We start from the raw sequence: 288,358 nt of genomic DNA, 5'->3' as shown, positions 1-288,358 counted from the left end.
TCTCCAATCCAAAAGACAAGAATTTTAAAGTGTTCAATGAAAAAAAAGAGTAAACTGGCAGAAATTCCCTTCGGTCAGTTTGTTGGGCCCAGAAAACTAAGTAAAGGTGGGGGGAGTCTTTACTTTGTGTCTGTTTGGCCAGCAGAAACAGAGTAAGGATAAGTTTTTTTCCCCCTTCCTTCCCTATACCTTAAAGTAACAACCCAGGAAATGTTTTAAGTTCATTTGCAAGAAAAGTTTCATCCTTGCATTTATTGTGTGCTTAAATGATTTTACCTGTTCATTTCTTTCCTGAAGCATGTGAATTCAGACCCCATTTCTCATCTGTGATATCCCCATAATGTTACCAGTTTATCTGCTTAGTAAATGGTTTTATTTTTCAAACTCTGCCTGCAAGCTATCTATCCCCCCCACACCCCTCCCTTACCTCTAATCCTCCAACAATGTCTTTTCTGTGGGGGAGGAGACCTTGTTCTTATGTCTTTCAGCCCTGCACAGATGAGCAGAGCACATGGATCCAGATGCCTCTAAAGGAGACCCTCCATCCATTTGAGCCAGGAATTGGGTTTGGATCTAATCCTCCACTGAATATCCAGCAACCAGGGTGAAGCCTAACTCACCAGCCTTACCACCAAACCAAGCATGCCACCCTAGCAGACATGAAAGAACCATGAAGGAGATGAAGAAGTAAAGACCAAAAGACTTTTCAATTCCAGAAGACAGCTGAAAAGACTATGGGGAGGGTGGAAATTGATTGTAAGGTTTTCTTCCTCTGCTTCATTCACAGAAATTGATTGTAAAGTTTTCTTTCTGTTATTTATCCACATGTTTTTTTAATTTTTAAACATAAAAGACAACATTAAAATTTTTTCATCCATTACATACAGCATGTCATTTGGTTACAAGTGCTTTTGCATCCATATTTTTAATTACATATACAATCCCAGTTTTTCCATCCAATGTAGCCAAAAACCTCACTTTCATTGTGCAGCATATGTTCAGTTATGATTAATATTTCTTTCTTTTCAATAAGCTTAATTCTCTTACATTCTTGATTGTCTGCTTAACAACAACATACCTTTATACAATCATTGTCTCATTTTAAATATTTTTACAGTATAAACGAATTTACCAAGTGTTTATATTTGTATATCTTTCACTGCTTTCAACAGGATATCTTTATGGTATGCACTTAGAGTTATATATTATATTACCAATCTTCTATCAAATGTACATTAGTTCATTTATTATCTTTATCCTTCATTTTATAACAAAATATTCTAAATTATTCATATATATGTCAGTGTTTCATTGTATTATTGTTAGTCTAACAAGATTATTATGTTTTTGCTATTCTCCTTCAATTAAAACATTGTATCGTTATTAGTCTATTTAACAACATTATTGTATTCTCACTTTTCTCCTTCAATTAAAACATAAATAAAACATTTTTCATGTCCAGGTTCTTTTTTCCAGCCACTGATAAAACAAATCCCATATCTTATAAAATTGCTCGTCTTCTTGTTCTCTAATTTCAAATGTCAATTTGCTCATTTCAGCGCACTCCATTATCTTTCGAATAACTTCTTCCTGTTTTTCCAGTTTTTTGCAAATACGATTCTAGCTGCTGTTAAAACATTTAGAATCAAATATTTTAAGTCTTTGTTATAAATTTTTGGTATAATTCCCAGAAAAAAGATCTCTGGTTTGAGGTCTATGTGTTTGTGTATCATTTTCTCCAACCACATGTGGATTTTAGTCCAGTATCTTTTAGCTTCAATACAAGTCGACCACATGCGGTAGAATGAACCCGGTATCTGATGACATTTCCAACACTTTTCCGATTTTTTCTTGGACATTCTTGCAATTCTCGTTGGGGAAAGATGCCACCTGTAAAACATCTTATACAAATTTTCACTATATGCAGTTGACATTGTCATTTTATAATTTTGAGACCACAATTTCTGCCATTTTTCTAAGTCTATCCCATACCCAAAGTTTTTTCCCCAAGCTATCATAGTTTCTTTAACTTGTTCCTCTTGTGATTTAGTCTCTAATAAATATCCATATAGTTTTTTAATTACTTTTTCATCAGTACCAATTAAAATTTTATCTAACTCAGTCATTTCATTGTAAAGACCTATTGATTTTCTATCTTTATATCTAGATTGTATCTGTAAGTATGAATACCAATTCATTTCTATTCCTTCTTGTTTCAACTCATGAATAGATTTGAGTTCACCCTCTGTATTCAATATTTCAACATGCGAGGACAGGATAAGATCCCAAGGTCGGTTGGGAGACCGTGGCTGCTGGTTACGCCCGGTCGCTTGTACCAACCCCTGCAGCCTAGGTGGACAGGTGCTACAGAGCCAGGGCCTGCGGCTGATGCTTTGCAACGCAAGGTCTGTCATCAACAAGGCCCCCCTCATTGAGTTGATCTCAGAGGGGAGCTAGACCTTGCAGGGATAACGGAGACCTGGTTGGGCCACGAGGGTGGTTTACCCCTCGTGGAAATGTGCCCACCGGGTTTTCGAGCATTCCATCAGCCTCGGGCCCTGGGTAAGGGTGGTGGGGTGGCGGTGGTTATGCGGGAATGTTTAGAGCCGAGGGAGTTCACTGTTCCTCAGATACCCGGGTGTGAGTCCCTTGGTGTGAGTTGGGGCCCAGGGAGGCAGTGGGGCTTGCTGATTGTATACTTGGCTCCTCGCTATGCATCAGCAGCCCTGCCCGAGCTCCTCGAGCTAATCTCAGCGACGGCAGTTGAGACTCCCAGACTTCTGGTCATGGGGGACTTCAACTTGCCGTCAACGGGAGCGGCTTCCGAGGTGGCTCGGGAGTTCATGGCTTCCATGACGGCCATGGACCTGACCCAATTAGTGCAGGGCCCCACTCACGAAGGGGGCCACACACTGGACCTCATTTTTGTATCTGAACAGTGGACGAGTGATCTGGGAATAGGGGATTTAGTTATCACGCCCCTGTCATGGTCAGACCACTCATCCCTCCGGCTGGACTTCCCTGGCGCTATCCCCCACCGCGAGGAGGCGGAACCAGACTCTATAAACTGGTACCGCCCCAGGCACCTGATGGAATCTGATAGATTCCTGACGGAGCTTGGGCCAATACCTGTAGCCTTGTCCCGCTCCCGTTCCGAGGACCTAGTGACTGCCTGGAATAGGGCGACGACTGGGGCCTTGGACCGGGTTGCGCCGTTGCGACCTCTCCTGCGGCATCGACCCACCTGGGCTCCTTGGTTCACTGAGGAGCTCAGGGTGATGAAGCGCCACAGGAGACGTCTAGAGAGCAGGTGGAGATCCTCGCGCTCCGAATCTGACCGAACACAGGTAAGAGCCTATTTGCGGACTTACCTTGTGGCAATAAGAGCGGCCAAACGTAGACATTGTGCTGCTCTTATTGCGTCCGCGGATAACCGCCCTGCCGCCCTGTTTAGGGTGACTCGCTCCCTCTTATCGCAGGGGGCGCGGGAGACACCCTTACAGGGTAGAGCAGAGGAGTTTGGGGAATATCTTCAGGACAAAATCGATCAGATCCGGAGCGGGTGGACCTCCGTCAGTGGACCAGACGAGCCGCCAACAGCGAGTCTTGAGGGACCATTCTGGGAGGAGTTTGACTCTGTTGCCCCCGAGGATTTGGACAGGCTGCGTGGACGGCTGCGACCCACCACTTGTTTAACGGACCCGTGCCCCTCCTGGCTGGTACTGGCAGCCTGGGAGGTGACACGAGGCTGGCTCCTGGGCCTGGTGAGCGCCTCACTGAGCGAGGGATACTTACCAACCGCCTTGAAAGAGGCGGTGGTGAGACCCTTGCTCAAGAGGCCCGCGCTCGACCCAATGGAGCTAGCTAACTATCGTCCAGTCTCCAACCTCCCCTTTCTGGCGAAGGTTGTCGAGAATGTGGTGGCGCAGCAGCTCCCGCGACACCTAGACGAATCCGACTATCTAGACCCACGCCAGTCCGGCTTCCGACCCGGGCACAGCACTGAGACAGCCTTGGTCGCGTTGGTCGATGATCTCTGGAGGGCCAGAGATAGGGGTTGCTCCTCTATCCTGGTCCTATTAGACCTCTCGGCGGCTTTTGATACCATCGACCATGGTATCCTATTGCGCCGGTTGGAGGGGATGGGAGTCGGAGGCACCGTTTTGCGGTGGTTCGGCTCCTACCTCTCCGACCGGAAGCAATGTGTGTTGACAGGGGGGCAGAGATCGTCCCTGAGGCCACTCACTTGTGGGGTGCCACAGGGGTCGGTCCTCTCGCCTCTCCTGTTCAACGCATATGTGAAGCCGCTGGGTGAGATCATCCGTGGTTTTGGGGTTGAGTACCATCTTTACGCTGATGATACTCAGCTGTATATTTCAACCCCAAACCACCCCAACGAGGCTGTCGAAGTGATGTCCCGGTGTTTGGAAGCCGTCGGGGTCTGGATGGGGGACAACAGACTTAAACTCAACCCCTCCAAGACCGAGTGGCTGTGGTTACCGGCGCCTCGGTTCAGCCAGCTGACTCCATCGCTGGCCATAGGGGGCGAACAATTGTCCCCTGTGGAGCGGGCGCGCAATTTGGGCGTCCTTGATGCCCGGCTGTCAATGGAGGACCATGTGGCAGCCGTGGCAAGGGGGGCGTTCCACCAGGTTCGCCTGGTGCGCCAATTGCGCCCCCTACTGGACCGGAGTGCCCTGCGCACGGTCACTCATGCGCTGGTGACGTCTCGCCTGGACTACTGCAATGCTCTCTACATGGGGCTTCCCTTGGGACGCATCCGGAGACTGCAGCTAGTTCAGAACGCAGCCGCGCGGGTTATTATGGGAAGTACACGTTACTCCCACGTAACACCTCTCCTGCGCGAGCTGCACTGGCTACCTGTGGCCTTTCGGGTGCGTTTCAAGGTATTGATCACCATCTTTAAAGCGCTCCATGGCAGTGGACCTAGTTACCTGCAGGATCGCATCCTACCACACACGTCCCTGCGACCTATCCGCTCACACAGAGAGGGGCTCCTCCTGGTGCCGTCTGCTAGTCAATGCCAGCGGGCGACACCTAGGAGTAGATCCTTCTCTGTGATGGGCCCAACCCTCTGGAATGACCTCCCCCCTGACATTCGAACTACCACCGACCTCCGTTCCTTCCGGCAAAAGTTAAAGACTCACCTATTTCAATCAGCTGGCCTGGCACTTTCTTAGTTTTACCTCCCGGGGATTTATTCATTTTAATTGGGTTTGGGGTTTTAAAAAGTTTTTAATATACTATATACTATATTTAATATTTATTATTCTATGTACAGTCTTACAACCTCCTCCACCTACGTATTTAATTATTTAACTGTTTTGTATGTATTTTATAACGTATTTTAGTGACTGTACACCGCCCCGAGTCCCTTCCGGGAGAGGTGAATATGAATAATAAATAAAATAAATAAATAAATCTTATCCTTTGGCCTTTCCATTTAATTGTGATTGGATTATGATCCGCCCATGTGCTTGCTTCAATCTCAATTTCTTGTACATTACAAATCAATTCTGTTGAGGCCCATATCATATCAATTCTGGAAAATGATGAATGTCTATTTGAATAAAAAGTATATTGTTCTTTTGTGGTATTTCTTTCTCTCCATATGTATTTTAAGTTTATTTCATCTATCATCCTAAAGAAGGATTTTGGAAGGAGTTTTCTATTTATCTTTGTTGTTTTGTGTTTTTTATAGTCCATATTCTGGTTTACAATGCCATTAACGTTTCTCATCATACAAATATCAACATAGTCCAAGTCCAAAAAAAATTTATGTAGTTTTTAAAATAAAATTCATCTTGCTTTTCATTAGGAGCATAAATACCAATTAAAAGTATTTTTTTAGTATTATCCATAATTTCCACCATCAAAATTCTTCCCTCTTCATCTGCATAGAATAATTTTGCTGGGATATTATCTTTAATATAGAAGATCACTCCTCTTTTCTTGCAGTTCACCAGTGTAGTAAATGCTTTCCCAAGCTTTGGTTGTATTAGTAAATGTTCATATCTCTTTTGAATATGCACTTCTCGTAGACAAATTAAGTCACATTTTAATTTTTCTAGTTTATGAAATATTTTCTTTCTTTTAATTGTTGAGTTAAGTCCATTTATATTAATTGCAATCATTTTTTCCCTCCATGTTTATACTTTATATACAGGATTTATAGCTCTAGTTGATCTGGGTTCTCGTTGTTCTCTGAGGATTACACTGCCCACCGCGCCTTCTTCCTTATCAATTCCGCCTACGGCTCCTTCTACTTTTTCAGTCTCGATTATAGGTGTCTCCAGTAGTTACACTAATAATTCTTCTTTTCCAGTTTTCTCAGCCATTTCTCTAAAATGTTCTGCATAGAAAGCTTCTGCCTTGTCAATTGTATCTATTCTATATCTTTGTCCTTGCCATGTAAATAATAAACCTTCCGGTATGAGCCATCTATAATTAACACCTTTTTTGATCAGGACCTTAGTCAAGAATTGATATTCTCTTCTCTTCTCACTCTTCTCGGAATTTGTTTCAATACTACAACCTCCTTACCTTTGTATTCTAGTTTTCTATCTCTCATTTTTTTTGTAATATTTGTAGTTTTATTGCTTTCTTGGTAAATCTTACATGGACTTCCCTTGGAAGAGCATTTCTCATTGCATATCTTGTATATACTCGAAATGCTTCATCTATACCATCCATCATCTTCTCTTGGGATGTCTCTAAAACATTTGTCAATATCTCAGATATTATCTGTACTAAGTTCTCTCCTCTTTCTTCTTCTATGTTTTGAAATCTAAAAAAAAATTTGGACCTATCCATCTCCCATGCTAATATTCCACTGCTCTCCCTTTCCACATCGCTCACTCTGCTATCTAACTCCTCAACTTTCTTCTCTTCTTGTTGAACTTTTTCTTCAATTTTTTGAACTCTATTTTCATATTTCATCATCCAGTTTTGCATATCTTCAATTTTTCCTTCCATTTTAGCAACTTTTTGTTCTATTTTGGGGGTTTGCTGCTCTATGTTCTCAGTCTTCTTTACAATGGTATTTAACTTTTCATCCTTACTATCAGCTCCTGCTTGTAATTTCTGTATCTTGCATAATTGAATCTAAAGTTATTCCCTTCTCCTTTTCTTGTTGGAGCATCGACTGTATTGATCTTTGACCTCCTGCTGGTGAGGAGGCAGGGGTTGTTGTTGTGGAACCAACAGGTGTTGTTTTTCTGATCATCTTCTAATTTTTTTTCCTTCTCCAATCTGATCCAGTTAATATCACAGAGATTTAAAATTTAAAATTTATACATCAACTTATGGGGTTAAAAGTTTATAGGTAAAGTAGAGGGTGAGAAAAAAAGAAAAAAGAAAAGGGTGGGAGAAGAAGAAATAAAGCTCTTTCACTTAGAAAGGAAAGTAAGAGAGAGAAAGGGGAAAGAAAGGAGAGTAAAAAAGAGTAAAATAAAATAAAGTAAAAAAGAAGGTAGTAAAAAAAAAGAATCTTCAATCCAATTTACTCATATTTAAGGCAAACCATCTATTTATGCCTAATATCTTCAAAAAGTAAGCATAAAATAAAGAGAGCAGCAAGAAAGAAAAAAAATCAAAAATCAATACTTCAGAGAGCCCTCCCAAAAAATCACCATGTTCCCAGCAAAATAATATGAAAATAGTATAAGAACTGCCACCAAGCTAAGAAATAATAGATTCAGTCTCTTTGTTCTTATTTTTTTTAAAGATAAGAGTCTTTCCAAGGTCACTCTGAGCTTTCCCTTACAGCTTCAGTTTAGTCTAAAGTAGGTTTCCAGATACTGAAAGATTCCACAGAAAACAGCTGTTCAAACAAATGTATTTCTGCCTCTCACAGTTCTGAATTTTTGAGGGAAACGGCTCTGTCGAGTAACAATGTTTCAAGTCCACTAGATGGCAGTGTTACTTGTATCAACTCTCAATGCTTGTTTGTTCCGTCCTTTTTTAAATAAACCAAATAACGCCAATATAACAAGAGTAGCCAAATCAAAAAAAAAGAAAAGAAAGAATCTTCAGGGCAATTAAGATTTAAGTATGTTCAAAGGCCCCCACAAGGTCCAAAATTAAAAGCCTCAAAAAACGCTGTGAACCAATCCACATTAAGTTACGATGAGAGTCCAGCCTGGCTTCTGAGAGTAAAAAAAAAGGGGGGAAGGAGCTTTAATTGGTAAACTGATATCCACCACTTTTCTCTCTAGTCAGCCTTATTTTAAGCTAAGTTTCCAAATTCAGGGTGTTCTCTTTCCCATAAAAAAGGGGTTAAAAACTCTCACCAACACGACATGCTTCTCGCTTACGTGTAGGGGCTGTCAGCAGCTTCAGCACCCTGGTAACTGATTTGCGATCGCTGGCAAAGGGGGCTTTTTCCGGATCACCAGAGACTTTGTGAATGTCTCTGGGACCACTGGATCTCTCCCACTACCTTTCACTGTCTCTTCGGGACAGCTTAGACTCAGATCGAGTCATCCAGATGATCCGAATTTAGACAGCTATTCCAGAGAAATTGGAACAGACATCTTCTCGCTGTGACATCAGCACTGCCCTCCCATCAGCCCCGCCCTCCAGGTTGTAAGGTTTTCTTTCTTGTCTCATTTATATTGTAGTCAGTTTAATGTACTCATGTAAGAATTGTATTTGAGAGTGGTTGGCACAGCAAGTTCTGAATACCTTAGATTTCTGTCTAGTGGGAGGGAAATTCGTCCAAAATGTCTGTATTTTATGTATTATAGAAGTAGCTACACACATACACACACAAACACACACAGAGAGAAACCCCATTCAGAATTAGATTGAAACTATCTCCTCCACTTTACCTCTGCACAAAGCTTCTCTAGGTTGATTTTTTGCCCTTGTTAATCCCATGGGGGAGGGGAAGTTCCCCTCAGGCAATTCCCCCACTTGAAGAGCTAGCAGAGAGGATCTCCAAAAAATGCAAGCCCTCACTGTGACAAAGAAAAAACCACACTGCCCAGTAAAGCAGGATATGTTGCATTGGTGGTCTCAGGAGTAGGAATCCCAGGGCTCATTGTGTGTAATTTTTAAAAAAATACTAAATAGTCTGGATTGCACACTAGCTAATCTCAATTTGGCCTCACTAAAATAAGAGCTAGGGCAGGTTCAAGAACCATCCTTTGGAAATGGACAGCCTGTAGTTCTTTAAAAGGCAGAACCATGACTATGAAGGATTTTGGGGACTTGTAGTTGCTTGTAACCTGTCTGGAAGCTCACAGACAGTGATATCAAACATCTGAAAATAATTGGCATAGAAAATTGGATACTGTAAATTTATTTCCAAATCTTTTACCCTGGCAGCTAGACCTTCATGGTTGAAAGCTCTCTGGGAGCCACTGAAGGGATCCTTCTGCTGTCTCTCTCAATGCCTTTCCATCAGAAAAATTAAGTTTCCTTGATATGACCAATTTTGATCTTTTGTCAAGAACATGTGCGTTCCACTCACATGTTTTGAAAAAAAGGAGGGATTGTAGGAAGTTATCACCCAGCCCTCTCCTAGAAAAATGAAATATCCTAGGAAATATTGAAAAGGCAGAATATTTCTCTGGATGTGAAAAGAAACATGTTTCAAAAAGACAAGGTAACTCTCCCTGCATCTTCCTGCCCCCACCTTTTGTCCATGAGCCATTAAAGCCTGAGCCATTCTTTACATAATAAAGGAGTTATCCCCTTCAGCTCCAAGGGGATGGGAATTAAGGCATGATAATATAAACCTTTACTCAACTGACCACATGGTATCTGAACTCAACCAAACCTAGATTCAAAACTCAGCCTAGAGGGTTGCCCTTGCATGGGCCCATGTGAGTCTGACAATCAATCAGAATACATTTCTTACACAGGAATAGGAAACATATAGGTGGGGCCGAACAGATTATAAAAAGCCCTGCAAGCCCTTCCCTTTCCTTCTCTTCTCCACCAACATTGAAGCATGTGATCACCTTTTCTGTTCAGGACTCAAGCCATGTGGTCCTGTCCACCATTAAAACCATCTTTCCAAGCAGCCTCCATGTCTCCAGTGTCTTTTTCCCCACTTGGAGCCGAACCCAGAATGACATTTCTTCCAACAATAGGATGAGAGATCACCAGGAGAGGTCAGAAGGAGGGGACAAGGCAGCAAGGCTACTGGTAGCCAAGAACTAAGGATTTACCTCAGACCCTCACTCTCTCTCATTATAATCTTCTTCCTTCCTTCCTTTTTCTCTTTTCTTTTTCTTTCTCTCTTCATTTTCCTTGCTTTCTTCCTCCTACCCCTCTTTCCTTCTTTTCCCTTCCTTGCTTTCTCTTATCCCCTCTTTCCTTCTTTTTCCTTTTCTTGTTCCTTTTCTTTCCTGTCCCTTCTTGGATGCACACATGCAGAAGGGGAAACATTTCTCGATGCCTCCTTTCCTTGTGATCAAATGCAACTTTTGCTAGTATGTTGTGTCCACTTAAAACAGAGATCACCAACCTGGCGCCATGGGCAGGGCTGGAGCTAGCAAGAGTCCGCTGGCATCCAGAGAAATAGAACTCCCAGCCCTCACTGGCTCAGCTGATCCATGGGCTGCGGTTAAAGGGTCAAGCAGCCATGAGGTGACTGTGCTCGCCCCTTAACCTGCACCTCAAAAATAATAAGACTGCTGGTGTTTTATAGCTGGTCAATGTATCTGTTTTGGAGTATGTAAAACAGAGGTGAAAATATTTGTTTCTATTGAAAAGAGGAGCGTTTCTATTTCACTTGAAAAAAAGAGATTCATTCTCAAGAGATTAGATCAAATTAAAAATTTTGACTTTGCTTTTTATATAATGTACTGAACTCAGTTTGTGACTACACTTGAATAGATTCAAGTACACTCAAAATGAAAGATAAAAATTCTTTCGAGTAAAGCTTGACTTCTTTTCTAATGGCAGTAGTATAGAAGTTGTTTGTTACTGTTTTTTTCAGAATATTATTTCAGAATATTTTTTCAATTCTAAGTGCTATTGCTATAGGACATCTAAAACTCTAAAAGTTCTTTGTTCATCATTGGAATACATGTTTATTTAATCTGTGTGAATATAATTAAAACTCTAAAGTTTAAATTTCCCCTTTAGATATTTCCAGAGGAGATTCCAGTCATCATTTTGAGTTAGTCTACTATTGCACCATTCCAAGAATACCATTACAAAATGAAATACAAGTACAATCTAAACAGTTTAGATTTTCTAGGATATGGAAGCTGACAGCAAACATGAGGCTATTGTTTCCATTGCTGTAAACCTCCATCAAGGATCATAGCTGTTTATGGAAAGTTGATTTTCAAAAGCATGCACTATATAATAAAGTTTATAAAAGGTAGCCAAAAACTCCTACTTAATAGGACTTTTACCATGCTTATAATTCAAAGCTGCATTAATTTGCAACTGTGACCAATGATTGGAGTTTTATTTTGACCTAAACCTAGGTCATTCTCTGTTGGAATAAGAGTCACAGAATGGAATTCCTTTTAAATCTCAAGATTTTGATGAAAGTCTTTTAACTTTTAACATTCAATAATATGCTCCATGGGTTGAAGAACACATGTCCTAGAAGTGTCTTTTAAGATGACCCAGCAGTACAGACAGTGATAATAAACATGTTTTGCTGTCAAATTATCAATCCAGGAAGTGCTGGAAAGAAGAAGCATTTTAGAAGAGCCCAATTGTGTTGTTGATCACCACCACCACCACCTGACTTGTTGAAAAGATTGTTCCGAAGCATTTTGAAGCCTGAGCAAAAGCAAATTGTGAGTATTTAGGCCACCTGGGGCAGTGGAGAAGACTTTTTTAAAAAGAGCATATGATATTATTCCCCTTTATTATCCCCCTGTGCAAGCAGGACTTCATTCCAGCTAGTGTTGATACATCTATGGATCTGCTGGAAATAAAAAAAAATCAAGGATCCAGGGTAAAGTTCTACATCTTTTTTCAAAATAATAATTTTATTAAAAATAACAAATTAGAAAAATAAAAACTAATACAAACTGCAAAAATATAAAAAGAAAAATAGAAATTGTGGAAAAAATTGAAGGAAAAAAAAGACAAAAAGGTAAAGAAGTACCATATTTTATGGCATCAAAGTATAAGACACATCAAGATTTTGAAGAGGTAATTTTTTTTTAAAGTCTTTGCACTCTGCAGACCTCCCAAACCCTCTGGATGTCTCATTTTTTGTGAAAACAGGCTCATTTTTGCCAAAAAAAGGAGCATGGATAGCCTTTGGGAAGCTTGTAGAATGCTCCTGGGGGCTGGGAAGAGGCAAAAATGAGCAAAAAATGGCCCATTTTTCACTCATTTTGGCACTTCCCAGCCCCCAGGAACACTTTGCAGGTCTCCCAAACCCTCTGCATGTCCATTTTTGTGAAGGGGATAGGATTTCAGGAGACCAAAAATGCTATATTCAGTGTATAAGATGCACCCAGATTTTCACCCTCTTTTTTGGGGGAAAAAGATGTGTCTTATATTCCAAAAAATATGGTAGCTTCCTCTTTTATCATAACAAGCACAAATAATTTTGGTAATTATCACCATCTTTTAACTCTTCTTTCCACAACTTACTTTTGACTATAAGCAAAAATTTAAAGCATCTGTATTGCTTGTTAATCAGAAAGGTCTATTAAGGGCCACGTGAGATACCTGCCTATTTTCACCTTGATTAAACAAGCCAATTCTATATTACCTTCCTGTACTTTTGAAATCTTGGTTTTTCATCCCTTCAAATTATGCCCTAGAACTTGATTTCTTTTCATCTTCTCTTTTTCTCATTTCAGCAAATCCTTTAAAGCTTTTAACAGATTTCTTTTGTAAATTCACTAAGGGAAAGTTATCCATATTTTTCTTCATATTTCATTCTTGAATACCCTTTTCAAATATGAAGACATTAATTTATACATCTAATATATTATTTTTTCCATGTCATTCTTGTAAACTATCATATTTAAACCCACATTCCACTCAATTTCAATTTTATCCAGAAAATGTTCCTATTCTGCAATATTTGCACACCATCCATAAATTCAGACATTCTTAAAATTATTTTCCATAATTCACAAATCCCCATAAAAATATCACAGCACATAGACCAACTTACACTGTTCCAATCTCTGCTTAACTGGTTTAAGTTTTTATTAATTTTTATTGTGCTTGTATTATGTTCCAGATGGCGAAGCATTATATTTATTTTTCATATACTGTTATAAGAAGAGTTTATATGTATCCTTAGTTGAGTTGCTCTTGTTCTTTTTTCCTGTTCTTTTTTCTATTGTTTTCTTTTTATTTAATTAAAAAAAAACCAAAATAAAAATCTGATCTGTAAAAATTGAGATGAACACCATATGGTAGAAAAGCACTAGAAATTTTCTGTATCCCTTTGCTGCCATCTGATGATTATCTGTATTTCTGCAGCCCAAATGTTTCTTCTGAGTGTTTTTGTTATTATTGTAAAAAAAGTTCTCTGTATCTTCTTAAACATTGTAAATAAAATATCAATGTTAAAATCTGAATTTCAGTAGCATAGATAATAGAGGGACAGCCAGATGTAGTTCAGAGGTTAATCTTTAGCCATCTTAGGTGTTAGATACTTCCCCCTCTATTGCGGCTAAACAATAGAAGTCTCCACTCAGGTCCTCTGTTGCCGGTGGGAACAGAGGAGCACCTGATTGGCTGAGAGGCTAGACAGCTTCCATTTAAAAAGGGGAGCTGGCTGACCATCTCCTCAGTGGATGTTTGCACGTACTTAAATAAAGAATTGTTATCTCGTCTTTTGTGTCTTCCTTTACCCGCATCTAACACTGACGACGAGGATGGGATCGGAAGGCAATTAGGCGGGAAAAAGAGCAAAGTCCATCGGACAAAAAGAGCCTAATTGTGCAACAGCATCTGCCCGGAGCGCAGGAAAAGCAACAGTAGGGACATCGCGGATTCCCAGTGAGTTTCGAGTACCCTGAGAGATCGGGATGGCCACCTACATGCAACCGGCTCTGTTCAACCCAGTCACAGACGACTGTGACGCATACTTATTGAGATTCGAAGTCTTCCTAGAGGCAAACGATCTCAGTGGCATTCCGGAAATTCGGAAGAAAAACCTATTCCTAGGTTACTGTGGGCCCGCAGTCTTGGAAACGGCAAAGAACCTCTCCAAGCCGGTACCCCTGCACGCCATCTCGTGATCTGCACTGCAAGCAACGCTGAAAGCACACTACGCGCCAAAGCCATCGAAGTACATTCGCCGATACCAATTTAATACACGGAACCAGAAGGAAGGCGAGTCCATAAACGAGTATGTGGCAGCCCTCCGGAAAGCCTCAGTGCACTGCGAGTTCCGCGAGCTGGATGATCTACTTCTAGATCGGATAATACTGGGAGTCCGAGATCAGAGTCTACAGACGAGACTCCTGGCCAGATCCAACCTCTCCCTACAAATCATGAGGCGAGGGTGGCAGAATGGGCAAACAAGTCCGTTGAGACCCTCCAGCACCACTACTCAGAGATGGAAGCGCCCAAGAATGCCTGAGTCCATTATGAAACCACAGAACCTGAGACTGCCGAGAGTGAGGAGGAAGACAGCCATCGCATGCACAGTAGCCAAACGATGCCGGCACAAAAATTCAAGCCACAAAATCTGCCCTGTGCCAGCTGCGGAGGGGATCACATCAGATCGTCCTGCCGTTTCTGAGATGCGACATGCCAGTGGTGTGAATGGAAGGGGCACATTGCCAGGGTGTGCTGCAGCGAATTCCCCACAGTCTCCAGTTGACCCAGGAGGACAGAGAAAGGTCCGGGCCGAAGACAACATACCAACCAGAGGTACCCCAGGAGGGCGGAGGCTGACGACAGGATCGCCAACCTCACATCGACCAGCCGAGGCCACCCAGATCACACCAAAAAGACACACATCACCTTTCCAGTGAGGCACATCCGAATAAGTCGATCCAAGAAGCTAAAGATCACCTTATTCATCAAGGACGCCCCCTGCGAGATGGAGATTGACACCGGGTCGTCCTTAACAATAATCTCATGGGTGGTACTAAAGCAAACAGTGCAGTCTATCCAAAAGAAGGACCTCTGAAGCCCAGACATCCGCCTTCATGACTATCAGGGCAACCTGGTTCCCTTCATGGGCCAAAACACATTCAGGGTGCGCTACAAGACGATCAGCAAGAACCTACACACGGTCGTAGTCAGGGATGACTTGTAAAGCCTTTTTGGACTGGTTTCAGGCTTTGGGGATGGTCATGTCCGAGGTCAACACCATGGACGAGCAGCAGAGCAGAGAAGGGCCAGCCGTCGCTGCCACCGGGAGCGCTGCTGAAACCATATTTAAGGAGTTTGAGGATGTTTTCGCCTCCAGTCTGGGTGAGTAAAAGGGCCCCCCAATTTCCTTTAGCTTAGACCCAAGCATAGCTCCAATTCAACTTAAGCCCAGGAGAGTACCTTTCGCTCTCTGGCCAAAAATTGACAAAGAAATTGATAAACTGGTAAGCCAGGGCATCCTCGAACCAACCGATCACGCCCGCTGGGAAACACCGATCATGACCCCCGTTAAGCCCAATGGGTCTATCAGAATATGCGCTATAAATGCACAATCAACAAAGGATTGCAACTATAAATGCACAATCAACAAAGGATTGCAACAAAGCGCATACCCGGTACCGGTAGTACAGCATCTGTTACACTCCCTTGGTCCAGGAAAGATTTTTGCAAAACTAGATTTGGCGCAGGAGTACCAGCAGCTGCCAGTAGATGGCATTACTGCGGAGGCCCAAACCATCGTGATGCACAGGGGGGCATTCAAATGTAACCACATGCAATTCAGAGTTAGTATCACCCCTGGACTGTTCCAAAATATTATGGAATGACTTTTGCAGGGGATACCCAAAGTTGTCCCCTATTTCGACGACATACTGGTATCAGCCGCAAACGAAACACAACTTTTAAAATGAATACGTGCCGTTCTAAGCAGAATCAGAGATAAGGGCCTCCGTCTCAAAAGAGAAAAATGTAAAATAAATGTACCAAAAGTGGAGTTCCTGGGTTATATGATCGATGGTTCAGGAATTCACCCAACTAACCAAAAAATAAAAGCTATTAAGGAAGCCCCCACATCGAGGAATCAGTCCGAGCTGCAGGCGTTCCTCAGGTTCCTTAACTTCTATAGCATGTTTTTAAAGTAGAAAGTGACAGCTGCTGAACCGCTATACCAGCTGCTGGCAAAGAACGCAGAGTGGACATGGGGCAAAGCTGGGGCCAAAGCATTTGCCGGTGTGAAAGGATTTTTATCCGCAGACTCTTTCCTCGTGCAATACAGCCAGACCCTGCCCTTGGTGCTGACCTGCGACGCCACCCCCTTCGGCGTCAGTGCCATCCTGAGCCATCGGATGCTGAATGGAACAGAAGCCCTCACCGTGTTCTACTCAAGGACACTGTCCGTGGCGGAACGGAACTACAGCCAGCTGGACCGTGAAGCCCTGGCTGCAGTGGAGGGAGTCAAGTGGTTCTGTGAATATCTGTATGGCAGGGACTTTGACCTAATTGCAGATCACAAGCCTCTACTGAGACTGTTGGCGGGGACTGCCCCACCCTGGTGTCACTCTCCCCCCGAATGACCCAATGGATTATTTTCCTGGCGGCCTATTCCTATCGGCTCATCCATTGCCCAGGCACCACACTAGGGCATGCCGACGTGTTGAGCTGCTGCCCCCTACCAGAACTGCTGGATGACCCCACCCCCGAGGCTGTGGTGCTCCTGCTTGACTGCCTGGACTCCGGACCTGTGTCCTCCCGTGATGTCACACGCCACTACACAAAGGACCCCATCATCAAACTGATTCTGAACTGCGTGTGGAGGGGGTGGCCCAAGGGGCTGGTTGGCCCGGAATATAAAATGTATTTTTTGAAGAGGGACGGATTGTCGGCAATCAAGGGTTGTCAGCTATGGGGGGACCGAGTGGTCATTCCAAAACATCTACAAAGGAGGCGCTTCACATCGAGCACCTGGGGATAGTCAAGATGAAGGCAGTGGCAAGGAGTTATGTGTGGTGGCCCTACATGGACAGATACATACAGGAGTGGGTAGCCACATGCACACCCTGCCAGGAATCCAGACTAGCTCTCCCAGAGATGCCCGCAAAAGAGTGGGAGCAGCCCCAAACACTGTGGTCTACAATATAGACTTTGCCGGGCCAGTCCATGGCCAAACCTTCTTCATAATTGTGGACGCATTCTCCAAGTGGCTAGAGGTAGTCCTGATGACATCCACTACCACAGATGCGGTCATCAAGGCACTACAAAAGCTGTTCGCGACTCATGGTTTCCCCGATGTGCTAGTGTCAGACAATGGCCCACAATTCACAGCCAGGGGTTTTGAGGAGTTCTTAGCGGCACAAGGAATCCAACATGCCCTGGTCACACCATTCCATCCGGCTTCCAATGGCCAGGCAGAATGTATGGTGAGATCCACAAAGGAAGCCCTCAACAGGATGGGCCCGGGCAAACACAAATAGACCACTACCTATTAATACAATACATCTCACCCAGCGCCACCACTGGAAGAAGCCCGGCCGAAATCCTCATGGGCCACCGTCTCAGGTCCCACCTGGACTGGCTACACCCCAACTAGAAACACACCCAGATTTCACGAGCAAGGTCAGATCATTCAGCATAGGCGACCCGGTATACGCACACAATTACATGGGGGGGCTATGGATACCTGTGACCATCGTTGGCGTCACCAGCCCGAGATCCTACTCTGTAAGACTCTAGGATGGACAACATTGGAGGAGACCAACTCCGGGGCCGACTAACCAACTCCCCACTCCGACAACCAACTGTGACTCCTCCACAACTCGAGCAGCACCACCTCCCGACTGTTCCGGATGCATCACGGGACTTATCTGATGTTGATGTAGGCCGGGGAGATCCACCATCAGAAATTCCAGCCAGGGCCTGCGAAAGGTTTCAGGAGGTTCCACCAGGTGGGTCCGAAGAAACTACAGGTCTGTCCAACCTGCGCAAGGGCAACCAGCAAACTGAGCTGCGCAGGTCCAGCAGGGCAACGCAAAGGCCCGCCGCCTACTTACGGGACTACGTTACCAGTTAGAATGTTCCACCCGAGAGGGGAGGGGTGTTAGATACTTCCCCCTCTATTGCAGCTAAACAATAGAAGTCTTGCCGGCGGGAACAGAGGAGCACCTGATTGGCTGAGAGGCTGGACAGCTTCCATTTAAAAAGGGGAGGTGGTTGACCATCTCCTCGGTGGATGTTTGCACGTACTTAAATAAAGAGCTGTTATCGCTAGCCTTTTATGTCTTCCTTTACCTGATCTAACATTAGGAAAATATGCTGGACTAAACTGTCTTAAACTCCTGCACATACCCTTCCAAATTCTGTCTTTGAGGGCACATAGTTGTGCTATGCTCCCCCTTTTAACATGTACTTGCTAGTTTTTTAAGAATCCCATCCCCTCTTCTGGTGTTACTGCTTATCTTATGTAATGTCAGCAGAAGTATGTCCAGTCCCAGCCCTTCTTTACAGAGAATGAGAAAATTAATAAATATTGAGAGCTTTCAGCTTCATTTCCAAATAAGGTATTCAATATTTTTGCTGAATTGTGTCAGAAGAAACTTTGTGTAGTCTATAAAAAGACAGCACATTGATCAGGAAAGGCAGACAAAAAACTCCAAAAGGTTTCTGTTGTAGCTGAGAGATGATTTTATCACCCTGTTAACCAGTGTGATGGATAAAAGAAAAAACCTTTTTTTTCCGAAAGTGTGGTTTTCAACTGCTTTTTATCACAGATCTTTAGGAAAAGAGAATTGCTATATTTACTTCTGCATAGCTGTTGACTGAATAGCTGATGACAACCCACTACATTTTAAGAGAAATCTATTCTAAATCTCTAGAAGCTGTCTTTGATTTAAATTCCATTTGCATTCCTCCTTCTGGTAATAAATTCTAACAGGCTTTGTGGAAAAATACACTGAAATCTAAGAAAGGATTCATCCACATGAATAATATTTAATGAATCTGTTAACAATGCAAGAACCTATCAGTACATGAAACAGAAGGCCTGTTTTAGAAATTATTGGCTCAGTCAGATTAATTTTTTAAGACCTTTTTTTTTATATTTCACAATGATTTCCCTCATTTCTTTCAAGGCAGTTTTCCCAGCATGAAGCAGTCAAACACCATGAAGAAACCTTCAAGGTCCCTTCCAGCTCTTTTATTCCGTTCTCTTCTGTTTTAAAATGGGTGAAGTTCAGTGGTGAAATTCAATTTTTTAAAATACTGGTTTTGTGGGCGTGGGTTGGTGGGCGTGTCAGGAGAAGGACACTGCAAAATCTCCATTCACACCCCACTTTGGGGCCAGCCAGAGGTGGTATTTGCCAGTTCTCTGAACTACTCAAAATTTCCACCACCATTTCTCCAGAACCTGTCAGAACCTGCTGAATATCACCTCTGAAGATAGGGCTACTCATTGTTTCTTTTGAACAGAGACGTAAATTGGGATAAGAATGTTGTGGGAATAAAAATTAAGAAGAGCTCATTCAGATGATTTGAAGGATCCTTTAAAAGGAATTGAAACATTAATGGGGAAAACTAAGAGAATTTGGTGGATTTACAGGTTTCAGGATCAAAACACCAAAATCAAAGATGTTAAAAAACGTGAAGATATAAGATCAAACACAAATGATGACTAAAACAGATTTTAAAATTGAGAAAAAGGTGAAACGCTTGGGTATTACTATGACAAACACGAACCATATGTTATTTCAAAATAATTGTATTAAGACGTTATATGAACTTAAAAAAGACATATTAAAATGGGAGGAAGTACAATTGTCATTCTTGGGAAGAAATTCTGTGATTAGCATGATTGTTTTGCTCAGAATGTTATTTTTGTTTCAGATGATGCCTATTTTGAAACTGGTGCACCAATTAAATAATTGCAGAAAATATATCTACATTTGCATGGAAGGGGTAAAATATAATTTAAATATAAAATGTTGCAATTTATAAAAGAAGCAGATGGGTCTACATGTTTTGAAATTATATCTTGTAGCTTGTTTAATGAATGAGTAAATGTTTGCTAAGAAATAGAAGGCTTTTAGAGTTAGAAGGACATGACTTGAGATTTCGGTGGCATGGATATTTATGGTACAATAAAGATAATACAGAGGTAAGCCGGCAGGGAGGTGAGGGAAAAGGCCTACTATGTTGGCTGGATGGAAAAAGAAGCCACTTTCTCCCTTATAGTTCAACAAGAGAGGTCTGCTCTTCTTTCTTTCCCCCCACCTCCTGAGCTCTGCAGGTCTTTGCAAGTTAAGTCAGCAATTGTGAGGGGTGGAGGATGTCAAAATGTCTGGAGGGTGGGAAGTGGAGCATGGGGTATTTGGGGATGGGAGGAGGTCTTTGGAGGCTCAAGGCAGGGATCCTGAAGTACCTTATGTGCACATTCATTTAACAAAAGCATTGGAAATTAATGATATGGTTCACTTAATGTTTATCTCAACATTCAACAGTAATGGTCAGGTTTCATTACTGCTGTAACTCAAGGATTATTAGAATTTTAGGAGAATGTAAATAAAATCAAGAGATCTGATGGCGGAAGGTAACAGTTGTGAATGGTTTTCTTACGTATAATTTCTAAAGATTTAAACAAAATATTTTTTGATTTTGAGTAATGTAAGACTGAGTTTGGAATATAATGTATACAAATGATGAACATGTTACAAAAATATATAGTGTATTTTTCGGAGTATAAGATGCACATTTTTTCCTCAAAAAAGATGCGGAAAATCTGGGTGCGTCTTATACATCAAATACAGCATTTTTTGCCTCCAAAAGCCCTGTCCCTTTTATTAAAATGGCTGTGCATAGTCTTATGAAGGCTTTCAGAGAACTCCTGGGAGCTGGGGAGAGCAGAAATGAGCAAACAATGTGCTGTTTTTTGCCCCCCAGCCCCCAGCAGCATTCTATAAACCTCCATAAAGCTGTGCATGCAATTTTTTGCTCTTTTTTGCCTCCCCCCCCCCCCCCGGGAGCACTCTGCAAGCTCCCCAAGTGTTAGATTGGGTAATAAAAGGCACAAAAGGCTAAGATAACAACAGCTCTTTATTTGGTCAAGTACAGGCATCCACTGAGTGAGAGGTCTGGCAGCTCCCTTTTTAAAGGGGAGCTGACCAGCGCTTCAGCCAATCAGGTCTCTCTCTGTTCCCGCCTGAAAAGAGAGGACCTGACTGGAAACTACTATTGTCCTTGCAACAACTAGAGGGGAGAGTATCTAACACCCCTCCCCTCTGGGATGGAACATCCTAACGAGTGATGTAGTCATGCAGGTAGGCAGGCCTCTGGATCGACCTGCTGGACCTGCGCAGTTCAGACGGTGGGGTTTCTCCGCGCTGGGCGGTCAGACTTGTTGCTTCTCCGGACTCATCGGGTGGAAACTATTGTTGGGAACAAATGCCAGTCTTTTCAGCGGGGAGATCATTTACATTCCCAGATGATTCAGGGCCAGTGGTCCCAGTCAGTCCTGTGCCACAACATAAATTGGGTTGAGTTCGGGCAGTCCACCTGGCCCTCATCCACTTCTGGGATCTCTTAGCCGATAGACACATCCTGGTCCTCATGGACAACACATCTGCAAAGGCCCACATCAACCATCAGAAGGGGACACACTCCAAGTCCCTAATGCAGGAGGCCAAAAGCTGGGCCTCTGGGCAGAAGAGCACCTGCTGTCGATACGAGCAGAGCACATCTTCAAGGTGGCGAACGTGCAGGCGGACTGGCTCAGCTTCTCCCAGATTGACCATGCAGAATGGCACCTGCACCCGAACCTATTCAAGGATCTGACCCTCTGATTCGGCCTTCCGGTCCTTGACCTCTTCACCACCCCAGACAACAGTCAACTGCCCAGATATTACACAAGGTATGCAGTTCTGTGCTCAGAGGGAGCAGACACACTTTGTTGCTATGGCCTCCAGGGCTGTTATATGCCTTTCCCCCTCTTCCACTCATTCAGAGGGTTGTCAGAAAGATGCTGTGGGAAAGGGGGGAACTCCTTCTCCTATCATCACACTGGCCCAGGCGACTTTGGTTTGCAGATTTGATGAACCTGTCAGTGGCTCCTCCTTAGAGACTTCCGCCTTTCAAGGTTGTGCTCAGCCAGGGGTCGCTCATTCACCCAGACCCTCAGTGGCTCAAGTTGACTGCCAGGAGATTGAGCAGAGGCTCCTGAGCGTGGATAATCTTTCCCTGGGTGTCATCAGAACCACTCAGGCTTCATGACAGTCCTCAAGCAATCTTATCTATGATGCTACTTGGAAGGCCTTTGTCCGCTGGTGCTCAAGTAATAACATTGTCCCCATGACTCCTTCCATCCCTAGTATCCTGGAATGTTTCCAATAGGGACTGGACGATGGGTTGGCCCCTAACACCCTTAGGAGACAGGTAGCGGCCCTATCATCGGTCCTAAATTGTGAGTCCTCTGTTTCTCTCACCAACCATCCTCTGGTTCGGCAATTTCAAGGGGTGCTATTAACCTCAGATCCCTGGTCATCCGTAGGTATTTAGCTTGGGACTTGACCAAAGTATTGGACGCACTTACCAGGCTTCCATTTGAGCCTTTGAGACCCATCTACCTGTGCTAGCTTTCTTTCAAGGTAATGTTCCTGGTGGCCATAACATTGGCCAGGCGGGTGTCCAAACTTGCAGCCCTGTCCATGAGGCAGGACCTCTGTGTATTCCATTTGGATAGGGTGCTAAGGCTGGACCTGTCCTTTGTCCCAAAAGTGAACACTAGATTCCATAGGGCCCAAGAGCTGGTACTACCAAATTTCTGTCCCGCACCAGCTCATCAGTTAGAACACAAGTGGCACATGTCAGATGTTCACAGAGCTCTCTATATTTACATTAGGCGGACCTCTGATCTTACATGCTCAGAGGCCTTGTTCATTTCCTTCCAACCAGCCACAATAGGAAGAAGGACTACTTTATCTTCCCTGGGTCTTTGGATTACAGCCTTCATTGCAAAATCCTACGAAGTCCAGTCATTACCTCCGCCATGTTATAACATGGCTCATGTGTGTAGCCGTGACCGCAGTGTGAGCAACATAGGCTTCAATTGAGGAGGTCTGTTGGGCCGCCAGTTGGACCTCTCCATCTCCATTTATTCACCATTACAAATTAGACAAATATGCATTGGCGGAGCCACTTTTGGCAGAAGGGTCCTGCAACATGTGCGCACAGATCAGGGGGTCTCAGCCCGGACAACGGCCGACCCATAATGACAAGCCAGGCTTAGGTATGTCCCATTCCAGGATGCTATCTCCACCAACTATGGAGAATGGGCGTTGGTGTTACCTTAGACACCCATTTTCTTGTTGGTGGAGATAGCATCCAGGCCCACCCTGATTGGTGTCCAGCCCTAGACTAGGAAGGAGAGGCATGGTCAATTAACACATCTGTCTACAGTGCCACCTGTCAAAAGTTGGGAGGAGCTACCAGAGGAGGCGTGTCATCACAGATTGTAGACTCAGTCCGATTGGATGCTGGACAGAGTTAGCCCATACCTGGATGCTATCTCCACCTGCAAAGAGAAAGGGCGTCTCAAGTAAGACCAATGCCCATTCTCGGCACTTTTGTCTTTATCGTTTTTATTCATTTCTTCTTTCTTTTTTCCTAAATATTAGTTTTTGCTCATTTTCAACTTTTTTTTTATTATAATCTTAAATTTGAAATAAAATTGTAATAAAATGAAATGATAAATTATGTGAAAAAGTAGTAATGCATAACAATGCTATCAAACAACAAATGTAAGTAACTTATAAAAGTCATTAAAGGTAAAACAAGTCTGAAAAACTAAAAATGCTCCATGGATTCCAACTAACTTCCTGGATCCAATACCTGGAAATGCATCTAACTCTTCAAGGTTTTTTGAAAGGGGTGGAGCAATATATAGTTTTCCAAATGGCAGGTGCTCTGTCTGAAAAGTGCATTGTACTTTCTGAATCACTGAATATGACAGTATTTTAAATGAGAGGACCTACAGTGTACTTATCTTGTTGGATCTGATGTGATGCATAGAAACAATCAGAGACAGGCAGTCCCAAATATAACCATGTGTTATGCAATGAAAGGCCTTGCAGGTGATAACCAGCATGAATTGCACCTAGAAGTAAACTGGGTGTCAGTTTAGCTCAAAAAGCAAAGATTTAAAATGGGTGCATAGAGACACACCTGTAATATTCTGCCATATTCTGCCATATTCTGAAGCTTCTGCATGGTCTTTAAGGGATTTGGTATATAGTCCACTTGGGAAATGATGCGAACATGAGTGACCATGAATGGTTCCTAATGTTATTTCCTTTGCAATTAAATTAAACATCCTTTCCAAATTTTATTTGCCTTGGGTGGAAACTAGGAGAAATGATTGTGGGTTTGACATATTCTGGACTGGGGTCAATTTGGCACAATTAGTATCTGTTCCACTGTCAACAGTTCATTTTACTTCCCTGATTTTGTTTATGTCTAATCTTATATTAGTTTATATTACATTAACTGAAGCATCTGTACTGCAGATGGTTTAAACAATATGTTAACCTTTGTACTCCAGCTGAATTACAGTCCAGATATTCTAAACAATGCAGATACCCAGAACAACAAAGTCAACAATTTTTAGGATCCTTTTCTACAAGAAAAACATCTATACTTTTGCATTGCTAAATCTATGAACTTCAGACCAGCTACTGTGAAGATGTGACTGCCCCATTCTAAGCTTTAAATAAACTGAAATTATATTTTTTCCTTTGAATCTGTAAGATTGTTATAAATAAATTTTATAGAATTGTTTGGAATAGGGAGATGGGTAGCATATAAATTTAATTAAAAAATAATATCTTCAACAGCATTCAGATATGAGCCCGTTAAGAGCAACTTTGATTAAAGGCATTTTCCTTTCAGCCTGAACCAATACAAACACAATATTATTTTTCTGGTGATAATTAATATGACAATGTTGTCAAAGAAATTTAAATACGTGGACCTGTAATATTATGCATTTCTCAATTTATACAATTATTATATTGAATTCTTTATTCAAGTACTTTATGGTAGCCACTTCTTTGCAGCTGGTGGGGGGGTGCACTATTTTTTTTAAATTTCTAGGAGACATTGGAATTATGTTGTTGTTATTGTTGTTGTTAATCAAGAAGTCATCTCCAACCCATCATGACTCTATGGACAACGTTCCTCCAGGCCTTCCTGTCCTCTACTATGCCCTGGAGCCCATTTAAGCTCACACTGACTGCTTCAGTGGAATTATGACTGATGGTAAAATTTGAGTGAGTGAGACATTTTCCAATCTGTTATTAAGTAAATCTGGGTGGAATTCGGAGTTTTAAAATATCTGAAGTGAGAAAAATAGACCAGTTTTATGAGAGAAGTTTTAAAGGGGTGAAATATATTGCAATTCAATTTGTGGGCACTGGTTTTTAGCCTTTATAAGCCCACTGCCTAGGACAGTGGTTCTCAACCTTCCTAATGCTGCGACGCTTTAATACAGTTCCTCATGTTGTGGTGACCCCCAACCATAAAATTATTTTTGTTGCTACTTTGTAACACCGAGAGCTACAAAACCTGGGTGGGTGTAGCCAACTCAACATCACTCCCACCCAGTCATATGTCATCCCCCCCCCCCAGACTTGCTTACCAAGGTTTCATGGCTCAGTATTTTCTGTGGATATAGGGTCTCTCTCTCTTCTCTCCCCCTCCCTCTCATTTCTGTTTTCCTCTATTTTTCCTCTTCCTTTCTTTCCTTCCTTCTTTCCCTTTCCCTCTTTCTTTTTCTTTCTTTCTCGTTGAATACAATAGCAAACCCAAAAAGTTATTAATTGTAGGAAATTGCTTCTCTGTAATCTTTTTATAGTGAACTCTAAGTTGATAGAAGCTGGCAAGATTGTACTAACAGCAATAGGATATATATTTTGATTTCTTTTGAGTTTGACAATATAATATGTTATTCAAAATTATAAATAATCTTATTTTCAGATGCATTTTTTGCCATTTCTGTTATTTTCTTTTTAAAAAATCAGACTTACTTCCAATTTGTGCCTTCTAGCAAACTGCGGTTTTCTTGGCAAGAGATCTAGCTTGCCATTGTTTTCATCATAGGTCTGAGAACGTTAGTTTCTTTCTTTCTTTTATCTTCCTTTCTTCCCCCTGATTTGTTTCCCTCTCTTTTCCCTCTCTCCCATTCTCTCCTTCCAGCTCTCTTTCATTTCTCTCTTTCTTTCTACCCTTTTCTCTTTCATCTCTTTCTTGCATGTGCAAGCAAAATAACCTCCTTGGCTATGATCATGGCGGCGGGGACAGTGACTCCTCCCGCTGCCGCCACTGAGAAGTGAGTAGCTGGCTGCGTTGTGCTGCGCAGGAGACTCCTCAGCGCCAGACTCAGGTCGGTACCCTTCGTGTTGACTCAGGAAAGAGCCGGAGCAGTCATCTCTGGATGCAGAGTTCCAGAGCCCTGCTCAAGGAGAGCTCTTCGCTCCCTGCACCCAACCAGCTGCTTCTGCTGCTCCCCATTCTCCTCCTTCCTGAGCCAACATGAAGGGGACCGTGGCTTGTGCTGTCCTGAGTCTGGTGCTGAGGAGTCTCCTCCGCTGCGTACCCAGTTATTCATCTCATTGCGCAGTGGCGACAGCAGGAGGAGAGTCGTTGTCCCCTCCACCTTGATATTTTGCTTGCACACATGTACTCAAGAGATGAGCACGAGAAAAGGGCTGGAGCTCTTCCTGACACCGAGTTTCATGCGAAGGACGCAGAATCACAAAAGCAGGCGAGAGGCTCGTGCCTTCTCAGGGCGGAGAGCAGATTGAATGATTGGGTCAGCAGGGAGCCGCAGGAGAGGGGCCAAAGCCTATTAAGACTGTTACCCATGCTAAGCATGCTAAGCATGGGTAACAGTCTTAATAGGGAATCTCAGCGTATGCTCATCCCACGTTCCTTTATTTTATTTTATTTTCCCTGCCTTGTTTTACGCCTCAGAAATGGTACCTCCTGGCTTCTGTAGCTCAACCTCCATCACTCGGAGCGAGCTGCTTTCCCAGGGTCTCTCTTCTCCCCCCTCCTTGCCTCCATTCCGGCTCCTACTTTTCCCCCACCCACACACCCCTCTCCTTCCGCAACGTGGGGAACCCGAGCCTCTCCTTCCTTTCTGGCCAACTTCTCAACAGCCTTTCTGTGGGAGGCTCCTCGGTGACCCTTGTGAAAAGGTCATTTGACCCCCAAAAGGGGTCGCGACCCACAGGTTGAGAACCGCTTCTATAGTAAATATTCCATTGTAGAGAGAAGGAAAATGGAGATAAAGAAATGTTTGAAGGCACTGAATCAATTCGTTGTCCAGCAGGGATTTGATTGCAAATCCAATTTATCATATGGACTACTACTAGTTAAAACTCAGATGGATTTCTAAATAGTTTGGTGAGTGCAACATTCTGTTCTTTCAAGTTTTCCATTCACTTTCTTTATTTAAAAACACATGGAGCAGCTCTCTCAGGAGATCATTCATTAATAAAAACTGCAAAGAGAAGTTTGAAACTTAAAATAGACTGATTTAGTAATTAATAGGATTTGGTGGACAACCTCATGAATTCACCATCTGTCTGTGCCTCTATTGGGAATGGAAGGAAAGGTATCTCCTCTAGTTTCCCAAAGAAAAGGGTACCTTTGTTACCAAGGCATTTTCATGTTGCTGTGCTTTGAATATGTTAATAAAATGATGTTCAGTGTGAATGACCTCACCATGCTGATAAGAAGGAGATTATTAAATAAGTTTTCATAGAATGGCTATGCTTGGCATGCATTGCTAACTGTTTCTAGATCCTTGTGATTGTTATGAGAACAAACCTTTTCAAATACTGATGCTCTTTTATAATTCAGAAAAGGAATCACTTTCTATGAAGGAACATGAAACAATGAACACGTGTGTTAAAGGTCTGTGGTGGGCAGTGACGTGCGGTGAGGGTTATGGCTGGGGAGGCTGGTGACGTCATCAGGAAGGCGGGGAATGGGACCACGTGTGCAGACCATGTGGTCTCGTTCTCCGCCTTCCTGAGTGAACATTAAGGGGACCGCGGCGTAGCATTACTTCCTCCACCGGCACCAGTCCCTTTCACCCCGCTCAAGCCTTGCCGCCTGCAGCCACCGCCTGCAGCCACCGCCCGCCCTCGCTGCTCCTTTCGTTGCTTGCCTGCCCGCCTCTAAGGCACGCCAAAGCCTCCTTCGTCCCCCCCAGCGCGCGCCCTTTTTATTTCCCGCGACATCCCCCCCATTTCAGGAAAGCTTTCCCCATTGCCTGGGGAGTGAGGGGGGCGGCTCCTCTCCCCCCACTCCCTCCGTCCCTGCCTCTCTCCTCAGCCCCAAAGCTCCGTCCGCGCGACTCACTTCCAAGGCGGTGTCTGCTCCATCCCGCTCCGGCTCTGGAAGCGACCGAAGATCAGGCTGCGTCGCTCGCTTGCTCGCCGGACTGCTTCGGCGCCATTCTGGCTACCTTCGTCCATCCGCGCCCGGGAGATGCGGAAGCAGTCCGGTACGAGTGACCGAAGATCTCACTGCCTCGCTCGCTGCCTCGCTCGCTCGCTCGCCGGACTGCTTCGGTGCCATTCTGGCTACCTTCGTCCATCTGCGCCCGGGAGACGCGGAGGGAGAAATGTTGTCGGCGCCTCCGGATGACGAACCAGTCGCTTGCTTTCGTCATCGGGAGGCCGATAACATTTCTGCCTCCACGTCTCCCGGGCGCGGATGGACGAAGGTAGCCAGAATGGCGCCGAAGCAGTCCGGCGAGCGAGGCAGCGAGATCTTCGGTCACTCGTTCACCGGACTGCTTCCGCATCTCCCGGGCGCGGATGGACGAAGGTAGCCAGAATGGTGCCGAAGCAGTCCGGCGAGCGAGCGAGCGAAGATCTCGCTGCCTTGCTCGCTGCCTCGCTCGCTCGCTCGCCGGACTGCTTCGGCGCCATTCTGGCTACCTTCGTCCATCCGCGCCCGGGAGACGCGGAGGCAGAAATGTTGTCGGCCTCCCGATGACGAAAGCAAGCGACTGGTTCGTCATCTGGAGGCGCCGACAACATTTCTCCCTCCGCGTCTCCCGGGCGCGGCCGGACGGATGTATATAATATTATATATATAGTATATAATATTATATACTATTATTCCATGAAGAGAGGTGAGGCCCTGCCTCCCTTGCCTCTACTGACCGCACGTCACTGGTGGTGGGGTTGTTGTTTTTTGGTTTTTTGTTTTGTATTTGAGAACCTGATCCTTTCTTGAGACTTCCAGAGAAAACAAGGCAGGGTAGAGAAAAGGAAGAAGAATAAGCAATAGTTTTTGCAGGTAAGAGGAAGAATAATTATCTAAAATAATTTATTAATAGTTATTTAAACAGGATGTAATAATTTCCTCAGACTTTGTATCTCTAAATTTATAGGAAAAGAAATAACAAGCAGGATGTTGAAGAAAGGTATAAAAGGCGTACAACATTCCACAGATCTGCCTGAATACAAAATTTAATCCAAGAATAAATTTTGTTCCAAATATAGAAAGGAAAAGGGATATCACTGTAAGATGACTGTATAATCTAGTAGCAAATAGGATATGCAAATATGGGATATAATACTGTCAAATGTATGCTTATTATAATTGTAAATAACTCTTATTTTTTATTACCTTACCTTACCTCTTATCCAACGTATTAAAGCTTGTGATTTTTATTCATTGCTCTATCCAGTGACGTGCGGTGAGGTTTATGGCTGGTGAGGCTGGTGACGTCATCAGGAAGGCGGGGAATGGGACCACGTGTGCTGGAGGCTGAGGCTGCCTCAGCCTCCAGCATACGTGATCCCATTACCCGCCTTCTTGAGCACGCTCCGCCGGCTCGCGCTCCGCGATCTCCAACAGCAGCTGCTTTTCAGTACTTTTCTGTGCATCTGGCATTTAGGACATCTACCTAAACGCCAGACGCACAGAAAAGTACTAAAAAGCAGCTGCTGTTGGGGATTGCTGAGCTCGAGCCGGCGGACCGCGCTCAGGAAGGTGATCCCATTCCCCGCCTTCCTGAGTGCGCTCCACTGGCTCGTGCTCCGCGATCTCCAACAGCAGCTGCTTTTCAGTGCTTTTCTGTGCGTCTGGCATTTAGGACATCCGGCTATCTACCTAAATGCCAGACGCACAGAAAAGCACTGAAAAGCACTTCGCCTCCAAGCCACTTCGTCTTGATGACGTCGCCGGACGTTGCTGCTGGGCGCGGCCGGACGGAGGTAACCAGAGTGGCGCCGAGGGGTCCGGGCGGACGAAAGAATGAGCGAGCGAGCGATGGAGGATCAGGCAGCCTGATCCCCGGTCGCTCGTCCGCCGGACTGCCTTGGCGCCACTCTGGCTACCTCCATCAGTCCGCGCATGGCAGCTGCGGTGACGTCATCAAGCCCCTGCCACTTCTGGACGTCGATTGCAGTCGCGAGGAGCGCGCAAAGTACAGCAGAGGCAGGAAGGTTATTGGCCTTTCCGAGAACCCTCCTGCCTCCGCCGGTTGCCCAACTGGCACCGCCCCACGTGCACTCCTCTTCCTCCCTCCTCTTCCTCTTAAATATATGAAACTCCCTCGTTGACCCTCGTGGATATTATTATTTTATATATTATTATTTCATGATGAGAGGTGAGGCTCTGCCTCCCCTGACCGCACGTCCCTGCTTCTGATAAGATATAGTGCTAGAAATATTTTAATAGGAATTAAGCTTTGTTATTGGCTTCTGCTTATATTATTGTATACTGTCAGAGATAAGTTGCTAGGAACTAATTCTAGCTTATTGTAGCCTCGATACTAGTTGGCATTAGTGCAAAGTTTGTTATCTTGCTTCTGTGTCTTGCTTCTATTCTTGGCTTCCAAGCTAGGCACATCCTTGAAAATATAGAAGAAACTGTTACCCGGGAATATCAGGCCTAATAGATAAAGGAACCAGAGTAGGGAGTTTTGCTGCATCATAAATTCTGAATCCTGAAAGCATTCTGCTGGAATGCTCCATAGATAAGGTGGACAGAGACAGGGCCTGAACAAAGAATGATTTAAAGATCATGTTGGTAATGAAACTTTGTTTCTGATTGGGTAAACCTCGTTTCTAATGGCATAAAATGTATACAATACTCTGAGCCACTATAGCAGGAGTGTAGCTATTCCTTACATGCATTTTGTCTGTATGTTTTGGATAAAGTTTTGTCACCCAGCCTTTTTATGTTGGCCATAAATAAAAAAAGCTATTATTTGTTGCAAGCTCATCTCGAGTCTCACTCTCTTTGGCATCTCAGTGGCTCAGGGAAACTTCTGGAATCTTCTGGCACCCAACGTGGGGCTCAAAGACATTGTTCCTTCAAGATGGCTGCATTCAGCTCCTCACTAGCTGGAATCCTTTGAAGTTCAGTGCCCTTCACTATGGCAAATGGAAGAAACCAGCTGTGACCAGCAGCAAAGTCAAGAGCGCTCCTGGAAAATTTTATCCAGTGATTTTGACCTGATCATTTGCTGGCAGGCTCCGATTCTGCCTACCCTAAACCCCTAACCAAAGAGACTTGCACAGAGGGTTGTGGAATTGTGTCCTCTAGATGAGTAGAAATCCCTTATTTTGGAGGGTAAAGAGGAGCGTTGCCTTGTGTATGTGTAATTGAGATGGGGAATTCCTATTAGAGGTTTGCCTGTGAGGTGAATGGAGATTGGCTCTGCGTTTCTGTTTCTCCAAGAGGCGACCAGCCAAAAAAATTGCTTTGAAAGGAGTGTGACTGTTGGAATAATTGCCAAGTCCTGCATGGAAAAAAGGCCCAAGAAATCCCTTAGAAAGAGGAATTCTTTTGGCCAGGATTCCAGATACAAGGGAGAGCTTCTGATTATACCCCAAAAAGCTCCAAGAAATCCCTAGGCAAGGGATGGTCTGATCAGGCTACACACTGAAAGCCAGGTCCAAGAAATTCTTTAGGAATTGGGTTAGTAATCTGTCTAGAACTGATGATCTAGCAAAGAGATTAGAACTGTGTCCTCCATTGGGCTGCATGTTACACTGGGACATGTTAAAAGCAGTATGCATGAAAGAAAGTCTCTATATATCTTGATCTTTAAAATAGGCCAGCATCTGCTGGGAGATTGAAGGTAGATAGAGAAGAGTTTGGATCTTTAAAAAATAAGGCAGTGCCTGATGGAAGATTTAAACTAGAAAGAGAAGAGACAGGTAATAATAATCCAGTGCTTAAGGAGATAGAACAATGGGGAAAATATTTAAAAGTTGGGAAGCCCCTCCATACAGTAAAATGATTCAAAAGTTGGGTCTGACTAAAGAAGATATGGTTAATTTAATGCTGTCATGTGTGGTAGGAATACCCAGGAGTACCATGTTTCCCCAAAAGTTAAGACAGGGTCTTATTTTCTTTTGACTCCCGAAATATTACCTTGGCCTTATTATTGGGGGAGGGCTTATTATTTTCTGGCAGGTGAGGCAGGTGAGAAGTGAGATGTGCATCTTACCTTTCCAGCTCCATCGCGTTCCTCGCCTTTGTGTCCAGGGAAGCACCTTGTAAAAAACCCTTCTCGCGAGTTCAATCAAACTTCTTGAACGTATGCCCCATTCCTTCCCACGCAAAAAGGGTCCACCACAAAAAGAATAGCAGGCCAGCAATGCACCTTGTGCCCCAGGAAGCACCTTGTAAAAAATAACTCATGAGTTTGAGAAGTTTGATTGAACTCATGAGGTTTTTTTTTTTACAAGGTGCTTCCCTGGACCAAAAAGCAAGGAATGCAATGGAGCTGCAAGTCTCAAGTACTGCTAGGACACATGCCTTGCTTCTCCCCTGCCCTACCTGCCACCCCCTCTCACTAAAGAGACAGTGGGGAAGGGAAGCAGCCAGGCAGCTGTTGCCATTGGGGCAGGGTGGCAGGTGTTCTTTTTTGTGAAGGAAGGAATGGGGCGCAAGGCGTGTTGCTGGCCTGCTGCTCTTTTTGGGAGGGCTTTTTTGTGAGGGAAGAAATGGGGTGGGGGCAAGATGCATTGCTTTTCCAGGGAGGGAACGGGACATGAAGTATACATTGCTTCGCCAGGGAGGGAACGGGGTGTGAGGTGCATTGCTGGCCTGCCGCTCTTTTTGTGGTGGGGTCTCATTTTGCCCGGCCATCAACTGTACTGGTAAGGGTGTGTGGGGTGCATGGAGCATGTCCCCTCTCCCCCCCTCCGGTCTCACCTCACCTCGGTTGTTTGCATGTAAATCAACCAGTGGAAATGGTGGGGATCGCTGCATATGTGTTTAAGTAGTGGGGAGGGCTTATTTTCAGGGGGACTTATTTTAGTGCATGCCTTGAAAAGCCCAATTGGGCTTATTATCAGGACATGTCTTATTTTCAGGGAAACATGGTAGAAGAAAACAAATACTGCAGTGTTGGAAAGATTTCTAGAATTTACTATTCTCAAAAGAGGCAGAAAACTATGAAGGAACTAAGAGTAAAGAAGTAAAAGTTTATTGTTCTTCCTACCTGTGGTTTAGCAGGTAATAAACGAGTAAATCCTGTTTACATGGGAAGACTCAGATAATTTGACTTGATCAATTTGATGTGATTTCTGTTAAAAATTCTTGGATATGGATCTATAATAATAGTATGTAGAATTGGATGGCATTGAATTGATTGTCATATGTTTGACCAGCTGGCAAAATAAGTAAGCTTTTCAGCTTGGGCTTGAAGCTGTCACATTTATGATTGAAACTACTCTCTGAGTTTTCCCACTGCTTGAAGAATGAGCTACAGGTTGCCCAAAGAAAGACAAAATGGAGGTTTAAAGGGACAAAATCTCCCCAGGTCTGGAAATGTTGTTTAATGGTGTGTGTGTGTGTGTGTGTGTGTGTGTGTGTGTGTGTGTTTCCAGACCTGGAAGGAGGCTGAGATTTTTTAATAATAGAAAATGGAGTTCATTGGCTTGTGAAAAGGCTCCCAGAAATAATTGTAATGATTGCTTTGCATGGAGAAAGCATGAAATGGGATTTTGTATGTGAAATCAGTTTACACAAGCAGTTTGATTGCAGTGCAAATATGAGTATGTTGATGGCAAAAATTGGTGTAAATGTACTTTGATTCCCTGTCTTATAAAGAAACAGTAAGTTGCAAGGTGTTTGCTGTTGTTGTTGTGAAGTAAGGCAATAGCAAGTGTTTGCAAGGAAAAGAAATAGAACCAGCATATGCCTATATGAGTTAGAGTGGAGACACTGATTATTTTGATCTTTTTTCAACCAGATTTTAAACTGATAGCAAATAAGTATGCAGCTTTACACAACAGTCTCTTGAATCTTTATTTGTCTGATAAATAGCTCTTGAAAAGAATTGAAGTTAAGGGGCAGAGAGATTTGGGGGCCCATTCCATAGAAATTGGCAACTAATTAAATCCAACCAGCCTTGTGTAAGTATTAATTGGTTGGGGCTTTCTGACAAAAATAGAATTTTGAGAACGTGTATATGGTTTTAAAAAATAGTTGCCACAGTAGAATAGTAAAATCTGACTAGTCACAAATAAGTTGTAATTATAATTTGAATTCTATTGCATCTTGCATGTCTTTTAAAAGCACACTGTTCTATTTTTCCTGCAGCATTCACAAAGTGCTATGCTGATATTGTTTTCCTTTTGGATTCCTCTAAAAGCATGGGATCTGCCAATTTTGAAGAAATAAAAAGAATCATTTCCCAGATTGTAGAACAATTAGACATTGGCCCTAAAAATTGGCCCAGATTGGGCTTGCACAGTACAGCGAAGGAGGGAAAGTGGAATTTTGCTGAATAGATATAAAATGAAGAAAGATATTCTTAACCACATTCAGCAGAGCACAATTTTCATGGGAGGCCTTCTGAGGACTGGTAGTGCTCTCCAATTTTTGCGAGAAGTCGGAAGCCATCTTCGTCAAGAAACACCATAGTGATTACAGTGATTTTTCCCTCTGCTAAATTTGAATATGATGTCAAGAAACCTGCAAAAGATCTGAAAGAAATGAGAATGAACATTGCAACAATTGGCATCTTACATTCTCATAAGAAAAAAATGAAAGTGATTGCTACCTCCCCTTTAGTTTACCAGGTTGATGACATAGAGGATCTTGATCAGGTTCAGAAGATCATCATAGATATTGTAGAAGCACCAGTCCAGCAAGAGTATGAGTCTGTTTTAGATGCAAATGTGCCAGCTGGTATTGTTATATCACTAGAAGAACTACTCATTAAACTAGGAAGGAGGACAATATAATTCATTCAGCTTCTACAACAAAACACTGTTGTTGTTGTTGTTGTTGTTGTTGTTGTTATTATTATTATTATTATTATTATTATTATTATTATTATAGTAATGAACATTATTTCCTGAATTTTTTTTTCAGATGAATTTACTTGAACTAGAATGTCATTAATTCTTAAAAGGATTTCAATAATCAGGTCTGTGCAGAGTTCTGGATTCAAAGGGGAAAATATTTCAGTGTGTTTATGAGTGCCTATATTGCAACTGTTGGTGTTTTCTTAAACATGTCTTCCTTTCCTGGAATTTAGTTGACAGCATAGCCTTCTTAAGTACAGGCAATAGGTGCGATGTGCATATCATAGATAATTTCCCCCTTCATATTATGATTGTTAGACAGACCTAGTAAAAAAAACATCAAGACAATTTTCAGCAATTCCAGGAGCCTTGGATCATGATATATCATGAGACACAAGCTCTAGTTATATTGCTTATATTATGGGGTTGGGTTAAGGATAATTCCTGAATTTGAACTATGATATAAATTTTAATATTTAGCTACTGATTCAAACCAGCAATATTTCTGATCAGCCACATTAAGGTAAAACAGTGATGTCTGACTTTCTCTTTAACTGATTGGGAGACAGCTTCATGGCTTTTGGGGGTTATTATTAAAGGGCGAAATATCTTGTGGAAAGGCCATATGGCTGATACTTATTTCAAGTACAAAAGCTTTTGTGTGAGGTTCACTTTTTACTGTTTTTTTCTGTTACAAATATGGAGTAGCTAAAACCTATTAAAGAAAAGTCATGAGAGTAAATTCACGAGAAAGCAGAATTTAGTTTTACTTCTGTTTAAAGAGAATTTGACAAAAACTATCATGAGCAAGAAAATAAAATAATGAAATAATGCATAGTTGCAACCTTTGATACCATGTAGTGGTTAATAGATTTTAAGCCTTAAATTGTACGGTATGTTAATTCCACATCAAAAAAGAATAATGATCTCACCCTCATTAAATTACAGCTGGAGGGAGTGTGTAATAGATGTTCTATTCTCTCCCTCCTGTGACCGCTTTTTTTAAATAATTGCTTTAAAGAGAGTTTCTGCTCTTCCTACAAGATCTGCAAGCACAGATAACCAAGGGAACCATCTTCAAAGTATTTGAAGTATTTCCATGAAACAGGCCATTCAAACTCCTAGATAGGATTCCAGGTAGAGCTTCCAAATAAGTCAACATAACTTGGTGACCTCTGTCTGGATTGTTTAATTAGCATATTAGTCCAATAAAAGATGCTATTTCACTACATAATTCTTAGGAGTTTACACTGCAAATGTGAAGACACTGGATTCTACAGGTATTTTAATTTAGAAAATACAACATGAATATTATAATATAAAACATAGCTATTGTTCATTCTTTGTCTCTAGCACATCTTTATGATATGGTTAGGTATTATAGTAATTGCAATATAGTTAACTATATCTATATAGAATCAAGATCACGTGAAGTGTTAATACCACTTTATAATGCCTTGGTAAGGCCACACTTGGAATACTGCATTCAGTTCTGGTCGCCACGATGTAAAAAAGATGTGGAGACTCTAGAAAGAGTGCAGAAAAGAGCAACAAAGATGATTAGGGGACTGGAGACTAAAACATATGAAGAACGGTTGCAGGAACTAGGTATGTCTAGCTTAAGAGAAAGAAGGACTAGGGGAGACATGATAGCAGTGTTCCAATATCTCAGGGGTTGCCACAAAGAAGAGGGAGTCAAACTATTCTCCAAGGCACCTGAGGACAGAACAAGAAGCAATGGGTGGAAACTAATCAAGGAGAGAAGCAACTTAGAACTGAGGAGAAACTTCCTGACAGTTAGAACAATTAATCAGTGGAACAGCTTGCCTCCAGAAGTTGTGAATGCCCCAACACTGGAAGTCTTTAAGAAGATGTTGGATAGCCATTTGTCTGGAACGGTATAGGGTTTCCTGCCTAGGCAGGGGGTTGGACTAGAAGACCTCCAAGGTCCCTTCCAACTCTACTATTGTATTATTGTATTAACTAAGCAAAACCCAACAAAATTTCTTAACACTCCCAAGTAATTAATTTTGCATTATTTTAGGAAGCTGAACAAAGCCCATTATTGTTTAAAAAGTGGAAACGTAGTTGCAAAGATGAAATGCAGCCTAGGTTCTGGAAAATCTCCTGTTAAGAAATTTGGTAAGAATGACCTCTGAGTATACATTGTGTACAGTCAAAAATCTTAGGTGGTAAATGCCAACTCTTCTTGATTTGAATCATAAAAATGTCCTATTACTGGGCCTGTTACATTTTGCACAGAGTAGACAGTGCTCTTGTTCTTTTTAAAGTAATTTGAATAATTCCATGTCAATCACCAAAATGTAGATCTGACCAAAAAATAACTCCACATTAAGACTAAAATTACTCTTATAGAAATTCACTATTGTAACAGTTCAGGGACTTGTAGGTTATACTGAATGGTAAGAAAAATAGTAGTAACATAATCTTGCAACTCAGATTACAGATAGTCCTCAATTTATGAACACAAATGACTGGAATTTCTATCGTACAACATTGCAGTCATAATTCAAGTTGGATTGGTTTCATGAACATTTTTATGACAGACGGAAAGTAAATTACCATAGTCATTAAGAAAATAATGCAGTTTTTAAGTGAATAACATGGTCATTAAGTGAATCCATCTTACTCAATGGGCGGGTTGTTGTTGGGTTTTTTTTTTGTGTGCTAAATATTGGCAAAAAAAACCTTGCAAATCATAATCATGATTGCAGGATATTGCAGCCAGTCATAAATTCAAGCTGGTTGCCAAGCCCCCAAATTGCAATTGTGACCATGGTGATGGTACAACTATCGTAAGTATGAATACAGTACTGAGTTAGTATTATTAAACCATATTTGCCAAGGCCATTATAACTTTGAACCATTGCCAAAAAATAGTCATAAATCAAGGACTATCTGGGTCCTTCTTCTCCCTTCACTGTTAGGCTTAAGCAGTATTTCCCTCCTTATTCCTTTGGTAATGGATCCCTCCTTTCCCCATCAAGATAATTTTCCTTATTTTCAACAGTTACATTTACCAAATGCTTAGTTAAATTGAATCCTACCTTGGTTTAAGCACTTTTTAAAATGGTATTTGCTGAGTTACAGCTTTCAGCAATTGTCCCCAGAGCTATTCCTCCTAGGGCTTTTGAAAGCTATAGCCCTTAAAGTCTGGACAGCCACCTATTCTCCAATTCTACTTTATTCTCTATTCTCTATTCTTTCTATTTTAACCCAACCTTTAGCAATTCATCTTTTTCAAAGAAATGTCCCAATAGTTAATAGCAAGGTTAAGGAAGCATTTGATGCTAGACTATTGAAGCAAAACTTTATTTTAACAGTGCCATTTTGCTTTTCTGATGACAGTATGCAAGCAAACTGAAGTCGCTGACATAATCTTCGTAGTTCATGGATCTAGAGATGTTACAGATCTGCCGTTCAAGGGGATTCAACGGCTTATGGAAGCAATTGTTGAATAACTCCGTTGTAGGCAAAGACAATGCTCAGTTTGGACCTGTTATCTTTGGTAGTCTACCGGAAGAAACATTTCAACTAAAAGCCTATTCCACAAAATCTCAACTCAGGGAAGCCATTAAAAAACTAGTTCCTTTAAGAGGATTAACCTATACGACAAGAGCTTTGAATTTTGCAAGGGAACTTTGGTATTGCTCATGATGGACGAATATCACACCTAGGTATCTCAAAGATCATCGTTTTGATCACAGATGAACCAACAGCATCCACAGATAGATCTAATCTCTCAGCACAGTTCAGGCTTTGAAGCAAGAAGGTCATTGCTGTTGGGATAGAGGATGCCAGTAGGACAGAACTAGCAGAAATAGTTGGTGAGAAGGGAAGATGGTTTTTTACTTCCAGTTACAATGCACTGGACAGTTTATATGAAAACATAACTTATCTTATATGTGATGAATCAAAAACAAGTAATTAGGACCTTTGTAAATGTATACATTTGATTTATTATTAGCATTCATTATATATTGCTACATTAAATCTTCTCGCTTGCTGAGTAAAGCCACTTGGGATGGACTGGAAGAATTGAATTAGGGACCTCTTCCCTCTACAGTCCCTCATTTTGCTCCTGGTTTTCCTTAGATAGTTTCTAAAAACCTGCATCTTGGCTAAATGAAAAACAGCTGTCAAGGCTGGGCTACATTTTGACAAGGCTGGGCTACATTTTGTCTCCTGAACATTGCAAACTTTTGGTAGGGATCAGGTTGGGATATTAGGATATATGCTAGATATTGTTTACAGAACAGGAACTTGGTCTGGGAAATACAAGATAACAATCATATAATTAACTTTTCTATGCATCTGATTCATGTAATTTATTCATCATTTGGAAAGAAGTATATTTCATTTCCTTTAGCTCTTCTATTATTCATATTGCAGAGCAGTTTTGTTAGGCTATGAAGAATGTATGATACAATAAGTGTGCAACTTCAGGAGAAACGGGACAGCAACAACCTGAAGTTCCCTGCTTACCTTTAGATTAAATAATATAAATAGCCAACATTAGAGGAAATAAAGTGCAGTAATGGCAATTTTCCTTCTCAAAGATTTCAGTCCTAAAGGCACACATTAGGAGGAAACGTCTTGTAGCGTTTCAAAGTTTAATATGTTATGAGATAATCTATCCTTTTTTAACATGAAAAAGTCCACATCTGTTGAGCCTGGCCATCAATATTAGATTTGATTCTATTATCTTTACGGTACAGATAGTTCTCATCTTTAACCACAATTAGAATTGGAATTTTGGTCACTAATTGCTGCACTCATTGAACAAGGCATCTCATGACCAGAATCAATTTTACGATCATTGTGATCCTAATAGTTAAACAAATCACATGATCATTAAGTAAATCATGCAACTGTTAAGTGAATTTTGCTTGTTGCTTGTTGGTTGAGTGATTGTGCATGACTGTGATTATATGGCTGTGGATGCTGCAAAATGTGATCTAATTGCCAAGCATCAAATCACAATCACATGACCATAGAGGTGGTGCAACAACTATAACTTGACACAGGAGAACAGGACACAAGTCTTTTTTTCAACCCTATTGTAACTCTGAATCATTGTTAAATAAATTGTCATAAACCAAGGGTTATCTGTAGTATTTTTAGTGCTAAAAGATTCTTTGTTAATTTTGAAAAAACACAAAGAATTATATATAAAACATTGAATATATTTTCTGGAAAGTCTACTGCTTTCTCTGGGATTATTACCCAATAATAATGTTTGGAATTATGCAAGTAAGTCTTACTGAGCTCAATAGAACCTATTTCCTAGAAGAATTCAGAATATTACCTTTAGGTGTGTTAAGATATTTCATCTTTTTGTATCTCACAATCAAATGTATTTTTCTTTTTGCAGCTTGTGATACTAAAGAAGTAGATCTTGTGTTTCTGATTGGTGGCTCAGACAGCATTTCAAAAGAGAAATTTTCTACTATGAAGACAGTCATGAAAAAAGTAGTTGACAATTTATCATTGCAAAGGACAAAGTCTGGGTTGGGGTGGCTCAGTACAGCACTGAACCTCAGAAAGAATTTTATCTCAATGAATTTTTTAATAATAGTGCCATAGAAAAGAAGATTGATGTAATTGCTCAGTTAAAAGCTCGCACTTTCACAGGCACAGGGTTGAAATTTGTCAGGAGCTTATTTCAACCTGCCAACGGTGGTCAACAATATGATAGGGTCATGCAGTATTTGATTGTCATAACAGATGTGCAGTCTGATGACAAAGTGGAGGATGCAGCCATTGTTTTAAGGGAAAATGGCATCCGCATCTTTGTAATAGGCATTGATACTTTAAATTCTTTTAAGCTCCTGAAAATTGCTGGCTTTTCTAACAGAGTATATGTGTTGGAGGACTTTCAACAACTGCCACATAATATGAGGAAGATTGTCAAAGAGATCTGTAATCTTGGTGATAAACCCTCTCTTGGTAAATCTTGACATTTTAAAACTCTATAAATCTCCATCTTAAACCCTCAGAGGATTTAATTTTATTTGCAAAAGATGAGATAAATAGTTTCAATGCTTTCTTTTTAAGCAACTGCTTTGCTTCAATTAAGAAGGATATTATCTATCAAAAGGGGAAAATAGGCTACAATCATGTGAAGAAAATTGAAGAGGAAATTTAAGAAATACTGAATGAATTTGGTATTAAGGAAAATAGATTACCGTAACTTAAAAGAATACAAAAATGATAACAAAAGTAATGTAAAATTGAAATGTACTGTATTTTAGATCAAGGTTTAGATAGAAATTAATAAAATCAATGAAAGAGAGGGAGGAGTCCAATGTTTATGAAAATCATGTATGGTTTTTCTTGATAAAGAGAAACAATTTCATTTGAATACTTTTGAATAAGCTGAATTGGTATTGGAGCACTCCTCCGCGTCTTCTACTTCCTCTTCCTTTTCATTCTTATTTGCATATGCCAATGCAAATGAGCAGGGAGATTACAATGCTAGTGTAGAATTGTAGTTTGGCTGCTAATTTACCAGCTCAGTTGTAGGACATGCTTGCATGTTTTGCAAGGTGCAACACAGGAGGATGAGCTGGTTTGTACCAGAAAGAAAGCCAAGTGGCTCTTCCGGAAGTGTCATCCTAGACTGTCTCCCTTCCCTGGAGTCACCTTGTATCATAAATGGGCACCACAATCAGGAACGTTCAGAGCAGAGGTGGTATTCAGCAGGTTCCGACCAATTCTGGAGAACTGGTAGTGGAAATTTTGAGTAGTTTGGTAAATACCACCTCTGACTGCCCCCAAAGTGGGGTGGGAATGGAGAATCAATATTTATATTGCTTTTGTGATTATTCATGGACTTGCACAGAACAATGGAATATTTGAGTTGGCCAATTCCAAATTGGCCAGCTGACATTCCCAGCTGAGGTTCAGTGTTTGCTGATTGTTAATAGTGACTATAGATAGAACATAGCAAATAATGAGATCCTGTATTTTCCCCTTAATAAACAATCTATTTTAAATGAAACAAACAAACATGTGGGCTTGCTTTGATCCATGTCATAATTCAGAATTGCTTGATTGTTGGGAAATCTCACTATGTTTGCTGATACTTGCAAAAGCTAAAATGTTCTGCTACTTTGGAAAATTTTGATTTATTTTTTTGCACCATTCCAAATGGACTAACACCAGTTTTTTTTTTAAAGATACCAGCAGTAAAATATTTTCAGCAAATAACAAAAAGGGTTGTTGGGAGTGGTTTTGGAAGTTTTTTGTTTGGACTGTTTACTGTTAGCTTGTTTGGCAGTTCCTTGATAGTGGTGCTGTTTACTTCTTCATTATTGGTTTGATGTTAATCTTTGTGTTAAACTATGCTCACCTGTGTGTTGATTGCTGGTGGGGAAGTATTTTAATCTTTTTATTTTCTCTTTGGCTTGTTGAATGTCTCTTTTGCACAGTTATGTAGATGTTGCTTATGTCTATGTGTCTATTGATAACAAATTTGTCAGAGTATCAGGCTTCCAAAAATTCTTTAGCGTTTTGGAACTTGATTCAGTCTTCTATGGTCACAGTTTCCCAGTTGAAGCCATGGTTGAATCTGTACATACGAGTCTTACAAGACTAGCAGAAAGCATCCACGAACCACCAACTAACAGTTGGAAGACATGATGAAAACTCTTTAATTTCACAACATATGGACACATTTAACCATAGTTTGGTTATTGAAATGTTTGCAGGAAAATAAACAAGTCCAGAGAGCATTAAGGTCCCCTCATTTCAATCCTGAGCTACAAATATTCTCCTACAAACAACAACAATACTAACAATAAATCAAGTGAGTGCATCTTTCAAGGCAAATTATACTAACTGAAGAATACCCAGATATTTCGATTGCAACATTAATGTTTAATTTTTACTATTTTTCTCATATTCTCAGTGCTGATGGAAAGATTGTAATGAAGATAACTTTCATAATTGTCCAGTTCCTTCCCTTTTTACAGATTGTGAGATAGATATTTCTATAGGGTGGATATTTCTGAGCCTGTGAGGTCTCCATCTGCAATCAGTTTGAAGCAAATAATACAAGCATTCTTGCCCCAGATCCTTCAACAAATGAGTATAGTAAATAATATCAGTTGTATTGCAGTAACTCCAGATGACATCAGATTCAGATGCCAAGTATACACAGGAAGCAGCTCAACTTTGTTTGACTCAGGTTTTGAAAGTTACAATGATGAAATATTTAAGAAATTCTGGGCTGTACAAACAACTATGGAAACTTATTTGACAATGGACTTCTTGCAGTCTTTCTGGGACAGATTGATTACTGAGGATTCTGCCAATGTGAAGGTAATAATTTTACTATTATTTTATGTAGCAGGAATGACCTAAATACATTTCAATAAATATTGAGTGATTCCTTGCTTTGTTCTTAGTATGTCAAATTGAGTGATTCCTTGCTTCGTTCCTGGTATGTCAAATTGTCCTCTGAGGAATAATCAGGAGTTTTAAAAATGAATAAAGGAAAGGAAGCTAGAAATCCATCTAATGTGAAAGCAGTGCTGTCTTCCAACCCTTGCAAAGCAAACCAATTGGACAGGATAGGGCAAGGAGTTATCACATCCTTTTAGGTATCTGCAGAGTGATGAGTAATGCAATTACCATACAATTAACTAAAAATTTGGATGATCTTGCAATCATTCTGGCTCATCAAAAGTCCACATTTGCCTGCTATCACCTTCAGAGATATCTCAGGGGGCTGTCAAACCTAATTTGGCTTTTTAAAAAATGAATATAGCCAATTTCATTATTATTTGTTGGCAGAATTGGAGGCATATCCACTTGTTTGGAAGTTAGGAAGAAAATTGTTGATAGACAATTACTCCTAACCAAGGTAGAATCATGGAACCCATGCTTATATATTATAACTCACAAAGGAAGCATGAAAAGGGTAAGAAAATTGTTGTAGTCCAAAAGGATCTGGTTGAGCTGCTGATGGACTCGGATAGCGAGGAACCATATGAGTCTGCCCTGGACGATGTGGAGGACACTGTGCAGGGTTCAGACTCAGAGCAAGGACCAGAGAGGCTGGTTGGCCACCAGGAGGCGCTTGAGGCATGGAGAAGTGAGGAGGATCAAAGGTAGTTTGTCCCTGATGCTAGATTGAGAAGGGCTGAGAAACAGAAGCAGCAACTCCGTAGGCAGACTCACAGAAGATGATTAAGCACAGGTGGTTGTGGATTGGCCCCACCCAAGAGAGATTATAGGTGAGGCGTTGGGAGGGGACATTTGCAGGAAACAACCGTTCGAATTAATAGTTAAGAAAATCTATCTGTGTATTCTAGCTGTGTCTGCTCGTTTGGACTATCTGCGTTGCTTCATTTGAATGATCTGGATTGCTCTATTGAACTTGAGTTGTCTGGGCCCTCAGCCAAAGGATTCATTATCTCAGTAATTAAACAGTGGCAAACAGCCAAGCCTATGTTCTGGTTTATTCACAGGCATGGAGAGGGGGGTCAGAACAGAAAATTATAATATATCATATAATAGGAAGAAAAATAAGACTTCTATTTCAGCTATCATGTTTACCATTTTGACCCACTTCCCCAATTGGCCTCTTATGATAGAAAGATGGCTCTCAATTTCCCTAATTAAAAGTAATGGTCCATTACAAGGCTCTGTCAAATTTAAGAAAGTAAAATTTTACAGTCAGCTGCAAGATGTATCATAAAACTTTTTGATGTGTCAAAGCCTCCTAAGCTGGGATTTCCTGAAATGGTCAGAGAATTAAATCTAAAAGATGTTTGGAGAGAAATCAACCCACAGAAGTGTCAATACACACTCTTTTCAAACTCCCATAATTCACGGTCCAGGATTGACATGGCGTGGATGGACCCGGAAATGGAAAAGGATGTAGAGGAAGTAGAAATAACATTGAACATGTGGGCGGACCATGACCCATTAACATCAGATGGAAAGGAGACGCAAAAAGGAAAAAGAGATGGACCATGAATCAGAGGGTTGTGGAAAAAAAAAACAACTATGTTCAATATGTGGAAAAAGAATTAGCATTTTTCCTAAAGGAAAATTGGAATGAACAGACAACCATTCAAAACCTATGGGACATAACCAAAGCCTATGTGTGTGGCATTATGATAGCATATACAATAAGAAGAAACAAAGATAAAAAGAAATGATATAGAGGGCTCCAGGAGAAACTGGGGAAATTAGAATATAAAATGCAGAAAGAACCTCAAAACCAGGAAGTTAAAGAAGAAAAAGAAACAATTAAACATAAATTAAATGTAATTACACAAGAAGAAGTGGCCCAGAAAATTAGATCAAATAAACAAAATTATTTGGAAAATAAACCAGGGAGATGGATGACCTATAAACTAAAAAAAGAAAAGAAATTAATACAGCAATTAGAGGATGAAAAGAGGTGATACACCACCAAAAGGAAGAAAAAAAAAGCATAGCAGTAAGATACTTTCAAACCCTGTATAACCAAGAGAAAATAGAAGAGGAGGATATTAAAAGATGCTTACAGAAGAGGAATCTTCCAACCTTACCGGAAATAACAAAAGGAACAGTAAATGAGAGAATAATGTGGCTAGAATTAAAAAGGGCAATCCAAAAACAAAAAAATATCAAAACCTCAGATCCAGACAGAATTCCAGCAGAATTCTATAAAGAATTGCAAAAATCGTTAGAGAACATATTAGAAATGTACAATGAAGTACTAGAACGAGCTAAGACACCAAAATCTTGGATGGAGGCACTAATAACATTAATTCCCAAAGACAACACTGAAAAACAAAAGATCCAAATTATAGTTCAATTTCGCTGCTACATGCTGATTATAAAATATTTATGACAATAATGACGGGAAGAATTAAAAATATATTAAACAGAATCATACACCCAGACCAAAATGGATTTCTACCCAACAGACATATAAAAAATAATATATGAACAATAATGGACATATTAGAATACTATGAGATACACTCAGGAAAACAAGCAGCATTGATATTTATTGATGCACAAAAATCACTCGATAACCTGAATTGGGATTTTCTTATAAATCAATTAGCAGTAATGAACTTTGGAGAGAAATTTGTCAGGATGATCAGAGCAATATATTCTAGTCAGAGGGCAAAAATAATACTAAACGGGGGAGCAACAGAAGGTTTCAGCATAACCAAAGGGGTAAGACAGGGATGCCCTCTATCCCCCCTGTTATTTATCTTCTCAATAGAGACATTGATGTTACAAATTAGACAGAACCAGGACATAAAGGGGTTGAAAATTAGAACACAGGAATACAAAGTGCAGGCCTTTACAGGCGATCTAGCATTTATCATAGAGAAACCCATAGAAACTGGACTAATATTATTATAAGACATAAACCAATTCGGTAAAGAAAGAGAAAACTAAAATATTAACTAAGAATCTAACCAAAAGACAAAATGAAGAACTGGAGGAGAAACTGGGAATTTCAAGGGCCAAGTATATTAAATATTTGGGAGTATGGTTATTGGCAAAATGTATTACAATAAAATAAGTCAATTACAATAAATTGCTACAACAAATACAAAAAGATTTGGAAAATTGGATTAAACTACAGATATCGCTAATTGGCAGAATTTCAATAATTAAAATGAATATTCTACCCAAGCTACTTTATCTTTTTCAAACAATACCGATTAAATTAGATAATTTTTTTTTGAACAACTAAATAAAATGGTATCCAAATTTATCTGGTCAGGTTAAAAAATGCATATTAAATACAAACTTCTACAAGATAGTAAAAACAAAGATGGCTTTGGCCTCCCAGACTGGGAGCTTTACTATCAGGCGGCAGCTCTGACATGGCTCAAAGATTGGATTCAACTAAAAAATAAAAGGATTGCTATGCTAGAAGGCCATGATCTCCAACTAGGCTGGCATGGCTTCCTCTGGGAGGGAAAGAATAAATCTCATTCATACTTCCAGAGACACATAGTAAGGGATGCCCTGCTTAAGGCCTGGGGGGGAAAAACTCATTATGTGAAAATTCCAATCTGGTTATAAGTATAAGTATAATCTTTATTGTCATTATACTTAAATACAACGAAATTGGTTTTAACCTCACTGGTGCAAAATTATAACAGAAATGAAAAAAGAAAGAAAAGAAAAAAAATAGCATGTGCATGGAGTGATTGTGGTTGTATTTAAAAGTCTCACAGCCCAAGGATAGAAACTATCTTTAAATCTGTTTGTTCAGCTGGCTATACTTTGATGTCTTCTGCCTGATAGTAGAAGTGCAAAGAGACACTGACCAGGATGTGAATCATCTCTGAGTATCTTCCTTACTGTGCTAAGATCTAGCGATGTCATCCAGGGGTGTCAGAGGGCACCCGGGTGGCGCCTTTGCGGCCTCTCCGGTGGCAACGATCCACCCTAGCCCCTTGGTTTACCGAGGAGCTAAGGGTGATGAAATGCCGCAAGAGACGTCTAGAGAGTCGTTGGAGATCCTCTCGTTCCGAATTTGATCGAACACAGGCACGAGCCCATTTAAGGACGTACCTTGTGGCATTGAGAGTGGCCAAATGCCAATATTGTGCCACTCTCATTGCATCCGCGGAGAACCACCCTGCCGCCCTGTTTCGGGTGTCCCGCTCCCTCTTGTTTCAGAGGCTGCGGGAGGCCCCCCTACAGGGCAGGGCAGAGGAATTTGGTAAATATCTGCAGGATAAAATCGCTCAAATCCGGAGAGATTGGGTTCCTGTCAGTGATCCAATGGAGACATCCATGGCGAGTCTTGAGGAATCGATCTGGGAGGAGTTTGACTCGGTTGCCATCGAGGATTTGGACAGATTGCGTGGACGACTGCGACCCACCACATGTTTATTGGACCCGTGCCCCTCCTGGCTTGTACTGGCATCCTGGGAGGTTACACGAGACTGGCTCCTGGGCCTAGTGAATGCTTCGCTGAGCGAGGGGTCTCTCCCGGCCGCCTTGAAAGAGGCGGTGGTGAGACCCTTGCTCAAGAAGCCTTCCCTGGACCCTTTGGAGCTGGCCAATTATCGTCCTGTCTCCAACCTTCCCTTTTTGGCGAAGGTTGTAGAGAGTGTGGTGGCCTACCAGTTTCCACGACATCTGGAGGAAAATGATTATCTAGACCCGCGCCAGTCCGGCTTCCGCCCCGGTCACAGCACGGAGACGGCCTTTGTCGCGTTGGTGGATGATCTCTGGAGGGCCAGAGATAGAGGTTGTTCCTCTATCCTGGTCCTATTAGACCTCTCGGCGGCTTTTGATACCATCGACCATGGTATCCTGCTGCGCCGGCTGGAGGGGTTGGGGGTCCGGGGCACCGTTTTGCGGTGGTTCGGCTCCTACCTTTCTGACCGGACGCAGCGTGTGTTGGCAGGAAAAGAGAGGTCGACCCTACGCCCCCTTACTTGTGGGGTGCCACAGGGGTCGGTCCTCTCGCCACTCCTGTTCAACACATATATGAAGCCGCTGGGTGAGATCATCCGTGGTTTCGGGGTGGGATACCATCTGTACGCTGATGATACTCAGCTGTACTTTTCCACCCCGAACCACCCCAACGAGGCCATCGAAGTGATGTCCCAGTGTGTGGAAGCCGTACGGATCTGGATGGATGACAACCGACTCAAGCTCAACCCCTCCAAGACGGAGTGACTGTGGGTACCAGCTCCCCGGTTCAGCCAATTAATTCCATCATTGGCCATTGGGGGCATTCAACTTGCCCCCGTGGAGCGGGCGCAAGATGACCATGTGACAGCCGTGGCAAGGGGGGCGTTCCACCAGGTTCGCCTGGTGCGCCAATTGCGCCCCCTACTGGACCGGGACGCCTTACGCACAGTCACTCATGCGCTGGTGACGTCTCGCTTGGACTACTGTAACGCTCTCTACATGGGGCTTCCCTTGAAATGCACCCGGAGGCTACAGTTGGTCCAGAACGCAGCCGCGCGGGTAATTATGGGGAGTACTAGGTACTCCCATGTGACACCGTTCCTGCGCGAGCTGCACTGGCTTCCTGTGGTCTATCGGGTGCGTTTCAAGGTTTTGATAACAATCTTTAAAGCGCTCCATGGCTCAGGACCTAGTTACTTGCGGGATCGTATTCTGCCCCATACATCCCTGCGACCAATCCGCTCGCACAGAGAGGGCCTCCTCCAGGTGCCGTCCACTAGACAGTGTCGGGGGGCGGCGCCTAGGAGTAGAGCCTTCTCTGTGGCGGGCCCAGCCCTGTGGAATGACCTCCCTCCGGATATTAGGAATACCTCTGACCTCCGCTCCTTTCGTATTAAGCTTAAGACCCACCTATTCCAAGCAGCTGGCCTGGCTCAACTTTGATCTAACCATATCGCTCCTGGCGGGTTTTTAACTGGGTATTTTAATTATATTTAATTATCTAGGGGTTTCTAAATACTGTATTTTAATTGTTTTTATTTATCAGCCGACCTCCTCCTGTGTGTGTCTCGGTATATGTCTCTGTTATATGTTTGTTTTGTCCACATATTTATTTCATATGTTTCATTGTACGCCGCCCCGAGTCCTTCGGGAGAGGGTGCGGCCAAGAAATAAATATTTGATTTGAAAAACCTAATGGTTTCTTGTGCCGAATTGATCACTCTCTGTAGTGCCTTCCTGTCTGCAGCTGTTAAACCAGCATACCATACTGTAATACAATATGTGAGGACGCTTTCTATGGTGGACCAATAAAAAGAGGTCATCAGCCTTTGTTCCACCTGATTTTTTTGCAGGACTCTAAGGAAATGAAGTCTCTGTTGGGCCTTTCCAATCACCAGAGACGTGTTGTTTTTCCAGGTGAGATCTTGACTCCCAAGAATTTAAAAGAGGAAACCCTCTCCACACATCCCCCCTCGATATACAGTGGGGAAGGTTCCTCTCTGTGCTTCTGGAAATCTAGCACCATCTCCTTTGTCTTACTAATATTTAGATGTAAGTTGTTTCTTGAGCACCATGTGGATACTTTCTGGGCTTCTTCCCTGTATGCTGATTAAATTAAAACAAGATTCAAAAAGATCATGAACAATATGGAATACACGAGACACAAATGGAATTAGATAAAATATTATTAGGAATGGAAGGAAAAATGATTACCAAATTATATAATTTTCTTTTAAGATATAAAATGGAGGAAGAGACGATAAAGGAGACAATTATTAGCTGGGGAAGAAATTTTGGCCGTAATATAGAGTTAGAAAAATGGGATAAACTATGGAAAAGAAATTATAAATTTACTACAGCAGTAGCCTACAAAGAAAACTTCTATAAAATATTTTATAGATGGCATTTGTCCCCAGTGAGATTGGACAAAATGTGCCCAAATTTATCCCCCAAATGTTGGAGATGTAGCCACAAGTCTGGAACATTCTACCATATGAGGTGGACATGCCCCATCACAAGGAAATACTGGTTCAAAATTCAGAAATGGTTGAAAAAATTACAGAGCAAAAAATAGAACTGGAACCAGAAGCATTCTTATTAGGACTATTAGACCAAAAAATGGACAAGCAATTTCAATACATAATACTACATATACTCACTGTAGCTAGGATTGCTTTTGCACAAAACTGGAAAAAAATCAACACACCTGTAGACAGAACAATAATTAGAAAAGTACTCAAATGTGTAGAGATGGACAAAATGACCATAGAACTAAAACAAAAGAAGAATCGGATTTCTATAAAATATGGAATAGAATTTATAAGTGGCTAGAAAACAGAAGCCAAGACAGAAAATAGAGAATGTAAATATAATGGTGATATGAACAATTAATATTATTATGTTAGTACTATTGTTATTATATTATTGGACAAGATAAAATCAATAGGAAGGCAATGCAGAATGGAGAACTATAAAGGCTAAACATGAAAGCTGCTACAGAACACTGTATAATTACTTCATATTGTTATGTATGTTTAGTTTTTTTTGTTTTTTATTTATTTCTGTTTTTAAAGATTAAAATGTTCAATAAAAACTATTAAAAAAATAGATGAGTTGCTGTTTGACCGGATAATATGGTGTATAAGCGACATTAATCTGTAGCGCAGGCTGTTGGCCAAAACAAACCTCACACTACAAATCGCACTCGATGAGGCTAGAGCTACTGAATACTCAACAAAATCAACAGAAATGCTGCAGAAACATGGCAGTTCAAAAAGTGCACACAGAGTTGTTGAAGTCCATAGCAAGAACATCAAGTGAGACCTCTCGTCCCGACAGCAAGGGTGAGGTTTTCCACCTGCGATTCGACAGGAAGAAGACAGCATATGAAATTGAAAACCGTTTCCCACCTTGTGCTGGCTGCGGGGGAAACCACCAAAGTTCAGACTGCCATTTCAGGGACACCATCTGCCAGCAGTGTGACCGAAGAGGACACCTGGCCCAAGTCTACAGAGGGAAGTACCATCCGCTCAACAACCAAAGAACACATTTAGCCAGTCAGGGAAGCCGAGGTCACCCGGAAGAGAGGTTTGGAAGCTCTGGCGGAAACAAGAGAGAGCAAAATCAACTGAAGTGTTCCAGACAAAAATCTGGCAAGCCAGCACGCCCCAAAAACCCCAAAGCTGTGAGTCACCATTCACATTGAGGGGTTGCCATGCAGCATGGAAATTGATAGGGGGTCATCCCTGGCCATTGTATCTTGGGCCACACTCAAGAAGGACATCCCAAGTCTGAAAAGGCATAAGCTGAAGCACCAAGAGCTGAAACTCAGTGACTACCAGGGGAATGACATCCCCGTACTTAGGCTGTGGCACATTCCATGTCCAATTCCAGAGCTTTGATGGACTGCTCCAATTGACAGTGGTCAGTCATTCTCTTCCAAGCTTGCTTGGCTAGTTTGAATCCTTGGACATGGGGGTAACCGACATCAATGCCATCCAAGATGACAGTGCCGAAGAGTTGCTCCTCGAGTTTAAGGACATCTTCAGCAGAGACCTTGGCAAGTATGTGGGGACTCCTATAGCATTTAACCTTGACCCCAACATAGCCCCCATTCGATTGAAGCCCCAGAGGGTCCCTTTTGCCCTGTGACCTAAAATTGACCAAGAATTGGACAAACTAATTGGCCAGGGGATTCTGGAGCCGGTTGACCATGCACTCTGGGAGACCCCTATTGTGACCCCAGTAAAGCCTGATGGGTCTGTTTGCATCTGCATGGACTATAAGTGCACCCTAAATAAAGCTCTCCAACAGAATGCATACCTGGTGTCAATCATCCAGCATTTACTGCATTCCCTAGGCCTGGGGAAAATATTTGCCAAATTAGATCTGGTGCAGGTGTACCAGCGATTGCTGGTAGATGGTGTCACAGTGTAGGCCCAAACCATTGTGATGCATAGGGGTGCATTCAAATGCACTAGATTACAATTTGGCATTAGCATTGCCCCTGGACTGTTCCAAAGCGACATGGAATGGCTTTTGCAGGGGATACTAGGAGTTGTCCCTTATTTCAATGACGTCTTTATATTTGCTGCAAGGCACAACTTTTCAAATGTTTGCAAGTGGTTTTGGCCAGAATTAGAGAGAAGGGCCTCCGTTTGAAAAAAGGAGAAATGTCAAATTGCAGTTCCAAGTGGAATTCCTGGAGTATTTGGTAGATGGCTCTGGAATTCATCCAACAAATGCTAAAATTAAAGCTATTCAGGACACCCCCACACCTCGCAAACAGACCAACCTGCAGACACTCCTCAGACTTCTCAACTTTTATAGCATTTTCTTGCAACAGAAAGCAACCATAGCTGAACCGTTGCACTGACTCCCCAGAAAAAAAGGCCAAGTGGATATGGGGCAGAACCAAAGCCACTGTGTTTGCTGCTGTCAAATGGATGCTGTCAGCTGATACTTTCCTGGTGCAATACAAACAGACTCTCCCATTGGTGTTCACCTGTGACACGTTGCCTTTTGGTATTGGGACAGTCCTCAGCCATCGCATGCCCAATGGCACTGAAGCCTGCATTGCATATTATTCTAGGACCCTGTCTGCTGCTGAGCATAACTACATCCAGTTGGACAGGGAAGCACTGGCTGCAGTGGCAGGGGTCAAGCAGTTTCACGAGTATGTGTACGGCTGAGACTTTGAACTTGTCACAGACCATAAACCGCTGTTGGGGCTCTTGGCTGGGGAACAACCCATTCCTGCACCCCTCTCACCATGTATGACCTGCTGGACTGTTTTCCTCGTGGCCTACAGCTACCGCCTCATTCATCGGCCAGGTAAAACTTTGGGCCATGCTGATGCCCTCAGCAGGTGCCCTTTGCCCAAACTTTTGGATGATTCTACCCCGAGGCACCTGTTTTGCTCATAGATTGCCTTGAGTCTGGCTCAGTGTCATCAAATGAGGTCGCCCGCCACTCAGTGAGAGACAAAACCATCCCTGAGGTTCTGAACTGGGTCAGTGGCGTCAGGGTATGCAAGGCCAGGCTGGGGACAAACCTCACAAGGTAGTATGCCCATAGGCCGCAGTTGCATGGAGGCCGGCTGCTGAGCGACGGTGGCCTGGCTCGGTGGACCAGTTTGAGAGGAGGCCTCCGGTGGAAGGTGGCGCCTTAATTGATCCACATGGCGCTGCCATTTGGTGCCATCTGGAAGGTGGACCCTATAAGAACAGGGACCAGTTATTGAGATGACAGTGGCAGGCACCCATCTTGGATCCCCTAAATAAGACCTGGCCCACACTGGGTCCCCAACCTGGAAACTATGGGGAGGAGGCTCCAGGTTGCCAGGCTGTTCCCCAGAATAGAGTGGGTGCAATCTATCCAGGGTAGTCTGCAGGCACTGGCCCATCAGCAGCTCCACCGGGCTTTTGCGAGAGATAGGGCAAGGGGTAGAATGCTGACCTAAAAGGTAAGCCGCCACCCTTGCTGGCCAATCAAGTGCAGTGTCCATCCTGCCCAAAGTCTCTTTGGCCGAAGGGAACGCTCATTCTGCCCGGCCATTGCTTGCCGGATGGTACGGGGCAACCGGAGCATGGCAGATGCCTTGCATGGCCAGGAATTCCTGAAATGTCGTAGATGCGAATTGTGGGGCATTGTCGGAGATGACAATGTCCGGCAGGCCATGGGTGGCAAAAAGGCACCGCAAGGCTCGCACCGTGCTTTCTGCTGTGGCTCTCTCCCTCCAGTATTTTGAAAACAGGGAGAGAGCTCCAGATTGTCAAATTCACTTTTCCATATTCCCTTCTTTCCATTTTCACCCATGTTTGCTCCATTAATAAGTTCATCTGTTGTCTTATCTTTATCTTCTGTAACTTCATTCTCTTCTTTAATTTTTGGGGCTCCAACCCACTCATCTTTTGCTGTGAGAAACAATAGACTATCCAACTTCTTCTCAAATCTCCCAAATCCTTCCAATATATTTTGAATTCCAGCCAAGATATTTTGAAAAGTTAAGGATTCCTCATCTGCATATTGATCCATGTTTCCAGGAAAAAAGAGAGGAAAAAAGAAAAGAAAAAAGAAGTCTAAAATCCACTGCCAATGTAGCCTTCCAAGCCTCTTTTGTGTATATAAATATATTTATTTTAAATTGACTTAAGCACAAGTTCTTTTATACTCTTCAAAAAAGAAGGGTTCTGTCTTTTTCTTTTCTTTTCTTTTCCTTCCCTTCCCAAAATATTTTCTTTTTCTTTTCTTTTCTTTTCCTTCCCTTCCCAAAATATTTCACAAAAGCACCTGCAAGGACAATTCGTGCCCTTGGCTCTTTATCAGTTTCTGTAAGCAAGTTGCAAACCCTTCAGTTACAAAGTCAGTGAAATCAAAGAAGAGAGAACAAAAGATACATTGTTTCTAAAAAAACAGACTCTGACTTCCAAGGGGCAGATTCGACTTTCTCATACTTGTCTCAAGCTTATGGAAAACAAAGGTCTTTAAATGTCTTTAATGGAATGTAATAACAAGTAGTAGGAAGAATTGTTAAAAAAAAGTTTTTGTTCAAGCCGAAAATAAGGTAGCAAAGAATAGGAGAAAAAAGAATCAACCCATTCACTTAAGAGGAGAAACAGGAAACATTACCACCACTTCAATCCACAAAAACATCATTACAAAGAAAAAAAACTTTTCAAGGCAGTCCAATAAAAATAAATCTCGCCACTTTATTCTTTTACCTAAGGGACTAATTTATCTTTTAAAAAAAGTTTATTTGGGCAATCTTTCTCAAAGAAAAGACCTCACTAGATGGACTCACTTTCACTTCCTTCTTTCTGGAGCCGTCTCCAACTTCGTCAGCCTGGGGCTGTCTGTTTGCCGCCGGCTTGGAGCACTTCCCTTTGGTCAATCAGGGACTTTGCGATGTCCCTGAGACCAGCAAGGCTTTGTCTCCCTGTTCACCGTCTCTACAGGATGGCTTATGAACCGTCCAGCGGGAAAAGTGTCAACGGCGGTCTCGGACTGTAGAAACCGCACATTTTTTCATCGCGACGTGGCTCCTCCTTTGCCCAATATTTATGACTTTTGACTGTCGTGTGATCTCCTTCTGCAAGGCAAACTTCTGACAAGCAAAGTCAATGTGAAAGCCTGATTCACTTAGCAATTGAGTTACTAACTTACCAACTGCAATGACTCACTTAAAAATTGTGGCAAAGAAGATCCTAAAATGGGGTAAAATTCATTTAACAATAGAAATTTGGGGTCAATTGTGGTCGTAAGTCGAGGACCACCTGTATTTGCCTTAATAGAGCTTCACTAATTAGGACTTGTTGGGGAAAAAACACCTATAGCAAGAATTGAACCAGGAAATGGCTTTGAGTTACATATCATATGAATCTGTAGTCCTTTCATATAAAAAATTCCTGGCTGCCCAATAATTTTTTATGTCTGCTGTATAATTTAGGATGTACAAAGCAGCGTTTTTCTTTCTATTACATAAGAATAAAAAATCCTTGATGAATTAATGATGTTAGCTAAATTTTTATAAATAGCTTTAGATCTATTTTCTGGATAATTCTGCCATTTGCTATTCCCATAAATTGTTTCTATGTAACTACAAAGCAAGATATATATTGTACCAGTGGTAGAATTGATGAATATATGCTGGAAGTGAAGTGGTAGTATCAGTTGTGAAGGAAAGGGCTAAAATATATGTGAGAGAATATGAGTTATCATTTAGACAAGCATTGATATATTGATATGTTGATATATTTAAAAATAGGAATCCATAGATAATAGTTGCAAGTTATGCTAGAGTGAATAGCGAATCTGGATGAATCAGTTATGAGTTTTGAAAAACATCATGCAACATTCTGAATCAATGTGATCTGTAGGAAGAAATATTCTGATAGAATATAAGGTCAGAGAAATGAGACAAATAATTGGTCCATTTAGAGGCCTAAGAATGAATGAAAATTGTGATTAGTGAGTATATGCTTAGGAAAGGGTCCATGTGTTTCAAATCTCTCACTTATTTGGGCCATGTCATGTGGTGGAATTCACTGGAGAAAGCAATTATGCTTGGAAGAGTTCTATGTAAGCAGTAGAAGGAAACCAGCCTGCCAAAGAACATGTTGGCTGGACACCATCAAAACTGACACTACACAGAGAATAGAACAATTCAAAAATGTAGTACAAGATTGGAAGATGTGGAGAGACTTGCATTTGCATTTATTAGTTTGTCAAACATGTACAAGATAGTAGATATAAATATAAACATGGATATGAATGAAAGAAATGAATACAAATAAATGGGGACAGTAGGACAGGGACAGTAGGCACGATGGTGTGCGTATGCACTCCCCCTTTATGGACCTCTTAGGAATGGGGTGAGGTCCATGGTAGACAGTTTAAGGTTGAAGCTGTGAGGGTTAGAGTATGTAACAACAGAGTCAGGTAAAGCATTCCAGGCATTGACCACTCTGTTGTTGAAGTCGTATTTTCTGCAATCAAGTTTGAAGCAGTCTACCTTCAGTTTGTATTGATTGTTTGCCCTTGTATTATTGAGGTTGAAGCTGAAGAAGTCATTGACAGTTAAGACATTGTAGCAGACAATTTTGTGTACTGTGCTTAGATTATACTGCAGGCGGCGCAGTTCCACATTGTCCAAGTGCAAAATTTCAAGTTTGATGGCATAGAGAATTCTATTGTGAGCAGAGGGGTGGAGTACTCTTCTCGTGAAGTACCTCTGGGCCCTCTCAATTATATTAATGTCCAATATACAGTATGGATTCCAAGCAGATGATTTGGCCCATAGAATCACCAAGAGCTGGACATGATTGAATGGATGACATCATCATCATCATCATCATCATCATCATCATCATCATCATCATTCAAATAGAAGGATTTAGTACAATTGATATGATATTTTACATTGAAAGAATAAGAGACAGTGAAATGTGTAAAATTATGAGGGACACTGGATGCAGAACAAACTAATGTGGATATTGTCAAGAACGCATCTTTGGGTAAAATGGATACAGAAAAGAAGTAAGAAAGACAAGAAAAGCATTATGTAACATAGAAGATGAAAGTGTAGATCATGCCATCAGCAACTGTAGCAAAATCACTGAAACAGAATATAAACAATGCCATGATAGGATTGCAAAAATTGTTAATTGCAATTAATGTAGAAAATAGACTTTGCTACATGCAAGAACCATTATGTGTCGCATCCCTCTGAAAGAATTGCAAAATGAAATGAAAATTCAAACAGGCACTCATAATATACTAGACATTGCTTTATAGTAATATTTATAGAAATGAATATATGGTTCATGATGTGGTGATACCAGGAGACAATTTAATTGATTAAAACAACCTGGAGAAAATAACAGAATATTGTGATTTACAAATATTGAAAGATTATGCAAGAAAAAGTTGGATTGTTAGGTTGGCTGTTGTGGCCCAGCAGGTGCCGTTGCCGCTGCCACCAGACTCCGAGAGTGAGGGCCCCTACGAGTCAGCTCCAGAGGAGATGGGGGACCCTGGACAGGGTTCGGATGCTGAGCAGGGATCCGAGAGTCTGGTCGGCCACCAGAAGGCGCCTGAGGCATGGAGCAGTGGTGAGAGCCAGAGGAGGGGGGCTCTCGATGCCATGCCTTGGAGCAGCGGGGAAGAGTCATGAGACAGTGAATCAGAACTCAGCAGGGAGTTTCTGGACGCCCGTTACCGCCACGCCCATAGACGCAAGGAGCGTGGGCGTAATTATAGGCGGTAAAGAGCTCTCAGCTGCTGTTTGGGAGGCTCCCTTTCCAGGTTATAAAAAGGGTTGACTGTGCATACGCTCTTTGCAGCAGTCAACAGAGGACTTATGCCAGAAGTTCTAGTCTGGAATTCTAGCAAGCTGGATAGCTGCTTTTGTGTTCTGTTCTTGTGAGTTTTGTCTTGGTGGCTTGCTGCCACGGAACCTTCTGTTGGTTTGTGCAATAAACCTTGTTCCCTTGTACTGTTCCGGAGTGTGTGTTCTGTGTGGGCAACAGAGGAAGGGGGGGGGGGTCAGAACAGTTGGCTATATCATTAGAGAACTGAGTGCAGTGTCAAATGATTTACTTGACACAATATTTTCCACATGTAATTTTTTTTATTTCCCTTGGCATTATTAATTTTGTAAAAGATTGCTCTACTGGAACTATAGACATGTTATGATGTCTTCTTGAATCCTTGGCTAGGAGCTGAACCATTGAGCCAGCCCGCAATTGATTTGGATGAATTTAAATATTTGGATGGATAAAAAAATAAGAATCACAAATATATTTTAATGGTATTTCTTTGACACTAGTTTGTATATGAACACTAAGCTATATAACAGCTTGTTTGCTTTTGGCATAACATATTGTTCAAACTTGGTCCTTATTACATGCTTTGAATCCTGACTGTTCTTTAGTCTCACTATTAGAAAAAAATGGATTGAACTCCGGAGTTCCTGATGCTCTCTGAGCTTATTTTCTTGCAGACATTTCATTACTCATTTAGGTAACAACATCAATGTTACCTAGTTGAGTAATGAAAGAGAATGAGGTTTGTTCTTTGTTTACATAAAATGGCTGGGTAAATAGAAAGATACATTGCAGTCACTTAAAAATAAGACTACCTGAAATTATCCCTAGCAACCTGCATTAACTCTTATTTTTAAAACATTCTAAGGAAGGGGGGGGAGGGAGGGAGGGAGGGAGGGAGAGAGAGAGAGAGAGAGAGAGAGAGTTCTGTGACAGGCACTTATTGGATGTAATCTGTCAAGTATATGGAAGATGGCTTATGGGAATACAGCAGATCTTACTCAATAATTCAATTGTAGATTATTTATGATCACTGATCAAAGAAAGCTGATTACAAGGAGAAAATTATATAAAAGTAAGGTGAAGGAGAAGAAAATGGAATGCTTCACATCTGAATTATACCTCTGAAAATATTGTTTCATTTCTGCATTCATCAGGATATGTACTCATACAGGCATCTTATGTGGTTCTTAACAAGCATAGGTGGTAAGCTCAAATTTGAAGAATGAGTTCACAATCTAAATATAGCTATAGTATTAGAGATGTTTGTCTACATATCTCATAAGTTAATCTTACATAACTTAATTATCATTGTTAGGTTTGAAAGTGCCTGATCCAGCAAAAATTGTATTTCACAGCATGTAGCCAGGAGATAACTCAGTAATTTTCAGAAATTCCAATTAGAGACATTAACAATATATCATTCAAAAAGAAGACAAATGTATCTAAAGCATTAAGCATATTTAAAGGCAGGTTTTCCAAGTTTTCACTTTTTTCTTTTCCCTTAGGGGAGTCGTGGTCTGATGGGTGGAATACAAGAAGAAGTTGGATGCCCTGGTGCTAGAGGTCCCAAGGCAAGTCTTCAAACTTTTCCAGAGGGATCACCCAGAGCCTTAGGTGTTCTTGTGACATTGCACTTCACGTGATTTCATATTTTACCATCTTGGTGTCATTATGTGGTTATATGTTTGCTTGGTGTGATTGTACTGTATGCTTGGTGGGTTTTTTTTGAAAAATGATTTCATAGTTGTCTTCCACTTTGAGAAACAAGAATGCATGGGTATCTGTAAGACACAGGTGTCAAACTTGTGGTGTCACATTGCTGTCATGAGATATATTGTGACGGTTTTCCCTTCGCAGAGCTTGGCGTGGCTTGCATGTGATGCATCTGGTCCCTGGGCTGCCAGTTTGAATGATACCTGCGAGGTATCATTCAAAAAAATCCAGAAGGTGGCCACAATGATATGTTTGAAACTCTGCTTATGTGATGCCCATAAAAAAAAAAAAACCAAGCAGAGATTGAATTTCACTATTGTGGCTGCCTTTGAAACATTTTGACCATACCTGAGGACTCCCATGTTATAATGTGTGCATTTTATCCAGCAAATTATATTTGCATTTATCAAAAGAAAGTTGTTCCTGAGAAGATGAGGAAGATGATCTTCTCTCAAAAAAGAAAGATTAAACACAAGCTCTAGCGATAATAACAAAAGAATATAAAAAGATACACACTTCACATATGAATCAAATGCTCTAATTTGGCAACTAGAGTTGCTGGCTCCTACCAAAACCAAAGTTGGAGGTTTTTTTTCACCCAACAAATATGCTTGGTACCTTGTTCACAGGGCTTTGAATACAATGAGTGCTCATCTCCTTGATGGGGGAAGCATTTTGGCACATAAGAACTTCAGATTAAAAGTCGGTAGGGACTTTATGGGTGGTAAGAAATGCATTGCTTTCTGTGCTTCTCTAAACAATCAAAAATGAGGAAAAAAAGCTATCAAGTTCGTAATGTGAAGTGAACAATTGCTAGGAATGAGCATTTGAAGTATCACTGTACTGTAAGATAGTATAGGGAAAAAAAACTATTAATCCCATCACCTGAATACTGATTTGCATTTCTGGCTATCTATTATTTCTAGTGCAGAAAAATACATTATATTTGCAAATAAGTTTCAGAACTTTTGAATTTTTTCTGTGTAACATCCAGTTTCTTCTACATTTCAGGGAGTAAGAGGATATAGAGGGAAAAAGGTAGGCAATTAAAAAAAAATTAAAATAGAGAAACAAGCTGCTTTCTTCAAAAGATATGATTAAAATACCTACTTTGATTATTATTACTATCTTGTAGCTGGTAGCTATGGAATTCTTGCAGTCTAAAGCATTGTATACCTCCAAAGTTTCACTATTTTTATCTCATCATCCTTCAAAATCAGTCTAAAGATGATTTGTCATCCTCTTCATGTCAATTGGTTACAATTAAATTTCGTGCGTTACTACAATCATTCTTTATATTTCATTCATATTGAATTGTACATTTTAAATCAAAAATCTTTATACCATCAATATACCATCATTCTCATTTAACTATATTTGTTTAAATGTGCTTTTGTCTAGAATCATTTATATTTATATTATAATAAATCTAGACAAAAAATTATTGCTAGAATTTATAAGTACCCCGGAGAGATTACATCTTTATAACAAAATCTAAACAAAATTTTTTTAATAAAATTAGTAAATCTTTTCCCCAGGTCCCATATTATAATTTATATCCAAATTGTTTTTACCAGTTAGAGTTTTTATTTCATTATTATTGTCATGATGGGTTATCTGTTAATTCATAAACATTTTAAAAATGAAAACATTCTATAAGCAGCTACAACGTTCTACTTATTTATCACCTAGAATTAACTAATTTTTTTTTTTTTTTTTTTTTTTTCCCCATTCAATTATGTTTTATTTGGGTTTCACCATTCTTAACTTTCTTATTTTACCCATAACTATTATTTTTAAGTTTTGGTACATTCCTTCATTGATTCTTGTTTCTTTCCTCCATCCACCTATACCATTTATCCCATATCTGGTAGAATTCTGATTCTTCTTTTCCCTGAATTTCTTTAGTTAGTTTGTCCATTTCCGCACAGTCCATAACCTTTCTTATTATTTCATCTTCACTTGGAGTTAGTTTGTTTTTCCATTTCTGGGTATAGGCAATCCTTGCCGCCGTTATTATATGTAGTATTAAATACTGGATTTCTTTTTTGTATTTCGCAGACATTATTCCTAATAAGAAGATTTCCGGTTTCCATTCTATTTTAACTCCCGTTATTGCCTCCAGCCAATTTTTGATCTTTCTCCAAAACTTTTTAGCCTCCTCACAGGTCCACCATAAATGGTAATACGTTCCGTGTATCGATTCGCATTTCCAACATTTTGGGGAGGTATTTGATGATATTTTAGCTAACCTTGTTGGTGCCAGGTGCCATCTATAAAACATTTTATACTGGTTTTCCTTGTATGCAACTGAGAGTGTCATTTTTAAGTTTGTTCCCCCAAATTTTTCCCATTTGTCTAATTCAATATTATATCCAAAGTTCTGTGCCCATTTTATCATTTGTTCTTTCACAATTTCCTCTTCCATTTTATACTTCAGGAGAAATTTATATATTCTCCCTATCATTTTTCTATCTGGGCTTTGAATGATTTTATCCAATTCATGTGGTTCTGTTTCAATGTCATATAATTTGGTATCTTTATTGTATTTAGTTTTGATTTGAAGGTAAGTTAACCAGTCAACTTTCATGTTCTGTTCTGCCAATTCTTCAATTGTTTTTAAGTTTCCCTGTCTATCAATTAAGTCTCTATATCTTGGCATTTTGTTCCAATCTATAAAATTTGGATGAGTCGTCCTTTCTGTTGGTGATAGCCAATTCGGAGTTTCACATAGTGTTTTTTTTATTTTGAGCCATTTTTGCAATAACGCTCTTCTAATTAAATGTTTTTGAAAGTATTTGTGCGTTTTATTTTTATCATCCCATAGGAATGTGTGCCTGCCTGCTTGCAAATCATGGCCTTCCAGAGTCAAAATTCTTTTATTCTTTAGCTCTATCCAATCCTTCACCCATGTTATTGATACTGCCGATCCATATAAATCCCAATTTGGTAATGCTAAACCTCCCCTCTCCTTGCTGTCTTGCATTGACTTTAGTTTAATCCTCACTTTTCGTCCCTGCCAAATAAACCTAGCGGTTATTTTGTTTAATTCTTGAAAGAATTTTTTACCCGGATTAATAGGTGCGGCTTGCAACAGGAATAAGATTCTTGGTAGAATATTCATTTTAATTGTCGCTATACGTCCCATGAGTGATAGTTGAATATTTTCCCAATTTTCTAATTCTTTCTTTATTTGTATCACTAATTTATTATAGTTATCATCTTTAATTGTGGAACATTTTGCCAACACCCAGATCCCCAAGTATTTCACTTTCTTAGTTATTTGCATTCTGGTTGTTACTTCCAGTTCCTCTTCTTGCTTTTTTGTCATGTTCTTGGTTATCATTTTTGTTTTGTTTTTATTGATCTTTAATCCTGCCACTTCGCCATATTCTTCTAATTTTTGAATTAATTTCCGACTGGATTCTAATGGGTCCTCTAGTACAAATACTAGGTCATCGGCATAGGTTTGGGCCTTATATTCTTCATTTTTGAGTCTTAAACCTTTTATTCCCTGGTCCTTCCGAATTTCATTTAATAAAATTTCCAAAGTCAATATAAACAGCAAAGGAGAGAGGGGGCATCCCTGTCTGACTCCTTTTTTTATTTCGATCTTCTCTGTTAATTCTCCATTCATCAGAACTTTGGCTGTCTGATTGTTATAAAATTCTTCTATCATTTTTATAAATGTTTCACTGAATTTCATCTCATCCAATATTGTTATTATAAATTTCCAGATTACATTGTCAAATGCTTTTTGTGCATCAAGGAAAACCAGTACCATTTGTTTTCCTGGATGCGCCTCGTAGTACTCTATTATATCTAGGATGATTCTCGTATTATTTCTAATGTGTCTGTGGGGTAAAAATCCGTTTTGGTCTGGGTGTATTCGTTCATTTAAAATCTGTTTGATTCTTCCTGCCATAATTGCTGCAAATATTTTATAATCGGAGTTTAGTAATGAAATTGGCTTGTAGTTTTGAATTTCTTGTAGGCTGGTTTCTTCTTTTGGGATTAGCGATATTATTGCTTCTGTCCATGATTCCGGTATCTTGGCTTTTCCTAAAACTTCATTAAACATTTCCACCCCTAACTCTTCCAATATTATTTTATTATATTTGTATAGCTCCACCGGTATTCCATCTGGTCCTGGTGTTTTATTATTTTTCTGGTTTTTCAAGACTAGTTCCACTTCGGCTAACGTTATTGGCCTGTTTATCGCCTCCCTTTGCTCTTTTGAGATTGGTGTTATCTTTGCTGTGTTTAAATAATGCTTTATTTTATTTTCCTCCATACTATCTTGTGCGTATAGTTTTGTGAAGTATTTATGAATAATTTTCTTCTTTTCTTCTGCTTTGTATTGAATTCTTCCCTCATCATCTTTTAATTGATATATCATCCTTTTTTCTCTTTCATTCTTCAGTCTGTATGCCAGCCATCGTCCAGGTTTGTTGGCTTGTTCAAAGTAATTTTGTCTGGCTGCTTTAATTTTCTGTGCCAATTCCTTTTGATTTATTAAGTTGAGCTTATGTTTGATTATCTCTCTTTTTTCTTTTTTATTTTATTCTTTGGGTCTTTCTGGAGTTCATCTTTGGCTTCCATAAGTTCCTTTTGCATACATTCTTGTTGCTCTTTTTGTTTTCTAGTTTTCCTCGCCATATAGGCAATCGTAAGGCCTCTTGTGTATGCTTTCATAGTGTCCCAGAGATTTTGAATTGAGGTATCTTCTTTTTTATTTATTATAAAAAATTGTTTTAGTTCTTTCTCCAGCATTTGAGTGTATTCTGTTTCGTTTATAATATTTGAATTCATCATCCATCTTTTTCTTCTTCTTTGACCTTTCCATCTTAATTTTATTGGATTGTGATCTGCATTCTCATTTGCTTCTATTTCAATTTCATCTACTTGATTGCATAGACCAGATGAAATCCAAGCCATGTCAATTCTTGATAGTGACAGATGGAGGTTCGAATAAAAGGTATATTGCTTTCTTGTTTTGTGCCTTTCTCTCCAAATATCGTGTAATTTATATTCCATTGCCATCTCAAAAAAGGATTTGGGTAGCGTATTTTTTTTCTTTATTTTTTTTTGCTTTCATAGTCCATTTTTTAATCCACTATTGCATTATAATCCCCAATTAAGCAAATATTTTCATATTCTAATTCGTTTATTTTGTTGTGTAGTTTCCTATAGAATTCCTCTTGTTTCTGATTTGGTGCATATATGACTATTAATAATATCGGTTTTTCTGTTGTCTCTAATTCAATCATTAGTATCCTGCCTTCTTCATCAGAGTAGACTTCTTTGGAATTTATTTTTTCCTTTATATAGGTTGCTATCCCTTTTTTTTTCTGCTAGTGCTGTGTATAATTTCCCTAGTTTTTTGTTTTCCAATAAGTTCTTATGCTCCCTTTTAATATGCACTTCCTGTATGCAGATTATATCTACCTTCAGTTTCTTAAGTTTGTTAAACATCTGCGCTCTTTTTTTTGGTGCGTTCAGTCCATTCAAGTTTGTTGAGATAATTGTTATTTCCTGGTCCATCTTTAGATGGGTTTTTTTTTGTTGCTTCTAGTTTGTATCTGACTTTTCCCTCTCGCGCCCTCCTTTTCTGCTCTTTCTCTTTCTTGCCTCTGTTCTTCTTTCCTGTTTCTTTCTTTGTCTTCTGATGTTTCTTCCTCTTGGCCTCGACTTTCCCTTTCTAGGTCCTCTTTACTTCCTTGTTCTTCTTCCCCTGTGCAGTATTTCTCATAGAATTCCTGCGCTTCTTCTATATTCTCTATCTTATATCTTTTTCCTTGCCAAGACACCAGTACCCCTTCTGGTATCAACCATCTGTATATTATTCTGTTTTTATTTAACTGGTTTGTTAAAAATTGGTATTGTCTATGTCGTTCATGAATTCTCCGTGGAATCTGTTTAAGCGTGATCAACTCTTTTCCCTGATATGTAATCGTCCCTTGTCTGGTTTTTTGTATAGCTCATCTCTGGTTGTTTTTTTGGCAAATCTTACATGCACTTCTCTCGGGAGCCTGTGTCTTCTGGCATAATTAGTATGCATTCGGTAAGCTTCATCAATATCCCCTCTCAACTCTTGTTCTTTCCTCTGTAAAATTTCAGTGAAGATTCCATTCATTTTTCCATTCAGGTCTTCCTCCTTCTCTTCTGGTATGTTTTGGAATCTTAAATAGAATGCAGCTCTTTCATTTTCAAGTCGAATTATTGATAACTCGAGTTCTTTATTCACTTGTCTATATTCTAGCTCCATTTTTTTCATCTTCTGATCTGTTTGTTGTATTTTTGTTTCGATGTTCTGGATTTTCTGTTCATTGATTGCTAAGGCATTCTGTATCTTTTCAATTTTGTCATCCACGGTTTTAATATTTCCTTTCAGTTCTCCCATTTCATTTTTCATTTCTTCATGATTCCTCCTTGTCTCTTCATGATTTATAGCTGTCACTTCTTGGTATTTTATAAGCGTCTCTTGTATCGTTTGAAGCATTAATTGCATACTTTGCATTGTTGGTGCTGGTCCTGTTGTTTCTGCCATCTTTCCACCTTTCTCCAGTCTCAATGCGCTCTCAATTGATCTTTGATTTGAGGAGGGGGGTGTTGCCAAAGTCATATTAGGTGTGGTTTTTTTAATTAACTTTCCTGAAGTTGCCATTCTTATCCCCCTATTTATCCTTGTCCACAATTGCATATAAGTTCTACTTTACTTCTACTTTATCAGCAATACCAATGTTATCAATCTTATCAATAATTATCTATCTCAGTATTTAGCAATAATTAACCTTCCTTAATATCACGTTTCAATATCTACACATTCTTATGTATTATTCCATTCTATTTTGATCCTTAATTATCATATATCTTAGAGTTATATATCACAGTTATCTTATACAAATAGATGTCTCTCAATTGTATCAATTATAAGGGTAATAAGTAATAAATGGTTATTGGTTTCTTCAGACCGCAGGTTCAAATTTTGATCCACTAGGTGTCATCCTCTGTTCAGTATCACTGTTAGTGTCAATCAGTTAATGCAACCAGTCCAGCAGCAAAGGAAAATAGGGGTGGGTAATGAAGCCCTCTAATCGTTCCAAAAGAGCAAGAAGAAAAAAGTCAACAAGTCAACAACCAACCCGAATGTTGAACAATTCTTCTGTACTTTACACGCCTTCTCAACAGTTACTATGTCCTACTCCTGTTATCCATGCTGGGTTTTTGTTCTCCCTCTGGCCAATTTAGTTCAAGTTATTTACGCTGTCAATTCAAGGTCAGTAATTCTGCTCTCACAGCTTTTCGGCAAAAGTCTGGAAAAATCTCCTTCTCAGAGCCTCCTTCTTTCCAGCTCACCTTTCTGCCAGTTATGCGTTGTTTCCCTCTTCTTTGGGTTGTCAATAATAGTAACAGATATCTCGATTTCAACTGCTTTCTCTCTTTGCTTCCTTCTTATGCGGTCGCCATTGCTCCGGTCATGACAAAGTGGCAGGATGATTCCTCGTCTGTTTAGTGGGTTTCTCCTGCCGCTGGGAGGATTTGCCTTATCACCCCAGCGTCTTCAGAGTTTCCCCCTTAATCTGTTGGTCCCTCCAGGATCCACAGCACTCAAAAATGAGCCCAAACAAAGAAGTTGGAGTTAGAGATCAGGAGAGCTCCCGTTCCTCAATTCCAAGCACGCTGACGTCACCACAGGAAGTCTCCAAAATTAACAATTTATAGTCCTCAAAGTCTTCCAATTTGCTCCCTGTAAGTTATCCAAATTTGTAAATCTTGTTTAATTTTTCTTCTTTCACCTTGTAGAATATTTTATCAGATAGTATTGATAATCCAGAATGGCCCACCAAAGTTCCCCAAGTCTCATTAATCCACAGAATTAAGTGTTCAGTTTCAAGGATAATTCTTGTTAATTATAGTCCACATTGCCTTATAAATCTTCAAAAGGCTCACCAGTTATTCCCAAGCAGCCAGAAAATAAGTAAATATGGAACAAAAAAAGGCCTTCCAGGTATTGTTTGCCTTTCACTGTTTTCTTTCTCCTCCTCCTTCATTTCCCTTTTGTTATCAAACCTCACAGTCTATCAAGGACTTTCCCCACCATATAATAGTGTATCTTTTTTCACCAGTAGTTGGCATCCCAGCTCTAAGTTCCAGCATTAAATGAAACCAAAGTGTAACAGCTGAGTGTCAAAAAAATAATAATCAGAAAAAACCCCAATTTTCTTCATGCAATTTCTTCCCACAGTCAGACAATTTTATTCACAAATTAGATCATTTTTCACAATACTACCTGTTCCAATCCAGTCTTTCTATATTTTAAAACTTTGTAGTCTTCTATTAAAGTTTATTCCTCTTTAGGGTCTGTAATCTGTCTCCATGTTTTAGCTCGGCGCTTTCTCAACATTTTGGAGAGTCTTTCTTTTTAAGAATTCTTTTATTTGGGTTTAAGTCTCTAATATAGAAGTTGAAAATCGTCTCACGCAGTTCCAATCCTCTGTTTATAAACCGCTCCAGCTCATCTCTTTCTTCAGTTGCCCCAGTTTTGTTCTGGCCACAATGGCCATTTCTCAGGAGGGTGCCTAGGATAGAGCGAGAGAGCTGCCGCTTTCCTGCAATCAGCCAGGGATCCCTCCTTTCTTCATCACTCCTCCAAGGTGACTTTAGCCCCTTAGGGCTGCCCAATGAGCAAGGATCGACCAGGAACTCACAGAGCCCTGCTCTCTTGATCGTCTCACCAAGATGCCAAACCAGAAGTCCTTATTGTCATGCTTTTAAACTGTTATGTGGGCAGTTGCTGAGGCAGGAATGGGAGCTTACGGGGGGAGGAGGGTGTGAGCGTGTGAGGGGGGGAGGATCTATCTGATCGCTAATATCCTACCAACAACTTGAATCATTCAGCAATAGGTAAACTGACACTACCTCACAGCTTGCTTCCAGCAGCAATTGCAATTTCAATTAAAGCAAACTCAAAGTAACTTGGTATGACCCTGTGCTCACTTGCCCGGCCAGCCGCTTTCCAAGAAAACCTGAGAACTGCTGCCTTGGTCCAAGCCATACGTGGGGGGGGCACAAGCCTGATAGAGGACAGAGCCATCTACTTCCCCAGCACAGGAAGGGGTTTGAGATCATGACCCTGAGCACCAACATCACAATTGCCCCTTCCCCTTTTCCCGTCCTCTTGTTGCGGTCATGCTCTCTTTTTCTTCCCCCTCCCCCACAAGCTTGCCATTCCCCTCGCGGCCCTTGCAGGGCTTGAGACTTTCCCCTCTCCTCTTTCCTGAGGCACGGACTTTAACAGAAGGGAAGCAAAAGCATCCAAACAGCAGCTTTCAGCTTGCCCTTTTTTTTCACCTTTTTTTTCTCCCCTTGCCTCATTTTTTAGCTGTAGAGGCAGAGTTTACAGGCAAAGCCCACATGCGCATAGGGCGACCTCCCTCCTTCCACTTTGTTTTCTGCCCTCCTTTTCACTCAAGGGGTGTGATGGTGCAGCAGGATTAGGTTGCTAGCCTGTGACATCGAGCATTTGGGGGACTCTGGTGCTCCTCGTTCTCTCACTGCAGGAGTCACAACAAACAAAATCCTTCCTTCCCTCTTCCAACGAAGGCATAATTACGTAGATGAAGAAACGCACACACACAAAAAGACACCCTCAGTTTCGGCGACTAGAGGGGAAATGTTCATTATGCCAGGACTGCACCAGAGCCAAATGCCAGGGGCAAGCAAGCACCTCCACCTTTCCTTCTAGCTGCTTTGTGCACACTCCTCAAGTGACCGCCAAAGCGCAGCAAAGGTGAGCATGGGGGCGGGTGGCTATTGCTCACTTAAGGAGGATGCAAAAGGACATGGCTTCTCTCCTGCACTAAGGCTCCAGCCATCGCCTTGCCATGTTATTTCCCCCCCCCCACGAGAGGAGGGGAAGAGGAGGAGGGTCGCCAGAACCTTAGTGCAGGAGCGAAGTGGCCCTATAGCTCCCTTCACGCCACATTTGCGCAGGCAGCCTAGGCTTCCTGCAGCTTCAGGCTGGAACTTTCGCCCTCCGCGTTGAGGAGCCATAAGGCAAGATGGCTCGCTGCTCGGCCTCCTACTTCTCCAGGCAACTTAGGTGGAGGGCCGTCAGCTTCTGTTCCTGGCCCGGGAGACAGTTCGGCCAGGAGGAATGCACACCCTGTTTTTGCAATTGGGGAGGAAAAAAAGTGTTTCAGGCTGCAGGAGGTTCCAGGCTGCACCGCGATTTCCACAGCTTGGAATTGCCCATCATCACTTGAAATTCTCTTTTTCTTCCCTGATTGCAAAAATGGGGCTTGCGTTCCTCCTGGCTGGATCCAACTCCTTTGCTGCCTCAGTTGTAGGCTGATTCTGCATTTTTGGAATAGGGAGGAAAAAGACCACACCCTTCTTCCCCTTCTCCCCCTTCTTTTTCCTCCTGGCCAGATCTGTCCCCCAGACCAGGAACAGAAGCTGATCGCCCTTGGCCTTGTTGCCTGTAGAAGGGGGGACCGAGCAGCGGCTTGCCTTACACCTCTCACACAGTGCCCACTCACCTACCTCTGAGGTGCCTCAGCCACTCAGCCACAATGACTTCACTCCCCAGCAATGTGAGGAGCCGCCACCGCCTAAGCCTTCCCGGGAGCCGAGCTGAGCGGCACCCCTGAAAGCCAAATGTCTCATTTTCAGCCACCACAATCTCTGCAGCGCTGCTGCTGCTCCCGCCAGCTGGGTGGGCAAAGGAAGTGGGTGGGCGGGGCAAGCATAGTACAGACGGGTGAGGTGAGCGAGTGAGCAGCAACCGGGCAGGTGGGGGGAGCAAGAAGGGGGACAGGCCAGGGGAGGGACCATTCTGGTACAGGGCCTCCGGAAGTCCCGGTATGGGAAGGCACACTAAATTCTTCGAACCGGTTCACACGTACTGGTGTGGACAGGCTGAAACCCATCCCTGGGATCTAGCTATCTTCTCTCTCCATCTCCAAGAGAAGATAGCTGGATCCAGTCAACCTATATAGGTATCCCATCACTTTCAAAGCAGTGGAAAGATCAAGAGAAGCATTTACCACCATATAGATCCATTCCTCCTCTTAATAAACAAGCTGGGAAATGGCTCTAAAATACAAGTGGCTGCATCCATGCTCCGAGCATCATGTTCACGTCTTTGGGACTAATGGACTTAAACCATCCCAGATAATATCACAATACTGTGTTTTCATTGCTAGAATTCAAATCAGGGTAAATCTGAGTGAGTTTATCCTAAATAATCTTGACAGTGACATGCAGATGGTCCATTGATCCAATCATGTAGCAAAATGTCAGTGAAGCTCCCTCTGAAATTCATTAGATCCATTAGGTACATATTGTATTCCTTGTATTCCTAATATAAAGGAAACTTGAAAATATTTCCTTATCTTGTGATCCGGGTTGACTTTAGTAAGATTACCTTTTCATCTGCCTTACAATCTGGCTATTCACTGGCAACATTCTTATAAAACCCTAGAAGGCCCTGCACGCTTTGACATTTTTCTAAATCATTTCTATTCCTTCACTTTAGCAAAACATTATTAAAAAAATATATTTGTAATTAAATTTTTATTATTTATATAACTAGTTTTCTTTTACTTATATCTAGTTTTCCTTTTATTTTTTTTCTTATTAAATATTGCCTCAGTTGAATAAATTCAAGTAATTTCTTAGAATAGTTCACATTGTCTTTGTTCTAAAATTTCAATTGAATTATCAAAGACATCTTCCTGGTGCCTGATGCCTTGCAAATGAGATAAAACTGAAAAGAAAAGGTTTTATTTCCAATTTTTAAAACAATTTTAATGTCAAGAACATAAACATTTAATCAATGCTATGAATGCTATTCACTATTTATATATAAGTACATAGCCAATTATGATAAAGGAAAGGTGTTATTGTAAAACTAAAGGAGCTATTAAGACAGACTCAGCTTCAACCTACAGCAATTTTGCTCCATAGCAGTTTTCCTATCATTTAAATAGGACATGAAGCCAGATTGACTACATGTCCTGATTGCTATTTAAATAGTATGAATTAACATGTGAAACCCTCCCTCCCTCCTTTTTTCTATAGATGTTCAAATGAAAAATCAGAAACTTTAAATTCAAGTCTACATTTGCGATAGCCTTGAATAAACCAGACGAATGGGGGTTTATATTCAGGGATGAAATGCTACTAGTTCAGACTGGTTTGCCTAAACCAGTAGTAAAAAAAGCTACCGGTTCCCCTGAATCCATACTTTAAAAATGCTACCAGTTTGGACGAACCGGTATTTCCAATGATCAGCTGTGACACACAATTTATATTAGCTAGAAAGCAGGATTTCCTGCTTTCTAGCTAATTTAAATTGCGTGGCACAGCAGATTCCCCCCTCGCTGTTCTACTTACCTTTCAGGCGTGCTTGGTGGCAGGCTCCGCCCACCCACCTGGACATCATCATGTTTTGGGCCTAGAAGCATCCTGGAGGACCCCAGAGGGCAAAAGCAATTGCGGGGCCCACACTCCATTTTTGCTAGCAGAGGCACCAGTCCTTTACTTCTTCTGGACCCGCCCCATGGGCCAGATCTAAGCACCTTTCAGGCCTTGAGTTTGACAATCCTTGTGCAAAACATAGCATTTCAAGTGGTATTGGATGGTATCAGGCTGAAGAAAGGTGCAATAGAGATAAGTAAGTGACTTAAGTATCTATTCTCGTGTAATTGTGCCTTCTTCTTTTTGGGATTGTGACTAATATGGTTAGGAGCACTGATTGTCAGTATTTGGCAAGAATACAGTAATATCATTTTAATATCAAATACATATTTCTTTTACTTCTTCATTTTTTATCTATAGGGTGAACTAGGAAATGAAGGAGACCAAGGTTATCCTGGGGAAGGTGGACTACAAGGACAAAAGGTAATATTTAAATTATACTAGCTGATGACCCAATGTTGCCCGGGTATTTATAGACATTGAAGCGTTTGTCTGATAGGGAGCCATTGAGAGGGGCCTTTCTTCCCCCTACTCCCATGCCTTTTATCCCTGCCATCCCTCTTCCCCCTCCCATGTGCGCCTCTTTCCTGCCCTGTCTATGATCCTGGCACATTGCCCCAAATCCATCAGGTGCTTCCCCATTGGTCCACTGGAGGGCGAATATCGTGGTTGGCTTTCCAGAAGAAGCTGCAAAGGAACTGACATCACAAACAATTGCCACTCTAGGAAGCCGCACTTGCTCTACTCAATGGGCCAGGTGTTCCAGAGTCATGCTGGAACACACAGAGACACAGACACAGACACAGACACACCACAGGGGTGTCTCCCCCCCCCCCGCAGTATTTGTTTCCAGAGGATAAGTCATCTGTGTACCAAGTTTGGTTGAAATTGCTTTGAGGTGCACCAGAGTTATGCTGGTACATATATACATACATACACACAGTCTTTATATTTATATATTTATATATTTATATATTTATATATTTATATATATATATATTATAGATCTATTTCAAGCTATTTAGTTCTCATCAGCTAGCCATACCCTTACTGGGATTCAAACCTGGGCTGTATTAGCCACTAAGCCTGGCTAGCTGATGAGAGCTAAATAACTTGAAATAGATCTATACTAGTCTCCCTTTATTTATTTATCAGCACAAATACAACACAAATATAAAAAGGCAACATTAAAAATATGGTTTTCTGCCTGGATGGTCTCCTGCAGTGAGCCAATAAACAGAAAGGGGGAGTAGTGAGTTCCCTCCCATATTTGGGCATACCAGGGGTTGTAACACACACACATACATACATACATACATACATACATACATACATACATACATACATACATTATTGGTGTTGTTGTTGTTGTTATCTTTATTCATTAAACATGAAACTCAGTCAACTGAACATTCAAAAATGCATCACAATTGCCATTGACTGGTGCTAATGGTTGATATGGATTGCTGTCAGCGTCCTAGGTATTAACCAAGTACCTTCTTAAAATATACTATGTTCCAAGTAGCAGTTTTTTGCAATTCCGTTGGTGTTATTGCAGGAAGCTGCAATTTGTTGATGTATCTTATAAAATTCTTGGACATGGTATCAAGTGCCCTGATGACAATGAGTATCACTGTTACATGTTTCATCCATAATCACATAGTTTCAATGGCCAGGTCACGGTATTTCGTGATTTTTTCCAGTTATTTTTCTTCCACTCTGGCATCTCCTGGTACTGCAATGTCAATAAATTGTATGTTTTGGTTTTCGACAACTGTGATATATGGTGTGTTGTGTTCCAAATGACGATCCGTCTGTATTCGTAAGTCCCACAAGATCTCACCTTCCCCTTTTGATAACTTTTCCCACTTTATTGTTTTTAATAAATAACTTGAGACGGCCAATATATATAATACAACTTCCTCTTTCTATTTTCCCCACAATAATCTTGTGAGATGGTTTATCAACATTGGTAATGTGTGGACCTCAACTCCCAATTTCAGGTGGCTGGAGAATTGTGGGAGTTGAGGTCCACACATTTTCACTAATATTGAATCTAATTTTTCTCTTTCTTCTTTGCTAGGGTGTTTCAGAGTTACAAGGAATACTTGGACCCTTAGGACCTCAAGGTCCTCCTGGCCATCAGGTAAAATAGAAATTATTTTACTTTTGATGAACTAAATTGTGTGTGTGTCTGTGTGTGTGTTGTGTGTGTGTGTGGGGGGTGTTGGTGTTATGTAGGATTTGACTGGTTATATAGTAACTTGTACTTCAACCTTTCAACCCATTTTGAGCAAACTAAAATGGATTGTTTGAATTGAACTGAACTGAACTGAACTGAATTGAATGCTTTATTTGGCCAACTGTGATTGGACCCTGAAAGAATTTGTCTCTGGTACAGAAGCACTGAGTGTACATGCAAAGCAACAGAATAATAATAACCACCACAATAATTTTGTCATTCTTGCAGAGTGAATCTTGCTTTAATGAACTGATTGGGGGAAAGAGGAGAATTTGTTATCCCCCATATTATTGCAATAATGTCAATTATTCAAAATATATTATCTCCACAATAATATTATACTACAAATCAGATCAACTGACACAAAAAATGCACTTTGCACACTGATGCCATTACACCATTCACATAAATTGCAAGACAATTAAGCATTCACCAAACTTCAAATTTGAATCATGTTTGCTGTAGATATAAATGTGTCGGAACATAGAAAGTTTTGATTAATGAAAGAATGCAACCAACTGCTACTACTATAGCTTTATCTTTCCTCCTTAAATCTTCAGTCTTATCAATTCTATGACATTTTTTTCTCTGGGAAAAATCATTTCTCCCTGGAATTTTATTCCTTTAGATAAGTGAGTTCCCCCAAAGATTACTTGTGGGCCTGGATTATTTCATGAGACATGGGTTGGCATTTTAAAAAAGAAACAAATGATTTCAGTTTAATCTGCAGAGCAGGTAGGACGTCTGTGATTCTCTGCATATTGATTTAGCAGACATTACTTAAACTTGGATATGATTACAGAAAAAACACAAAAACTATTTAATTGGCCGCCAGTAGTATCTGTGGCAGTAGGTCCATTAGCTCTGTACTTGAAAAAAAATGCCATTGTTCTGTGCCATAAATGTCTGGAATTCCATTTTCTTTAAAAAGTAACTTTCAATATGTGCTTCTGAATGTAGGTTAAAGCAGGAATCAAAGGTGAATCTGGTGCTAGAGGAAAAGTAGGCCATCTGGGTCCAAAGGTGAGCACTGCTGATTTTTTAATGATTTCGGGACAAGGTACAAATTCATTTCTTTTAAATAAAATGCAGCTGACATCATTATTAATGCAGTAGAAATAATTGTCCAGTACTTTTCTTTCTACTTGGTGCAATATAAGAATGAGTCTTAAGGCATATTTCTTCATGTTTGAACTACAAAGCAATCCTCACTTACCAGCCACAATGGGGATCAGCATCTACTTCAGTAAGCAACATGGTCATTAAACAAGATATCACCATGATTTGTTATTTTAACTTTGATTTCTCCATTGACTCTGCTTGCCAGAATTTAGGTGTGAAGCATACATATTACATGACTGAGGACACTATGATGATCATAAACACTTGCCATTTCTGAAACACTCAAATCTCAGTCATGTGAGTGAAAGGATGCTGTAATAGTCATAAGTCTGAGGAGCAGATAAAATTACTTTTTCAATGCCATTATAATTTTTTAATGATTGCTAAACATGGCAGTGGGAAAGATTACATGTACCATATACTGTTTGCTGGATTTATCTAGAAAAGTTGGTTCTTTCCTTTAAAATCCTAAATATTCGGGTTCTGGTTTCTCTCTTGCCTGATTAATAAGAACAGCAGTGATAATTTCTCGGCATACGTTTGGCCCATCTACTGTAAAATGCAGCTGATAGGGATATCGGGAAAGAACTACTTGTCTGAGTACTCAGGATGTGTGGAATTTCTTACTCCAAGAAAGCAATGTATTTTTAAAAATCCGTATTCCATCAAGTATGGATTGGATTTCAGAAGTCTTTGGCCTGATTTTAGTTTGGCTGTTTTGGGGCCTGTTGTTTTTGTCCGTTAGCATTTTTCTTAATTTTTGGTAAACGTTTGATTATATGCATTTATTTTTAGGAACTCACTTACAATAACCTATCATTTGAGTGGAAATGTCGGATAAAAAGTCTATTAAACAAATGTAAGAAAGGTAGAATTTCATAAGAATTGCAAAAATAGTCATGGAAAAGGAGAAAGGTGGGAAACTATGCTAAAAACTATATTAAATAAATATAAGGAATGTAGAGTTTCTCAAGATTAGCAAAAATGTTGTGAAGAAATGAAGAAAGAGCTTTAGAGATTGTATATTTATCATGGACTCAGTCAGTTTTGACTATTTAACTGTATACCCACTTACCTATGGTAGTCAGTGTTTGTTTGTTTGTTTGTTTGTTTGTTTGTTTGTTTGTTTCATTCATTCATTCATTCATTCATTCATTCATTCATTCATTCATTCATTTATAGTTCACATTTCATCCCGGAGTTCAAGATAGCATACATAAAATTCTCTCTTTCATTGTTCCCATAATAAGTATATTTATGATATACTTATAGAAGTATAAGTATGAGAAGAGTGAGTAAGGACTTTAATTTTGGTCCCTCTAAATCAGGGGTGTCCAAACTTGGCAACTTTAAGACTTGTGGACATCAACTCCCAGAATTCCCCAGCCAGCTCTGCTGGCAGGGAATTCTGGGAGTTGAAGTCCACAAATCTTAAAGTTGCCAAGTTTGGACACCCCTGCTCTAAATCATATTCCAATATATATCACTATATTCACTAACATCCCTTTATTCAGGGATGAAATTCAGCAGGTTCTAACAGGTTCTGGAGAACCAGTAGCGGAAATTTTGAGTAGTTTGGAGAACCGGCAAATACCACCTGTGGCCCACCAAGCCACGCCCACAAAACTGGTAGTAAAAAAAATTGAATTTCACCACTGCATTTATTATATGTTAGATGAGAATCATCAGAGTTGGGTTCACTGAACTTTTGTTTTGGAAAGGCAGCACAAATCTTTTAACTTCAAAATGCTGCCTGACTTGTAAATCCAAGATAGTGATGTTGATTTCAATGTCCAATCTTATTGGTATAAAAAGTGAACATTTTGTACAGAGATTCTTGTCTTTGATGTTATCTTCCAATCAGCTAAATCCCACTGATTTCTCATGTGAATATGTTCTCTTGACTCATGGGCGGTATTTTTGTGGCATAATTCTAGGAATAAATATTAATATAATTCTGTTGTACCTAAAAACTTTTTGTACAGAGAATTTTCAGCATTTATCATAACTCATAACTTCCTAGACAGAGCAATGAGTTAGGATCCTGCTCCCTGGCATCTAGCTTTCTATGAAAATGACAATATTTTATATGGTTCTGTTATTTCGTTACATGACATCCTTCTCAGAGTCTGAAGTATGTATAGTTAGACCTATGTTTCTTGCTTTGGTGGGAGCAAGAAAACTGCAATTGGATCATTAGTAGTTTATGCTGTTGGGTGGCTAATATCTTTTTTATTCCATGAAAGGGTGAACAAGGTGATCCTGGAGAAAAAGGGCAAAAGGGTCTACCTGGAACAAGAGGTTTTCCTGTGAGTTTTACCTGACTGCTTCTGAATTCCTCTCTTTTTGCTGGTTTATTTGACTGATGTTCCTTAATTTTTTGTTTCAAGTTCATGAACATTTGTATTGTTTGGAAGAGTTTTATCTTAGTATTAAGAAAATTTGTTTCATTTAAAGAAAAGGGCAGATTAAAAAAATATCAACAGCAGGATTAAAAAAACAGAAGATGGCAGCCACAATCATGCAATTGAATGCATGCTCCTTTTAAAGTGCATTGTGATGGAAATAAAAAAAAGGATAGAGCTGTAATCATATGGTTGTGGCTGCCAAGTTGCTTTTTTAAATCTCTTATATGTGGTCATCCCAGGAGTACATGCAATTGTCTTCTAAATTGTTTTATGAAATAGTCCTATTTTTAAAACACTGGTCTCTTCAAGTTCCCAATCCATCTTGTTTTTAACTTGATGCAAAGCTCAATATTCTGAAAGAGGAATTGGTCATTGGGTTTAGGATATTTGATTTTGGATAATAGCAAGACATTTGTTAAACTCTTTAAATGTTATTATAATTCATAATTCCTAACTGAATAAACTGAATATTCAAAATGGAACACAATCATGGCCAAACCACCGTCAGCTAGTTCCAGGTGACAAGAAAATATGAGGAATGAATATTTCTTTCATTTATTACTTTGTTTACTTTATCTCCATATCTGGCAGTCGTAAACAAAGTAATAAATGAAAAAAATATTCATTCCTCATATTTTCTTGTCACCTGGAACTAGCTGATTAAAAATGTTGCCTTCTGCTTTCTAGCAGAAATGATTGGATCTGCACTCTTTTACCTTAATTGCCAGAGTAATGTCCTATAATGCTGTTGTATACTAACATGTAAAGAATTGCACAGAAATATTTATATTCTGCATCTTAATTGCTGGAAACTTATTTGGGCAATATTTTCCATGAAATTTTGTGTATTTGAAGAAAAACGGTGGTTTGGCCATGATTGTGTTCCATTTGTTCTGTGCAGGAACTACTGCTATTTTATTTGATGTGGTTAACATTGTTAACCTGAATAATTCTTTAATATTTCAGTATATAAGCAATTCTAAATATAGAATTTAGAAGTATAGGTGACTATATTCTGTCATTTCCTTTGTCCTGGAGAAATGGCTTGCAATAAGTCTTAAACCAAATGTATTTTAGGAAAACCTATTTTGTGACAGACAATTGTTGAATCAATTAAAATGGTAACCTATTTCAGTTATGGTAAGGTGACCAACCGTCCTCCTTTAGGGAGGACAGTCCTTCTTTTGTAAGTTCTGTCCTCCCTCGAAAAGTGTCCTCCTACATGTCCTCCTTTTTGATATTTGAAGGCTAATCTGTTGTGTGTTATGTGACGTATTTTATTAAACAGTTTTTAATGGTGTTTTTTTTACTTCATCGCAAGTATATTGAACAGATATTGAATCTTGTGTTGAATTTTTATCTAAAGAAATGCTAGACATTAAAATAGACGACAATTGTCTCTTTGAAGAAATTAGAAGACTGAATGTATATTTAAATTCTGAAAAATTAATACAATGGGAAAATCAACATGTTGAAATTGATAAAAGATGCGTGGATATTTTCAGCCATTTCAAAAATGAACATATTCCATGTGAACATTTATTTATACTTGTTCAATTTACGTTGTGCTGCCCTGGAACTAATGCAGCAGTTGAAACAGTTTTTTTCAATTGCCAATGATTTTTCGAAAAGTGAGAAATCGAGATTGAATGTTGATACTCTAGCTGCAGCAGTTGCCGTAAAATTCAATATGAAGGATATTTCTTGTTCAGATATTTCCAATATATTGTTAGAAGATGATACATTGACAAAAAATATTAATTCAATGGAAAAGTACTCATTTAAATAATAAACAGGCATGTAAGCATAATTACAATATAAAATGTTGCAAATGTTTTTATTATGCATATATCATATTTTAGTGTATTATTGTTGCAATGAATAAAATATTTCTTTTATTTACGATATATTTTTTCCAATTTATTTGTCCTCCTTTTCATTGTAAAAAAGTTGGTCACCTTAGCATTTTGGACAATAGAACGTGTTTTGTCCTCCTTTTCATTGTAAAAAAGTTGGTCACCTTAGTTATGGATTTAGATCTCCAAGGTGGCTGTTGAGTAAAGCAATGTTGGTGCCAATTAAAGAATAATTAAAAAGAATATCATTGATTTTTTTTCTTAAACCATGAATAAGCAATTTAAAAACCAACATTGTTTTACTAATATCAGGGATTGGCTGGATCTCCTGGAAACCCTGGACAACAGGTATGTGTCAACTCGCAAAGCATCCCTTGCCTGCTCTCATGTTGCCATAGGGGATGGGAAACTGACGGAACAGCATGGCAGCCACAAACAGAAGCACATTCCAGGCATATCTTTCTCAAGGCTGTCTCCCCCGTTACCCACAGCAGTCAGAGGGGGAGTGATCTCTACAGCTCGTGAAAGTGCTCCATTGGAGAATGTGATTTATGACACACACATTTATGAGGGGAGGGGGGGAAACAGGGTCATAATTGGGTCGTAAATTATGTGGGGTCAGAGTTGGCTTCATTTGGGTACATGCCAACATATTGCTCCTAAGAAATAACTGGATGTCTTTTGAAGCTAGGCTCTAGGCTCATGATTAAATTAGGCCATCCATCAGAACCCTGACAGTATGCAAGAGTGAATGTTGTGATAGTGAAGTTTTAAACTTTGGGTTGGGCTACAGTGCTAGGTAACTTTATCAATTATATATTCTCTCTGTTCTCACCTCTTATAAAATTTAAAAAAACTATTTACTGTATCAAAATTATTATCTTTTTTAGAAGGGGGTCATGGTACTCCAAGATTGCAGGTGCCTGATTACAATTTATGCTTCTGCTTCTTTTGTAGGGAGAAGTTGGTGATCCAGGCAATCCTGGCAATAATGGTGCCAAAGGAATCAAAGAACAACGGGTAATCCATGTTCATTGCTGCTTCTGTTTTGCAGAGATGGAAGATTCTAATGGCACTCAACACTGTTGTGTACTTTCTTTTTTCTTATATGTATAGCAGATTTAAGAGCAGCATGTTAGGAAATATCTGTTTCAGTGTGATAATTGGTCTCATTTATTTCTGAGTCACTTGCTGCCTCAGAAATTATTCTTACTTTTCAGTTATAAATGACTGTTCCTTATTTTCAATTTTTTAAAAAATTAAACTTTCTACTAACTTTGAGTTGCATAAATCTTTACTTATGCAGACAATGCCCCCTTTAGTTTCAAAATAATGGATGTGGAAACGGAGATGCAATGCTATGTGTGGCTGCCTTTCAAGATAGTGCAGGAGTGATGTTGATTTCAAAAACTAACAATAATCAACGGTAACTATATCATAGTAGGATATGACAATAGTACCATATGATAACATGGTCTTGCATGTGAATCTGTTGAAAGTTGTGGGGCAGCACCATCTGGATTCTTCATCTCAACAAATTTATTATCTCCGAATTGAAAACATTGGTCAGCGCTAAACAATTTTCATCCAGTGCCAGATTTCTCTGAAACAAATCTGCAGATTTAAGTATGTTTTGTTGATTGCAGCTTGTTATTTAAATCATAAAGAACATGTTAATACATATGATTAGGTGATTTCTCAATGATGGAACTACCAATTGAACATAGGCATGTAGGAAATTTCCAGGTTTGTATTCTTCTCCAGAAGGAGAAGAGAACTGAGAGGGAGAGATTGAGTGAGAAGGCAGGTCTAAGGGATACTAAGCCTAAGAAAACCATAATTTGACCAAATCATGGAGATATGAATAATGTGGTTCCAAGGAAGGCATTCCTCAAACTATAGATGCATTGTAAAACAGGTACCATAATTTTCGGAGTGTAAGACGCACCAGAGTATAAGACGCACCAAGATTTTGAAGAGGCAAATTTTTTAAAAAAGTTTTTGCACTCTGCAAACCTCTCAAAAACGGTCTGTTTTTCACAGAAACGGGCCCATTTTTTAAAAAAGGGCATGAATAGCCTTTAGGAGTCTGTAGAGTGCTCCTGGGGGCTGGGGGGGGGCAAAAGGCCCCTTTTTCACTCATTTCTGCCCTCCCCAGCTCCCAGGATCATTCTGAAAGCCTCCTAAAGGCTATGCATGGGCATTTTGGTGAAGAGTCTGGGTTTCAGGAGGCAAAAAATGCTGTCTTCAGTGTATAAGATGCACCCAGATTTTCAGCCTCTTTTTTGAGGGAAAAAGGTGCATCTTATATTCTGAAAAATACAGTAGTGACCATAATTTAGCTATAGCTGTTGAGTGAATCAAATTCCTCAATGGGTGATTTTTGTTGAATATCAGAAATAATAAATGCTGGAAACTGAAAAAAAAATGTCACATATCACCATTCAGTGTCTGTGGGATGCTGCAAATAGTTATAAAGGTCTGGTTGCTAAATGCCCAAAATGTTATCATATGACCATGGGATTTATGTAGGCATTATAACACCAAAAATGGTTTGTAACTAGATTTTTGGGGAGTCCATGGTAACTATAAATGTTCGTTAAGAGATCAGTTGTAAGTCAAAAACTTTGTTTTATGGAAAAAATTAACCATCTTAAATAATTTAAACTAAGTATGTTTCTTTCCTTAATATTACAAAACAACTCTATTTCCTATATGTTTCAAATGTGAATAGACAAAATGAGATGAAAAGGACTTCAGAGGTCTTCTAGTTCATACTATATTTTTTCAGATAAGTGACTCTTCTTAAAAACATTCAGTGATAGAATGCCCATGATTTCTGGAGGCAAGCTGTCCCACTGGTTGATTGTCCTCACTATTAGGAAGTTTGTCCTTAAATCCAAGTTGCTTCTCTCTTTAGTTAGTTTCCAACCATTGTCTCTTGTCCTGACCTCCAGTGCTTTCAAGAATAATTTGACCTCCTCTTCTTTGCGGCATCCACTTAAGTACTGGAATACTGCTATCATGTCATTCCTAATTATTTTTTTCTTTAGACTAGTGAAACCCAAATCCTGCAGCCATTCTTCATATGTTTTAGTCTCCAGGCTTTTGATCAACTTAGTTGCTCTTCTCTGAACTTTTCCCAAACTCTCAACACAATTTTTGTAGTATGGTCACCAAAATTGTTTGCAGTATTCCAGGCATGGTCTTATTAGAGTTTCACAAAGCATAATACTTCATGTGATCTTGATTCTATGGCTCTTTTTATATAAACCAGGATTGTATTAGCTTTTTGGGCTGCTGTTGCACACTCTTGGCTCATATTCAAGTGATCATCCACTGAAACTTCAAGGTCCCTCTCACAGATACTATTTTTGAATTAGGTCTCACCTAATCTGTACTTATATCTTTGATTTTTCCTGCCTAAATGTAAACTTTGCTTTTCTCCACATTGAAATTCATTTTGTTGCATAGGACCCATTGTTCAAGTTTGTCAAGATCTTTTTGGCTCCTGAGCTTGTCTTCTGGGGTGTTGGTTATTCCTGCCAGTTTAGTGTCATCTGCAAATTTGATGAGTTCCCCTTCTATTCCCTCATCTAAGTCATTTATGAAGATATTGAAGAGTACTGAGCCTAAGACAAAGCCTTGTGATACCCCACTGCTTACTTCCCTCCGATGTACCATTAAGACTACTCATTGAGTAGGTTTGTCAAATGTTACAAATCCATCTGGTGATGATCTTGTCTATTCCACATTTTTCTAGCTTACCAAGAAATAGGTCATGGTCTACTTTAAATCACATTACCTCAGAGGCATAAATAGAAAAGATAAAAACTAATTTGTAAGTCAGAAAAGATGTTGCAGTAACAGTAAGGCAAATAGATCTTTTCCACATTTGCCACAATTAACTGAATTCCAAAAAATACATTGCTCAGCAAATATATAAAAAGAATATATCAGACAAAATCCAAATATGTGTTTCCCTACATTAAATAATACCAATAAAAATAGAATGATGATAGAAGCATACCAAATTCTGGGGTTTGAAAAAGTACTGGTTTAAGAATATCTAGTGTTGCTTCTTTTCTGCCATCCATCCATCCATCCATCCATCCATCCATCCATCCATCCAGTCTCTCTATCTTCTTTCTAATGTGATTTTATAAATCTATTTTTCATCTCTCTAGGGTCCAAAAGGTCCAAAAGGCACAACTGCTATGACTGTATGTATTGTTATATTTGACATTGTGAACTACTAGTCTTTCTGTATACATAATTAATTTAACTAATATATATATATATATTTAAGCATAAAAACAGTCTTCAGCAGCTGTTGATTTTCCAAGGTTCTCCTGATTTGGCCAACCATGAGTTAAGCAGACCATACATGGAGAAGAGAAATAGTCTAAATGAAAACCTTGGAACATTATTTAAATCTAAATGACTTCAAAGACATGAAGAAAATCTCAAGATGTAGTGATGGCTAACCTTTTGAGCATTGAGTGCTGAAAAGGGAGCACTTTGCACACATGTGCTCGCTTCTTGCACACATATGCACTTGTCTGGGCCACGACCAGGAAGTTGAGTTGCCCAGGGGACATGCACATGCTGGAAAATGTACTTCCGGTTTCTGGTGCCAATCAGGTGGCTAGCGCACATGCTCACGCCGGAAAATGGAAGACCAGCCCTTCCAGTTTCCGGCAGTACCCCACGCACAAAAGGCCAGCTGATCATCACGTGCGCATGCCCGTCAGAAACCCGGAAGAGGCTGCCATCTTGCTTTTTAAAAAAGAAAACATACCATCTTGTGGACACTTCTGATTTCAGGGTTCTTATGCAGAGGAAAGAACTAGTATAGTACTCTACCAAATGCTATCTTCAGCAAAGTACTTCTTCAACATAATTTCCATTTAATCAGCTATTGATTTTATTTATTTTTAGTGGCATGATACAAGTTTTCTCCTTTGTCATTACACTATGCCTTGGCATGTAGCAAAAGCAATAGCATTTATATTTATATTCTACTGCATAGTACTTTATAGCCCTCTCTAAGCATAATGTTTCAAACAATCTGGGACAACCTTGGAAGAATGGAAGCTCAGTCAACCTGGAGCCAGTCAGGACTGAACACCTGGGCAGAGTCAGGCTGGCAATACTATATTCTAACCACTGCATCACCACAGCTCTTCAGATGTAGAGATTTGAACAAGTTATATTCATCTTTTTCACAAACATACATGCACATCACCTCTTTGATGAATAAATATTGATGTGCAATTTTGTGATGGTAATAAGAAATCAGTGTTGATGAAACATTGTCTCCTTTCTCCATTTGTTACATGCCTTATGTACTAAAACATCTCTTAAGGTTAGATGTAATAAGCCAGGGCTCTTGAGGTCATCAAAACTCAAAAGAGGGTTAAACAGGGATGCATTTTGCCCCCCTTGGTTTTCCACTTTTATACAAATGACATGGTAAAAATGGTTAAATAATAATAATAATAATAATAATAATAATAATAATAATAATAATAATAATAATAATAATAATAATAATAATAATAATAAACAACTTTAATTTATAAACCGCACCCTTTCCTAAACAGGACTCGGGGCAGTATAAACCAAGTTATCACCCCACTAAAATAGGTAACTGAAGCATCACCTTGCTGCTCTATGAAGATGATGCTGTGATCCTCTCCAAGACAACAGTAGGCCTTAAAAGAGCTTTGTGAGCCCATGTCCAGTATTGTAATTACAATAAACTGCACATAACCTATGAGAAAACCCTTTGAAAAAAGGCCAAAACTCTGCTCATGGTATATTAATGGTTATAACAGAGCAAGTAACTACCTTTACGTACCTAGGGGTACTTAATGCCATTGGTTCAAGAAAAGTACATGGTGACTATGCAGCTGCTTTTGGCCAAAGATCAGCAAACACCATTCTCATTTTTTTTCCGCACAAAGGGAAGATACTAGGTCCCTGCTGCAATTAAGCTCTTTCTGACCAAGTTGCTAGCACAACTTCTTTACGGGAACTTGCTCAGACCCTCAGCTTTGTGTTTCACACCATTGAAGGAGTTCAATCCAAATTTATTAGAGCAATTCTCCAGATGCTGTCTTGTGTCTCAAATGCACTTCTGCACCTGATTGATAAAAGTTCAAGCAAGAATCTATGTAGCTTCTTTAACTCTCTGGCTAAATCTTAATTTCTTTCCACAAGGTCTTGCTCCATTAATCCTTCAAGACAAATTCTCCTCTTCATGGATCAAGGCTATTGAGTTCAACGTTGCCAAGCTAGGCTTCTCTCCAGCCTCAATACTCAAGTTGAACTACAACAAAGCAAAAAACTTTACAATAAAGGATAGAGGACATCAAGAGGCAGCTGGACTTAGGGAAAGCTCTGTTGTTTCTGGCTTCGGACTTTATTAGATATGTTATTACTTCTTTCAATTATCTTAGCCAGTTGGAGTCGACAAACCACCCAAAAGCTTGCACATTGCGATATGCTTTCATCAACTGTCCTATATGGCAAGTATCAAAAGAAGACTTTGCTCCTCCTGTGGCTCAGGGGAGATGGAGACCATTGGACACATACTCCTTCGATGCTCTTTTTCTAGAGATATTTGGGGGGGGGGATTCTTCCAATAATGAATAGATATACTGGCTGTTTTGACCTAAAAGGTCCTACTATAAAACAAATGATGAAGTTGACTGGGCTTGGAAGTTAAGCAAGATTGGCCTAATTGATATTTGAATGGAAGACTATCAGGAATAGACAGCTGTAATGTGGAATGAGAAATAAAAAATTTCTCAGGAGAATTAATATGGTTTCTGTACAATTGCCTAGAAGATACCAGGAATTGAGGTTTATGCAAGAAAACCTTATTTTTTATTTGCATAAATAGGTGGGACATAACCAGGATAAAACATAGTCTATTGAATCTCAACTAGTTTAAATTAAACTAAAATGAATTAAATGCAGATTGTGAGATTATTGTTTCTGCACTCTCTTGCATTAAAATGTTCCTTTTTTCTTATTAAAAATGTTGTTTTGAAAACAATGTTGGAAGGATTTCAGGGGATAAATCTAGTAATTTAAGAACCACAGGTGGTCCTGGACCACAGATGTGCATCCTGATATCAGTCCAATGACCCAGACAGTGACCCGGGTTCTTTGCCCCTCAGCAGATCCTGGACATTGACTAGGTTACTACAGGGTAGCGGTCACACTGCAAGTGAAAAAGGTTCAATATGAAATATAAGGCCTCTTTTAAAAATATCATCTACTGTTATCATTGGAAATAGCCTTAAGTACATTATGAGTATTAAAGCACGCAATCGGACATACCATTCATTTTTCAGCAAATCTTTGAAGAATATGTTATATTTATATGGTTCTCCTGCCTGTCTACTCTGAACCCAAAATCATTTCTGGGATTGAACAAGGAAGAAATTTCTCCAGTTAATTTTGTCTAAAGCCAAGAATGGTGCATTAAGGAAGGCCAGGAAAAATCACTTGAAGCTGATCCCACTGGAGCTCTTCTAGCATTTCAGCCATCAAAGGAAGCTTCAGGAACAGCTCAGTTTTTTTCTCCAAATTGTCTTTGCAGAACTGTTATCAGCGGGCATCATCTTGCTTGCCAAAATTCTACTGGGAGGGGAAAATATTTAATCCTGCAAATAGGCATATGAAGAATTTATTTCAAGATGCTTCAAGTTTTTTCACTCTTTCTCTTTTGCTATAAGCTACAAAATACCAGAACCATCTGAAAAGCTTCTGCGACTGGAGAAGGAATTTACCAGATTGGATTGAATCCCAAAGAGCAATTCTGGTTAGTAAAAAACTCTCATAGGTCAAAATTTAGACAGGATCACTTTCTCCTTGTCTTGTGGTAGAATCAGCATTGAAAATTTGCTGGGGAAAAAAAAAAGAAACCAGGAAACATGGGAGATAAGCCTGTAATCTTGAGGACAGAAAATTTTGATTGCAACATTTTTACAGCTACATCCTAGGACTGCAAAGTAATTAGAGAGTCCCAACTTTGAGTTACTATGGACAGGTTGCAGGTTTGTTAAATGACAACTGGTTTTTGTGCTGAATATGACAGGAAACTTAATTGCATCACACAATGTCTCTTTATATATGCTGAGTTGAACAGAAACTGTTTTCAGGATATTCATATAAAATTTCAGAATTATTTGTTTTTTAAAAAATATCTGATCTGTATGACTTTTTAAATTATGGTGATTGGACTCACTTTCAATTTTTTATAAGGGAAGCTATATAAATCTTGGCATCAGCTTATAACTTTTTAGCTTATGTATAACAATGAATACATATGAGAATAACCATGATAAGTTTTTACTGGTTTTTTGTTGACATTTTTAAAATCATGTGAATTAAGAGAGGGTCTATATATTATTTTTGGGCAAAGCCAGTTGCAAACAAACAAAACATGTGAACATTATAGCAAATAGTTTTTAAAATACTGCCAACATTTATGATTTAGAATACATTAGATTCAGTGACTTTGTCTCTGAGTCAAAGTGAATCTATCTCTAGAAAAAAATAATTACATTGCGATTGTTTGTTTTGAATTACATAAATCAAATTGGATTTTAAGAGGTTAAGAAAGAAGATTTCTTGTCTCCATCTAACAATGAAAACTCCCAGGCTATATAGATGATGGGTACTTCTAAAAATATGGTGTGGAGTTCCTGGGAAAATGAAGGGAGATGAATATTAGAACTTTAAAAATATATTTGAATATAGAGTTGCTTATTTTATTAAAAATGTTTAACACTGATATAAATTTTCTATTTTGAAATACTTACTTTCATCACCATAATGTTAATAGTTTCCCGTTTCAATTTTATAGAATTTAGCTATTGTTTGTATGTTATATTATTTCTGTTCTTTAATAAAAAAAATTTTTAGAAAAAATAATGAAATGATATCTAGTACTGTTTAAAAAAGTCTAGAACTTTTCCCCCATTGACTTCCTGAAATTATTTTTCAATTGAATTCTAGATTATTGGTTTTTTTTAGAAGTCTATTACAAAATGTCCAAGAAAACAGAGATAGAAACTCAAGTAGAGAGAATTAAAAAGGCAAGCTTTTTTATGTGCTTGTCTCCAACTTACATTAGGAGTCTATAAAAATTTTAACAATGGATAATGAAGATTCCTGCTAGCTAATTTTTGTAACGCTGAATTTAGCCCCAAATCAATAGGAAACTTATATCACCCCATTTTCAGACCTGAAGAAGTTTCAAAACTTTGGGGTGAACATAACAGCTCCCCCCCTCTCCAAATGCCCACAAACAGTGGGTGACAACATTTAGTCACTGAAACACTTAGTTTAAAAAAAAAATTCTCATGTTGAAAACTGTTCAGGAAAAAAAAAACTGTACCAAAGATTTCCTTTATCTGAAAAAAGAAATCAAGAATATCTTCCCCCTAATAAATTTAATGAGGCTGGATATCTTAATTGTACTACATCTACATGGAGGAAAGTAAGCAGTGGGGTACCACAAGGTCTGTCTTAAGCTCTTCTATATTTTCATAAATGACTTGGATGAGGGAACAGAATAGGAACATACCAAATTTGTGGATGATACTAAGCTGGCAGGAACAGTCAACACCCTAGACCAGGGATCTGCAACCTTAAACGTTCAATGAATCATTTGGACCCATTTCCTATAAAAAAAGAAAACACAGGGAGCCACAAAACCTAGGTGGGCATGGCCAGCTTGATGTTACTCACTCCCACCCAGTTCCCTGACTGTCTTTCTCTGTCTCTGTCTGTCTCTCTCTCTCTCTCTCTCTCTGTGTATGTCTTGTTTCTCTCTCTTTCTTGCTCTTTTCCTCCCTCCCTCTCTCTGTCTCTTTCTCTTTCCCTGCCTCCCTCTCTCTCTTTCCTCCCTCTCTTTCTCCCTCTCCTTGGGTGTCTCTCTCTTTCCTCCTCCCTCCGCCCTTTCTCTGTTTGTCTATGTCTCCCCCTCTTTCTCTCTCTTTCCCCCCTCCTTCTCTGTGTCTCTCTCTTTCTCTTCCCCCTCTATGTCTTTCTCTCTGTGTGTCTATCTCTTTCTCTCCCTCTCTCTTTCTATCCCTCTTTCTCTCTATCCCTTTCTCTCTCTCTTCTCTCTCTCTCTTTCTCTCTCTATCCCTCCCTTCTCCCTTCCTCTCCCCCAGTCCCCACCCCCACTTCCCAATCCACATACCCAGGGAATAACTATAAGGAAATTTGGCCATGTTCTCTCTGTCTCTGGAAAGATACAAAAATAAACCTTGCATTGCAAAATGAGTGAGTGTCAGGCTGTTACATCACAGCATCATGAGGTACATCACAGCGTCATGACCCTGCAACTCGGTCCAAAGTGGCTGGAAAATATAGTCTCTGGTGCTGGCAAATATGCTTGGCAGGCAAAGCTCGGGATGACCCTTTCCCCATCACCAAGGCAGCATCTGCTGAATCCTTGCAAAACTGGGCAAAGGCAGAGAGAGTGGAGCAGATGGAGCCAAATCAAGCCAAATCTCTCTCCCCCCCCCCCATGCTTAATTGCAGGCAGTTACCTCCGGCCTTGGTTGGTGCTGCTCTTGGCCATGAGACATTGGCCCACTCTGCGCAGCACCTCAGCCAACACTGCTGCTGTTGCCAAGGGTAAGTGGGGAGGGTCACATTGTGACTCCACATCATAATGGGCTCCAGGAGGAGGAGGGGACCCCCCATTGTGAAGTGCACTAACTTTCACTGTGCTGCGAATGGTGGGCAGGCCACGGAGGTGGCAGCAGCAGTGGCATCGGGAGCCACAGCAGAGGGCTGAAAGAGCCGCGTGTGGTTCCAGAGCTGCAGATTACCGACACCCACCCTGGATGATAGGCTCAAGATCCAGATGGATCTTGACAGACTTCAACACTGGGCCCTATCTAACAAAATGAAATTCAATATAGAGAAAAGTAAAGTCTTACACTTAGGCAAAAAAAACCAAAAGTACATATATAGACTGGGTGAAACCAGGCTTAATAGCAGTAATTGTGAGAGGGATCTTGGAGTCTTAGTGGGCAATCAATTAAATATGAGACAGCAGTGTGTGGCGGCAACTAAAAAAGCCAATGCAATCCTAAATTGCATCAACAGAGGGATACAATCAAAATCAAGTGAGATACTAATACCTAATATCACTCTATAAAACCTTACTAAGATGAAACCTAGAATACTGCATCCAGTTTTGATTACTACACTATAAAAAAGATATTGAGTGCAGAGAAGAGCAACCAAGATGATTAGGGAACTGGAGGCTAAAACATATGAAGAACGGTTACAGGAACTTGGCTGGGCTAGTCTAGCGACGTGGAGACATGATAGCAGTGTTCCAATATTTGAGGGGCTGCCACAGAGAGGAGGGGGTCAAGCTATTTTCCAAAGCACCTGAAGGTCAGACAAGGAATAATGGATGGAAACTGGACAACGAGAGATTCAACCTGGAAACAAGGAGAAATTTGCTGACAGAACAATCAATGGAATAGTTGACTTCAGAAGTTGTGCGAGTTTTGTCACTGGAAGCTTCAAGAAGAGACTGAACTGCCAACTGTCAGAAATGGTGTATGGTCTCCTGCTTGGATGGAGGGGTTGGACTAGATGACCTACAAGATTCCTTCCAACTCTGTTAATGTATTAACTATATCACAGAGCTAAACCTGAAAAACTGACAAAGTGTTGAATGTTTAATACTGTATTTTGTTTCATTGCTATTAAATATTGTACTCTGCTCTTCATATATATTCATTCATAACACACTCAAGGTTGTGCCTGGCAGACTCATAAGCTTAATGGTACTGTTAAAGAAAGCTTTGAGATAATTAGGAGACTATTCTCCTGGAATAAACATTGAACAGCAAATGGATATCCTAAGTGGCATATTTGAAAGTTGATATTTGCAAAACCAGAAAGAAAATAAATCTGAACAATTTGTACTACAAATAATTCTGCGAATAGAATAGAGTAGAATTCTTTATTGGCCAAATGTGATTGGACACACAAGGAATTTGTCTTTGGTACATAAGCTCTCAGTGTGCAAAAAAGGAAAAAAGAAGAAGAAAAAATACATTCATCAAGAATCATAAGACACAACACTTAGTGATAGTCATAGGTTACTAATAAGCAATCAAATCATACTAGGAAACAAACAGAACAATATAAATTGTAAAAATCCAAGCAACATTGTAATCATGAGTGGGAGGAGATAGGTAATAGGAAGGATGAAAATAATAATAATAATACAGTCTTAGTAAATAGTTTGACAGTGTTGTGAGAATTAGTTGTTTAGCAGACTGATGGCATGAGGGGAAAACCTGTCCTTGTGTCTAGTTGTTCTGGTGTGCAGTGCCCTATAGTGTCGTTTTGAGGATAGAAGTTGAAACAATTTATGTCCAGGATGTGAGGGATGTGTAGATATTTTCTCAGCCCTCTTTTTGACTTGTCCGGTATAGAGGTCCTCAATGGAAGGCAGGTTGGTAGCAATTGCTTTTTCTGCAGTTCTAATTATGAAGTCTGTGTCTGTCTTGTTTGGTTGCAGAGCCAAACCAAACAGTTATAGAGGTTCAGATTACAGACTCAATAATTACTCTGTAGAAGAAAATCAGCAGCTCTTTGAGCAGTTTGAGCTTCCTGAGTTGGCACAGAAAGAACATTCTTTGTATTTTGATGATGTTTTTGATGTTGTGTCCATTTTAAGTCTTGAGATATGATAGAACTTAGAAACTTGAAGGTCTCTACTATTGATACTGGGTTGTCTAATATTGTAAGAGGTGGTATTATAGGAGGATTTCTCCTAAAATCCACCACCATTTCTACTGTTTTGAGTGTGTTTAGTTCAAGATTGTTCTGGTTGCACCACAAGGCTACCTCCCATTTGTATGCAGATTGATGATGACTAGGATTATATGAATGATAAATTCATTATATAAATGATGGCTAAGATTATATGAATAACTTTTCTGAAGTACCAGTAATTCTAATTACAAATACATAAACAAACAAACAAAAATCTGAGTCTTCAGTCAAAGGAGTGTCAATAAATATTATTTAGCAGCTTCCAGAATACTATTATCTCATGAATGACAGTTGAACAATGTTTAATTATCTCAGGTGTTGAAGTCGTTTTGAGAGAAAGCAGATCATCTGGTAGAACTTACTTCAAATGGCATGTTGAAAATAAAAGTTCCCTATGCATTAGGAATAACAATAATGAAAAGAAAATCAGAAAAAGAAAAAAAATTGCCTGGTTCAAAGCAAGAGATTACACTAGAATATAATTAATATTGTACACAGTGGGTTTACTTCAAAATTATTCTTGTGATTCTGTGCTCAGCTGCTTAGTAGTAAGTTCCATTTAACTCAATGAAACTTATTTGAAGTTATTTTCATTGTATTGCAAAGTGCTATCTTCCTTTTCTCCCAAATGACTCGTCAGCTGAATCCTGAGATATTATTTTACAAACTTGCTTAAAACCAATCTAATAAAATTGCTGGATCTTTATAGAGAGGAGTCAATAAGTTACTACATTCTCCCAGTTGTGCCTAGAATTGTAGAATAACGGGAATCCAGCAATCTGCAAGAAAGTGGATGTAGGATGGGAAGCTTTACTGTATTATTCATTAACAATGACAGGTGTATATAACAATATTTGCTTTCTAGTTATATACTGTAGTTAAGTTCTTCTTCAAGAACTGGATGGAAACATTTGAATAGCTAATGAAGAGTTAGCCCCTTATTTTGACAGGACAAGGTAAAATCCAGCAACTTTAGCTGGGTTCAACTTTGTCAAGAATGTTTAAACTTTGATAAATGGCTTGCTATTAAATGCAAATGCAGTTATTAGTTTAGTCAACCAATTGCAATTAGTACAAAATGATGATTTGGCACAGAGCATAAATCAGCCATTGTGAAAGATAATGGATATTTATTTAATTCACTATGAATGCCTCCAGAAATTGTGCGTGCTCCAACAGTGGAAGTTTTAAGAAAAGATTGGACAATCAAATGGTACAGGACTTCCTACCTAAGTAGAGGGTTGGATTAGCAGACCTCCAGGGTCCTTTCAACTATGTTTTTCTGTTAATCATTTTTTTTATTATAAGCGAAGACATTAATAGGATTTTTATTTGCTTTGTTTGACTGTTTGGTTTAGCCTTTATATTGAGGACAAGTTTCTTCTCTTTGCCTCAACCAGGAAAATATTTTGGGCTTACACAATAGTGATTTTGTTAAAATCATAATGAGAGTTTAATGGTAACAACATTTTTTTGTAATCTGTGATTTTCTAGCAAATGGCTAGTCACACACAATACAGATATCATCTGGGAAATAGGTTTTATCTTGTAGATTCTGAATTATATTTTGGTACTCAATAGATTCCATTGTTTGGAGTTTCATTTTGACATCTGCTAAAGGGTAATGTTCTTTTTAGCAGTCTCCACTGGAGATTTCATCATGTTAGAATAATCTAAATCAGATATGGATTAGTTGATTCAATAATTTGGTAAAATCTTTGAAATTTCAGTAAAGGATAACATTTCCTTATTGTAGTATAGCATTTTTGCATAATAATGCAAATCTTAAGATTACTTAATTTGTTTGATAACAATGTGTATTTGACAGTGATTTTAGACAATAGGAATCCATAATACCTAGTTTCAAATCCAAAGTTAGAAAGGAAAATATTTTTTTAAAAAAATGTGTACATGATAGTATACTGCAGGCATCCTCAAACTATGGCCCGCAGGCTGGATACAGCCTGCCAATGAAAAGTATCCGACCCTTGGAGTGGTGGGATAAAAAGCAGCTTCCAGCTTGTAAAGTAGTGCTTTAAAAGTCTTTAAAAACGCTTTAAAAACAGCCTTTCAGATGTTTTTCACAACCATGTGATCCAGGGTCGGTGGGTGAGAAGGGGAGGGGGTGGTGCCGGCCTGCAAAGCAGCTACCAGTTTGTAAAATAGCATTTTAAATGTCTTTAAAAACAGCCTTTCAGATACAATACAATGCAATAGCAGAGTTGGAAGGGACCTTGGAGGTCTTCTAGTCCAACCTCCTGCCTAGGCAGGAAACCCTTTACCGTTTCAGACAAATGGCTATCCAACATCTTCTTAAAGACTTCCAGTGTTGGGGCATTCACAACTTCTGGAGGCAAGCTGTTCCACTGATTAATTGTTCTGTCAGGAAGTTTCTCCTCAGTTCTAAGTTGCTTCTCACCTTGATTAGTTTCCACCCATTGCTTCTTGTTCTACCCTCAGGTGCCTTGGAAAATAGTTTGACTCCCTCTTCTTTGTGACAACCCCTGAGATATTGGAACACTGCTATCATGTCTCCCCTAATCCTTCTTTCTATTAAACTAGACATACCCATTTTCTGCAACCGTTCTTCATATCTTTTAGTCTTCAGTCCCCTAATCATCTTTGTTGCTCTTCTCTGCACTTTCTAGAGTCTCCACATCTTTTCTACATCGTGGTGACCAAAACGGAATGCAGTATTCCAAGTGTGGCCTTACCAAGGCATTATAAAGCGGTATTAACACTTCATGTGATCTTGATTCTATCCCTCTGTTGATGCAGCCTAGAACTGTGTTAGCTTTTTTGGCAGCTGCTGCACACTGCTGGCTCATATTTAAATGGTTGTCCACTAAGACTCCAAGATCCCTTTCACAGTTACTACTGTTGAGCAAGGTACCACCTATACCTGTGCATTTCATTTTTGTTGCCTAAATGTAGAACCTTACTCTTTTCACCATTGAATTTCATTTTATTAGATAGTGCCCAATGTTCAAGTTTGTCAAGATCTTTATGTATCTTTAGCCTATCTTCTGGAGTGTTGGCTATTCCAGCCAGCTTGGTGTCATCTGCAAATTTGATGACTTCCCAATTTATTCCGTCATCCAAATCATTGATGAAGATGTTGAAGAGTACTGGGCCCAAAACAGAGCCTTGGGGTACTCCACTGCATACCTCCCTCCATGTAGATGCAGTTCCATTGAGGACTACACGTTGAGTGTGGTTGGTCAGCCAGTTAGGAATCCATCTCGTGGTGATGCTGTCCAACCCACATTCTTCTACTTTATCTAGTAGTAGGTTATGGTGTACCTTATCAAATGCCTTACTGAAGTCCAAGTAAACTATATCGACGACATTCTTCTGGTCCACTAATTTTGTCACTTTGTCAAAGAATGCAATAAAATTAGTCTGGCATGATTTGTTTTTGACAAAACCATGTTGGCTTTTAGCTATTACTTTGTTTGCTTCTAGGTGTTCGCTAAGTCGTTGCTTGATTATCTTTTCCAGAATCTTTCCTGGTATTGAGGTCAGGCTGATAGGTCTGTAGTTTCCTGGATCTGTTTTTTCCCCCTTTTTTGAAGATGGGAACCACATCAGCTCTTTTCCAGTCCTCTGGTAGTTCCCCGGTGTTCCAGGATTTCTGAAAGATATAATTCAGTGGTTCTGAGATCTCATCTGCTAGTTCCTTCAGAACCCTGGGGTGTAATCCATCCGGTCCTGGTGATTTGAACTCATCTAGGGTAGACAGGTGCTCACTTACCATTTTCTTCCCTATTTCAATTTGTGTTCCTAATCTGATTGTTGTGGTGCTGTTTTTGATAGGGTGGACTGTTTTATCCCTTTGTGTAAAGACAGATGCAAAATATGAGTTAAATAGTTCTGCTTTCTCCTTGTTGCTTGTCACCTTCTTGCCACTTTCGCCCAGCAATGGACCAATTGTTTCCTTAACTCTTTTCTTGTTTTTAACATGTTGGAAGCTTTTTTTTGTTTTTGTTTTACTTTTGTGGCCTTTCTTCATTGTGAGCCTTAGCTTTCCTCACTTCATCTTTACATGCTCGGGCTATTTGCTGATATTCTGCCTTAGTTATATCCCCCCCTTTCCACTTTTTGTACTTACCTTTTTTGTCTTTCAATTTGTCAGAGAGTTCTTTTTTTTTTTTGATATAAACATTTATTTATTTATGTAACAGACATATACAGGTTATCTTATTAGGAGTAACATTTTCTCCCTCCCCTCCCCCTCCCCCCACCCACCCCCCCATTTCCCCACCCTAACCCTCCCTAACCCAACCCCTGACTTCCCAGATAGAGTCAGAAGCATAGTTACCAGCAAATCTGAAAAACAAATATCCCAATAATAGTATGCATATATCAGAATAAGAACAAGATAATACAAAAAAGACAAAAAAGGAGAAAAACCATCATAACCTCCTTTCCAAACCATTACTACATATTTATGAAACATTTCTCAACCAAATCCCATAGACACTTCCTTTGAACCGTACCTTAATTTTACAAAATCAATCCAGGGATACCAATCTGTAGTATACTTATCGTAAGAGTGATCTTTTAGGTATACAGAAATTTTATCCATTTCGGCAAAATTTGCTACCTTAAGTATCCATTCTTCTATAGAGCATAATTCTGCTTTCTTCCAATATTGTGCTATCAGCAGTCTAGCTGCTGTAATCATATACAATATTAATTTAGTTTCAGCAACAGTGCAGTCAGGTACTATGCCCAATAGAAAAAATTGGGGAGCAAATTTAATTTTTCTTTTAAGAATCTTCTTCTGCATTATCCACCATATTTTAATCCATAAAGCCTTAACTTTCTTACAGGACCACCAAATATGAAAGTAAGAAACGTTTGAACAATTTCCAGAGGATTTTCGCCCCTGGAAATCGGCGAAACAATCAGCTGTAGATCGGACGCTCTAAAGGGAGCGTCCTTTGCCCTGGTGGCATCCGCCGGAAGTTCTTTATGCAGCCATGCTGGTTTCTTTTGGGAGCTGTTATTTTTCTTCTTCATTGATTTTGTGCTAGATTGGGCTTTTGTAATTTCATTTTTTAAAATTTCCCAAGTTTCTTGAGTTGTTTTCCTCTTGAGGATTCTCATCCATGGAATTTTTCCCAAGCTCTCTCTAAGTTTATTGAAATTAGCTCTCTTTAAAGTCCAAGACTCTAGTTTCACTTTGTTCTACTACTTGTGTTTGCATAATGTTGAATTCCAATATTGCATGGTCACTTGTCCCTAGGGTTCCTGTGGCTTCAACACCTTCTATCATTTCCTCTCTGTTAGTGAGAATTAAATCCAATATGGCTGATCCCCTTGTTCCTTTCTCTACTTTTTAGGAAACAAAGTTGTCTGCTAGGTTTGTTAGGAACCTGTTGGATCTTCCACTTGGTGCAGAGTTTGTTTCCCAGTTGATGTCAGGGTAGTTAAAATCCCCCATTACTATTGTGGTGTACTTCCTATGTACCTTAGTTAGCTGACTAGCAAAAAGTTCATCTACTTCCTCTGCTTGGTTGGGTGGCCTGTAGTATAGACCTAGGGCAATGTCATTTTCCCCACAACCTTTAATATTGACCCAAATGCATTCAAGATACTTCTCATCATTGTTGTGCTCTATTTCTGTAGAGAGGTAATTATTTCTTATATATAGTGCAACTCCACCTCCTCTTTTATTTGGTCTATTTCTTTTAAATAATTTAAATCCTTCTAGCTGTATGTTCCATTTGTCGGTTTCATCCCACCAAGTTTCTGTAATGGCAACAATATCGTATCTGCCCACTTTTACTTGAATTTCTAATTCGCCCTGTTTATTCCTCATACTCTGTGCATTGATGTATAGACATTTGAGTCCATTTTGATTGACCCTGTGTTTACTGTCTACATAACCTGTGTTATGCCTGACTGCCCCTATTTTCTTGCCACTTGTATGATTGATGCACATGGTATGGCACTCACTATTAAATGCTTGGTTTTGCACGCCTGTAAAAAACTTTTAAAGTAGCACTTTAAAAGTGGCTGGGTGGGTGACATGTCTCCAAAATCATCTGAAGTTGGCTAACACTAATTCAAATGCAACCACAGTATAATGCCTAAAGGAGAATTCACCCTCAGCTTTGATTCTCCCCATATATAAAGTACATCCATCAAAATGGTTGCTGAACAATTTTGGTAGATATTCATGTGTGTATATATACACATGCATAAGTGTGGCAAAAAGCAAATTAGTTTGTGAATTCTCCTCCAGGATTAAAAGAACTTTAGCCCTGTAATCCCAAATAAGCAGGCCCACACTTCCATTGAAGTAGTAGTATATTTATGTTGGTTAAAATTGTTCTTCATTTTAAATATTGTATTCAATTTTTTATGTACTACAAATGAAGACATTTGCAGTGTTGATGGAAATTTGATCATGTTTTTTTCAAACTATAGTCTGGCCCCCAACAGTCTGAGGGACTATTATCCCCCCTTAATTCACCATTGGAGGCTGTGTGTGTGTGTGTGTGTGTGTGTGTGTGTGTGTATGTGTGTTGATTCTCGCCTTCTTCCACCTGCTTCCAATGTCTTTCAATGCCCTTCTTAGGGTTTTTAGTTGCAGTCTTAATTGGTGAAGTTTTCAGTCTGGTTTATTGTGTGGACATCTGAAACACATGATCAGGAGTTACTTTGAAGTTATTCTTTTTTTAATGACCTCTTTTAAGGAGCTTGAAGCTGCTGTTGTAATGAAGTTAGGCAACTGGCAAGAAAGCTTGCACTCTTTTTCCCTGGGTTGGGGTATCTTAAGTAAATAAAATTTTTTGGGTGAGCAAGTACAGCAAGGACAAAGGAAAAATGGACTGCTAAATTGGCCATGCCCACTCAGTCACATGTCCATCTAGCCATGCCCATCCAGTTGGTCCGGCCTCCCAACAGTGTGAACAACTGTGAATCAGCTACCTGTTCAAAAAGTTTGAGGACCCCTGATATACTGAAACACTGATTTATCACTATGGGGCAGAAATAGATTACTACCTGTTAGATACTAGCAACTGTTAGAATGGTTTCCACCAAGGTCCTCTGTTCCGGCGGGAACAGAGGTTTAATGTCATTGATCGAAGGGTCTCCCTATAAAAGGGCTGCTGTCAGACTCAACCTTCGCTGGATTGTACATACTTGTTCTGTTACAATAAAGAGCTGTTGTTGCCTTTAGCCTGAATGTGCCTTTCCATTACCCGATCTAACACTGGTGATGAGGATGGGATTGGAAAGCAACTAGGTGAACCAAAAAGAGTGTAGCAATCCATCAAGTAAATCCAGCCCAGAGCTCAGCGTGGCTTCGAGCAGCCATTTTTGAGTGGCAAACTCAAAATGCCCTCAGAATACAAAATGGCCTTGCATGCCCCACCGACTCCGTACGACCAAGCACTGGGAGTCATATATGCTGAGGTTTGACTGCTTCCTTGAAGCCAATGACCTCATGGGCCTTTCTGAAGGCCGCAAGAAGAACATGTTCCTGGGATACTGTGGATGGGAAGTGTTCAAAATAGCCAAAAACCTATCTGAGCCAATGCCGCTCCAGTCGGTCGCTTGGTCAGTACTACAACAGACGCTGCAGACACACTATGCTCCCAAGCCATCTAAGCACGTCCGCCGGCATGAATTTAATATTCCCAATTAGAAGGAAGGCGAATCGATCAATGAGTACGTTGCGGCACTACGAAAGGCTGCAGCGTACTGCGAGTTCTGAGACCTAGACAAATTTATACTAGACCGCATCATGCGGTGTGTGGGATATTAATTTACAGAGGAGATTATTTGCCAAATCTAACCTCACTCTACAAATTGCCTTGGACAAAGACAGGGCATCCAAATCAGCTGTTAAATCTACAGAAACCCTGCAGTGCCAAAGGACTCCACAAGATGCGCGAAAGAGCGCACGTGTACATCGCAAGGCTGCAGAGTCTGAGAGCTCAGAAGACAAAGATGACAGCTGCCGCATGCACAGTAGCTGCGCCAAGCCAGCGCACAAATTCGAACTGCGCTTCCTGCCTTGCGCTAGCTGCAGAGGAGACCATGCCAGAGCGTCTTGCCATTTCCATGACGCTATCTGCCAGTGCTGCGAGTGAAAGGAGCACATCACCAAGGTTTGCAGAAGCGAGCACCCCACGATGACCTGGAAGCCCAGAAGCCGATTAGCCGCCAGCAGAGGCCCAACCAAGGGGCATGGCAGCCGCCATCACGGCATTCAGAGGGCGACAGTAGAGTCACCTATCACATGTCAATCGGCCAAGTCCGCAGAACGCAGCCAAAAAAGCTAAAGGTCACAGTCCTCATCGAGGGCTCTCCATGAGAGATGGAGATCAACAGGGGGTCACCAGTGACCATCATGCCGTGGTCTACACTCAAGCAGGCTATCCCTAGCCTGAAGAAGCAGCATCTACGAACCTGTGACATCCGTCTTCGCGATTACCAGGGGAACCGAATCCCCATCGTGGGCAAGGGTACCTTCTGGGTGCTATTCAAAAATTTCAGCAGCCAGCTTCCAGTGATAGTGGTCAGCGGTGACCTGCAGAGCCTCCTGGGGCTTAACTGGTTCGAATCCCTGGGCCTAGAAGTGACCGGTATCAATGCATTGAAAGAGGAGAACGCCGAAGAATTATTTAAGGAGTTTGAGGACTCCTTCGGCACCGGTCTGGGTAAGTATGTGAGGACTCCAATCTCTTTTAATTTGGACCCCAATATAGCTCCCATCAGGCTAAAACCCAGGAGAATACCTTTCGCTCTCTGCCCTAAAATTGATCTGGAAATTGACAAGCTCATAGGCCAGGGAATCCTAGTGCCGGTTGGTCACGCACGCTGGGAGACCCCTATAGTGACACCTGTCAAATCTGACGGGTCTGTCCACATCTGTGCGGATTACAAGTGCATAATCAATAAAGCGCTACAACAAAGAGCGTACCCTGTAACCATTGTACAGCATTTGTTACATTCTTTAGGCTCCGGCAAAGTATTTGCTAAATTAGACATGGCAGAGGCATACCAACAATTGCCTGTAGATGGCACTACGGCGGAAGCCCAAACCATTGTGACACACAGGGGTGCATTCAAATGTAACCATCAGCAATTTGGAGTTAGTATCGCCCCTGGACTGTTCCAAAGTGTCATGGAATGATTTTTGCAGGGGATTCCAGGAGCTGTCCCCTATTTTGACGACATCTTGGTATCAGCTGCAAGTGAGGCACAACTTTTCAAATGTTTAAGAACTGTTTTAACCAGAATCAGAGACAAAGGCCTCCATCTCAAAAAAGAGAAATGCCAAATTAACGTGCCAAGGGTTGAATTCCTAGGGTATCTCATTGACAGCTCTGGGATTCACCCGACCTCGAAAAAAATTAAAGCAATCCAGGACGCCCCTACACCTCGCAATCAAACCGAGCTGCAGGTGTTCCTCGGGCTCCTTAATTTCTACAGTGTCTTTCTTAAACAGAAAGCCACCGTTGCTGAGCCATTACATCATCTCTTGGCTAAGAACGTGAAGTGGTCCTGGGGCAGAACCGAAGCAGCCGCATTTGCCACGGTAAAAAGACTACTGTCAGAAGATACGTTCCTGGTTCAGTACAGCCAGACCCTACCACTGGTGTTGACTTGCGATGCTTCTCTGTTTGGCATTGGAGCCGTCCTCAGCCACCGCATGCCAAATGGAACCCATAGCCTACTACTCAAGGACCTTGTCCACTGCCGAGCGGAACTACAGCCAGCTGGATCATGAGGCATTGGCTGCAGTGGCCGGGGTAAAAAGGTTCCTTGAGTATCTCTACGGATGTGATTTTGAACTAATTATGGACCACAAACCACTACTGGGCTTGCTGGCTGGGGACCGACCTACTCCTGTGTCATTATTGCCGTGAATGACCAGATGGACTATTTTCCTAGCGGCCTGCATCTATCGCCTTGTCCATTGACCTGGCTCAACCTTGGGGCATGCTGACGCTTTGAGTCACTGCCAGAACTTCTTGTAGACCCAACCCCTGAGACGCCACTCCTTCTTATTGACTATTTAGAGACTAGTCCTTTCTTGTCTAGTGACATTGCCCGCCACTCTGCAAAAGACTCCACCATCAAACAAGTTTTTTAAAAGAATTTTTTAAATTTTAATTAAACAAAAACACAAAAAAGAATCATCCTTCATTACATCTTGTAGAAAGCATGTTGATTGGTTACAGATAACTTTCATGCATTTCTTCCACAGTCATTGCTTGTAGTTCATATTAGATTATACACTTTAAATCAAAAATCTTTGTATATCTTACTATCAATGTACCACAATTCTCATTTGACTACAATTATTTGAACGTACTTTTGCCTCAAATTATTCATACTTAAAAACACAACCACACAATGGCATTCGTTAGCTATTTTAAAAATCCTCCAATAACATTGCACTTTTATGACATATTCTGAGTAAAAGTCAATTAATAAAGTTTCTAAGCCTTTTTATTTTTCCTCCTCCCCCCCCCAATTCGCTGTTTAGAATTTATATCCAAGTTGCTTTTACCAATACTAGAGCATGTATATATTATTAAACAATAACCGTTGACATTTCCTGGTTGTTATTATAATTGGCTAAAAATCATTTACTATTTATATCCCAACTCCTCTCTTCAAACCCAAAAAACATTACACCTTTATGACAAAACCTAAATAGAAGTTTGTTAATAAAATTTATAGGTCTTTTTCCCAGGTCGCAATTTGCAATTTATACCCAGATTTCTTTTACTAGTTTGCCAGTACATGTGTATATCATTGTTGTATCCATTATCATTCCATTATTATTAATTATAGTTATTTAATTGTTGATGAATAAACATTTAATAACAATCTAAAACAATCTAAAAATTACTAGATTCCTACTTATTGCTCAACCAAAATTAACTAATTTTTTATTATCAACTTTCATTGTCAACCTGTATCTTTCCAGTAACAAAACAGTCTTATCTCTCTTGCCAATTGTGGTGTCAGTCTTCTTTTTATCTCCTTTATAAAGTTTTTATAGATTTCTTTCTGCACTTTGTTGCTTGAAAGATCTCTCAGGTAATCTCATTGCCCTCCAGTTATTATTAAAGTTAGCTTGTTTTTGGTTGTCAATCGAGCTTCTAAAAAGTTTCTCTTCCTAAATCCATCATCATTACCCTTTTTTCTTCTTCTGTATCTTGAAATCTGGGGTAGAGCTCCAGTTCGTCAAAATCCCTCTTCCATGTTCCCTTCGTTCCACTTTCACCCACATTTGCTCCATTAATAAATTCATCTGTTGTCTTGTCTTCATTCTCCCCTTTAATTTTTGGAGTTCCAACCCCTTCATCTTTTGTGTGAAGAATACTAGTTTTTCCAACTTCTTCTCAATTCTCCCATATCCTTCCAGTACATTTTGAATTCCAGCCAAAATATTTTGAAATTTTAAGGTTTCCTCATCTGAATATTGATCCATGTTTCCCAAAAAGAAGAAGGAAAAGAAAAAAAACTAATAGCCACTGTCACTCTAGCCTTCCAGGCCTCTTTTATTTTTTAATTTTAGGTTGACTTAAGCACAAGTTCTTTTGTGGTCTTCAAAAGAGAAGGGTTCTGTTCCCCCCCCTTTCTCTCCCCTGCCAAAATAGTTCTCAAAAGCACCTGCAAAAACAATTCATGCCCTTGGCTCTTTATCAGTTTGTATTAACAAATTGCAAACTCTTCAGCTACAAAGTCAGTAAGATGAAAGAGAAAAAAATAAGAGATACTTTGTTTCAAACACTCCAGCCTCTGATTTCTGACTGGCAGTGTTGCTACTTTTCACTTTCTAATATTTATCTCTGGCTTATAGGGAACAAAGTTCTTTAATAAAATTTAATAACAAGTAATAGGAAGAATTGTTAAAATAAAAAGGAAGGTTTTAGTCCAGAAGTCAAAAAATAAAGTAACAAAGTGCAGAAGAAAAAAAAAAGATCAGTTCACTTTAAGAGGAGAAACGAAAAACTTTGCGAGCACTTCAATCCACAAAATATAGTTACAAAGAAAACAAAACTTTCCAAAGCAGTCCAGTATAAGTTAATTTCGCAGATTTTTTCTTTTTTAAAAAAAAATGTTTCTTTGGGCAATCTTTCCCAAAATAGAAAAAAATATCTCACCAGTTGGACTCACTTTCTCTTTTCACTTCCTTCCTTACGGAGCCATCCCGACTTCATCAGCCATGGGCTGCCTGTTTACCGCCGGCTTGAAGAGCTTCCCTTAGGTCAATCAGGGACTTTGCGGTGTCACTGAGACCAGCAAGGCTTTGTCTTCCTGGTCACCGTCTCTACGGGATGGTTTAGGTCCAACTTGACCATCCAGCGGCAAAAATGTCAACGGTGCTCTCGGAGTGTCAAGACCACACTGTCATTGTGACGTTGGCTCCTCCTTCTCCACCATCAAACAAGTTTTGAACTGGGTGTGGAGGGGGTGGCCCAAGGGGCTTGTTGGGTCTGATTTCAAAATGTATTATTGTAAGAGAGATGAATTGTCTGTTCTTAATGGCTGTTTGCTGTGGGGGGACTGGGTCGTTGTTCCACCGAAACTGTGAGTTGCAGTATTAGAGGCTTTACATGTAGGGCATCCTGGAATTGTCAGGATTAAGTCTTTGGCTAGGAGTTACGTGTGGTGGCCTAACATGGACAGGGAGATCGAAGAATGGGTGGCTACCTGCACACCGTGCCAGGAGTCCAAACCTGCTCCCCCAGAGGAGCCCGCTAAGGAGTGGGAGCAACCTCAAGCACCATGGTCTAGGGTTCACATAGATTTTGCTGGCTTAGTTCATGGGCAGACATTCTTAGTAGTTGTGGACTTCTACTCAAAATGGCTAGAGGTAGTCCTCATGACCTCCACTATGGCAGAAGTGGTCATCAAGGTACTATGGAGACTTTTCTCCATGCACATCCTGCCCGATGTCCTGGTCTCTGACAATGGGCCCCAATTCACAGCCATGCAATTCGAGACCTACTTAGCAGCACAGGGAATCAGATATACCCTGGTCATGCCATTCCATCCGGCTTCCAATGGTCAGGCGGAGAGAATGGTGAGATCTGCAAAAGAGGCCCTATCCAGGATGGGCCCGGGAGATTGGCAAACACGGGTTGACCATTATCTTCTAATTTAACATATCACACCAAGCGCCACTACAGGGAGAAGCCCCTCCGAGCTTCTCATGGGTCACCGGCTAAGGTCCCACTTAGACTGGCTACACCCAAACTATTCTGCTGAATCGCCCCCAGACTTCACAAGCAAAATTCGGAACTTTAGCATAGGGGATTCAGTTTACGCCCACAACAATGCCGGGGGAACTCTGTGGATTCCTGCCACAGTGATAGGCATCACTGGACCTCGCTCTTATCTTGTAGAGCTCAAGAACGGTTGGAATTGGAGAAGACACGCTGATCAACTCCATGGCCGCTTCTCCAACTCCACTCTTAGGCAGCCAGAGATAGCTCCTGCACAGGTTAGCCAAAGCCCTACCCAAATGGAGCACAAAGTCATTTCTTCCACAGCCAACTCAAACCCGAAGACACCGGGATTCTTATCTATTTATATTGCAGGCCTGCAGCGAGCGCCAAGGAAAACGGCTCTAGAAGCTCCAGCCTCGGCCTGTGAAAGATTCCAGGAGCTTCCACCAAGCGAAGCTGCAGAGCAAACAGATCCGTCTGACCTGTCCGAAGAACACCCTCCAACTGAACTGCACAGGTCTGCCAGAGCCACCAAAATGCCCGCCTACCTATGTGACTATGTTACCAGGAGGATGATTCCATCTCAGAGGGAAGGGATGTTAGATACTAGCAACTGTTATAATGGTTTCCACCAAGGTCCTCTGTTCCGCCGGGAACAGAGGTTTAATCTCATTGGTCAAAGGATCTGACGGCTCCCTATAAAAGGGCTGCTGTCAGGCTGAACCTTCACTGGATTGTACATACTTGTTCTGTTACAATAAAGAGCTGTTGTTCCCTTTAGCCTGAGTGTGCCTTTCCATTACCTGATCTAACTCTATGTATTCGGTGCAGTATGGGCGAATAGGTAGTAACTCCAGCAGACACAATACCGTACCAGTATGGCGCCGTCTTGATTTTCTGTTCTACACATGTGCAGAACAATCTTCATGGGAAAATGTAATTTTTCCCTTTTTTACTGTTGTGCAGACTGTTTTAAGTTCAAATGCCCCACCCACCCAGTCACTCCTCACCTCCGGGGTGGCTTCCCTGCCAAAACTGCCATGTGGTGCCTGCCCTGCACCGCAACTGAGCTGCCTCTTCCTCCTGCCTACAGATAAATCTCTCTAGCCCACCCCATGGAACTTGCTGCACCCCCCCTCATCATCCCCACCGGGCTTGCAACCGTCCCTTCCTCTGCCCCTTCCAGGATCTCCATCAGCCCAATTTTGTCTCCCATCGGGCTTCAGGGATGCCTGCAAAGCCCAAAATAGAGAGTGGAGTGTGTGTCCATGCTCATTTTGGCTCCCCGCAGGCTTTAGGGAGACCTGCTAGGCCCAAAATAAAGTGAAGGGAGGTGGGGGCTCTGCACCCATTTTGGGTCTCAGCAGGCTTCAGGGAGGCCTGTTAGGCCCAAAATAAAATATGTGTGTGTGGGAGGGGGCTAGCAAGCCTCCCTGCAGCCTCTTGGGAATAAAAGTGTGGGGGGGGGAGTCTTCAAAAGAGAGAGAGAAAGAAAGAAATCCTTACCATTTGGGGATCCCCAAGTGCATGGAGCAGAGGTATAAAAACTTGGCAACTTTAAGACTTGTGAACTTCAACTCCCAGAATTCAGTTCTGCTGTCTGGAGAATTCTGAAAGTTGAAGTCCACAAGTCTTAAAGTTGCCAAGTTTGAAGACCTCTGGCATGGAGTTGAGAGCTTATTGAAAGTGCGGCTAGCTATCCTTGCTAAGGCTAAGCTAATCAATAGTGGAAGGGAGGGGGGAAGGAGGGAAGGGAGAAAAAGGAAAGGGAAAGTGAATGTGATATGGATGGATGGATAGAGGGAGGGAGGGAGAGAGAGAAAAAGGAGAGTAAGGAAGGACCACAAACCTGCACTAGAGGTTTGCTTCAGAAGATGCTTTGAAACAGCACAGCAATCCAGGGCTGGAAGAGACCTCAGAAGTCATTTAGTTCAACCTTCTGCTGCAGCAAGATACCTTATATCATCTTGGTTATTTTAACCAAGCCTCTAACACAGAGGAGAAATTCCCAGAAATCCCCAGGCATTGCCAACCTCTCTCTGCTAGTAAAAAAAAACCTAGAGCAAAAATTTCATGCAGTATTAAAAAGAATAGAAAGGGGGGCTGCTGTGTATTTAGCAGTTAATGGACTGCTAAATTGGCAAAATGGATGCCATGCCCACCCAGTCACATGACTGCCAAACCACTCCCACCCGATCACATGACTGCCAACCCACAAAATAAGCCATGCCCACAGAACCGGTAGTAAAAAAATTTGAAACCCACCACTGCTATGCGGAGATATTTTAGCCTTCTTAATTGTCACAACAATAGTGGACTTCATTTTTTGCTAAAATTGTGTTGTTAAAAACAATAAAAACACTTTTTGAATTAGTGAAAAAAAGCAAACCACAATTAAGGAGAATAATTAATCTTTGTTCTACATTTTACTTAGTTTACAAACATAAGTATATTTTCTAAAGTCCATTTTGATGTTCAGCCACCTAAGTTTGGCTTTTGAAGATTAATACCATATGCAAAGCAAATTAAAGCCTTGGCAAGGCATTTGGCTTTTAGCATACATTCTGCTGTCCTGTGTAAGAAATTATACATTTATGTCAAGGAATGGGGGAAAATGAGGCCTCATCAGATGGACAATCTGGAGGATCAGATGGAGGATAAAAATTTGGCAATTGTTCAGACATTACCACATCTTTGAACATTCATATAGCAAACATTCTGAGCATTATATTAAAAAAATCTGAGCAACACAGTATAACCAACGGTGCCTTCTGGAGGCAAAGCAAGTCAATGATATCTTCATTTTTTAACTTGCAGGAACTTTTAGTTGAAAATCAAATTTGTGACACTATAAAGTGTCACAAAGTGATAATAGTATATTATAAAGTGATAATAGTATAAAGGATAGTAGTGAAATCAATAAATGCAGTGTTGTTTTTAAAACGAAACTTTTTTAATGCCTTCAAGTCAGTAGTGACTCCTTGCAACTGCATGGACAATCCTTGCATGGATTTTCTGACAAGATTTTGGAAGTTATTTAGTATTGTCTCCTTCCTAGAGCTGAGAGAGAATGATTGGCCCAGGTTACCTAGGTGGCTTTGTGTCTAAGGCAGACTAGTGCTTATAGTCTCCCAGATTTTAGTCTGATGCCTTAACTATTACATCATATTGATTGCAACAAAATGCAAGAAAATTAGGGACTGATTTTTAAAAAGCCCCCAAAAGATTGTCTAGGCTTACAGCAGGGGTGTCAAACTCACATTGTCACATTGGTGCCACATGACATATCAGTCCTTTCTCCCCCTTCGCTAAAATGGGTGTGGGCATAGCCAGCACCTGACACATTCGGCCCACATGTTGGGAGTTTGACAGCCCTGGCTTACATATATGAATGTTGTGCATAGTATTTGAGATATTTACTTAACTGATTTGAAAAGTAAAGAACTCCAAGGTCAAAATAAAGTTCCTCATTCAGGCCAATTGCAATGAATTTTAGAATTCTCTATTTGCTTATTATTTTAATTATTATTTAATTATTTTAAAGCATGTTATATTGGAATTTGCTGGCAACTTCTGGAGTCTCTAAGGATTGTATGCATGACTCTCAAGTACATCATGCAAGGCATTGGTTGTGAATGCTTGCTTACCTTTGAGGAGGAATAAGCCATGTCTAGCCATAATTAAACTTGTTTTAACATAATTTGATAAATCTACAGGTATGTAAACAAGCTCTTGCCAAAATGTAAAATGAAATAACTGGTTCTGATAACAGTTTTAAAGGGAAATGTTCAACTAGGCACCTAATACAACAGATGCGATGAAGACATCAGTGGCAGTTCCCTTAATGTTTTGTCCTGACTATTATTTCTCAACTATAACTCTCTGTGAGGGAAAAAATTAAACTGCAAGGCCTGTCTACCATTTTATAAGCTAGTCTGTTCCCTTCAGTCCTTTGTATATGCACCAATACATGTGCAAGTAGGATATTGGATTCAGTCACGATGCTGTGACTATCACCTTGCTTTTTTTGACTTCACTATGGATATTATTGGAGGATAATACCCTGATATGTGTGGTGTAGCTTATATATGCCAAATATGTTAATCTATGTGTGCAGATATTATCAGGCATTGAGATGTCTTTGGTAAGCTCTGACTCATCTTTATATCATACTAGCTGAATATCCATGCTCCACTACGAAACTATGTGATCGGGCTTGATAAATTGACACTTACATCTTCAAAATTAATGATTGGCCTCTCCTCTCCCCTTCTCTCCCTCAGACTTGCCGCACAGAATCCTCCCCTATCCTATCCCCTTCTCTCCTTCAGGCATTCCCCACAGAAGCCTCTCCTATCCTAACCCCTTCTCTCTTTCAGGCTTGCCAACAGAATCCTCCCCTATACTATCCCCTTCTCTCCCTCAGCCATGTCCCACAGAAACCTCTCCTATCTTATCTCCTTCTCTGCCCCAAACTCCTCTCCAAACTTCCAGCCAGCAGGCCAGAGGAGTCACACACTGGCCATACCCAAGTGGCAGTTTGAACAGAGATCTTTTCAGGTGGGGAGTGGGGAGTAGAACTCCTTAGCATTAGAGCGTGTTAATAATAATATAACAAATACTAATTATCTGATCATCATTTTGAAAAATCCTTTCTAAACGAGCACCTAGAAGCCAAGAGGAACATATGGGCCACATTTCAAGTTTGTAGGCTTTATGGTTCTGGAGATTTTGTGATCCAGCGTGAGTGGTTTTCGCTTTTATATATAGAGATTCTCTTGTCACACAATTCAAGATTAATTGCAATTACATATGAAATAAATGGCATTTTTAATTTTTTCCTTTACAGCTAAGGATTGGAACATTGCTCAAAATTTGAAAATGCTGTTGATATTAATTTTCATAATTACTGGGATACAGACTTTCATGGCTCAGAAACCAGGTACAATAGATTTTTTTTGTTCCCTAATGATAAAATTTAACTAGAAACAACTAAAATTTATTCTCGTAAGAATAACAGGAGTTCCATGAACATGACATCAAAAGAAAGATGTTTGATCCCTGAGAAAAATGTAAAGACAGAAATTGTAAAGAAAATGGATATGATAGTTAGAATCAGAGATGGTATTCAGCAGGTTCTGACCAGTTCTGAAGAACCAGTAGTGGAAATTTTGAGTAGTTCAGAGAACTGGTAAATGCCACCTCTGACTAGCCCCGCCCCCATCTATTATCTGCCTCCCGAGTCCCAGCTGATCGGGAAGGAATTGGGATTTTGCAGTAACCTTCCCCTGGAATGGGGAGGGAATGGAGATTTTACAACATCCTTCCCCTGCCACGCCCACCAAGTCACACCCACAGAACCGGTAGTAAAAAAAATTTGAATCCCACCACTGGTTAGCATATAACAAGGAATTGATATCAGCAATTCTTTTCAACCAGGTAGCCTCCAAGACTTTGGAATTTATAGTTCTTAGAATTCAAAGAGTATATGCAAATCAGAGCTCAGATTCCTTAATGGAGGGAGTTGAAAAGGCTGGCAAATGACACAAGAGGTAGAAGATGTTTTAATTGATTGAGAAGGAGACTGGTACTCAATCTTACATTTTTTAAATGACCAATCAATGATCTACTTATTTCAATCTTCCACCTGGAGAACTTTTAAAAACTTTTTTCAGTGCTATTGCAATTTTAAAAAATTTGAATACTTTATTACTTTGCTTTGAGTATTAAAATTGCTTATTGCACTCCAATATGCCTTTAGTTGTTCTAAGAATCTTCAGGACTGAATAGCAGATGCTTTTTAAAAAACTGAAATAATATTGTTTCCTCCTATGATGATATATCTGTGCAGAAAAGAGAGGAGTAGAAAGAGAGTATTCTACTGTTCCCTGTACATTTCTTTATACACAAATACAGTTCATTTTTAGGAGAATGATTAATCCCTGAATTAAAATACGGTGCTATGAAGACATTTTAAATAAAATGCCATCTAGAGTTCTCTGGAAAGAAATTAAAGAGGCTTAATGTCTATGGAGATTCTCAGCTGTCCAGGTCATGGTTGTCCCAGAGATGCTTTCTTTCAAAAGGCAACTGGACTTTCTTGTTTTGATAGAAGTTTTGCTTCTCATCCAAGAAGCTTCTTCAGTTCTGATTGAATGGTGGAAAAAGGAAGAATTTCTATTTCTTGCAGTTATGTGATTGTTAGATTCTACTAGCAAAACAAGGAAGCCCAGTTGCCTTTTGAAGGAAAGCATCTTTGGTATGTTGAAGAGGCTTGCATAGACCTCCCTCCTTTTATTTCCTCCATAACCAGAACTTTTCTGTTGTGCAGTAGGTGGGACTGAGATGATAGCTGGCCCAAGATTACCCAATAGCCTTTACATGTGACTGCCAGGAATCCAGCTGTCTTCGGTCATAGACTAACATGAAGTCCAATATTAGATTCAATGCTCTAATTAAAATTACATCTGTACTTATCACACTTATATAGCCAACCATCTCACTAAAAACAACTCAAATAAAACATAATTTAATTTTAATCTCCAATCATATTCTAAACAAAGTTTCTCTTTGTCAGTTTAACAGCCTCTAATAAATCCTGGAGGACTCAAAGGGCTACACTTTAAGGTCCTTGGCAGGCCTTTTCTAGTTATAGCTTATGATCTGTCCCACAAAGTTTTGAAAAGTAGTTTTATGTATTTAGTTTCCTGGCTTCACTTCAATAGTAACTTTGAAAAGTACTGAAGTACTTGAACATTTTGTTTTGTAGCCATAATGCTTAAACATTACGTGATTACATCTTTTCTTCTTTTTCAGTTTCCAAGCCTGTTGATATTATATTTTTGGTTTCCAGTAGTAATACGTCTTTTCCGCATATCAAAACATTTATTAGTACAGCAGTCAAAATTTTACCTTTTGACCCTAATGAATATCGCATTGCACTTGCTCAATATTCTGATCAAGTATATAGTGAATTCCAACTGGATACCTACAAAGAGAAGAATCCAATTTTAAATCATATCAAAAAGAAAATGGTGCTTAGAACTGGCTTATTAAAAACTGGCAGTGCTCTCTACAGAGTACAGGAGATTGATTACTGGAAACCGATTCTTGGAGAAGGAAGGGTCAAGATTTTGATAGTGATCACATCTCAACAATCTAAAGATGATATAAAAAATGCTGGTTGGCTGCTGCAGAAAGCTGGAGTAAAGATCATTTCAATTGGAGTGGAAGAGGCCTCTATTGATGAACTACGTCTGTTGGCTACAAAGCCATTTTATTTCTTCTTTCCTAAAATAGAAGATCTTAGTTTATTTGCTCAGAATATTTCTAGGATTGTGGCTGAAGCTATTCACATAGGTAATACTGATATAAACCTTTTAAATATGGCAGCTATAAACATGTATTACAAAACGGTAATAGAAGGTAAGACATTCCATGACTTATTTATTAGAAAGAAATTAACAGTAGCCACAAAAGTATAAAATTTGAAATGTAATTGGAAACTTAGCATATCCACTTGCCAAAATGAGTTTTATTTATTTCAATTCCATTTCAACAATGCAACTCTGGATACTATTGTGTAGAAAAGTAGGAGAGACAGGGCTAGATATATTGCTTTGTGCTACTGGAGGTATTATGAGATCTCTGTTAAAGAAACATTTAATAAAAACACACCTAAATACATGCATCCCCATCTACTATGCAAATATTTCCTGCTGGTAGGGAATGCCCTTGACTCACCAATAGTTCTTTCTTATTCTCTGGCTCTCAGAGATAAATCTTAATTCCTCCAAAAAGTTGGCGTTTTCATGCAAAACAACAACACTTAGTAAACAGGCATGTTAAATTTTTATGATGATAGATTTGAACTCCCCACTCCCCAAAATTAGGACCTCCACTCTTAATATAATCCTCTTTTCTGACCACCCACAGTAGTTTCCATTTGCCAAAAGACTGAATGCTACCAACCTAAAACAGTATCCTCTCAGTAACCTTGTGTATTCCAGATGTGCCCATATTTTCCAGCCTGGCCAAGGCCTTATTGGCTAGTGAGGGTGGGAGTTATAGTTCAGCATCTCTGAAAGGCACTATTTGGAAAAGATGGGTCAGAGCAAAAGCAAAGCAGAAAGTATATACTTTGGATGATAAATGGAGAAATGTTGATTCACTAATAGAAATGCTTGAAAAAGCTATATAGAATCCAAAATGCAATGTTGTGTTTCCTTCTTATTATAGCATGTCATAGTGATGGAGTTGCTGATTTAGTATTTATAGTGGATGCAGGCTCGTCACAAACAAACTTCGAAAAGATGCAGCTCTTTTTAGAAAACCTGGTGTCTTCTTTGGATGTGAATCAGAAATGTATAAGAATAGGCCTAGTGACTTTCAGCACTAAGCCCCAGGTGATATCTTCACTGCAGATGACAACTGATGGAATTCACGTTCTGGAGTACATCCAAGGCCTATCACCTAAGCCAGGAAAAGCTAACATAGGTACCGCCATTAATTTTACAAGACAGAAAATCTTCAGTGCCAGTTCTGGAAGTAGGAAGGCTCAAGGGGTAGAACAAATAGCCCTTCTGATTAGTCATAGACCTTCAGAGGAGGATGTGAGAGATGCAGCTAAATTACTTAGAAGAGCTGGTGTGACTGTATTTGCCATTGGCATTAAGGAGGCCAATATTACCCAACTAACCCAGATTGCTGCTTACCCACCACCACAGTATGTTACTCATCTAAGTACGTTTTCTCAGTTGCTTAATAAATCTCTGGATTTTCAGAAGAAAATTATGACTCAAATACAGGATAAACTCTACATGGATACCAAAAGAACGGAACTTCTGAAAAGAGGTAATTTCTTCTGAACAAATTTTTCATGGATGGGTTCTTAATAGGCAAAATCAAGAGGAAAGCAAAGTATGTAAACATGTTCTAGAAGAACTGTTTTCTTGCCAAAATTGGTGTGAGAACATTCTAGAAACTGAGCACTCAAATGTAAAATAAAAAAGTAGTTTTTTTATTAAGTACTTATAAGAAATGTTACAAAATCTATAGGGGGAATATATTTATGAAATCAAACCAAAAATAAAAGAACACACAAGATTTATAGAAATTCTTCATTATTCTAAAATATTAGCATGCAATTTCTGACAGTAGAAAGTTTGCACTGGGCTTTACATGGTGTATTAGTGACTGCATATTTGTAGAAGATATCAGCCTTTTTTATTTAAAAGATGGAGCCTATATTAACACCTGTTTGCAACAGTCCAGGAGCCACAAATAAAGTTTGGCTTAATAAATGAATAAACTCTCCGCCTGTAAACAGCCTTTGTATGAGCATTAAGGCAAGACTGACAACAGGATACAAGGTTTCATTGTTTTGTGACATAATACCACAATTTATTATAATAGAATATAATCATATTATCACTTTGATATTACAAAAAAGTGGTGGAGTTATAATAATATCACTGTGTGCTTTCTTTATTCTAATATAAATGCTTTAGCTTTTTAAATATACAGTTTTAATTTAAAATTTAGAGTGAAATTGCAATAAAGTTTGTTCTAAATTGCTACTATATGTATTGCTTAAAATCTCAGCAAAACTTTAAAATAAATTCCTATTTCACTAAAAGAACCCTATTCCAACAATCCACAAAAAGGGGGAAATATCTCAGACTTGTTAATATGTGTAATGCAGTCTCAGCTGCTTTGCATCATCACTTATGCCAATCATATTAAACATGAAATTCTGCTTTGATTACTAAAAGTTTGTCTTTCTCTGGTTAATTTGTAACCATGGGTTAATTATTTTTCTATAAAAAAACCATATGCATCTATGTTTTACATTTATCTATGTATTCTGATAGAATCGATAGATATTTCTTTTCTGGTTTACCCAGTTTCAGTGGCTTGCTCCAAAATTGTGATGCACAAGTCAATGGTTGCCTCATCAGCATAGTGCTCAGGGAAAGTCAACAAGAATGTTCTTTTATTCAATGGCTATATATTAATCATGCACCAACATTCTGTCCCTTATAGGATGTGTGGATATGGAAGAAGCTGATATTTATTTTCTCATTGATGGTTCATCAAACCTGGATTATTTTGACTTCGTGGATCTTAAATTATTTTTGAAAGAAGTGATTAGATTGTTTACCATTGGTCCAAATAAAGTCCGTATTGGAGTTGTACAGTATGCAGAAACCAGTGAGGTGGAATTTGATCTTGAGGAATATGGCAAAACAAATGATATACTGAAAGCAATTGATAACATTCGTCAAATTGGTGGGACTCCTCCCTACACCGGAGCAGCTTTGACAATCATTCAGTCCTTGTTCAGGAAATTGCAAAGTCAGCCTTCCAGAACAGTACCCTGCCATTTAATTGTGTTATTAGATCAGATATCAAAAGACAATGTAGAGGAACCAGCCAGGAGATTGAGGAATGAGAAAATAAATCTTTATGCCATTGGTGTAAGGCATACAAATGCATCTCAAATCTACACAATTGCAGATTCAAATAACCGAGCTTATTTTGTGAATGATTTTGCCTCTTTGAAGTACATAAAGAATGATGTTGTTCGGGAGATCTGTGCTACAGAAGGTAAAGGATTATAGTTTTCTGTTATATTTTATTAAGTTGGCCAATGACCAGCAGATACATTTTGTTACAAGCTGGTCATTAGCCAAAATAAATCAAGTTAAGAGGCATGTCTCTTCCAGGGGTGACAAATGAAGGTAAAATGTTTGGTTAGGAATACGTGCCTTTGTGGGAATTTTTTGCTCAGATGTTACTTTAATTTGGGTTTATTGTCTCCTTTGGTTTTTAAAAATAATTATTTGACATGTTTTTAACAGCATGCTGCCCAGAATCATTCTCAGTTGGACAGATTATACTTGTTGTTAACTAAATAAATAACTTCTGAAATGGCCAAAATTACATGAAATTTTATACCAGGGGTGTCTAAGGATATGATTTTTAAAAAGGCAAGATACTGTATTTTTCGGAGTATAAGACCCACCAAGGTTTTGAAGAGGCAAATTTTAAAAAAAGAAGGTAGGTAGATAGAGGGATAGACAAGGAGAGAAAAAGAGAGAAATACAGTAGGTAGAGAGAGAGTAGTTAGATAGGTAGGTAGATAAAGGGATAGAGAGAAAGAGAAAGAAATACAGTACATGGGTAGGAAGAGTGTGTGTGTGTGTGTAGGTAAGTAGGTAGAGGGATAGAGAGAAACAGAGATAGAGAGAAATACAGTAGATAGGTAGGTGTTTCTGCTGGCACATCACTTGATCGATATAATTCCCATCAATCAGTTAAAGAGCTTCCCAAAAGGGAAAAAAGGGTTTGCACTCTGCAAACCTCCCCAAAATGGCCAGTTTTTCATGAAAGCAGGCACTTTTTTTTCCAAAAAAAGGCATGAAGAGCCTTGGGGAGGGGGGCTTGCAGAGTGCTTCTGGGTGGGGCAAAAACGAGCAAAAAAATGGGCCCATTTTTTGTCAAAAAAATTGCATGCATAGCTTTATGGAGGCTTATAGAGTGTGGCTGGGGGCTGGGGGGGCAAAAAACGGCTCATTGTTTTCTCATTTTTGCCCTCCCCAGCCCCCACGAGCTCTGTGAAAGCCTCCATAGGGCTATGCACAGCCATTTTGGTGAAGGGGCGGGGCTTTGGGAGGTACCCTAGGAATTCAACCCTTGGCATGTTAATTTGGCATTTTTCTTTTTTGAGGCGGAAGCCTTTGTCTCTGATTCTGGCCAGAAAGTTCCCAATTTTTAAAATAATTGTGCCTTATTTGCAACCGATACCAATATGTTGTCAAAATAGGGCACGACTCCTGGAATCCCCTGCAAAAGCCATTCCATGACGCTTTGAAACAGTCCAGGGGCGATACTAACTCCGAATTGAAAGCGGGTGCATTTGAATTCACCCCTGTGCATCACAATGGTTTGGGCCTCTGCCGTGGCACCATCTACAGGCAACTGCTGGTATGCCTGCACCATATTTAATTTTGCAAAAACGTTTCCGGGGCCTAATGAGTGCAGTAAATGCTGTACAATGGGTACAGGATAAGCACTTTGCTGCAAAGCTTTGTTTATCGTGCACTTGTAATCTGCACTGATGCGGACAGACCCATCAGACTTGACAGGTGTCACTATAGGTGTCTCCCAGTGTGGGTGATCTACTGGCTCTAGGATTCCCTGGCAAATCAATTTGTCTAGTTCCAAATCAATTTTAGGGCGGAAAGCGAAAGGTACTCTCCTGGGTTTTAGCCTGATGGGGGCTACATTGGGGTCCAAGTTAAAAGATATTGGTGTCCCCTCATACTTACCTAGACCTGTACTGAAGATGTCTTCAAACTCCTTAAGGAATTCCTCAGTGCTTTCATTTCATATGGCGTTGATTCTGGTCACTTCTAGGCCCAGGGCTTCGAACCAGTCAAGCACCAGGAGGCTCTGTAGGTCTCCGTTGACTACTGTCACTGATAGCTGGCCGCAGAAGGTCTTGAACCTCACTCGGAAGGTTCCCTGGCCCATGATAGTCATGAAGGCAGATGTCTGGAACCAGCAGCTGATGCTTTTTAAGGCTAGGGATAGCCTGTTTGAGTGCTGCCCAAAACATTATGGTCAAGGATGACCCCATGTCAATCTCCATATTGCATGGAGAGTCCTCAATGAGGACTGTGACTTTCAGCTTTTTTGGCTGCTTTGTGCAGACTTGGCCTATGGAGGTGTGGTAGGTGACTCTGGTGTCACCTTCTGTTCATCATGGTAGCGGCTACCATGCCCCTTAGTTGGGCCTCTGCTGGCAGTTAGGTATGCTTCTGGGCTTCCAGGTTGTAGCGGGGCAATCATTTCTGCAGACCTTGGAGATCTGCCCCTTGCATTCGCAGTGTTGATAGATGGCATCGCGGAAATGGCAATGTATTCTGAGGTGGTTTCCTCAGACGGCGCAAGGCGGGAAATGCGGTTCAAATTTTCGCGCCAGTTTGGTGCAATCACTGCGCATGCGGTAGCTGTCATCTTCATTCTCTGAGCCTTCAGGCTCTGTGGCCTCGCCATGCATGGCTGCGCTCTTCTGCACGCTCTTTGGACTATTTTGGTGCTGCTGGCTTCCGTTGATTTAATTGAAGACTCAGTAGCCCTGGCTTCATCTAGGGCAATTTGGAGAGTAAGATTAATTTTTGCTAATAACCTCCTCTGCAGGTTAATGTCCCTAACACCGCATATGATGCGGTCAAGTAGTAGTTCATCAAGATCTCTAAACTTGCAGTATGCTGTGGCCTTTCTGAGCAGCGCAACGTATTCATTGATGGATTCCCCTTCTTTTTGATTACAGATGTTGAATTCGTGCCTCCAGATATATTTAGACGGTCTGGGAGCGTAGTGTGTCCTCAGTGTCCATTGTAGAACCGACCAAACGACCAATTGGAGTGGCATTGGCTCGGACAAATCCTTCGCCGTCTCGAACACCTCTGGTCCGCAGTAGCTCAGGAACATATTCTTTTTCCAGTCTTCAGAAAGGCCCATGAAGTCGTTGGCTTCAAGGAAGCAATCTAACCTCATCATGTAGGATTCCCAGTGTTCAGTGGTTGAGTTGTACTGAGTCAGTGGGGCATGCGTTGTCATCTTGTGTTCCTCAGCATGTTTGAATTTGCCGCTCAAAGATGGCTGCTCGATGCAGCGCTGTGCTCTGGGCTGGATTGACTTCTGGATTGTCATGCTCTTTTGTCTGCCTAGTCGCCTTCCGATCGCCAGTGTTAGATCGGGTGAATGAAGGCACACTCAGGCTTCAGAGTAACAAACAGCTCTTTATTAGCACAAATCAACTATGTATAATCCAGCAAAGGTTCAGTCTGACAGCAGCCCTTTTATAGGGAGCTGTCAGACTCTTCGACCAATCAGATTGAATCTCTGTTCCCATCGGAACAGAGGACCTTGCAATACAATACAATAGCAGAGTTGGAAGGGACCTTGGAGGTCTTCTAGTCCAACCCTCTGTCTAGGCAGGAAATCCTGTACCATTTCAGACAAATGACTATCCAACATCTTCTTAAAGACTTCCAGTGTTGGGGCATTCACAACTTCTGGAGACAAGCTGTTCCACTGATTAATTGTTCTAACTGTCAGGAAGTTTCTCCTCAGTTCTAAGTTGCTTCTCTCTTTGATTTGTTTCCACCCATTACTTTTCGCTCTACCATCAGGTGCCTTGGAAAATAGTTTGACTCTCTCTTCTTTGTGACAACCCCTGAGATATTGGAACACTGCTATCATGTCTCCCCTAGTCCTTCTTTCTATTACACTAGACATACCCATTTCCTGCAACCATTCTTCATATCTTTTAGTCTCCAGTCCCCTAATCATCTTTGTTGCTCTTCTCTGCACTCTTTCTAGAATCTCCACATCTTTTCTACATCGTGGTGACCAAAACGGAATGCAATATTCCAAGTGTGGCCTTACCAAGGCATTATAAAGCGATATTAACACTTCATGTGATCTTGATTCTATCCCTCTGTTGATGCAGCCTAGAACTGTGTTAGCTTTTTTGGCAGCTGCTGCACACTGCTGGCTCATATTTAAATGGTTGTCCACTAGGACTCCAAGATCCCTTTCACAGTTACTACTGTTGAGCAAGGTACCACCTATACTGTACCTGTGCATTTCATTTTTGTTGCCTAAATGTAGAACCTTACTCTTTTCACCATTGAATTTCATTTTATTAGATAGTGCCCAATGTTCAAGTTTGTCAAGATCCTTCTGTATCTTAAGCCTATCTTCTGGAGTGTTGGCTATTCCAGCCAGCTTGGTGTCATCTGCAAATTTGATGAGTTCCCAATTTATTCCGTCATCCAAATCATTGATGAAGATGTTGAAGAGTACTGGGCCCAAAACAGAGCCTTGGGGTACTCCACTGCATACCTCCCTCCATGTAGATGCAGTTCCATTGAGGACTACACGTTGAGTGCGGTTGGTCAGCCAGTTACGAATCCATCTGGTTGTGATGCTGTCTAACCCACATTCTTCTACTTTATCTAGTAGTAGGTTATGGTCTACCTTATCAAAAGCCTTACTGAAGTCCAAGTAAACTATATCGACGGCATTCCTCTGGTCCACTAATTTTGTCACTTTGTCAAAGAATGCAATAAAATTAGTCTGGCATGATTTGTTTTTGACAAACCCATGTTGGCTTTTAGCTATTACTTTGTTTGCTTCTAGGTGTTCACTAATTTGTTGCTTGATTATCTTTTCCAGAATCTTTCGTGGTATTGAGGTCTGTAGATTCCTGGATCTGTTTTTTTCCATTTTTTGAAGATGGGAACCACATCAGCTCTTTTCCACACCTTTGGTAGTTCCCTGGTGCTCCAGGATCTCTGAAAGATATAGTTCAGTGGTTCTGAGATCTCGTCTGTCAGTTCCTTCAGAACCCTGAGGTGTAATCCGTCCGGTCCTGGTGATTTAAACTCGTCTAGGGTAGACAGATGCTCACTTACCATTTTCTTCCCTATTTCAACTTGTGTTCCTAATCTGATTTTTGTGGTGCTGTTTTTGATAGGTTGGACTGTTTTATCCCTTTGTGTAAAGACAGATGCAAAACCTTGATGTAAACCATTACCAATGTTTCTGGTATCTAACACCTGTGTTTTGCAATGAGCATGTAATTATGATGATTGCAGTGTCATGCATGATTCATTTAACAATTGCAACCAGAACTGCAAGAATTGCTGTCCTAGCTTGGTTTAATGAAATGATTTTTTTTGCTTTATAACCATTTTGCTTAATGATGGAGTTCTTAATTATTGTTGTTAATTGAGGAATAACAACATTAAAAGCAATCCAAATTTGACTAAATTGTGATTCAGTTCTCTATCCATTTAAAATTCAAATTATATACATTATATTTGTCAATAGTTATAAGGTCAAGGACCAGTGATGGGATTCACATTTTTAAACAACCGGTTCTCTGCCCTAATAACAGGCTGGTGGGCGGGGCTGGGTGGTCATGTGATTGGAGGGTGTGGACAACTTGCAATCACTCACCCACCCCTGCCCCTCTCAGCCACTCCTCGCCACTGGAGAGCACCCTGTTGGAGACAGACAACTAGCCCTGGCTGCTTTCCTAACCATAGCCAGGGAGATATGCAGCTGGTCTAGCTTCATCCCTCTATTCATTCATTAGGCTAAGCTCAAAAAAAGCCATTTTGGCTTAGAGGCTGCACTACCCCGCAATCTAGCCTTTTGGGGATTGCATATTAGCAGGTCTAAATCCCAGATTCCCTCCACCCCTCCTTTTTTGCAAACAAATGAAAACCAATTTTGCACTCCGGGGCACCACCAAGCTCTCTCGGACACAGCTCCCCCAGATGTTGCAATGCAGGCAGAATGTAGATGTGGAGGAGAGGAAGCAGACTTCAGCTGCTTTCACAATGGAAGAGGAGACCGGCCATCCCACTCTCTTCTCCATCCCATTTCTTGCCCCTTCCATCTCCCTAATAAACCGGGGATGGCAAGAGAGAGAGAGACCCTCCTGAGCCACCCTTCTGTTGTCGCCAACTTGCCTCCCTGGCCCATGCATTTTTGTGCAAGGCTTTCTCAGCGCTCCCTGCTCCGGCTGCTTCCCTTGGCTAATACCAGCAAGGGGAGAAGTTGCTCTGCCACAAAGAGCAGAGACAGGGGGTGAGGGGAGAGGGTGCCTGAGTGTGCTCCTGCACAAAAAAAACCTTTCCCTTATTCTCCTCCTGTGTAAAGATCGGGCCCTTTTTATTCCATCCTCACCCCCCACTACTAAAGAAGATCCTGGGTGCTGCAGTCAATAGAGAAATGAAGAAGGGAGCTACTGGCATGAGGGAAAGATAAGCAGCAGGCAAGGAGAAAAAGTGGCTTCCTTCAATCAATCAATTACAACTTCTTCTCTTTTTTTGGTGAGAAGTTGGAATTGATTGATTGAAGTTTTTTTTTAGTCCCACAAACTTTGTTTCTCTGCACACACAAAATGGCAAGAAAATGGATGGAACTGGAAATCAGGTAGGAAAAGAAATGCCTGGGGAAAATGAAGGCCTGGGCAGTGGTGGGTGGGTTAAACTCTTCTGCTCACAAAAACCTTGTCTTTGACAATGACACTGAAAGGCAAAGCAAGAGCTGTCTGGAAGAAGCCAGTTGGCCTAGGAGGCAGTCAGGAATACCCTTTCTTCCCTGCCCCACCTGCCACACTCCCAAATTGCATTGAAAAAGGGGATTGGTGGCTATGTGAGGGGCAGGAAGCCCTGCCATTGGGGCATCGGGGGGGGGGGGGGGAAGAAGAGATGGCAATAGGAGTTCCATTTTGCTCCATGCGCCCCAATGAAAGTCAGCTGCAGCCTGCAGTTTTCCCTCCTCACCCTCTCTGGCAGTGGAAGTCACAGGGAAGCCAAGCAAGCGGCTGGGCCACTGGGTGAGGAGTGAAGAAAGGCTTACCTTCCTTCAGCTGGGCCGCAAGGGGGAAAGCTGGTGAGGAGTGGAGATTGGCGAAGGAAGGCTCACCAGGCAGAGATCATAGCAGCAGCAGCAAGAATTAGGCTTCCAGCGTGACTCTAGGCACCAGCCAAGGCAGGCGAGGCAAGATAAGGAATGACTGGGCAGGGCCAGCCAGTGGCGGCATTTGCCGGTTCGACGAACTGCACAGAATCTTAACTACCGGTAAACCCGAAACCATGCGAACTGGCAGCAGCTCACCTCTGTCAAGGATACATTTTTCCATATGTGATTGAACTGTGAAAAAGTTGCATTATTCTGGGTGGGGGTGGGGGCAGGGGAAGTCTGAAAAATAAGACTTATACAAGTAGTCCTAGCCTTACAACAGTTCATTTAGTGACCATTCGACATTACAAAGGCATTGAAAAAAGTAAGTTATGACCATTTTCACACTTATGACTGTTGCAGCATCCCTATGATCGTGTGGTTTACATTCAGATGCTTAACAGCTGACGTGAATATATGTTAATATATGATGGTTGTGGTGTTCCAGAATTATGTGATCATCATGTACATATTTAATTTAATTTTATTGTATCCTGTTATATTTTGTATGAACTGTACACCGCCCCGAGTCCCTTGCGGGAGAGGGGGCGGTCTAGAAGCATTAATTATTATTATTATTATTATTATTATTATTATTATTATTATTATTATTATTATTATTATTATTATTATTATTATTTGTTGACCTTCTGACAAGCAAAGTCAATGGGGAAGCCTGATTGACTTAACAACCATGTTATTAATTTAACAAGTACAGTGATTCACTCAACCAATGTGGAAAGAAAAGTCGTAAAATGGCCAAATTTCACTTAACAGATTTCTTAGTTACATAAATTTTGGACTCAACTGTGGTCATAAGTTGACGACTATCTGTAATTAAGCCAAAAGTTGAATATATACCAGAGTTGGCGTATTACATAGATACTACCTACCAAATAATAATAAGTTAAAACTTACAGATAATTTAACAACTAAAAATGATATTTAAAGTTATAGATGTCACCTTTTTAACAACCATGGATATATTCATATGTAATATATTTTATTTAATGGCTAGTGTAAATATTAAATATTTGTCTAATGTAAATATTATTTACTTGTATAAATATATAAGAGATAAATATTACAATATTTATTTTATTTCTCTTCTAACAGTCTGCAAAGAAAGGAAAACAGATATTGTGTTTCTGGTGGATAGCTCTAGAAGCAGTGGGACTGAGGACTTTGAAAAAATGAAGAATTTCATGAGGTTGCTGGTGGACAAATCTGATATTGGTCCAGAGACAGTGCACATTGGAGTTGTCCAATTCAGTGATAAATGCCAAGAAGAATTTCAGCTAAATCAATACTTCACAAAATCAGATATCAACAATGCTATTGGGAAAATGTCTCTTATGGGACAGAGCACACTCACTGGAAATGCATTGCAATTTGTGTCCAATTATTTCAAACCTGCCAAAGGATCACGGTTATATGTCAAGAAAGTTCTTATTCTTATAACTAATGGAGAAGCACAGGATGAGGTGAAAAACCATGCAGAAGCTTTGAGAGAGGAAAATATAATCATCTACTCAGTAGGGCTGTTCCAGGCTAACAAAATGCAGCTGATGGAGATCAGTGGAAAGTCTGAGATGGTGTATTATGTAGAAGATTTTGAGGTTCTAAAGTATTTCAAAAATGAGATTCTCTTTGAAATATGTAGTTCTTCTGATGGTGAGTATAACCGGGCAGTTTGCCGGGAATACAAGTCTCTACATATCTGGGGATATGGCTTCCGTCTGCAGTAATTTGCCTGCAGAAAAGACAAGCTAAAATTAATCAATCAATCCCCATTATAAAATGGGTATGGAATTGAGCCAAGATGGTCATCTCTGTGCTGATATATGAGCAGAATCACACTGAACTCCAAAGTACTAGATCAGGGGTGTCAAATTTCATTGAGGGCCACATCAGGGTTGTGTTTGACCTTGGGGGACCAGGGTGGGTGTGGCCAGGATGAGCATGGCCAGCTCAACATCACTTGTGTCGGTGGCGGCTGTGGTGGCCTGAGCACTCTGTCAGAGAAAACAGGCTCCCATCTCCATTTTCAGCTGCCATGGCCTCCTGCAACCCTTTGAGGCACCTCCTGAGCTCCGTTTTTCCTAGCAGAGGCACCGTGAGCTGGTCCTTCGCTGTTCCCAGTGTGGCCCTGTGGGCAGATCTAAGTACCCCTTGGGCCAGATGTGGACCACGACCCTTGAGTACAGATCAATCCCTTAGCTTTGTTCAATCTGACTTATTGTGACTCCCTGTTCAAGAGACTTTGCTAAGAGTAATTTCCTAATACAGTATCTCACTAGAGAGGATCATTGCAGCTTAACCTTCTGATTTATTATGTTCAAATGAACACATTTCTCTAATTCCATCGAAGCTCCTGAAAATAGACACAACCCTCCAAAATTTGCTTTCTCTTTTATGACAAGGCTAGGCAGTGGAACATACCAATTCATCTTAAGCAATTTACTCAATGCATTACTATAAGCAATCCTAAATAGAACATATAGATAAGGTGTTCATTGTTCAAGGAACACATGAAATCAAATAGAATAGGAACATGTATCAAGTTCCAAAATATGCCAAGTTTCAGGTTCAGTATATAGCCATCCTAGGTATTGGCCATCAAAATAAGATGCAGGCAGGAGGCAAAGAAGCTTACATCCCATGATAAAAATGCTGTGATAGTGTGAATGCCATCTGGTGGAAGAAGGCCTTTCATTTCCTCAGAAGACTGGCTACCATACCACATCTCTTAATTTTGGCTCCTATTAGTTATACAGTTTTGCCTGAAGTCTATTCTTAGCCAGGACTGGTTTAACCAGGGAGGTCTATTGCAATCATTTGACTTCTGAAGGTGTTGGTTGGGTGAGCTAGTTCACTGGGCAGTGTGGTCACATTTATGATATTTTGGGATCCAAAATCGAAAAGGTCATTTTGGAAGCCCAGCACAGCTCCTTCCATATAAATGTAAATGCATATGTAAATATGACTAATCTTTTTAGCTTTTTATTCCTGACTGTTCTATGGGTAGTCCACAGCTTACAATCACAATGGAGCCAGCTATTTGGCTTGTAAGTTGTTGTGGTTGCAAGTTGAGGCACCATATTTTTATGATGGTTGTAAAGTGAGTCACTGTACTTGTTAAGTAAATCACATGGTTGTTAAATAAACCATCTGGTTAAGAGAACTCAACATACCCAATGGGAATTTTTAGTATTTTCTTCCAGAAAATGGCAAAAAACATTGTAATTGTATGAAATGACCATGGGATGCTGCTACTGATTGTAAATGTGAGCTGGGTGTCAAGGACTTGACATGCAATCACATAACTAAGTACACCTCCTTCTTAGCCTTTCCCCCATGATTTTAATCAAAAGTCCAGATGTTGTATTCTGCACTATTGGAAGTTTCCAAGCATTTTTCATGGTATTCCTGATGCTTGCCTGTAATAGTTACTTAGTTATTTCAAATGTAATGAACAAAGGTGTGACACTTACAAATTTCAACTGTTATAATTCACATTTGTCTTACTTTAGTTTGATGAACTAACACAAGAAGTGTTATCTGAGTTCCAAGTGAGATCATTAGGAAATGGTTTGATTCTGAAACAAATTCATAGTGAAGCTAATCTACTTGATTAAGGAAGGAAACATGAACTGCTCATTCAAAACAATTAAACCATCATACAATAAAACTGATAACATTTTGTTGCAGAACTTTATTACCATGCTTAGGTGAGTAGTGTAATGTTTCCTGCCTAAGCAGAGGGTTGGACTTGAAGACCTCCAAGATCCCTTCCAACTCTGTTATTCTGTTTTCTGTTTTCAAACATTTTGACGTGCTTTCATGTAACCCATTCATCTTATTCTTATTGTAGAATGCCGAAGAATAGAACGTCTAGATATTATTTTTGTCATTGATGGTTCTGGAAGTATAGATCCCAAAGAGTATGATATTATGAAAGATTTCATGATAACCTTGGTGAAAAAATCTGATGTTGGCTACGATCGAGTTCAGTTTGGAGCAGTCAAATATTCTGCAGAGCCAGAAACATTTTTCTATCTCAACCAGTTCAATACCAAATCGGCAATCATTGAGGCTATTCAGAATGATAAACCTATAGGAGAAACAACATATACAGCCAAGGCATTGCGTCATTCAGAAAGTCTTTTCTCCAAGAAGCATGGGAGCCGCAAAAACATTCCTCAAGTTATCATAGTGATAACTGATGGGGATTCTCATGATGCAGCAGAGCTTGAGGAAGTATCGAAGAACTTCAGGGCTCGTGGGATTGTGATCTATGCTATTGGGATAGAAAGAGCCAAGCCAGATGAACTTTTGACCATGGCAGGATCTGAAGACAGATATTTCTATGTAAATACATTTGAAGGCCTGAAAAATCTCTATCCCAGATTATCTGATAATATTTGTGGTGTTTCAAAGTCAGGTAGGTGGTTTTTTTCTTCAAGAAAAAAGTAATGAAATATTTCTGAAAAAGGAATGATCACACTGAAATGCTATTGTGATTTACTGATCAGTAAATAAAACACAAAATCAGTCTAAAAACCAGAACTGGTTTCAAAGTGATGGTTACTCGCAATGTTTATTGGAGATTAATTCTAATCACATGTATATTGGAGTAAGAGTCTTGCAATGAAATTCTGAAAGCACCTACCCAGAAAATGAACTACATAAGACCCAATACAAAATAAGATTGTAGGGCATTACAAACCTAAACATTTTTCTTATAGCCTCATCTCTATGGCAAAATATACTGCAATTTACCATCCGCATTTATGCATGACTACCAAGCTATTTTACAGAATTATAGTTCAGCTGAAATATATATATATGTTGGACTCCAGGGTTCAGTCAAAATAAATTGATGAGTTAGTATCATCCAACCAGAAGTAGGAAGATTGAGCAAGACATTTCCCAGGGTATTCTGAAATCTCTGACTGGTAGGTTATGATCTCTTTATGAACTGGAAATTTCCTTCCTAATTAAAGCTTTAACATAAAGTAAATATAATAAATAAGAACTAAAATACAAGCAGAATTTACACTGGTTGACTGTAGTATTTGATTATTTTTCAGGATCCATTATTGGTTAATCTTCTCTCAGCTTGTCTTAGACTATTTTCATACCTTATTATGTTTATCTTCTTTCTCCTCTATTGCAGAATGTGGAATTCCAGCAGATCTGGTATTCCTGATTGATGGTTCTAATAGTATAAGTGACAGTGATTTCACTAAGATGAAGATTTTTTTACAAGATGTAATTCATCCGTTTGATACCACCCACAATGTGCAAGTTGGTATTGCTCAATATAGTGACAGATACCAGGAAGAGTTCAGCCTCAATATTTTCTCACGGAAATCAGAACTTGAAAATCAAATCAGACACATTCGACAGATGGAAGGACTTCAGACATATATTGGTGCTGCCCTTAAGAAAGTGAAGCTCTACTTCACTCCAGAAGGTGGCAGCAGAATAAATGAAAAGATCCAGCAGATTTTGCTGGTGATCACTGATGGAAGGTCACATGATAGAGTTGTTCAAGCAGCAGAAGATCTGAGAAAGAAAGGCGTTGACATATATGCCATAGGAGTAGGGAGAATTGACCATTTGCAGCTTAGTCAGATAGCTGGCTCCTCAGACAGAAAATACACAGTTGATAATTTCAGCGAACTGAAGGTAATTAAAAAAAGACTAGTTGATGATATTTGTGAGCAAGAAGATAAAACATGTAAGTATTCTCACTTCAAGCACTCTAGTAGTTCAAAAATTTTCCCTTTTGGAAAAAAATGGGTTATATGTCTTTTGTTCCATTTAATCATAAGGTTACAAAGATCTGATCTGTTATATTATAAAGATGAATCTTGGTGAATGTTCAAAGAGTGCCACCAATAATTATTTTAAATAGGGGCAAAAAGAACAAGGATGATTTTCTTCTACTTTTAGTTGAAATAAACCTTGTTGTTAAAGCTCATGTCAATGTAACCTAATATATATCACTAAACAATTGAACAACTTAACAAAATAGATTAAATCTCTGATTTAGTTTAGCAATGGACAAATTTATCAAGTCTATTATTAACTTTCTCCCCAAATTTAATTAGATATATTCCGTTTACCGGTTTAGAAAAACCCACATGCAAATTTATATGTTCAAGTATATGTAAGACAAGAGAACATTTTATATGCCCCTCTAAATGCATACATTAATTCATGTTTATGTGCAATTTGTTCAATATGCCCCAATTGTTTTCATTTTCATAGTATAAATATTTTCATATGGTGAACTTGGATTGATACATTCCATTACAAATTAATGAAAAATATGAATACAAGTGCATTTTGAATCAGATATAGGTTCAGAAAGTACATATTAGGCATTTTCACATTAAAGTGAACCAGATAAATGTCTAATTGGCTTAGAGCAGGTGTGTCAAACTCAATTTCATTGAGGACCTCATCAGGGTGTGTTTGACTTCAGGGGACCAGGCAGAGGTGGGTTTCTCCCAGTACAGTACGGTACAACAGAAGAGGTAGTGAAAATCTGGCGAACCGGATAGGACCAGTAGTAATAAAGGTGGCCTGGCTACACTCCCGAACCTGTTCTCCCATCAGAAGCTTCATCAAAAGCTTTTTTTAAAAAAGTTTTTTCCCCTGCTGGTTTAGGCAAGGGAAAAAAAGCTTTAAAAATAAAGAAAGAGGGGGGAGGGGGGAGGGAGGAAGAAAGGAAAGGGAGAAAGAAAGTGTAGAAACCTCTCGAATGAGGAGACGGAGGCGAATATAATACAACTGTTGTTTATTGAATAAACTGACAGGAACAACACAACGAGTCGTCTGACAGCTATTTATACCAGGAGCTGTCAGACGACGAACCAATAGGGATAAAGTATTTCTCCCGCCGGCTGGCTGGTGCGCCTGGGCCAATCAGAGGATCCCTATTCTCGACTGCCCTCTGCTGGCCAGGCTCACCGGTACACAACACCCCTTTCCCCTGGATTGCGCAGGCGTAATCGTCTAAGTACGACGGACGCCTGCGCACGCGCTGAGAGCGTCTCAAAGAAGATGGCGCCTCGCCCAGGGAAGGTGGAGTGTCGGCTCCGCTCTTGTGGCGAACAGGCCTGGCAGCGTCCTGGATGGGTCTTCCTCCCGGCAATGCACCGACGGCCAATGGTAAGTGAGCCAGCGCACCGGGGGGGGCTGTTGCGAGGTCGGAGCTAGTGGCGTTTGGACGGTCGAGCCGGCAGGCGGCGTCGTTAGGGCCTGGTTGCTTTTCTGCAGGTGTGTTGTGTTCAGGTCCCTCTGGTCGCCGACGCAACTGGCTTATATGCCGCCGCCAATGTCTGCCATCATCGAGGAGGACCCTGTAAGAACAGGGCCCCGTGATGTCAGTCACTTTGCCAGGTAGCCACTTCGGCTCGCCGGTGTAGTTGCGAGCGAATACCCCCTCACCCACCAGAAAAGACCTGGGAGGGGAAGGAAGGACAGGAAAAGAAGGGTGGTAGAGAGGGTGGAATCGGTCTAGCAGGGAACGAATACGGCGACCCAGCAATAGTTCCGCTGGGCTTTTGCCCGTAGCGGGGCAAGGGGTGGAGTGCTGGGAACGGAGGTAGGTGGAGATGCGGAGTGGCCAGGGAAGGGTGGCCATACGGGCCAGGGCTTCCTTAGCGGAGCGAACCGCTCGAGGAACGCTTCCCAAGCCTCAGCCTCTGGCCGGAACGGCGAAAAGGCAGCATTTGAAGCCATTTGCGGCACTGTATAGGGTTCCACTTTGCCCGTCCTCGTCGCCAGTGTAGAAACCTCTCGAATGAGGAGACGGAGGCGAATATAATACAACTGTTGTTTATTGAATAAACTGACAGGAACAACACAACGAGTCGTCTGACAGCTATTTATACCAGGAGCTGTCAGACGACGAACCAATAGGGATAAAGTATTTCTCCCGCCGGCTGGCTGGTGCGCCTGGGCCAATCAGAGGATCCCTATTCTCGACTGCCCTCTGCTGGCCAGGCTCACCGGTACACAACAGAAAGAGAAAGAAAGAAACTCACTTTTCAACCAGGAGATTCAGCCAAGGAGAAAAACAAATGCTGTTGCTTTAAATCGGAACTGAGCATGCCTGGCTGTGGAATTCTGGGAGTTGAAGTCCACAAGTCTTAAAGCTGAAAACTTTGGAGAGTCCTGCTCTCCAAAAAAGCTGCTTGGAAGGAGGTTTTCAAAGTGACATTCAGCAGTTTGTTTCTGGGTCAGCTGAATAACAAACTGGATAAAAGGAAGGATTCTTATATGGTTTTATGTTTTTGAAGTTTTGGGGTTTGTGCAATATGGGCTTTGTGTTTGGATGATTCCTTGCTTGTGTGAATGAATGGAGCCAAACTTTCTATAGGCTCATTATCTCATTATCACTATTTGGCAGGAATGTGGAATGAGTCTCAGGCAGGTTTCTTTGTTAGCAGTTTGATTTTTCCCTTTCTGGTAGTAATATTTTATTTGGGAGGGGGTTGCTTCCCACAGAGAGAAGGGAGAAAGAAAGAAAGGAAGGAAGGAAGGAAGGAAGGAAGGAAGAAAGAAAGAAAGAAAGAAAGAAAGAAAGAAAGAAAGAAAGAAAGAAAAACAGCACAGCAATTTAGGGCTAGAAGGATACTCAGAGGTCATCTAATCAACCCCCTGCTGCAGCAGGAAACTTTACATTGTCTGGATTATTTTGGTGCCTCTAACAGAGAGAAAATTTGCCAGAAAGGAGAAGGAGTTTACTAGGACAAAGCTGCCATGCAGAGGAAGGCAAAGATAGTCCTTGATTTATGACTACAATTGAGCCCCAAATTTTGGTTGCTAAGTAAGAGTGTTATTAAGTGAGCTTCACCACATTTTACCCAATCCATGACATCTCCTGGTGAGTGACATCAAGTTGGCTATGCCCACACAGTCACATGACCTCCAAGCCACGCCTTCAAAATAGGCCACGCCCACATAATAGGTAGTAAAAAAACTTGAAACCCACCCCTGAGACTCGGGTGGCATGGCCAGCACGACATCCCTTATGTTGGGGGTGACCTGAGCGCTCTGCCAGTGAAAATGGGCTCTTGCAACCCTTTGCCAGCAAAAACGGAGCTTCGCTAGGCCCTTCGAGCTCTTTTCGCTGGCAGAGGCACTACAGGCTGGTCCTTCACTGTAGTGGTGAGTTTCAAAATGTTTTACTACCTTTTCTGTGGGTGTGGCCTATTTTGTGGACATGGCTTGGCAGTCATGTGACTGGCTGGAAGTGGCTTGGCAGTCATGTGACTGGGTGGGTGTGGCCAACTTGTAAAATGTGGTGAAACTCACTTAACGCTCTTGCTTAGCAACCAAAATTTTGGGCTCAATTGTGATCATAAGTTCTTCCTTCCTTCTTTCCTTCTTTCCTTCTTTCCTTCCTTCCTTCCTTCCTTCCTTCCTTCCTTCCTTCCTTCTTCCTTCCTTTCTTTCTTTCTTTCTTGTGTCTCTCTCTCCCACTTCCTTTCTCTTTCCTTCTTTCTCTTTCTTTCTTTCTTTCTTTCTTTCTTTCTTTCTCTCTCTCTCTCTCTTTCTCTCTTTCTCTTTCTATCTTTGACTCTCTCTTTCTTTCTCTCCCTCCCTCCCTCTCCCTTCCTTCCTTCCTTTATCTTTCTTTCACTCTTTCTCTTTCTTTCTCTTTCCCCCTTCTCTCTCTCTCACACACACATCCCTTCCAGTTGGCAAAAAATTCTGTTTTGCCAGCTGGGAGGCTGGCAAAGAAGCCTCACTAACAATGTAAAACAAACCCTATCACCCTACGCACAATTAACTGGAGTGATTTTCATGGGGGCAGAAGGGGGACTTGGTACTTGCACCGAAGACTTCACTCCTGAGATGCCCCTGTCTTCCTACCTATAGCCATAGGCATTGAAAGCCTGAAAATGCCACCCCTGTATTTTTATGAAGACAAGCCGCTCCACGAATTGCATTGGAGAATCGGGCCAATGGGCAGCGATGACTGGAAAGGAGATATGTTTCACTTTCAGGGCTCCTGCTCCACTCAGCTCCCAGGAGGGCTTAGGTGGTGGTGGCGGTGGCAGCTCCTGGGGAGTGAAGTCATCATGGCTATTGTCTCCCCTGAGCTGCCCTCCGAGTCTCTGAGGCACCTGTTGCTTGCAGCAGGAGGAGGAGGGGTGCCATAAAGCTGGGCCACCTTAAACCAAAGCCTCTGAGTAACAGGGAAAGAAAGCTGCACTTGGAACCTGGCAAAAACCGCTGCTCGAAAAGCGTGGCTTTCTTTCCCAGTTGCTCAGAAGCTTTGGTTTAAGGTGGCGCTGCATTATGCTGCTCCTCCTCCTGCGCTAGATTTTTTTCTTCCAGAATGGCAGGGGGAAAAAACCCACCTCACCTCCGAGCTCCAACACTGCCGCTCTGCCAGAAGGGGTGGGGAGATGGGGGACTCCTGCTTGCCAGTGGGGAGTACTTGGTCTTGACTACCTCATGCAAGGCTTTGGCTTTTGAAAGAAGCCCCCATGCCTCCTTCTCTTTGACAGCTGCATGGCTTGCAGTCAGGTGGGGAGAAATCAGGGGGAGAGAACAAAGTGCAGGGCCTTTTTACACAAACCAAGGAAGGAAGAGGAGTGGATGGAGGCTTCAGTTGTTGGAAGAAGCCCCTGCTCTTCATTCTCTTTGACAGCCTCCTGGCTTGCAGTGGGATGGGGAGAAATCAAGGGGAGAGAATGAAGCATGGGGGCTTCCACAGCCAAGGAAGGAAAAGGAGCCGAGGCTTCGGCTGTTGGAAGAAGCCCCCCCCCCCCGCTTCCTTCTCTTTGACAACTGCCTCACTTGTAGTGGAATGGGGAGAAATCGGGGAGAGATGGAGGAGAAAGCCAAGCTTCTGCTAGGGGCAGCCTTCTACTCCCCCTCTCTCCCTGATTTCTCCCTGGCTGTGCTCACGGAGGAAGGAGGCAGAGATGCTGGCCCGTGCTTGCTTCCCTTACTGCTTGCCACCACCACCCTGTGGCCCACTGGCTGCAGCCCCACCAGCTGGGTGGGCAAAGGAAGTGGGTGGGCAGGGTAAGCATGGTGCAGACGGGCGGAGTGAGAGAGCAAGAGAGTGGCAACCAGGCGGGTGGGTGGGGAGCTAGCAGGGACAGGTCAGGGGATCATACTGGTAAGGGGGCATGGCCAGGCTGCCATTGCCAACGGTACAGAAAAATACGGCCGATTTCTGCTAACTGTCCACCCATACTGGTTTGTACCGGGAGGAACTCACCTCTGCTTTTCTGTTTCCAGGTTGGCACCGCAGACCAGATTTAAGCATTCTGCGAACTGGATCTGGCTTACTGGCCTTGAGTTTGACACCTCTGGTTTAGAGTGATGGATATTTAAATTATTCAAACAGAGTCAGGTCTTTGAATTAATTGTCTCATGGTCCTCCTTTTGATGTTTTGACATGGCTAGTGATCATAAAAACATATTTCCTCCTTTCCCTGCATTCATTCTTTTTTGTTTTTTTATTTCTTTTTCATCTGATAGTAGTTTACTGTAATTGATGCTATCTCCTCCTCCTTTGTAACAAACAATAGCATGCTTCGTGGATATTGTTGTGGGAATAGAGGTCTCTTCACAAAATCAAGGTGATCATGTATTCCTTGGACAGCCCCAGCTGGAATTCTATCTTCCTCAAATTATAAGCGCTCTCACATCTTTAACTAGCCTAAGCTGTAATGCAGGATCACAAACACAAACCAGTGTGGCACTGAAAATTAAAAACACAGATCCATTGGTGGCATCAAAGTTCCAAATTGACAGTGAAAAACTTATAAACAGTCTTGTGGGCACTACCATCACCAATGCATCTCATCTTACTGCAGAGTTCTTGGATTCACTTTGGGAAACATTCCAAATCAAATCTGCAAACAGAAGGAAAGTGAGTTTTGTGTTTTTATTCCTCTGTACTCAAAGTCAGTTCTACTTAATACAACTTTAGGCAGTCTGCACATTATTATTTTTACTTTCATATCAGGTACTACTAATCTTTACAGATGGCTTGGATGATAGAATAGAAATCCTGAAAGACAAATCAGAAGAACTGAAAAAAAAAGGTATGTCATGAGTTATACTAAGTTCATGTAACTATTCCATATTCCCATATTTCTGAGTAAAATAAATCCCTTTCCATGGAAATGCCGAATGAAAAAAGGGGGCTATAAATCTGAGACAAAGGATTTTTGGACACAACAAATTGGCAAATCGTTGTGGACATAGCTATTGGCCTTGAAAGGTTAGGAGAAAAAATGGAACCCGATTATCAGATGTTGGAGATAAGAATTTCATGTTGAAATTTAATTTTACAGAAAGACTCATCATCAGCTATGGAAATATAAGGAATATAATATAAGGAAAAGTACAAATTGTACAAATAGGGACAAATCAGGCTTACATATTGTATTTTTAATGCAGTTCTAAGCTTGGTCAGTATGTGGCAATATAAGGCTGCTGCTGTAAACATCTTCAGCCCTGAGGTGATGTGATAGTTAGTTTGCCTATTGGTCGGAGGAAAATAATCTGATATCGGAATGGAAATAGGGTTTCTTACCCATTGCATAGGCTTGGTGGGAGAAAGGCCCAAGCATCTAAACACCAATTTCAATGTAAATGGAAGTGATAAACAGACCAATAGAAGATCCCTCCCATCCTACCTTCCCCATTTTTTACTTACAATTTTCATTTTTATTATTAGAAATGTTTATTTTTATGGTTTTATTGCTTTTATAGGTTGTAAGCTGCCCAGAGCTGCCTTGAGGCAAGATGGTGGCAAACAAATTTAATAAATAAATAAACAAACATAAAATCTTATATTTGATATACAACAGAATGCCAGAATTCTTTCATAATGGTTTCTTAACTTTGATACAATATATTTATTAAAAGTTGTTAAGTTTGCATGTGTCAGTTGGCCAACAGAAGCCTGACAAATGCTATATAGCTCACAGATTTGCAATTGCAAAAGCATTCACTGTAATTAAAATTAAGTATGTATTTATTTCATATTAATTTTTCCATTGTTATAATTAGGCATCATAGCTATTGCTTTCAACTCTAATATTTTTTAACTAGTCAATATTTTACATAAAAGATTCTGCAACTCTTAAGTATTTCGTTTGTATTAAACTGTGACAAAAGCAGGACAAAGCTAATGTTCGTTTGCTTAATGCCCAATCCTTAATCCATTTTCTTAAGGCCCAGTTCAATTTTACTAAACTCTTGTTATAATCCTCTCTGTAACCTTCTATCTATTACAGATTTCCACAACATATCTTCTCTAGGACTGTCCTCAGAAACAGACTTAGAGATAAATTGCTTAAATATGGAAAACTGGGAGCTTTGTTTGTGTGGACTATAGATGGTTAATCAAATCTATCATTGGATCCCCCACCCTCATTTTAGTACACTGTTTCTGCAGTATCACATTATAAAAATTAAAATATCTTTACATGGACATTAAAACCTAAATCCTTTATTATAATGAACTGCAGACATTACATTTTTGTTACAAAGTTGAATACTTACAAATTGTGAACTAGTTGAATACTTACAAATAACCATGAATATTTTAATCAGGATTGGATGCATTAATAACTGTGGTTTTGGAAGGAGCTTCAAATTTTGATGACCTGCAATTCATTGAATTTGGAAAAGGCTTTGGCTACAAGATCCAGCTGAATATTGGCATGAGAGATATTGCCAGTCAATTGTTCAAATACATGGTAAGCAATTCATAAAAGTGAAGGCATAAGTAAATCCTTCCAAATCCAGTTGACTCTACTTTCGGGGAGGATGTTAGGACTGCAAATTTAGAGGCTCAAACTTAGAATAAATTGGTACAGGTAAAATATCATTTAAATCTATTGAACAAGGGTTAACTGTTGTGACTTGAGAGCCAAGAAATTTGGCTACCATCCTTTGAGAGGTGAAAGAAAGGTCTAACTGTCCAGAAAGTTCCAATGCATGCTGGGATTGTCAAGAATGTTATGGATGTCCTCTCTCTCTAAATTCTGTAGATTCAATTCTATAGATATGGTCAAATACAAGTTGCAAAAATCTATAGTAAAGCACAATATTTCCATCTTCCTGCCCTGCCACTATAAATTCACATTACAGAAAAATGAAAATCTTCTACCTTGGTTTCATCCTATCCAGAAAGATTGCATTGTTAATTAATTATAACCTGTAAAGCTTTTTGCACTGTTTTCCATTATAAACTGCATATGAAGTAGAGGCAGATAAAATACACAATTTTTAATATTGACTGTCTTCGCAAACTGAATAAAGCCTGAGTTAGTTTTTAATATAGTTTGACTGTCATAGACTGAGTTCATGCAAAACCATGGTTTACTTTCAGAAACTTAAGTGAGCTGATTCAAAGAAAATGTAAGTGATAAGTGATAAGCTACCGTGTTTCCCCCAAAATAAGACAGGGTCTTATTTTCTTTTGACCCCCAAAATATGGCCTTAGCCTTATTATTGGGGGGTCTTATTATTTTGGGGGTGCAGGAGGCAGCAAGCATGGGAATGCATGTCCTGTTGCTCCAGTCGCCACCACTCCCTGTTCTTTGTGCCGGCTGAGTGGCTGGCCACTGCCCTGCGTCGGGTTGGACTTTCTTTGCAGGACGGTTGATCTGGGGAGCAAGAGATTTAGGAAGTCTGGGCTGGCATGGGGTGGTTTCTCCAGTGAAGCGTCTGATTCAACCCCAGGGGTGAGCGTTTCACTGCTTCTCTGCCCCAGCTTGGAAGCTGCAGAGGAAGCCTGCCATGCCCGGCGAGGCGAGGAGAAGAGACAGCAAGAGAAGCCACATCTTGCTGCATGCCTCTCACTTCTCCCACACACCACCTGCCACCCCTCTCGTTAAAGAGATGGTGGGGAAGGGAAGCAAACAGGATTCTGTTAGCATTGGGGTGGGGTGGGAGGTGTTGGGCTGTGAGACGCACATCCTACCCGAAACTTGCAGCTCCATTGCATTCCTAGCTGTTTTGTCCAGGTAAGCACCTTGTAAAAAAAAACCTCGCAAGTTCAACTTCCCTGATAAAAAAATTGTGGATAACTGCTGCTACAGTACCCTTCGGAAAGCTGGTGCAAGGCGCATGGGATGCATTGCTTGGCCTCCTGCTGCTTTTGTGGCAGCAATCAATGGCAAAAGCAGCTGCACTTGCTGAAGACCACAGCCTGAGCAGGACCCACAAATCAGCTGTTTCGTGGATAGCAGCTGGAGCGACTCAGCTGATCCAATTAAGGAGAAGTGCTGAAGTGACCGGGGAAGGGACGTGCTTCCTCCTGTGCTGGCCACACCACCCTTTCACTAGGGCTTATTTTTGGGGGAGGACATATATTTACACCCACCCCAAAAATCAGGCCTGGTCTTATTATCAGGACATGTCGTATTTTCAGGAAAACATTGTATTAAAAAAGCACTTTAATATGGCAGAACTGTATTATTATATTGTTTGGCATTGTTCATCTATGTGCTTGTCTCTTTTTTTGATATCCACTCAGACATAAGGTCTACTTCAACTTAATAGAAAACATCCATTTGTAAGTTCTCCTTTTGTGTTCTACTATAGCATATGGTATATAAGAAAAGAAAGACAGAATAACCCAATGAAAAGCAAAAAAAAAAAAATCCTACTAAATTAACCTAACTTTCTCCTATGAAACAAAAGTGTGTTGAAAAGAGGAGCAATGACCTCCTTTTAGTTCAACTTGTGAAGTCTAGAAAAATGTTTCTTCTCCCAGACTACTACGACTGGAAAGTGCATTTTGTAGCTTCTGCCCACTAACCAAAAATCATGTTTGAAATTATTGTAAAACAGCATAAACATGTTGAAACATCTTTCTTTGACAAAAACCTTCCACATAAACAAAACAAAAACTGCTGAATGAATACTTAGAAAAAGTGCCTAGCTCCTTGAATCTATTAAGTGATCATCTTCTTAAGATGATGGAAGACAAAGAGGTGAACTGAGAAAAATTGTGATTTGATAGTGATGCTTATTTGAGATGCTACAAGAAGTTGTTACATTATTTTCTTGATGTTATAGCTTGGTAAAAGAATACATTTTGTTTTTACTGGTAATTCTTATTACTGTCACCAATCTCCTCTTTGCAAGAATAACATTGCTGAACGGACTTGTTGCTGCATGTACTGCAAATGCATTGGTGAAGAAGGAGTACCAGGCGAACAAGGAAGATATGGAATGGAGGTAAAGGAGAAAAAATACCAATTTGTTTAGATACTTTATAATTAATTAATTAATCTTTGTACAATCATTATGTATTCTTCAAATAATATTTGATTTCAGTTATTCTTGTCATAATTTCAGGGATCTCAGGGTTTTGAAGGAAGCCCAGGACACTTAGGAGATGAAGGGGAACCTGTAAGTTATTAAATTACATTTCATGTATTTACAAAAAAGCGACACTTTAAAAATCATGATAAGAATCAAAACAACATGCAGTGATTCTGTACCATCTAGCATTACTTCTACATTACATTACTTCTGTTCAATCATTCTCTCAAAGTTTTCCATCTTCATTAAATATGTTTCTGTTTTTCTGACTTATGCTTGACACAGTTAGTTTAGGCATCCTTTTGGATAATTTTTGGTATTAATTTTAAGTTTCCTGAAACTTCTGTGTATTGTTTTTTTCCCCTGTTACCCTTGTTCAGTGATGGCGAAACTCTTTCTTATGGCGTGCCAAAATTGTTCCCAAACTTTCGGTTGGCCTGTTGGGGCCGTTTTTCACCCTCCCCACCTCTGGAGGATTTCCTGAAGGCTGGGAAGGATGAAAATGGCTTCCCCGCCCCTCTGGAGGCCCATTGGGGCTGTTTTTCACCCTCCCCAAGTTTCAGGAAAGCCTCTGGAGGCTGGGGAGGGCAAAAACAGCCCTAATGGGCCAACCAGAAGCTCATTCCCAAACTTCCAGGGGGCCCTTTGGGCCTGTTTTTCACCCTCCTCAGCCTCCGGAGGCTTTCCTGAAGCTTGGGGAGGGTGAAAACAGCCGCCCTCAACCTCTGGAAGGCTGAATATCAGCTGACTGGCACGTGCATGCACACCAGAGCTGATGACTGGCATTCCAGCGAATATGGCTCCGTGTGCCATCTGTGGCTTGCATGCCATAGGTTTGCCATCATGGCCCTTGTGTATGGATACCCAGATTGCCCACAGAATTTGGTCCAGCAAAGACATATTTTAAAAAATTACTATATTGAGACTCAAATATCAAAAAACTTTGTGATTGGCTAAGTAGCTTTATAGAAGTAATGAAAAATGTGTAAGACTTATCATGAGTTTCAATACAAAAGATGTCAAAGTTTAAAGAACTATGAATATAATTTCTACAATGAGCCACGGTGGCACAGTGGCTAGAGTGCAGTACTATAGGCTACTTCTGCTGCCTGCTGGCTGGCTCCCTGCAATTTGGCAGTTCAAATCTCACCAAGCTCATTGAGGTTGACTCAGCCTTCCATCCTTCTGACGTCAATAAAATGAAGACCCTGATAGTTGGGGGCAATATGATGACTCTGTAAACCATTTAGAGAGAGCTGAAAAGCACTGCAAAGTGGTATATAAATCTAAGTGCTATTGCTAATTTAATACTCCTTTTTCTTTTCCTGTGTTCTGCATAACGTTGTTCATCCTCAAAGAGAATCATGTAATAGGGCATGTGTACACATGCATATATACATGCATATGTATAATTCAGCAACATATGAAAGCCAAAATATTCTCTGTTCATGACATGGAATTGATACAAGTTCTGTAAAATAAACTTTCTTAATTTTCACTATTGTTAGGGTCCAAGAGGATTGCCAGGATCAGATGGTGATAAAGGTTACAGTGGTTGCCAAGGCAATAGGGGACCTAAGGTAGGAATTATAGTATTTATCCAATACCTTTAAAGCTTTTACAAAAAGTTCTTTATGTCACTTCCTGAATTAAGATTATTGTATTGATAGCTCTCTTCTTTTTCAGGGACAAAGAGGAATAATTGGTGAGAAGGTACAGAAACTTGATTTAAAAGCATGGACTAAAAGAAATGGACTGTATGCTAAAATTAGAGATCATATACAAATGAGCACTAGCTATTTTCCCCCTTTCTGAAAATTGCAATATCCTTGATATTCTTACTGATATTTGTGGAGGTGAGGAAGGATTTTAATATTCACTCAACTAAGAAAATAATAAATATTTTTTTTTAAACTTATTTTTTGCCTTCCCACCAAGGTTTAATGTGTAGAGGAAAAATTGTGTAGGCTCATTTAAAGTCTACCAGAGAAATACAAAGACTTCAGAAAATGTTGGGATTTGCAGAAGAAAAGGATAAATAAAAAATACCAAAAAAAAGAGTTTGGAAGCTGATATAAATACAATTATATCTTTAAAAAAGATAATATTATAATCTGTTGGGACCAAGTTTGAATTTTGGTGATCTGATGAAACCGTCTGCCTTTTTTTCTTGGCAACATTATAGAAACAGTTAGCCATTGTCTTCCTCCAGATTTTGTTTGTTTGGTTTTTTGAAATTTATTTCCCAATCTAGCTCATATTTCAGGGATTTTCTGATGCTCTCCCACACAAACACAAGAATTATGTTTATTATGTTTAATTATAATTATGTTTAATTTTCAATCAGGAGTAAGTAGATATTACCACCTACATGGTAAACTAATACTGCATTTCTTCCAGAAAGACAGTTGGATAGATGAAAGCAATCACTTAGCAATTGGCTCATTGATACAGCATTTGAATGAATGATTTCTTCAGGAACTTTTGCTGATGTGTTGTTTTTTCAGCTACAGCTGTTTTGACATTTTAAAATCAGTTGTTCTAAAGAATGATGACGCGTACTTTAGTTTTCCAATGTATTGCTGCAATAAATTTGGCAGTAACCAACACAATTCTTTGTTTTAAAAAATACAACTTTTGATTAAAAATTGTAGATTATATAATATATTCAAGAGTTAATTGCTCATTATTATTAATTATTTTAACTTCCTCAAAAAAGCCCTGGACCAAAATGGATATATAAATGACAACTATTTCTAGTGATAAAAATATATGTCATTTTGTGTTCCCTCTGAGGCCAAAGGATTTCTCAGTTATCTGATTTTAGTCTTGAAGCGTGGCTTTAAAGGCATTTTGATATTAGGTACCAGCATTAAAGATGGTCCTTACAATTCTTTGGAACAATCGTGGGAATCTAAAAGTCACACTAGTCAATAGTTGCAATTCTAAATTCCAGATTTCCACACTATGTGCCTTCTGGAAGATGATGTGATAACACCCAGAATTGTCATGCAGACTATGTGAACAAAGTTCAAAGTGTTCTAGAATGGCCCAACATATAGCAAATCCCTGATATGTAATTAAAATATTTATTTTATTTTATTTTTACTTATTATATTTATTGGCCGCCTTCTTACCACAGGATCTGTGGTATATATGTTAGGATTTCACTATAGTGCAATTTTCAAACAAGTTGTGATTTCTGACAACTACCTGAACAAATCTTTGCAGGTTTTTTGGCAATGTTTTCAGAAGTGGTTTGTTTTTGTCTTCTTTCTAGGGCTGAGAAAAAGAAAATGGCCCAAGCTCACCCAGGTAGCTTCATGCTTAAGGCAGGACTAGAACTCCCATTCTGCTAATTTCCATTAACAACTGCACAACTGACTGAAAATAGTATAACAATGAATAATTACCACAAATGGAAGTAATAATAGTCTTGCAAAGTTTTCCAAATTTTTAAAATCGTTTGCTGTCAGAAACTAAAAACCGAAAACAACTAAAATATATAGTAGTTTGGATGTTGTATATTTTTTGTGCTTGGTATCAAATCATAGAACAGTAACATATGCTTGTGTTGAACTTTGACTGATAATTTTTGCAGGGAAGCAATGGAGAAAAAGGATTTGATGGCATTAATGGAGAGCTAGTAAGATCTGTTTCTCTTTATTTTCTATTAATGTTCCATATGAATTAATGATACTTATTTAGTTAATTAAATTTGATTAAATATTTAATTTAACTCAATAAATTTAATGACAATAGATTTTTTTGTCTCCAAAGGGCTCTCCTGGGCTTCCAGGATTTAAAGGAGCAAAAGGTGACCCTGGTAACCAGGTACTTGGATTTATTTGGTTTACTTATTTGAAATTCAGAGTGCTGGTATTCCAAACTCCAACCAATCCATTCTAATTCCTTTCTAGCTGAGGTCAAGACAGCAGTCATGCTGCACAATCAAAGACCACCTTTGTATAGTCATTTGATATCATCATATATAGAAAAGAGGTGGGGCTTTGCTCATGTGATTTTTGCAACCTGGCAAACAATTACCACAAAATAAAATTATCATAACTGGAGAAGACTTCTGGTTGAAATAACATATTGAAAGAAACTTCATAAATTATGTTGTATTGACCTATAAAGTTTTAGGATTTAAGTCATGTGATGGTAGCCTCATGGTCAAAGCTCCTCCCCTTAATTGTGTTTCTTTTATTAGATTGCTATATTTACATTACAAGATATGCGGCATTTAGGCACCTTAATACATTGAACTTTTACTTTTGGATTTATTTTGCTGAATGTCTTCCCTTATTATTATTAATGATAAATTCCCATAGGGCCAGGGGATCCTTACTTTCATTATAATATGAAATAATAGCATTTATTTCTAATACACATTTTTGGACTTCTAGAATTTACGGCACCTCAAACTTGTTGGTACCTCTCTTTTCTGCCAGTATGGTTTCAGCTATAAGAACAATGACACTCAGAGCTGAATGAGGGGGAATGAGGCAACATTTCTCAAACAAACATTTTTCAAATTTTACAATAAGAGTAAAAATTCAATTTATAGTACGTATAAAATGTATAATTACTGAGATCCAACCTAGCATTAGTGTCGTCTCCCCCCCCCTACTACCATAGCATTTTTGTATTCCAAAAGAATGTTACTAATATATTGTTTTACCTCTGTCAATACTACATTGATCTCAGCTTCTCTTTGTAGTACAGGAAGGTATAAACCATTTATAGTTAACAGTGAGCCAGTACGCAAACTAAGAATTAGGCGCATGGCCATTTGCTTTAAAGGAGTGATGGGTGTAGATGTTCCTCTCAGAAATGAAGATGTCCAACTGCCTTCAGCTATTCTGGTCATCTGTCAGAAGTTGCTTCTATTTTGTATGAATTAAGACTCAGTTACATCTTATTGCTCAAAACATCTTTCATGCATTTTGTTTTTTAAAGGGTAGCCCAGGAATCAAGGGAATTCATGGTGAATGCGGCAAAAATGGTTTCCAAGGAGACCTGGTAAATATTTTTTTAATGGAAATGAATACCATGTGTTGTTCTATAGTTAAATGTATTGGGGAAAATTGAGTCATTTTGTATATAATAATGATTCTTTTTAAAAGCTATTGATAAGAGACAATTGAGGAAAATGTTTGGTCTTACTTATTCTGCCTAGTTATGCACATGTGTATATTATAGATATTTTAGAGACTGGAATTGTGTTAGAATTAACAGAGAATCACTGTTAATTTAGGTCCACAATGTTAATATCCATATACTCATTTTAAAGAAGAGTGTATGGCAGTAATATTATACATTTATACTGCAATTGTAAATATAATATATATTTAGAATATATTAAATATATTATATATTTAGAATATATTGAATATAATATATATTTAGAAAGAATAGAATAGAATAGAATTGGAAGGGACCTTGGAAGTCTTCTAGTCCTGCTCAGGCAAGAAACCCTTCACCATTTCATACAAATGGTTGTACAACCTCTTCTTAAAAATTTTCAGTGTTGGAGAATTCACAACTTCTGGAGGCAAGTGGGTCCACGGGTTAATTATTCTGTGAAGAACATTTATTCTTAGTTCTTGGTTGATTAGTTTCTATCCATTGTTTCTCAACCTTTCCTCGGGTGTTTTGGAGAATAGCTTGATTCCCTCTTCTTTAAGACAACCCCTGTGATATTGGAACACTTCTATCATGTCACCCCTAATCTTTCTTTTCATTAAACTGGACATACCCAGTTCCAGCAACTGTTCTTCATATGTTTTAACCTCCACCTAATCATCTTTGATGCTCTTCTCTGCACTCTTTCTAATCTCAACATCTTTTTTACATCGTGGTGACCAAAACTGGATGCAGTATTCCACGTGTGGCCTTACTAACACATTATAAAGTGGTATTAATACTTCACATGATCTTGATTCTATCCCTCTCTTAATGCAGCCTAGAATTGTGTTGGGTTTTTTGGCAGCTGTAGACACTGCTGGCTCATATTTAAGTGATTGTCCACTAGGACTCCAAGATCTCTCTCACAGTTACTACTATTGAGTGAGGTACTACCTATACTGTACCTGTGTACAAGGGTGGGCTTCAAAAAGTTCAGCAATGAGCTCTCTGTCTGATTGCTGGGTGGTTGTGGCCATGGTGGTTGTGGCATAGTCTGCCTTCTGCACCACGGCGGGGGCAGGGGGAGCACATATGTTTTTGCCTTCCCCAGATTCTGGAGGTTTTCCTCGAGCCTCTGGGAGGGTGAATACTTCCAGGAGACCCATTTTCCCCCTCCCTGAGCCTCCACTTGGGCCTTCACTTACCTTGCATCCAAAATGGGACACATGGAGACTCCTGGGAGGGCTAGGGTGAGATGGGAGCTTCCAGGCTGGGGTGGGAGGGGCTAGCCAGGGATGGAATTTGAAGGTTCTCTGTAACATTAGCTATAGGTTCTCCTGAACCCGGATGAACCCGTTGCAAAAATGGGCTGTTTTTGGGAGGTCTGCAGAGTGCAAAAACTTTTTTTTTATTTGCCTCTTCAAAATCTTGGTGCATCTTATACTCCAGTGCATCTTATACTCCAGTGCATCTTATACTCCGAAAAATATGGTAAATAAGTTTGCTTTCTCTCTGTTGCTTGTTTACCTTCTTGCCACTTTCTTCCACTAGTGACCAATTGTTTCCTTGACTTTTTTTTTGTTATTTTTGACTTTTGTCGCAAGTCTTAGTTCATTTTGAGCCTTAGTTTTCCTCATTTCATCTTTGCAGGCTCGGGCTATGTGCTGATATTCTGCTTTAGTTATGTGCCCCTCCTTCCACTTTTTATACTTGTCATTTTTGTCTTTCCATTTATCAGAGAGTTCTTTGTGCAGCCATGCTGGTTTCTTTTGAGAGCTGTTATTTTTCTTCTTTATTGGTATCTAGGGAGATAACTGGTATGAATATTTGCCCCAAATGTACATGGTATAGGTCCTTCTTCTATCTCTATCACACCAGGGGTACCAGTATTATTCTTCTAGATGTTGATAGAGCTATTTAATTTATATAATCCTTTTGATTTATAGGGAAGTTTCAAATGCTGATTCAATTTTGTTGGTATAGCCTTCAAAAGGACTGACAAAAGTATATCAATCTAATCTTGTACTAATTATGTTTATGTGCTGTTCAGTTAATACTACTAAAACATGCCTAATGACATAAACATTTTTATCACAATATATCCAGGGTACTCCTGGAATAAATAATAACACAGCAGGACAAAAAGGTTTCAAAGGAAGAAATGGAAGAAAGGTAATCAGTTATTTTTATAATATGTTTCTTGATCACTAGAATATTAGTTGAAAGTTGCTTTAATAAAAATGTAGTATGTTTTTATGATATTAAGGGCTACAGTTAGGGTTAGGATTAGACTAGTATAGTCTAAGACTAGTATAGATTTGGTAACCATTTGTTCTGTTCAAAACAAACATAGTTTCTAAGTGGGAGCCACAGTTTGCTCCTTGGTGTCTTGGTTCTAAATAGTATAAGTAGATAAGCACCCAGTTTACATAAAATAATACAACTATCTATCCATATAGTAGCATCAGTTTGGAGAGGCAAAAAGTGACAATGATGACTGGGTAATTGAAGCTCTACCACTTTTTTATGCACAAGTGTGATACACACACAAATATGACATGGGACTTTGAACATGTAGTAGCAGCCCTTATCTTCACTCCCATCAGGTCTGTCTGTCTGTCTGTCTGTCTGTCTGTCTGTCTGTCTGTCTGTCTGTTTTTTTCTCTCTCTCTACTTACCTACCTACCTACCTACCTACCTACCTATCTAGCATCTACCTGTTGCAGATTATTTATAAATCTCCCATCATACCCATCATACCGAAAATGGGATATGTAGTTCACAAATGGAGGCTGCATGATTGGTATGGAATTTAGGAAAGAAGCCATTTTTATATTCAAAATAAAACATAGTGTTTTGTTTATAGGGTGAAAGGGGACACTTTGGACCTACAGGAGATCCGGGATCCAAAGGAACCAAAGTAAGAACCAAAGAAAGAAAATTTATACTGATTTTTCTTATGAGTGATCCTCATGATAGTATACCAAAGGCCATTTCCAAATTTGTTCATAGTAGTAGACAGAAAGAAGATGCTAACTCAAATGTTTCTTTTCTTAGGGCTCTTACCCACATCGCAGCATTGAAAGTGGCAAAACAAAAGTCCAGAGCAGTCCTGTTGTTGTACCTTAAAAATGAGGCTAGAAAAATTGTTGCATGTACATGACTGAGGACTTTTATTAGACAGTGAAACAAGTGAGATGATTCAAGATGTTCAAGATGTTATTGCTTCTATCACCCCCATCTTTCACCATAACTATCCCTGCTTTTATCTCCATATTTGCTGGAGATTGCCACTGTTGTAGCTGTTGAAACTAACAATGGTGATAAGCTAACCGGGAAATAAGGTCAGAGATCACCATAGTGAGAGCCAGTAGGAATATTGAACCTCTGGGGCAAAGGTTGTCAAGCCTTTTGAGATAAGTATTGTATGGTTGTATGAGAGGGATGCAGTACCAAGACTCATATGTGATACTAACTACTGATATAGTGTGATCAGTTTGGGTTTTGTTTAGTACCATATTTTTTGGAGTATAAGACACACCAAGATTTTGAAGAGACAAATTAAAAAAAGGTTTTCATGAAAATGGGGCCATTTTCTTTTTTAAAAAGGGCATAAATAGCCTTTAGGAGGCTTGTGGAGTGCTGGGGGGGGGGGAGTGAGCAAAAACTGGCCCATTTTTCACTTATTTCTGCCTTTCCCAGCCCCCAGGAGCACTCTGGAAGCCTCCTAAAGGCTATGCATGGCCATTTTGGTGAAGGGGGGAAGGTTTCAGGAGGCAAGAAATGCTGTATTCAGTGTATAAGACCTACCCAGATTTTCAGCCTCTTTTCTAAGGGAAAAAGGTGTGTCTTATACTGCAAAAAAACCGGCATGCTTTATATGTTTTGGAAGTGTTGTGTGCTCAGTAAGTGTGGTGTAACAAACCATGGCTAGATATAGTGCATCAACCCAGAGAAACTCACTGGCTGCAAATTGTTCCTTAACTCAGTTTATATTTCTAGCATTCATAGTTAATTTATTAAATCAGGACTGAAGAATCTGAAGCTCTTCAGATGTAACCATACTGTCAGTAATGCTGCAATATGGCCAACGATGAATGATGAAGTAAATTGTTGCATATATACTGCATTGATATTTTATTCCTGCCTTAAATTATCTGAATTCTTATAAATTATTTAAATAAATATTTATGCCATATGATCACCTTTATCATTTGGACCAGCTTATCTCTGTCTCAGATGTTTGGATAGACCATTGATGGTGTCATAGGATAAACCAGAGAATCACAATCAGATGAGCTAATTCATACTCTATATGAAGGGTCTTCAAATTGCGGCCCACAGACCACGTATGGCCTAATGAAGCCATTAATCCGGTCCGTGCAGGACCATGAGACTGCCCTGTCCACATCACCCCACCCACCCACCAGCCCCCACCCTTTGGCTGAGTGCAGGACTTAACTTTGCGAACCCTGTGGGTTGGAACTGGAAGGTAAGGCCAACAATTTTGGCTGTAGAGACATTCTGGAGACAGGTGAGGTGAAAAATGGCATGCGCAGATAGCTGGGAAGGCCAAAAACTGGCCCGTTTTAGCCCATTTTTGGCCTACAGAGAGGTTCTGGAGGTGAAAACCAGGCCTGTTTTAGCCTGTTTTTGGCCAAACAATGGCCCATTTTAGCCTGCTTCTGGCCTGCAGAGACCTTGTGAAGGTGGGGCAGGTGAAAAATGGGACTTGCAGGCACCCTGGGAAAGCCAAAAACGGGTCCATTTTTCACCTCCCCTGTCTCCAGAAGATAGAAAGAGAGAGTAGGACAAAGAGAAAGAGAAAGAAGGATAAAGAGGGAGAGGGAGAGAGGGAGGGAGGGAGAGAGAGGTAGGACAAAGGGAGAGAGAAAGAAAGATAAAGAGGGAGAGGGAGAGTGGGAGAGAGGGAGGGAGGGAGAGAGAGAGAGAGAGACTTGTTGATTGTAAGCTTCTTAGGGCTGAGAAGAATTGCTGAAAAACTGAATTTAGTGAAGTGGATCACTAGACTCTTAAACAACTGAAAAATCAATCTAGTAAAAAGAAAAGTCAATCAAAAGGACAACATCCAAACGAAAGCAAATAAAACAACTCCAGGAGCAAAACAAATTAAAGTTTAATTTGTGTGTATTGGACTGTTAAATTGGCCATGCCACCCAGTCACACGACCACCTAGCCATGCCTACCAAGCCAGTTTGGCCCCCCAACAGTCTCAGGAACCATAAATTGGCCCCCTGTTTAAAAAGTTTAAGGACCCCTGCTCTATACTACCTCTTACCTGACTGCTCCCATCTCTTTGCCTAATCTCTTAATTTCCCCCCCCCCCACCTTTGCATCATTCAATGTAGTGCCTTGAAAGAGATTGAGAGGGAAATCTCCTGAATGCCACCTGTGTATAAGTAACTGTACCAAAGTATAAGTTGTGTAAACATCGAACAGTTTCTAACTTCCTTTAATTTTTTTTAATCTCAGGGATACCAAGGTAAAAGAGGTCACCAAGGCTTCCAGGTAAGCATACCTTATTAAATGTTTAAGTGAAAATTGATTCATTCTTTTTTCTTTCATGACAATATGCTAGCTGCTCTTACAAAATAAAAATACTGATGTTGGTATTGATAATAATACAAATATTACTGTTTAACAGTAATAAAGAACAAAAAAGAACAGATTCTTGGGCTTCCCATTGTGGCCCCGCTTGGGGAGCCCAAAGGAACATGCAGTCGTGAGATTGTTTGGTGCCACAAGAAGTCGCCCTTTGCCTTTGTCAACTAATTTTACCTGGGCTAAAATTGCCTTCTTGAAAATTTTCTTGCCTTCTTGAATTTTTTAAATAATTTTTAATATTTTAATTCTAACATTTTAATTGTTATATACTGTTTCATAGTATGATGCCATATTGTACATTGCCAAGAATCTCTCTTTGAGATGGGCAGTTCAGAAATGTGAAATACAGATGATAGATAGATAGATAGATAGATAGATAGATAGATAGATAGATAGATAGATGATAGATAGATAGATGATAGATAGATAGATAGATAGATGATAGATAGATAGATAGATAGATAGATAGATAGATAGATAGATAGATAGATAGATAAGCAAATTGACAGACAGATAGACAGACATGGCAAAACAAAATATTACATGATGGCTAGTAGATTAAAAAGTAGCAGGCAAAGCAAACAACACCTGGCAATGGACCACCTGGTTAGCTAAAGATCACATAGTCTGATTGCAAGCAATGGCATGATAAAATAACAACATTGTGCATTGGAATATCTACAAGAAATACCACTGATCTGCAAGCAAGAACTGGTGGTACCACAAAATAAAGTAAAATAAATTTATTTTATCCTGTGGCAAAAGAAAGGAAAGGTAAGAACAAAAGTAACCGCTTTCTTGGATTAAAACTCAAAACAACTGGAGGATCACCTGAATCCCATTAGCATTGACAAAGTTACCATGAGTCTATTGCAGAAGACAGCTTTATTTTGAACAGCTTACATTCTGCAATTGTAATCTTTAACACCATTAAACACCCCCTATCTCAGGTCCTTGGAAAGGAGTTAATAGGTACGCAGAAATAATAAATGCAGTCTAAACGTCTGACTGAGTGTGTGACCAATCATAATAATAAATCAGGAGGGTTAATGTAATTCAGGGAAAATGAATAAAATTTCCCCCCTCTCTCTCCTCCTTTCCCTCTTCTTCTCCCTCCTTCCCCCCTTCTCTCGCACTCTGTCTGTCTATCATCTATCTATCTATCTATCTATCTATCTATCTATCTATCATCTATCTATCTATCTTCTATCAATCTATCTATCACCTATCTATCTATCTATCTATCTATCTATCTATCTATCTATCTATCATCTATCATCTTTTTCTTAAATATATTTTAATATAAAACTATAGTAATTTCAAGGACATATTGTTCATCTTGACTATATCTATGTAGTTTTGTAGCACCTTTCTCAGTCTAACTAACCTTGGTGGCCTCTTTCTGTAAACTTCCTTAAGTGTTTATAAAAACAGAAAAGTTGGATATTAAATTCAATAAAAATAACATAATAAAATAAAATTGCATTTTTCATTAAAGAATGACATTTCTGGAACCATGTGGAGAAAAGAAGTGCAGCCAATATCATTACACCACATAATTCTCCTGTGCGCTGCTTGGGGAATCCAAGCATGGGTTAACTTTGTCCATTAGCCTAGAGACTGAGTTATGTAATTGTTGACCATGCCTCCTCTGACTGGGACCTTCAGTTTTTTAATTCAGTCCAGCCTAAAGAGACATAAATTAATTTGCTCTAGGTTAATAGACAAAATTAATTCATTCTTCAACTTGAATTCCTCTTTATTGCCTGGAATTGTGGATTTGGCAAAGCGTAATCGCTTTGTTTATCTTTTGGCGGATGACAGTATCTGTTAGTCAGACCTTATTGAAATATTGAGTGAGTTCCTTAAGGCTCTCGCGGCTGGGGGGGAACTGCCAGAAAGCGAAGATCGCAGCCGGATGATTACTGGTTTGTTACCGGAGGTGAAAGTAGGTTCGCTGCTCTCCTTTTTGCTTGTGGCTGTGGTTAGGAGTCGGTTTGTCGCTCTTGCACCGGCGGAGCCAGGCGCTATCCGCTTTACGCAGCGTGACCGCTTCAAGTATTGATTCATCACTTTGCCGCCACCGCCGCACCGCTCCCGGTGTGAATTCCGATGCTGTCTTGTGAGCAATGCATTGCTGATGGTCCTTGTCTGGAGAGGTGGCCATTTGAAGCCAAATTTAAAATTCGTGCCATTTGCCTTGCTGCCGGCAGCCATTTTGGGAGCTGTTTGAGCTTTTGTGCCCAGCAACAGTTGGAAGGGGCATGGTTTTACAATTCACGCCCAATGTGGTGATGTGCTAACAGTCATTACTGCGCTTGAGGAGGTCGGTTCACCACCATCCCATTTCAGTGCATGCGGTATCTGGCGATTGCAACTGCCTAAGTCAGCTTTACTCCTTGATCAGTGTATTCAGCCTGATAATGAGATGTGAGCTTGAGCTCTTTCAACTTCTTATAATGGCAGGTCACATTACTTCTGGAGGCAGCGCTGGGGCTTTTACCTCTTTCCTGCTGCACTCCAAGACCGCCGAGGCCAGCACTAGGGTGGGCAGGGCCACCACTAGGACCGCTAGCCACAGGGTTTGTACCTAATCGCAGCCCCAGACAGGGCAGCCAAGCGCAAAGACAAGGCCAAGTCATCACCTTATTGCCCGAAGATCCTTCACCCATTTCTTCCCTTCACCTGACAGGGATCCAGGGTTGGTCTCCGGACCCCCCTGCTCCCCTGGGAATAATGACTGTAGAGGGGGGGTTGGGGCCCCAATCTTCTCCCAGCCCTTCTGATGTAATGAAAATGAAATGATTATTGTGAATCAATGCTTAATCTTTGTTAAAACCCTCTAAGCTAGAATAGCAGTGTTTATTAGTTGAAGACAATGGCGCAATTTCAACAGGAGAAAGAAGTTTTAAGCCTGCAAAAGATATTCTCAGAAATACAGAAATTATCAAATACATATGAGAGGATAGAGAAGAAGTTGGATGAATTAGTGCATTTAACAGCAAAATATGACGGAGAAGTTGAAGGTGTTCATCAAATGGATAAAATAGTGGTTAAAATCCAAAAAACCTAAGAGGAAAATGAATATAAAGAAATTAAAATTGCTGATATTTATGGTGACTGGTTTGTCTCTGAAAATAGAAAGAGTGGAATCCTGAAAGAGGAATTAAATGGAGGGAAAACCTACCCCAGATGGCAAGATAGAGAAGAAGAAAAAATAAAAAAATTTATGGATTTAAAGAGAGAAATCTTATTAGCAATAGTTTTGATAACACCACCGACAATGAAAGACAAGCTGATTAAGGAAACAGAAGAAGGGCATCGTAATTACATGAGAGATTTTATAAGCAAAGAGTTGCTAAGAGGAGTCCATACAAAGTTGATTAAAGAGATGATTAGAGGACTGATACCATAAATAGCAGAAGATATGAGACTGTTTTGCTACTGGAAAGATACAGGTTGATAGATGGAAGAGTATAATTTAAAACTAGTTAACTTAGTGAAATTTAGTGATAATAGATATAGTTAAAGCTACAAAATAGCATCAACTGGCTGGAACTGTGGGCCATCTGTCTAGCCCTCCATGAATTTTGGGACTTGGTGGCGACCAACCATGTATTGGTCCTCACCGACAAGGTGGTCTCCAAGGCGCATGTCAACTGCCAAGGGGGCACGCAGTCCAAGTCCTTGATGCTAGAAGCGGAGAGACTCCACCATTGGGCAGAAGCCCGCTTGTTATTGATCCGGGCAGAACACATATCGGGCACAACATACAGGCGGATTGGTTAAGCAGGGCCACAGTGGACCAAGTGGAGTGGCGGCTCCACCTGGCCCTGTTCCATGAACTATCACACCGATTTGGCCAGCCTGAAGTGGACCTCTTTGCTCAACCTCACAATGTGTATCTGCCATGGTTTTTCACCAGATTCCAAGTACCGGAGGCGGAGGGCACTGACGCATTTCGCAGCCCTTGGCCAGGAGGCCTGCTGTACACCTTTCCGCCTCTTCCACTGGTGCCATTTGTCATTTGGAAGATTCTGGCGGAGCAGGCGGAAGTTCTCCTGGTCACTCCGATGTGGCCCAGACGCCCCTGGTACGCCAACCTCGTCCATCTGTTGGTCTCACGCCCTTGGAGAATTCCAGACGATCGGATATGCCTATCTCAGGGGGCCATCATCCACCCAAATCCCCAACTGTTACAGTTAGCCGTGTGGCACGTGAATGGGCTATCTTGATCTGATAGCACTTCTCCGATAAAGTCATTGACACGATCCAGGCAGCATGTTGCTGTCCACGACAAGTATCTATGAGGCCACTTGGCAGGCATTCTGCAGGTGGGGCCATGCAACTGGCATTGACCCTATCAAGGTTTCTATACCACAGGTACTAGACTTCTTACAGATGGGCATGGACAAGGGACTGACTCCCAATACCCTCCGCTGCCAAATTGCGGCTTTATCCACTGTAGTTGAGCACGGCCGTTCCCTAGTTCAACATTCAAGTGTTTGCTCATTCCTGAAGGGGGCCTCAAACCTTCAGTCGCTGGTAGTCCATCGCTATGCCACCTAGGACTTGCCCCTGGTACTCAGGGCCCTCATGGTGGAGCCATTTGAGCCCTCCATACGATCAGTATTAGATTGTTTACTCTTTAATCCATCTTCCTGGTGGCTATTACATCTGCTAGGGGGGTATCAGAGCTAGTGGCTCTATCGGTCCGCAAGGACCTCTGTGTATTCCATCTGAACAGAGTCGTTTTGCCCCTCGACCCGGCTTTCCTTCCCAAAATTAATTCTTTGTTCCACAGAGCCCAAGAACTCATTCTTCCTGACTTCTGTCCTTAGCCTTCTCATCTGCAAGAACGACAGTGGCATCACCTTGACGTTCGCAGAGTGCTCCACCGCTATGTGAAGCATACCGCGTCATTCAGGAGGTCAAAGGCGCTATTTGTGTCCTTTCAGCCATCTATGGGACAGAAAGTCTCCTCCAATACCATCGGGTGCTAGTTGAAGGCATGTATTGCTTCGCCTACAACAGCCAATCCAGACAGATGCATCACTCCCCACTCCACCAGGAGTGTGGCCACCATGGCAGCATGGGCGACACAGGCCTCGGTGGAGGACATTTGCAGGGCGGCAACTTGGTCATCACTGTTGCCCTTTGTCAGACATTATAAAGTAGACATGTATGCCTCAGCAGGGCTTCCTTTGGGCAGCGAGTCTTGCAGAGGGTGCTCTCATCACCTACGGTCCCTGACCAGCCTAGCTCCCGCCCTTGAGAACACATTGCTTTGGCATGTCCCATGCTTGGATTTCCCAAGCAGCGCACAGGAGAACGACCGTTGACTTACCTGAATGATCCTTCTATGTGTGCTGCGAGGGGAATCCAAACCGCCCTCAGCTTCAGCTGGTCTGGGCATTGGGCACATGCATGTACTCACACTGATTTCGGTTTACCTGATTGATCATCTTCATGTCTGAGCCAGTTAATTTACTTCTCTTGGATCAGCTGAAACTTCGTACAAAACTGAAGTTCTCAGTCAGAGGAGGCGTGGCCAACAATTACATAACTCAGTCTCTAGGCTAATGGACAAAATTAATCCATGCTGGGATTCTCCTCGCAGTGCACATAGAAGGACCATTAAGGTAAGTCAATGGTTGATTTATTATGAAACCATACTTAAAATACCTTACTATCTCATATGAGAAATAATTTCTTGCAACTGGAGAAAATATAGAAAAGGATGACTTAAATTATGGGGTTCTGGCTGGAGGACTTTCCATATTTTTTTAAAAAATATATAATGAGATCTTATTTTAAAAGGTGTAATTTAAAGAAAACTCTTGAATTAATTGAACTATGTATTGTGAAAAAACCTGTAGTAATAGTAGACATAAAGATTTAAAAGATATACTTATGTAACAGAAAATTCAGGACATATTAAAATATATATTTGCATATCATGTAACTTTGTTTCTGGATTTACTGGTGCAATACAGAGAGACGGGATTGAATCCAGGATTGTATGGTTTTAAATTCTACTCATGTACCTATTTATCCTCATATGTATCAATTAATCTATCTCCCTCCAAAAATTGAAAAGTACAGAAGATATTTCTTTGTGCAATTCCAAGCACTAGGATGTGGATGGCTGCTAAAGCTAATGCTCTACATACAGTCATTTAAAATGCAAAGATTTGTGAGCTCAATTCCCAATAGAAACTTTGAATCCCATAGACTACATGTACAAGTAGTCCTTGACTTACAACAGTTCATTAAGTGATCTTTCAAAGTTACAATGGCACTGAAAAAAGTAGCTTATGACTGTTTTTCACACTAACCACTACTGCAGCATCCATGGTAATGTGATCCAAATCCAGGAACTTGACAACTGACTCATATTTATGATGGTTGTAGTGTCCCGGGGTCACATGATTCCCTTTTGCAACCATCCAACCAGCAAAGTCAATGGGGAATCCAGATCCACTTAACAATCACGCTACTAAGTTAAGAAATGCAATGATTCAATTAACAAATGTGTCAAGAAAAGTTGTAAATTGGGGCAAACTAGTAAGTAAATCTTTATTACGGTCAAAGACCAGCAATACACATCAGTTTCAACAACATGTTAAAAAGTGCTGATATCAAGATATAATTAAAAAGTATTGATGTTAAAAGTGGAAAATAACATACATGTTCTCAGATTGTTCAGGTCACTCACTGGTTTACCTGGGTGCAACACTGTTAAGTATAGGAGTAAATACAATGGTCCAAAGATTGTTAGAGATATGTCCAGATAATTGGTACAAAATGACAACTATACTTCTGTAGCCAATTTTTTCTTATGAGCATTGCAGCAGCACAGAACTTTGCCACTGCATACGTGGTAACCGGATTAATGTCCTGGAGGAGAAAACCTAGATAAAAATTGTCTGCCCTCCCTGGCAATCTCTCTAATAAGGGGAGAATGTGTGCAGACCTACAAGCTCTGTATAGCTTGCAGTGTAATAGAACATGTGAATTATCTTCCACTTCTCCTTTACCACATATACAAACCCATTCTTCTATAGGTGTTCTCTTATACCTGCCCTGGAGGAGTGCTGAAGGAACAATGTTAAATCTGGCTCTGAAGAAAGCTATTCTTTGTTTTGGAAAGATCAGGTCATTTAGATATCTTGCTGATTCCCACACACCCTGTTTGATTCTGTCCCTACTGTGAAGAAACAACCTATTTAGTTCTTCTTGGAACTCCAGGTCCTTCATTCTATTAATTACTGCTTGCTTTGCTTGATCAAAGCCTAGGCACATTAAAAATAACGGTGAGAGGCAATAAGAGCCCAATTTGTGATCAATTGCCTTTTTCCAGGGGGAGGGGAAATTGTCAGTCAACACTAGTGGGGCAAACTCACTTAACAAATGTTTCGTTTAGCAACATAAATGTTAGGCTCAATTGTGGTCGTAATTCAAGAACTACCTGTATTTGATGAGTCCAATGAGGACAAAGCTGGCAAAGTATGGCCTCCTGTTAGTCCAAGTAGCAAAAGATTTGAATATTCTATATTCTTTTGTTTAGCTTGACTATGAGTTACTTTCTTTTAATGGATCCAATTTTAAGCAGTCATTTCTGTTATTACAGGGAAGAAATGGAGCCCAGGGGCCAAGGGGTTTGCCTGGAGATCAAGGATTTAAGGGCCCACAGGTGAATTCAAAATTGAATTGCAACTATGCAGAAAAAGACTTGATCTACCTTCATGACTTGTTAGTTTTTCAAAGTAAAGAAATTGGAAGATGCTGGATTTCTTCTAAATCTCTAACATCTAAACCTCTTCAAATGCACAGAACATGTCTTCTAAGGAAAAAAATGCAACTTCTTGACTGAACAATGATTGATGTAGTTGAGTTGAAGTTGAGGTTAAATCTTCTTGAGTAAATTCGTGTAATTTTCTTAGAATAACTTATCATTTGGTTCTTTGATGATGTTTTTTCCATGTTCTCAATTCAGTCTATAGCCCTCAGATTTTCTGGTGGTCTTATATCCAATTACTAATCAGATCTAACCTGCTTAGCTTTTTGTGAGATAAGACAGAATTTTTAAAGATACCATTTCAAAAGAGCAGTTGACTAATACAATCATAAGATGGAGTATATTTTAACAAAGATTAAGCATCGATTTACAATAATCATTTCATTTTCACCTTTCTCTGGTTAGAAATACTTCAAAGGAACATCTGTGTGCTTTTCTTCTTATCACTCTCTATAAACAAGCAGTAAGACCTTGAATTGCCAAGCCAAGATAAACAGTGAAAGAAAATAAAGTGTTTCATTTCCAATACACAAAGCTCTAGCCTCCGAAGTAGCAGTGTTATTGTTCAATGTTGCAATTTTTAAAAATATCTTTTTTGTTTTTCAAGTTGAAAAGAATTTTCAATTCTTTTTTTTAAATAAAAGTTTTATTTTTTTGTTTTCAAAACAAAGACAACACATAAAATCTTCTTTCTTTTGCATACTGTAGAAAGTGTATCAGTTGGTTACAAAAGGCTTTCGTGCATCTCTTCCACAGTCATCAAACATAATTCATATTAACTCCCATTATTAATATCCCATTATTACTTATCATGACACTACATATAGTATAAATTATTATCATTATAAATTATTTGTTTAACTATATCTATTATCACTAAATTTCACTAAGTTTAGCTAGTTTTAAGTTATACTCTTCCATCTATCAACCTGTACCTTTCCAGTAACAAAACAGTCTCATATCTTCTGCTGTTTGTGGTATCAGTCCTCTTATCTTCTCTTTAATCAACTTTGTATGGACTCCTCTTAGTAGCTCTTTGTTTATACGGTCTCTCTTGTAATTTCGATGCCCTTCTTCTGTTTCCTCAATCAGTTTATCTATAATTGTCAGTGGTGTTATCAAAACTATTGCTGAAAAGATTTCTCTCTTTAGGTCCATAAATTCTTTTATTTTTTCTTCTTCTGTATCATGCCATCTGGAGTAAGTTTTCCCTCCATTTAATTTCTCTTTCAATATTCAACTCTTTCCATTTTCAGAGACGAACCAATCATCATAAATATCAACAGTTTTAATTTCTTTATAATCATTTTCCTCTTCATTTTTTTGAATTTTAACTGCCACAAAAAAGTTAGATATAGTTAAATTTTGAATATTAGGGGGGAAATGTTACAGGATATAGTTAAATAAAGGAGGGATAATGATAATAGCGTATATATAGGTATGGGTACAACATAAGGAAATTGGATGTAAATTGCAAATAATGATTTGGAAAGAAGGATTAGAAAATTTTGTTGTTGAATATTATGGATGTTTAGCTAGAATAGGATATAAAGATTCAGTATTATTGGAGGATTTTAGAAATAGTAAATGAAATGCCAGTATGTGGTTATGTATTAAATCTTGGTATATTCTATTATGAAGGACGTTTAAACAATTATAGTCAAATGAAAATGGAGGTATGATGATGGTAACATGTATAAATATCTGAGTTAAAATACTTGAGTTAATATGAAGTATGTTTGTTGACTCTGGAAGAGATGCACCTAAGCTTTTTGTAACCAACTGATACACTTTCTACAGTATGTAAAGGAGGATATATTGTGTTTGTCTTGAAAACTAAAAAAAACCCTTTAAAAAATGATGGCGTATATTTCAGATAAAGAAATGTAAACAGGAAGAAACAAAATATCCCTAATTAATTGAGTCAACATTTCATTACAATGATTTCATTGACTTATTTTCAGTCATTGTTTTTAATCAACAATTGTCAAAATTAGTAATGGATTTCCAAGAAACTGTTGCTTAGTGTCTGAATTGTTTTAATGAATAAGTAGAAATAAGACTTTAAGTCTGCATCCTTTGGGTGTTCTGTTTAAAATTAATACTGTTTTTTTAATGTTTCTAGGGTGAAAAAGGACTTCAGGGAGTGAAAGGAATGAAAGGAAATCCAGGAAGGGAAGGATTCCCAGTATGTCTCAATACAATATAATTTTTTTTAGATTGTTTCAAAGGGGAGTGGGTTCTCCACTCACAAGGTTTTTGTTTTTGTTTTTATCTGCTTCAGGTAATGCTGTGCCAAAATCTACTGAATAATTTTTCAGAAATTATCTCTGCAGAATTTTTGGTCTTTTACTTTGTTTTGGAGAGCTTGTGAATCTTTTGAGCTTGTGAATTTTTTTACCTTATTTATTTATTGGAAATAGTAGAGTAATAGTAGTGCTAGTCATGGTATTATGTATTTCTCTTACATGTCTCCCATAATTCTGAAGACTTGATACCTGTCCATCCATCCCAATCTGAAAAAGTCTTCTGAAAGTAGTTTTCTGATTAGGTCTTCTCTTAGGACTGACCTCATCAGATAAAGTCAGGAAGGCTGCAGGTCTTTGGAGAAGTTCTTGCATCCATGGAGGAATATTCCCCTCTCTTCATACATAATCTAATTTCTGGCCATTCAGAAATTAGAAAAGATCACTTCTCTCTACCCAGGGTAATTTCAATGAAATTATTATTCTCTTGGAAAGAAATTTTCAAAGCTAAGCCTCTTTCTTCAAGTGGAATGGGAAGTGAAACGACAAAACAAGAACAGTATATGCCTCATTTGACATTTGGAACTTGCCCCAGCATGGAGTAATAATTTTATTAAATTCCACTGAATGATTTTAAGCTTGTAATTCTTATAATGGCATCAAATTTTGGGAGAATTTTATGTGAAACATTATCTTATTTAATCAACTCCAGATGAGTTTATCTCTTTATTTATTTTAGGGTGTTCCAGGAAGAATAGGTACAGTAGGTGTTCCTGGGAAATCTGGACCCAGAGGGAATAAGGTATCAAATCTTTCTTGTCTTTAGAAACAACAGTGTATCTCTATATTCCTTTTCAGGAGATGTTCATATTTACTTTGATATTGTCCTCTGCCTAAAAAGAAGGCTGTCAACAGAAGATTGTTCCCAAATGTAACGTCATTGCCTTCAAAGGGCTTGTAAACATGTAGGAATTGTTCTCAAACTGTGCAGTTTAACGTGATGGAAGGAAAATGCAATAAAATATGGTACATGGAAAAATAATATGATATACAATTTTCTTTGCCATTGGCCATTGTTATTGGTGTTGATTGCCATTGTCTGTTTCTAAGAATCAAGTTTAACTTCCCAGCTCTGGAATTCTTATGTTGTCGTCCATCCAAGTATGTTCATGGCTGACCTTGCTTAGCATCTAAGATTTGCCAAGATTGATTAGGTAGTGAGACTGTTAAATTTAAGTTAGATTTAACTTTAACTTTATCAATTTATTTTTATTAATCATAGTGAAGATAGTAGAAACCTTTAAGTTTCTAGGTTCTATAATCTCCAAGGATTTGAAATGGACACCTAACATTAGAACTATCATTAAAAAGGCACAACAAAGAATATTGTTCTTGTGTTAACTAAACTCAGAATGCCCAAGGAGCTGCTGATACAGTTCTACAGAGGAATTATTGAGTCATTTGTACTTTTATAACTGTCTGGTTTGGCACAGCAACCAAACAGGACAGGTACAGATTTCAATGGATAGTTTAAGACTGCAGAAAAAACAATGGCAGCCAGTCTGTCTTCCATTGAGGATCTGTATACCGCATGGGTTAGAAAGAGACTGAGAAAATATCTATAAACCCCTCTCATCTTGGACATAAAGTGTTTCATCTCCTCTCCTCAGAGTGCCACTTTAGCACATTGCATACTAACACAACTAGACATAAAGAATTTTTCCCCTGTACCATCACTCTGTTGAACACCTAATTATCACAATACTACTCTGTCTTATGTCTAAAGATATTTACCCATGTAATATAGCTGTATTATTATTATCCTTCTCATTTTTCTATTATATTCTCCTATGGGTATTGTAAGGTCTTGCCTCTCCAATCCTCCCAAGAAAGCAAGACTCTTGAAACAGCAGTGGTTCCAAAAGGATCTTTTATTGAAAGCTTTGTGATAACAAGAGATCTAGGCAAGAACTGAAGCTTCTCACTTAAAACCAGCTATTTAAAACAATGCTAACCAAACCCCTCCCACAATACATCATTGCACAGAAACAGAAACTTCATATAGAGATTAACACAGTAATGCAGGAAACAGAAACTGGAAATAGGAACTTCATATACAGATCACTCCATTCCTCCCCCCTTCTTCCCACCAAAATGCCAGTGTCCCTGTAGAAATAGCTGGGACCTGATAGGTATCTTATTATTATATTACTTTATTGTTTGTATATACACTGTAAGCTTATATCTGGAAACAAATTTCTTGTGTGTCAAATAAAGTATTCTACTCTACTCTATTCTACTCTACTCTACTCTACTCTACTCTACTCTACTCTACGCCGTGCCACTCCACTCCACTCCACTCCTAATTGAAGTCTGCTTCCTTAAATGTCATCCAAAAGCAAAACCTATTCACCCCAAAAGTGTGATTGGTAGAAACCACTGTAATATTGGCAATATTCTCTCCATTCTACATCATCATTCATCAATGTTAAAACAATTCACCCCAAATCCATTGCTAATTTATATAATATCCAATATACTCATAAGAAATCTGGATCCACAAAATAGAAAATTGAATTGTTACAAAGATTCATGGCATAAATAATTAAATATCTTCTCACATTGGAGTAAGTGCTTTCTTCCTTGACCAATTATGGAGGAAAAATCCATTCTTTTTACAAGCAGTTGCACTACATCCAGGGTCCCCAAACCCTGGACTGTGGCTCACTACCTTGCTGCAGCCTGTTTGAAACTGGGCAGTATGAGTAAAGGGCAAGTGTGTCGTGGACCTCCACTTGTGTGAGCAGCAGCCAAGTGCAAGTATGCAAACTTCCACTCATGCGAATAAAGGGTGTTGGAGGAGAGGGTACCTGTGCTCCATTTGTGTGAATGGAGCTTCACGCATGACTACTATCTACTTGTACAAATGGAGTTTTGTACGTGAGCACATGCCGCTTGCATGAGTGGAACTTCGTGCTTGAGTGCAAGCATCTGTCAGTCACACATGAACCTCCATTAGTTGAGCAGAGGTTGCACCCACCTTCCACTTGCACTAATGGAGCTTTGTGCCCACATGTGTGCTGACACAAACACACATACATACACACACACATGCACACACCCCACATTGGGCTGAGCTGCCAAGGTGAAAAGGGTAGGTACCACTGATCTACAGGGTTGCTCTACAGATCTTATGTAACTTAGGTGATCTTCTAGATAGCTTTGGTGTTTAGTGTACAGCTATAATTAAATATAATGCTACAGTACTTTCACAATATATTATGGCATTGAAATTAGATTCAACTTAAGTATACCAGTTTTATGTCTTTTCATAGGGAGAGTTTGGTGATGCTGGAATGAAGGGTGAGAGAGGATTACCTGGACTAAGGGGGCTAACGGTTTGTATTAATATATTTAATTCCAATGTTCATCCCAACTACTATTTTATATTCTTTTTGATGTGCTGTTTTCATAATTCTCAGTTAAAAGAAAGACTGGGTTGCAGTAGCATTAGATTTGGACATAAAACATCTTTTCAAAGTCTCCATCAGATTCATGGACAGAGAAATTAAATGGCTTCTCCATATTTTTCCAGGATAAATTCTTCAATATTTTCTCATGGATATAAGGTGACCAACTTTTTTACAATGAAAAGGAGGACAAATAAATTGGAAAAAATATATCGTAAATAAAAGAAATATTTTATTCATTGCAACAATAATACACTAAAATATGATATATGCATAATAAAAACATTTGCAACATTTTATATTGTAATTATGCTTACATGCCTGTTAATTATTATTTAAATGAGTACTTTTCCATTGAATTAATATTTTTTGTCAATGTATCATCTTCTAACAATATATTGGAAATATCTGAACAAGAAATATCCTTCATATTGAATTTTACGGCAAGTGCTGCAGCTAGAGTATCAACATTCAATCTCGATTTCTCACTTGTTGAAAAATCATTGGCAATTGAAAAAAACTCTTTCAACTGCTGCATTAGTTCCAGGGCAGCAAAACGTAAATTGAACAAGTATAAATAAATGTTCACATGGAATATGTTCATTTTTGAAATGGCTGAAAATATCCACCCATCTTTTATCAATTTCAACATGTTGATTTTCCCATTGTATTAATTTTTCAGAATTTAAATATACATTCAGTCTTCTAATTTCTTCAAAGAGACAATTGTCATCTATTTTAATGTCTAGCATTTCTTTAGATAAAAATTCAACACAAGATTCAATATCTGTTCAATATACTTGCGATGAAGTAAAAAAAAACACCATTAAAAACTGTTTAATAAAATACATCACATAACGCGCAACAGATTAGCCTTCAAATATCAAAAAGGAGGACATGTAGGAGGACACTTTTCGAGGGAGGACAGAACTTACAAAAGAAGGACTGTCCTCCCTAAAGGAGGACGGTTGGTCACCTTAATGGATAGAATACCTCCTCTAATGATGATATAAACAACACTCACAAAAATTCATGTGCAGTATTGTGTGTGTGTGTGTGTGTGTAGTGTGTGTGTAAAAAGTAAGGATGGCATATAACAACAGATCTATTACACATTCAGTTTTAGACCACATTCTTCATTTATTTTTTTACTGTGCCCCCAGGAATAATATGGTTTTCTTATATTATCTTTACATGCAATATAATCCTCCCAGAGTTACTTTGCAGAATGAGATGAATGACATATAAATTTAATAATTAAATAAAAATAAATAAATGTAATCAAGGAGTGAAAAGTTCAGTAACCTGCAGTTGTTGGATGATGACTATGAAAGGTGGGATATTCACACTACCCATTGCCTATTGTTAACAAAGTGCAATAATACCACTCATCATCCATCTGAATTTCACTACTTTTCTCTTCTTTAAAAGAATCTGCAAAGCTGGTAGGAAAAACATGCAAGGTAATTTATTTTCCCATTCATGTTGGGGAATCTTCCCTAATCTTGTGACATCCAAATGCAATGAGAAAACTTGATAAAGTTAAGCAGTCAAATCCACCTTTTATTAATGTGTAGTTGTGGTGAGCACAAAAATCCTAAATAATATGTTAAAATTTTATTTTAGGGGCATAGTGGTGCAATTGGATATGGTAAGCTGGGAAATAAAGGAATAAAGGTAAGTACAGTAAGGACTTTTAAATGAAAATCAAACTTTCATTTATCATTGGATTGAATAGAAATAAAGCATGTTTTATTTTAGAGATAAGAACAAAATATAATATATTGTTGTGCACCAATTGTGATACTTTATCATCTTTTCACTTTGGAAAACTGGGCAAGAAATTGTGTAGTAGTTTTGGTATGTTTGCTTGCTTAATTGTGAAGCATTCCAGCATAGTGAAAAATCAATGGTTCAAACCAAATGTAGGGTTTGGGGAAGTGTTGAGGGCCAAAGCAAATAATGCAATTTGGGCACAACTCTGTTCATTCATCCAGATATGATGAAATGTTTAGATTTGTTTTGGGGAGAGAAAATATTGCAGTTTTCAAACAATTTTTATTTTAGAAATCAAAATCCATATTGGGAAGGTTTTTTGGTCTCAGATCACTGGAAAACTGAATCAGGATTTGTGGCAATTTTTAAACCAAGAAATTATGTAGCTACATAATCATTTCAATTGTTTAAGTTAAAAATAACAATATAATGTTAAAATAAATGGAAGGATAATTTTTAATCAGATAGAAAATTTCCATAAACTTTCAGAATTAGATTGTAGAAAACTTTAAAAGAAGAGACAGAAATAAATGGTTATTTATTTAGTTATTTTAAGGGGAAATCCCATAATCAATTGTAGTATGAAAAACATAACATATTCCCCAGATCTGTCTCAGAATTAGCAGGAGTTTGTGGAAGGGAAAGTTGGCTCTTTTTTTCTCCTCTTCTTTTTCCCCTCACTTCTTACAGTGTAAAAAAAAAAGTAATGTTTCAAGTTGAATAAAATCTTGAATAGAAAATGAACAATAGGATTGTCAGGACACAATAAGGAAAAAGTGTATACATTCAAGTGAAGGGATATTTAAATGAATTGAATTCGGAGACCAGAAATATCTGACAACTGAGATGCTTGGGTTGTTTTTTTTAATGTTTGTTGCATCCTTTATTCAAGAATAAATTTTCTTCTTCTATTTGTGTGTTATAGGGGCAAAAAGGATTTCCTGGAGATGTAGGGCAAGAGGTAATGGATGCTCCAAAAATGAAATAAAAAAGACTGTGTAACTGCGTAGAATACAAATAAAATTGGACAACAGTGAACAGTCTCTTTGTGGTGGAAAATAAGTTATTTAGTCCCACAGGTTAAACCTTAACAAAGTAATTCGGTGGTTCAACTTGAGTGCCATCTTATTCCGATCTATGATCAGTATATTTATTTATTTATAGAGTTTACATGGCTACCTATTTACACATTGATTCTAGATGGTTCATAATAATCCATTAAAATTAAAAATTAAAAACAAAAGTACTTTTTGTACCTGGCACCAGACCAAACAGCCCCTGAGTGGAATTGGTTGATTAATCATTGCATTACAGAGGGCATTTTTCACCATATTTGAGCAAAGCAACATGAGGTGTTCTTGATGGGGTGCGGGGAGGGGAAGAGATATCCTGGTAATGCAGTTGTAGTATGACAGCAATTTGATCCTGATAGAGGCATAGGTTTTGTGCTAGTTTGGATTTAACATTTTAATACATTTTTGTATATTTAAAAATTCTTACAACTTATGTCTATTTAGAAATATATTTAACAGAGCTTAATAAATTTCCAGTTAAATTAAAATATTGTTGCTCTGTTAAGGTATCTTTTATGAATTTTGTAACAATCAGAAGTGTCTAATAATAATTACACTTTCAAATTTATATTTTGTTTTTTTAAAACTTATTTAATTTAGGGTGATGTTGGCAATCCTGGAATTTCAGGAAAAATTGGATTAAGAGGAATGCAAGGGAAAAAGGCAAGTAATTAATATATATTCTAAATTATATAAAAGTAATTCATAGTCAAGAAGATAGTATGATTAATAATAAATCCAATTGTATCTATAAATGCTACTTTCAAAGGAAGGTCTGTTGCAGTAACACATAAACTGTTAAACAAGCAGGCTAAAAAATAATAATTAAAGGATTTAGGGCTTCCATGCGCTTTGTGGAACTTTTATGAAAACTACTTTTTAAGATGCCCCTTGATTGCAAAAATGGCTTAGAAAATGAAGAGAATTTGATAAATACTAGATACAAATCTAAATTTCCTTGGATTCATAGAATTAATTGTATATCTCTTTAAATGATAGCCATAAAGAATCATAATTATTTGTTGATGTTATTTAGTAACTTTAACTTATCACTTCAGATCACTTACTGGCTCTCATTAGCATCACTCACTTGAAATTTCCAGGATGTGTGACTGAAAGTTTTTTTTTAATGGTAGATTTTCCAATGTCATTGTTTTCAGGGTCCTGCAGGTGCCACCGGCCAAAAAGGAGCATTAGGAAACCATGGTCCTCCAGGTCGGCAGGTATGCAAATTTATACAATTTTCTGTAGTGAACTTTATTTTCAGGAAAAAATGTAGTTCAGAAAGATGCAATAGTAATTTGTAAAGAAAGTGAACTCTTTAAGTTTCTTTTTTTATATCACTGTGGCAAGTGCATGTACTCTTTTCTGATTGTCTCTGCTCATGTAGATTGACTTTTTCTTAGGCCTAGAATGGATAATACATTAGTGGTATATATCACTGGAGCTATTTGGTCTGAGTAGCTGAGCTCTGTCAGTCACATTGTACAGTTTTCTGCTGAAAACCAATGAAGCAATTTCCCTGTGAGGCATAGACAAGAATAGTTCTTTATATTTCAGAATAGGTTTTTAAATTTGATTACATTAAAACAAATCCCAATCTTCATAAAAATAGCAAAAACAAAATCTCCCAGGCCAATCCATAATTTCCTATTATCATTGTTATTATTTTTGTTTCTATTAATCTGCCCTTTCAAAGATCACTTATTGCTATCTTAAAATTAATATTTCTTCTGTATATCTTAGGTTGGTTAAATCACAAAGATTTATTTGATGATTATCCTTATCTTGTAGTCTTATACAACATAATGGGAGAATAATGGGCTTAATTTAATATTTTTATCCTTGCATGTATCATTCTTTTTATTATGCTTTGAATCTGTGAAGTGATTTCTATTATCAGAAGAAAAGTACTAATTCAGCATGTTGGCTTTGGATGATAGGACTTGAAGCTCTCTATAAGAGCATCATATTAAAGAGCCTGAGTTAGATTAAGGAGATAAATATATTGATTTATTTAACATTATTTAAAATTTAATGGAGCACTGACTATTTAACTCAATTGGCAAATCACCCTTTCTCTCAAAATCAGAAAATTAAATATGAATAGTAATCATGATTTAAAAATTACATTAAAAGCATATTAAGGTCTCACTCACAAGAACTGTTATAAATGACTCCTACATTGATTATAATTCTATATTCATGGTTGTTTTAATTCCTATTTAGTACATTTGGCTGGTGCTTCTGAACATATGCACAATGTTTTGGGATCTTGCTGTTATTAACCTCAGATGTTTATAGAAGCAAATGTGAATGCTAGAAAGCTGGAGGCATGTTTGTTATGTGCTAGTTTAATATAATTCCTTGGCTTTGAAGAACCAGTATGTTGTGTTTATATTTACTAAATGGGACATTTCAGATGTTTATGGAAGCGAATGTGAATGCTAGAAAGCTGGAGGCATGTTTGTTATGTGCTGGTTTAATATAATTGCTTGGCTTTGAAATACCGATATGTTGTGTTTATATTTCCTAAATGGGACATTTCATAATTCCAAGATATAGAAACAGTAACAAATAGCCAGGCTAAATAAGAATTTTGTTGCAGTTATCTCTGATTATTGTACCCCTATCATCTAAATTGTTCATTGTTCTTATGCATGCAAAGACATTTTTTAATACTTTATTCAAATATATTATGTTTCTCTCTCTCTATTCAGGGTAACAAAGGATTCAAAGGCATGGCTTCCTTTTCAGTAAGCATTTACTATAGCTAACTTATATATTCATGGAAACATTTATTCAGATCATCCATAGTCTTTAATTTCTCCTTTTTTCGTTTTTCAGCCATGTGCGCTCATTGCTTATATTCGGAAACATAGTTGTAAGTATCAATTTGTAACATAATAATTGTCTTGGGCAAGCATTCAATTAGCTGGAGTGTTTTCCATTCTAATAAATAGTTGTGTTCCATATGAGTGAGCAGCTTTAAATTGAAAGAAGCTAGAGTGTCTCAATGCTGCAGACATTCTCACTCATTAAGGGGCTATTAAGATAGTGTGACTTAGGATGTTTATGGTGTTGTGGATTATTCAATTATGATGGGATAATAGGAGCAAAAACAAAAATCAAAACACAAAAAAACCCAGAACCTACCCTTGCCTTTTTTCTGCTACTGTTGTTTCTATACAATTTTTTTTCCTGTGTAGTTAAATGTTCCTACACAAGCAGAATATACCTGCCAATTTCTTGGAAAAGCTAAATCTTTGATAGCGCATCATGACAATTCTGCCAAATTTACAGATGTAATTACTTCCATTTACACATATCAGATTTGTTTCAAAGTCAGTATCAGAGCTTCTGATGTCTTTTTCTGGTTGAATTTTGCTGGACAACATGGGTAATTTGGTTCTCTTTGTCCTATATTAGGAATGTACAAATTATGGTCTCAAAACCAAATTAGCCCAAGTAAAGCTTTGAGTAAGAACTTTCTATCTGCTCTTAAAGTTGCTACCAAATTATAATTGGAAAAGAAGAGGGAAATTAATAAATGCATGTGAAATAATCCCATGAAATTTATATAGTGTAATCAGATTTAAAATTAGATTAATCAGACTAAGACACTTTACAATAATACATTTATTCATTCTGAACCTCTATCAACTATATTTTTTCTAGTGAATCAGACTTGTCAGTACAAATTTCAGTAGATAAATATTATAGATATTCTAAAATATTCAGATTTTTCCTTAAAATCATATCATCTTTTTATTCATCCATTACCTTCACTTTTGACTTATTTTTCGTACTATTTTTTAAAAGTTGTCCGGCGTTGTTTGTTTAATAAATCTCAAAGCAACCCTCACACCCAATGGAAAAAATGCTGCACAACCTAAAAATAAGCATATTATGGACAGTACAATGAAAAATTAAGCCAAATACATTGAATAACGTAGCAATAATTTGAATACTGCTCATGACTAGCATCATGCATAATAGAAATATATAGAATACAAATATAATATAATCATTCCTAATAAGACAGCATTAGGAAGGGGAAAATTACAGTCATTATCAGATTCATTCAAATCAAACAAATTTCTACTTTATATGAATGACCTGTGCATTTAAAAACAGTCCTCAGACATTGATACCCAAGTGTGACTGTAAAGTAAGAGATCACAATTATATTGAATAATTTATATAGTAGAAATATCTATCTACTTACTAAACAATAATACCATATTATTTTCTTTCTTTTCTTTAGCTTGCTACCAAGGTAAGCTTCATTCTCCATTTAAATATATTCAAGTATTGACCTACCATGTGGCGTTACTTGTGAACAGTTTGCAAGAGAAGTACCATCTAGCATTGCTTTTGGTCACTTAGGTGGCAGACTGTAAAGACAATAGGATAAGGAGCCTGAAGATAATTAATTATATTTTGAAACCCACCCACCCCTTTAAAAAAAGTCTGGATTTCCAGTTTGGCATCATGGTGAGATGGTCGAGGATAGCAGTGTCAGGGGAAGTTCCACCCTGAACTAATGAGGTGTGGATCGTCGGCTTTCCAAGCAGCATATTTCCGAATAAGCAGAAAATAAAACCCGAAAACATATTCCAATGAACAACTTTAATATAAAATAAAATAAAATACAAATCTTACTATCTAAATCTTACATTTTGGCAAGAGCTATGTTGCCCACCTCCTTGGCAGGCGAACAGAAGATCAGAAGGAAAGTAAAGAATGTGTGACGTATTATGAGACATGCGCATTAATCATTGTCAGATAAGAAACAATTCAGTCTACTGTATAACTCAGAATATAAGCACAAGTTGGCAAACCAATTAATGCAGTGACACCCCTTCTTTTGTCACTTGGACTGATCATCAAATCATCAAATAAGGCATATCTTCTTTCGCAGATACTCGTGTTGAGCTGCTGGAAGTGGTTTGTTGAGCATGTCAGCAATTTGATCATGTGTAGATACATATTGCAATTTAACAAAACCTTGTTTAACTAATTGCTTTGTGTTTTGATAACAAATGTCAATGTGTCTGGACCTAGAACCTGTAAAATGTGACTCAGAAATATAAACCACCGATTCATTATCTTCCATCACGGTGATTGGTCAAATCGGACATGTCCAGATATCTGTGATCAAAGCATCAAAACACGTTAGAGAATTACAAGCATCTGAAACACAAGCATATTCAGCTTCAGTAGATGAACATGAAACAAAACTCTGTTTTCTCACTTGCCAGTAAACAGGACATCCATTCAGGAACATCATGTAACCTGAAGTACTTTTCTGTGATTTCTTATCACTTGCCCAATCAGAATCTGCATAACAACATAATTCTGCATAATCAGTATGTGTTGGTTCTAGCAATAACTTCATGTGTTTAGTGTGTTTCAGGTATTTCAATAACTTCTTAATGCATGTCCAATGAAATTGTGTTGCCTTACCTACGTGTCGTGATAAGAGATTAACACTAAGTGCAAGGTTGGGTCTGGTCCAACTACTAATATACAACAGTGACCCAATGACTGAATGATAAAGTGTTTAGTCCTCGAACTCAGGACTTGGTTCATGTGTTAAGTTGTGAAAATCCGTTTGCATGGGTGTCTTTGTTGTGTTAGCATCTTTCATGTTGCAATGATGCAGAATGTGGTCAATGTTCTCCTCTTGTGAAACACTAAACCCCTTCTGTGTTTTGTCAATCTGAACACCTAAATAAGTGCTAATGTGACCTAAAGATTTCAATGTGAAATATCTCTGCAAATCTCACTCATTTTCTTATTTGGACCAATATAAACAATATCATCAACATAAAGAAGAATTATCTCATATGCATTGTTAGATCTTTTTGTGAAGACACATTCATCAGTTTCAGACTTAATAAAGCCCATTGAATTTAGTTTGTCAGTAAGACATAAGTACCACATTAAACCTGACTGTTTCAGACCATAAAGATTCTTGTTCAGGAACCAGGTATCCCCTTCTTGCTGTCGGAATCCTGGAGGTCCTCTCATGTAGATCTCTTCATCTAGGTCAGCATTTAGATAAGCTGTGTCCACATCAAACTGGAAAACTTCTAAACCAAGAATAGTTGCAGTAGTTAAAGCATTTTTTACACTCTCAGTTCTGACTGTTGGTGAGTAAGTGTTTGTGTAGTCCTCAGGATAACGTTGAGCGAAACCCTGAGCTACAAGTCTGGATTTGTACAATGACTCACCATTCGGTTTCTTCTTGATTCTGTAGACCCATCGAGTGCCAATGACTTTTTTGTTTGCTGGAGGTTTTGCAGGTGTAAATACAGTAAGTTTCTTTAAACTGTCCATTTCATCCTGCATTGCTTCATACCATTTGTCTTGCTCTGAATCAGGAAGCTGCTTGATTTGTGTGAATGTATCAGGAGGAAGTGTAACATTGCAAATCAAAGGCAAGGGTGTTTTTGTCAGTTGCCACGAATATTGTTGTGGAGGGATTCCTTTTGTGACCCTCTTGGAACGTCTCGGAACAACAGTCCATTCTTCTTCTTCTTTGTCCTTGTCCTCACATTCGTTGCTAACATCAGCATCTGCGGCTTGCGAAGACGGAACATCAGGTTGTGAAGAACTGGTAGAAGGAATATCTGCCTGTGAATCTTGATCATCAGGCTGTGTGGCATCTGCAACATCATATCTAGGAAAACTCCAAGATCATTGGAATGAATCCTGGACCAATCAATATCTTCCTCAAAATTAGCAGATTGTGAAATCACAATTACATGTTTAGGGTCAATAAATTTGCTCCATTTTGAATTATCATCAATACCCATAAATCTCAGTCCCTTTGCTGCTGGACCTCCTTTTCTTCTTTGAGCTAAGGGAATGTTCACCATAGCGTATGAACCAAAAATGTGGAGGTTTTTGAGATCAGGCTTGTAGCCATACATCATGTAGAAAGGAGTTTGATTTATTACACTGCTCCAAGTACGGTTGACAATGTAATTTGCATATTTGATTGCTTCACCCCAGTATATGCTACTGAGATTGGCATCTTCTAGGAGACAACGCATCATGGTTTGTAGAACCCCTTGTCTTCTTTCTGCGACTCCGTTATAAGCCGGTGTATATTGGAGCAGATGTCTGATGAAGAATTCCATTCTTACGAATCCAGTCCTGGAAATGCTGAGACATGAATTCGGCACCACGGTCACTCTGGATTTCGGCGATGCGAACTTGATATTGGGTAGAAACAAATGCTGCAAAGTCTTTAAAGATATGAAAGGTCTCAGATTTCTCTTTCATAGGATATACAAATCCATATCTAGAATGATTATCTACAATTGTTAGAAAATACTTTCTACCACCAATTGTTGGTGGGAAAGGACCCACTATGTCAGTGTGTACCAAATCAAATATGTGTGTTGACAGGCGTGTAGCATGTTTGGGAATTGCAGCTGCCTTGGATTTAGCTTTCCTGCAAACTGCACAATCCAAAAACACCTTACACCCCTTTAGATCCAAACCTTTTGCGAACTCTGGCATTTTTCTAAGAACACGGAAACTGGCATGCCCCAATCTTCTATGCCACTTGTGGATACACCTGGAATGCAAAGGTTTACCAGTTAGTGAATTTTCAACATTAACAGTTTCATGAGGAACCTCAGGCTTGCTCTGAGCAACCTGCTTCCTTATTTTCTGTTTGTTGGCTTTAGGAGCCTTTGGAGTAGAAATGGGTTATCTCTCTGAACCAACTCTCTCTGGACCCGTGCTGTCCCTTTTTGGAGTTTGCATACTTGCCTGTGCTCTTGGCTTTAAGTAATAAACACCACCAATCAGCATGGTTTCAGCAACAATATCTCCATCTTTAACTATGTAACTTGCTTTCTCGAGGTGGTGAACCTGGAACTTTAACTCTCTAGACAAGTGACTTTGACGGTATTACATACCTTCAGCAATTACTGGTTGCTGAAGGTATGTAATAAACATCAGGGATGAATGTATCAAGCTCTTCAACGTAAACAGTTCCTGTTCCCATGACCTTACAAGGGTGGTTGGAGAAAGAGTACATTTCTCAATATTCAGGTTCCAGCTCGCGTATCTCTGTGAAAAGTTCCTTTCTGTAGGTAACATGTAAAGTTGTGCCACTGTCCACAAAAGACGTCTGTCATACTCTGGATCAGGTTGTGGAACTTTGGTTATGGCCAATGTTGCGAGTGGAGCTTGTGGATCACGCCTTGGACCACGACGACCTTGTCTTCTGCCTCTACCTCTGCCTCTGGAGTCTGTTCCTCTGGGCTGGTATGTGACGGGAGCTGAAACTCATTGGAGACAATCCCGGGTGTCATGTCTCATACGGTTGCAGATGTAGCATCTTGGCATCCTTGGAGCATAGACTCTTCCTCGGAAGGGACGTCTAGCTGGAGCTCTTGACGCTGTCGGCCGTTGCAAAGTGGTGTGGCTAATTTGATAGCTTCCTCCTCAATTAAAATCTGCATACATTATTAACAGTGCGTTGAGCAATAGGCACATGGTTAATCTTTGCAATGGCATCTCTCCATTCATAATTCAATGAGTTAATGATAATGCTGATCATTTGGATATCATCAATAACATGGCCTCTTTCTCTCAATTCACTTCTCATTCCTTTCAGTTTGGTCAAATGTCCACCAATTTGTTCACCAGGTTTCAACTTCAAACCATGGAACTCAGACATGAGCAAACATGAAGAGTCAATTGAAATGGGCCTGTAGCAATCTTCCAAAATGGCCCAAATTTGTTGGGCTGTTGCATCAGGCGGGAAAGTAATCTGCAATTCAGTATCCATGGACATCAATAATGTTGTGCAAGCCCTAGTCTCTAGGTCTCTTATTGCAGGAGTCCATGGTTGGGCAGGAGGATTAAACACCATACAATGGGTACCTTCTCTGCGAAGCAAGAGTGCAACCTCACTGACTCAGGCTTTATAATTCTGTCCTGACATTTTTAATTTGGACTCATCAGTCAAAGGAGTGACAGAAAATGCCTGTTGAGGAATATGGATTTGAGCATCTTGCTGTACGGGTAAAAGGCTGGTTGTTGAACCAGGGAGTGCTGTAATCGGACCTGTGGTCTCTGTATTACAGGTGCAGTTGATGCTTGAGCAGCAAAATTAACTTGGCTTGCTTGGGGGGCAGACATCTCCCTTTGCTGCATTAAGTATTGCCTTGCTCCATCTGGAAAAACGCGTGCACCATCAGGAAGTGCTGAAAATTGGGCTTGGGAATGCATTTGGAGCCTATCAGCCTGAATACTTGAATGGTCTACAGACATTTGTGAAAGAGTCTGTTGCATTGCCTGAAAATGCTTGTTAATTTTAAAATGCATGTCGGTTCCTTTTAGTAAATTATTTCTGACAGGAGATGGGGGTGCAGCTTCACTTCTTGGCTGCAATATTTCTGCCTGTGTGACATATATTGGAGAACCAAGGAGATCACGTGGCAATTGTGATGAGTGCACACCTCTCTGTTCTGATTTGCCTGACACAGTATCCTCCAGGGGGCGTGTCTTAGGCTTTGGAGAAGAAGGCAATATGGCATTTTCAGAAATTTGAAAAACATGGGAGTCTCTCTTCTCTGACTTGAGCATGGAATAAGCCCTTTTGGCCTGCAAAAGCTCATTTTCAAAAAATTCTATTTGATTACGATAGCTTTCCATATCTTGCTCAGAAGTCTGGGGAGATTCATAAGTTTCTCTTTCTGTGTGGGGGTGAATTTGCTCTAGGGGCAATGAACGCTTTGGTTTTGCCCCGAGCATTTCAAAATCTCTTGGAGATATTTGGGGAAATGCATAATTATAAGGAGGTGTTATTGACCTCAGTCTGTAATTGTTATCTCCTGGAGCAGTCCCATCTTGTTGAGATTTTTCCCCCATAGCTGATTTCTCATCCAGTCCAATCGGCATTTGGAAGCCTGGAAGCCAGTGTGAAAAGTTTTCTGTCTCCTCTGTATCAGAGAGGAGGGAATCATCGGAATGTGTTGAAGAGGAACCTCTCTGTTGTTTTTTCTTCGGCATTGTTAAAAAGTGATTTAATCGGTCCTGAGCCGATCGTAAATCATTCTCTCTAATTATCCTATTACGCTTATCTCTTGGAAATAGCTAACAAGGAAAAAGCCGTAAATTATAGAACCATGCTCTGCTAGCATTATTGTCAGCTGAAGTTCCACCCTGAACTAATGAGGTGTGGATCGTCGGCTTTCCAAGCAGCATATTTCCGAATAAGCAGAAAAAAAAACCCGAAAACATATTCTAATAAACAACTTTAATATAAAATAAAATAAAATACAAATCTTACTATCTAAATCTTCCATTTTGGCAAGAGCTATGTTGCCCACCTCCTTGGCAGGCGAACGGAAGATCAGGAGGAAAGTAAAGAATGTGTGACGTATTATGAGACATGCACATTAATCATTGTCAGATAAGAAACAATTCAGTCTATTGTATAACTCAGAATATAAGCACAAGTTGGCAAACCAATTAACACAGTGACAAGCAGGGCTCTGCGAATCCCAGCTGAATCTTCTTCATTTGGGAGGCAGAAGGAGCTAAAGTCACCCTGGAGGGGTGATGAAGAAATCACCTTTATTGTTGATCATGGGGGAGTGACCACTCTCCCGCTTGATCCAAGACATCCTCCAAACCAACAAAGAAGAGAGATAGCCATTATGGCCAGACCAAAGCTGGGGCAACCGAAGAAAGAAGCACTAATGAGCTGTTGGTGAATGGAGTATTAGAACTGTGTGAGACAACTTTCAACTTCTATTTTAGAGACCTATCCCCAAATAAAAAAATTACTGAAAGAAGGATTATCCAAAGCATAGAAAAAGCAGCAAATTAATACACAGATTTTGGGTCACAGACCCAAAAGAGAAATGGAATTGTAATGGGAGACAGTAAGTTTTAGAAAGACCAGACTGGAATTTATAATATTGTGAAAAGTGAGTTAAACTTGCAGATATTTTTTGACTACTGGAATAAATTGTATAAAGAAAAACAATCTTTTTGATTATTTGACAATCAGCTGGTATATCTTTCACTTCAATATTGAAAGCTAGAGCTGGGATGACACCTCCTGGTGAGAAAAGATACTACATAGTTGGAAAAGGCCAGGATTGATAAAAAGAAGGGAAACAAAATGAAGAAAGACAAATAACACCTGGAACAATGGATTACTTTAAATAGAATTTAGTATAAGTGGAAAGAGAAAGAGCAGGGAAGATATCTACTGGTGGACAATGGTAGGTATAAGTTTTGCTTTTTGACAGTTTGGGAGTAAATTGTGAGCCTTTTGAAGACTTTAAAGTAGTGCATTAGTGCAGTAGTGCAAGTAAACAACATGCTCTTTTTTTGGAATTGATTTGAACTGCTCTTGAGTCTGAATGATTGGGAATTTGATTGGCCGCTCTGGATTATAAATATTGTTTCACTCCTATGAAGCAAAAGAAGGAAAGTTAAACAAGATCTATAAATTGGGACAATTGAGAGGAAGTAAATTGATTGACTCTGAGGAAGATAAATATAGTTGACTCTAAAAAACTTTCCAGGGTTGAGCAAACTCTTCTCGTTGACTTTTTTGTGTTCTGGACAATTGGGACATTGGGATTTGATTATTGAGCACCTTTCAGACCATTAAATCAAAGTAAGATATTACAACATAAAAAACAAATACATTTCAAAAAGAAATAAAATTGATGTTTCAATATAGTCAAGAAACTATGACAAAGAATCATAAGGAGATGACGAACAGATGCATGAGATAGAAATTAGATTAGGAAATTATCAGCAAATGACAGGAAAATGAACAAAAAATCCAGAAAATAGAGGAGAAATTAGAAGGAGCGGAGGAAAGAATAGAAGAGGAAAATCAACAACTGACACAAACATATCTGGGAGAGATAGTAATAACTCTTAAAACAGAGAAGGCAATTTACTATTTAAGAGGTCAAAATATAGAAGAGGGTAAAGAGGGAGATCTCCTCTCCCAGAAGTGATGAAAGAGTTATTGACGGGTACTTTAGAGACTGGAAAACAAGAGGTAGACATAGAGGCAGATGAAATACTTAGATTAAGTATGAGTGATGTAAGAAGATATAAGGTTTCAAGGGAGAAGCATGGGAGATTTGTCAAAAAATCAACAAGGAAATATTAAAAAGGGCAAAAGATGATGGCTAGATACAAATACCTTTTGATATGTGACTTGTTCTATTAGTGGCCAGGGAATAGAGGTAGAAGTTAGAAAGTGGGGAAATATTATTAGGTATACAGCTATATAATATAATATATTATTATTACTATGTATACATAAGCATTAGAAGTTGAAAGATTATTATTATGCACATGTAAAAAGTATTATTAATATTACTATCATGTATAAAGTAAATTGACCCAGACAATACATTGTTCGCTAAGCGCCTATCTATGTTAAAGATAAAGAAAAAGGTATAAATAAAATTAAAAGAAAAAAAGTCTGGCTCAATGACCAATTTGTGCTATTGTTGTAGGAACAGCAGAATGTCCAGCATATGCTACGGAACTAGTATTTGCTTTGGATATATCCCAGGATACCACATTCCAGATGTTTGAACAGATGAAAAAGATTGTCACAGAGACTGTGAACCAAGTAAACATCAGAGAAAGCAATTGCCCTGTGGGAGCCAGAGTGGCTGTTGTGTCCTACAGCTCCAACACTAACTATCTGATCCGCTTTATAGATTTCCAGAATAAAAAGAAGTTGTTGCAGGAGCTCAATAGACTTTCTTTGCAGAGAACAACCAACAGACGCGACATTGGTGGATCCATGAGATTTGTTGCCAGGCATCTCTTCAAGCGAACTCTCCAAGGTGCTAATGTGAGGAAAGTTGCTGTCTTCTTCAGCAATGGAGAGTCTGACCATCCAAGTTCTGTCAACACAGCACTTCTTGAATACAGTGCATTAGAGATTGTCCCAGTCATCTTAGCCTTTAATAATGTACCTGAGATCAACCATGCTTTTCTGGTGAGATTAAAATTATAATCTTTCATTTCCTTTGCATCTAATAATTGTGTTCTGCCTTACTGACAACTATAACTTTGCACATATTTATAAGATAAGTTAAATAAATAAGGAAATAAGTTATGAGAAGATAAAATTATTTTGTTCTATGAATTTTAGTTTTGAATCATAAAGAGAGCACAGAGATTATGTATGATCAGAAAGGTTGAAAGCATTATTTCTGTGCAGTGAATAAAACAAGTTACAGAATATATAATATTAGAAGTATAGCAATAGTAATAGCACTTAGACTTATATACCACTTCATAGTGCTTTACAACTCCCTCTAAACAGTTTACAGAGTCAGCAAATTGCCCCCAACAATCTGGGCCCTCATTTTATCAACCTCAGTAGGATGAAAGGCTAAGTCAACCTTTATTGTGAATCATTGTTTTTTTATCTCATGTTACAGTTATCCAATAGCTGCTATCCAGTCACTACAGCACTCAGACTTTGCTTGCCAGACAACCTCTTTATTCTCCAAATGCTTAAATTTTTCTTGTCCATATTTTTTGTCTATGCTTACTATTCATTTTGATCCTTTCCAGTGCATAGCTTTCAAGCATTCTTCCAAGTTGTCTATCCTCTTGTTAAAAACAAAAGGCAACTAACCTATTGGATATCTGTCTCTGGACTTTAATTGAAGCATAAGTATCCAGAAAGATTTTGTGCCATCTGAGTGTGATTTTTCAGATTGCACCATGCTAATGTCTCTGTCTATATGCCTCTACAAAATCATCTTTATAACCTGCATACAGGATGGTAGGAACAGAAACCAGTCTGATTTAGTACTAGTTAGTATAACACCAAATAACCGGTTTGGTCTCTGGCACTTGATTAAGGCACTAGGCTAGAAACCAGAACTAGTCCTTATGCATGTAAAACAGATGTGTTTAGGCCAATAACACTCTTTCAGTCCAACTCATTTCACAGAGTTGTGTGTAAAATAGGAGGAAGGTGTAATAGATTTGTTTTCTGCCTTCATTTATTTATTATTTCATTCATTTATTGGATTTGTCAACCGCTCCCTCTCCCCAAGGATTAAAAATAATAAAGGTGGGCTATAAATAAATAAACACATACAAAGATAGATTAACATAGCAGTTTGTTTTGTTTGCATGACACATTGCATCACACTGTAGTGGGAGAAGGTCCACATTTATCTGGTGGAATAAAGACAGCCCAGTTCCACAAACTTCAATTCCTCTTTTTTTACCTTGTGGTCCTCTGAAAGACTGTGGTTGCTTTGTTGATGCAATTATCCTATCAAGACAATTTTCAGATTGAAATATACATTTATTTAAAACTTTTTTTTTAATTGCTGAAAATATATGCATGTATTCTCATGCTGATGAAAAATAGAAGTAGCCCTTTAAATCTTAGGTTTATCTTAAGAGAAGAGATTATCATGTGGAGCTCTGATGCAAAATGATTTAATTTTAATAAATAAATAATAAATTATCTATCAAACTTAACTTTTTAAACATTTTAGATGGATGATTCTGGACAATTTCAAGTCATCACCATTCCCACTGGAGGAGATTATTCACCATTTCTGAAAAGATTCCAACTGTGCACACTTTGTTATGGTATGAAGAATGTTACACATATATTTGAAATAGATGATGGTTATTATTTTTATTGAACTAGAAGCCTGAAAGAGTTTAGCATCTCTGAGTTTCTGAGGAGCTGTTATTTGGATATATGTCTAGCTTGTTTTATTTTAAAAAATATTAATTAAATGCACTTAAATGAGGGCTATTTTTGTATCAAATTGTATACTCTGTTCTTTTTATATATGTATCTTGCCTTTTCAAGGTAGTATATATGGGAGACTCACCAACTGAGCTCCATATCAGTGGTTCAGCCAGGTTTACATATTTCCAGTCCAATTTCTTAATAAATAATCTCTATGTAGATTAATTCTCTATATAGTTCTTCTGCCAGGAGAAGTGGAGAAAATTCCCTTTGTCAATTTTCATTTGAATATAAAATAGGAAAAAAAGACTCACATGAACTGTTCAATTAGTTCCTTTGGCAAAATACCAAGGTATAAAAATAAAACAAGCACAATTCTGGAAATCTGTGCAAATCATCTAGTTGAAAACAATTCTGTTGAAACTACTGTTCCTAAATATGCAATAAAACTAGTCCCTGGAGCATTATCTTGTTCTTTGTAAAGAGAAAGATAACTTTATGTCTTTTCCAGATAAATGCAAACCAGATGCTGCCTGTGAACAAATCAGACCACCAAGGGAATATGTTGACGCTGCTTTCATTTTGGATAGCTCAAGCAAAATAAATCCTGATGAGTTTGAGAAACTGAAGGAATTTTTAAGCAGAGCTCTGAACCATTTTGATATTTCCTCTCGACCTGCAACTTCTTCCATTGGTGACAGAATAGCTTTGGTGAGCCATGCTGTACCAGCATTGAAACCACAAACCCAGGTGATACCTGTAAAGAAAGAATTTGATTTAGTGGCTTTCAATACAACACAGCTCATGAAAAAATATATCCAGGAATACGTTCAACAATTGGATGGTCAAACTGCTGTTGGCCATGCTCTACAGTGGACAATTAACCACATTTTCTCACATACTCCAAACCCAAGGAAACACAAGGTTATCATTATTATATCTGTGGGTGGAACAAGTCAATGGGATAAAGCAGTGTTAAAGAAAGTGTCTCTGAGAGCCAAGTGCCAAGGCTATGCTTTGCTGGTAGTTTCTGTGGGACGGAACTATAATAGCACAGAACTTCAAGAGCTAGCAAGTTACCCTCTGGAGCAGCATCTGATTCAGCTTGGCAGAATTCACAAACCTGAACTAAACTATGCCATTATGTTCCTGAAACCTTTTCTATATTTTCTTCAGAGTAAGTGTTTGTAATGAGTATGGTTTTTGTTTTTAATCTATGCAAGGCCTTCCCCATCACAAATGTTTCCCCCCTTCCTTATTGTTTTAATGTATAATGGCACTTAAATTAATAGCATTAATCTTTTTCAAATCATCTTCTTCATGTCTTCATTTTATACAGAGAGGAATGTGTAAACTTTTTTTTAAAAAAAGTACTTAAGCCAAACTTTCCAAAATTGGCATTTTGAATCATTGCCATTTGGAGAGAGACATGGTCATGAACTGTCCTCCCCTGGAATAATTTTTCAAAGGTTGGAATGGGAATTCCATCAAATTCTCCCATGTATGGATGAAATATCACCTCAGATTGATATTATTAATATCAAATATTCATTTTTAATATTTTTAATATTAGAGGGAATGAATACACCATAATTAATAAATTGAGTTAATTCTTAACTTTCCGCTTGCTCATTTATTGACTCAAGCAGAATTTTCAAGAAAGGCCAAAATTCTTTCCAAACTAATAAAATTGGAATTTTAAACAATTAGTGCACCTTAAATATTAAAAAGGTGACCCAGTTCATGTATAAATGTTTTCTGTGCTTATAAATTTAATGCTGAAAAGAAGAATACTATTTATAATATTCTAAATGTTTACCTTTATGTTTTTTGGGGGTCAAAATAGATGGATTCAACAACTATCCACCATTTGAACTTAGCACAAAATGTCACAAGATCAGCACTAAAAAATCAAGACATGTTTTGAAGCATCACAGTCATAAATCACAGGCATAAGTAAGTCAAGCTACTGATTCATTATAAATTAGTTGCCCTTAATATTTCTATGTTCAACCATTCATTTTAGATCTGACTATTTTCTGCTCAGTTCACTTACTTATATTCATAATAATAATTTAACTCTTAAGAGCATTCTGATTATCACTTTGAAATCAATCAAGGGAACAAAAGAGAATGTATACAAATCACAAACCCAGTTATTTGAAAACAAATAATATGTGCATTTATTTAAAAGAGCTAAGCAATTACGACCTCATATATTCTACTGTATCTGCTGAAGAACACTTCAATCATTCTGTTATTGTCATAGCTAGCGGACTTTGTTCTTGAATATGTGGAAAGTTTGTAAGATTATTTTTATTAGAATTCTGAATGCACTCAAAAGTGCTTTAATATTTTTCAGATGATTGACAGAAGATGGTATGAACCTGCACATCCACAGAAGCAATAAAACACAACTGTTTCTTCTGTAAATTGGTAGAGGGAAATATTAATGTTTATAATATGTTTATAATGGTGCCAACTTGTCTTTTCCGATGGTGTATAGAAAAAAACAAGATGTAATATATAAAATCTATGAAATGATTGTGATTCTTGTCCCTTTTTAAAAGAAAAACTTTCTTTTTCAATATTAACTTAGCCATGTCTTGTAGACTTACTCTTACCTTCATTGTTCAGAGGCATAGTTGAATAAATCAATGTCCATTCATACACTATTTTAGCCTTTCTTTTGAACATGTGAATGGTTGAAAAATGTGTGCATCACAACTAGTATAATAATATTACACCTGACAAAATGCATTAAAATAGTTTACTGTAACAATTAAAGAAATGAATTTTTAGACTTTATTCAGAAATAGATTTGGGGATTCACTCATCAGAAGCTACGATCAAGCGAGGATTGCCAGACTTTTCAGTCACACTTAAATGTAAGACAAGTTAGTTATCACTTCTTGATTGCCACTGGAAGTAATTCTCATCAATGGACTTCAAATCATTTTATAAATAAAATAATTTCTGGAGAAGCAGTATTGATAACCCAGGAATATCTTGAAGAAATAGCCATTCTTTAAGAAAAGCTTTGGATGCTCGATGACCTTTCTATTACAGCAAGACATTCAATGGCTTTTCCAGTGTAATAGTAAGTTTAAATAATATTTGCATTCTATACTTGAAATGTTATAATGAGCAATACTCATATTAATATATTAAGTTTCCTAATACAATAATGACATGTTTACTAGACATCCCACATTATGCATTCTGGCAACTCATTCAACAAAATGTTACATTTTTCTTTTCTTCTCTTCTTTTCCCCTTTCACATTTTGTCTATATTTTTCAACCTGTTTTCAGAAACACAACTGATTTATTTTATTTTGCTTTCTCTGCTCTGTTTCTGAATGTCCAATTTGGAAATAAATGTATTCTCCTGTATTTTGATAATAAAGAGCCTTCATTGGGTATTAGTTTCTATATTAACTCTCCTTGTTATTCTTTAATTTCTTGTTCTGGTTATTTTTTTAAAGAGTCATTAGTGTATGTTTTACCTGTGAGAGGTTTCTTTTAATTTCAGATTGATGTCAACTTGAAATATAGCTACATGTTTTTACAATGCAGAAGAAAGGCATAATGACAACATTGCAAATGTTTATATACAATGGTTAACACAATTAGATCAAAATTTAAATATGAGTCTAAAATTTAAAAATGTAACAGAATGAGTACAAAACTGAAGACACCTCCCCAGACATAATAAATATAAATTAACAAGCAAGGTTGAGACCGGTGAGTCAATTCACCTGTTTATATTTAATATATTTACTCTGCTTGATTTTGCGTGTACTGAGTAGCAGACTGGTATGGAGGATCTTTTTGTTGGGATTATGCCGAAGAAGAAATATATAATAAATACTAGTCAGGAAACTACTTAGGAGGGAAAATGACCATATCAGACTGCATAGCCAACAATGTCTGTTCACAGCTTGTTAGGTATATTCTTCAACAGTTGTTGACAATGAGGGGTTTTTGGTAATTTCTGAGCACTGATGATATTACCTAGTTTAGGTAATGAAATATCTGCAAAAAAAATCTCAGAAAGCATCAAAGACTTCTCATTTTAATCCTGAGCTACAAATATTCTCCTTTTCTTCTTGTTGACTTCATAAATCTTTAAACTTTTTTTATATTCAAGATCATTGGAAAAAGGCTGAGATCTAAGCTGATGACACTGATGAAAGAAAAAAGGAAGGAAGGAAGTAAGAAAAAAAGGGAAAAACATTTTTCTAGTAAGGAAGAAGTAGAGGAAATTCATGTCATTTGCTCCTTCAAATCTTTTCAGTTTAAAGAGGGAGCCCATTTTGTTATGCTACAAGTATTGCAAAATCAATAGAATGGTTCTACAAATAAATCTTGATGAAATTAACTGTGACGAGTAGAATTCTAAACAGTCTATAATTTGTTTCCAGTAATTCTGCTGCCAAACTTGTCATATCAATTATCAAGAAATAATTTGGATACCAAGCTAACTTAAGCATAAGATAATTGGTCAAATACTATACATAATATTATGTTTTTGCTAATTAAGAGCAAATTATTGTTATTTATTTTTTATATATCTGCATTAAGGCTCCTCAGAATTCCTTATATTTATTCTCTGCCCCTACAAAAATCATCATATGACATCTCTAAAGTTAAGTACTGTACTCAGCTGTCTGCAGAAAACATGACAAAAATAAAAATAACAGACAATAAGACCATATGGTTCTTCTCACAGTATATTCAAGTCCGGACTCTGAATAGCAAAGTTTAGATAAAGAAGAAAAGGAACAGGAAATCTAACTTCATGGAATATTCCCATTTAAAGAGCAGAAATAATTCTTGATTAACAACAGTTTTCACAAAAACAGAAACACTGAGAAAACAATGGTGTTCTTAGCTACAGATAGCCAATATATATTGATATATGTATATGTATTGATGATGTATATTGTATATTGATAATGATACAAATGGAGATAACAAAAATAGAAAAGCAATTTGCGTAAAAATCTATCTGATATACTGAAATACTGAAATTTCTCTCTTTTTCTTTTTAGAGAAACTTCCTGACTATTGTACTTTTAGCATTTATTTATTTAAAATATCTGAAAAGTAATGATAATGAAGTTTGATTGTTCCAAGTACTTCAGGAAAAAGAAGGTAAAAATATTCAATTTGTTCTGCTGAATACAATTCAGTCTCAAAAGACAACAACTTCCAATGATATTTCTGTAAGATTAAGAATTGGTGCCCGAGTAGGCTTTTCATTCTTCATTTCCCATCCCTTTGTTATGTGCTGTAGGTTGGATGCCAGGAAATTCTTACTGTTACTACTTGTAAACTACTTGTAAACTAGCTATTTTTAAAACATGGCAATAATTAACTAAGTGATCACAAAAATGGAGATTGGTTAGCATATGTTATTTTAAAATTCCTCTTTTTTAGATGATTGATTTTTATGTCCATCTTTTTCTAACAGAAAGAAATGAATCTTCATATAAAACATTTAGCTGGCAGATATAATGGAAATTATTTATAACATAAGCACATCAAAGTTGCTTGGAGACATTGGATAATATGGGAAGCCAAATTCCATAAAAGACATTCATATTTTAACGTATTGGCAATATCACCGAATATGTGGCCTAATTTCCAATTTTAGTTGTACTTTTATTATAAAACAATAGAATAGAAGCAGGAGAACCTATACTATTTCAGGTAAGTGATTGTCTAGACCAGTGGTTCTCAACCTTCCCAATGCCGCGAAGTTCCTCATGTTGTGGTGACCCCCAACCATAAAATTGGTGTTTCGGTTCCTAAGACCATCGAAAATATGTGTTTTCCGATGGTCTTAGACGACCCCTGTGAAAGGGTCGTTCGACCCCCAAAGGGGTCCTGACCCACAGGTTGAGAACCACAGGTCTAGACTCTTAAAAACATCCAGTGATAGAGTGCACAAGATTTCTGGATGCAAGATGTCCTACTGGTTAATTGTCCTCACTGTTAGGATGTTTCTTTTTCACTTTCGGGGTGCTTCTCTCTTTGATTAGTTCCAACCATTGTTTGTTGTCCTGGCCTCCAGTGTTTTTGAGAATAATTTGACGTCCTCTTCTTTGTAGCAGCCCCTCAAGTATTGGAATACTGCTATCATGTCACCCCTAATTCTTCTTTTCTTTAGCCTATCCAAATCCAAATCCTGAAGCTGTTCTTCATGTGTTTTAGTCTCTAGGCCTTTGATCATCTTAGTTGCTCTTCTCTGAACTTTCTCCAAAGTGTCAACATCTTTTTTGTAGTATGTGACCAAAATTGCTTGCAGTATTCCAGTTGTTACAAGGGTTTTATAAAGCGGTACTAATATTTCACATGATCTTGAGTCTATGCCTCTGTTTATATAACCCAGGATTGTATTAACTTTTTTGACTGCTGCTGATTCATATTCAAGTGATCATCCACTAAATCTCCAAGGTCCCTCTTACAGTTACTGTTTTCTTGCCTAATTAGTACTTGTAACTTTTTTCCCGCCTAAAGGTAAAACTTTGCTTTTCTCCACATTAAAATTCATTTTATTGGATAGGGCCCATTGTTCAAATTTGTCAAGATCTTTTTGGATCCTGAGCTTGTCTTCTGAGTTGTTGGCTATTCCTGCTAGTTTAGTGTCATCTGCAAATTTGATGAGTCCCCCTTCTATTCCCTCATCTAAGTCATTTATGAAGATATTGAAGAGTACTGAGCCTAAGAAGGAGCCTTGGGGTACTCTACTGCATACTTCCCTCCATGTAGATGCAGTTCCATTGAGGACTACACGTGAGTGCGGTTGGTCAGCCAGTTACGAATCCATCTGGTGGTGATGCTGTCTAACCCACATTCTTCTACTTTATCTAGTAGTAGGTTATGGTCTACCTTATCAAAAGCCTTACTGAAGTCCAAGTAAACTATATCAACGGCATTTCTCTGGTCCACTAATTTTGTCACATTATCAAAGAATGCAATAAGATTAGTCTGGCATGATTTGTTTTTGACAAATCCATGTTGGCTTTTGGCTATTACTTTGTTTGCTTCTAGTATAGTGTCATCTGCAAATTTGATGAGTCCCCTTCTATTCCCTCATCTAAGTCATTTATGAAGATATTGAAGAGTACTGAGCCTAAGAAGGAGCCTTATGTTATCCCACCACTTACTTCTCTCCATGTTGAAGTAGTACCATTAAGGACTACTCGTTGAGTATGGTTTGTCAGCCAGCTACAAATCCATCTGGTGGTAATGTTATTTATTCCACCTTTTTTTCTAGTTACCTACCTAAGAAGTAGATTGTGATCTACTTCATCAAATGCTTTACTGAAATCTAAGTATATTATGTCCACAGCATTTAGCTGGTCTACTAATTTAGTGACTTTATCTTTATCAAATAATGAGATATTGGTTTGACATGATCTGTTTTTAATAAACCCAAGCTGGCTACTAGTTATAACTTTATTTGCTTCTAATTGTTTACAGATCTGTTTCTGATTATCTTTTCCAGAATCTTACCAGGTATTAATGTTGGGCTGATTGGTCTGCAGTTCCCTGGGTCTGTTTTTTTTCTTTCTTGAAGAACTACATCAGCCCTTTTCAGGTACTTCCCTAATGCTCCAGGATTTTTGCAAGATATGGTACAATGGTTCTGAGATGCCATCTGCCAGCTCCTTTAGAACTCTGCTTTCCTACCTTCATATTTGCAGATTCTGCCTATCTACTGATATTCTGTCTTAATTATGTGTCCCTCTTTCCATTTTTTGTACTTGTCCTTTTTGTCTTTCAATTTGTCAGAGATATCTTTGTGCAGCCATGCTAGTTTCTTCTTGGATTTCTTGTTTTTCTTTTTCAGTGGTATTGTGCTGGACTAGGCTGTTATGATCTTATTTTTCAATTTCCTAAGATTCTTTAGTTGTTTTCCCCTTAAGGATTTCCATCCAAGGAATCTTTCCCAAGTTATCTTTCCCAAGTTAAAATCAGCTCTTTTAAAATCTAGGACACTGGTATCATTGTATTCTATTGCTTGTGTTTGCATTATGTTGAATTCTAGTATGACATGGTCACCCTCACCCAGGGTTCCGCGGTTTCAGCTCCCTCTATCACTTCTTCTCTAGTTGTAAGAATTAAGTCCAGTATGGCTGTCCTTCAGGTTCCCTCCAAAGTTGTCAGCTAAGTTGGTTAGGAACCTATTCGATTTCTTTTTAAAAAAAGTTTTTAATTTTTTCATTTTCATAACAAATAACCACATGTCTACTGTTACATAACCAACATTATTTTGTATTATTATATATTAACATCAATTCATCTTACCATCAACCCCCCAAAACGATTATTGGCTCCTCTGCTCTCCATACACCATATTTGTACCCTGTCCATCACTTTCATCTCCCTTTCTCCTCCTCCACCCAAACCAGTAGCGAAAATAACGGGTTGGCTCGCCCCCCCTCCCCCAACCCAACTCTATGCCATCCTATTTAAGCACATTTTTTAGGGCGGGTGCATGTGTAAAAGGCAAACGCGCAAGCAAAGCACATGCATGGAAGGCTGGCCGCATTCAAGCGCACGTGCAGGGTGCGAACCAGTAGTAACAAAATGTGAAACCCACCACTGCTGGTCATGAATAATCCCATAGCCTTTATGTTCTTCATGTCCTAAAAAAAACATAGCGTGCATCCAATTGATCTGATTGTTCTCAGTTCTGAATTCTCAATACTTTCTAGAGAACTTTCCTTCTCAAGATGAAATATTTCATATGCTAAATCTGGGGTTTTTAACATCTCTCATCAGATGATTTCAATACAATATACTAAGCTGTTATGTTAAAATATTTTGGATCCAAGAATCAACACGAAGGGCTTTCAAACATTTTCTTTTTAAAAAGTTTTTAATTTTTTCATTTTCATAACAAATAACCACATGTATACTGTTACATAACCAACATTATTTTATATTATTAAATATTAACATCAATTCATCTTACCATCAACCCCACAAAACAATTATTGGCTTCTCTGCTCTCCATACATCATATTTGCATCCTGTCCATCACTTTCTTCTCCCTCTCTCCTCCTCCCTACCTCCTTTCTTCCCTCTGTCATCCTTCTCTTTTCTACTTCCCATTCCTCTCTCCCCTTCTCCTCTCTCCCCTTTCCACTTCTTCTTTCTCTCCTCCCCACCTCCCTGTCTCCTAACCCTCTCTTCTTCCTTTACCTCTCTCCTCTCTTCCACACTCTTCATTTACTTGGTGTTGTGTATTAAACTCTCCTGCCATAGACTTGCCTTGCTAACTTCTCCTGCCATAGACTTACATTGGTCACCCCTGATTGGCCAAGACGCAGCAGCCAGCCAGTGGGAGAATCCAGCCACCTGATTGGTTATCGTCTGACAGCTCGACTATAAAAGAGCTGTCAGCTATCATTTGCTTGAGATTTGCCGTACTTCTGAGCTGTTTGTCACTGTTAATAAAGGTTGTGTTAGCTTCAACCTGCCTTGCCTCAGTCCCTGTCTGCCTCATTCTCCCTACACAACACTGGCAACGAAGGTGGGATCAGGTCTGAGGTAAAGGACAAAGGTGAAGTCGCTGTCAGAGCTGTCTCAAGTCACGAAGCGACGAAACGTCGCTCATCGCTGAATTTCCCCCCCTCTCTGATACTTCAAACACACCGTCCTTTTCAGGATGGCTACCCAACCGGCATTCTTGGCATTCAGCCCAGCCACCAAAACGTGGGATGCTTACCTCGAAAGGTTTGAGTGCTTCCTAGAGGCAAATGACTTCACGGGTTTGTCTAGCGGCTGTAAAAGAGGCTATTTCCTCTTTTGGCCTGTGGCCACGAGATGTTTGGCAGAGCCAGGGCCTTAGCAGCCCCTCAGTCAGTGCACTCCATGCCTTGGGAGATGCTATTGGAGAAGCTGAAGAACCACTATTCTCCAACTCCCTCACACATGGTGAGGCGCTATGCTTTCCGACAGAGAGTCCAGAGAGAGGGCGAATCCCTGTCGGATTACATGGCGTCTCTCAGAACAGCGGCTCTTCACTGCAATTTCCCTGTTCTGGATGATGCCCTACTCGAACAGCTGATCTGTGGTATCAGAGACCTCAGACTTCAGCATCGTTTGCTGGTGCGAAAAGAGCAGACACTTCAGACAGCCGTGGATGAAGCCACGGCGTACGAAATGTCTGACAAATCTACTGCAGAGATTCAAAGATTTCTGCCACTGGCCACCCATGCCAGCAGGGGCCATGCTGTCCACTATGATGAGGTCGAAGCAGACGATCTCTCAGACATCGAAGAGGACATCAGCCGCCTCAACCTCACAACCTGAAAAAGCCGGTCACAGAGAGACTTTTTGCCTCAGTCGGGTTGCCTCGGGTTGCCTCAGCGGGAACCATGCAAGGGCGAATTGCAGGTTCAAAGCTGCCACCTGTCAACGTTGTGACAGGAAGGGACATTTGGCTAAGGTGTGCAGGGTGGCCATGCCAGCTACTCTCCGGCCTCCTGAACCCGCCTTGCCAATGCAAGCCACAAGGCAAGCGCCTACACGCCACTGGGACTGTTTTGCCATTGCCGATTGCCAGCAGCTATCTGAATGGGCTGTCAGTCACACATCGAATTTTCCCTAACAAGTCTTTTGTCCCAATTCTCTATTCCTGTCACCTCCCTTTTCTTTGTTGGAACATGTTTACCCTTTTCAATTTTCCCCAGGCCACTGTCAAGCCCAGTGAAATCTTTTGTCTTATTTCCCTTTGTTAGGACATATCTGCCCTCTTCAGTTTTTCCTATGCCACTGTCAAACTCAGTGAAATCTTTTTTCTGTTTTTTATTTCCCTTTATTGGGACACCTCCCTCTTTTTCAATTTTTCCTATACCACTGTCAAGCCCAGTGAAATCTTTTGTTTGCTTATTATTTTCCACTCTTTCTACCATTTTATTACCCTCCCCCTCTTCTTCCTTCATTTCCTGCTTCTCTTCAGATTCTGACTTCAAAATTCTGTTTAACTTAATTTTAATGATTTATGCATATTTTTTAATAATTTCACACAATTCTTCAATTTCCCACCTTTCCATAATGTCCAGTTCCAAAGTTACAATTAGTTATACAGTTAATTATAATTTAAGCTCCAAATTTTCCAAAGTTGTTCTTATTTCACAATTCTGGTCCAACTTATATTCTAGTTCAGTTAAAACAAAGAGGCTCTGATCCAGCTACGTATATATTTCAGTTCAGCTAACATGGAGAGGAAGAGAAGGGGGGGACATCTTAATCACTTCACTTTCTTTGTTCTTTCCTCTGGCAAATGCTTCACTGATAGTTTCCAGCAATACAGATTGATATTTTTAAATCTAGTTTTAAATCCAGGGTAGTGCTTTTTCTTGATTTTTTTCCTTGTTACATTCCACCTCTCATTGATTAGAATTGCTTAAAATATGTTTTAATTAAAACAAACTCGGACAGATTCGGACAAAGCAAGTCTCCTTAGTATGCTTTTAACTTTAATTTTTCCTCCCCCTCCTGTTTTTTCCAAATTCTGATTTATGTCCATTGGTTAATTAAATCTTCTTTTGAAGCTTTACATTCCATTCATTGCTCAGACAAGATTAGATTATAAAGGAGAAAATAGTTGTTTAAGATATGTCAATTAGGACAAAAACTCGAACGAAGCAAGTCTCCTTTGTATGTTTTTAACTTTTGTCTTCTATTCCTTTATAGAGTTCTCCATTGTCAATTAATCTCTTTTATGGACACAATCTTTTCAAGTCCAAATTCAAAATTTGTGTTTCAATGAGTTAGTCAATTCTCTATATTCCTCATTTCTCTCACCAAGTTGTTTAAAACAAACAGTTCTTTTGGGGCTTCATTATTTTTAACCGCCATTTCCCCCCCTTCTTTCTTTTATTTCTGCCAAAATCCCAATCTATCCATCAGTGTTATTTATACTCACAAGGTTCCTTTTCCAAATTCTGATTTATGTCAGTTGGTTAATTAAATCTTCTTATGTAGCAATGTAGTGGTCCTTTATTTTTGTCTGACTCTGGGTATGCTTCCTATATCTCCTATTTGGTATTTGAGTTTGTTTTTCTTGCCATCCCTCCTTACCTCATCATTGTTTTCTGTTTTTGTTTTTTTTTTTTGCTTGGAATTAGCTCCTGGAGGTTGGTCACCTTTCCCCCTCAATTTTAATTTAAAGCCCTCCTGATAAGTTGAACCAATTGTTTTCTGAAAACATTCTTCCCAGTCTATGTGAGGCCCATCCCTTGCCAAAAGCCCATCATGGAGGTAGTGCAGACCATGGTCCAAGAATCCAAAGTTTTTTTGGCAACACCAACCATTTAGTTCACTTCTAGAATACTTTGTTCTCTTACTGGATGTTGATCTTTCATTGGCAGTACAGATGAAAAAAAAATTACTTGTGCACCTAACTCCCTAATTTTCTTGTAATCATTCAATATTGTTTTCAAGTCCTTTTTTGTGCCATTCGTCCCTACATGTAGTAGTAAAAAGGGCAGTAATCTGTGGGCCTAATTATTTTGAGTAGGTTCTCAGCCAATTCTTGATTTTTGCTCCAGGGATTGTATGACCAGTCTGCAGATGGCTGGTTCTGTTCCTTTGAGAATAGATTCTCCTATCACCAACATTCACCTTCCTTTTTAGGGGGGGGGACACTCTGGGATGCTTTTCTGTTTATCCCAGGTGAGTTTGTTGATGCAACTTTTAAGGGATATTTGATGGTGTCTCTTTTCTAACTGTTTGCATGTTTTCTTTGAGGGGAGGTTGTGAATCTGAATATTTTGAACTAGGGGGAGAAATTGGTTGCTCAGTTTTAATGGGACTGATTCTGATTGGGTTAGATTGGGCAGTAGGGGCTGTTAGATGTGTGCTGCTTCTTTCTTTGATTATTATGTTTCCTTCTATGTATGACATACCTCCATTTGTCTTCCTCCAAGGGTTTATTAGCAGGATCAAATCCTCTGGGACTTATTTGTTCATTATTTAGTTCAATTTGGACATGGCTTTCTTGAGTAGATTGGAGTTTGGCTAGAGCTACCTCTAGATATCTTACTTTTTCCTCTAGTACTTCACATGGCTTACATTTAATACATGTATAATTTGGGTGTTCTTTGGGCATAAGCACATACTGTACTTTTCAGAGTATAAGATGCACTTCCACTCCCAAAAGTTGGTGAAAATGTCTATGCAACTTATACACCAAATGTTGCTGAAGTTCTTCCATCCATTGGCCCCCACCCTTCAGTTGTTTTCAGCCTCCATGTGTTGTGATTTCAACCTCTACATGCTCTATTTTAGACCCATTCCAGGCTGTGGGGGATCACCATAGCACATTGCTGCCAATTGCAGCCTCTGCGCGCTGCATTTTCAGCCTCCACATGCCCCCGTTTGGCCTCCGTGCATTGCATTTTCAGTCGATTTCAGTTCCAGCCAAAAATGTGATGTGCAGAGGCCATAAATGTGGCATGCAGAGGCCGAAAACACAGAGGCTGAAAATGCAATGGACAATGGGCTGTGGCAATCCTTGCAGCCTGGAACAGCTGATTGGCAGTATACCGGGAGAATGATCCAACTGCCAATCAGCTGCTCATGCTGAATCAGGCTGCAATAACGTGCTGAAGCTGACCAGGCTGTTTACTGCAAGTGTGCTAGCCAGATGAATATCAATGGATGCTGGTAGGCAGAGGCAGAATTTTTTTCTTGTTTTCCTCCCCCAAAACTAATGTGTGTCTTATATTTCATAATGTCTTATACTCTGAAAAATATGGTGCATGGAACATGTATTGCATACCACAATAGTATCAGTCACCTGTTCCATGAGTTTATTTATTTTTGCTGGTTCTTTTAAGGGTAAAAAGTTTTGTATCTTTTTTCTATCCCTTTTTCTGCTTTTTTGTGCTTGTTTTTCAACCTTGTTTTTTATTTTACTTTTTTACTATTATGTTAGTTTTATTTATCCCTTTCTTCTCTATATTTTTAAAAGGTTTTTGAGCTCTAGTTCCTCCCATTTTATTGTTTAAGATTTGCCTTATTTATTTGATTGATCTATATTAATCCTATTCTTCCTTGATTTCTAATTTTCCAGTCTTGTCATTATTTGCCTATTTATTTATATTTTATTTTCTGTCCTGCTCCTGTATTCATTTTTATTCTCTACCGGGGTTTTCCTTCCCTGCCTATTTCAACCTAAGGGTTAATTTGTTGCCTTCACTTTCATCATTTGTTGCTCCGGTCTCTTGTTTTCTCTGCCAGCTCCCTTCTGTACTTCAGCGCTCGGGTCTTTTCAGCCTCATCTCTACTATGGTCAGCTCTCTCTGCCTGCCATTCAGCTTTCTGTTCAGCTCAGCTCCACTGTCTGGTCTGATCCCCTCAGTCCTCCCGTCAGCTCCACCGTCTCTTTCCCCATTGCTGTCTGCAGTGCTCTCAAGTTCTAGCTCACTGCACTGCCCCATGCTCTGTCTCCTTCCTGCTGCTCTGCTGCTGCTTTTTGCTCTGGAGCCACGAGGCTTCTGTTTGCTTTTATATTGTGCCAGGGACACTGCTTCCACCAGCAAACAGAACTGTCTGGATGATTCCCAATAAGCTTGTCTCTCCTCTCTTACCCTCCTCTCTGCTTTGTTCTCTCACTGGGTCGATGGACCACAGCAAGTTTGCCTGTCCTCTATCCTCCTCTTCCCTGCTCTCTAACTGGCTTGTATCTTTGTTCTTTGCCAGTCATTGCGCTGCCCTCAGTTGGCTGGTCTTTCTGCCCCACAACTATTTTTCCTCCCTGCTCTGCAGCTGGCTCCACTCGCTCACTGGCTCTCCTCTTTATTCTACAGTGATTAGTTTTGCTGCCTGCTGTCAGTTTGCCTCTCTGCTCACCTCACTTCCAGTCTCTTGGGTAGATCTCTCGGGTGCAGCTGGGCTCCTCTCTTTTAATTTCTCCAATCTTCCTCTCCTTTTTCTTTTTCCAGTCTTTTGTCTTTTTCTATGACTTTTCTTTCCCTCTCCACCTATCCTCCTACTGTTTAATTTTACTTTAGTAGCAACTTTTCTGCCCACGATGTAAATATGCTTCCTCTGTTGCCTCCATCTTGGAACTCGGAACCATGACAGATTAGAGAATGTTCTAGAGATTCTAAAAATAGGGTTAGAGCAAAGCTCGCATTTGCAGTTACAAAGAAAACATCCTATATTCGCCAATTCTCAAAGATTATCTGTTTTGACTCCCAGATTTTATCTCAAGTTTAAATGCTTCTATTTTAGAGATCCAAGAAAAAAGCTGTTGGAAATCAACTGTTTTTTTATAGCTGCAAAGAAAAAAACATAAAATAGTATTGGAAGAAATGTCCTTCTGGGTTCGCCCCCAAGTGGGGAAAAATACACTGGAGGCATGGAGGCTGCTTACAAAGATGGTTTAATGGAGGACAGGACCGCATGGCTGGAGGTCCTGGGGAAAAAGGTGATCACATGCTTCCAGGTGTTGGGTGAAGAAGAAGAAAAGGGAAGAAGAAGGGGAAAAGGGCTTGCAAGGCTTTTTATAATCTGTTCGGTCCCACCTCTCTGTTTCCTGTTCCTGTGTAAGAAATGTATTCTGATTGGTTTCAGACTCATATGGGCCCATGCAGGGGCAATCCTCTAGGCTGTTTTGAATCCAGGTTTCGTTGAGTTCAGATGCCATGTGGTCAGTTGAGTAAAGGCTCATATTACCATGCCTTCATTCCCTGGAGCTGAAGGGGAGAAGTCTTTTATTATGTAACATGGACAAGCTCAGGCTTTAATGGCTCATGAACAAAAGGTGGAGGCAGGAAGCTGCAGGGAGAGTTACCTTTTCTTTTTGAAACATGTTTCTTTTCACATCCAGAGAAATATTCTGCCTTTTCAATATTTCCTAGGATATTTCATTTTTCTGGGAGAGGGCTGGGTGATAACTTCCAACAATAGTTTATATCATTTACTATGGAAATATTGGAAAAGACACATTATCTAGTTTTAGTAAAACATTGTTTAAAATTCATGCTAGTTAACTTAGTTAGTTTTTTTTAAAAAAAATCAGAAACAATATATAATCTTGGTTGAAGGCTAAAACTTAAACAAATGAGCTGAGCTTATCTTGTACTCTTTAAGATTTCTGCAAAATAACTTTTTGTAGAAAGGTTATTTGCAACATTCCTCAGAATAAATGATCAAATTCTGCTTTAAATGACTCCTCACACCCCCCTCAATTAGCAATATGATTGATCAGCATTCAGTTAATGACCTAAGATTCTCACCTTTAAATGGAAAGGTGAGAATCTACTAATATAAGATATATAATATAATATACTGGAATACTAGAATTAGTAGAAACCTGTTATTCTGTAAATCTGTGTAAAACACATGTAAACGTTTGTTTCCTGTAATTAACTTTCTGCTGAATTAGGGTCTGTAAAATATCTGGCATTTGTCAAAACGTATGTCCCTTGCCATTTGAACTCTTATCAATCTCCTTCCTGCAATCTCTGAACATAGAATAGTAAATAGTATCTTGGAATGGAACTGGAAAACCCCACATCTTTGAACTGTGAGAAACCTTTGATCTGTGATAATTCTCTTCCTTGCAACACAAAGAAGATGATCAAGAAGAGATAACACTAATGATATTAATTAAGAGGCTCTATCCTATTTCAGGGGATACACAAATCAAAGATGCCAGAATTGGAGAAGTAATTGATGGTTTTATAATGTTTTTAAACAATATATAAGGGGTTACATCTTCTCTGAAGTTTGTAGTTCTTTTCTGCATATCTTTGGATATGTTTGGAACAACTTACCATCATGTCTTTAAACTTGATTAAAGATTAAACACTGATTGTTATTCAAGCCTCCATTTAAGTCTTCTTTTTGGACTCACTGTGGCTTAAGCGTTTCACAGAACCTAACAAAATCATGATTCTTTGCTGAAAAAATGGATACAGGGCTGAAATTTAGAAAGAAAGAATAAAACCACATGTTGATTTTTATCAAAGCAATTTTTGATTTATAATTTTATGTTAGATCGTGGGAACAGATGAGGCAGACTCAGGCTTCAGTAACAACAGCTCTTTATTAGTGACTCAGAATCCAGCAAAGACCCTGTCTGGCAACAGCCCTTCGGGTTTGAGGTATCTGTAGATGGAGTGAAATTGTGCTCCATGTTGGTAAGGTTTTGGCTAACTCATGCAGGAGTTTCCTCTGGTTTCCTAAGTCTGGATTCAGAGAGGCAGCTACGGAGGTGGTCAATGTGCCCCCTCCAAGTGCAACCGTCCTCGAGCTCCACCCGAAATGAGCGAGGTCTGGTAATACCTGTGACTGTGGCAGGCACCCAGAGTGATTCCCCCAGTGTAGTTGTGGGTGTAAACTCGATCCCCTATGCTGAACTGTCTAATTTTGCTGTTCGAATCAGGGGGTGTTACGGCAGAGTAGTTTGGGTGCTTGGAAGGGCTTGTCCCAGTGGTAGCACTCAGAGTTATATGTTGGATTAGCAGAAATTTGTCAACCACTGTTTGCCAATCACCCGGCCCCATCCTGGATAGGGCTTCTTTAGCTGATCGCACCATGCTCTTCACCTGTCCATTACTGGATGGATAGAATGGAGCAACCAGGGTATGCCTAATTCCCTGTGCTGCTAGGAAGGTCTCGAATTGCAGAGCCATGAATTGGGGCCAGTTGTCAGAGACCAAGATATTGGGTAGACCATGTGTGGAGAAAGTCTCCGTAGTGCCTTAATTATCAATTCTGCTATGGTCGAGGTTATTAGAACTACCTCTAGCCATTTTGATTATGCGTCCACAACTACCATGAATGTCTGGCCGTGAACTGGGCCAGCAAAATTAATGTGCACCCTAGACCATGGTGCTTGAGGTCGCTCCCATTTCTTAGTGGGCGCCTCTGGGGGAACTGGTCTGGATTCCTGGCAGGGTGTGCAGGTAGCCACCCATTCCTTGATCTCTTTATCCATGTTATGCCACCATATGTAACTCCTGGGCAATGATTTCATCCAGACAATTCCGTGATGCCCCACGTGCAATGTTTCTAATACTGCGACTCACAGTTTTTCTGAAATAACAACCTGATTCCCCCCACCAATAAACAACCATTTACAATGGACAGTTCATCCCTCTTAACATAAAACAATTTAAACTCTGGCCCAACCGGTCCCTTGGGCCACCCCCTCCACACCTAGTTCAAAATCTGTTTCAGAGTCTGGTGTTTAGCTGAGTGGTGGGTGACCTCGCTGGAGGAGACAGGGCTAGCTTCCAGGCAGTCTATGAGCAGAACTGGCATCTCGGGGATTGGATCAGCAAGCAGTTCTGGTAGGGGGCACCGACTGAGAGCGTCAGCATGCCCCAGTGTGCTGCTCGGTCTGTGGATGAGGCGGTAACTGTAAGCTGCTAAAAATATAGTCCAATGGTGCAACGATGCAGGTGTAGGTCGGTCCCCAGCCAGTAGTCCAAAAGTGGTTTATGGTCCATGATGATTTTGAAATCATGGCCATATAAGCACTTGTGGAACCATTTGACTCCAGCTACAGCAGCCAGAGCCTCCCGGTCCAGTTGGCTGTAATTCCTCTTGGCCACTGAGGGAGTCCTTGAGTAGTAGGCGATGGGTGCCTCGGTTCCGTTGGGCATGCGATGGTTGAGGAACGGCTCCGATACCAAAAGGCAAGGCGTCACAAGTCAGTACAAGTGGCAAAGTCTGGTTGTACTGAACCTGGAATGTGTCCGCTGACCGAGGTTTTTTCACCACGCGGCAGCCTCAGTATTGCCCCAAGTCCATGTAGCCTTTTTCCCGAGGAGTCAGTGCAGCAGTTCAGCAACTGTGGCTTTCTGCTTGAGAAAAGCACTGTAGAAATTAAATAGTCTGAGGAACGCTTGGAGCTCAGTTTGGTTTCAGGGCATCCTGAATGGGTTTAATCTTTTTGTTTGTGGGGTGAATCCCTGAGCCATCGATGAGGTACCCTACGAACTCGACCCTTGGTACATTGATTTGGCATGCTTCCTTTTTAAGGCAGATACTCTTTTCACTAATTCTGGTCAAAACAGCCCTAAGTCTTTCAAACAATTGTTCTTTATTTGCAGCGGATATCAATATGTCATCAAAATAGGGACGACTCCTGGTATCCCCTGAAAAAGTCATTCCATGACACTTTGGAACAGTCCAGGGACAATACTAACACTGAATTGCAGGTGGTGCATTTAAAGGCACCCCTATGTGTCACAATGGTTTGGACTTCCACTGTGGCACCATCTACAGGCAACTGCTGATATGCCTAGCCATGTCTAATTTTGCAAAAACTTTCCGGGGCCAAGTGAATGCAGTAAATGCTGTACAATGGGTACAGAGTAAGCACTTTGTTGTAATGCTTTGTTAGTTGTACATTTATAGTCCGCGCAGATGCGGACTGACCCATCCAGCTTGACTGAGGTCACTATAGGGGTCTCCCAGTGTGCATGATCTACCGGCTCTAGGATTCCTTGGCCAATTAACTTGTCCAATTCCAAGTCAATTTTGGGTCAGAGAGCTAAAGGCACTCTCCTGAGTTTCAGTCTAATTGGAGCTATGTTTGGGTCCAGATTAAATGATATGGGGGTCACCATGTACTTACCAAGACTGGTGCCAAAAACATCCTCGAACTGCTTAAGGAGTTCTTTGGTGCTGTTGTTGTGGATGGCATTGATTCTGGTTATTTCAAGACCCAGGGGTTTGAACCAGTCCAGTCCTAGGAGGTTTTGCAATGCACTGTTTACTACCGTCAACAGAAGCTATCCATTGAATGACTTGTATTGCCCCAAGAAAGTGCCTTGTCCAATAACCGGGACTCAGTTCCCTTGGTAGTCGCTTAGGCAAATGTCTGGAACTCGCAGCTTGTGCCTCTTCAGATTGGGGACGATCTTCTTGAGTGTAGCCCAGGACATAATGGTCAGTGATGACCCCATGTCGATCTCCATGGAGCATGGGGATCCCTCAAGGAGGACTGTGACTCTCAGCTTCGCGGTTCGTGTGATGCAGGTTTGGCCGATGGTCGTGTGGTATATGGCTCTGGTGGCTCCCTCTGACTGCTTGGGTTGCGGTTGCCATGTTCCACATCTCTGTGGCTTTGGGTACACCGGTTGATTCTGTGGCTGTCTGGTGGCTGCTGGGAACTTGCTCCTGCAGGCTCTGGTGATGTGTCCCTTCTGCTCGCTATGCTGGCAGATGTCGTCCCTGAAACAGCAAGCCGATCTTTGGTGATTGCCTCCACAGCCGGCGCAGGGTGGAAACTGTGATTTGAATTTCCGCGCTGATTCCTTGGGATCAGTGCACATGCAGTGGACATAGTCATCGCTGTCTGAAGCGTCTGGCTCTGTGGTCTCGTGATGTACGCTGGTGGTTTTGCATGCATCACATCCTGGCTTCGCCTAGGGCGATCTGGAGCATGAGGTTAGTTTTAGCAAGCAGCCTCCTTTGCAGGTTAATGTCCCGAACACCACAAATAATGCTGTCAAGGAGGAGCTTATCCAGGTCTCTGAATTCACAATATGCTTCGGCTTTTTGGAGCATGGCAACATATTGATTAATAGTCTCACCTTCCCTTTGATTCCGGAGGTTGAATTCATGCCTCCTTACGTTGGATGGTTTGGGAGCGTAGTATGTCCTCAGCGTCTGTTGGAGTAGCGACCAAGTGACTGAATGGAGTGGCGTTGGTTTTGATAAGTCCTTCGCCGCCTCGAACACTAGCCACAGTCCACAGTAGCTTAAAAACATTGCCTCCTTCCGGCCTTCAGACAGGCCCAGGAGGTCATTGTTTTCGAGGAAGCAGTCGAACCTCATCATGTATGATTCCCAGTGTTCAGTGGCTGGGTTGAATGGAGCTGGTGGGGTGTGCGTAGTCATCTTGTTTCTTGCTTGAAGCTGATTCAAATCTGCTGCTTTAAGATGGCTGCTTGCTGCCGTGCTTTGCTCCGGGCTGGATTACTTGCTGGATTGTTTCTGCTCTTGAGGCCTAGTTGCCTTCCAATCCCTCCTTTGTCACCAGTATTAGATCGTGGGAACAGATGAGGCAGACTCAGGCTTCAGTAACAACAGCTCTTTATTAGTGACTCAGAATCTAGCTAAGACCCTGTCCGGCAACAGCCCTTTTATATAGGGCTCAGGCAAGGCCTCCGACCAACCCGGTTTGAATGAGTTCCCACTTGTAACAACGGACCTGAGTGAAAACTATTTACAAGTTTATTTACATGTAGATTACTCCAAGTACTTAACATTTTATTTCTTTTGTTTGAAATCATTATTGTTCAATTTATGAAGAAATTTGTGAATGTTGGTAAAGAGTGAGCTGGATAAAACTGCCACTCATTTTAAGCAGCTAAATTCAAGAGACATAGTTTGTCCCAGCAGGATAAGGATCACATTGTATATTTCTGCATTTTAGATGTTAAAAATACAGTCCCTTTACCACTGCAAACATGCATAAATATGCACTTTGTTTTTTTAGAACATTTTTATTGTTTTAATTAAACAAAAAAACAATAAAACATTCTTCATTACATCTTGTAGAAAGCATGTTGATTGGTTACAAATAAATTTCGTGCGTCCTTCATATTTTTAATTTACATTTTAAAATTGAAGATCTTTATGTATTTTACCGTCAATGTACCATCATTCTCATTTAGCTATAATTATTTAAACATGCTTTTATCTAGAATCATTTGTATTTTAAAGACACAACCACCTACTGGCATTCATTAGCTACTCCTATAAACCTCCAATAATTACCCTTTTATAGCATATTCCCCTTTTTTTCCCCAACTCACTATTTAAAGCTTATATTTAATTGCTTTTACCAATGCCAAGACATATAAAAATTATTAAACATTATCCATTAACATTTCCTTATTGTTATTATAGTTATCTAATGAAAAAAAAAGAAATTTTTTTTGTCATTTATATCACATCTCCTCTCCTCCGACCCAAGAAAAATTATATCTTTATAATAAGGTCTAAACAAAAGTTTGTTAGTAAAGTTTATAAGTGCCCAAGAAAAATTACATCTTTATAATAAAATCTAAACAAAAATATATTAGTGAAATTGATAAATCTTTTCCCCAGGTCCAAATTTACAGTTTATATCCAAATTAGTTTTACTAATTGATATTATTATTTCATTGTTATTATCATAATGAGTTATTAATTAATGAATAAACATTTTAAAGAAAACATTCTAAAAGTGTCTAAGAAATCCTACTTATTAATCACCAAAGGTTAACTAAGTTTTGAGTTATCAACCTTCATCATCAGCCTGTGTCTTTCCAGTAACAAAACAGTCTTATCTCTTTAGCCAGTTGTTGTGTCAATTCTCTTATAAACTTCTTTATAAAGTTTTTAAAAACTTGTCTCCGCACTTTTTTGCTTGAAAGATCTCTCATATAGTCTTGTTGCCCTTGAACTCGTATTAAAATTAACATGTCTTTGATTATCAGATGTCTTTCTAAAGGTGTTTCTCTTCTTAATTCCATCATCAAATCCATATCTTGACAGGAGGGGTAGAACTCCAGATCATCAAGTATATAATAATAATCAAATTCACTTTTCCATGTTCCCTCTTTTCCACTTTCACTCATAGGTGCTCCATTATTAGGTTCATCAGTTATCTTGTCTTTATCTTCTATATCTTCACTCTCTTCTTTAATTTTTGAGGCTCCAGTCCCTTCATCTTTTATTGAGCCAGACAATAATCTATCCAACTTCTTATCAAACCTCTCAAATCCTTCCAATATCTTTAGAATTCCATCCAAAAAATCCTGGTAACTTAGGGTTTCTTCATCTGTATACAAATGCATATTTCCCAGAAGAAAAGAAAAAGTTTAAAATTTCACCGCTTTATTCTTTTGCTTAAAGCACTAATTTATCTTTTTTTTTAATTATTTGGGCAATGATTCTCAAAGAAAAAAATCTCACCAGCTGGACTCACTTTCACTGCCTTCTTTCTGGAGCCATCTCCAACTTTGTCAGCCTGGGGGCTGTCTGTTTACCACCGGCTTGGAGAACTTCCCTTGGGTCAATCAGGGACTTTGCGGTGTCTCTGAGACCAGCAAGGATTTGTCTCCCTGTCACCGTCTCTCCGGGACAGTTTAAGTCCATATGGACCGTGCAGCTGGTAAAAGAATCAACAGCAGTCTCGGACTATCGAGACCACACGTTGTGTCATCGCGACGTCTGGCTCATTCTGATATATACTTTGTTTTTGAGAGTTACTCAAGACTCTGGGTCTGAATTGGTAGTTGTCCCATTTTCTCTTTCCAACAGAAGAGAATATGTGTATCTCAGGGTTGAATTGTTTATGTAAAGAGTTAGAGAAGAGGAACACTTAAGCAAAATTGGGATCATGTGTAGAACCAAATGATTAACCATTTGTCCCTGCTACACTTCTAATGAAAATCATGCACTTAATCCACATCACAAAAGTTTTCTGGCATTGCAATTATTCGGTGTAGAGAATGTTTTATTCAATTGGAACTGCACATAGCAAAAGATCATACAGTAGAATTTCTTTCTAATGTCTTCATTCCAACTACATTTCAGCTACTCATCATTACCTGCTCTTAAATAAGCCAACAATTACATAATACCAAATTGTGTGAGGATAGTTCTCTTAATTGGCCTATAATCTCTTTTGTGTTTGAAGAGCACATTTTTATCAATTATGCTTATGTTTACTGGTTATTAGGTTATTGGTTTCAGTTCACTGATTGCACATTTGAATCTATCAATGGGTTTATTGCTTATTTCTCATGCATATTCAATCTGATTGTATGATTATTCTGTTCTATCTATGTAAAATAACCATATCAAAATGCACTGAAGAAAATACATAAAAAGAAATTCTTTTAAAGAAACCAAAAATTCATAAATCTCATTCTTCTTATGTCTGTCTGAGATGGATTAAATCAAAAGAACAATTAAAATGGGACTGTGAATATGTAACTATTAAGATGTTGCTGAATTATTTGTTAATTGTTAAGGTCTGTGTATTTCATGCTTATGATGGGAATTGAATTCCAAATATCTTAATGTTGTTGAGATTGAGAAATATTATCATGTTTAGTACATGTCAGATCTATCAGCTTTGGCTTGGGGCTTTCCTAGTGTTCTGTCATCAATTGTAGAAGGGAAAGGAGAACAAATAGCCAATAAAGTATACTTTTATAATGGGAAAGTGGGAGGGGGGAACTGACAGTTGAGGACGAACAGAGCATCTTGGAATCTGGTTCATGCAGGCCACTGGCATCTTCAAGGCTGTTTGTCCTGAAGTTGGAATTTTATCAACACCTCAGATTTAGCATAGAATAAAATAACAGAGTTGGAAGGGACATTGGAAGTCTTGTAGTCCAAACCTGCTCAGGCTGGAAATCCTATATCATTTCAGACAAATGTTTGCCATAACATCTCAGTGGTGCTGGATTGGATGCACAAGGATGGATCACAGGGGGAGGGTTCAGGGAAACAGGAGTTCAATAAATAAATATAGTAGAAATAGCAAAAAGAATATTGAGAATATTAAATAATTCCCAGCCAAAGAAGCAGGCAGTGTTCAGAAGTGGATACAGCACAATGGCTTACATCCAGGTTGTTCTGCAATTCATTGAAAGGAACAACAAGTACACCATTCCTCTGTGTATGGCTTTCATTGACTACAAAAAGGCATTTGAATCAGTATTCCAGCAAGCAATAATTAAGGCATTGCTCAATCAAGGCTTACATAAATTTATTACAATCAATATATGAAAAAACAATGGCTATCAATTGCCTTAATAATTTTAAAATGGAAATCAACATAAAATGAGATGTACAACAAAGTGACACAACCTATCCTTTTCTCAACTTGCCTTAAAGAAATATTTTGCAAACTAGAAAGGGAAAAAGATGGAGTGAAAATCAATGGTGCCTATTTAAATCACTTAAGATTTGCAGATGATTTGCAGTTCTCTTCCCACAAGTCCCAAAAGAGCTACAAAGACCCATAAAAGAGCTGTACAAAGCAGGAGAAGGATTTGGCTTAAAAATAAACCTGAAAAGAGCCAGGTTATGTTTAATAAATTTACCAAAGAAAGAAAAAATATATCTGGAGAAAAACTAGACATAGTAAATCACTACATATACCTTGGCCAATGGGTCTCAATGGAAGGTGATACAATAAAGGAAATTGAATGGTGTGTTAAATGTGATTGGCAACCATTTGGCAAACTAAGCATAATTTTCAAGAACATCCCTCCTATGCCTCCAGAGAAGAGTTTTTGATCAGTGTGTGCTGCCTACTACAACATATGGCAATGAAACATGGACACTGACCTCACAGTCAATACAAAAGCTATGTGTAGCGCAAAGAGCCATAGAAAAACAAGACGAGATAGAAAGACCTGCACATGGATTAGACAACAAACAAAAGTATACAATATCATCAAGAGAATAAAATAATTGAAATGGAAATAGTCTGGTCACATAGCAAGAAGAACTGATAGCAGGTGGACCAAGGCAGTCATTGAATGGATATCACTTGATAAAAAGCATTCACAAAAGAGACATAAAACAAAATGGATTGATGATATCAGCAAGTATTGCAGGCCCAATTGGCAAAAGAAAGCTCAGGACTCTATTGATTAGAAACATGTCGAAGAGGCCTTCATCCTGCTGTGGATAGAAAAAAGCGAAAATGAATGGATTATATAAGAATGTGAAGTTTTTGTGATGTACTAGAATGACAAGAATAGAAGGGAGAGTTATCCAGACAAAAGAATTAACTCTATACTTCACATTGGATAGGCCTGTATGATTAAAATTGTGAGAAATTATTGGCAGAGTTTCCATGCCTCCATCCATCCATCCATCCATCCATCCATCCATCCCTGAGTAACAGGATTAACATTTTTTTAATATAAAGGGGTCACTATTTCTTCAAAATCCTTTATTAGTCAAAATGAAAATAGAGAACCCTGTTTCTATCAATACACATCACATAATTATGACACTTGTGACATTTCTTCACTTCACTACAACTTTTTGTGAGCAAGAAATGGTACATGTATGCTCTTAACCACCAAAATATTGCTGCATCTATTAGTTGCAGCAAATGCCTAAAACCTTCTGTATGATCATCTGAAAAGCCTTGAATTTTGAAAGATATAATTTCCATTCTCTGATCCAAATACATTCTTCTTGATGCAGGAACCATTTGTCACTGATAAAAAGGCTATTTAATATGTGACGTTCCAAATGAACTCTTGGATGAAAAAAATCTACGAAGAGTTCCATATGAACCTCCTCATGAGTTTTCTCAGCATTTACACAGTGGAAAGATTTAACTTGTTAGAGAACTTCCTTATTGTGATGCTGCTCAAGACCTTGTGTCAAAGTCAGAAGAACATTTGGGATAATTCTGAATTCGGAATCCAATTCTTTCCCTTTGCTGATGAATTTGACTTATTACAGCTGTGTCTTCTGTCATGGTTGACAGTAAAATTATGAGACATAAATTAAAAAAACAGCTGCCTATAAACTAAAACAAACAGAACTGAGAACTTTGAGTCAGATTGATATTGGCCAGCTGTTCAGTCTCAACCTCAAACATTAAATGTAGATCTTGTTCTTACAGTGAGAAACATTTCAGCACGAAGCAGCTTACATTTGCACGAAAAGCTTTACATAATGTTAAAAAATTAACAACAATGTCAATTGTTGACATTGTCTTTGTGAGACAAAGATCATCATACAGAAGAGACATATATCAAAATTAGATAATTTTCAGATTTTGGCTGAATACTACATAATTCCTACACCACACCTCTACTGTAATAAACATTGGTTTAGTATAGGATCATTGGCTGATTCTGATTATCAGTCTGGTGAGCTGGTGACATGTGCTAAGGACATGTCCTTGACTTACGACCGGTCCTAAAGTCCTCGACTTGTGACTGACAGCCAGCAACAGCTCAGCCGCGCCTGATTGGCTAAAGCGCTGGCTGTCTAAGCATTCCTATTGGTTGCCCTGCTTGACAGCTCTAATATAAATAGCTGTCAAGCAGGGCGAGGTGCTGAATCTCTGTACATAGTTTGTTGTTGCTATTCTACTGAATAAAATAGCTGTTCTCTTACCTCAGCTGCCTCACGCCTTTTCAGTTAATAGTGAATATAACACTGGTGACAAAGGTGGGATGCTGAAAGTTCCAGCCTGAACAGCTAAGAGGAAAGGAAAATCAATTCCTTCCTGTCCACCAAACAATTTTTTTTTACCTCAACTCCACGACAACTATGGCTTCGCTGTCACCCTTTGCATCCTTCGGGTTCACTGGCGAGTCCTGGGCTGGTTTCTTAGAGCACTTTGAGTGCTTCCTCATCGCAAATAATAATCACCAATTACCCTCGGACCGCAAATGCAGTTTTTTCTTAAGCTCTTGCGGTCCCGAGATGTTTAACACAGCCAGAGCTCTTGCTTTACCTTTGGCCGTGTACGAGTTCAACTGGGACACTTTAATCAGCAAGCTGAGGAACCACTATGCCCCAACGCCATCTAGAATAGCCCGCCAGAATGCTTTCAGGCAATGCGTACAAAAAGACACTGAGACTGTAAGCCAATTCTTACAGTCTCTCTGAACGGTGGCTATTCAATGTGAATTCGTCGACCTTGATAATTCCTTGATCGAGCAGTTCATCTGTGGTATTCGCGATCTCTGCCTGAAGCGGAGATTGCTCGCCCGAGCAGACATCACCCTACAGCAGGTGGTGGAGGAAGCTAAAGCCGCCGAGCTTTCAGAACAATCAACCATTGCCAACTACTGCTTGCTCCTCCCCAGACAACCTGCCTCATTGATGAGCTGGTTCCCCTGGATGACCTGGAGAAGGACCAGGTAGACTGCCTCCGAGCTCTACCCAGACAGCTGCCACCTCAATCAGCAAGCCGCGCTGCTGCAAGTGCCTGTTTGGGCTGCAGGGGCAACCATGCCCACTCCGTTTGTCCCTTCAAAGCTGCTATTTGCCGCCGGTGCACTAAGAAGAGCCATCTCGCCCAGGTGTGCCATGCCACCCTGCCATCTGCGCCTCAGCCTGAGTACCAGACACCGCTTCAGCCTTACAGTCAGCCGGCGCAACCATGCCTACAACAACAATGCCACCTGCAGCCGTGGAAGGACGATTGCCACATCATAACCAGGAATCCACCTGACGCCCCTGCAGTGTCGGTCAGCAAGGCTCGTTGACGGCCCTGCTACAACTGAGGCATTCTGGGCATGTCCGATGCTGGCTCACCTACTTAAGCAATTACACATGTGCCCTCACTAGGGGGGAAGGAGTGCGAAGTCCTCGACTTGCAACCGGTCCTAAAGTCCTCAACTTGCGACCAGCTGCAAGTCCTTGACTTACGACTGACAGCCAGCAACAGCTCAGTCGCGCTTCATTGGCTAAAGCATGGCTGGCTGAGCACGGGCTGTCTAAGCATTCCTATTGGTCGCCCTGCTTGACAGTTCTTGTATAAATAGCTGTCAAGCAGAGTGAGGTGCTGAATCTCTGTACATAGTTCGTTGTTGCTGTTCTACTGAATAAAATAGCTTTTCTCTTACCTCAGCTGCTTCACGCCTCTTCAGTTAATAGCAAATCTAACAACATGCATCTGGATCTCTTCCACCAGATAAGAAATTGGTTTTTGAAAATGAAATGAGCACTCTTTCTCAACTGGCTACCTTGCCACTCCCAAAATGGCCAATGCCGTATTGTAATTCTGTGAGTCTGAGTTCCAATGGACTCAAAGGAATATGCTGATGAGTGGGGAAGAGTGTCTGGGGAACATAAAAGCATCAGTGTTTTTGCAGATTGATAGTCAACATTGGGGTTGTCCCTTTATTAAGAACACATACTTTCCATATAGGAGGTCAGATTCAATCCAATTGGAAAGATTGGTTAGCCCAAAATATCTTTGTGCTTTTGGGATCGGTAGCCAAGAGAATTACTTTGCTTGTAGCCAAGAGAATTACTAATCATCAGGTTGCATTCACATATCACACAAATTCATTCATGACTGAGATAGGCCACTATAGATAATGAATGAAGGAATGAATATTGTTAACTATATATTAAAAACAAACTATAATCACCTAGCTGGCCAGACCCTGATTCCTTAATTTCTGGTTGAATTTTTTTTCATATGGGTCTGGGATCCCATTGGTTCTCACAGCCCATTTTCAATCAACAACAAATGCTGGCCCCACAAAAGCTAATAGCGAAATACAGTCCTCAGAACTTTCTTGAAAGGCTTTGTCCATTGGAATTTGAAAATACCAAAAAGCATCATCTTAAACAACATATCTGTGACACTGATTTTTAAACAAGTTGAAGCCTAGTATCCAAACTTACAGGTTATGGATTCTTCTCAAATGGGCACGTGCCATCATCTTATTTTTCTACAATTCTAATTCTGAAATGTCATCAAGCTTTCACCTTGACTTGATTGGATGTACTACCCTCTGACGTTTGATGGGGAGAGAAGGGGAAGAAGAGATGACTTTGTAGAATATCTAAACTATATGCTTCTCTGTTGCTCTCTGTTATTCCTGATGATGTTACTTATTTTAATGAAATGTCTGCAAGAAAACAATCAAGATCACAGAACACCAAAGACACTTTATCTTTCATTGTTTTATCTAATTAGAAATCTGCCCTATCTTTCCAGGTTACTATCATTTGTTGTATCTATTCTATCCATGGTTGAAATTTAGCAGAACCTTTGATGATTGCCACTGTTATTTGTACTACCGTCACTATGATAATGTATTTTATATAATTTCATTGCATTTAAAAAATATTTTATTAATAAATATAAATGTATATATTTCATTGTGCTTTCTAGCTCAAAATCATAGTAAAGACTTGATTTGATAGGTACTACATATTTCCTTAGAGTGCTGCAAAAAAAATCAGGTGGAACAATGGCTGATGACCTCTTTCAATCAGTCCACCATAGAAAGTGTCCTCACATATTGTATTACAGTATGGTATGGTGATTTAACAGCTGCAGACAGGAAGGCACTACAGAGAGTGATCAATTCGGCACAAGAAACTATTGGTTGCCCTCTGGATGATATCGCCAGATCTCGCTGCTTTAGCAGAGTAAAGAAGATACTCAGAGATGATTCACACCTGGGGCAGTATCTCTTTGAACTTCTACCATCAGGCAGAAGGCATCAAAATATAGCCGGCCGAACAAACAGGTTTAAAGATAGTTTCTATCCTTGGGCTGTGAGACTTTTAAATGCAACCACAATCACTCCATGCACACACTACTTTTTTGTTTTTCTTTCCTTTTTTGTTTCTGTTATAATTTTGCACCAGTGAGGTTAAAACTAATTTTGTTGTATTTCACATGAGAAAGACTGATGAACTGATTAAGGACAGATCACACAAAGTGATCACAACAATAAATGATGTGAGTCACATTATTGTTGTTTGTTTGTTTGTTTGTTTTGCTATTGGAAGGATAGATCTTTCTACTATTGTGCAGGATAGATTCCTTACATGTATAAGAAAAGATATAAAAATGTCAAATATTGAATTTTGCTTAATGTCATGCAATGAGAATGAATGTGAGAAAACACTTCACTGTCTTGTGACAGCTGATAAAATGTAGGATGATTGAGAAACAAAGTTCATGGTTGTGGTTTTGGCGGAGGCGGATGGTTTTATTCACATGGATTTTCTTGAACCTGGCATCTACTCAAAGCACTACTTAGTAACATTCAAAATTTCAAAAACAGAGTGTGGACGCACAAGAACAAATGTTACTGTGATATAATATATTCCACAAGCCACCCAAGAGGCAATTGTAATGTTCATCTTAGTCCATTGGCATGAAGTCTAGATTTGGCACCATGCAACTTCTACCTTTTTTAAAAGTTGAAGAATTTAAAGAAATATATTTCTTTCACTGTCAGGACTAAGTTGAAACAACCGATTATGGATTGTTTTATGGCTTTGAGAAGTTTGTCCATTGTTGGTTGAAATGTATAGTGGATAGTGGCACTTAAATGGAGAAAGTGCTTGTTTAAAGGATTATTCTTCTGTTTCATTTATTAAAATATTTATATTTAAAGTAAGATAGCCAGTTTATCATTATGGTTAAAGCATATGGTTAGAAACTATGAATTCTAGTCTTGCACTTGACATGAAGTGACTTTGGGCCAGTCATTCTCTTTCTCTTAGCCATAGGAAGAAAGTGGCAATAGCAAACTACTTCTGAAGAATGTTGCCAAGAAAACTACATGGTGTTTAGGCTGTCACCAACCTGATTCAAATTAAACTAAAATTATGCCTAAAAGCATTAATGCTTACTCAGCCTTTATACCTACAAAATTCACTGACTGATTTCATAGATCATAACTCCGGTCAAGATACTTTGTGCTTTATAATGGCTTCCCTCCCTTAGAAAAATAGCCGCTTAACAAGGGAACTATCCATCAATATCCAAAATGACCATGTATATAAATCAACCTATTTCTGGAATAGAAATTTATACACAATTTGCTGCTACATCTGAGTGTGGAATGTCATCAAATAATGGTTCCAAAATGTTATGATTGTTTATTTTTGTTACAAGCTTTTATTTGCTGATCTAAGCTTTCATTTAACAATATTGCACTATAACAGTTTTGAAAGTGCTAAAAGTTTAAATTGACATGAAACTATTTTTATATTTCTTATAATCCAGGGGTCCCAAACCCCTGGAACTGAGCCACACAAGTGAGTGAAATCCCATCTGTGCACATGAGGGATCCAAGCAGTATGCAAACCCTTGCTCCCCTTCTCTTTCATCCCCTTGTTCCTTTGAAAGCAACATCAATATTGAGTAAAGCTTGCATCAACCTGAGCAGAAAATGCTATTGTGAAGATGAAGTGGAGGAGGAGGAGGAATTATTGCCTCAAAACTCTTTTTTTTAAAGGCAGGTAAGATGGGAGACAACAATTAGGCTTCTTTTGTTGAAAATATAATGTTGTTGGAAATGTTGCCAGAATGTCATACCTCATCCTGGCTCTCTCATCAGTTCTATTAAAACTGGGAAATCAAAATGGGCCAGGAAGAAAGAAAAGGCCAATCAAAAATTGCTTCTTCAAAGGTCCATTGATGCTTTGCTGGACAATGCTTTCTTCCTTAAAAGTACATATTTTATGGACATTATCCTGGGAACATTATTTCACCCAAGGCAAAGGTTCTAGGCCCTAGAACCTACAAGTCCTAAATGGAAAGCCAACTTTCTAAAATGATATATGTTCTCAAATAATGTAAGTTACCATGTAAAATTAATCACAAACTGATGTGGCACTGAAAATGATGATGTGATGTTTTCAATTTCAATTTCAATTTATTTGTGCTTCTAGACCGCCCCCTCTCCCAGAAGGGACACGGGGCGGTGTACAGTCCATAGAGAATATCACAAAAATACAATAAAAAATTAAATATGTACAGTTTGGAGGAGGTTAAAATGCAATTAAAAGAACTGTACAAAGCTGAATAAATATAAATTTTTTTTTTTTAAATCCCTAAAACAGACACAACAGATTAAAAAACCCTAAAATAACCAGATAATAATACATTTGCCAGGAGGGACAGTTGTAATTATGCCAGGCCTGCTAATCAGAACAGGTGAGTCTTCAAGTTTTGCCGGAAGGAGCGGAGTTCAGAAGTGGTTCTAATGTCGGGGGGGAGGTCATTCCAGAGGGTTGGGCCCATCACAGAGAAGGCCCTACTCCTTGGTGTCGCCCGTTGGCATTGCCTAGTGGACGGCACCAGGAGAAGTCCCTCCCTGTGTGAGCGAATTGGCCGCAGGGATGTATGTGGGAGGATGCGATCCCGCAAGTAACTAGGTCCCGTGCCATGGAGCGCTTTAAAGATGGTAATCAGCACCTTGAAACGCACCCGAAAAACCACAGGTAGCCAGTGCAGCTCGCGCAGGAGAGGTGTTACCTGGGAGTACCTCGTACTCCCCATCACAGCCCGCGCGGCTGCGTTCTGAACCAACTGCAGTCTCCGGGCGCGTCCCAAGGGCAGCCCCATGTAGAGAGCGTTGCAGTAATCCAGGCGGGACGTCACCAGCGCATGAGTGACCATGCGTAGGGCATCCCGGTCCAGTAGGGGGCGCAATTGGCGCACCAAGCGAACCTGGTGGAACGCCCCCCTCGCCACGGCTGCCACATGGTCATCCATTGACAGCCGGGCATCAAGGAGGACGGCCAAATTGCGTGCCCGTTCCACAGGGGGCAATTGTTCGCCCCCTATGGCCAGCGATGGAATCAGCTGGCTGAACCGAGGTGCCGGTAGCCACAGCCACTCGGTCTTGGAGGGGTTGAGTTTAAGTCTGTTGTCCCCCATCCAGACCCCGACGGCTTCCAAGCACCGGGACATCACTTCAACAGCCTCGTTGGGGTGGTTTGGGGTTGAAATATACAGCTGAGTATCATCAGCGTAGAGGTGATACTCAACCCCAAAACCACGGATGATCTCACCCAGCGGCTTCACATATGTGTTAAACAGGAGAGGCGAGAGGACCGACCCCTGTGGCACTCCACAAGTGAGTGGCCTCGGGGTCGACCTCTGTCCCCCTGTCAACACACATTGCCTCCGGTCGGAGAAGTAGGAGCCGAACCACCGCAAAACGGTACCTCCGACTCCTATCCCCTCCAACCGGCGCAATAGGATACCATGGTCGATGGTATCAAAAGCCGCCGAGAGGTCTAATAGGACCAGGATAGAGGAACAACCTCTATCTCTGGCCCTCCAGAGATCATCGACCAACGCGACCAAGGCTGTCTCTGTGCTGTGCCCGGGTCGGAAGCCGGACTGGCGTGAGTCTAGATACTCGGATTCGTCAAGGTGTTGTGGAAACTGCTGCGCCACCACATTCTCGACAACCTTCGCTAAAAACGGAAGGTTGGAGACTGGACGATAGTTAGCTAGCTCCATTGGGTCGAGTGCAGGCCTCTTAAGTAAGGGTCTCACCACCGCCTCCTTCAAGGTGGCTGGTAAGGATCCCTCACCCAATGAGGCATTCACCAGGCCCAGAAGCCAGCCTCAGGTCACCTCCCAAGATGCCAGTACCAACCAGGAGGGACACGGGTCCATTAAACATGTGGTGGGTCGCAGCCGTCCACGCAACCTATCCAAATCCTCGGGGGCAACAGAATCAAACTCCTCCCATGATGGTCTCACAAGACTCGCTGTTGGCGGCCCGTCCGGTCCACTGAGGGGGGCCCATCCGCTCCGGATCTGAGCGACTTTATCCTGCAGATATTCCCCAAACTCCTCTGCTCTGCCCTGCAAGGGTGCCCCTTGCGTCCTCTGTGACAAGAGGGAGCGGGTCACCCTAAACAGGGCGGCAGGGTGGTTATCCGCGGACGCAATAAGAGCAGCGCAATATCTACGTTTGGCCGCCCTTAATGCCACAAGGTAGGTCCGTAAATAGGCTCTTACCTGTGTTCGATCAGATTCGGAGCGTGAGGACCTCCACCTGCTCTCTAGACGTCTCCTATGGCGCTTCATCACCCTCAGCTCCTCGGTATACCAAGGAGCCCGGGTGGGTCGCTGCCGCAGGAGAGGTCGCAAAGGCGCAACCCGGTCCACGGCCCCAGCCGCCGCCCTATTCCAGGCGGCCGCTAGGTCCTCCGACCGAGCACGGGTCAGGGCTACAGGTAATGGCCCAAGCTCCATCTGGAACCTATCCGGCTCCATCAGGTGCTTGGGGCGGTACCAGCTTGGACCATCTGGTCCCGCCTCCTCGCGGTGGGGGGTAGCGCCAGGGAAGTCCAGCCGGAGACATGAGTGATCCGACCATGACAGGGGTGTAACAACAAAGTCCCCTATACCCAGATCACTCGTCCACTGCTCAGATACAAAAACAAGGTCCAATGTGTGGCCACCTTCGTGTGTGGGGCCCTGAATTAACTGGGTCAGGCCCATGGCTGTCATGGAAGCCATGAACTCCCGAGCCACCTCAGACGCTGCACCCGTCGACGGCAGGTTGAAATCCCCCATAACCACAAGCCTGGGGATCTCAACCGCCGTCTCCGAGATCAGCTCGAGGAGCTTGGGCAGGGCCGCTGATGTATAGCGAGGAGCCAAGTATACAATCAGCAAACCCAACTGCCTCCCTGGGCCCCATTTCACACCAAGGGACTCACACCCGGATATCTGAGGAACAGTGAACTCCCTCGGCTCTAGACCTTCCCGTATAACTACCGCCACCCCACCACCCTTACCCAGGGCCCGAGGCTGATGGAATGCACGGAAACCTGGTGGGCACATTTCCATGAGGGGTAAACCACCCTCGTGGCCCAACCAGGTCTCCGTTATCCCTGCAAGGTCCAGCTCCCCCTCAGAGATCAGCTCATTAATGAGGGGGGCCTTGTTGGTTACAGACCTTGCATTGCAAAGCATCAGCCGTAGGCCCGGGCTCTGTAGTTCCTGGCCACCTAGGTTGCGGGGGTTGGTACAAACGACCGGGCGTAGCCAACAGCCACGGTCTCCCAACCGACCTTGTAATCTTCTTTTGTCCTCGCATCCCCCCCTCCCCGCGACCGTTGTAATCAAACAACCCTCTATTGGAATAACTTGTTCCCTCCCCCCCCACTCCGCTCACTTCCCTCCTGGACTCACCTGTTCGTCTGGCACTGGCTTCCCTCCTGGCCTGGTTATCCCCCCCTCCCTTCCCAGAACCCCCTAAAAACAATATAAAACATTTAGCTAAAAAGCCCCTCAGCTTCCTCTTCTTCCACCTCTCGGGGTTCACAAACCCGTCATCAAGGCTGGCCCCTGAGAGAGCCAAGGGCCATACCTGCGAAAGAGGGGCCTCCCGCAGGCGGAGCAGATCAGACCTCGAATAAATTAAAACGTTGTAATAGTCCCAGTAGGGTAGGGGTGCAGATGATGCAAAGTTAGTAATTAATAGAGTCTCGGTGGAATGGAGGGTAGAAAGTTAATAAATAGAAGAGTCTCAATGGAGGGTAGGGGATATTCCAGTGTCCAGGTGGTACTTGGTACTTGGAGGCAGGGGGGGGGAGGGCAAGAAATGATTAAATATCCCAGGTGGTAGGGGGAAGGCAAAGGTAGCAAAAATAGTGGAGGGTAAATGAAAGTTCAGCTTAGCTGTTTCCAGGTGGATACAGCCCCCCCCCCCGATGGATGGGGGGGCCTGGAGGGGTATGGGAGCAGCCAGGAATGATAAAATAACCCAGGAGTCCCTGGCTGCGGCTCCCTCCCTTCGTCTGCCGCCGCAGGCATCTCCCTTTGATCCTCCGACTGCCTCTGCCTCTGGCTGCTTCCCAGCCCTTCTCACCTATCAGCTGATTATTCCAATGTCCTGTTGCATCCCGTTGCTCCCCCTTAAGCCCTTTGATGTCTCTGGGTCTCTGGGGGCCTCCGGAGCCTCTCACCCCCTCTTCCTTACTCCTCTTCTGGCATTTCTGGCTTTTCGGCTTCTCCTTTCGGCGTTTTCGGCGCCAGCGCCGTCTGCGCAATCGCACCACGCCATCGCCATTGCTCTCTCCTTGCTGTTTACAGCCCTCCGAGCCTCTTTCCTCTCCGCTCTTCACCGACCACCCTGTCGGGCTAATATCAGCCTGAAACATGCCTGGGTGGTCGGGCTGTCCAACTCTCGACCCCCTTCGATGGTATGGGGGCCGGCAGCAGTCCCTACCCGGTCAGGAGCTCCATGGTGTTCCTGGAGCTCAGAGGACGACCGCCATTCGTAGGAAGCTCCTCCTCCTGTCCTTAACTTTAGAAGTTAAACTTCTAAAAGTCCTATTGTAACAAATCTTTTGCATTCAAGAGTCAGTAATATTAAAGTTGAGGAAGAGAGAAGAAAGGAAAGAAGAAAGAATATATCCAATGATGCTCTTAACAGAGACAAGGATTTGGGTGGGACATACTGTTTGGCAAGCATGTCTTATAACTTTGGGGAAATAAATTGGAAATGGGGATTCTTTGCTACATGCTTAATTGCTTATTTCTCCAGAACATCAACTACATTCCATGGCTGAATACCAAACTAGTTATGAGGGAGTAGACATTGGAATGTGCAGCTTTTCCAGCTTTGGCCCTAACCCCCTCCTTCCCCCTCCCACCTCCCACCTCTTTCTACAGAATGGGTTCCATTTCTGACACTGGTTTGAAATTATATATTGAATGGATCAGTAACACTTTTTATGGAACATGAATTGAGCAATACATATAAAGACATAATCACTTCTTTCCAGATGATGTGCAACATATGCAAACTACTGGTTATAGCCAAACTCACACCTACTCAGATTCATCAGAGAGGCCTTTGTAACTAAGGGATTAAACTTGAGCATTTCTTTAAAATTCTAACTTGACCATATCGATGCCTTGCAGAAGTCTATTACAAGGAGAATTAGTAGTACAGGTCTCAGCTAGAACCTATAATTAATCTTCTACTACTCAACCTTGATGATGACACATATCCTTTGAGTGGTAGCCCTTAGTAATACACAGGATGTGTATGTAGAGAGTGATGGAGCTATGGAACAATCATTAGCTAGGCAAAAGGGGCTGAAGCATTTTTTTAAAGCTCATGAAAAAGAGGTAATATTTGGCAGTGACTCAAGCAGACATCAGTAGAAAGAGTGTATACCTTTTTTAAATGAAAGCTATCAGTACTTTTGATCAGTGACATCATCAAAGTAAACAAACCAATGGGCTGATTACGTCACCAAATCATGCCACTAAGCGGAAATGACATGCACAGCCCCCACCCTCCGGATATAATGTACATAGCCTTCCTCCCCGGATGTGATGTGCATAATTGACCCCACATGGTGCAGGACTCACAAGGTCACAACTCTAACCGGATATGTTGTATTGGCCTAAGATCATCATGATAAGCATGAGTAGCCCTAACAGATAAGAGGTGGTGCAATATCCTAGCCCAGTGGTCGGCAAGCCGTGGCTCGCGAGCCACATGCGGCTCTTTGCACACTTTAATGCGGCTCTTCTGTGTGCCGGGCGCCCGCTCCCCTCCCTCCTCTTGGGCGCCCGCCCCAAAAGTCAGGACTCTGCAGCTAGCCTCTGTAATTGAGAAAATGACAGAGGGAGACAGAGAGGGAGGGAGAGAGAGACAAAGAGCCAGAGAGAGAGAGAGAAAGAAAAAGAAAAAAAGAAAGAAAGTGGGAGAGAGAGATGAAATTAAAAACAACAACATACAAACCTGACTTACTCAAACTATCCAAGGAAATGCAAGGCCAATGTTCACATTAGTGGTTGTGACTTTGTCAGTCATTGTCAGGATGTAATTTTCTCTACATTGTAAGGCAAATTTTACGGAATTTAACGTTATCGATAAATAATATCGTTCTAAAGTTTTTGTTTTATTAGTTGTGTTATTTGTATCCTCCCGACCTATGTGGATACTTGCATGCAGAATATTCTCAATAAAAACTTATTGAAACTAAAAACAGTGTACCATCCTATGTATTTTCGGTTTTAAAAATGTGGCTCTCAAAATAAATTTCAATCGTGGTTTTGGCGAGATTTGGCTCAGTTGATAAAAAAGGTTGCCCACCACTGTCCTAACCTTATTTTTTCAGATAAGATGTGTTGAACCTAACCCCATCAAGAAAGATGCCAAGCCTCTGGATACATGATTAGCGTAACTCTAGACTAATTCTATGGACATTCAAGGGGGAGGAGGGGTTGTGAAATTTAAAAATGTTTTTTTTATTTCTAATCATTCTAGCCTAATGATGGTTTTAATTTTTGTGGTGTTTTAAAATCAATGCCTCAAAAGCTGGGGTGTGTGTGTGTGGTAGTGGAAAAGAGCACCTATGGTCTGCATTTAACCCCACTTTTTTTCCCTAAAAGGTATTTATTTCTAGGCAATGATGGTTTTATTTTTTTGTGGAGACAGGGCCTGCATTTAACTCACCTTTTTTTCTAAAACGTATTTATTTCTAGGTGGATTTAAAAAACATTTCCTTGAAGGCTGGGGAAAAAACACAATTCTTTTAAACCCTGCAGCTGGTTTTTACCTTTGTGAAATCTAAAGATATATATTTTACCAATTGCACACTCAAATACTCATGTAACTGTTTGAAGACGTGGCTGTCAGGGCAAGACTCTTATACACTTCATAAGCCTACAAGAATTAATTTTCCTAGGAATAAAACAGTAGTGTCTGGCTTAGATCATCAATGGCAGGCCGACCTCATAGATGTCTCCAACATTTCTAAAGAGAACCATGGAAAAAAATACATCTTAGCAGTTATCAATGTGTTATCTAAATATGCCTGGGCATTCCCTTAATCTGATAAATCAGGGAGTGAAGTTACATCAGCCTTGCAGAATATCTTTGAAACAGGATGCGCACCCCAAAAAATACAGACAGATGCTGGTAAAGAGTTCGTGAATACCCCGCTGAAGAAACTTTTAGCATGTGGCATTCATCATTTTGTCACTCATAGTGAAACTAAAGCAGCAGTTATAGAGAGATTTAATAGAAACCCTAAAAAACAAACTCTGGAGATATTTCAAAGCTAGAAATATCCATCGGTATGTCGACATTTTGGCAGATTCAGGGGTACAATAGCACTTATCACCGTAGCATCTAATGCCGTAAATTTGTCTAATGAAATGGATGTGTGGATGAGGCTTTATGGGGCAGGTTTAAGAAGTAAAAGAAAGGAAAAATGTCCTTAGGTGGGGGATCATATCAGGGTATCTAGACTAAAGGGGAAATTTGAAAAGGGCTATCAGCAAACCTATACGGATGAGATATTCATCGTCAAAGAACTAGGGACAAGGGGGGAAAGAATGGTGTATAGATTAAATGATTACACAGATGACCCTGTAAAGGGGGCTTTTTACTTAGAGGAGTTCCAAAAGGTTTCTGCTGACCAACAGTGCATATACAGAATAGAGAAAATTATCCAAAAAAGAGGGCGGGGGAGACACAGAGAATTTCTAGTCAAATGGACAGAATGGCCAGAGAAGTTCAACAGTTGGGTTAAGGCTACTGAAGTACAACATCTTTGATATGGCGGAATTTTACATCCTCCTCCCCAGCAATGCATCAGCAGCAATTTTCCCCCAAAACAAAAATTCTAATTTTATTATTCAATTAGCGAGATCGTTGGATCTTCCAGAGTCATGGGAAGTAGGTCTAGCAGAGATACAGTATCCACATAGTTAGCACACATTAACTTCTCCTGGATATTTTGAAATTGCTAATGAGAGAAAGTTAGTACCTGCTTTGAGAAGCAGGTACTATAATAGCATCTGACAACTGTTAGAAAATATGAATAAACTTATATCAAATGTCAAGGATGGACCTAAAACAACCCTACATTATGATTCAGTGGGTCGAAAAATTAAAGGAGATGAACTTCATACCATTCCAGTTAGCGGAGAACTTGGACATCTGTTAGGTATGTTCCCTGGATTCAGCACCTTATATGTTTACACAGACATTATAGAGCTCCAGATAGTACATGACTTTTATGTGCCATTAGCAGAGAACTTGGACATCTGTTAGGTATGTTCCCTGGATTCAGCACCTTATATGTTTACACAGACATTATAGAACTCCAGATAGTAGATGACTTCTATGTGCCATTACTACACTGTGTGCCTGTGCGGGGGCAAGACAATGATTTCATACCTATGACCTATGACCGTCCACATTATGTGCCGGTCAACAAACATCACATTGATACTGTTACTATAGAAATCAAAACCGACCAGGACAAAAACATGCATTTTTATCATGGGAAGGTGATTGTCAAGCTTCATTTTAGGCCTCAGAAAAGTGAAAGATGATTGTAATCAAGAGCACAGGAGACCTCAAGACTACGTAGCTTACTACGGGGCACAAGCTGGGGGAAGCCTTCCAGGCTTCTGAGGATCCCCCATTCTGTACGGAACCAGTTTAGGTGGGTTTTTCCGTGGACTTTTTCGAAAAGCAATGCCTTTTTTGAGGCGAGGATTAGAAATCATTAAGCCACATGTGAAATCTGCTGCCAAAAACATTGCCAGAGATGTTGTGGGGCATCTTGTATCCTGTGTTGTTGAGAGTGAGCAGGATGGATCAGGGCTGGTCATAGCCAGGAAGAATTATGCACTGGGCCTACCTATTCCATTTAAAAAGAGAAGACTTATGAAAAAGCCCCATCATACCAAGAGGAGACATGCGCAGAAGACGAAACCCTGTGACAAGGAAGACATATTCTAATATGTTGTGTCATTTATCCATTCTGCTTCAGAGGAATATGTTAAATCTGAACTGGATCTTTTTCAACTGGCGCCTACACAGACCAGTATTGAAAACAGTACTTACGGTATGTTGAGATCCCTCTTTTATCAGTGCTAATGCCCAATGCCCCCCTGGAATTTTTCATCACGGGGCATGTTGAGCATTGCACGGATTTAAACAACACCCTGCTGTATGTAGTTTGCAAGATTGTAAAGGCGGATGGGGTGGATATTGATGATGGGGCAAGAGTGGCCCTGACCAACTACCCCATAGCATCACTATTTAACCAGCTGGATGTTACCTTGGGAGATCAGCTCATTACACAGAGCCATCATTGCTATTCTTATCGGGCTGTAATTGAACTGATTCTCAACTTGGGTGGTGATGCACTGGGTACCCAATTTACTTCTGGGTTTTTTTACAAAGACGACTCTGACCTCATGGAGAGTACCCTACTGACAGCGGTTGGGAATTCTGGTTTCAAAGCGAGAGCAAGACACACAGCCAGTAGTCATAAATGGGACCTGCTTGGGCCTCTGCAAAGCAATCTGTTTTTTCAAGACACACTGCTAATTAACAGCATTGCTGTGAAAGTCAAGCTCACAAGAAGCAGAAATGAATTTTGTGTGATGAAGGATGGCAATGAGAATTACAAAGTGCAACTCCTGGTGGCTATCCCCCCTGAAGGACTCTTGGAACCTCTCCTGTTACATGGTCTTTCTGGATTTGGATTATTTGATTTTTTTTTTGAGTGACTTCTTGGCTTGGAACTGTGATGGAGGGTTAATTTTCACTTTTGGATTTGCCTGTCTTCTTGGACTCGCTCAGCTGCGCACTTCACAGACGCCATTTCTTTTGCAAAAGATTTATACTCATTTCTGAACTTAGACAATGGGGCCCAGAAAACCACCCCCAGTCAAAGCAGCCTCGGCACCGACTTCTTCTACATCCAGTCCAATGACTCAACAGACAAAAAATTCATCATTTTCACAACAAGAAAGGACTGGAGAGAGTTCAAAAGATTTATCTGTTATTCATATGTTTCAGGCTCTTATGCAGGGACAAAATGAGTTGAAAAAGGAGGTGGCAGATTTTAGAGAAGAGCTTAAAAGTGTGCAGCAACAAATAACAGAAAATAAAAAGAGAATTGGTGTGCTGGAGGAGGGTACGTGTCAGGCCTGTAGTTGGGCTGGGGGAGGAGGTTAAGGCAGGCCAGAAGGGGAATATAGAATTGGAAAATTTTATGGCAAAGATAGAACTTGAAAGAATGTCCTTCTTTTTCAGATTCCAGAACCTACCAGAGACAGAAGATGAAGATCTTAAAGATATTATGAGTACAATTTTAGCAGAATATATTAAAAGAGATAAAGAACAGTTGTGGTGGGATATGGATCTGGTTTATAGGATTAATTCAGCATATGCCAGAACACATAATGTTCCAAGGGAAGTACATGTTAAATTTCTTAGGAAGACTACGAGGGATGAGATTCTAGGGGTTCAAGGAGGGGGGGGGACCACTAAAATATAAAGATAAAGAAATTACCATTCTTAAGCAAATTCTGAAAAAAATAAGAGATAAGAGGAGGAAGTATTCCTCCATATCAAAGAAATTATATAATAAAGGAATTTGGTTTAGATGGTTATTTCCAGAAGGAATGCTGATCTTCTGGGAGGGAAACATAATTAGAATTAACACAGTTGTGGAGGCAGAGGCCTTCATTAAAAAATGTAGTGCCCTCCTAGAGGACGGAAATATAAGAGGTAGTGAAAAAGGCAACAACAAATAAGACATGAAGGAGGGAGGGGCTGTGGCTCCGCCTGGGGACAGGGGGGAGGGAACAATAATGGAAAGACTCAGGTCACAAAAATAAATATATCTGGAATATCATTGTAATTGTTGATATATTAGAAAGTGGCAAAAGAGATGATTGAACACATGGTTGATACAATGTATAATAAGATGCTGTTTCTGCTTATCTTTTATCTTTTGTTTTTTTTTTTCTTTCTGTAAAAGTTGTGAGAATTGGAGAGATTCCTACCTCTAGCACGATGGAGCTGCCAAAATTTTTTTTGTATATCCACCTACCCTTTCCCCATAAATTTTAAAAACCAATAAAATTCTTTAAAACGAGACTGACCAGGCAAAATGAGTCTGAAAAGGACAAACTGAATCTCATTTATCCACCGGGAGAACCTCGGCAACTTCCAACATTACCAGAACAGCCGCCACAGCCATCTCCGCAGGACACAGCAATGGATAAGGCCCCATAGTAAGAATCCTGCCCTGTAGCTGCTCCATCTTATGACGCAACACCAGATACATTTTCTTTGCATGGTCCATGGTTTATCCAGCTAACAGGCTAGTCAACACAGAATAGCTGACCCTAATAAGGGACCTATAAAACCACCCAACTGAAGTATGATCTGCTTCTTTTTGAGTGAAACCTTTCTATCACTCAATTTTTTAATGACACATTTCTTTCTCTTTAGGGACCGGAATTGTGACGGTTTCAGAGGAAGGTTTCCTTTTAGGGTGTTCAGCGCTATTTCTGCTATTGCCCCCACCAGGTCATTATTAGCATTGCATAAGATGGCTTTTCTCTGTCTTGGTCCAGCCTTTACTAAGATTTTTAAAATCCCCCAATCTCTACGTACCCTCTCGGACATCTTAAATGAACTAGTGCTAAGGTAACTGGGCTACAACTTTTTACACTTCTTTTTCATTGTGTAAACAGTAGGCCAATCGGGGGGGGAGGCTTGTTCTTAACCTATAGGATTCTGGAGTGGTGGCTGCCAAATCTACCAATAGGTACCCATGTGGTTTGTGAATGGCATCTTGGAATACTTCTAAAAAATACTTTGTGCTAGTGGGGTACATCTGCCTGGCCAGTGTGACAATTTGCATCTGATCATGGGAGCTTCTGAATAAAACCAAATATTTGGAATTCAGAGCTATTGTTCTATTTTTTTTCCTTGAAAAAACAGGTTTTGTAGTATGAGAATAATGAGCAGGTTTATCTGATGAACGTACTGTGTAAAAGCCTTCTCTATTTGGTTGCTGTCACCGGCAGATGCCATGAGATCATCTATCATGGATAGAGTGATTTAATTTGGTGGAATCAAATCATCATCTTCAAAAGAAGATGGAAGACCTTCCATAAACTTAATATATGGGAATTTATTAAGCAGTTCTTTGTACAGAGGTTGCCAACAGCTATAAAATCATACAATATTTTGAGGCCTTTGAGATAATGCCACATTGCCATGTTCTAACATTTGTTGATAAAAAAAGATTTGCCAGAATTGGATGGTCACTTATAATACAGGAGAAAGGGTGTACAAATTGTGCAATATTTCCATAATCCTTAATAACCGTAAAGCAGCGTACAGTAATCCTCACTCTTTAATAACCTTTTATTATACACTACTTTTAGAGTTTTTCAGAGGACCTGCATTTCTATGGTCCATTTCTATCCCCAAATGTTCTACTCTGATCTCTTTTTTTCCTCTCTGCATCAGACAAAGAATAATCATCTACCAAATCTTTCAAGCTGTCAAAATTAACTTTACTGCTATTACCACAACTCAGCGTGATTCCCTTCACCTTTAGCACCGCTTCACAGTTGGATAAAGGATAAGCATATGTTTTGGGGCTGGCCGCAACAAATTCTGTTATTGTAGTGTTTGGTGGAATTTCGTTTGTCAGTTGTCCTAAATAATCACCCAAAGGAGGTATCCATACCCCCTCTCTACTTACAAAGATGACTGAATGTCACGGTACAGACACCTATCACCCAGCCCCTCCAGTAGCCTGTATAATTCCAGCCATGCATAAGCTGTTGTAAAGCTGGCAATGAATGCATTAGTGCATGTGGATTTGGTGGGGTGGTTCTTGGTTGTTTTCCACGTCACGACAGCTGTCTCTGTATCCACAAACCCACATGAGGACACATCATAATAGGGTACAAAAAGATATTTGAATAAATCCTCAGGGTTTGTCACCCTGGATGTGGTCAGATGATTGGTACTCTGACCAAACTTGCCCCACAGCGAATTTAAAAAGAGTTTGGCAATCTGTCTTTTAGCAGGATTTACTTCAATGTGGTCATATCGTAAGTGGATGTCTTCCATCTTTTCATAATCCTGAATATATTGATCTTTATCCTGATCTGTTTTGCACCAGTCAGGGTAACCACTGGCCTCCTGTTTCTGTTTGAGATGCATGTTCATATATCCTGAAAATAGCTCACTTGATGTTCTTTCAAAATGCCAGATCTTGTAGATTTTAACAATTCTGTAACCTTTTTCTAAGACTACATTCAATTCAACAGTACACCATGTCCCAGTCAGAGCTCTTTCCTCATCACTGTGTTTACAGGGTGAAGTTTGCAGTTTTTCTGTGCAGGTTGCACACAAAATAAACATTAATTTGCCCCCTGATTTGTGAGGTAGGACTGGGAAATAGAGATTCCTTGTCAGGTACACTTTGACTTTGGGTAATCAAAAATATTGCTTTATGTCCCCAAAGTTCTGATAGATGATTTGAGGGTGTTCAATTGGGTACTCCTTGGTCTTATTCACAAAAGGGTACAAACTGGTGAAATCGTAATATAAGATTTGTTCACCAGGTTTTGGTTTGTAGTACAGGCATGTAGCATTTTTTCTACCACCAAAAAAAGCATCTCGAGGATTCAAAGGAGTTGGGAGCTTATTCTCAACTAGAAACTGCTTCAAAGAGGTGTCTTCCTCCACCAGGGCCCGCCATTCATATTCCCAGATGCAGCGCACAGCATAATCCTGTGCCCTGAGGTACTCTTCTTTAATCCTAGTACCACTATGCAGGCTACCATATGTTGAATAAAGTAATTTGTTTTCAGAGCAGCAGATAGGGCAACCATGAAAAAAACTACTGTGAAATTCAAAAGCCGTGAAGGTTCCATTTATGACAGCAAAACTATCCAAAAAAGATTTGCCTACTTGCTTTTTGCTGCCCTTCAGAGCATGCTGAATATTGAGATTCTCAGTGTGCTCTATATGCAACAATCATTGAATCACTAGAGCTGAATATCTTTTCTGTATCTTGTGATAACTGTCCAAAGGATCTAAAACAATGGTATTGCTTTTCAAATACATGAACAGGTATTGTGCCATGCAGACAGATGCCAATGTGATATATTGGAAGGGGTCAATGCATCGAATCTCCTCAACAATATCCCCCAACCCCACTGTGGCACTCACGCTCAGTCATTTTCATCACTTGATCTGTAGGGATTGTTGGTCCAGGAAAGGGTGCAAATGGCACACAACCTGCAGTTGCACAAAGGTCCTCCTGGCCACGACTGCCACCTGCTCTTCGAGCAGGGTCATGAATCCAGGAGAACCCCCAGATTATGCAGAGGGTTTGTTTGGGGTAGTGCCACTCCACTCAAGACCAACGATGGCAATTCTCCCTGAGCCAACAAACCCCAAACCCAGAGCCATTCAGTCTTGCCAGCATTTAGTTTCAACCCGTTACTCCCCATCCAGCCCCTAACAACCTCCAGGCACTGCAAGAGGGAGGATTTGGCATCACTTAACTCACCATGGACTGAGACATACAGCTGAATATCATCAACATATTGGTTGATAACTCAGTCCATGGTGACAGATGATCTCACCGAGCAGCTTCATATAAATGTTGAACAAGAGCTGAGTGAGTACAGAGCCCTGCAGAACCCCACAAATCAGTGGCCAAGGGCTGGATCTCTTTCCTCTTATCAACACTGACTGAGAGTGGCCACAGAGGAAGGAAGTGAACCAGGATAGCACAAGGCCTCCTACTCCCATCCCTCAAAGCCACTCCAGGAGAATACCATGGTTGATGGTATCAAAAGCTGCCGAGTAGACCAAGGATGGATGCACTCCCCCAATCTTGCTCCTGCCAGAGATCATCCAAAAGAAGTAGCCTCTAACCTACATGGAATGATCTTCAGCATTGTTTTACAGCATGTGAAATTAAAGATATTGTACAATTGTTTGTACATTCTGTTATCTAACCTCTTTTTTTGGTATTGGAATGTATATTTTGTGGTGGTTGTTGAATGGCTAAGGACACCAGTCCCTTGTCATCTACTATCTCCCAGAATCTGCCCAAATCCATGCTCAGTGCATTGATGATACTATCTAACCATGTCATCATTTTAACAAACCCAGAGACAGCCTAAACAAAATTTCATGGATAAAAATCCTAAAGTGGAAAACAACTCAAGAAGCATGGAAAACACTGAAAAATATCATCCTAAAAGCCCAGTTCAACACAACACAGTGGTGGGTTCTGGATTCTGTTGCAATACTCTTTTTCAGAGTATAAGATGCATCTTCCCCCGCCCCCAAAGAGGCTGAAAATTTGGGTGCATCATACTCCGAATGTAACTTTTTAAAAGCTTTGTTTGTTTGTTTGTTTGTTGTTTATTGGATTTATATGCCGCCCTTCTCCCAAAGAACTCAGGGCGGCATAAAACATTAAAAAAAAACATATTACAAAAGTTAAAAAGGAAATTAAATAAAGTATCCAAAAACAAACCCAATTAATATTAACAATAAAAATTTAAAAATTAGATTAAAATTAACAATTAAATTAATCATTTATTTTATTCTGTTCAGGCCAGGCCGGCTTGCTGGAAAAGCCAACTTTTTAGGGTGCGTCAGAAGGATTGGAGATCAGGAATTATGCAAAGCTCCGGGGGCAGCTCATTCCAGAGGGAAGGTGCTCCCACAGAGAAGGCTCTCCCCCTCGGGGTCACTAGCTGACACTGTCAGGCCGACAGCACCCTGACGAGGCCAACTCTGTGGGATCGCACTGGATGGTGGGAGGCTACTGGTGGCAGTAGGTGGTCTTGCAGGTACCCTGGGCCTAAGCCATGGAGTGCTTTAAAGATCATAATTAGTACCTTGAATCGCACCTGGAAAACAACCGGCAACCAGTGCAGGCAGCCTAAAAGGGGTGTAAAAGGGGAGCATCTAGGTACCCCCATGATTACCCATGCGGCTGCATTCTGGACCAACTGAAGCCTCCGAGTACTCTTCAAGGGCAGCCCCATGTAGAGAGTGTTGCAGTAGTCTAGGCGAGAAAGGACGAGGGCATGAGTGACTGTGCACAGAGCATCCCGATCCAGGGGATGAAATTGTTTTTGAAGCACAGACTCCATTTTGTTTGTTTCTACTCTTCCAAGCCTCAGTTAGAGGTACCGGTATCCAAAGGGTTGAGTATGCTGCAATAAAAATATTCAAAGCTTTTTTTCAGTCCTAATGAGGAGCTAACGAGTGAAGTGATCTTCCGATCTTCCATGCTTTGCCTGCTTATCTCATTGCTGCTCCCTCCAACATTGGCACCTCATTAGGACGGTACTTCTAACTGAGGCTTGGAAGAGTAGAAACAAACAAAATGGAGTCTGTGCTTCAAAAACAATTTCTCAAGGAATGAAAAATCTATTCTCTCCAGAGCCACACATTCTTTTGCAAATTGTGACTATCTTCTTTGAATTTTCTCATTTAAGTATTCCTTTCAACGTTTCTGTGGAGCAGATAATTTGCTAGTATTACTGCTCCAAGCTTCCAGAATAGAAATAGCATCAATCATGCTGGTTGATGATGTCAGATAAAGTTTAGATAGGAAAGTGTACTTTTTGCCCTCAATGATGATTGTTTGTAATGATTGTAAATCAGTGTGGCCTCACTTGGAATACATAGTTCAGGGGGTAAAAAGTGTACTCCCTCAAAACCAGCAAACTTATGTGCTGAAATTGATCAGACTAAGGACGCTAGCCTGATGAATACCTGGTAGACAGAATCCCCCCCCCCTATTTTCCTCCCTAAAAACTAAGGTGTGTCTTATACTCTGAAATACAAATCTCACTATCATGAAAATAGTGTTAAAATGGAATATGAATTGGCTTAGCAAAAATGAATTAATATTGCTGTACAATTAATCTTCTAATAAGAATAACAGTTGCATGGGCTACAGGCTAATGCATGGCTGTCTCTACAATAAGGCAAACTGAGGAATGAGGGGAAATGACAAAATGAGCTTTCTTTCAATATAATGCACATTTCACATGGATAAAAGGGGCAGAGCTTGCATTGCACCATTAAGAGATCGTTTCATCATTTTGACGGAAAGATTCTGTGCATGTTAGTGTTTTCAGGTCCAATTGCATGTACTATGTGATGAATGTCCTACTTTGTAGAACTTTGTAAAGTTGGATGCAATGGAGTATACGTCTTATTACCAGTACTGAATTATGATTCAATTTCCAATTTATTTGGCATTAAAAATAAACATGATGGATACATCTGGGTGCCAAATATTTTGGTCCAGCCATAAGGTAGAGAAAAATATCTCATGAGTTAGAATGGCCAAGTAATCCCTAATATCCACTTCCCCGGGAACACTTCTTAGGTCCAGACAATGAATGAAGATATTACAAAGAAATGTCAGTTACCATTGCTTATTCACTACTTGCCAATCATTTCACTCAGAGGTGGCGGCAGGAGGCTTCACCCATCTACCCACATGTCATTGCAAATGCTCTGCGCATGCTCTGAGTTCTCTGTATCATTCCAATATTAGAATATGTGCTGCCGAAGCGAGCATGCTCCGAGTTCTGAACCAGTAGCAAAGGTAAAAGAATTTCATGCCTGATTTCCCTGCAGGGAGCAATGAAGCTGGCTGTAAAAGGAATTGGACCTATTGGAGTTTCTTGGTTGGAGGCTAATAAAAATCTGAGACTGGCACTGGTGATAGCCTGCTCTGTATCTCATGGTCAGATATGTCTAGTCTGCAGTCATGTTTATATTTCTATTTGGCCGGTGCTCCTTTTGGTTTTCTTGGCAGATTGTCTTGCGAACACCACAGTGAAAGGTTGCATTACATTTTACAGGCTTCAATTTTTATCACACTTCTGTCTTCAATGCACCACATGATGTCTGGTAAGCTAAATCCAATAACTGACTGAATACTGCTTTCACAAGCAGAGCTTGAGTGATTTCAGTAAAGCATTATACTGATTACATGATTACAGATTAGCTCTTTGGAGTGATGGCAATTATGATATCTGAGCATGGAATATCTGACTGGTACTTTAATCAGTGACAAATGTTTCCATTGTGGGACATTTCCCCCCATAATTTTCCCCAATTCTGCAAGATGTAGTCATGAAAAAGTAAAAAGTAAAAGAAAACCAGTGGAATAAATTGGTTGAAAAAAACTGTTCCAGAGTAAAGTAAAGCTCAAGTGTCATATTTTCTATGGCAGCATTCCCAGATCTACCTAAATTGTAAATAAAATGTAGATTTATTAAAGAACTTTAACTTTGTGAAATTTCTCATCAGTTCCAGGTTGGATCTTCTAGCTAGCTTCCACCTGTTGCTTCTTGTCATGCTCTCAGGTTCATTGGAGAATAAATTGACTCTCTTCCCTGTGACAACGTTTTAAATATTGGAAGATGGCTATCCCTAAGCTTTCTCTTTATTAGGCAAAAGTACTTACTCCCCTTAAACATTCATCATAAAGTTTAGTGTCTGTACCCCTTATGATCTTTGTTGCTTTTCTCTGCAATTTTTATAGGACCTCAGCATCTTTTTTTGTATTGTATTGTGATGAGTAGAACTGGATGCAATATTTCAACTGTGGCCTTAGTGTAGTATAACTATCACTTTTATGCTACCTCTTTGTTGATGTTGCCTAGAACTGCATTGGCTTTTTTTGCACACTGTTGCTCATATTTAAGCTGTGATCTATCAGGATAACTAGATCATTTCACAAGTATTACTGTTAAGTCAGGTACTGCCTATTCTATACCTGTGCATTTTGTTTTCCCTGCTTCAGTGCAGACCTTACTTTTCTCACAACTCAACTGTACCTTTTGGATAGGGCCCAACACTCAATTCAATGCAATGCCCAATTAAAAGATTAAAATAAAGTTACAACTTTCAGTAAATATTTTTTTTGTTTCTATGAAGTTAAGTCATCATCCTTTCTTAGAATTTTTTATGGACCTTCATTGGAACATGCAAAGAAAAGAACAACTAGTTCCTATTTTGCTTGATTCTTGTAACATCAGAGCAATGATGGTACGGGATTGGGGGGGGGAGAAAAAAAGAAGCAGTTTGCACTAGCGGCAAAGATGAGAATGTGGAAATGTGATGTGAAGGCATCCATGTATGCAATGATCTGAGAAAAGAAAGGAAAGGTACAAGATTGTTATTTTTATGGCCCATCAAGTCAGGCCTGGATCATTTATAGGGATAACTCTCAAGTTTTCCTGGCAACATTTCAGCAGTGGCTTTGCCTGGATTTCCCCCCCCTAGAGCTGAGAGAGAATGGCTTGAAATCACAGAGCTGGTTTCCTTACCTCTGATGGGATTAGAGCTCACCATCTCCATGGTTCTAATGCCTTAGGTACCTTAATCACTAAACCAAACATCCTTTCAATGAGGAGATAACAAAGCTAGTATTGGAAGAGTCAAGCAGTGAAAGAACCAATAGTCTTATCTATTGCCATCAACAAACTTAGAGAGGAAAATAACTTTCTGCTTTTTTTAAAGAAGTAAATTTTTTGCTATGTTGCTTTTTTAAACTATAATACCAGACTATGAGGTCTGCTTTGCCCTTCTAGGAAATGCCTCCAAGTTAACAGTGCCCATCGCACAACAAAATTTTCTGTCTCCCAAATTGTCCACCTCCTCTCGGTCTTGGTTAATTTCCTGGAGATGTAAGTACAGGTGTTAGGGTTCTAAATACCATGCAGAAATAAATCATTGTCCAAGGCAAAACATCCTTAAAGGTGCAATTTATTCCGCAGGCATGTTAGCACGCTATGGAAAATTCCAACTCTGGATTACATCCTGGAAATCCACCCAGTTGAAAGTTCATGATTTATCCCCACACCCACAAATCCATCACATGTTCCAATCATATTCTTCCACGCTGGCATGTACACCCATCTTCTTCCGGCCAGGTGTCGAGATGCAAAGACAAAAGATGACCTTGGCTTCTACAAAAGATTGTCAACAATCCATTCTACAATCCTACTCCTTTCTATTCCCCCCTCCCAACTACTACACTATTGAAACAGCATAGAAAGTTATAATAAAGTGTGGCAGGCCAAAGATCCTAAAAAGAACATAACTACAGGCTTGACAACAGGGTTGTAAAGCCCCCTTGGCATTTGCCTGCAATAGCACAGCTCCTACAGCCACATCACTAGCATCAACTTGGACCACAAAAGGGACATCATTGTCAGGGTGTTTAAATATGGGTTTGGCTACAAGCAGCCACTTGACTTTTTCAAAGGCTGCTTGGCATTCCATAGTCCACTCATGGCATTGGCTAGGCTAGGCTTGGATTCTCCCTTAGTTTTCAAAAGGTTAGTGATGGGTAATGCAATCTTAGCAAAAGAAGGGATGAATTGTCTATAAAAATTAGCAAAACTCAGGAAACTCTGTAACTGCTTTCTAGTGTGAAGAGGCACCCATTCCAAGACTGCACCTTTTCAGGATCCATCTCTATCCCCTTGTGTGATATGCAAATGCACAAGTAGTCAATCTTATCCTTTGGAAACTCACACTTGGACAATCTGGCATACAGTTCAGCAGCTCTGAGTTTATTCAGAATTGCACACACTAGCTTCACATGCTCCTCCATAGTCTCAGTGTATATGAGAATGTCGTCTAAGTAAACCAAGACCCTTTTGTACAAATGTTAATGCAGCACCTCATTGATTAATTACATGAACACAGCAGGCATCCCTTGTAATCCAAATGGGAGCACTCTGAACTGAAAGCAACCCAAAGGATAATTAAAGGCAGTTTTCCATTCATCTCCCTTCTTAATGTGAACTCTGTAGTAAACTTCCCTCAAATTCAGCTTAATAAAGATTTTTCCTTTGGCTAAATGTGCCATCATTGTTAGTGATAGCAGGTAAACATTCTCCACATACACAGCATTTAACTCTTATAGTCTACATAGAGACTCATTTTTTTTAATGAAACAACACCAGAGTGGCCACCTGCGGTTTAGCTGGTTGGGTGAATCTCCACTTCAAATTCTTGTCAATAAAGGCCTGCAGCTCATTAACTCTTGTGGAGTCATAAAATAGATTTTTGGTTTGGGGAGTTTTGCCCCATGGAGGACTTCTATGCTGCAGTCTGTGGGGTGATTGGCTGGAGCGCATCATAGCCCTAGTCACTGAATGCCTCCCTGAGGTCCCAGTATTATTTTAAGATTTTCTCCTCTCCTTCTGTGCACTCCTATACTGCAGCTCCTAATTTCCTTGTAATCTTGGCTCTTTTGGCTCTTGGCAAGGGTTCCCCCCCCCTCTTCCCACTAGTTGGGAACAGATTCTTAGAATCCACAAGAGGGTTCCATTTATGGAGCCATATTAATCCAAGCAGGAGAGGCCTCACCATTCCAAGTGCTACAATGAAACTAAATGTCTCTTTGTGACTCCCTATCATATTCCCTCAGGTTCAGTTATGAAATGAGCTTGGGGGGGGGATGCCACTGACCTATCCAGCTGGCAAAAGGTTATGGGTACCCTCAGTGTCCTCACTCTCAGTCCCAGTTTCTCTACCACCTCCGAGTTAATCACACATCTGTGCATGTCCTGAGTCCAGAAGGGCTAACATCTTTCTCTAGGTGCCTGACAAAGATACCCTTAGCTGTACTGGGATGGACAAAGGGATTACCAGGGGGTGGTCGTCAGAATCAGTCTCTTTCTCTTCTGGTGGGGTCTCAGTTCCTAGCTCCTCCTGGGTAGGATGGGCAAACCCACCCTCTTCAATGCTGGTTTGTGCTGCCTCGGTGGCTGCTTCTCAAGCTTCTTGTGCCCAGCAGCTTCAGGTTTGGGGTACAGCTTGGATGAACAGCAATTAGCTACTCAATGTCCCTCCTTCCAATACTTGAAGCATGCTGTGGATCTCAGTTTGGGTGCTGGCCCACCTTGGTAACTTTTGAGGGATCTTAACAAGCAGGAGGAAGGACTTGCTCCAGCTGTAGATTGCCACAGTGCCAGTCCCTGTCCAGGTTGATTTCCACCTCATCTGCCAACACACACCAATGCTGAAGTTCTCAAGGAGCCCCTCAGGAGATGCTGGGATAGACTTCATCTTTAAGCCCATCCTTGTAATATTCCATTAACATTCCTCAAGCCAGGTAGCCATATGGCAGGCCATCTCACAGAACTCCTGGGTATATTCTGCCATGACCTCCACCATGACAATGGTCTTCATTTGGGTCTGAGCCTTGTGTTCAGATAGGAGGTTGTTGAACCACTGATGATGTCAGACCTGGAAGCCATATTTTACATTTTGGGCCTTTAGGCCTGCCACATTTTCTACTGTGGGAAAATGGGAGGGGAGATTATATGGAGGATGGGTGATATATAGTCAAAATAACATTCTTTTCTCAGAGAGTCAAGGCCACCTTGCCCTGCAGCTGTGACTGGGAGGCATCTCCAGTTTTGGATGGTGTCTTTGGATAATGTAATGGACATGTGGATACTCGGCAGGGACTTGAACTTTCTTTTGCGTGGGGAAAACCTGAAAACTTTCAGATTCAGGTTTCCCCATATATGCCAATATGACATCTTTAATAAAATGGAACTTTGAGGAAACTCAAGCCTCTTTCATTGGGGGTGTTACTGGGAACCCTGACATTAACCCAAATTCTCTTTAAAGAACTCTAGCAGCTCCCCCAAACTCTGGGGTGTTGTGCAGGGTCCTGAGCTCCAAGCATCAAGCCAAACGTGGGCAGTGCAAAGACTCAGGGAATATGGAGGAAGACAAGAAACCCACAGAGGGAACTGCAGGAGATAATTCAGCAATTTATGTTGAGACCATCTACTCCCCTTCCCAAGCCATGGTGGAAGCTGAAGAAGCTGCAGAAATGGAGCACCAACTGGGAGCCAGGCACAAAGAGCCAGTAACTGAGTGAAGCTTGCAGCTGGACCTCACCCTGCAAAGTGAAGCAGCGGGAGTCACCCTACTCCAGGAGATGCTGTTGGAACCACAGATGGGTGTGAGTATTGGCTCATGTCGACCAGTATGGAAATCAATACCCATCCAATTGGGAAATCTTCTTCGTTCATGCTGACAGCATGAACAAAGGAGAGGCAGTGGAATGGATAGCTGAGTTTCACAATGAAGAAGCTCCTGACTTAAAAGATGCTGATGAGTTCATCCAACTGATGCGGACTTGATTTGCCAACATGGCCCATCAAGTGGAAGCTGAGTATCAGATTAAGGCACTGAAGCAAGCTGGCCGACCCCCAAAAGAATTAATTTGGGAATTTCAGAGACTGGTCAAAAAGCTTAGGGACTGACCAGAGCATCTCCTAGTACATACTTTTAAAGAGGCCCTCGACCCAGACCTTAAGGAAACCTGTGGCATCAAGGAAGTACTGGATCATATACAAGCATGGTACAACACAGCTGTCACTTTGGACTTGGAAATCCATCCCAACAGGAAAACATCCACAGAAAAGCCAACAAGAAGATCCCTGGGCTGCTGAGCCCAGATGAAGAAGCCAGGGCACCATCTCCTACTCCGCTCATGACTGTCAAATGTTACCTGTGTGGCCATCACAGACACTGGGCTTTGGAATGCTTGGCCCCAGCCCTAGTTCCCCAAGCTCAGCCTCCAAGCCAGGATAAGGAGAACCCTGTGGAAACCACCCAATTAAGGACAACTTGCCAAACAGGCTGTGAACGTTCTGCTCCTTCCCAACAAAGTTGAGGGAACTCCATCTGGCAAAGTTCCTCCAGCCCCCATGGGGGAAAGCAGTGGTGATGATGACCCAATAGTAAGTGCAGCCATTTACCCCTTTATTATAAAAACCAAGATAGCAGTACCAGAAACAGGGGTCCAAGGGGAAGTGGAGGCCATCATAGACATGGGCTGCACTCAATGCCTAATCAGCCTCCCCATAGTTGAACAGCTAGGCATATGCATGAGACCCCTAGCTCACCCCATTCACTTTGAGCAAGTTGACAGGACACTAATCAGTGGAGCCCTGCCAACTTAATCACCGAGCATGTCAGACTGGAGATGAGTCATCACTGAGAGCTCATCCAATTTGTCATAGCTCCAAAATGACTGAATCAGTGATATTAGGGCTTGCATGGCTAGACAGTGGGGACCCACCATCACCTGAGAGGATAGTTATAGAAAAATAAACATCAGCATTGGACCGCTGCCACCCGTATGGCCGGACTGTTACCAAGAAGCCATGACACCTGGCAGTGACAGTGGGCCTGAATTCGCAGCCCCTGCCACTGATGGCCTACCCAGCAGTCAGCAAGTGCCAAAAAGTACCAAGACCTGTCGGGGATTTTCAGTGAAGAAGTGCAACTTCCTCCCCCCTAACCGCCCAACCAATTTCATGATAGAGTTTGTGCCGGGGCTAAACTACCCAAACCTAAGATGTACTCCATGACTCCTGAAGAGATGGAGGAATTGAGAAAGTACATTGACACCAACTTATCATAGAGCTCCATTCAGCTCATGAAATCCAAAGTAGCAGCCTCGGTGCTTTTCAAAGAAAAAAAGATTGGGGGTTGAGGGTTTGCGTTGATTTTTGTGGAATTATTGCTGTGTGCAGGGAGAACACTGTCCTCTCCCCCTCCTCATTTCATTTCATTTCATTTATTCACATTTCTAAACCGCCCCCTCTCCCAAAAAGGGACTCGGGGCGGTGTACAGTCCACAATAAATCACAGATAAAATACAAATATAAATAGGGCTATAAATATATGTATGTATGTATGTATGTGGAGGAGGTTAAAATTAAGAGTCCTGTACAGACGAATAAATAAATATGAGGCTAAAAGCCCTAAAAACAATTAAAACTAAAACATTACCCTTAAAATAACCAGATGAGAATATACTACCAGGAGTTCATAGATGTAACATTTATAATCATGCCAGGCCAGCTAGTCGGAACAGGTGAGTCTTCAATTTTTGACGGAAGGAGCGGAAGTCCGAGGTGGTTCTAATGTCGGGGGGGAGGTCATTCCAGAGGGTTGGGCCCATCACAGAGAAGGCTCTACTCCTCGGCGCCGCCCGCTGGCATTGCCTAGTGGGCGGCACTTGGAGAAGGCCCTCTCTGTGAGAGCGGATTGGCCGCAGGGATGTATGTGGGAGGATGCGATCCCGCAAGTAACTAGGTCCTGAGCCATGGAGCGCTTTAAAGATAGTAATCAGGACCTTGAAACGCACCCGAAAAACCACAGGTAGCCAGTGCAGCTCGCGCAGGAGCGGTGTTACGTGGGAGTATCTAGACCTCCCCATGATAACCCGCGCGGCTGCGTTCTGGACTAGCTGCAGTCTCCGGGCGCGTCCCAAGGGAAGCCCCATGTAGAGACCATTACAGTAATCTAGGCAAGACGTCACCAGCGCATGAGTGACTGTGCGTAGGGCATCTCGGTCCAGTAGGGGGCGCAATTGGCGCACCAGGCGAACCTGGTGGAACGCCCCCCTTGCCACGGCTGCCACATGGTCATCCATTGACAGCCGGGCATCTAGGAGGACGCCCAAATTGCACGCCCGTTCCACAGGGGGCAGTAGCTCGTCCCCTATGGCCAGCGATGGAGTCAGCTGGCTGAACCGAGGTGCCGGAAGCCACAGCCACTCAGTCTTGGAGGGGTTGAGTTTGAGTCTGTTGTCCCCCATCCAGACCCCGACGGCTTCCAGACACCGGGACATCACTGCAACAGCCTCGTTGGGGTGGTTTGGGGTTGAAATGTACAGCTGCGTATCATCAGCGTACAGATGGTATTCAACCCCAAAACCACGGATGATCTCACCCAGCGGCTTCACGTATGCATTGAACAGAAGGGGAGAGAACCGACCCCTGTGGCACCCCACAAGAGAGTGGCCTCGGGGTCGATCTCTGCCCCCCTGTCAACACATATTGCATCGGGCCGGAGAGGTAAGAGTCGAACCACCGTAACACAGTGCCTCCGACTCCCATCCCCTCCAGCCGGCGCAGAAGGATACCATGGTCGATGGTATCAAAAGCCGCTGAGAGATCTAATAGGACCAGGATAGAGGAACAACCTCTATCTCTGGCCCTCCAGAGATCATCAACCAACGCGACCAAGGCTGTCTCAGTGCTGTGCCCGGGTCGGAAGCCGGACTGGCGTGGGTCTAGATAATCGGATTCATCGAGGCGACGCGGAAACTGCTGCGCCACCACATTCTCAACAACCTTCGCCAAAAAAGGGAGGTTGGAGACTGGACGATAATTAGCTAGCTCCATTTGGTCGAGTGAAGGCCTCTTGAGTAAGGGCCTCACCACCGCCTCTTTCAAGACGGTAGGTAAGGATCCCTCACCCAACGAGGCATTCACCAGGCCCAGAAGCCAGCCTCGTGTCACCTCCCAGGATGCCAGTACCAGCCAGGAGGGACACGGGTCCAATGAACATGTGGTGGGTCGCAGCCTTCCACGCAACCTGTCTAAATCCTCGGGGGCAACAGAGTCAAACTCCTCCCAGAGTGGACTCACAAGACTCACTGTTGACGGCCCGTCCAGACCACTGGAGGGGGCCCATCCGCTCCGGATCTGAGCGACTTTGTTCTGCAGATATTCTCCAAACTCCTCTGCTCTACCATGTAGGGGTGCCCCCCGCGTCTCTTGCACCAAGAGGGAGCGGGTGACCCTAAACAGGGCGGCAGGGCGGTTATCCGCAGACGCAATAAGAGCGGCACAATGTCTACGTTTGGCCGCTCTCAATGCCACAAAGTAAGTCCGTAAATAGGCTCTTACCTGTGTTCGGTCAGACTCGGAGCATGAGGACCTCCACCTGCTCTCTAGACGTCCTGAAGGAGATATTAATTCATTTTTCCAAGGACAAGATGTTCACCAAATTGGACTTAAGAGAAGCATACTACTGCATAAGAATCAGAGAAGGAGATGAGTGGAAAACTGCATTTAACTTCCTGCTCAGTAGCTTCCAATTTAAAGTCATGCCATTCAGCTTGCAAGGAGTCAACACAGTATTCATGCAGCTTATCAATGAAGTGCTGCATGAGCCAGAGAGATAGCACCAGGGTGGGTGGGCAGGCCCAGCTGATGGTCAGAACTACTGGTATGGCCGAACTGGTCTGAGCCACCAGCAGCCCACCTCTTCCAACAATGTATTACCTTTATACTCTCTGAAGTTACCCCATATTATCTGTTCTGTCCTGGCAGCCAGCAACAGCCGAGCCAGCAACAGCCAAGCCGCGCCTGATTGGCTAAGACGCAGCTTGGCTAAGCGCGGGCTGTCAAGGACAGCTGATTGGTTTGCCTGCCTGACAGCTCCATATAAATAGCTGTCAGACAGGAGAGAGCTATTCTTTGCTGTATATAGTTGGTCTGTTACGTGAATAAAAGCTGTTAGTTTTCCTCAGAAACGCGTCCTGCCTCATTCTTCGTCAGAATACAACACTGGCGATGAAGGTGGGATTCTGAGGCCACGCTGACATCGCTGACATCGCTAACAACCAGCGCTAGCTCCACCCGACGAATTCCGCCGTCCCTCCTCAGACCGGCGATTTTCTCCTGACCGCCATGGCGTCCATGCCGCCTTTCGCTCCCTACGGGACAGCCGGCGAATCGTGGGCTGGTTTCCTCGAGCGCTTTGAGTGCTTTCTCATCGCGAATGGCAATGGATGAGAAATGCAGTTTCTTTCTTAGTTGCTGTGGGCCAGCCACGTTCAACGCCGCAAGGGCGCTGGCAACCCCTCGACCAGTCCACTCCTTAGACTGGGACACTTTGATCACCAAACTCCGCAACCACTACGCGCCCACACCATCAAAGATAGCGAGGCGCTACGCTTTCAGGCAATGTGTGCAGAGGCCGGAGGAGTCTGTGAGCCAGTTCCTCCAATCCCTCCGCACTACAGCCATCCCCTGCGAATTTTTGGACTTAGACGACTCGCTGGTCGAGCAATTTGTCTGCGGGGTAAAAGATCCTCGCCTCAAGAGGCGCCTCCTGGCCAGACCAGAGGTTACCCTGGCCGAAGCCATCACCGAGGCTAGGGCGGCTGAGCTGTCGGAGCAGTCTACAGCTGAGATGGTCCGTTTCCAGGTTCCTCCGCCTCCTGGCCGCACTTGCCTCATCGACCAGGTGGTGCCCATTACGGACCAGGAGGAAGAAGAGCTGGTGGCCCGACTGGCAGCAATCTCAAGGAGGCGTTCCCAGCAGCATCAGCGTTCCTGGCAGCCGGCAACCCCGTGCTTGGGCTGTGGAGGCGAGCACAACCACGCAGATTGCCCCTTTAAGGCAGCAATCTGCCGCCGTTGTCAGAGGAAGGGGCATCTGGTGCAGGTTTGCAAGGCTTCTGTGCCCCAACGCACCAGCAGCAGTGGGCAAGCGACTGGGTCGTTCCAGCAAACCAACCCTCCACGCCGCCAGCAGAAACCGCAAGGTGCCTTCTTCGCCGCTGACCAGCCGCAACTTCCTCCTGCCACCCCTGCAGAGCAGGTCTTCACCGCAGCTGCAGGTGCGCCGAGGATCTGGATTTCCCTCTTAATCGAGGGCTCACCGTGCTCCATGGAAGTGGACTCTGGCTCTTCCCGTTCCCTCCTCTCCTGGGCTGAATTTCAGCGTCTGTGCCCAGCTGTCAAGAAAAGCCAGCTGTCTCCCCCGGACACTTCCCTGCGGGACTATCAGGGGGCAGTTATTCCTATCCTTGGGTGTTTCCCTGTGGCGGTGGAGTATGGGGGTTTTAAGGGCCAACTACCTGTCCTTATAGTTGAAAAACCCCTTCCTGCCCTTTTAGGGCTTGACTGGTTCCCTGCGCTAGGGCTCTATGTGCACAGGGTCCATTTCGCAATGGACACTCCCCCTGACATCGCCAGCTTGCTAAATACCTATGCTGACGTGTTCAGTGGGGAATTAGGGAAGTATAAGGGCACCCCCATCTCGCTAAATCTCGACCCCCAAGTTGCACCAATCAGGCTGAAGGCTCGCAGGGTGCCTTTTGCCTTGAGGGCCAAGGTTGACGCCGAACTAGACAAATTATTGGTGCAGGGCGTAATAGAGCCCATCGACCATTCCAGATGGGAGACCCCAATTGTGGTCCCTGTCAAGGCCGATGGGTCTATTCGTCTCTGCGCCGACTATAAGTCGACGATCAACCTTGCCCTCCAGGCAAACCCCTATCCAGTCCCTGTCGTACAGCACCTGCTCCATTCCCTGGGGCAGGGCTGTATTTTAGCCAAACTGGATATGGCGCAGGCCTACCAGCAGCTCCCGGTGGATGATGAGTCGGCGGCTGCTCAAACCATCGTCACCCACCGAGGGGCTTTCCGTTGTCGCCGCCTCCAATTCGGCGTTTCCGTGGCCCCAGGGATCTTCCAGAGCCTCATGGAGTGCTTGCACCATGGGCTCCCTGGCGTGGTTCCGTACTTCAATGACGTCCTGATCACTGCTTCCAGTCGCTCAGGGCTCATCAAAGTACTCAGGAAGGTCCTCGATCATTTTAGGGGCGCGGGTCTTAAATTAAAGCCCAGCAAATGTGTATTTGCTGTGCCTAGGGTGGAATTCTTGGGCTTCTTAATAGATGCCCAGGGCATCCACCCTACTCCTGCAAAGGTTTCGGCCATCAGGAACGCCCCCACACCTGTCTCCAAGGCGGAGCTTCAGGCGTTCCTAGGCCTTTTAAACTTCTACGCGCCATTTCTCCCTCACAAGGCGTCACTAGCCGAGCTGCTGCATCGGTTGCTCGACCGATCCGCGGCCTGGCACTGGGGCAGCCACGAAGCGCATGCATTCACGGCTGTCAAAGACATGCTTACGTCAGTGGCTGTTCTAGTCCAATATAGTGACAGGCTGCCGCTGACTCTTGCTTGTGACGCCTCCCCCGTAGGTCTGGGGGCGGTTCTCAGCCATGTCCTCCCAAATGGTTCAGAAGCCCCCGTGGCTTTTTACTCTTGGACGCTCTCCACGGCGGAGAGGAACTACAGCCAGATTGACAAGGAGGCTCTGGCTGCAGTGTCCGGGATTAAAAAGTTTCACGATTACCTATATGGTCGGCATTTTACCTTGTACACTGACCACAAGCCACTCCTTGGGCTTCTGGCCGGTGACTGACCTACCCCTCCCATCCTGTCCCCTAGGATGACCCGCTGGATGGAATTCCTGGCAGCGTATTCCTACACGCTGTCCTACCGTCCAGGCAAGCAGCTAGGGCATGCAGATGCCCTTAGCCGCTGCCCCCTGCCGGGCAACAACCCTGCCCCAGTTCCTTCCACTTCTGTTCTTTCCATCGCCTCCTTGGATCTGCCCCTGACAGCGTCAGATGTGGCTACCCATACCAAGGCTGACCCTATCTTGTCCCAAGTGGTCTCTTGGGTTTTGAGGGGCTGGCCCCTGGGCAAAGTCCACGAGGATTTCCGCCCATTTAAATCTTTCCAATTGGAACTGGCTATCCACAGTAGATGCCTCTTATGGGGGGACAGGGTCATCATTCCCCACCCACTCCGCCACCAGGTGCTTTCTCGTCTCCACGTGGACCACCCTGGCATAGCGCGCATGAAGGCTTTAGCGCACAGCTATGTCTGGTGGCCACACTTGGACGACAACATTGCCGCCTGGGTGGCCCGTTGCCACCCCTGCCAGATGTCCAGACCTGCCCCACCCGCCTCTCCTGTGCAGCACTGGGAGGCTCCCAGGGGGCCGTGGACCCAGCTCCACATCGACTTCGCGGGCCCCTTCCATGGCCAGGTTTTACCCCAGTCAGGCCTCACCTGCCAAGACGCTGCCTACCGGCAACCGTGTTCTACTCCGCCTCCCTCGGCCGCGCCCCCTCGCCCCGGCCTACCTGAGTCTGTTCTTCTTCCCTCTGTGGCGGGCCCGGACGACGTCACCCGGAGCTACACCCCCTCTCGGGAGGAGCTTCCTCGGGTGCCTCTTCCCTCTGCGACGACTCTGCCTGCACTGAGACGCGAGTACACTTGCGTAACGTTCGCGCCTGCATCCTCGCTGGGGGGGAAGGAGTGTTCTGTCCTGGCAGCCAGCAACAGCCGAGCCAGCAACAGCCAAGCCGCGCCTGATTGGCTAAGACGCGGCTTGGCTGAGCGCGGGCTGTCAAGGACAGCTGATTGGTTTGCCTGCCTGACAGCTCCATATAAATAGCTGTCAGGCAGAAGAGAGCTATTCTTTGCTGTATATAGTTGGTCTGTTACGTGAATAAAAGCTGTTAGTTTTCCTCAGAAACGCGTCCTGCCTCATTCTTCGTCAGAATACAACATTATCCTACTTAGCTTCTGAATTTAGAAAAGGACTATAAGTTGTCCTCACAGATTGGGACACAAGTTCAATAATACTGCCAAAATAATTCTAAATGGGTATCTGAAAAAGAGATAGGAAATGGGAATCCCTTTTGTAAGAGAAATCTCTAGTTTGCATGGTTCTAGCAGATGGGCAGACTTAGAGTACAAAAAGATGACAGTGATCTTTGTTCCACAGTTTCTCTTAGAAAATCCTCATATTTGTTTTTTGCCAGTTCTGCTTGAGATATTAGCTTTATGTTTGGGTGTGAGAAAGATGCTTTTCAATTAACATGTTGATTAGTATTTTGAAGTATTTTGATTAACATTCAAAATACTTCATCTACTATTGGGTGGAGAAAAAATACACTTCACCTATTTCCTTGAGTTTTGGTTGTGGAATGTGAAAAATATTTGATCCTCTTTATGACTTGTCACATTTTCTAGCTAATTTGTCAAGAATGCAATGTTTGCAATATTCCAAGAGATTTCTGAACAGGATGAGAACTATTATTCATTTTATGTGTTTCTGTATTAAAAATTTATTTTAATATTGTGACTCAGTTTTGAGAAAATGGGGTAATAAAAAGAATGGAAGGAAAACCTAACATACTTGAAATATTAAAAAAATACAGAATAATCAAATCTACCACTGTAGAATAGAAAAGAAATATTGCAGAATTTAATTCTCTAATCCAGGCCTATCAAACTGTTGGCCCACAGGCCAGATGTGGCATGCACAGTCCACGCCCACCCTGGCTCCTCAAAGACAAAAAACATTGTGTCACAGTATGTGACACATGATGCAATCAAGTTTGACACCCATGCTCTAATTTATTTTTCACAAAAAATTATAAATCACATTTTAAAATGAAAATTTTGTTTTGAAGGAGCTGGCAGATGTTACCTCAGAAACATTGTATCATATCTTTCAAAAATCCTGGAGTGTCAGGGACGTACTTGAGGAACGAAAAAGGACTGATGTAGTTCCCATCTTCAAGAAAGGAAAAAAAAACAGACCCAGGAAATTGCAGACCAATCAGTCTAACATTGGGGAAGAGCCTGGAAAAGATACTCAAAAAACAGATCTGCAAATTAAAAGCAAATAGTAGCCAGCAAAAAACAGATCAAGCCAAACCAATCTTATTTCATCCTTTAATAAAGTACCTAAATTAGTAGACCAGAGAAATGCTGTGGACATAGTTTACTTAGATTTCAATAAGGCATTGGACAAAGTAGACCACAACTTACTTCTTGGTAAGCTACAAAAATGAGGAATAGATAACATCACCACCAGATGGATCTGTAGCCGGCTGAAAAACCATACTCAACGAGTAATCCTTAATGGTACTACATCTACATGGAGAGAAGTAATGGGGTACCACAAGGCTCCTTCTTACGCTCAGTACTCTTCACTATTTTCATAAATGACTTAGATGTGGGAATAGAAAGGGAACTCATCAAATTTGTAGATGACACTAAACTGGCAGGAGTAGCCAACACCCTAGAAGACAAGTTCAGGATCCAAAAAGATTTTGACAAACTTGAACAATGGGCCCAATCCAACAAAATGAATTTTAATGTGGAGAAAAGCAAAGTTTTACATTTAGGCAGGAAAAATGAAATTTATAAATACAGAGTAGGCAAGACCTAGCTCAAAAACAGTAACTGTGAGAGGGGCATTGGAATTCTAGTGGATGATCACTTGAACATGAGACAGCAGTATGCAGCAGCAACCAAAAAAAGTTAATTCAATGTTAGGCTGTGTAAAGAGAGGCATAGAATCAGGATCAGGAGCTCTGAATGCTCCAACACTGGAAGCTTTTAAGAAAATGTTGGATAACGATTTATCTGAAGTGATGTAGAGCTTCCTGCCTAAGCAGGGGGTTGGACTAGAAGACCGCCAAGGTCCCTTCCAACACTGTTATTCTATTCTATGTGAAGTACTAGTACCGCTTTATAAAACTCTAGTAAGACCAAATCTGGAATATTGCAATACCATACTACAAAAAATTCAGAAAAGAACAACTAAGACGATCAAAGGCCTGGAGACTAAAATATATGAAGAACAGCTGCAGGATTTGGGTTTGTCTAGTCCAGTGATGGTAAACCTTTTTTGACTCACATGCCAAAAGTGAGGGGAGCACAGGGATGTTGTATTCTTTCCTCCCCGACTTACGACCGGGGAATTCCCCCTGTTGTCAGCCAGCAACAGCCATGCTGCGCCTTAGCCAATCAGGCGCGGCATGGCTGAAGGCGGGCTGATCTGATCTCCTGATTGGTTCCTCGGCCTGACAGCTCTCCCTTAAATAGCTGTCAGGCTAAGGAACGGGCGATTCTCTCCTGTATTGCTTGCTGTTGTTAAACGTTAATAAATAGAGTTGGACATTCCTCAGTGTGTCAAGCCTCGTCTTTCCCCACACTTCTTCACTGGCGATGAAGGTGGGATCCTCCTGAGGCGACGACCCTGATGGAACCCGACCTCTTCACACAGCCGCTTGAGTTTAGCTCCCCGAGCCGCACAACTCCAAGCCGCTATGTCTTCGCTTCCTCCGTTCGGTCCCTTCGGAACCGAGGGAGAAGGATGGACGGGATTTTTGGAACGCTTCGAGTGTTTCCTGCGAGCCAACGGGAAAAGGGGTATCCCGATGGAGGAGAAGTGCAGCTTCTTCCTCAGTAGCTGCGGAACCCCGATGTTCAACGCCACCCGGGCGTTGGCAGCCCCTTTGCCAGTCCACGATCTCGACTGGGATACGCTGATGGCCAAGCTGAAGGGACATTACGCCCCGACCCCATCGAAAATTACCAGGCGGTACGCTTTCCGTCAGTGCGTCCAGAAGCCGCACGAAGACGTCAGCCAGTTCCTCCAGTCCTTGCGGACCACAGCTATACCCTGCGAGTTCCCGGACTTGGAGGACAACCTGGTGGAACAATTTGTCAGCGGAATCAGGGACCGCCGGCTGAGGAGGCGTCTCCTGGCTCGGCCAGAAATCACCTTGGCAGAGGCGGTCGCTGAGGCACGGGCGGTGGAGTTGTCTGAGCAATCCGTCGCTGAGATGGACCGCCACCCGTTTCCATCTTCCCCAGCGCATACCTGCCTCATTGATCAGCTGGTGCCCATGCCGAGCCCGGCTGAAGAAGAGGAAGAGCTCGTGGCTCGCCTGGCAGAACTGCAGAGACGCCGCAATCCGCGACCTCCGCGCCAGACTTTGACAACCTGCCTTGGCTGCGGGGGCAGCCACGACCGGTCCGCCTGCCCATTCCGGGCATCCATCTGCCGCCGGTGTTCAAAAAAGGGGCACCTGGCCCAAGTTTGCCGAGCTGTGCTGCCACCACCACCACCCCAAGGAGCCACAGGCCAGCAGATGACAGCAGGACCGCAGCAGCCCCGCCGCCAGCCGCGCTCGAGAGCCAGCTGCTACACCGTGGAGCCAGGCCAAGCAGCCGCCCCTGCTGAGGCGATCTACCAGGCCTCCGCAGGTGCGGACAGGATCAAGGCGTCAGTCCTCATTGAGGGCGCGCCTTGTGTAATGGAGGTGGACTCCGGCTCGTCCCGCTCCATAATTGCCTGGGCTGACTTTCACAAACTGTGCCCCGGCGTCCTTAAACGCCAATTGACTGCCAGCCCCGTGGCCCTAAGGGACTATCAGGGGTCACTTATCCCAACCCTGGGCTGCTATACGGTCAGGGTTGAATACGGGGGGTTTTCGGGTTGCCTGCCAGTCCTAGTAGTTGAGAAGCCCCTTCCCGCATTGCTGGGGCTGGATTGGTTCCCCGCCCTTAGTCTCTCCGTGCAGGGGGTGCACTCCATCTCAGACACGCCCCCTGACGTAGCTGCTGTCATCTCCGCCTACGCGGACGTCTTTGACGGCCAGCTGGGACTATACAAGGGCACCCCCATCTCTCTTAACTTAGATCCCCAGGTTGCTCCCATTAGGCTGAAGGCCCGCAGGGTGCCTTTTGCCTTAAGGGCCAAAGTTGATGAGGCGATTGACCGCTTGTTGGCGCAGGGCGTATTGGAGCCTGTTGACTACTCGCGTTGGGAGACCCCAATAGTGGTCCCTGTGAAGGCCGACGGTTCCATACGCCTCTGCGCCGATTTTAAATCCACCATCAATTTGGCCCTTCAGGCAAACCCCTATCCAGTCCCTGTCGTACAGCACCTGCTCCACTCCCTGGGGCAGGGCTGTATTTTCGCGAAACTGGATATGGCGCAGACCTACCAGCAGCTCCCGGTGGATGACGAAGCGGCGGCTGCGCAGACTATCGTCACCCACCGAGGGGCTTTCCGTTGCCGCCGCCTCCAATTCGGCGTTTCCGTGGCCCCGGGGATCTTCCAGAGCCTCATGGAGCGATTGCTCCATGGGCTCCCTGGCGTTGTACCCTATTTCGACGATGTCCTGATCGCTGCATCCAGCCGCTCAGGACTCCTCGAAGTACTGGGGAAGGTCCTCGACCGTTTTAGGGGCGCGGGTCTCAAATTAAAGCGCAGCAAATGTTCATTTGCTGTGCCTAAAGTGGACTTCCTTGGCTTCTCCATAGATGCCCACGGAATCCACCCCACCCCTGCCAAAGTCGCAGCCATCAAGAACGCCCCCACCCCCGCCTCTAAGGCGGAGCTGCAGTCGTTCTTGGGGCTTTTAAATTTCTACGCGCCATTTTTGCCGCACAAGGCGTCACTAGCTGAGCCGCTGCATCGGTTGCTCGACCGATCGGCGGCCTGGCGCTGGGGCAGCCGCGAAGCGCATGCGTTCGCGGCTGTCAAAGATATGTTGACGTCAGAGGCAGTCCTAGTCCAATATAGTGACAGGATGCCCCTGACTCTAGCGTGTGACACCTCCCCCGTGGGTTTGGGGGCTGTCCTGAGCCACGTCCTCCCCAACGGCTCGGAAGCCCCCATAGCTTTTTATTCCCGGACACTCTCTCCAGCGGAGAGAAACTACAGCCAGATCGACAAGGAGGCTCTGGCTGCCGTGTCCGGGGTTAAAAAGTTCCATGAGTACCTCTACGGACGGCATTTCACGCTCTTCACTGACCACAAGCCGCTCCTTGGGCTTCTGGCCGGTGACCGTCCGACCCCTCCCATTCTGTCACCCCGGATGACACGTTGGGTGGAGTTCCTAGCGGCATACTCGTATGCCCTGGTCTACCGCCCTGGCAAGCAGCTGGGGCACGCTGATGCCCTCAGCCGCTGCCCCTTGCCCGTCTCCAACCCTCAGACAGTGCCTTGCCTGTCTGTTTTGGCCATTGCAGACCTTGCCTTGCCGCTCTCTGCGGGCGATGTGGCGGCAGCGTCTCTGGCCGACCCCACCCTCTCCCAGGTGATGACCTGGGTTCTGCGGGGGTGGCCTGGGGGGCCGGTGTCCGACGACCACCGCCCCTACAAGGCCAGGCAGTTAGAGCTGTCCCTTCACAGTGGGTGCCTCCTGTGGGGGGACAGGGTGATCATTCCACCCACACTGCGTGACCAGGTGCTGTCTCGCCTCCATGAGGGCCACCCTGGCATAGCGCGCATGAAGGCATTGGCGCGCAGCTATGTCTGGTGGCCCCGTCTGGACGACGAGATAGCTACCTGGGTTGCCAGGTGCTCGACCTGCCAGGTCTCCCGTCCAGCGCCTCCGGCGGCCCCGCCGCGGGAGTGGGAGATTCCTCGTGGCCCATGGTCACGCCTCCACCTGGATTTCGCTGGGCCTTTCCGAGGCCAGGTTTTCCTGGTCATGGTGGACGCTTACTCGCGCTGGGTGGAGCTCATCCTCATGTCCTCCACCACAGCCGAGGCCACTGTCCGAGCACTAACACGCCTGTTTGCCACCCACGGCTTGCCAGACGTCGTTGTGTCGGACAATGGGCCTCAGTTCGCGTCCACCGTGTTCCAGGAGTTCCTGGCCTCCCGGGGCATCCGGCACGCCCCAGTCGCTCCCTATAATCCGGCCAGCAATGGCCGGGCGGAACGCGCTGTCCACTCGGCCAAGGACGCCCTTGGACGAATGGACAAGGGCGACTGGCCCACGAGGGTGGCTGCTTACCTACTGGTTCAGCATTCCACCCCGTGTCCACTGACAGGAAAAACCCCTGCTGAGCTGCTGATGGGCCGGCGCCTGCGGACCACCTTAGATAGGTTGCACCCAACCTATTCTGAGGCACAGCCGAGCAACCTGGGACCCCCTCCCCGTTCCTTCCGTGAGGGCGATCCAGTCTGGGCAAGGGCTTTCTCCGGGGATCTTAAGTGGGTGCCTGCCACCGTCACTTCTGTAACCGGCCCCTGCTCTTACAGGGTCCGGACTGCCGACGGTGCAGACTGGCGCCGCCACGTGGATCAGTTAAGGTGTCGCGAACCTTCGGATCCACACAACAACCCCGCAAGGTCGGCCTCGACCATTCCACCAGAGGCCCTGGGGTTGGCGCCGCACCCGATTTCCCCGCCGTGGCCGTTGCCCAGGCCGCAAGAAGTTTCAACAGAGACTGTTCCCAGCGCTCTCCGCCTTCCACAGCCTTGCAGAGTCCCAGCCCCCGTGGGGCTACCAGCTCCTCCATTGCACCCGATATTGGCCTTCCCTCAATCAGGCCAGCCTTTCCCTAGTAGCAATTCAAAATTCCCTGTCTCAAGCCCGCCAGCGGCCGCGCCACCCCGGCCCTGCCTACCTGCTCCTGAGTCTCCGCCTCCACCTCCGTCTGAGATAGGCCTTCAAGATGGCGCCCGGAGCTCCACTCCCTTCAGGGAGGAGCTCCCACGGACACCACCTCCTTCTCCGACGGTCTGCCCAGTTCTGAGGCGTTCTGGGCGTGTCCGACGCCGCCCAGCCTATCTTAGCGACTACGCATGCTCCACTGTTACGCATGCGTCCTCGCTAGGGGGGAAGGAGTGTTGTATTCTTTCCTCCCCGACTTACGACCGGGGAATTCCCCCTGTTGTCAGCCAGCAACAGCCATGCTGCGCCTTAGCCAATCAGGCGCGGCATGGCTGAAGGCGGGCTGATCTGATCTCCTGATTGGTTCCTCGGCCTGACAGCTCTCCCTTAAATAGCTGTCAGGCTAAGGAACGGGCGATTCTCTCCTGTATTGCTTGCTGTTGTTAAACGTTAATAAATAGAGTTGGACATTCCTCAGTGTGTCAAGCCTCGTCTTTCCCCACACTTCTTCAAGGGAGGTTGTGCGCAGGCATGCCACACGTGCGCATACTTCCCCCCCTGCACACATGCACGTGCAACCAGTGCTTCCCCCTGCTTTTGGCACTCTTTTTTCGCCCTCCCCAGGCTCTAGACACTTTCTAAGAGCTCCAGAGGCTTTCTAAGGGCCTGGGGAGGGCCAAAACAGCCTCCCCCGTGGAGGCCCCCTGGAGGCTTCAGGAGCCTCCCTGAAGCCTTCAGAGCACGAAAAACAGGCCCTATGGGCAAACCGGAAGTTGAGGAACGGACTTCCAGTTTGCTGGGTTTTCACCTTCCGGAGCCTTCAGGAGGCTTACCTGAAGGCTCCAGAGGGTAAAAAACAGACTTATAGTCAAACCGGAAGTCACTTCCTGTTTGCTTGTAGGGCCATTTTTTGCCCTCCGTAGCCTTCAGGAATGCCTCCTAAAGGCTCCGGAGGGCAAAAAACGGCCCTATGGAAAAACCGGAAGTGGCCATAAGGCCGTTTTTTGGCATCCGGAGCCTTCAGGGAAGGCTCCTGAAGGCTCTAGAGGGCAAAAAAAATGGTACTATGGCCAAACTGGAAGTCCATTCCTGAACTTCTGGTTTGCCTGTAGGGCTGGTTTTTTGCAGGCTCGGGAGGGCAAAAAATGGCTTCAATAGAAGGCCAAAGTCAGCTGGCCAGCACTCTCATGCGCCCTGGAGCTGAAAGGACAATGCCTTGCCTGCTGTGACAAATGGCTCTGCCTGTCCCCTGTGGCACATGTGACATAGGTTCGCCATCATGGGTCTAGTCTAAAGAAAAGAAGAATTAGGGGTGACGTAGTAGCAGTATTCCAGTATATGAGGGACTGCCACAAAAAAGTGGGTGTCAATTGTATTTTCCAAAGCACCAGACAGCAGGACAAAAAACAATGACTAGAAACTAATCAAAGAGAGAAGCAACCTTGAATTAAGGAGAAACTTCCTAAGAGTGAGGACAATTAACCAGTGGAACAGCTGTCCTGCAGAAATCATGGGCACTCCAATACTGGTGGTTTTTAAGAAGAATCTACCCATGGTGGGGAAAGTAGTAGTAAAACCTCACTATTCAGGTTAAATTTATAGGAGCCTGGGGAGGGCGAAAACAGCCTCTCCTGCCCCCCTCCCCCACCTGGAGGCTGCAGGAGCTTCCCTGAAGGCTCTGGAGGACAAAAAATGACCCTATGAGCAAACCAGAAGTGACTTCTGGTTTGCTCAAAGCGTCGTTTTTAGTCCTCCAGAGCCTTCAGGGATCTTCAGGAGGCTTCCCTAAAGGCTCCAGAAGACGAAAAACGGCCCTTCGGATAAACCGGAAGTGACTTCTGGTTTGTTCATAGGGTCATTTTTTTGCCCCTGAAGGCTTTGGAGGGCTAAAACTGGCCCCACGAGCAAACCATTCCTTAACTTCCAGTTTGGCCTCAAAAGAAGGCCGAAGTCAGCAGGCCAGTGGACACATCATGCTAACCAGCCAACAGGGCAACGCCTCATGTGCCTTGACAAATGGCTCCGTGTGCCACCTGTGGCATGCGTACCATAGGCTCGCCATCACGGGTATAGATACTCCTGCTTGAACAGGGGGCTGTACTAGAAGATCTCTAAGGTCCCTTCCAGCTCATTTTATTCCATTCTCTCTTATCTTCTTCCCATAAGGGTTTGTGAATTCCTGTGTAACATTATGAAAGAAAAATATTTGCTCTCATATAAATAATGAGTATGCCTGTTTCTTATTTTTAGTATATTACAGGTATCAATTGAATAAAAATTAATTTAAAATATTTTAATATGCAGTGTCTAAATGTATTATGGATACATTATAGAAACACATATAGATAAAATTAACTGAAATGCAGAAGACTAAAGCAATTACATCAGATTAGCAGTAAAGCAAAAATTAAATTAATGGGGGCAGACAAACAAGTTACATTGTTTCTCACACTCCTTTCTCTCCTACTCTGCCTCTGTTTTATCTCCAGATTTAATCAGATTATTTTTGGAATATTTCAGAAGCACAAATACACTCCTGATCTTTGCTTCTACTTATTATGAGTTATTATTATCCTTTTAAAAAGAAAACTTCTAAAAAAATTATCTTCCTCCATCACTAGTTTCATCAAAATTATATCATAGATGAAGTTGCCTCCACCATTAAAGATTGAAGTGAGCCTTATGAATCTTCACTCATAAAATATTTGGGAAAGGTGTGTCAGATGGTAGTGGGAAAATACGTCCTTTATGACTGAATTGATTTAAAAGTGAAACTACCACAAATACAATATGGTAATTTAAAACTCTGTCACTTAACAAAGATACTGGCAAATCCATTTAAAGAAATGAGAATGCTTGCTTTGACTTTCTAAATAAGGGGTGAGAGGGAGAGTGGACAAAAAAACATTTTAAATCATGTAAAAACTTTTAAAAATCATTTAAAGCCAACATTTTAATCACCCATTGAGTTTATGACAGAATACTGTCATAATTCTTTGGAAGAGTCTTAACAGTAGGAACAATATACAGTTGCACAGTGCTTAAACTGTAACATGAGATAAGATAAGAGATCACTATCAAGCAAAAATTAACTGGTTATCATCCAACACAGATTTCCTTTTGTTCCATCCCATCTGTCCAGGATTGGATGCAGTTAATGAAAATATGGAGGATTACCTTCAGCTTGATGATAATGGCAAATCATAGCTAGATAACAATATTCTTTGTCCAAAGAGATATAACTATTTTGTGCTGGTCCCAAAACTTTTGCAATGTACCTAGCATGTAACCCAAAGACAAATAAGGCATATTTTTCCACACTCTATAAATAACCTCTTGTTTATTCAGATGCACAGGATGAAAAATATGAAATCACCCGTTGTGTAAGTACTTAATCAATATTTGATTAATCCAATTGCTTACCAATTACAAATATTCATTGGTTTCACTTTAACATTTTGTTACAGTTTGATCTCAGCTGGAACAGGATATTACTGAGCATCACAGTACATCTGAACTGTAAGGGAAGATGTTGATTACAACTATATGAAAGAATATAGCACTTAAATTACATGTGGGACTCATGATCTGTGTTAGAAGGAACAAGATGGAGAAAATCTATCTATGGGGCCACTAGAAGTCAAAAGTGACTTGATGGCAATAAAGAAGGAAGCAAGCAATCTATCAATGAACCCATCACAAGGGACAAGATCTCAGTAGAACTGTTGTACAAATTTAGTTTTAGTTATTTGTTAAAGCTTTTAGAAAGATTGGCAAATGAGGATATTTTACTCACTTACTCTTCAACTATGAGTCATCTTATTGGCATTTTAAGGAAAAATACCAATACCAATTGATATGCCCAGAAATTCCTTTTGTTTATTTTTTTAAAAAACAAAACCAACTAACTATTACTAGAATTGGTCAAGATGAGAGCTACATATATTTAGAAATTAATTGCCTATATTGCAGATACAGATTTTAAAAAGTTGTTTGGGTTTAGATTCCTAATTTTTATAACCCACTCCATGCTTTTTTGAGGGAAAATGGATTGGAAGTAATAATGATAAAAATTGTTAGATATTTACACTGTCTACTGTGGTTTCCACCAAGGTCCTCTGTTCCGGCGGGAACAGAGGTTTAAGCCTATTGGTTGAGAGGTCTGACAGTTCCCTATAAAAGGGCTGCTGTCAGACCAAACGTTGCTGGATTGTTCACACTTGTTACTTGTTAATAAAGAGCTGTTTTTACGATAAGCCTGTGTCTGCCTTCTCAATAGCCAATCTAACACTGGCGATGAAGGTGGGATTGGAAGGCAAATAGGCAGAAAAAGAGCAGTAAAATCCAGCAAGTAGATCCAGTCCAGAGTTCCAGTGCAGCATCGAGCAACCATTTTGAGCGGCAAAACTTGAATCACCTTCTGTACGAAAAATGGCTATGCACGCCTCACCAACTCCATATGACTTGGTGGCCAAGCACTGGGAATCATACATGTTGTGCTTCGAATGCTTCCTCGAGGCAAACAACCTCATGGGCATCCCTGAAAGCCGAAAAAAGAGCCTATTCCTGGGGTACTATGGCCGAGAAGTATTTGAAACAGCGAAGAACCTGTCGAAGCCAACACCGCTCCAAGCGGTTCCCTGGGCTGCATCAGAACAGACTCTGAAAACCCACTATGCGCCCAAACCATCAAGGCACATTCGCCACCACGAATTCAATATTAGGAACCAGAAAGAGGGCGAATCGATTAATGAATACGTGGTGGCAGTGGCGTAGCGTGGGTTGTCAGCACCCGGGGCAAGGCAAGTAATTTGCGCCCCCTAAAGCAAGGGCGGCCCGACTGCAGCTGCCCCTGGGTCGGCATCAGTCAAGTGAGGCTCTCCATGCTGGCTTCCTGCCTTCCTCCCGAGCAGGAGCTCGAAGGGCAGCGGGAAAAGTCTCGACTGAAGGGAAGCAGGTGCCGCGGGGGTGGGAGGCGCACCGGGGGCTTCGGGAAGGCGCCGGCTTCCCGGGGCGCTCCAGGCGGAGCGGGAGGACGCGGTGGCGTTGCAGCGGCGGGCAGACGGAGCGCAGCACAGTGCCGCTCTCCTTCGGCTCCGCCTGGAGCGCCCCGGGAAGCCGGCGCCTTCCCGAAGCCCCCGGTGCGCCTCCCACCCCCGCGGCACCTGCTTCCCTTCAGTCGAGCCTTTTCCCGCTGCCCTTCGAGCTCCTCCTCGGGAGGAAAGAGACGGCCACAGTCCGGCAAAGGGCGGCGCAGGGCGAGTCAGGGCGCCCCCCCAGATGTTGCGCCCGGTGCGGCCAGCCCCCCCTGCACCCCCCACGCTACGCCACTGCGTGGTGGCGCTTTGTAAGGCAGCCGCATATTGCGAGTTCTGTGACCTGGATGATTTAATATTGTACCGCATAATCTGTGGTGTGCAGTGACGTGCAGTGAGGTTTATGACTGGTGAGGCACTGACACAGTGCTGGGTTTCAAATATTTTTAGACTTGTGGACTTCAACTCCCAGAATTCCACAGCCAGGCATGCTCAGTTCCAATTTAAAGCGACAGCATTTGTTTTTCTCCTTTGCTCCTTCTTTCTTTTTCTTTTTCTTCTCCTTCCCCTCCTTCCTCCCTCTCTCCCTTCCTCCCCCTCTCTCAAACACACACACACACACACACACACACACACACACACACACACAGAAGTTGGATTGGACTATCTCTCCTACCCCTTCCCTCTCTCTCTCACTCACTCTCAAACAAACCCACACACACACAAAAGTTGGATTGGATATTGTTTCCAGTGGCTTGAAAGCAGCTCCTCTGCCACCACCACCCCATTCCCCTGCTGCCTTTCCCAAACATCTCCACCATTGCAAATGCAGCCTGCTGTCTGGGTGGGAAATGCCTGGAACACAATAAAGCCCACCCACCACCTCCTGCTGGCAGGCTGGGGTGAGAGGAGAGGCAGAGAAGCCGGAGGGGAGCCGAGCCGAGCCTTCCAAAAGAAAGAGGCTGGGGGGAAGTGTGTGTACTACAGCATGGCTCTTTGCCTGGCTTCCTGCCTCCTCCTGTGGTCTCCTCAGTGCTCGCTTGTGCTCTCCCTCCCCAAGTGTAGTTTGATTGCAGGTGGAGCCACGTTGCCTTTTCAAACTTGTAATCAGTGAAGCTGGGCTAGGTTTTTATATAGTTTTATCCAGCTGTGTGTGTGAGAGAGAGAAATGAATGGGGGCCTGGGGAGGAAGTCACTACACTTGGGGAGGGAGAGCACCAGTGAGGTTAAGCAGAGTCATCCACGGTGAGGCAGCAACTAGCTCAGCTTTTTCCTTTTACTTTTTTTTTTCATGATGAGAGTGGTGAGGCTGTGCCTCACTTGCCTCACCTGACTGCACGTCACTGGTGGTGTGTGGGACATTAATCTGCAGAGAAGATTGCTTGCCAGATCCAATCTGACTCTGCAGATTGCACTCGATGAGCGTCCGAATCAGCCAACAAGTCAACAGAGACCCTGCAGCGCCAACAAAACATGCCACAAGCAGTGCAGAAACAAACGCGCGTCCACCACGAGGCTGCAGAGCCTGAGTGCTCTGACAGTGAGGAAGATGACAGCTACCGCATGCGCAATAGAAAATGCAACTCATGTTTGCTGCCTTGCGCTAGCTGCAGAGTGGACCATGCCCGGTCTACTTGCTGTTTCCGCGACACAATCTGTCAGTGTTCTGAGCAAAAGGGGCACATTGGTAAAGTGTGCTGGAGCAAATTCCCTGCCACCACCTGGCAGCCTAAACCTACACCAAGCCGCCAACAGAGGCCCAACCCAGGGGCCTTGCAGAAACCACAAGGGCACCCAGAGAGAGAAACCAAGGTTACCTATCACATATCGATATGACAAGTCCTCACCAGGTGGCCAAAAAAGCAGAAGGTCACTGTCCTCATAGAGGATGCTCCATGTGAGTTGGCAATAGACACTGGATCGTCATTAACGATCACACCATGGTCGACCCTGAAGCAAGCCATTCTGAACTTGAAGAAGAAGCACCTTCACACCCCTGACATCCCCCTGCGAGACTACCAGGGGAACCAAGTCCCCATCGTGGGCCAAGGCACCTTCTGGGTGAGCTTCATACAATTCCACGGAAAACTCCCCATGACCGGGGTCAGTGCAAACCTGCAGAGCCTCCTAGGGCTTGATTGGTTCCAAGCCCTGGGGTTGGAAGTCACCGGGATCAACTCCATGAAAGACGACGGCACCGAGGCCATCTTTAAGGACGTCTTCAGTACCGGTCTCAGTAAGTATGTAGGGACACCAATCTCTTTTAGTTTGGACCCCAACATAGCGCCAATTAGGCAAAAACCCAGGAGAGTACCTTTCCCTCCCGGCCTAAAATTGACAGGGAAATTGACAAGCTCATGAGCCAGGGAATCCTAGAACCAGTCGACCATGCATGCTGGGAGACCCCTATTGTGATCCCAGTCAAGCCTGATGGGTCAGTCCGCATCTACGCAGACTATAAATGTACAATTAACAATGCGCTACAACAATGCTCATTCCCTGTATCTATTGTACAGCACCTCCTACATTCGCTAGACCCAGGAAATTTTTTTGCAAAATTGGACATGGCACAGGCATACCAACTATTGCTTATAGATGGCACTACAGCAGAGGCTCAAACCATTGTGATGCACAGGGGTGCATTCAAATGCCACCGCCTGCAATTCGGTGTTAGTATCGCCCCTGGACTGTTCCATAGCATCATGGAATGGCTTTTGCAGGGGATACCAGGAGTCGTCCCCTATTTCGACGACATCTTGGTATCGACTGCAAATGAGGCATAACTTTTAAAACGAGTAAGAATGGTTTTGGCCAGAATTAGAGAAAAAGGCCTCCGGCTCAAAAAAGAAAAATGCAAAATTAATGTACCAAGGGTCGAATTCCTTGGGTGCATGATCGATGGCTCTGGGATTCACCCAAAATCACAAAAAATAAAAGCAATTCAGGACGCCTGCACACAAACTGAGCTGGAGGCGTTCCTCGGGCTCCTTAATTTCTACAGCGTCTTTCTTAAAAAAAAGCCACCATTGCTGAACCATTACACTGTCTCCTGACCAAGTGTAGTGAAGTGGTCCTGGGGCAGAGCCGAGGTTACTGCATTTGCCGGGGTCAAATGACTCCTGACAGCTGACTCCCTTCATGTCCAGTACAGCCAAATCCTGCCATTGGTGTTAACCTGCGACGCATCTCCATTCGGCATCGGTACTGTTCTCAGCCACCCCATGCCCAATGGCACAGAAGCCCCTATTGCTTTTTACTCGCAAACCTTGTCTTCAGCGGAAAGAAATTACAGCCAGATGGACCATGAGGCTTAGGCTGTAGTGGCGGGAGTAAAAAGGTTCCACGAGTACCTTTACGGCCGGGATTTCGAGCTGGTGACTGACCACAAGCCGTTGCTGGGGTTACTGGCTGGGGACCAACCTACCCCGGTGTCGTTATCACCTCGCATGACCAGGTGGACTGTTTTCCTGGCTGCCTACTCCTACAAACTAATCCACTGACCCAGTTCCACGTTGGGACATGCTGATGCATTGAGCCATTGCCCCCTACCAGAACTTCTTGCTAACCCCACTCCTGAGACAACGGTCCTGCTCATTGACTGCCTGGACATTGAACCCGTCTCGTCCAATGCCCATCATTCACGCCGATGCCCATCATTCTGCAAAGGACTCCACCAACAGACAAATTTTGTACTGGGTGTGGAGCGGGTGGCCCAAGGGGCCTGTTGGGGTTGGTTTTAAAATGTACTTTACAAAACACGATGAGTTGTCAGTAATTAACGGCTGTTTACTGTGGGGGGACCGGGTGGTTGTTCCAAACAAACTGTGCATTGCAGTGTTGGAGGCTTTACATGTAGTGCATCCTGGAATTGTCAGGATGAAGTCTTTGGCAAGGAGTTACGTGTGGTGGCCTAACATGGAAAGGGAGATAGAGGAATGGGTAGCTATCTGCACACCATGCCAGGAATCCAGACCAGCTCCCCCAGAGGTGCCCGCTAAAGAGTGGGAGTGACCTCAAGCACCCTGATTTAGGGTGCACATTGACTTTGCTGGCCCAGTTCATGGCCAGATTTTCCTCGTACTTGTGGACGCTTACTTGAAGTGGTTAGAGATAATTCTGATGACCTCCACCATGGCAGAAGTGGTCATCAAGATGCTATGCAGACTTTTCTCCATGCACCTGCCCGACGTCTTGGTCTCTGACAACAGCCCTCAATTCACAGCCATACAATTCAAGACCTTCTTAGCAAGGTAATGATAATAATGCATACTATGTGTAGTGTCATGATAAGTAATAATGGGATATAAATATTGAATGGTACCCATGAAAGGAAGATTAGAAAACATCTTGGATTATATATAAAGATTAATACATAAAAAATAAATAAGAACTAAGTTAGATATAGTTAAGTTTTGAATATTAGGGGGGAAATGTAATAATATATGATATAATTAAATAAAGGAGGGATAATGATAACAAGGTATACATAGGCATGGGTACAACATAAGGAAATTGAATGTAAATTGCAAATAATGATTTGGAAAGAAGGATTAGAAAAAATTGTTATTGAATATTATGGATGTTTGGCTAGAATAGGATATAAAGATTCAGTGTTATTGGAGGATTTTAGAAATAGTAAATGAAATGCTAGTATGTGGTTATGTATTAAATTTTGGTATATTTTATGATGAAGGATGTCTAAATAATTATAGTCAAATGTAAATGGAGGTATGATGATGGTAACATGTATAAATATCTGAGTTAAAACACTTGAGTTAATATGAATTATGCTTGATGATTGTAGAAGAGATGCACAAAAGCCTTTTGTAACCAACTGATACACTTTGAAAAGTATGCAAAAAAGGAAGATTTTATGTGTTGTGTAATAAAAATAGAAGTGGAAGAAAAGCACCCTGGTCTAGGATGCACATTGACTTTGCTGGCCCAGTTCATGGCCAGATTTTCCTCGTAGTTGTGAACGCTTACTCGAAGTGGTTAGAGGTAGTCCTGATGACCTCCACCAGGGCAGAAGCAGTCATCAAGGTGCTACGCAGACTTTTCTCCATGTACCTGCCCGACGTCTTGGTCTCTGACAATGGGCCTCAATTCATGGCCATACAATTCGAGACCTTGTTAGCAAGTCAGGGAATCAGGCATTCCCTGGTCGCGCCATTCCATCCAGCTTCCAATGGTCAGGCGGAGAGAATGGTGCGATCTGCAAAAGAGGCTCTTAGTAGGATGGGCCCGGGGGATTGGCAAACACGGGTTGATCGCTATTTATTAATCCAACACATCACACCAAGTGCCACTATCGGGAGAAGCCCCTCCGAGCTTCTCATGGGTCTCCGGCTAAGGTCCCACTTAGACCGGCTACACCCAAACTATTCTGCTACATCACCCCCTGACTCCACAAGCAAGATTCGAAACTTTAGCGTAGGGGACTCAGTATAAGGCCACAACTACGCCGGGGGAACTCTGTGGGTTCCTGCTGTGGTGATAGGCATCACCGGGCCTCACTCTATCTGTTAGAGCTTGAGGATGGTAGAAACTGGAGAAAACATGTTGACCAACTCAATGGCCGCCTCTCCAACTCCACACTTAGAACACCAGAAGTAACTCCTGCACAAGTCAGCCAAAGCCCTACCCAAACAGAGCAAACATTCTACAGCCAGCTCAAGTTTGAGGGTAGCGGGGGACTTATCTGATTTTGTTGCAGGCCCACAGCGAGCTCCAAATGAGCCAATCCCAGAAGTTCCAGCTACGGCCTGGGAAAAGTTCCAGGAGGTTCCACCAAGTGGAGCTGGGAAGCAGACAGGTCCGTCCGACCTGCCCAAAGAAACTATTCCAAATGAACTGCCCAGGTCAGGTAGAATAAAACAAAAATCCACCTACTTGCATGATTATGTGACCAATAGAAACATCCCATCTAAGAGGGGAGAAATGTTAGATATTTACACTGTATACTGTGGTTTCCACCAAGCCTATTAAGCCTATTGGTTGAGAGGTCTGACAGCTCCCTATAAAAGGGCTGCTGTCAGACCAAACGTTGCTATATTGTTCACACTTGTTACTTGTTAATAAAGAGCTGTTGTTACAATAAGCCTGTGTCTGCCTTCTCAATACCCAATCTAACAAAAATGATCTGGACTGAATGTGAAAAAATGGAAATGTTCCAGTGTAATACCATTCTATCTATAGCCTTATGGCAGGGGTGTCAAACTCAAGGCCCAGGGCCCAGATCCGGCCCACAGGGTGCTTAGATCCGGCCTGCAGGGCCAGCCTGGAAACAGCAAAGAACTGGCCTATGGTGCCTCTGGAAGCAAAAACAGAGCTCCGTTTTCATTGGCAGAGAACTATCAAAACAAACTAAAAAAAAACAAAATGAGAAATGTTTCCCCTTTTGCATTTGAGGAACAGGAAAGGAGAAAGGGAAAGAGGAAAGACAAAGGAAAAGAAGGGAAGATGGGAAGAGAGCGAGGAAGGAAAAAGAAGGAAAGAGAGGGAAAAAGAAGAGAGGAGAATGAAGAGAGGAGGAGGGAGGGAGGGAGGGAGGGAGGGAAGGAGGGAGAAGATTATAATGATAGTAAGGGAGGGTCTCAGGGAAGTCCTGCCTTAGCACTTGGCCATCACAGGTAGCCCCAACATGGCCAGCATGACCATGCCCACCCCAGTCCCACCCCCTGGCCCTCTGAAGTCAGACATAACCGTGATGCAGGCCTCAATGAAATCGAGTTTGACTCCCCTGCCCTACGATTTTTCAGGCATGAAAAGGAGATCAAGAATTAAAGCAATAGCTTTATATAAAAAGAATGTACAATTGTTAATTCTGTTTTAACTAGCTGCTGAATTATTTAGAATGCATTAGAAGAGCATTTTGGTTTCTTATGAACCAGTATCAGAATAAAAATGCAGAACTTGGACAAATATTATATTTATTATATTGTATTGTATTGTATTGTATTGTATTGCATTGCATTGCATTGCATTGCATTGCATTGCATTGCATTGCATTGCATTGCATTGCATTGCATTGCATTGCATTGCATTGCATTGCATTGCATTATTATATTATATTATATTAATTATATTATATTATATTATATTATATTATATTATATTATATTATATTATATTATATTATATTATATTATATTATATTATTATATATAAGTGGGGCCCAGGGAAGCAGTTGGGCTTGCTAATTGTATACCTGGCTCCTCGCTATGCATCAGCAGCCCTGCCTGAGCTCCTTGGGGTGATCGCCGAGATGGCAGTTGAAACGCCTAGACTATTGGTCATGGGTGACTTCAACCTGCCATCGGTAGGGGAGGCATCCGAAGTAGCTTGGGAGTTCATGGCTTCCATGACAGCCATGGACCTGACCCAAATAATTCAGGCCCCCACACATGAGGGAGGACATACACTGGATCTTATTTTTGTCTCTGGCCAATGGAGGAGTGATCTGGGAGTAGGGGATTTAGCTATCACCCCCCCTGTCATGGTCTGATCACTCACTGCTCCGGCTCGACTTTCCAGCCGCTACTCCCCACCGCGGGGAGGCGGAACCAGAGTGCCCAAGATGGTTCTGCCCCAGGCGCCTGATGGAACCTGATAGGTTCCAGACGGAGCTCGGGCCATTTCCTGTAGCCCTGATCCACACCTGTTCGGAGGACATAGTGTCTGCATGGAATAGTGCGGCCGCTGGGGCCTTGGACCGGGTGGCGCCTTTGCGGCCTCTCTTGCGGCAGCGAACCAACCAGGCTCCTTGGTTCACCGAGGAGCTGAGGGTGATGAAGCGCCACAAGAGACGCCTAGAGAGCAGATGGAGATCATCACGCTCTGAATCTGACCGAACTCAGGTAAGAGCCCATTTACGGACTTACCTTGTGGCATTAAGAGTGGCCAAGCGTCAGTATTGTGCCACTCTTATTGTGTCCGCAGATAACCGCCATGCCGCCCTGTTTGGGGTGACCCACTCCCTCCTCCATCAGAGGCCGCGGGAAGCTCCTCTGCAGGGCAGAGCAGAGGAATTTGGGGAGTATCTGCAGGACAAAATCGCTCAGATTCGAAGCGAGTTGGTCCCTACTAGTGGTCTGGAAGAGACGTCGGAGGCGGGTCGTGAGGTCCCATTCTGGGAGGAGTTTGACTCTGTTACTTCCGAAGATATGGACAGGTTGCGTAGGCGACTGCGAGCCACCACATGTTTATTGGACCCGTGTCCCTCCTGGCTTGTACTGGCATCCTGGGAGGTCACACGAGGCTGGCTCCAGGAGTTAGTCAACGCTTCCTTGAGTGAAGGGTTTCTGCCGGCTGCCCTGAAAGAGGCAGTGGTGAGGACCCTCCTCAAGAAGCCTTCCCTGGACCCAGCTCTGTTAGCCAACTACCGTCCCGTCTCCAACCTTTGCTTTCTGGCGAAGGTTGTAGAGAGTGTGGTGGCACAACAGTTTCCGCGCCACTTGGAGGAAAATGATTATCTGGACCTGCACCAGTCCGGTTTCCGGCCCGGCCACAGCACAGAGATGGCATTGGTCGCGTTGGTGGATGATCTCTGGAGGGCCAGAGATGGGGGTTGCTCCTCCATCCTGGTCCTATTAGATCTCTCGGCGGCTTTCGATACCATCGACCATGGTATACTATTGCATCGACTGGAAGGGTTGGGGGTGAGGGGCACTGTGTTGCGGTGATTCTCCTCCTACCTCTCTGGCCGAGTGCAATTTGTATTGGCAGGGGGGCAGAGGTCAACCTCGAGGCCGCTCTCTTGTGGGGTGCCACAAGGGTCGGTCCTCTCGCCTCTCCTGTTCAATACATATATGAAGCCGCTGGCCGAGATCATTTGTGGGTTTGGGGTAGACTACCATCTGTACGCGGATGATACCCAGCTGTACATTTCTACCCCAAACCACCCCAACGATGCTATCGAAGTGATGTCCCGGTGTCTGGAAGCCGTACGGATCTGGATGGGAAGTAACAGACTCAAGCTCAACCCGTCCAAGACTGAGTGGCTGTGACTACCGGCGCCCCAGTTCAACCAGCTCACTCCATCACTGGCCATTGGGGGTGAACGTCTGGCCCCCGTGGATCGGGTACACAATTTGGGCATCCTCCTGGATACCCGACTGTCCATGGATGACCATGTGACAGCCGTGGCCAGGGGAGCATTCCACCAGGTTCGCCTGGTGCGCCAATTGTGTCCCCTATTGGACCGGAGCGCACTTCGCACAGTCACTCATGCGCTTGTGACGTCCCGGCTAGACTACTGTAATGCTCTCTACATGGGGCTCCCCTTGAGATGCACCCGAAGGCTGCAGCTGGTTCAGAATGCGGCCGCGTGGGCAGTCTCGGGAGTCTCTAGCTACTCCCACGTAACACCTCTCCTGCGCGGGCTACACTGGCTACCTGTGGCTTTTCGGGTGTGCTTCAAGGTGTTGACCATCATTTTTAAGGCGCCCCATGGCACAGGACCTAGTTATTTGCGGGATCGTATCCTGCCCCATACATCCCTCCGGCCGATTCGCTCACACAGAGAGGGACTCCTGCCCCATACATCCCTCCGGCCGATTCGCTCACACAGAGAGGGACTCCTCCAGGTGCCGTCCACTAGGCTGTGCCAGCAGGCGGCGCCTAGGGGAAGGGCCTTCTCTGTGATGGGCCCGACCCTCTGGAATGACCTTCCCCCCGACATTAGAATGACTACGGATCTCCGCTCCTTCCGTCAGAAACTTAAAACCCACCTATTCCAGCTAGCGGCCTTGGCCTAATTCCACCTATCCCACCTCAGTTCTATTTCTAAATTTTTAAGATTGGTTTTAAGGTTTGTTTTTTAATTTTTATAAATTGTACAGGGGTTGTTTAATTTGGATTTTACCTATGTGTATGATTGTTTGTATGTTTTAAATTTATTCCTGTATACCGCCCCGAGTCCCTCTGGGGAGAGGGGGCGGTCTAGAAATTTTATTATTATTATTATTATTATTATTATTATTATTATTATTATTATTATTATTATTATTATTATTATTATTATTATTATTATTATTATTATTATTATTATTATTATTATATTGTTATGTTATGTTATGTTATGTTATGTTATGTTATGTTATGTTATGTTATGTTATATTATATTATTATATTATATTATATTATATTATATTATATTATATTATATTATATTATTTATATTATATTATATTATATTATATTATATTATATTATAATATATTATATTATATTATATTATATTATATTATATTATATTATATTATATTATATTATATTATATTATATTATATTATATTATATTATAATATGTTATATTATATTATTTATATTATATTATTTATATTATATTATTATTTCCCCCTCCCATTCTTCACCCCAAAGAATGAGAGTGGGAAGTATTGTTCAAGGAGTTTGGGCTGCCATTCTCCCCATAGCATATTTTATGATGAAGGATGTCTAAATAATTATAGTCAAATGTAAATGGAGGTATGATGATGGTAACATGTATAAATATCTGAGCCTGACGGAATAGGACCGCGGGCCCAAGATTCCGATGATGGTCGCGGGTATCCACAGGGTCCCCCCTGTGCAATTGTGGGCATAAACCGGGTCGCCTATGTTAAATGTCCGGACTTTGCCTGAGGAGTCTGGGGGTGTTTCTGAGAAGTAGTTGGGGTGTAGCTGGTCTAGGTGAGACCTGAGGCGGCAGCCCATGAGGAGCTCGGCTGGTCTTCTGCCGGTGGTGGCGCTGGGTGTGATGTGCTGTATCGGTAGGTAATGGTCTTTGCGTTTGCCAGTCGCTCAGGCCCATTCTGCTTAGGGCTTCCTTGGTAGACCTTACCATCCGCTCTGCCTGGACATTTGATGCTGGGTGGAACAGAGCGACTAGGGCATGTCGGATTCCCTGTGCCGCTAAGAATTCTTCAAATGATTTGGCCGTGAACTGTGGGCCGTTATCTGATACCAGCACATCGGGAAATCCGTGGGTCATGAATAGCCTGCGTAGTGTCTTGATAACAGCGTCCATGGTGGTGGATGTCATCAAGGCTACCTCCAGCCACTTTGAGAAAGCATCCACGATTATGAAGAATGTCTGACCATGGACTGGCCCCACAAAATCTAGGTGGACCCAGGACCACGGTGCTTGGGGTCACTCCCATTCTTTTGTGGGAGCCTCTGAGGGAGCTGGCCTGGACTCTTGGCAGGGTGTGCATGTGGCTACCCACTTCTGTGTATCACTGTCCAAGTTGGGCCACCACACATAACTCCTTGCCAATGCTTTCATCCTCACTATTCCTGGGTGACCCATGTGCAGAGCTTCAAACACGGCTACTCGTAGTTGCTTGGGAATGACTACCTGGTCCCCCCACAGTAGACAATCCCTGATGGCTGACAGTTCATCCCGCTTTGCAAAATACGGTTTGAATTCAGCTCCAACCTGCCCTTGGGCCACCCCCTCCACACCCAGTTCAAAGTTTGTTTGACAATGGGGTCCAATGAGGATTGGCGTGCGACATCGTTGGAGGAGATGGGGCCCGAGTCTAGGCAGTCGAGCAGGAGTGCCACGGCCTCAGGGGTGGGGTCAGCGAGCAGATCTGGTAGTGGGCATCGGTTTAGCACGTTGGCTGTCCCAGTGTGGTGCCAGGATGGTGGAGGAGCCGGTAGGAATATGCCGCCAGGAAGATAGTCCATCGGGTCATGCGGGGGGAAAGTGATACTGGTGTCGGGCAGTCCCCAGTCAATAGTCCCAACAGGGGCTTGTGGTCGGTCACCAATTCGAAATCCCTGCTGTACAAGTACTCATGGAAGCACTTGACTCCCGCCGGTCCAGCTGGCTGTAGTTTCATTCAGTGGCAGACAACATCTTCAAGTAAAATGCGATGGGGGCTTCTGTGTCGTTCGACATCTGGTGGCTCAGGACTGCACCGATGCCAAAGGGGGAGGTGTCGCAGGTCAGCACCAGGGGCAGGGTCTGGCTGTATTGCACCAAGAAAGAGTTCGCCGATAACAGTCCCTTCACGGCAGCAAATGCCTTGGCCTCAGTCCTCCTCCATGTCCACTCTTTTTCTTCGCTAGCAGGCAGTGGAGCGGTTCAGCAACCATCGCTTTCTGCTTGAGGAACATGCTATAAAAGTTAAGGAGCCCTAGGAATGCCTGGAGTTCGGTCTGATTCCTCGGAGTAGGGGCTTCCCTAATAGCTCTGATTTTCTGGTTAGTCGGGTGGATCCCGGAGCCATCGATCATGTAGCCCAGAAATTCTACCCTGGGTACATTTATTCTGCACTTTTCCTTTTTTAGGCAGAGGCCCTTGTTCCTGATTCTGTCTAGTACAGCGCGAACTCATTTTAAAAGTTGCGATTCATTTGCAGCAGATACCAATATGTCGTCGAAATAAGGGATGATTCCTGCTATCCCCTGCAAAAGATGCTCCATAATACTTTGGAACAGCCCAGGGGCGATATTAACACCAAATTGTAGGCGGTTACATTTGAACGCCCCCCTGTGCGTCATAATGGTTTGGGCCTCTGCCGTGGCACCATCTACTGGCAGATGCTGGTATGCCTGCGCCAAGTCCAGTTTTGCGAATATTTTTCCCGGGCCGAGGGAATGCAACAAATGCTAGACTAAGGGTACGGGGTATGCACTTTGTTGTAACCCCTTGTTGATTGTGCATTGATAGTCGGTGCACAATCTGATAGACACGTCGGGCTTAACTGGGGTCACGATCGGCGTTTCCCAGTGGGCATGATCGACTGGTTCGAGGATCCCATAGCTCACCAGTTTGTCAATTTCTTTGTCGATTTTTGGTCGGAGGGCAAATGGCACTCTCCTGGGCTTTAGCCAAATGGGGGCCATGTTTGGGTCTAGGCTAAAGGAAATAGGGTTCCCCTTGTACTCACCCAGACCGGAGGCAAAGATGTCCTTGAACTCCTTAAATATCATTTCCGCGGCGTTCCCGATGGCAGCAGCGGCTGGTGCTTTTCCCGTCTCGCTCAGGGTGTTTACTTTGGCAACACCCATCCCCAATGCCTGAAACCAGTCCAGTCCAAAAAGGCTTTAGAGATCGTCCTGGACCACGATTGCCTGTAGTTCCTTGGTGATCTGTTTGTAGTGCACTCTGAACGTGCCTTGGCCCACAAGGGGAACCAGGTTCCCCTGGTAATCCCACAGGCGGGCATCTGGGCGTCTGAGGTCCTCCTTCTGTATGGTCGGGACCATCTGTTTCAGGACCGACCATGAGATGATTGTTAGTGATGACCCGGTGTCGATCTCCAACTCCTCGAGGAAAATGGTGACTTTTAGCTTCTTAGGGTGGCTAGTTCGGATGTGCGGCACAGGAACCATGATGTCCGGCTTCCTGATGCAACCCTGGCGTCACTGGGCCGTCGCCGTGAGATTGGCTATCTGGTCGCCGGTTTCTGTCCTCCTGGGAGGCTCTGGTTGTGTCGCTGTCTCTGGTTCGATCCCTTCTCTGCTCTTTCGGGGTGACCAGTGGCTGCAGGGAACTCACTGTGGCACACTCTGGCAATGTGTCCCTTTTGCTCGCACCGCTGGCACGTCGCGTCTCAGAAACGGCAGGTTGCTCTAGCATGATTGCCTCCGCAGCTGGCACAGGGCAGGCCAGGCGACTTGAATTTCCATGCCAGCGTTTCGCAGCTACTGTGCATGCCGGTAACTGCTTTACTCGGAGCTCTCAGACTCGATGGCCTTGCGATGGACGCGGGTGCTCTTGGGTGCCTCCATGGGTGCGTGGAAGCATTGGAGGGTCTCCATGGACTTGTTCACTGACTCAGCTGCTCTTGTCTCGTCGAGAGCGATCTGGAGGGAAAGGTTGGATCTCGCCAGCAGCCTCGCCTGTGGAGCCTGGTCTCAGACTCCCATTATGATTCGGTCTAAGAGAACATCGTCCAGCTCACAGAATTTGCAATGGGCTGCAGCTTTCCAGAGCGCTGCTATGTACTCATTTATCGACTCGCCTTCCATCTGGTTTCGCATGTTGAAGTGGTATCGCCGAACGTACTTGGATGGCTTTGGGGCGTAGTGGGTCTTCAATGTTTGTTACAATGTGGACCAAGAGACGGCGTGCAGCAGCATTGGTTCAGAGAGGTTCTTGGCAGTCTCCAAAACTTCGGGGCCACAGTAACCCAGGAACAGGTTCTTTTTCCGGGGGTCTGGGACGCCGGAGATCGTTCACCTCCAGGAAGACCTCAAAACACAGCAGATATGCATCCCAATCGTCCGTGGCTGGGTTGAACGGAGGTGGTTGGGCATAGGTGGCCATCATGATTCTCTCTGGGTTCGTAATGGCCCTGCTGTTGCCTTCCTGTGCTACGGGCAGAATACTGCCTCGTGATCAAGCTCTTTGTCAGTGAGTTTTGCTCTTTTGTCTGCCTAATTGCCTTCCAATCCCACCCTCGTCACCAGTGTTAGATTGGGTAATGAAAGGCACAAAAGGCTAGCGATAACAACAGCTCTTTATTGGTATAAGGCAGGCATCCACTGAATGCATGGTTGGACAGCTCCCTTTTTAAAGGGGAGCTGTCCGGTGCTCCAGCCAATCAGGGGCCTCTCTGTTCCCATCAGAAAAGAGAGGACCTGAGTGGAAACTACTATTGTCTTGCTGCAACCTCAGGGGAAGGGGAGTATCTAACAGCCTGGGCCAGCCAAAGGCCAACAAGGTACCAAGGAATGGAAAAGAGAAAACATGGGTGGCTCAGCAGGTCGTGGAGGTCTCTTCACCTTCTAGAAAGGGGGACAGAACTCCAACCCACCAGCAATCTCAACCTGGTCTTCTAAAGAGTGACAGCAAGAGGGAGGATGATCCAATGGTTAGCGGAACAATTGTCCTTTTGACTGGCTGGGTGGAGATGCTAGTACCCCACTCAGGGGCAAGAGATGTCTTTGTGGCCCTGGTAGGTTGCATCCACTGCTTGGTTAGCCTGCAAACTGTAGAAAAGATGGGACTGAGACTTTGAGGCAACCTATGAAGTTTGAGAAAATCTATGATTCCCTTACTAGAGAGCTGCCAGCCATGTGCCTAATTGAATTAGTAAGCTTGAGAGCAGAAAGCCATGAGCAAACTATATGTTTCATAGTAGCCCTGAAAAATGACAGAAACAATAATATTGGGGGTGGCATGGCTGAAGAAATGGAACCCAATGGTTGACTGGAAAGACAGCAACTGGTCCTGAAGGAATAGAGTATGCATACTGCAATGTGTAGTGGTGAAGCACAGAGCCAGCAAAATCCCACTGGTGGGAAGGGGAGAGATAAATCCCATCAACTCATTAACCTAGGGTGGCTAAGGGGTATTCTAAAAGAATACCCTGACCTAATGGCAGTATTCAGTGAGCTGGAATAATACATCCTCCTCAGAATTTGACTGTGCCATTGAGATTCTTCCAGGGGCAAAATTACTTAAGCTAAAGATGTACTCAATTACCCCAAGAGAGATGGAAGAGGTCAGGAATTTCATGGATAAAAAGCTAACTAGGGGTTTCATACAACCTGCAAAATCTAGGATGGCAGCTCCAGTGCTCTTCAAAGGGAAGAAAGATGGGTCTTTGAGATTATGAGTGGATTTTTGGGGTATCAATGGTGTCTGTGTGGAAAACATGTACCCTCTCCCACTCATAAAGAACATGCTGGGATACCTGGCCAAGGGAAGGGTGTTCACCAAGCTGAACTAGAGAGAAGCATATTACCAAGTAAGAATAAAAGAAGGTGAGGAGTGGAAAACCACTTTCAATTGTCTCTTAAGGTGTTTCCAATTCCAAGTGTTGCCTTTTGGGCTGCAGGGAGCACCTGTGGTGTTCATGCAACTAATCAGTGAAATATTTCATGAGTATGAAGGAGTGTTTGTGTACCTGAACAATATCCTCATTTAGTCAGACAATGGAAGATCACATAAAATTAATGCAGGAGGTGCTAAGAAAAGTATTGAAAGCCAAGTTCTACATTAAACTATCCAAGTATGACTTTCACAAAACCAGTTTAGACTACTTGGGATATCACATGTCCAATGAGGGGGTGGAGATGGACCCCAGACAGGAGTGGGAAGCCCCTCACATCAGAAAGCAACTGCAGAGCTTCCTGGGCTTTGCCAACTTCTACCGCCAATTCATCCCCTTGTTCGCACAGATAGCCCTGCCTAACACCGAACTATTAAAAATGGGCAGAGGGGGAGTGAAGCCTAAAGCAAGCCAGCTGCTCACTTAGACTATGGAATGCCAAGAGGCTTTTGAAAAGCTTAAAATGCTTTTTGCTGCAGAGCCAACCCTTAAGGACCCAAACCTGGAGGAGCTATTTGTAATACAAGCTGATGCCAGCAATGTGGCGGTGGGGGACATTTTACACCAAAATAATGCAAAAGGGATACAGCAATCCTTCACCCACACTTCCCGAAAACTGACGGACATTGAAAGGCATTGGGTAGTGTGGGAGAAGAAAGCATATGCCATTCGATGAGCGCTGCTGACTTGGAGGCAATTCCTAGAAGGCAATAAGACTTGGCATGAAAAGGAGCTAAACTGTATGTTCCAGCCAGCCAGAGGACCCAAATCCTACAAAGGAGCCACAGTGTAAACCCGGTTGGACACTTTGGGTTTGTAAAAACCCTTCATCTGTCTAAAAAACAATTCTGGTGCTTCAAGATAAAGAAGAACATAGGGAACTAGGTAACAAGCCACCCAGTATGTATGTCTATATAATGATTGCCAGGGAAGACCTTTGGGTTGTTACAGTCAGTGGCTAACCCTAGCAGAGCATGGGAGATAATCACCATGGATTTCCTAATGGAACTGCTGGAGAGTAATGGGAGCACCGTAATCTGGACTGTGGTTGACCTGTTTTCAAAACAAATGTGCTTCATCACATGCCCAAAGCTTTCTTCAGCCCACACATTGGCCAAAATACAGCACATCTACTGGCTGCATGGACTCCCAAGGGACATCATTTCATACTGGGGAATGAAGTTTACAGCAAAGTTTTGGTGGGACTTCCTAAAGCAAATAGGGTCTGCTCAAGGACTTAGTTCGGGGGTTCCATCTGTGCACCAGTGGGGTGGCAGAAAAAAAAACTAATGCAATGGTGGAGCAATACATACATTGCTGTGTAAACTATCAGCAAACCAAATGGGTGGAGCTCCTATCTTTCACAGAAGTGGCTTATAATGCATAGCAGTACTCGATTCACCCCTTTTAAAATAACTATGGGGGTTGAATTTCTACCAATGCCAGAGTTTCCAAGGGAACCTCCTCCTTCAGTAACAATAGGTGAATGGATGAATACCCTGAAAACTACTTGGGGAAACATGCAAAAAGCCCTGAATAAGACCAGGGAGTTGAAAAGAGACAGGCAGATCAGAAGAAAGCACCTCAGAAGAAGTTCAGAATCGGGGAGAGAATTTACCTGTCTACAAAATACTTAAAGGTGAATGAACCATGTAAAAAACTGGGTCTTAAGTACATAGGTCTGTTCCCAGTTATTCTAATAATAAATCCAATTACTGTGGATCAGTGGTGGGTTCCTACCAGTTCAGATCAGTTCGGTCAAACAAAAGTGGTTTGGGGGCCTGGGTTGCTGGAACTGGCAGTGACCTAGGCCTGCCACACCCCCAAACTGGTTCTCCTGGTAGCACTGTAGGTGCCATCATCTTGGTTTTTTCTTCTGTGCATGCACAGAGCAATTTTTATTGCACTGTGCATGGGCGCTTAGCGCACATCAAGCACACAGCCATGAAGGAACCATCAGTAGCGAGTGCTAGAATCCACCCCTGCCATGGAGTTACAGTTGCCTAAATTACTCAGGTGAGTCCACCCAGTGTTCCACTGTAGCTTATTGAAGTCCTTTGAAGGCCAGGCTAAGGCCAGTTGAGGACAAGCCTCCACCTCCTACAATGGTGGTGGGGAAACACTATGAGATAAAGAAGATACTGGACTCAATATATTTTAAGGGGAAATTACAATATTTTGTGCAGTGGAAAGGATATCCCTCAGCTGATGAGGCGTGAGTAGGTGGCCAAAATGTTAGTGCAGACAGGTTAGTAGAAAGGTTCCATGCAAAATACCCCAAGCGACCAAGGAGATTAGTGAAGGTGGTCTAAGCAACAATATTTAACAATATTTTCCAGGTGCCCCTTTCCTTCAGGGGATCCACATCTCAAGATTGAACTGCTTTGCTTCTTTCAAACCTAATGCTTTCAACTTGCCAATGAGCTGGGGGAAGGAGATGGAATGTGAAGAATGTATGCAGAGATTGTGAAAGATGGACTTAGTAAGGCCACTACTGCAGGGGCTTGAGAAAAAGATGGACCGTTCTAGACTTTCTCATAATTTGACAATGAGATCAACCAGGGTGGAGAGAAGGAGAAATTATTGTTTAACAGGGCAAGCATTTGTGTGGGAAACCAGAGCTGGTTTTGTTTCATCAGTACCAGCATGCTATATCCAATAAAGTTTTACTTTTGGGAATTCAATTTTCCCCAGACTGTTTCCTTGTTTTGGGTTCAGTAATTGGACAGTTGACAGATTGAATCAGAGTTCGCTTTTATTTTTATGTACTTATTTATTTAATTTATTATAATTTGTCAAACAGAAACAAAAAACAGGAATAATATAAAAATACAATGACAGGGAGAATAGGCACATTAGTGTGCTTATGCACGCCCCCTCTACTTAAGTATGAAGTGAGGTCTATGGAAATCAATTTGTGACTAAAACTGTGAAAATTTATAGCTGAGACAACTGAATCAGGTAGAGCATTCCAGACTCAGACAACTCTATTACAAAAATTGTATTCTTTACAGTCAAGTTTAGAATGATTTACATTAAGCTTAAAGTGGTTGTTCACATGCATATTATTGCAATTAAAACAGAAAAACCATTTACAGGTAGAACATTACTACATACAATTTTATATGCAATGCCTAAGTCTGACCGCAAGCGACACAGTTCCAAGTTATCCAAACCAAGCATTTCAAGCCTAGTTGCATAGGGAATTCTATTATGTACAGAAGAGTGCAAAACCTTTCTTGTAAAATACTTCTGAACTAGCTCAATTGTACTAACGTCAAATATATGGTAGGGATTCCAAATAGTTAAACAGTACTCTATGATTGGTCTAGCATAAATTTTATAAGCTCTAGTTAATACAATGTTTCCAGAAAGAAGCTTCATTGAATTAAGTTTACAACTCTTAGTGCTTTTTTTAACAACACTGTTACAATGAACTTTGGAGCATAGATTGTCAGAGATAAGTACATCTAGGTCCTTGACAAAGTGAGGGTCATCTGCTAGATCAATACCACCTAGCTTATACTTGACATTCTGATTTCATTTGCCAATATGTAAAACAGTGCATTTATTAATTGAAATTTGAAGTTGCCAAATGGATTACCATTCTGTCACATAATTGAGATCACTTTGCAAAACAACAGAATTATTTGTAGTATTAAATAATTTTATGTCATTGGCAGAAAGGACACAATTGCTTTTGAGTTGATCACATAAATCATTGGTATAGAGCAAGAAAAACATGGGACCTAAAACACTGCCTTGCGGAACCATTGTTAACCACTGTTAAGTGATGCAGGATTAGAAAGTTCCCTATTTTAACTTTCTGCAGTTTATTAGACAAAAAGCAGCAATCCACTTGTGCAAACGTCCAGAAATGCCATACGAATTTAATTTCAACAGCAGTTTATCGTGTACTACTATGTCAAAAGCCCTACAAAATTTATATAAATTGCATCTACAGCATTACCTTGATCAACACGTGTAGTCCAGAGGTTTTTACAGTGCAAAAGTTGTACATTACAGGATGAGTTTTTCCTAAATCCAAACTGTCGGATAGCAAGTTATTTGTCTCTAAGTGGTGAACAATGTATTGATTTATGATCGATTCCATAACTTTGCATGTAACACAACACAATAAAATTGGTCTATAATTTTCAACTGAACTAGGGTCACCCTTTTAAAAGATTGGTGTAACTGTAGCTGATGATCAGGCAGCGAACTAGTTCAAAATGATACTTCAATACTTTTACCCCATCCAGTCCCCAACAGCTCCCAGACACTGGTAAAGTGGCATAGGACATCCATGGCATCACTCAAAGGGCTTGGGATAGAGATACAGAGCTGAGTGTTGTCCACATACAGGTAATATCTCACCCTAAACCAATAGATCACCTTACCCAATGGCTTCATGTTGATGTTAAATAGAAGGGGAGAGAGGACAGATCCCTGAGGTTCTGCACAAAACAGAGATGCTAGATCTCTGTTCCTCTATCAACACTGACTGGAATTGATCCATAAAAAGAAAGGGAACCAACACAAGTATCTGGCACATATTTTTATTATTAAATTGATGGTGTCTATGGTTTTATAATTGGCTGTGGCCATAATGTCTTCTTTTTAAAAATATTGGAATAAGAACAGTAACAGTGCAACATTCCAGAAGACTTATTTTCTTGCTTATGTATCTAACAAAATAGCAGAACTACCAACTCTCATTATTTTTGAATACCTCTCCATAGAGCCCATCTTGAAGGGTTTTTTTTTTTAAGTGGAAGAACATGAATCAAGGATCCAGTCTCTATTTCTTCCACTTTTGATCACTAGACATAAAGCACTCAAATGCTACTCAAGATCCTTGTTATATCTACAGTCTTGAAACAAAAATATAAAAAATGTAGTCTACTTCCACATTAATCTAGTCAAACTGAAATTTAAAACCACAACCTGTAAAGAACAGGTAGTCCTCTATTTACAACAGTTCATTTCAGTGACGTGCAGTGAGGTTTATGGCTGGTGAGGCACTGACACAGTGGTTTCAAATTTTTTTTGACTTGTGGACTTCAACTCCCAGAATTCCACAGCCAGGCATGCTCAGTTCCGATTTAAAGCGACAGCATTTGTTTTTCTCCTTTGCGAAAGAGGTTTGCTTCTTTCTTTTTCTTTTTCTTCTTCCTTCCCCTCCTTCCTCCCTCTCTCCATCCCCCCTCTCTCAAACACACACACACACACACACACACACACACACACACACACACTGGATTGGACTATCTCTCTCACTCACTCTCTCTCAAACACACACACACACACACACACACACACACACACACACACACACAAAGTTGGATTGGAGGGAAGAGCACCAGCCAGGAGACCACAGGAGCCTTTGCCCAAAGCCCCGCACCAGGAGGATGAACTTTGAATTCCTTCCCCTCCCTCCGACCCACATGTACCTTTTCCAGCTGTTTCAGAGAGGATTTCAACTCTGCTCTTGCCTCGGGTCCTCTGAAGAAGCCCCGCCCAAACGAGCGCCCTCTACTATGAGGCAGGAGAACTGCATGCCTCACCTACGTCAGGAATTTTTAGGCTTTTAACCCTTGCTTATCTCTGCTCGAGTGATCATAAAACTCCTAAAGTCAGACTAGATGAGGCATGCAGTTCTCCTGCCTCATAGTAGAGGGCACTTTTTAGAGGCTTTTTTAAACAATTAAGTAGAGTCATCCACGGTGAGGCAGCAACTAGCTCAGCCTGACCTCAGCTCTCACCTTTTTCCTTTTACATTTCTTTTTTCTTTTCATGATGACAGTGGTGAGGCTGTGCCTCCCCTGCCTCACCTGACTGCACGTCGCTGGTTCATTTAGTGATTGTTCAAAGTTTCAATGGTTAACTGATTAAAGCAACATATGACAATTTTTTACACTTACAAGCTTTGCAGCATCCTCATGGTCATGTGATTAAAAGTCAGATATTTGGCTGCTGGTTCATATTTACGATGGTTACGGTGTCTTGGGGTCATGTGACCTTTGCAACCTTCTGCCAAGCAAAGTCAATGGTGAAGCCAGATTCACTTAACAACCGGGTTACTAACTTAACAACTGCAGTGATTCACTTGACTACTGTGGCAACAAATGTCGTAAAATGGGACAAAACTCATTTATCAAATGTCTCACTTAACAACTAACATTTTGGCTCAATTGTGGTCATACCTCGAGGACTACTTCTACTGCTGTTTCTATGAAATCTGTGCTTTATTGAGCATGTTTTCATACAGTCTCCCAGTAATAGACTATTCGTATTTAGGTATTTTACGATATGGTTCTCTAAATCAGTGTTTCTCAAACTTGGTGACTTTAAGTCCTGTGGACTTCAACTCCCAGAATTCCCCAGCCAGCTATGCTGGCTGGGGGATTCTGGGAGTTGAAGTCCACAGGACTTAAAGTCACCAAGTTTGAGAAACACTGCTCTAAATAAATTATTATTCATTTCATTCTTTTGATAGAAGGGCACTGCAGTATCTTTTTGTTCAGCCATTTTTTTTTAGTCTTCGTAACCTATATTTTACCAGGATTGTCAGTTAATACTTACTTCTCTGGATACTTTGTGCAATCAGTGATAATATCTCATACATTTTCTTTCTCATTTTTGATTGGCTTCATTTCTCCCCTAAGCATCAGCATCTTTTCCAGTCATTCTTGTTTATTCATTATGAGTCCCAAATATTTAAGCTGCAGTTTCTTACTAATGTTTTCAGTGGTTTTATATGCATGTGTCAGATGAGACTTCTATTATAAAAATGGTTTTCCAAAGAAGCATGATATCAATGACTCATACCCAGGGCTTCCTGAGAAATGCTATGAATCTCGAGGGAGTTGATTTATGTGAGATTGTCCTTTAGAAGGATATCATGTTCTCTTAATGTCACAGCCTGTTCAGGCTTCTCTAAGGAATTTAAGTGAGATAATACCAGAAGTTAAGATAATTTGGCCTGAACTTTCATTTAATATATGTTCATTTAGACATGTCCTTTGTTCTGCTGGCTTTTTATTTTAGATGACTGTTCTTGGCTGTTGCAGAGAATGACTATTTTAAGCAAAAGAGCTAATGGGCCATTTTTATGCAATGTTTAACTGCATAGTCTTTTATATTATTAAGAAATAACTAGTAATAATTACAAATGAATTATATTTCATATTATTGTACTATAAACCCAACAGAGGTTTCTGGTATTTTAAGAAAGCATTGCTAGAAAGTTGCTTTTTGTATTTAATTATATCTGTGAATTCCTAAACAAGGTGAATTCTTCCACCCTTTTTATTTATTTGTTAAGATTTTTTTATCACAATTTTATTACTTTACAAGTAACTTAAGATAGAAAACATACCTAATACTCCTGCTATTTTCCCCAGAACAACTCTGTGAGGTGAGGTGAGGTGAGTTGAGGTGAGGGTTTGTAACTGGCCCAAAATCACCCAGCTGGCTTTCATGTTTAATGCAGGACTAGAACTCATAGTATTTATTTATTTATTTATTTATTCTATACTGTTTTATAGCCTGCTGAACTCAAATGATTTGGGGCAACTTACTACAGATAAAATGATAAAGGCAACTATAAGATTAAGTCAGAATAATTTAAAAAACCAACTTAACATTAATAATCAAATAATTAATAATGTATCCTCCCCCAAAATGGCCACTAATAAGCAGGGAAGTGTGCTATCTGTTTTGCTTAAGATATTTATAGGTAATATATAATTATATGTTCTGACCCCCCTTCCTCCTTTGCCCACACAGAACACACTCCGGAACAGTACAAGGGAACAAGGTTTATTGCACAAACAAACAGAAGATTCCATGGCAGTAAACCACCAAGACAAAACTCACAAAAACAAAACACGAAAGCAGCTATCCAGCTTGCTAGAATTCCAGACTAGAACTTCTGGCACAAGTCCTCTGTTGACTGCTGCAAAGGGCATATGCACAGTCAACCCTTTTTATAACCTGGAGAGGAGCCTCCTGATCAGCAGCTGAGAGCTCTTATCACCAATAATTACGCCCACGCTCCTTGCATCTATGGGCGCGGCGGTAACGAGCATCCAGGAACTCCCTGCTCAGTTCTGACTCACTGTCTCGTGACTCCTCCCCGCTGCTCCAAGGCATGGCATCGGGAGCCCCCCTCCTCTGGCTCTCACCGCTGCTCCATGCCTCAGGCGCCTCCTGGTGGCCGACCAGACTCTCCGATCCCTGCTCAGCGTCGGAATCCTGTCCAGGGTTCCCCACCTCCTCTGGAGCCGACTCATAGAGACCCTCACTCTCGGAGTCTGGTGGCAGCGGCAGCGGCGCCTGCTGGACCACAACAATTATATAAGGAATGTTTATGGTAATAACAGAAATGGATTCACAGGGAATGTGCTTACACTTTTGTATGTAGATGTTTCCATTCATTTTATTTGATTTTATTCATTAGGGTTTAATGTATTGCTTCAGTAGAACATGACTCTGAGCATTGTTGACTGAGAACTTGAATGATTTGCAGTGAATGCTAATGGACAATATTATGCATTAATTCTAGAATATCAGTCATATTGGCTGCATGGTAGTTATATAATTACCAAAATATATCAGCTGCAGACCAGTTTGGTTCTAGTTAGGTTAATTGGATTTTTCTACTTTCTCTGCTTTTCCTTATGACTCTAAAAAGAGGGTGTTTTTTAAGTGACAAATCTAACAGCTATTGAGATCACATTCAGTAAAGCAGCAAATATTATTCAAGACTCTGACCAGTCCCAATATGTATTTTCACACTGACAGGTTAATCAAAGAAAGACTTTGAACCAGGGATGAAATGCTACCGGTTTGGGCCAGTTCGTCCAAACTGGTAATTTAAAAAATGCTTTAAAAAGTTTTTTAAAAGTTCTGATGATCAGCTGTGCAATAATCAACTGTGTGATTTATATTCTCTAGAAGCAGGAATTCCTACTTTCTAGCAAATCTAAATCGTGCCACACAGCTGTCCTCCACCCCCCACTTTTCTACTTACTGTATTTTTCGGAGTATAAGACGCTCCAGAGTATAAGACACACCTTAATTTTGGGGGAGGAAAATAAGAAAAAAAATTATTCCTCTGCCTACCAGCATCCATAGTATTCATCTGGCCAGTGGCCTGTCAGTGTGTGAGAGAGTTGAGGGGTGTTTGGAAACAAACAATATTTGCTATGTTAAAGTATTATTATTATGTAAGCAACAAGGAAGGAGACAGCAGGGAACCTGGACATGGCTTGTCTTGTACTAAAGCTGCATGCTGTGCTGATATCTAAACTAAAAGTGAAAGTGAAACTTCTCTCCTCTGCTGAATTACCACCTTGGAAAACCTGATTTTGGTATTCTATATTTACCTAATGTGTTATATTATATATAAAGAGAAGTTATTGAATCCTACTGAACAGTGGTGGGTTTCAAAAAATTTTGGAACCTACTCTGTGGGTGTGGCCTCCTTTGTGGGAGTGGCTTGCTGGCCATGTGACTGGGAGTGGCTTGCCGGACATGTGACCGGGTGGGAGTGGCTTGCCGACCAAGTTCAGAGAACACCAAAGGACCCCACAGTCCTCTCCCTACTTATCTTTTTCCTTTTTGTCCTTCGACTTCTCCTCCTCCCCCTTTCCCCACAACCCCACTCCCTTCTAGCAGTGATGATGTTACCTAGCTTGGTAATGAAATGTCTGTAAGAAAACCACCAAGCTCAGAAAGCAGCAGGGATCCCACTATCCCCCACCTCCTCTTTCTCCCTTTCTTTCTCCTTTTTGTCCTTTCTGCTCCTTCCCCCCACCCCACCTCCTTCTAGCACTGATGATGTTACCTAGTTTGGTAATGAAATGTCTATAAGAAAACCACCAAGCTCAGAAAGCAGCAGGGATCCCACTATCCCCCATCTCCTCTTTCTCCATTTCTTTCTCCTTTTTGTCCTTTCTCCTCGTTCCCCCACCCCACCCCACCCCCCTTCTAGCACTTCACCAACTCAGGCGTGACCAGAGAAGTTTCTCTTCTCAGAAATGTCTTCAGTGGAGCAGTGGCAGCCTGGCAGGCTGAGCCTGTATCCCTTTCAGGAGCTCCACTGAGGAAACTTCTCTGGTCGCACCCGAGCTGGTGGAGTGCCGGCAAGCGCCATCCCGTCACCAGGGAGACAGTGAGTGAGGTGAATCACGTGGTTGCTCAGATCACACGGGGGCAGCCCGAGAAGACATTTCTGAGAAGAGAAACTTCTCCAGTCGGGCTGTGCCCATGTGATCCAAGCAACCATGTGATTCACCTCACTCACTGTCTCCCTGGCAATGGGACGGTGCTTGCCTGTGCTCCACCAGCTTGGGCACGACCAGAGAAGTTTCTCTTCTCAGAAATGTCTTCAGTGGAGCGGTGGCAGCCTGCATCCCTTTCAGGAGCTCCACTGAGGAAACTTCTCTGTGCTCTTATCCGTGCTCTCAGCTCCTCACGACTGCAATAGATGTCCAGAATTGGCTTTTGGGGCTAGGGTTTCTGCCCCCCGCCGCTTCTGGACGTCTATTGCCGTTGCGAGGAGCCGAGGAGTGCGGAGAAGAGCACGAAGGTTCTTGGCACTCCGCGAAGCTACGAAAGTGGCTGGGAGAGGCGCGTGGCTTGGACATCGCAGCAGCAGCCCCAAGTGTGCCGATCGCGCCATTTTTTGCATCGGGGCATGCTGCAAGAGGGGGGAGTGAAGACCTTTTCCAGCTGGCGCAAAGGACTTCCCCGGACTTGCTTCAGTGAGCATGGGTCCACAGCTCCACCACCAACAATCCGGAAAAGGTCTTTACTCCCCTCTCTCTTGCAGCAAGCCCCGATGCAAAAAACACCAAGGCCTTGCGAGTGAGTGACAGGGGCGGGGCAGGAACTTACTTCCAGGTTCATTGACCACCCGGATCGTGCGATCCCGTGCGAACCGGCAGAAACCCACCACTGCTACTGAATCAGTTACTTGTGTGTGCTTTCTGAATGTTATTGCTGCTGCAAACTCTGACACGTCCTTGCAGCAAATAGTGAACAGCCAGGTCAGCTTCAGCACATTATTGCATCCTGATTCAGTATGAGCAGCTGATTGGCAGGTGGATCAGCCTCCTGGAATACCCCCAATCAGCTGTTCCAGGCTGCAGGGATTGCCACAAACCATTGCCTCCTCCATGCTTCGCATTTTTGGCTATACTCAGTGTATAAGATGCACCCAAATTTTCATCCTCTTTTAGGGGGGGAAGTGCGTCTTATACTCCAAAAAATATGATACCTTTGCAGACTCAGAAAAGGCTTCATGGTGCATGTGTGTATGTATATGTATATGTATATGTATACGTATACGTATACGTATACGTGTACATATATGTATATGTATATATTTGTTTTCGTAGATTTTCACAGGTGTAGATATGCTGGTATGCTTGTCTTGTTGTATTCGGGTCTTTTCCCATGTAAGATTGAGATTGCCTTGGCAATGTTTCAGTGAGGTCTCACTCGCCATCTTCAGGCTGGGTTTTGGGCTTAAAGTGTGATCAGAGCTGCCGTCTTTCTATAAATCTTAGTATGGGGGATGGAGTGCTGGCTTTGTTTCAGTAAGTGGAGTGATTGGTTGTGTGGTTGTCTCATGATTGGTAGATTGGTGCTGACTGGTGCTGGCTGTGTGTACATTGTTATTTCGTGTTGTAATGGCCTGGGTGGTGGGTGGGGCTCGTTTGTTGACTAGGGCTGGTTTCCAGATGTTTGGTAGGCGGGAGGTATCATCATGTTTATTCATGTTGTGTGGGTGTTTCTCTATTTCGATAGCTTCCATAATTATTCTCTTGTTGAAGTGTTCTGTTTTGGAAATTAACCTGGTTCCTTCAAAATTAATTTCATGTCCTGTAGCTTTAAGTTGCTGAAAATGGGAGGAAGTTTTTTCTTTTTTTCTTACTGCATTCTTGTGTTCTGCGATGCGTGCATTTATTCTCCTGTTTGTTTGTCCTATGTATGTTGCAGGGCAGATTTTGCATGGTATTTCATAGACCCCTTGGTTTTCTAGCTGGATTTTGTCTTTCGGGTTTCTTAAGATGTTGGCTATTTTTTGGTTGGTGTTGAAGGCTGTCTTGATATTTTGTTTGTGGAGAATTTTGCTGATTTTATTTGTGGTGCCTTTGATGTAAGGGATGAGGGCGATGCCGTTATCCTGTTCTGTGTCTTGGTTTTTGGGGGGAAGTCTCCCTTTGGATTTGGTGGGTAATTGTTTTTCTTTGGAATCCGTTGGAGATTAATACGTTTGTGAGTTTGTGTAATTCAGTTTTCAGGTGGTCTTTATCGGCTAGGTGTTCTGGAGTTGGTTCTGGAGATGAGGGTCTTGGCTACAGAGTTGATCTGTGCAGGGTGGTGATGGGATTGTGTGTTTAGGTAGTGGTTGGTGTGTGTTTTTTTCTGATAGATGGTGTGTCCTAGGGAGCCATTGGGGTTTTTGTAGATTAGTATGTCCAGAAGGGGAAGTTGGTTGTTTGCTCCTATTTCCATGGTGAGTTGTATTTTGTGGTGAAGGCTGTTGAGATGTGTGAGGAAGTTGTCCAGTTTTTCTTTCCCATGTGGCCAAATCACAAAAGTGTCATCAACATATCTAAGCCAGAGTTTGGGTTTTTGTGCTCAGATTTATCTAAGGCATTAGTTTCAAAATGTTCCATGTATAAGTGATGACAGGTGAGCGGGGTGATTTCCATGGGTGCTCCTTCTATCTGTTTGTATCTTTGTCCATTATGGATGAAGTATGTGTTAGTTAGGCAGTGGATGGTCAGGTCCAGGATGTGTTTTGAGGGGTTGTGTTTGTTCTGGATAGCTGTCAAGGCTTCTTTTATAGGCACTTGGTCTTCACTTACTGAAACAAAGCCAGCACTCCATACCCCCCCCCCCCAAGATTTATAGAAAGACGGCAGCTCCGATCACACTTTAAGCCCCAAACCCAGCCTGAAGATGGTGAGTGAGACCTCGCTGAAACATTGCCAAGACAATCACAATCTTACACGGGAAAAGACCCCAATACAACAAGACGCACGTGTGTGTGTGTGTGTGTGTGTTTGTGTGTGTAACAATTCTTAATATCACGCTAAAGTATTTAGACTATTCTACATATTATTCTATTTTTAATCCTTAACTATTGTATATCACAGAATTATACATCACACTGTTATCTTATGCAAGTAAATATCTCTAATCAATTATATCCGTTATATCAGTCATACAAGTACCCAGTTCTAATAATCAACCTCTGTATAATTTTCTTTCAGTAATTACCATTTTTTCCAGTTTCTCCTAGTTCTTAATATTACTTATATATCCATATCATATATGTATGTGTATGTGTGTGTGTAATCCACTAGATGTTGCCCTCTTCTCAGTATCACTGTCCGCTGAGTCCATCACAGCAGAGAATCACAGCATTGCCCGGGGGGGACGACGACAAAAGAGGAGAGAAAAGAATAGACTTCTCCAATAGTTCCAAAAGAATGCTTTTTCTACTGTCTTCTGTCCAGTTCCAACTCCCAACAGAAAGAAGTACTTATAGTAATAACCCCCCTCAAAAAATTGGGCTCTTTGTTACCTGTATTTGTTATTTAGGATTGAAACTCTGTTCAAAGTTCGGCTATTCTTTGGACCAAAAAAGAAAAAGCAATCAGCCCAACTCTTAAACAATCTTCTATGTGCCCATCAGGTCTTCTCAACAGCCAATATATCCCAATCCCATTGTAAAAGTCCCAATTCTTTCTGCTTTCTCTTCATTCACCTCTCAGGTTTCCCTCCATGATCACTCTTTGTCTGTTTATTCATGCTGCCACTTTCTGTTCCCTGCCTCTGCTCTCACCGCTTTTAGCCGCCAATCCATACTGTAAAATCAGACTTCACCACGGAGTCTTTTTCTTTCCAGCTCACCCACTCTGCCAATTTCACCTTGTTCTCCTTTCTTGGGTTGTCGATGATAACAAATGACTTGAGAACTGTTTTCTGTACTCTTTGCTTCCCTCTTATGTGGCTGCCATCGCTCCAGTCCTGTCTGAATGGCAAGGTAGATCTTTGTCAGTTTAGTGGTTTCCTCCTATCCACTGGGGGGGGGGGGGGTGCCTTACCACCCCAGTGTCTTCAGAGTTTCCCCCTGAATCTGCAGATCTCTTCAGGTTCGACAAAATTGAGCCCAAATGAAGAAATTTGGATTTCAGGTTATGGGAGCTGCCATTCCTCAAGCCCAGCACAATGACATCACCGCAGGAAGGGGAAAGAGTTGATTACTCTTAAACAGATACCACAGAGAGTCAGGGAAGAATGAAGACAGTACCAATTTTTAATTATTCAGTTAAATAAAGACAGAATAGTGTACAGATGGTTGGTACTGGAAGGGATATTGGTCTCTTGGCAAGAAAAAAGATATAAAACAGAAAAAGCTCAAGAATTCTGCAAAAAATACTTCACAAAGGAAGAAGAACAAAGAAGTAAAGAGTTTAGTTTAGTTTAGTTTATTAAATTTATAAACCGCCCCCTCTCCCCGAAGGGATTCGGGGCGGTGTACAGACAATAAATATACAATAAAACAACAAAGCAAAACACCAAACCCAGACAAACCAACTTAAACACACAGTCCGTACAATAACCAAACTAACAATAGTTAAAATACTTCCAATTAAAACTAATTAAAAACCCCAAAATTTAAAAATTTAAAATGCCATCCAGGAGGGTCAGGATTAGATTATACTATATTTCTGATTTACAATTACAATTGTGCCAGGCCAGCTAATTTGAACAAGTGGGTCTTGAGTTTCTTACGGAAGGAGCGGAGATCAACAGTAGTTCTAATATCGGGGGGGAGATCGTTCCAGAGGGTTGGGCCCATCACAGAGAAGGCCCTACTCCTGGGCACCGCCCGCCCGCATTGCTTAGCGGATGGTACCCGGAGGAGTCCCTCTCTGTGAGAGCGGATTGGCCGCAGGGATGTGTGGGGTAGGA

At 41.3% G+C, this 288,358-nt stretch overlaps 1 protein-coding gene and 1 long non-coding RNA gene across 2 annotated transcripts; both read left to right on the top strand.

Moving 5' to 3' along the window:
• Positions 1-54,399: 54,399 nt before the first annotated feature.
• Positions 54,400-180,592, top strand: LOC309401588 (collagen alpha-6(VI) chain-like; the record flags this gene model as incomplete). The annotated part of the gene is made up of 35 exons (XM_081970655.1): positions 54,400-54,573; positions 73,220-73,282; positions 74,943-75,005; positions 76,062-76,124; positions 78,470-78,532; positions 80,800-80,835; positions 81,445-81,571; positions 111,391-111,483; positions 113,358-113,966; positions 114,780-115,394; positions 116,586-117,149; positions 125,211-125,768; positions 127,969-128,538; positions 129,274-129,840; positions 135,668-136,011; positions 136,108-136,186; positions 137,706-137,851; positions 140,250-140,342; positions 140,463-140,516; positions 141,938-142,009; positions 142,116-142,142; positions 144,031-144,075; positions 144,210-144,263; positions 145,392-145,454; positions 147,666-147,731; positions 148,426-148,479; positions 161,111-161,173; positions 161,971-162,033; positions 164,567-164,629; positions 166,328-166,378; positions 167,403-167,438; positions 168,151-168,213; positions 168,711-168,773; positions 170,760-170,898; positions 180,081-180,592. 35 exons carry the CDS (start codon positions 54,400-54,402, stop codon positions 180,590-180,592), a joined length of 6,315 nt encoding a protein of 2,104 aa, XP_081826781.1.
• Positions 180,593-182,113: 1,521 nt separating this feature from the next.
• Positions 182,114-185,074, top strand: LOC309381663. Its single transcript, XR_014173578.1, has 4 exons — positions 182,114-182,199; positions 182,820-183,485; positions 184,155-184,264; positions 184,671-185,074. It is a non-coding gene; the product is annotated as an uncharacterized lncRNA (long non-coding RNA).
• The last annotated feature ends 103,284 nt before the right edge of the window (positions 185,075-288,358 follow it).

This window comes from Natrix helvetica (assembly GCF_964273705.1).
Source record: "Natrix helvetica genome assembly, chromosome: Z".
Classification (NCBI taxonomy): domain Eukaryota; kingdom Metazoa; phylum Chordata; class Lepidosauria; order Squamata; family Natricidae; genus Natrix; species Natrix helvetica.
The sequence above is the reverse complement of the archived record's forward strand: the minus strand, read 5'-3'. Positions and strand labels throughout refer to the sequence as shown.